Source organism: Xenopus tropicalis, chromosome 6 (assembly GCF_000004195.4).
Source record: "Xenopus tropicalis strain Nigerian chromosome 6, UCB_Xtro_10.0, whole genome shotgun sequence".
Lineage (NCBI taxonomy): Eukaryota > Metazoa > Chordata > Amphibia > Anura > Pipidae > Xenopus > Xenopus tropicalis.
Window position 1 is genome coordinate 34,147,934 of NC_030682.2, and position 288,358 is coordinate 34,436,291.

The following is a 288,358-nucleotide window of genomic DNA, read 5'->3' on the forward strand; positions in this document are numbered from 1 at the left end:
GCATTTGCCAGAATCCACAGATTGCCAGTCCAAGCCTTATATATATATATATATATATTATCTACAAATAAACCTGTTTTAATTGTTTCCAGCTTTTTTAAAAAATGTTTTTTAAATGTTTTTTAAGCAGATATATTTATTAAAATTATGGAAAGATCCCTTTTCTACAAAACCACTGCTCCCAAGCACTTTGTACAACAGATCCTATAGTTTTTTCATTTAAATAATGTTATATTGTAGTCTAGATTGTGGTACGTATCCCTAACTAGATATACAGGGCTGTGCCAGGTTTTGTATTTGTACAGAAAATCATAAAACAGCATAATTTTCATAAACTAATATGCTGGAGGCTTACACGGCCAGCTTAAGGATAATTCTCCTTTATAAAAAAACACTGACCTCCAGCTGTTAACTAACACCACCTTATCCATTGCAAGCAGACATAAAATATCAAAATATCCAATAATGTATGCTAGCAGAGAACACTGCAATATTTTTACCAGTAGAGTACTTTAAGGATGTTCTCACTTAAACAGAAAATAAAGAAAAAAGGCTTATTGTGTCCCTAGAACATTTATTTTCTGCTTACCTCTGTAATGCAAACATACAGCAGACACATTTGCATTTACAAATAAGAGCTGGGCTACCATATTGCAATGTTGCTCTAACAGGTATTTCTAAATCCTCCTCCTTTCTCTGATTTGTAAAAATGCATTTAGTGCTATTATGAGGCTTGTTACTATAGCTTTACATTTAACCACACCAAACTTTATTAGAAATGATGAAGAAGGCTTATGTGAAATATATATGCTGAGCCATGTGGGTTATAGATAGCATATACTTCAATAAGGCTTGTCCTTTCTAAAATTAGTTTTCTCCTTTATTTACAGTTTTTGTGAACATTTACAGCACCGTTTCATTGTTCTATTACTAAACAGGCCTAACAAAAGCATCTTTTCTAGTTGTCTCATCAACTCAGATCTCTAGCTCTATTTTACCTTATGTACAACTCTGGAAACCCAAATAGATGTCAGGGTCCAACAGAATAAAACAGTTGCTTTGAGGTATTGGGAGTTGATATTGTGAATAGGTTCCTATTTTGCATTGTTTAACCCATGTATATACAGTATGTCTGGTTGTACAGGAACCAAGAAGAAGAAGTTTAGAATGGCTTCCTATTGTCACTGCAAACCAGTCATGTACTACACAATGGGGCACATTTATAATCCACGAATCCGAATGGGAAAAATTCGGATTGGAAACAAACATTTTGCGACTTTTTTTGCGATTTTTTTCGTCGGCGTTACGACTTTTTCGTAAATTGTTGCGACTTTTTCGTAGCCATTACGACTTGTGCGAATTGTCGCGACTTTTTCGTAGCCGTTACAATTTTGCAACTTTTTTTGCGATTTTTTTCGTCGGCGTTACGACTTTTTCGTAAATTGTTGCGACTTTTTCGTAGCCATTACGACTTGTGCGAATTGTCGCGACTTTTTCGTAGCCGTTACAATTTGCTCATATATTGTCGTGACTTTTTCTTATTGAGCGCTCGTAAACGGCGGCCAAAACTTTCAGACTTTGCATGATTTTGGAAGCCTCCCATAGGACTCAATGGCACTCTGCAGCTCCAACCTGGCCCAAGGAAAGTCTCCCATAGGACTCAATGGCACTCTGCAGCTCCAACCCGGCCCAAGGAAAGTCTCCCATAGGGCTCAATGGTACTCTGCAGCTCCAACCCGGCCCAAGGAAAGTCTCCCATAGGGCTCAATGGCACTCTGCAGCTCCAACCCGGCCCAAGGAAAGTCTCCCATAGGACTCAATGGCACTCTGCAGCTCCAACCTGGCCCAAGGAAAGTCTCCCATAGGGCTCAATGGCACTCTGCAGCTCCAACCTGGCCCAAGAAAAGTCTCCCATAGGACTCAATGGCACTCTGCAGCTCCAACCTGGCCCAAGGAAAGTCTCCCATAGGACTCAATGGCACTCTGCAGCTCCAACCTGGCCCAAGGAAAGTCTCCCATAGGGCTCAATGGCACTCTGCAGCTCCAACCCAGCCCAAGGAAAGTCTCCCATAGGACTCAATGGCACTCTGCAGCTCCAACCCGGCCCAAGGAAAGTCTCCCATAGGGCTCAATGGCACTCTGCAGCTCCAACCTGGCCCCAGGTAAGTCTCCCATAGGGCTCAATGGCACTCTGCAGCTCCAACCCGGCCCAAGGAAAGTCTCCCATAGGGCTCAATGGCACTCTGCAGCTCCAACCTGGCCCCAGGTAAGTCTCCCATAGGGCTCAATGGCACTCTGCAGCTCCAACCTGGCCCAAGGAAAGTCTCCCATAGGGCTCAATGGCACTCTGCAGCTCCAACCTGGCCCAAGGAAAGTCTCCCATAGGGCTCAATGGCACTCTGCAGCTCCAACCTGGCCCAAGGAAAGTCTCCCATAGGGCTCAATGGCACTCTGCAGCTCCAACCCGGCCCAAGGAAAGTCTCCCATAGGGCTCAATGGCACTCTGCAGCTCCAACCTGGCTCAAGGAAAGTCTCCCATAGGGCTCAATCCGAAACTTTCGTACTCGGCGGGACGGCTACGAAAAAGTCGTGACAATTCGTGCAAGTCGTAACGCTACGAAAAAGTTGCGACAATTTCCGAAAAAGTCGTAACGGCTACGAAAAAGTTGCAACAATTTACAAAAAAATTGCAAAATACCAATCATTACGAAAAAAATGCATTCGGACGCTTTTCGGACGTTCGTGGATTAGTAAATGTGCCCCAATGTCTGAGAAACACCCCTGTGCTGATGGTAAAGAATAAACTAACAGAAAAGAAAGTCTCTGCTCATGGGAGAGTATTGGGGAGCTTTGCCTGTTGACCTATTGCCTATTGATTATCCATACTTAGTTATTTTTATGAATAAAGTAGAATTCCTCTTTAAAGCTACCAATGGCACTTATCGTTTCTATTATCCTCATCACCATTTTATTTATATAGCACCAGCAAGGTAAGCAGCACTTTACATTCATTTTTAATAAACAAAGGGTCTCGTTTAACAAACAATTTACCAAACAAGGGTTTCAGAATAAAAATGGGATCAGAGGGACCTGCTCAATAGAGCTTACAATCTACAGAAATCAAATATACAAATTAAAGGTACTTTTTGTGTACATTAATATTTTGAAAAGTATTTTTTTGGTGTCAGTATCACTTTAATGAAACAATTCTGGGGTGTTAAATAAACTATATCTGCATTGTGCTACTTATACCTGTCCCCTACAATTTAGCGATAACAAGCAAGCCATGTTTGCTATTAAACCCATACCTGTATAACAATAGCATCCCAATAAATGAAAAATGTATCCTGGCAAATCACACTTCCTTGATGTGGTTAATTTTGCCTGAATAAAACACATCCAATTTCCTTCTTTCCTCCTTTTGTTAAATCCTCAAACAAATAATATCCGATGTCTTCATATGAGCATTTCCCTAACATGTAAATCAAGCTCTGCAAAGCCAAATTTGTTTGTATTGCTTTATTATTGAATATATATTTTTTTATTATTCCTTCCCACTCCTCTGTATCATTCACAAACACATAAGGCACATTATAAGTAACCCAGATATGTTTAGCCAGTCAGTTGCATCAGAACACAAGGGAACTTGTGCAATTTTTCCATGGGCAGATTTGGCAGAGAGAAAGAACTGGTTGGAGGTAGTGTGTTCGTCATCCTGTGACTGGTAGGTCTGTAGGTAACCAAGCTATTAGTTATTAGTCTGCTGTATACTCAAATATGTTTTCCGCTGGTATGGCTTTATGCAGTAAACGCATGTGGAAAAGAAAAGACAGAACCTGACCAATGATAATCAAATATTGATAAAGACATTTGTATGGAGACAGTCTTTGATACTTGACTCTGGTAAGAAAACAAAAATACACCAGGTTTATTAGATTTAGACAAATGAGTCTCATTTGCTCTGCCTATCACTGAGAATATAAAGTGAAGAGCGTTCCCCAGAGTGTGCTCATTTACACATGCTTGGCACAGAAGCAAGTCAACTTTCATTCTGTGTTGAAATCTAGTAAGTATGGACTTAATGATCACTGGTTTTTACTTGTTATCCAGCTATTAGAAATATACTGTATTATTTATAAATTCACAGTCAGTGGGACTTACACAACTGTAAGAAGAAATGAGATTTCTGTGGTCAAGACCAATAGGTTGAAGAAGGGTAACTTACTTTCTTTATATGTTTGTTTATTTTGAGAAAAGCTGTGGATTGAAAAGATGAACGTCGTCTTGGCTTGTTTAATTGTGGTTCTGACTGCATCACTAACTCTGGCTGAAGATATGGAATTCAATGAAGAAAGTTACTGGCCCTACAGTGACCAAATTCAGGTACTTCCATTTTATAAAAGCATATTTAGGCCTATTTTATAGTTAATTCCTTTTCACTCTACAAGTGATTGGTCTACATAATTTTCAGTGATTAGCTATTTTTTTGGGTAGCGTACCTTATCTATTCACCCATAAAAAGTTAGATTAAATTAAGCAGTTTAGATATATTTCTATTCTATAAAGTACTTTTTATTACCAAGAAAATAGGTGGGTCATTTGAGGAGGGGGATATATAGGACAAAGTCCATATCCCATAGAATAGGCAGCAATGAAACCTTAATGAATGCTTGATTACCATGAAGACAGTTCAAGCAGATGCATCTGACATAAATCCCCCAGAGAACATGTGGCTGGGAAATAGTGGATGAGGAATCCATTAAGCTTAAATTAGCCTAATGTTTATTTCATTTGATGCTTCTTTTGGTTTAAGAGATATATGCTTGAATTAAGCTCATTTAGTAAACCTTGCACGGAGAAGTGTGAAATATCTCAGTGGATAACAATTATAGTACTGTGACAACAAACTTCATCTTGGATTCAATTCACTTTGCTAATCACCTTTGCCTATTGTCTTCCATTCAACCAGTGAAACTTCTTGGTAAAGTATTTTGTTTAAATATAGTCATAATATAAAAACAATATTTTGGGGCAAAAATAAGTTCAAAATTGGTCATATTGCCAATGTGAAAGGGAAAGGGGAATGTACAAACAATCCTATAATACAAAGATTGTGCAAGTTTGGTTTGCCAACTATGTGGAATGCCGAAGGCATCTATGGACATTTTGTGGTTTCCTCCTCGGTGCAGGGAAACCTCTGCCAATTTTGGTGCAGATTCCCAACAGAACCCACATTAGTCTTTTGTAAATCTGTACAGAAATATTCTGCACAATGCAGCCACAAAATCCGCACGCAATGGGCTTTAACAGAGAAAAAAAAACTTTAGCTGAACTGGATATTTAAGGAATCAGCTCATTTATTCAGCTGTACAAGGGTACAAGTACAAGGTTTGTTTGGCTCACAGCCTCCCTGATGAAGATAGGGCATGGTAGAACCCCTTTTGCACTGAGAAAAATATGTTTGTTTTTCATGTTTTTCCAGCAGCTCAAGGTTAAAAAAGGAAACTTTTTTTGCATTATATAATTAATAACATATATAATTATTGTCACTTGGAATTTCACTGAAAATAAAATAACTTGCTGGGGCACATATACAGTAAATCACAGGTATGGGATTCGTTATCCCATTATCCAGAAAGCTCCAAATTATGGGAAGACTCTACTGTAATCAAATAATTAAATTTTTTCAATCAATTTTTTGTTTCTCTGTAATAATAACACAGTACCTTCAACTTGATCCCAACTAAGATATAATTAATCCTTATTGGAGCCAAAACAATCCTATTGGGTTTATTTAATGATTAAATGATTTTTTAGTAGATAAGGTATGGAGATCCAAATGATAAAAGGTCCATAATCTGGCAAAGTCCTAAGCATTCTAGATACGTGGTCCTATAGCTGTACATATTTTGCATGTATATTTTGTAAATAAATGCAGGAAGCAGAATTCACATCTTCCTGGTGCAGTGTTATCTTAAAAATTAATTTCATTTTCTCTGTAATAAGAGAACAGTAGCTTGTATTAATGGTAACTAAGTTGCATGTATCCATATTGGATGCAAAACAATCCTTTTGGGGTTATTTCATGTCTAAATGATTTTTTAACAGACTTAAGTTATGGTGATCCAAATTATAAAAAGATCCCTTATCGGGAAACACCAAGCCCCAAGCATTCCTGATCATAGGTCCTGTACTATAATGTACCAATGTAGCTTTTGCCAACAAACGAGTCTGCTTTTTTAATCCAGATTGCAAAGAGTTAAAAAAATTGGTTTTACTGTGGTTTCTTTATGTCATTATGCCAAGGTAAGGTTAATGTAAAATAGAAAATATTTCAGATACAGGCAGCAAAATTGATAAAGAGAATAAGGCAATGCAATTATAAAGAACATCTTTCAAAATAACATTTCCTTCATTCTGAAAAATTGTGCTGCAGAGGAATTGGATTACAGGTATTGTAATTACCAATATAAAGCCCTTATGGAGAAATATTCATGCCTTATTCTAGGCTAATAAAAGCATGGCAGGAAGATTCTTCTATGACCTGCTAACTCCAGCTGAAGAACTCCAGTGAGAAAGTTCATGGCATATACATACAGTTATATAATGTGTATTGGCCCCACTGAGATAGAGGGAAATATAAGAAATGTCAAGTCAAAAGAAGACACAATACTCTTTGGGGGAGATCTTTCAACAGTTGAACAGTTGAATTCTTCCCCCAACATTTTGAAAATTCATAATTTTTCATGAAGAAAAACAAAATAGGAAAGGATGCAAAACACAATGCCTGATAAAAAATTTTTATACTGGTAACGTTCTTGGAATGATTTAACTCAATGGTTGCCTCTCTGTTTCCACCCTTAACGGGTAAATTAAGGTTTGCTTGTAATGAAATGTTTCTGATTTTGTGTCTTTGTGTTTGAAACTCTCCTAATTGTCAAAATTTACAAAAACAAACAAAAAAGGGGGAGAATTAATACTGGTTTACAAATCATTTTTCTTACATCTTTGCATCCTATTCTTTTCTACTTAGGCAGATTTAGTAGAAGACCCAATATTTGAAAGGTATCTCCTAAGACTCGCAAGAAAACCTAACCCTGAATTATTTTATTCATCGATGGGGAAGAGGAACAATGGTAAGAAATAATAATTAGCAAATAAGACCCTTTTCATTCATATAGGCTTTTTTTGTTTTCCAATGAATATAGTTTTATATTTGTTCCTTAGGTTATGGACACATTAAATTATCATTATAAAATCCAGTGTTAAACTGGTTCTTTAAGATTTGCATCTGAAATGAAAACCTTTCTGTTTGGCTTTAGATAGTAAAGGGAATATGCAGGCAGGACTTAAGGGCAACTAGATCTTCATATGTTATTTTATATTTCTATGTTTCTAAAGGATGTTCTGACAATTTGTCATATAATGTGCTTTCCCAAGGTTCTATAAAGTATGATTGTTTATATAAACCTCCAAACCAGTCATCCATAGCTCTCATAAAAGCCATAACACACCAATAGAAGACATTTTTAAAAAAGTTTATATATGTTGCTCCTGTTATGTTTTATATCACAGACATACAACGTACCAATCAACTCCTAAATATAAATATAATTGGCAACATTGATGCTGCAAATCTAGTGTGAGACGGGAGTACTTGTTCTCATAGCAATTGTTTTCATGTTATTTGGCTTTCTTACCACCAAGAAACTGTCATTTACCTCACACTCACTGTCATCTGCTAGGTTATTTCTGAATTTGAAAAATCACCACCAGCACATATAGTGAATAATCCTAAAAAGTTTGAAAGCCATCTGAATCTTAGGTTTACTAAAGATGCTTACTCACATATGTTTTCTTCTTTCAGACTTCAAGGGAACCTCCCCAAAAAGTAAGTGTATGTCAGTGCTATAGCTATGCAAAATGACAATATTATTCTGTATCTACACTGTCATAGCTGATAAAGGCTTATTTCATACAGTCACACTAAAGGATAAAGATTATTTAAAACATTATTACTGAAGTTCCAGTTTAGGTCACATTACCATTATATTGGTTTTGGTTGCCTGTAGTCTGTAGTGTTCTATTTTAGACATACACAAGAAGATGGGCAGAAGAAGAAAATGCTTCTGTGAAGAAGCAACAGCAGCAAATGTTGTATATTAGGAACCAGGAGATGGCTTGGGGTGGGTCTCACAGTACTGGGTATTGCATGCAGTAACCATAATCCTGGTGCAAACTCAATATGGTGCACTGACCAGTATTACCACCTTCTCCTTCTATACTGTATCATTGCTACAGCTGCTATTTTATAAAGTGTTTTTTTTGTAGTGGAACATAGAATACACAGTGAAAAGGCTTTCTAGTACAATAAACAATTTTAGTCAATCAGCAGTTAGATTCTACATTATTAGAATGGACAGAATAAGTAAAACATGCTTCTGATTGGATGCTGTTGCTAACTAGACATTGGGAAGCTTTGGACTTGTTACTACATAATCCTAATAGTTCTAAGCCCAGAAGCATTCCTGTAACTTGGCTTGAGGATTATTGTTTTTGCTCAAACATGTTACAGCTCATTTTTAAATAATTTGGAGCAGTAACTTTCAGAATTACATCCCATCCCATACAGAACACATTTGAAGCAGCCCAGGGACAAAAATATCTGATTAAAGGTATGGTTCACCTTTAAGTTAAGTTGTAGTATGTTAAAGAATGGTCTATTCTTACAACTTTGCAGTTGGTCTTCATTTTTTAATTTTTTATAGTTTCTGATTTATTTGCAAGGTCTCTTTCCAGCTCTTAAATGGGGGTCACTGACCCCAGAAGTCAAAATACTATGTTTTATTTTTGCTACTGTTTATTACTTATCTTCCTATCTAGGACACCTGCTATACATATTGAAGTCTTTTCTTCAAGCCCCTTTTTGGCCGCTAGGGTTAATTGTACCGTAGCAACCAGATAGCTGCTGAAATTCTAAACTGGAGAGCTACTAAACAAAAGCTAAATAATTTAAAAAAAAAAACACACACAGAAAAATAAAAAATGAAGACCAATTGAAAATTGTCACAGAACATTACTGTCTGCATAATATTAAAGGAAAAGTAACACTAACATTTTTTAAGTGAAAAAGCTATTCTACCCTGCACCAATAACTGCCCTATCCTGCAAACCCCTTAGTATTTTGAATGCTTTAAAAGAAAATACCTGTTAAAACTTGGCTTCCTGTCAATTGAATTAAGGAGATACGGTGAAGGAAGGAGCAGGCGTCAACTATGCGACAATCGATTGATCGAGTCTAGCCTGACTCCTTCCTATACAGAGGGAAGGCTAGACTCGATCAATCGATCATCGCATAGTGGATGCTGCTCCTTCCTTCACCCTATCACCTTAGTTCAATTAACAGGAAGCCAAGTTTTAACAGGTATTTTCTTTTAAAGCATTCAAAATACTAGGGGGTTTGCAGGATAGGGCAGTTATTGGTGCAGGGTAGAATAGCTTTTTTAAAATTTAGTGTTACTTTTCCTTTAAGGGGCATGTTTATTATAGTGAGTAAGCCAACATCGCTGGTGATTTGTTTTCTAACTTGTATGTGATGGCTCAAATTTAATTTCTGATTGGTTGCTATGGGCAACATCACAGATGATGTTGGCTTACACACTATAATAAATATGCCCCTAAAATTTAAGTTAAAGGTGAACTACTTCTTTGAGTAATGTGCTTCCCAGAATTTACTTACAATTACGCATGCTGGTCTTCATGTTCATTCATTTTTTAAATACAAAAATATATTAGATACATCTATAAAGAAAAGAGGTAGGCAACAAAAAATATTCTTTGTGCATGTTTGATGCATTCCAAATAATATGGGTAATTATTGATAATAGCTGAGAACAACTTACTCAACTACTTGGGAAACAGAAGCATTTTAATATCTATGGAGCTGTCATATGTTAGCAATACAATATCCTTATTATTAATAGAAATTGCTGTTTAGGAGCTGAATTCAGGGGAACTATGTCAGTGTCAAAAATTGTGAGTTGATTTATTAGCTTTGCCTGTTCTATAGCAGCAATACACACACAAATGTTTCACACTTATTAAAAATGGTTTAAATAATAATTCTGTGTTGCAAAAGTATACAGTGCTTCTGTGCATATTGCTGAAATGCTATTTTTATGATGCAGGGAATAAGATGTTCATTGGACTGATGGGCAAGAGAGCATTAACTTCTGGTAAGTATGACTGAAGCTCATTATACAGTTTCCACTGGTTCTGTTCTATCACTGAGGACGTCATGGTAGAGTGGATCCTCAACATAATTTATAGTCTCTTATTACATTATTTATTGACAGCAAGCCATTAAAACAATAACCCTGTTAAAAAAAATTGTAGATATACAACTTTCCCTACAGATGTCTTTTCTACCATAATTAAAAAGAAAACAGCTCACTTTCTCGCCAGCATTGCATCACAGGTAAGGTTACTTATGGAGCCTACTTGCAATGCTAGCGAGGAGTGAGTTGGTTCATTTGGTGGAAAAAGGTCAAATTATTTTATTGTTACTTATTGCCGCAGAGGGTGGTCCCTAGGGACAATGCACATATGGTTTTATTTATCCTCTTGTGCTTTGTGTTTTCCTTTTTGGGTTTAGAGATTGGCCATTGGTTTATTAAAGTTGAGTAGTGCAGTGTGGCAAGGACAGTAACAGCAATGGCATCAAAGGCACAATTCAGTGTTGGTAATTTATGATTTTTGGATTGATCAATTTCAGTTCAAGAGGAATAATAGTTACAAAGGGTGCAGTGGAATGAGATGTACTAAGTAGAGACTTAAATCACTGAAACCGAACCGAATCACTGAATATATATATATATATATAGGAATTAAAGCTGGGGCAGATCATTGAAGTGTTTCTTTGTCTTGCTCCAGGAGCTGGTTATTTAAACACTCCAAAGACTGACAGGAAAATCCTGAGCTTATGCAGTGGAGCACATATTTGCTTCTTGAAGCCTTGGCTGGAATTAGTGGATTAGTGGCTTAATTAAGTGTGATACTCATTACTAACACTATGGATCAGGTCAGTCTGATTGATGGATACAATATACAGTTTCTGAATAGCACTGTTCACTTAAAGACAATTAGGAAACTAAATAACATCACTTAATATATCTAATATGCTGTACACAAATGTATTTTATCTTTAAAAATATATTATTTTGCATAATTGTGATAATTATCAGGGTTACCAGATACAAATCAGTGGTTAAAACTTTATTAATGCCAATTACAACTATTTGTGTTATTTCATCCATCCCAACAGAAGGGATTCAATTATGGCCAACCAGCTCAGAGGTACTTGCCATTTACATGTGCTTGTGCCTAAAATGTATTGAGTGGTAAACAATAGAACTCCAAAACAAACAATATATTCATTTTAATCAGGCCCTTGTATATTCCCCATCATTTGAATGCCACCCATCATTTACATTTAGAAAGCAGGCAAACAGAAATAAACGCCAGCTTGCAATGTTGACATTTGCAGATGCAGGTTCGATGTAGCATATTGCTCACAGAAGTAACATGTTTTAATAGCTGGATCAGAAATGGCTCTCACAGAAGACTGGTGTTTGGACAGGCTTGTAGCCTTTTTAAACACAGGGTGCAATGAAAGAACAGTGTAAATGTAAAGTAAAATGTAAAACAAAATGATTAAAGGGGAACTCGGCTTCCGAGCCCAGATTTGTTATCACACTTTTCCCCACCCTCCCTATCACCTAATTATGTAGCCAGTGCTTGGGTATGGGCATCTGGTCCTCCAACAAGATTTTTGTGTGATGCAAAGCTTGCCTTGCTAACAGTGTCCACAAAATGGCAGCTGCCTGCTTGCTGTGATTGAATAATTCCAAGACTGAAGGAAACAAGATTTATACTATCTGTATAGTGTAAATGAAGTTTATTTTGCTCAACTAATATGATAGAAAAGAATTTGGAGTTTTTTCTTAGGGTGACAGGTCCCCTTTAACACACAAGATACATTTTCAGTGTGGTATTGCTGCCAGTCCTAAATCTTATTCAGGCAGAATGTAAGGAATGAATTTCACAAAAGGGCCCAACTGTATGTATCTGAGAGACGAAGATGAGAAAACAGCTACCCACTTCCCAAGCCTCAAAAGTAAAAGATCACAGTCAGAGAGTGAGGGCAGAGGGAGTAGGGCCAAAGAGGGAAAGAATGTGGGAGGGGCAGAGGGAGCAGGTCCGAAGAGGGACAGAATGTGGGAGGGGCAGAGGGAGCAGGGCCGAAGAGGGACAGAATGTGGGAGGGGCAGAGGGAGCAGGGCCGAAGAGGGACAGAATGTGGGAGGGGCAGAGGGAACAAGCTGCTGAGGGAGCCAGACCAGACCATGTAGGTCTCTATAAAAATATCACATAAAACAGCTCATATGAAAAACCCTGTTTCATCTAAATAAACCATTTTCATTTCAAGAATATACCTTTTTAGTAATATGTGTCATTGGGTAATCCTAAACAGAAAATTGCCATTTTAAGTACTAAGGGCCGCCCCTTGGGATCATAGGATTCACACAGCACACAAACAAGCCAAGGCACACATACATGCTAGGCCATATCAGCCAATGAATGGACAGAGTTCTGTATTTTGCTCCCACACTACTTCCGGTTTTGTAAGATTCTGTAATAGGTTACCTAATATGATATACTGTTGGTTAAGTATTCGTTCTGGGGTATAGTTTTCCTTTAAGCACTAAGGGGCTCTCGCACTACAGTCTGTGGAAGCAGTGAATAACCCCTTATTTTTCATTTGGGATGTTCATGTTCCATTTTCCCCCTTATCCTGCTTAAAAACTACTTTTCATGCTTAGATGGGAGGGGGAGAGATTTAGAAGTAAAAAAGTGAAACCTACAAAAGTCATACTGTGCTTCTGAAATATTAGCAGCCTACAGAGCAAGTAAGTATAATAACAAATGCTTCTGACTGGCTATATTAAAGAGAAGTAAAGTAAAGAGAAGTAAGCATATCCAATACTTTGAGGTTGCCAGGGTAATTTTTTTAGCCTGCTCTCTCATTGGACTGTAAGTCAAGGACTGCATAAAAGATAACAAGCCATTCTAAACTCTATTTTTCACTGAGAACCATTTGTACGCCTGCTATCTGTGCGTATTACTTCTGCAAGCATTGAGATCATTTTTCTCCATATTATTTGCAGATAACATGCCTTTCCACGCACCGAAACGGCAGCTTTTTATAACACTTATCGACTTAATACATCACTTGCCTCTTTGTACAAACCCTGTGATTCACCCTCTCAAATTCCCATTGTTTACTCTCATTGGTTTGGAAAGTAACAGTATTTGCCTGCATAATGGAATTTCATTTGCATCACAAATATTGTGTCCTGAGGATTTTCCATGTTAGCTAAATAAAGCTGCATCTGTTGTAATAACAACTCTGCAAATTAGTTAACACACTGCGAGGCACCGACATTCAGAATAATAAATAGCACTTGCTATGCGTATATTGAGAAAATCATTTTTTCCCTTTTCATTTTCATTACTAAATGAACTAATTACTTTTATGCAGCCTGCGAACGTCCTATTGTGTGGCTTGGGCTTGACATTGTTTGGATCAGAATGGAAGATTCACTTTCCAATGCTGCTTAATGACAACAGGTGCTATCTAGCCCTCTAGTCTGAATGCTCTTTATCCGATGGGATAAAAACAGCTTGCTTTCTTTCAAGACCGCCGGCGGGTTTTTCTTTCTATATTAGAAGAAAATGGGACCTACTCAAACAACTGAATCTTGCAGTAATTTTAAGCGAATGGATTTGTCATTCTAGAAAGGCTTTATGCTGAGCAGGATACCTTTTAAGCAAGATATCACAGTGCATTAAGTAGACAAAAATTACCTTGTCTTCTTGGATGTATTGCTGCCGTGTTTGGCTGCTGTAATGGGATAATTCGAGAACTCAGCAGAAGGGAAAGGTGTTTATTATCAGCTTGCTTAAGAAATCCTTTTTGCCTTGCCTCAGTTTTGTGTTTTTTAACCTCAAGTTAAAAGAACTGCGCTGGGAGCATTGCTGGAGATTGGGGGTTAACCACAGTGGAGTAACAGGGCAGATTTATCTAAGTTTGGGGTGTAAATGTTATTCTTTGCCAATGAAAACGAGATGTTTCTATTGAACAGTTTTTCTCACCAGAATTTCTCTGATTAAAAAGTTTGGGAGCTCAGGTGGCCATGGGCACATCTTTGTTTCTTTGAATATTCCCATTGATCCACTTTTATTGAGAAGCCTTGAATTTTTTTACCTTACAACTATTTTCAAGAAATGTTATCAGGTGAAGAACAATTTGAGAATTCTGATACAACACCCTGTACAGAGAAATCATATTAGAGCCCATAGAGCTCCTTCTTAAAACATATTTACATTGCAAACCAGATAGATCACTGGTGGACCATCCTGACTCCTCTGGCCTCCAGCAGAACACAGTCTTTTTTCCAAATATTTTTACTTTCCTGGGGGCTTGAAAATGCAGGAATGCCAGGCCCCCCATCTAGTGAGGAAAGTACATATCTCAGTAATGTCCATCCTGCAAGCCTTCTTCTGTTACTAACCTACAACCCCCTGTATCCCACTGCCAGCAGAAATGCTGCAGGTTTTGAATTTCCTTTTTGCCATACTTAATATACGTAACAATCGTCTTTTGTTTTAATTTATATTCCTTTCCCCCGATGGGGCACTTTAATTGTAGTCCCATTCTGCCCTAACCTAAACCTAAACCTAGACGACATGTATTTGTACTGTTGCCTTTGCATTGTTTAATAGTTAATTTTGTATAGAAGTGGGCAGAAGGGCTCATCATCCCAACATGATCACAGTTATCCATAGGAACAGCACAGTTATTTGCCTCCAGTAGCCTAAATTGAATTAAAACAAGTGGAACCAGCAGATCCTACAACTACTGAGGCTCCCATGAGTAAAGAGAGTGCAGTGTATGGGACACAATATCAGTGTAGAGATGAAGAAATCTTTATGTTGAAGGCAACCACATTGGCAACAGTGGCATCCATTTTTTTGTGTGTAAAACTGATTCTGAGGGAGTGCTGTGGGGCCTGGTAACCTCTAGCAACCTTAGTTCAGTTACTAATTGCTGCCTGGGGCTCAGTATCTGTTGTATAAATGCAGATGAGTGTCTTTTTGGATAATAATCAATAATGATCACATGTACTACACATTTACTATAATTAACTATACGCAGCTTTCCTGCTGCATATGACTTTGTCTTCTTTATCTTTCTGCTAACGGAGGTCTCTTTCTCTTTCAGAGTCTGAAGAAAGAATGAAGGATTTGTATTTCAGCAGGAGGCGTAAATAAGTGTATCCTAACTACCTATTTATTTAACTGTGACTTAGAAAGTGCAACATAGGTCCTTTAATGTAACAACTCATTTGTGTAATAAAATAGCTGTTGTATGAAGATAAAGATTCAATAAAAAGAACTATTTCTACCATTGTACTGATAAGTCTATTACTTCTTTAAGGGCTGTGGCACATGAGGGAAATTAGTTGGCCGCGCTGGGTATGCCTTTCCACTGAAGATTTACATTTTCGCCAGTGGGATGTCCTATTGGGGATATTAGTCGCCCGCAACAAGGGAGATTTGTCGCGGGCGACTAATCTCCCTCGTGTGCCACAGCCCTAAGGGTGAAGACAGATGGCGCTACTAGTAGCGCCATACTGGTTTAAGCACACCCTAAAAATAGCTTGCTATCCAAGCACATAATATATAACATTTCTTCCCTACTTCTTTTAGTAGCGATTCTGTCCCATTTCACTTTGCTGAAAAATTTGTGAATCAGCAAAAAATTTCCGAAACTCCCATTTTTACGTGACACGACTGCACCCATTCTGACATTGCTGCACCCAAATTATTTTTACACGACCGCAAAATTTCTGCCGTGATATTTTGCGAGCGATTTGCATAAAAATCCGCCAATCCGAAGTACCAAATTTCACTCATCACTATTTGACACCTGTGTTCTCTGCAGGAAACTAACTGAAGCACCAATAGTATATGTTACTGCACAGATTGCCTACCTCTGAACTAGATACATTCAGTGGACTAAGTGAGAGACCAGTGTATGCCTGTGTGTGTCTGGGCAGTGGATCCCAGTATGTGAGGATAGCCCCCAAGGAGGACCATTGCAGTCATGTGACATTTAGGGATAATTTGTTTGCTTCCCTGGAGCAAGAGCAAGGTGCTTGTTAACTAGAGCTAAGGGTGTCCCTTGATCAAAAATAATACCTCCAAGTGGTGGCATTATATGCAAACCCCTGACAACCACTGCACTGGGGTTCATCAAAGCTGTAATTAGACAACAATATGACCAAGTCAAAATGACAACTAAGGCACATATAATAAATTATTACTTTAGAAACTCCCCAGAAAGAATCAGCCACCTGAGACTGAATCTGACTGTACAGACTCACTCCCACAAATGAAGCATCAGCTGCTGGACAAGTTGACAAGCAAGAATTTGTTTTGAATCTGCCTTGACACCGTCAGTGTAAACTGGCTTACTATCTTCAGCAAGAGCAGCCTGGTATATGGTTTATATCATCCATATACAGGCGTAGTTGTAATGGGAATGGCTTCTTTAAATTATTTCTCTTTCCATGTTAAATATGGCAAGTCGTACGATCAACACTCTGCTTCCTATGGACATATATTCTAGGTTGCAGAATACAGTGAGAATTTTAGTTCAAACATATAACTAGACATGAAATGTACTCAGCTCTCACGATTTGTACCCAACAGAACATTATGCTCTTTCTTTTCCAGCACTGACATCAAAACAGGCAGGCATTGTGACTTTAAAATGTACAAGGATTTGAGATCAAATTGAATAGCGAATGTTCATCACTAACAATTGCTGCAGGTTGTGTACTTGAAACGTGGAGGTCGATTAATTCACTTCACAGGAAAAATAAAAGCTTTTAGAATGTTTTAACCTAGCTGTTATTTCATAAACAATTTAAAGCAACTGGTATTTTCTGCTTACCCGGATATAAATAGCCGAAATAATATAGTACGTTCACAGTCACTAGAAGGGACGTTTTCAAAAATGTGTGCAGTAATAAATGTAGTGTTTGCACAGAACAGATGAACATGCTTAGTCCAGTCAGTATATAGTTATATACATATATAGTCAAGCTGTGTGTCCGCACTCTAAACCAGTTTAATAGATGGGTTCTGAAGTCAAAATAAATAAACACCTATAAACAGGACCAGCACACCATTTCACAGCAATTCTTCTATTTATTAATCATTTATTCCAAGTAGTTATATATATATATATATACAGTATATTGTAAATGTTAGGTTTATATTTTGCACAATTTGGATAAAGGTATGGGTCTATTATATGAAATACTTGGATTTTCCAGATATAGGGTCTGTTTGTAATTTTTAGTGATTTAAGTCTTCAAAAGAAATTAAGTATTAAAAAAACATAGGGTTGTTTTGGCAGCAATATGGCTTCATGTAGCTTAGTTAGCATCAAGTACAAGTTACTGTTAATTATTACAGAGGGGAGGACTCTATACTAATGCCATATTTTGGAGCTTTCTTAAATGCAGGTTTCTGGATAATAGATTCCATGCCTGTATTAATAAAAACCTATATGGTTAATAGCCCCTATGGCTTTAAATCCTTACTAGTGCATGTTACTATGCAGAAGCCTACACTATTTAGCTTACTGGCATGCTGTGTATGTGTATTATTGGCCCATAGTTTGGTGACCACTTCCTGCACACTGTCATATAGTGTTTGGAAAGGACTAGTGTTTCCTCTTTGGTTTTCCACTGTTGTACCGGAGGATGTGTTTAAGGAGTCTGGAGTCAACAAGGCCCAATAAATCTGTTTGGCACTAGAGGGACAACCCTTCTAATATAAGTCAGGGAACAGGGACCCTGTGAATAAAGTTTATCCGGTTACAGGACTAGGTACTGTAATAGCATGTTTTAGGAATGTGAGATAGTCAGGAATAGCTAGAAAGAACATCCTGTGCTCCAACAAGGATTGATGAAAGTAGCTCTTCCCTAAGCTCTGCTTGTCTAAGTGAAGGGATCACAGTTTGAAGAGGGATTCAGGCTATATTCTTCTCCCTGCTCCATTTTTTGTGTAGGAGATAAAATCTAGAAGGTGCATCTTAAACATACCATGCTATCTCCACAGGATGCCACATATGCTAGCCCTGCCTTAAATGTATCGCCCAATGTAAGCCTTGTTCTATCTTATCTAGCTTTCTTTCCAATATAAGACTGCATCTTTAGTTCACTGTCTATGTATCAGTAATACAGAGACACAGTCTTGTGCCCACCTCTAGTTCTGACTGTGTGATATGTGCATGGCTATATGGTTTTGTTGTACAACTCTCTTTGGGTACTCTCCTGGGACTTTAGGGGCCCCTATGGAAAAAATAAATAGTTCATACACCATCGAATGCAAGAAACTATCCAATCTCTATCTGGGTTAGAGATTTTATAGATATAAACTACATATCCTTTATTGGGGGCCTAAGTGCTTTAATTTCTGATATTTACTGATTGAACAGATGATATTACTACATTTAATTCATTTTATAATCATGTTAATTAAGGTGTCATTTTTAAAAGCTTATCCTGATGTTATTTCTCTACTTGTGAAAGGAACCTGCCCAGTAACATGGATATATCAATATCCGTGTTTGACAACTTATTACATGTAGTGGACAGATTGTTTTTGTAATATGGCATGTTCAAGGCTCAGATTACATACAGTGAGGTAAATGGAGTCTCTGAACAGACTGGGGGCCATAAAATTCTTTGGAGGGCTGTATCTGGCCCACAGGCCTGCAGTTGTGATGTCATCAGTTATAATCAGTGTATAGTGATGTGTATTATAATAAATAATGTACCTCCTGCTGTAAAATATTAGGATAAAGGATATTTCCATGACCTGTATAACAGCACTCAGAATTCAGTCTTGTGCCTTCATACAGTCATGGAACTTCTTGGTGACATTTGATATCCTTATATTTCACAATAGGGGGTACATTGTTCCTTATATAACATATACAGTAGCCATTGTTATTATTTCACCAGTATCACCGAGCACTACCCATAACAGGTCTATAGGCCATAATATCATCGCACCAGGAAAACCAGTTAACGTTATATACACACTTTAGCAATGTTTCCTATATATTCTCCTGAGGTATTGCAACCATTTCATTACCTGAAATTAATAGACCAATAGAGACCAATAGAGAGGAAGGTATCTATGTTGAGGGAGTATGATTTTTGAAGTATATGGAGGACAGCAATGCGCTATGAAAAACCATTGAAGTCATATTAGAGTAAAAAACATGTTTATCTAATTGGGGTAAATGTTTTTCTTTCATTTATACAACCTGAGGCCAAACCATATTGTGTGCACAGTCAGTAGTATATACTTTGATATTTTATTATAGTCTATGAAGAATGTATCAGTAGAAGGTGTCAGTATGCTTAATGAACATGATTATGCAGGGTAATAACTATTCTCTGTATACCTGTAGTATAATTGTGCTAGTTATTTCTTGTTACAACTACAAAGGTTACAACTAATTATTATGTTGAATTATCATTTTGCTCATTACATTTCAGGACTAATAGTGGTAACCATCAGTAGTACATCTGCCACTTAGTTTTATTATATACATGAACAGTTTTTCATTTAAAATGAACCTGTTGCAGGAAGTATGAGTTGTTAGTACTTTTAGTTACAGGAAAGTATCTTTCCAAAGGGAGATTCTGTAGGAGGTATAGGAATGTGCACTGAAAACCTTATCTCAGGGGAAGGATATCATTACATATAGCAGGACTACCAGTAACGTCATGCAGATGAAGTTCTGCAACTTGAGGCATGGCTGTGTCTATGCCTGTCTCATTGTTCTAACCAGTGCTGATCATAATAACCGTACAATGAATATGCTACTGACACAGAGAAATGTTGCAAAATCTCAATTTTTTTTTATTCAAAGTGCCACTATCAGAAAAAAATCTATACTGTGAAATGAAGACTTTGGATTCACATAAAAAAACATGCTGCAATGATACTAATTTATTCTCATTAACAAGATACAGGATTTTTGGAAACATGGAAACATTGGACTCACGGCACTCCACATTGGTTGCTCACTGCTTCAAATATATGAAAGTGATGTTTCATTTGTCATTTCCCTACAAGTCATTCATGTGCTTTATTTTAGTCCATTGAGCGTCTTAACTGAAGGATCACAGCACACTTAGATAACAAGTATCATTGCCACACTATTAAAAATAATAGCTTTATTGAATATAGAAGCTAAAACAATCAAGTCTTAAAATAAATAGGTATTCCTTTTACTGGATATTAACATATTACACTTCATCTTCCATCAATGAATGAAGGTTAACAAATAGTTGGGGCGGCAGGAGTCTCATTTTCTTCTGGTATCATAATAATTCAGTAGTGAGTTTCTTTCTGAAGATCCTGTAGGGTAAATAAATAAAAGGCCATGGTAAGACATTTTTATGCAAAAAAGACATGCTATTTCTGTTTTCAAACAAAATATTAGTTGACACAGAGGTACGTTTTTTAAACAGTACATGATACTGTACATGGGTGGAACTATTGCTAGTACAGCAAGGGCAGGTGCAACTGGACCATAGACACTTTCTTAGTAGTATTCTTATACAGGTACAGGACCTGTTATCCAGAATGCTGAGGACCTGGGGGTTTTCAGAAAAGGGGTCTTTCTGCAATTTGGATTTCCATGCCAATAGGATTGTTTTGTCTCCAATAAGGATTCATTATACCTTAGTTGGGATCAAGTACAAGGCACTTTTTATTACAGAGAAAAAGGAAATGGAATTATTTGATTAAATTGGAGTCTATGGGAGATGGTCTTTCCATTTTTCAGAGCTTTCTGGATAATGGATCCCGTATCTGTAGCCGAGCCCATAACAAGCCAATTGTCATTGGATTATTATAAATCATGGACCTCTGAGGTTTAGACTTTACAAAATAGGATGAATCCTACTCCCCTGTATCTTAATTATTATCATTATTATCAATAATAAAAAGTGTTCTATGTTGATTTGATTTTATTCTTCTAAGTATTCATATTTGATATATGTTTTTTTGTGTGTAAACTTCTTCCGTAATAAACTGTTCCAAATATTATTCTGACAGTTTGTACTGTCTCCTTCACTCCTGGAGAAATAACATACTGTAACTAAGAGGCATTTATGGAAATTTGATTTAACCTCAAGATAACCAGCTGCCATAGGAATTAGCGATTTAGCATCATATATGTATACTGCGCAGTCTGAGCTGTCTTCTTTCATTTGCTCCATATAAACAGTATGACTCCACATCAGCCACAAACATGCTGTGACATATATTCGTGGATATGTCTATAAGGAAAAAGCAGTAGAAAATAGTTCCATGAGAAGAAGATGAGAATGGAAACAGGAATGGTGGTAGGAGAACAAGAAGAAATAAGACCTATAGTAATAAAAGGCACCAAGCTTGGCCAGGTCTAGTAGTAACCCACAGATATTTGTGAATGTTATTAGACAGCATGAAATAAGACAAGGAGTTATAGGAATAACAGTACGTAACATGGCATGTTCTTTCTCATGACAGCCAGTCATTGAAGTGGCATATTTATTCCCTGATTTTCACGCTCTTACATTTAAGACTTTGTAAAAGCATATATCAGAACTAAGAAGTAAAAATTGCCTGGCAACTACCCGCCAAGAGTTTGAATGAAAATTAAACATAACTGTTATTCTTTTTACACATAAGCTGACAGAATAACAGCTTAAAATCAGCCGTGCATGTTGTGTTCAGATTAGTGCAGCTCAGCATCAGCGCTACTGAGTCAGTAACATCGCTTTAAAGGGAAGGCTGAAAAAAACAAATCTGATATTTTAGCAAAGCATCTTTTAATGTGTAGAGGTAAATGGGAGGGAGATAGTTCAAGCCCACCCAAGATATTACAGAAACAAAATTATTTATTTAGTAATATAAGATCAGTTTAAGATCTAGAGTGTTATGGGCACTATATGTAATACCCACGGTACATGATAAGGTGTAGTCTTTACTGGAAATGAAACTAAGCACAAATATTGCATAAAGCAATCACAATAAGACTACATTTTAACATCATCAAGTATAGGTTTCTACTCACCATCCCAATGTGTAGCCCTGTTTATTACAGTTTTGGGATTTGGCTATCTTTTTTGTTTATCTGTTTGTTTGTTTTTTTAAACAACTCCAATGGTCTACTTGTAAATATATAAATAAAATAAATCATCTTGAAATGTGTAGCTGTTATCATTACAAAGAATTCAATTGTTCATACGAATACCTAAAAGCCTAAGATTCGGGATGTAATGAAAAGCTCCTACTTGGGGATTTCCATTGTAAACTGCCCATTTGAGTTTCAGTGATGGTAAAGAGTTGTTTATAATGAGCAAAACATAGTTCCAACTTAATTAACAAATGTACTGCTGGTACATTTAGCCCAAAAACAATACAGAGCAACCATATTTATTCTTAATATTGAATTTATAGTATTCCTGTATAGAGGCATGAGAGGTCATTTTTGATGGCCACCATTCATTAAATGTACACACATCCTTGTAGCCCAATACAGTTGTGATCACCATGTCTGTGTCTGTCCCTATTCCAAATTGCATACCAGTATAACTATTGACACTGAGGAACCCCGGAACAACTGCCACTATGGATATGGTGGTAGCTCCAAGATTCCCACAATTATCAAGAGTTTATGTTTATGTGATCAAAATGATATGGACACTAAGTTTGACATTTATGTCCATTGACAAATGGACATAAATGTCAAACAAACCCAAAAGTAGAGAACAACTATGTTATATTAGTGCAATAATGGCTACACAGGAAAAGGAATATGACATTACAGCTTACTGTAAGCTCTAAAGTAGAAGAAAAACACACAAATGGATATGATTTATGCCGTATGAAGTTGATAATTAAATCATCCCATTATAAATTTGAGCAATTTCAAACTCTACTTGCTTGATACTTTTTGTCTCCCACCCAATTACAGCTTCAAATATCCCCAATCTGCCTTTTTTTCTGGCATCTCAGCAATCATGGTGCCTCCAGCAGTTCAGCTCCCTTTTTCCACTACTTTGCATATTAGTTCACAGAATGATGAAAGTTAAAAGACTGCACTCAAGGGGCTGTTAATTACGCCACATATGACGTGTGATCTATAAATATATGTATCTTTCTTCTACGTTGTCAGGCTTGGATCTCTTATTCCCCTAACTTTACATTGCATGGAAATGGGTCACCTAGTCATGATTAATAGACGGATCCAGTGAGAGGGACATCATGTTGGTGATCAGCTCCTTTTGTGATTGCTTAGCTTTGTCCTTTTAATGTCTGTGTGCACTAATTATGCCTTTCAGACACAAATAATGTGCAATGGAATGGTCTGTCTATGATCAGAGAAAGAAGGCAAGCTGCCCACATGGCATAGAAATGCTCTCATTCTAGGCATCCAATCAGAAGGTCTTCATCCCTATGTCTCTTTCTGCAGCCCATCATTGCACTCATGCCTAAAAATTATATACTATAATAATATGTATAAATGTAATATACTGTATATATATTACATAAAAATATATTGTAATGTATGGTTTTAAATTTATGATAAACCTAGTTTTCTGCATACAATGTATTTTGAGAGTTCCAATTATTAGCAGTTTTTAGCACAGTCCTAGGCAAATAAAAGCTTCATGTGCTGTGTAATTTCTACATATGTTGGGGCACTTACTGATATCTGGAAGATACACTGCTTGAGGTCGTGCAATGAAAAGCTGTTGTGTGTGGTACCACTAAAAATGACACCTCAGACTTTTTTGTAAAGAAGTTCAAAAAGAGATTGTTCAGAATCAGTGAGAGAGACTACAGTTTCCTGAACTGCTTAGGTGTTTAATAAATACTCATCCGGCTCTTCAATTTACCTGAATCATTAAATCTATGTAAATACATAAGCACAATTTTACCCAAAAAGCTGTGTTTTTGCCCATAATTCCAGTGTAATTGTGGGCACATCTCAGCTGTGACTGATGCAACAATATGGATGCTATTGTGCTTGCATTTTCATCCGAATCAAGTGTTAGGTGCATCTAGCATTTTCAGAAGTCTCATTCTCCTATTTATGCAACCTGCTAGGTCCCCTTCTAAGTTCAGGGCAATGGTAGCCCCAGATTTTTCAGCACAGTGTACCATTCATCAGAATAGGCAGGGTGGATGCACTGACTGACTGACATTCAAATTATTTGAAGCTGTAACTGTATGGGAGACAAGTAGTATGAAGCAAGTAGAGCTTGAAATTGCTGTTTTAAAACAGGATGATTTCATTATAAACATCATACAATCTTATTCATTAAGTGCTGTGGCACACGGGTAAGGGCTGTGGCACACGGGAGATTAGTGGCCACGCGACAAATCTCCCTTATCGCGGGTGGGATGGCATACACGGCAACTTTGCCGATTTCCGTGAATCGGCGCGCTGTGTATGCCATGCCACCGGCGATTTACATTTTAGCCGGTGGGATGGCATATCGGGGAAATTAGTCGCCCGCGACAAGGGAGATTTGTTGCGGCCAACTAATCTCCCCGTCTGTCATGGCCCTAATATGTTTTTGTTTAGCTTAGAGTGCAGCTTGTCATATTTACTACTCATTTAGGTTCTTTCTCCTTAAGATCTCCTTTCTCCTTAAGATTTATATGTGGTAATCCATAACAATCAATCAGATATTAGCATTTAAAAAGCAAAACTATAAATGCTGATGATTATTACTACATCTTGATATAAACTTTATACATCTTTTATACATCCCCCCATTAATAAAGTTTTTTTTGTGAATATGATAAACACTATAACTTGCTGTAGCCTTGCCTGGAATCAAGTTCAAATTCTACCTGTGTCCCTACAACCATCATCAAAAAATGCCAAAAAATGCCAAGGGTTGTGCTATAATTCAGTACAAGTGGCCCCCTGCTGTGTAGAAAGACACTATCCTTGCACTAGGTAACCCCTCTGTATAACAGAGACCTTTCTATTTGGGGAATAAATAGCAAACAATAACAAAGGGGATCACTGATACACAGGGTCACGACCAAGGTACCAAACACACCACAAACCCCTGGACCCACGGGCAATAAACACTAAACTAAGAAAGAGGTGTTATAAAATACCCTGACGTTAAACATTCAATTAAAATTATGATGTCATATAGTAAAGACTATGGAGCCTCTGAGCAGCTGGGGGGGCCATAAAAATCTTTTGGAGGGCCACATTCAGCCCACGGGCCCTGCTGCCATGGAGCCCTGCTCTATAACATACACACTTACTCAGACGGTCAGTGATAATTCCAGTGTATTGGAAGGTGAAATAATTTACAGATCTTTATGCTGGTAACAAATGTTAATACAATATCCAGTTTCTTTTTTAATTAGTAGTAATTAATGATTTATCATATTTATTCATTGTTTTATGTTACTGGTCAGTGTAATTGTGTATGCTATAGGGGAATGACCTGTTTTAATATAGTTATAAATAAATGGATGTATACTTATTTGATGCCAAGGTATTTCAGCACACTGCTTTCTTAGTACTATTTGGAAAAAATCAATCCCGTAACAATAAAACAATTTAAAGAAAACAAATGCAACATTAAAAGGAAAGTCCATAAAAACAAACTTTTAGTATGGAGCAGATAATTTGTTAAAATTTTGTTAAAAGTGGCATGAGATTTGTTTAAACTTTCCATTATAAAGTTCCCCAGTTTGGCTATCTGGTTGCCATGATCACAGACTCTAATAACCAATCAGTTATTTGGTTAAAAGGCCAGCACAGAAATCAAAGAAATAAAATATAATGATAAAAGTGAGAATTTAGTCTCACAATCAGTCTGCTTTTCGGTTGCAATAGTCACTGTCCCTAGTTCCCTGATATTGTTATTCAATTTCAGGCTGTGGAGAAAGAGAGAGTAGAAAGGGACATCAATTAGAATGAACACCAGTTGCAAAGTCACTAAGGCAAATTAGAAGATAAAAAAAAAGTTCATTTTTATGTTAACCCCTTTTAATGTGCTAAGTCATAAGACTTATACAGATTTCAACCTATCAGTGACATACAAGGGGAATACATACCCGAGTCTAAAGATCGTTTGCCCATAAGTCCAAAAAAGGAACCTGATTTATACCCTGAAAAAATATAGATTTGATGGGTGCTCTTTTATTGCCATTCAATGTGTATCATTTTATTATTTATCCTACAACTTCAAAATATTACATGTGACACCATAATGTAATAAGCATCAGCTACTGTATTGTATGATTTAAATACTAATACACTAACGCAGGTAAGTTGCTTCCATTGCTACTAAACAATCCAATCACAGGGTAATGTTCTTAATCCCAAGACATATGACATTTTTCAGAGAATTTACATCCATCCATCAAATGCTCCATTTTTTACAATATTATTGGAATCATAAGTACATTAGGTCTTAGTATAAGCTGATCCAGGGACTAGTCCACTTGCCATCTTGGAGTCAGGATGGATTTTGTCCCCCTCTGAGGCTAATTGTACAGGCTTTTTTGCTTTCCTTTAGAACAGGGGTCCACAACCTTTTTAGCCCATTTACAACATTTACATTTGAAAAAGTTTGGAAGCAGTGCAATCATGAAAAATGTTCCTAGCGGGTAACAAATAAGGGTTGTGATTGGTTATCTGGTAGCCCTATGTTGACAGGCAGCCTACAGGAGGCAGAACATATGGTTTTATGCCTCCACAATTTGCCTCCAAGTCAAAAATTCCAAAATAAGCCTCTGTTTGACGCCACTGGAAGCACCATGAAAGGGGCTACTATGAATTACGTTGCTATAGACATAAAAGGTTGATCTTGATGTTTACTATGTAAACAGATTGTTCAGACTGTCCTGCTCTGTAACACTGCCCTCATTCTCCAATGCAAGTGGTGTTGAATGTCACTACATTATTCATTTGGTTAACAGCATACATAATGATACTGAGATCTTGAAAACAGAACTTAATATGGGAGAAGACACTGGGTTGTTGCATCATTTTCATTGGCCAGCAAAAGTCTGGGTGAGGTTTGGGTTCCAGTTATTCATGTTGCTCAGTAATAGTTGAAGAAGAAATGATCCAAGTCAGATGACCCATAATAAGAATATAGGGGAGTGCAGTGTGCAAAATGCAATAAAAGAGGCACCCTGCATTTTCTGCAGTTCTGTAGGCATCTGCACTACTTCTCAGAGCAAAGAGACCTGCTGTTTTGCCCTTGAATAGAGTGATGCCTGTGTTAGATGGGCTGCAGGGGAGAAGCAAATAGGATATCTCATCCCATCCCCTCCCAGACCCCTAATTATTTAGACGCACAAGTTAGCAAGTGTTAGTAGATAAAGCACTGGTGCTCAGTGCAGAGAGCAGCATTCCCTGAGGCCCAAGTGCATGGTAAGCGAGCATGAAGGGGTGCGCTCTTGCACTTTAGCCGCAGGAAATGGAAAATGACCCCTAAAGTTTATTATTGCTATACTATTTTTCTTCAGGCCTAAAGACAATATATCTGCAATAATGAGCTCCTCTTCTTAGATGCAAATATGCAGAGAGGGTTTATTTTGTGGTGTGATCTCTTGCATTAACAACAATGTAACAGGAAATATTTAAGAATAAATCTTTCTTTTTAAAAAAGAATCATTTAAATATTAATTAGAAAGAATATATTTCCTTTTACTTATATGAGACGTTCCACCACTGACTGTACACAATGTGGCGCTATTACTATTACTCCATAGATCTGCATTGTTTTATGGAAATATGCTATTTGAAGGGTTCTCATACAAATACAATGTTCCATTATATGAAAGTGGATGATTTGGCCTTTAGGTATATATTACTGGCATAATGGGATATTAGCAAATGGCTTTTTCTGGTCTAGTTAAAATAAAATTTTCTTGTTGGTTACCTTGTTATCTCCTCGTTGTTTCTTAAATTTTTTTTTCATCATTTTATTCCGTGACCCTACAGACTTTTTGTCATTTTCCTTCTCACTTTGCCATCAGTTGGCATTTTCTTTTGTGGTCTAATAAGAGTAACTGAGTCGTGCAGCATTTTTTTTTACTTTAATGTTGTCTATGTTTTATGCTTTTATGGGGGTCATTTAGTGCTTATTATTGCATCACTTCTTGTCCATTCGAGATGTACGATAGAAATATCATTTTTGAAGTTCTTCAGCTACTATGATATAGTTCTCAGCAGCTTTATGGCTTTGATTTAGCATTCCTTGCAATGTATGATCTACCATGCTTCATTTAAACTCACATCAAGAGGTTCTAGTCTGTCTAAACTTAACCACTCAATCATTATATGCCATTTCACAAATGATCACATTTTCTATTTTTATACTCTAGTGTTTATTTCGACTTACGTTTGCGAGATATTTGACCAAATCCTGGAAGAAGAAAATAAATGTGAAATGCCCACTTACAATGTCTTTAATGCAATACTGATGTATGATGTATGCCAGGCATTTCTATGGAATTTTGTGATTTAGCCAAAGTGCAGAGGAACGTTGGTCCCAGCAATGGGATTCATACAAATAATCCCTACAAAGGGACCATGCATATCCTGCTACACACAGAGCATGTCTGACAGTCCCTATGGTTAGTGCTCAGAAGTAGTATGCAGTTGGTAGCGTATATCATTTAAAGAATAAAGTCCATTAGAGAATTTCCCCAGACCTATACTGGACTTAAGTTGTGACCAGTCAGAAGTAAACCTGAGTTGAAATATATTGTTTTCTTTAACCGGAAGGCACATAATGGAGTAAACTGGTTGTTGCCCATTAGAGCCAAAATAGATGCATTGTGATGGGGGTTATTAGATCCACAGAAGGGAAAAGCTGAGCACCAAAGACTGTTTTTTGATGTACTGGTGAAAAGACTAGGTGCCAAAAGGTAGCTATTGTAAGTGTTAAAGAGCAACACCATAAAAAACATCTAACTGTTTTTCCACAACAGATAATGGTTTAAAATATGGACAGCAGAAAAACAGGCAGAAATGTCTGGAGCAATAAAATGTGAGAAGAGTGTGCTTTTACAGAATGGATGGAAAGTGATGCAAAGCAGAACCAAAGCAAGAAATGAACCACCACATACATGTTATGTTTAACAGAATCATTTACATTTCCCAGAACTGTGCACCATATTGTATAGAACATGAATCATCACAAACCAGAGGTGTCGTTCAACTTACGTTTGCGGGAAATTTGACCGAATCCTAAAAGGAAAAAGAAAGAATTTCTTAGTTTCAAATAAACATATTGCTATATAGTTTGTAGAATAGTTAAAGCCTCTCAAGGCATCAGAATAATTGTAGTGACATGTTTAAAGAAGCATACATCCTACAGACCAACACTTTCCCATGAGTCCTTCTTTAAAAGCATTTCCTCATGCACTCCTAATTGCACTATAATTTAACCCTGCAGCTTTATTAAAGTTAGGTGGAAATCTTCTCATCATATTTTCTTTATTTCTGGGCATAAACAAGGTGATCTAGCCAAGCAGAATGCAGGTCATTTCCAAATGTCTATATTAGGGGTGGGGACCAATATAGGTGTACTGAATAATCTCACCAATTTGGTCACCCAAAACGGAAAACCCAGATGGCTGATAATCCCAATAAGACAAAAATAAGCACCGGCACTCAAAGCAAAGATACAAGCAGGGCAAGCCCTTGCAAGTTCATTGCGAACTGCTTATTTTTGTGTAGACCATTTAGGAGGGTGCCGATCCCTCCAGTATTTGTGCACCAAGCTTCTCTTCATTGGAGAGCCAGGGTGCGCGGGTAAGATCTTCTTTTCTACTGATAATCCCCAAAACTCATCAACATTAACCTTTTTGCAGGGAACTACAAATGTGCCATCAAATAGCTATCTGTAGGTTTTACGTACATCATCAGCACCCAAGTATAGAATGGCCACAGCAATGAGGCAAATACAAGACATGAGAAGCAGGTGTATCTGTATAATTCTGTTGCTAAGTGTTAAGGCCGGAGTCACAGTCACATTAGCTGCTATGTGGACCCTTATGTCTCAACTGACTGTAGATTTCTTCTGTGAGGAGCAAACTACCCTGAAGCAAATGTCTGCAGTAAAAGAGCAATATGACCCATCACTGCAGATAACTCAACTTGGCTGGTTAAAGTAGGAACTTGCCTACCTTAGGAACTAAGATAGGCACTTGAACTTGCCACATAGGGCAAAGATCATTTGCCAGTTACATATGAGTGAAAAGCTCTATATTCCTTAGTTGATGATGTCTGTATAACTGATTAAAATAAATACTGCATGTAACACATACTATCTTGACATGAAAAGAATGCAATGTATGTTTAGAATGTAAAATTATGGCTGAAAATCAGAATTGTCTTAATTTACAAACGGTTTTTTAAGCATAACTATAAGTCAAAAATTGTATTGTAAGCTAAAAGATGTATGGTCCATACCATTATTCCGTTTCCCCATTAGGCCATAGAACTGGTCCGGTCTGGGTTTCCTTGCGATTCTCTGCAGAATTCTTTCAATTACAGGCCCTTGTATGTCCTCCTAAGGTTTGAGAAATATGTTACCATTGCACAGCTATATTGAAATTAAAAAAACATTTTGAAGGCATACAAATCTACTGTATCTATGTTCTTCTTACGGTATTTGATTCCATATATAAAATAAGGCCCCTCTCCTACTAATTATATGGTATCTCTCAATATTGGGAGATACCATATATTTAGTAGGAGAGGGGCCTTATAAGTTTATATATGTTCAAACCAATTCCTGCTCTCCCAGTAAGCCTGAAACATAGACATTGAAAAATAAAAGTATGCTGCCATTTTTAAGAATATGAAAATGTCTTGGTACTCAAAAATCTCAATTCCTCCAAAGTTGCAGATCAAATAGAGAAAGAAGCTGGCTTTTCCCTTTCTAAAGAGACTGATTTTGTGAAACCTTGTTTTAAAGAGTAATTCCTGATTTTCAGATTTCTATGGATAATTGCTAAACTTCAGTTTGTATCACTCATGCATTCATGTCAATGGCACACAATCTTTCGGCCATCTATTGGAAAACAGCCCACTAAGTCCTAAAGGATGGGGCACCTTCGACAAGTAGTTACCACGTTTGGCAGATCTGCCTCTTGTTCATTTAATCTGCTTGTTGTTATTGTTTGTTTGGTTCTGCTGTGAATAGTAATAACTGTTCCCGGGGCTATAAAAAGCTTCATAGATTTGGCGCTTGTTTTGGACTTAGAAACAAAGGAGATGGATAATTATTCCTTAATTGGGCCATGTTCTGGCAAAGTTTCTTTTATTATACATCTCTTAACTTAGCTTGTGTTATATTTACCTCTGCCTGCACATGTTGTTCTTAAAGGCACAAAGCCTTTGGCTACTATACTGAGAAGATACCTTTCTACTGGAAATTGACACTAAGCTGTATATATATAAAACAGTGTATGAAAACTATCATTATAAGACAATTTACATCACCACTTTAATATTATGGTACAGTGTTTAAAATCCACACATATTCATACAACTGTGTAAGAATAAATTCCGGGGTTGTTACCTGGAAAATCAATTGCCTGAAATTGTAACACTTATTTCAGTGCACCATATCCAGGGTTTGTTTGAATCACAGCAATTCTTGCAGGCTTCAGATGCAACCCAGTGCTTATCGTTTCACCAGACTGAATCGGAAACCATTAGCTGGGCATGCACATTGGGCAGATTTATCAAAATGTGAGTTTAGAGCTTAAGTCATAAAAAACTCATCCACATTCTATTCATTCCTATTGGATTTTTAGAAGCGTATTTATCAAATGGTGAGTTCTAACCTTCACCTGTTGATAAATAAACTTGTAAAAAGTTCTAAACTCACATTTTGATAAATCTACCCCATAATGATTTGTTTAATAAGGAGCTTCCCCCCCCCCCCCATTTGGCACATGATCCATTTAGACCCAAGGCAAACATTAGGATTTTAATAGGAGCCTATGCAAACCTGTTAGATGAGGATCACATCAAAATCTAATGTAGTTTTCACCTGATGGAATTCTCTAATATGCCAGGTAGGCAGGCCATCAGTTTGGCACCATGCACAGGCCAATTAACTGGAACTTAAGCCTGATAGGGCCAAGGTGACAGTTTTTATTGTGCCATGCATGGCCAGCATAAATGTCATGTGAATTTAAGTAATGGACTGAAAATTCTGGATATGGTTTATCTCTAGTTTTTTTAGCACAGAATATTTTATATACCTTTATAATACACAAGAGCCATGACTATCCTATAAATGATATCCTTATAAACAGTGCATAGTGGTGTCATCAGTTATAATCAGTGCTTAGAGATGTCATTTCTATCATATGACTTACTGACTTTTGTGTATAATAATAAATAATGTACCCCAAATTGAAAAATATTATGTCACGTCGGAGTTCCATCACCTGTATAAGGTCATGGTCATGGATCTCCTCTGTGACTTATAATATCCTTAGATTTTACAAGAGGGGGTACAGTTTTCACTATATAAACATGACCTTGATCATTAAAGATAAATATTTAATATATCATAAAAATATTATTTTAAGACTTTTTCGTTAGCAAATAATTTAACTTTAAATATATGTGTAATAGTACAGGTATAGGACCCATTATCCGGAAACCCGTTATCCAGAAAGTTCCGAATTATGGGAAGGCCATCTCCCATAGACTCCATAATCAAATAATTCACATTTTTAAAAAAGATTTCCTTTTTCTCTGTAATAATAAAACAGTACCTTGTACTTGATTCCAACTAAGATATAATTAATCCTTATTGGGGGCAGAACAATCCTATTGGGTTTATTTAATGTTTACATTTTTTACTAGACTTAAAATATAAAGTTCCAAATTACGGAAAGGTCCCTTATCCAGAAAACCCCAGGTCCCAAGCATTCTGGATAATATGTCCCATACCTGTACAAGACAATTTTAAGGCTTTTCCTTTGACATGTACAATACAGACCCAGATATACTAATGTGATACATAGTTTATGCATGCAGCTTGGGCACCTGAAACACATTGAAGACATTAGTCACATGACTGCTCAACTGTCCTTTATATTTCTCTTCATGAGTTCTAGGTGCTTTTGCCCTAATATATCACAAGAAGATAACACTGTTTTCACTCAAAATAATAAAGGTTTTTGGCTATTTATGATTAATTTAACTGAACTGTATCACAGAGAAAAAAGCTGGGCTGATGGAACATGATCAGTCCCCCCGACCAGTGTTTCCGGGTGATAGCATCTACTCCTCGCCTGTTTAAAGAACATATCTCTGTTTTTTATGGTTTCTACATTTAGAACTTTTATTAAATTACCCATGAATTTAAAATCTCTGCTCAGCATGAATCTTAAAAAAGAAGACCATCATACTACCATCAAAATATCATATTATATAATCTGCTGTCAGCAGAAGTCAGCATAAGCAATGAAGTCAAAGTCACATTATGCATTAGGGAGCTCATGAATACATTTGCAAAAAACATTATAATTTATAATTTGTAACTACAAACCACTTCATGTTTAAGCTTAACTGAGTTGAATAATGTTCATGTTCTCTAACTTACTGGTCTATGGAGGGACTATTTAAGCCATGGTATAATGTATTTTAGAGTTATGTAATGGTAAATATAACCCCATGACTCAGAGAGCAATTTAGAGGCTGGGATTCTACAGTGAGATGCGGTTGGTGAAAGTGCACGACTAGCACACATGTCAAGATCCAAAGTTCTGTCAGGCCTCCATAGATGCACCTTGCACTGCTCTACTCAATAGATTGTAATGAGTCACTGTATATTTAACTGTGCCCCCTTTATATCTACAGACTATGCAATAACTTCAAAGGACTATGCAATGGCTCATTTCTTTCACACCATATCCATGACAAAAGCAATACATTTTTTAATTCTTAATCCTGCTGATATTATTGATTCTGCAATGATACCAGTTCCATAACATGCAGCAATGTTATTAGCCTGATATTTTGCTATATTATAATCCTTCAAAGGGGTAGTTCAGGCTTCACCTGGTATTATAACCACAGCATAAATAGTCATATTTAGCCAGAATAACAGCTGCTTGCTTTTACAGTGGATGTGCTATAAAAATATATCTTTAAATGTCTTAGTCATTCACATTGATACTACAATTTAGGAAAGCATAATTATAAAAGATGAAGCAAAATAGAAAAATTGGAAAAGTAAAAGAGAACATGAAAAGCAGAAAACTTTAAAATAATGGAACGAGGCAATCAGAATGGGGTTGGGAGTGACTGATGGACCAGATAATAGCTTAGGAGATGGGAAAAAGGAGGCAAATGTAAAAGAGAAGGGAAGGGACAAAAAATGTGAGGTAGAGAAAAACAATGGAATGGGAGGGATTATGGGAAAAACATTCAGAAAAGAAAGAAAATGAAAAAAAAAACAAAAATAGGCAAAAGACACAAAAACTGAGATGAAAAAAATTATAATTGGGGGAAAAGGGTGGAAGAAGCAAAGAGAAGGTGTGATAAGGGGAGGAGCAGAAAGACAGAAGAATGAAAAGAAAACTGGAAAATTAAGAGAAAGACTTAAATAAACAAGGGGTTTGCTACAATTACTGGTTATACAATAGATGAATGTGCGCTAGGCAGCACAATTATATAATACAATATATTTGGGCCCTTCTTAGTGTGTGTGATTAAAAAAGGTAAGGTTTGAGAAGTGGTGATACAAAAAAGGCCCACTATGTTGCTTAACCATCCAACTAGTTGCAGCTATGCAATATTAGTATACTCTATTGAAGACACTAGATAATACAATAAGAAGTATACAAACACATCAAATAAAAGGCTAGAAAACCATGTGGTGCTCATACTGATTGCTGTATTATGCAGCTTATATTTATTTATTGAGGAATATATCATGTCCTTTATAACCCTGTTGTCATGGCATATTCCTAAATACATTTATCCTATCCCCTTGTGATTTGTAATGTTGCTATATGATTGTATGTCAAGCACACATTCAATATTACAGTTCCCAACACCCTAACATCAATATTGCTCAGCCTGCCAAACGAGCTGATTGTGTCTTTGAGGCACATCTGACAAACACTTAGAGAAACTGCTCTTTAGAGATACCCAGAGGCTGAAAGAAATAGATTGCCAATATTAGTCAGGTGGGTCATTACTGTATTTTAGAATTACTAACAAGATAAATATGTGCAGTGAATAAGAAATGAGGTTTTATTCAAAGATAAATGCACCCTTCATTATTTCCTATGTAGATTTCTCTAAAATGAATTGCTGTCCCCTGAAAGGAATTAGATTATTGATACAGCTCTAGTAGCATAAGATAACTTGGGATTGGTACATTACAGGAAAATATTTTACTTTCTGTATCTTAGCTCTGTATTTCCAAAAGAATGCATTTGAAGCACAACTTAGCACTTCTGATGTGGCAACTTGTGGCTCTGAATATGTTATTTCAATATATATGTTATATATATGTTATAAAAACGGACCCTTTCATATCCCAATTTACATATGCAAACTGAGATTTGGTTTGGGTTCGGTATTCGGCCAAATCATTTATGAAGGATTCAGGGTTTGACCGATTTGGTGCATCCCTATTAGCAACACTGGCAGACCCAAAGGTTGTCCTTCCCTGTGTTAACCAAGCTGTTTTGTTATATTGGACTTTTTACAACTAATATCCAAGCAGTTTTCTAATTCAAATTGCCCTAAATGAAGAATACAAAGTAACTAGAATGTGGCATCTGGTAGAATTGACCAACAGGTCAGGAAGGTTATTTCTATATTCATATCTTCCTCTGATAGCATCAGCTATATATACACATGAATGCTATCTGCAAATTGTTTCCATAATCTTGCCATGTCTGTTTGGGTGTCTTCTGGGTATGTTAGTATCCTTCAACACTCTATCAACATACAGGAGGTAGGACAGTTGGCTCCTGATGAAACTGACCCTAGTGTGTGTACATGTAATAGGGAATTTATCTTGTATGTTCTATTGGGGCATGGACTGAAGAGGTTGCTGCTATATAAACACTCAAAGTTGTAGCTCCTTAGATGATGGATGATATAAGCAATACCATGGTATAACATTCTCCAGTGTGGACTCATGTTAACCTTAAACCAAGTAAAGTTGATTCTTATAATCTTGGATTTATTGTAGGTCACAGTTTCATTCAATACCAGTCAACACACTTTATATAGTTCATTGTTCAGTCAATTCATGTATCTTTTTTTTAAAGACCTTCTAGGAAGGGAATTCGTAAACCCACTTGCCTTTTAATCTTACTCCTTCTTCCTAATTAATTTCTTCCTATCTGCTATGCTTCCAATCTATATTGTTAATGAGCATTCTGCTTAATTGTCACACAGCACCTTGAGGCCTGTTTCCCATCTGAAAGGGACCTGGGATCTGCCAGATTTGAAGCTTCCCATGATTCCTCCAGTTTTTGAAGTGATCATTAACTTTCTAATATGGTGTAACTGTATATAATCTAGGACCATTTTTTTTTTTTTGTTTAGATGCACATCTAAGTACAGGCAAGGGACCTGTTATCCAGAATTTGGATCTCCATATCTTAAGTCTTCTAAAAAAAATTAAATCCAATAGGATTATTTTCCTCAAATAAGGATTAAATATATTTTAGTTAGGATCAAGTAAAATGTGCTGTTTAATTATGACAGAGAAAAGGGAAGCTATTTCTAAAAATAAGAATTATTTGGTTAAAATGGAGTCTATGGGACATGGCCTACTGTAATTTGGAGCTTTCTGGATAACAGATCCCATACCTGTACATGTCTTCAGAAATATTTGATTATAAATGGCGGAGGGTTTGTCATATGTTATTTTAGAATCAGAGACTTTAAAGTGCATGCAATGGAAAATGTTAGCAATTGTATATACACTGAAAATTACTTGTATGGTATTTAAGCTCCTAATACACTTGAGTTAAATGGTATTTCATGGGGGCAGGTTAACAAAAGAGTCCTTTACTTATCAACTGTCCTTGACAGAAAATACAGGACCTTCCATCCATCATTACTCCTCAAGGACAAAACCTATTGCAGTTAGTACTCTTGTCCTTCTGGTGGATACAAACTGGAATAATCAGTGCAACCCCTATGTTCTTAAAAGCCACTTAAACGTCTTGTAGACATTGTAGCAGGCCTTGAATGGACACAAAGAGAAAACAAGTAAGGTAAGAACATACAGCATATATATATGCAGGTCCTTGAGAATAACCACAAATTTTGAGAAGCTCTTAAACTCAAATGAACTTACCAAACATGTATCCCTCAGTATCGGAGTGCCAATTTCATGAATAAACCAAAAACCAGTAAACATGTGTATATTTTGGCAGTATAATACAAATGGAATGTCTGTTGCGCAGTACATTCATCCCTATTTGGAAGGTTTAAAAGAAGCTTTGGCATACATATTAGATTCAGTGCATTTACCAAAAAATTTAATGTTTTATCCACTTTGGAACAACAACCCCAACATCTAGCTTGTGTGTAGATGCCATTATTATTATTATTTATATTTAAAGTACTATTCATTCTGTGTTCCGCCCTTCTTGGTGCCTAGATGTATTTAATTATTTTTCACAGAAAGAAGATTAATATCCCTAAAGAGAATGATTGTTTTCTGCTAATATGTTTTTCCATTAAATGCATTCTAAAATATCTGATTCTAAAACATTATATTGTATACCCACTATTTATACCCAAAAACTTTTGGAGACAGACATATACTTACATGAGCATCTGAACATAAATTCAGTCCTAGGGTGCATAACTACTTAACTATAGTCATTCAAAGACCCAGGCCATCTATAATGGTATGAATAATATGGCTTGGTTTAGCTCTTGGTTCAAAGGTAAAGCAATGTATTAGTTTTGTAGTAATAGGTGGTCCACAGGGAGTGATATACAAGTTGTAGCAGATAACTAAAGGCAACTGCAAATAAGAAAATTAGAGTAAGGAGAGGAAAGAACATGGGGTGCAATAGGAGGAGAGAAGTGAAGATGGACAGGAGAAAGTAAGGTAGAGAAGGAAGATGGTAATAATTAAGCAGATATAGAGAATATGACCAGGCAAGAGAGGATGGGAAGAGGCAAACAACTGTTTAGAGAAAGGCTAGAGCAAACTGTGCCCCTAATTCTGCAGCACCCAGAAAATGAGGGGAAAAGTATGAATTTGAAAAATATTTTGGTGAGAGCAGCCCTAGTACCTTGATTCATAGCGGACTGCTATTTCTCATCCAACATAAAGAATATAGCATGGAAAAAGGAGAAAGAGACCATCCTTTCATAGTTGATGTATAACAAGTGGGCTTGTAGATATGCCTTTAGCTACTGGGCTTTTACTAAAAACCTGTTCTGCTCTGTAGAAATATGTTTTTCCTTAGCACCCCATCTCACTATTGCATACCTGAATTCATGAAGGTTTTGAGATATGCAACTACTCATTGACTGGTAGAACTGTTGACTGCTTTTTATCTCTCTTCTTTACCCCATTGCTACATTTACAATGGAAATTCCCTATTCTCATATGTAGCAATTATGTATTGCTATTGATCTGTTACAGCAATATCTTGGATCTGTCAGAAATACTTTTTGTTGGTACTGCCTTGTAAATTGTACAAGGGTCCTTTAAACACTAACGAGTATGTTTAATAACAACTTGCTTTTATGCCTTTTTGTGAGAAGAAACCGTAGATCATTTATTTATTTTTAAATCACCCTTCACTGCCCAATCAGAGTAAGATTCATTAAATCAAATTAAATTCAGAGCTGAAATGAGTCCTGGAGGTAATGCTTTATTAAAGCCCATCCACAAAACCTAAAACAGGTCAAACATATGGTTTCAAATCAGTAATGTTATTACATGCAGAATGGATGAGCTGGAATAAACAAGGCTCAAATAGCCACAAGACATTGACTAGAGTCAAAATAATGACATCAAATTGTTTTATGAATTCCATAAAACCAAATATACAAAAATAAAGTTAACTGTAAAAAAATCAAATAGCTAAAATTTGTCTGAAAAAGGTGAACTGCTTATTATTTCCCTCATTAGTATATCATGTTGGGAATTTCAATTGATTTACTATGGACAAGCAATTACCTTTATCATGTTAACATAAGTTATCTATAAGTCCTATTGGTTTATTTGAGCTCTGATAAATAGTTTTGTCAATGGCAACACGCTCAATTGAACCACTCTTAGGATAATTGAAGAGACGATCCCAAGGTGACTTTGTGACCATAAATGCTGGGTTACACTGTCCAGACAACACAATATTTTAACAGAAAACAACAGACTGTCTAGAAGATAGAATGTTATTGAATAGAAATGATTAGTTAAAATCCTGCTCCACAGTTGCACCATATTTCATATGCATTAGTGACTATTAATACCTGCAAAACTATACCGGTTGAATTAGCACCTAGAGATGTAATATAAACAGCATTTATAGCTTGATAGTTAGCTAGTGTGTGTGTGAGCTTGAAATCTTATGAAGGCCAATATGTTAAATAACTATATAGTCTGTTATACTACGGGCAATGTGATCTGGTGCCATACCACTTCAGGAACACATCATTGGCTGTATCTCACCAGTAGCAATGTTCTATAAGGTAACAAGACTATGGTGTGCATTAAAGTCACTCTGTCATTATATGCAATGATCCCAAGTAATTCTTCCTCTTGTACACGGCTCCCTTCTCTTACTTGTATCCTAGGAGTTGCTACATTCCCAAGGCCACAGCTAGGGGGCAGAAAAACACATTGATTTCCTATTAATGGTAGGAGTTCAAAAGAATAACTATGGGGACCCAAAACATTTTTCTTCTGTATATACCATACCAGTTGCAGTGTCCTGGATTAATCTTTACAAGTGCAAAACTATAAACTGAAATGATGGTTCCTACATATGTTCAGTTTGATGTCACTATATTGGTCCCACCCATATAGGTGTTCAAGAGACAAGTCACACAAAAGATAACAATGATGTTTGCACCACACAGAAATAAACTGCTAGAATAGTGTAATATTAGAGACAATATAAAGAACAAATAGTTGAGCACCACAAACTTAGTATGTAATGTAGTACATGTAGTATGTATTGTAGGTGTGCATGTAAAGCATGTTGTATCCCAGACTGAAAAATCTGGAATCGTAGTTTTGCCCATTTGTGTGCAGCAGTCTCTATAAGACCTCAGTATATTATTAGAATTCCTTCAAGGACAAACCTCAGTGGAACCCTCAGCTAATGCTTTGCATTTTAAAGTGGCCCCAGGAGAACTCCGGCTAATAAGACAAGGAGAACAACCAGACATCTTATCTACATCTGTGTAGCATTATCTGAATTTATATTACACAATACTGCACTGAGTTTACTCTGAAACACCTTAACTTGGTTTCAGAACAGTGGCATCATGGAGAAAAGTGCCCCTCAAGTAATACATACAAAATTACTGCCTGTAAAGGTTGCAATGGCATTATAAGCAATAGAGGGATCCAGGCCTCAGTTCTAGGCTATAGGACTATCCCATGTATACAAGTACTGTAGATCAATTAAGACAACCATTTGTTTAACTGACACTAATTGGGCTAAAGTAGGAAACACAAACGAAATAACCAATAGGAAAGAAAACACAGGCTGTCACAGTCAATCCTTTCCCAATATTTATCACATATATAGCTGCAGCACTATAATTCAGCAGAAATCTGATTGGTTCCAATATACCATGTTTCCTTACACTTCTGGTTGTCCTTTTTTTCATCTCAGAGTCTCCCCTGACATAAGTGATGACGTTGTGGGTGTTACCTTTCCTGCCCAATGTGTGTCATTCTGACTTTTTCTAAGGATATGTCTAAGAGACAAAATTATTGCTAAGGAAAGAATATGGGCAATACCATATTTATGGAACAATTAGTTAATTATCACCTAACACCACAGACATCCACATTTTGAAGTAACAATCAACTATATGTGCTGTTACCATGGTGATTGTTATATTTCTCAGACTATTCTTTGCATTTATCTTGGCAAAATGCACTAAAATAAAGTGCTAGAAGATGCCAAAAGCCAATTTAGTAAAAAAAAAGGTTTATTACATGAAAACCGATGGACAAGAGTCAACTGGAGATGCAATTCATTTCAGAAAAACTTATTTCACTGTTTATCACGTGAAAGCTCTATTGAAGTCTATGGGAAAAAACTGGAATTGAATTAGAAGAAAAGTTTTTTCTCCTCAGTGAATCTTGTTCATGAGTTTTCAAGTGATAAATCATGAGATAACTTTTTTTTTTGAATATGAACCAGTGTATAATGACTGAAACATTATTCCATTGGTAAAAATAGGTTGATGAAATACCCCTAACTTATGGTGAAAGACAAGGGAAATGACCCACAATTTGGCAATGATTCTTACATTAGACTCCAAATATGTATACATTTCCAGGGGAAAGCTCTTGGCAGTTTCTAGAGGGCCCTGTTTGGTAGGCATTAGAATCAGTCCAGAGCATGTACACACCAAAGGGCTCATTTATGTCCTCAGACACAATGGGCAACTTACACTTTTCCCCGCAGTGAGTTGTGTCTAAAACCACTTTTATTAAAGGTACTTGCATCCAAATGCCCTCTGCGCATGTCTGTATAGTTTCACTCAGTAGCGATCAGTCCTCCCTGCCTTCCATTCTGAATTATGAGCTGCTGCATCTGATGATGCATGGTGCTGTGTGAACCCTGGAGCTACCAACAACTTCTGACCAGGCGGTAGCTCCAGGGTTCCCTCAGTGCCCTGCATCAATAAACTTGCACCTAAATCGTATGCTGAAAAATGGAACTAACATGAGTGAATACCAGAACTGACACCAGGCAGACTGTGAACGTATTTGGCACAAATGCATCTGATTTACAGCAAAGATCAAGAGCAGTGTGCTAGAATCAGACTTACTGCAGTTGCATCCAATTCCCCACCCACATTTTGCATGCAATGACACATGAATAAAAAACATGGAGATGCATCATGGAGTGCATCCAAAATTGCTCTTTGCTCATTGCGTCAGGGTAAGTGAATGTACCCTCATATTTTTCATAAGGAGCAAACAGCCCTTGTGCAATTGCTTTGTTCTTTAGTGACGATTTCCAAATGATAATTGGAGATTTCACAGGAAACCAACTGGAGTGCACTTAAGTCTATTGCTGCGAGAAGGGGGTTCCTTGGTAACCCCCAGTAGACTGCAGCATACTTCACATCGAAATGTGCACCAACCATAAGGAAAATGGCACAAGCCCTACGATGGCAATAAAATGCCTTTATATTCACTATATATATATACTATATATATACTACTATATTCTATTATAGTAGTGGAGGGAAGGGCACTGTAGGTAATTTTCCTAAACTGCCATATCATACTTCATATATACAATGGAAAAAAGCTGCTGTTGATGCATATGCCACGCCTTCCCCATTCCAATGTGGAATGAAATACTGCCCTGACACTAAATCATGGGACTACTATTGAAAGATTTTGTGAGTTATAGTTTAGCTATAGCTGTAGAGCCCCTGGTTGCAGATCCTTGCCTTATATCCACCAAAGATAATAAAGTATGATATAATGAAGTAATGAAGTATGGGAGGTAAGTGAGCTCTGTGAGCTACCTGTAGATACTTTAATAAGAAATAGAGTATTCTATGGACAGGGTTGCTAAATATCGCATGCAAACATAATATACTATAGAATAAATTGCATAGTACATACGGTTTTATTTTTACTATAAAATTGATTAAAAAGCGGTAGGAGTAGGACATTTTACCTATTATTTGAATAAAAATTATTTCTGTTAAGGATTTGCAATATATCAGATTTTGTTATCATTTTTTCAGTAGCACAATATAAATAAGACATTTAGTTAAATAAAAAAGGGGCAGGGATGGAGAAAGGGTTGGGCAGAATGGGCATTTGCCCTGCCCCCAGCACCACAGGAGCCCCTATGAGCACATGTAGGGGATGCTCAGCCTGCAAATGTGTTGTATGTCCTGATGGAGCCCCAACCTCCCTACATTGACTTTAGAAGGAATAGGACAAAATGTTTTCAGAGGGATTATATACTCAATGAATTATATATCCAATCATATCATCAATAGACAGGTGCTGATGTCTAGAACAATTCCAGAATCACCTTATGTTCTACTTGGGCAGCACATGGAATTTATTTCCATTGTTATAGAAAAAAACAGATCCTAAATAGAGCTTATGTTTCCAAGCTACAGGATGCAAATATTAGCACTTCTCAATGCCCTTATTGAAATATTTAATAGTGCACATCTATGTATTGTCCTCAGGGTATAAACAAACCTCTGCCTCTTGTTCTACAGACTCTGGGGCTAAAACACAGCTCAACCCCTTTCTGCTGAAAACATTTTGCCACTCTGTGCAGCCTGCGTCGGCACTCTCTCCAAACTCTGAAGCTTTAATGAAGCTGCTGGAGAATAGCATGCCTAATTAGTGGTCTGTTTTAAGTCCAGCTTATCTTGCTATTTAAAAATACATAGGGGAAGGGGTTTCTGCTTTTCTACACTATTCATTAGGTGCAAGGCAACCAACTGGTGATAGAAAGTAGATATTGATTAACACCGTATGTGCTCCTCATTCTTCCTTCAGTTAATATATTTTTAAAAGAACAAATTTGAGACTTTAGGTGCTCAAATTCAGAATTTTTGGCAAGCATCAGTTTATTTTTAACAGTGCTAATGTTATAAAAGTCAGGAAAATATATAGCCCCTAATTCCACCTAGCTGAACACATGCCACCCATTGCTTAGGGCTCCTCGAGGGAAGCGGGGCAGACTGACAGTTTGTAAATATTGTATTTATTGTAACTTTTCATTTTAAGAACCCAGTCGCAAAGAGGTGCTGCTGTAATGTCTTATAGCTTGTTAAAACTGAGGTCAAACAAGGGCACTGTGCATGAAATCTATGGACTGTGTTCAGCATTACCTCCGGATAGCAAACAATATGGCATAAATACATGTATTCATATAAGTATATGGACAGTGAAAAATAAGATCCTTTATATAAATAGACAATATTTTGCCTTTAACTACTTAACATGAGCATTAAATGTGTATTGGGGGGAGTTATGATAGGGTTTATTTTTTTAAAACCCTATGCTTTAATAAAGGTGCGTGAAAGCATCTAAAAGGTAAGAAAAATTTAAATCCTGACTAGATTTCAGAAAAATGAGGCTAAATTCTACTATTAATGGATAAATAAAATAAACACTCAGTGCTGGTTGTGCTGTACATACAGTATATAGTATTTATTGCTGATTTCTATAGTAAGAGCATTCTCAGGCTTAAAGAGATACTAGTAAATCTGTTCTATATGATTGATTTTCACTTTCCTAAGCAAATGTTGCTACTTCTACTGACTGCATTGGGTTTTCTGACATGGGTTTGGCAGTAGCTGTTAATAAAACTAATGGCACAATGCTGAGTTTTATATCTCCCATAAGATGATTTTGAATCCCCAGGACACCAGAGCAGTTTTTATTGCAGCGCCCTGGAGACCTACCTGATGCCTGATGCTGATTTATGGCATATAAATCAGGACTGGGTTAAGAGATCTCAGATGCGCTAAGGCGCACATTCATAAACATGCCCCACGGGGAGTTAACCACCAAAGGAGCAAGTCAAAAGCAAATGCAGCGAGTTCAAGTCTCCCCCTGTGCTGAAATATTTATACAACCTGGGAAACAGGGAAATAGCGATGCTACTTCAGTGATATTCTCAGATTTCCCAAAATATGGTCTTAACAGGCTAAAGGCATACTAGAGGAAAGCAGTTCATCATTGCCCCAATTATCCAGAGCAGGAGAGGAAAACACTCTGCAATTACCTTAACCCAGAGATCATTATGAAAACTCATTTCAACACTCAGCCACCTGGGAAAAACCATTGTTCATTTGCACCAGGCAATAACAGCAGCAATCTGGGACTCCCCTGGCATTAATAATTTACAGCCTTTGCCACTTTTGCAAGTTACTTGTACACATGGCTCAGAGAAGTTTTAGTTATTACAAATGTGTACAGCAAATATATTTATTTTTTCTCTTTTTGACATAGGAGATAGTCACTGTTTTCTCTGACAGGAAATTGTATACTAATCAGTATAAAATTATTTAACATATTTTTACAGTTATGGGACCTGTTATCCAGAATGCTGGGGATCTGGGGTATCCCGAATAGGTCCTTCCGTAATTTGGATCTCAATACTCGAGTCTTCTAAAAATCATTTAAAAACTAAATAAATTCAGTAGGATTATGTTGCCTTTAGTAAGGATTCATTATACTTTATCTTAATTAGGATTAAGTACAAGGTACTGTTTTATTATTACTGAGAAAAAGGAAATCATCATCAAAATTTTAATTATATGATTAATATGGAGTCTATAGGAGATGGCCTTCCCGTATTTCAGATCTTTCTGGTTAACAGGTTTCCGGATAACGGATCCCACACCTGTACCAATATATTGCTCAGAAACACAAAAGATCAGTACTTGACTGCCCAGCTCTCACTCTACTACCCCAGTTATATCAAGTTTGGTAGATTTAGCAAATTCTGTTATTTTAAGCTGAAACATTAGGACCATGCATTTACGTTTCAATACTATTAATATCCTTATGATTTCATTGTTGGTATAGTTTCTTTGATCAATTACATATTGCAGGAAAAGGGGAAGGATAGGAAATAAACACGTTATTCAATATAATAACCATTATATCTTGGTGGATGTATTTCATGTATGTTTTGTTCTGTAATAGTAAAACTGTTTACATGTAAATAATGCCTGCTCTCACTTTCCTTCTAACTTAGAACAATGTAAGTTCAATATAGACAAAGTATGGAAAAGGCAGCAGCCACATTCGTGCCATGTTCTGATGCTGTCACTTTTATCCATGCAATTCATGGAGTTTACAGGTAGACTTTACATTGTTGATGGTACAAGTTTGCTCTACACATATACACATTGTATACATATTCTGCCTATAGTGTTTAAATCTATAGGTGTATATTTGTGACTGCAAAAACAGATGTCAAAAGTATTTCATATTTCAGAATTTAGCATTATTTAGTGAGTATCCCACCTGAATTTGGTCGCTGTAAGGCCAGTCACTGTCTTCATTAAATCCAATTTCTGCCGCAAACACTTGTGCTGAAACCAGAAGAACGACAGCAAATGCTACAAGGATTTTCATGGCACCCTGTATTCACTGTAGGAGGCTGCAGTAAATTGCCCTGCACGGTGTCGGAGGCAGGTGCGGAGAAGACACTTAAGTGCAGAAGGATCAGTAAGAATATTTAGCAGCAGCTCAGCTGGGTGGATCTGTATTTCTGCAACAGAGAGAAAAGAGGAGAGAATTACTTTCTATTAATGCAAAGTAACAGACATAACAGAAGAAAACAATACATATCTACTTTCATGGATTAGTGTAAATAAAATAAGGGAGGTAAGTTTCATTCAGTCTTTCCCACATCTTACTAGAAATTCTTTGCTGGGATCAAGCAATGTCAGAGTCCTAAATGCACTTACTGTACTCAGTAGAAGAGGCTGTTCTTCTGTCACCCACCCAGGCTCGTGTGCCTGTGAATACAGTGTCTATCTGAATACACTCTGGAGAGCTCTCCACTATATATAAGTGGAGATGGGCAGGTCCAGAGGAGCTTCGTGTTCCTAAATCTAATTACTGCACTCAGTCTATTTACCATATGAAGCAGGGGGAAACAATATGACGTATATTCCCCCAGCAGTATTTCCTATCAATATTCCATTACAGAATTTAGAGGCTTCCCTACTTGTTCTTTAATCCTACCTCCCTTTTTTTTCCTCTGAAACATAGAATGACACTTCCCCTGGAGGTGACCCGCTGATGGCAATGACTCCACGCAATTTATGAGACGTGACGTCATTTACGAAAATCTTTGCACTCCAAACTGATAAATTCCTTTATTCTCTGCCGATAGAAATAAAACGTGGGAGCCCTTTGTCACCAACAATGAATCATATAAATCTTTATCTCTAATTTTTATTTCAATGAAGTTGTAGTATCTAGCGGCTAAACTCAGGAGGCAGTTATACATATATTTAGTATGGAAATAGAGCAATGGGGATGATTTATCAGGGTCCATTTGGCATGAAGAAGACCCCTACAGCTAAAGAATCTAGACTACTGATTCCCACTACTCAGGTGGTAGATTTTCTATAGTGTTTTCCTACTGCAAAAATGGGAATAACTAGTTTAGATTACAGTGGCTATAGAAAAAGCTGGGGAGAAAAATGTATAGGTCTTGCAGCAGAATTCAAAAGACTCTTGAAATTACCTTAAAATGAGGCTTTCAGAAGTTATTATTATGTATTTATATAGCATCAACATATTTCACAGCGCTGCACAATAGAAAGGTACTCATCTTATATACATATTGTATATAAATACTGATTGATACAAGAGTTAAAGACAGCCCTGTTCATTAGAGCTTACAATCTAAAAGTGTCTGGTCTTGGCTTGTAATCCTGCCAATTTCATGCCAAAAACACAGACCTGCCTTGTGGGGAGAAAGAGGAAAGTTATGTATGGACACTTGGGGGCGAGGAACAAAGATGAAGATAATGAGAAGCCAAAAGAAATCTGAAAAATAAAATATTTCTCTTTAGTTAACTAATATACTGCTTATTCTATAATGTTATTTAACACATATAAGGGTTGATTCACTAAGGTGTGTTAAAATGAGCGCTATTTATAGCATGCGTTAAAAATTTTATCGCATCTTATTTTCCGCGTCTTCACTAAAAGGATACTTGCGTTAATTTAGACGCAATGCTGTTTGCGGTATTTATGTCGCAAAGACTATTTTCGTGCGGTATTTGACGCAACACGCGCTAATTAACGCAGCGCGCACAAACTGTTGCCGTGTGTGCACGCCATATTAGCAGTACACGCCATTACTTACGGAAAACTACTGTTCTGAAAATGACCATTTCCCTGCAAACTGGCGGCTGCATCACTCTAGGGCCAACACAGACTTGAATAAATCCCACTGCAAAGTCCATATTGCCAAAAGCTCATGAACTGTACTTTTCTATAATTACCGCCTGCCCCAAGTAGGTGTTAATTTTTGCATACGCAAATGCGATATTTAGCGTGTCTAAGTGTTTGTGAATCATGCGTTAGTATTATTTCTGAGCCAGAATTAACGCAATGCATTAAAATGAATGCAATCGGTTGCACTCTATTTAACGCATGTGATATGCAACTTAACGCATGCGATAATACTTTAGCAAATCGCACGTTTTTTTGCGTCAATTCTAACGCAAAAAAGCATGCGATAAAGCTTATCGACCTTTTGTGAATCAACCCTATAGTACAAAACTGTGTAATTGACCTTGTCATTTAAATACTTCTCCCCCAGCAATAATCAATCATAATAAAATAACAAATACTATGGTAAACAGGGGCAGTACATTTACAGGCACCCACACCAACAGAAAAGGATCCTGATAGAGTTAAAAGAGAATTTCAGCAGGAATTCCAGGGACAGTGAACATAAGCATTCTCTTTCCCTCTCTATCATTCAACATGTCTAGGTTAACATGGATCTATCTATCCATATAGCTATCTATAGTCTATTTGTCTAGATTTATTTGGATCTATCTATCTATCCTCTATTATCTGTTGGTCTGTATGTCTATATTAATATCTGTCTATCTATATATCTCTCTGTTATCTATTGGTCTATCTATCTATCATCTGTCTGTCATCTACAGTATCTATCTATCTATCTATCTGTCTGTCTGTCTATCTATCTGTCATCTACAGTATCTACTATCTATCTATAGTCTATTTGGCTAGATTCATTTAGATCTATCTACCTCTCTATTTTCTATCATTATGTCTGTCTGTCTGTCTATCCATCTAAATATCAATTTCTTTCTTTCTCTTTTTTTTCTCTATATATCAGTATCTATCTATCTATCTATCTATCTATAGTCTATATATCTAGATTTATTTGGATCTATCTCTCTGTATGTCTAGATTCGTATCTGTCTATCTATATGTCTCTCAGTTATCTATTGGACTATTATCTATCTATCTATCTATCTATCTATCTATCATTCTTTTGTCTATTATTCTGCCTGTCTATCTATCTCTTTGTTATCTACCATTCTGTATGCCAGTCTATCGATCCATCAATATATCAATCGTTTTAGTTCTCTTTATTTATATTTCTCTATCATCTATTGGTCTCTATGTCTAGATTAATATCAGTCTATCTATATATCTCTCTGTTATCATTTGGTCTATCTATCTATCTATCTATCTATCTATCTATCTATCTATCTATCTATCATCCTCTATCTCTTGTCCATATTTAGTTCTCTGCTATATCCAGCTCATATCACCTGAGCAGTAAGGAGGGAAGGCACCAAGCAGACAGAAGTGAATGCAATATAGCCATCCTTAAATGATAAAACAATGACATATTACCAAACCTGTGCCTCTGGCTTAGTTAAACTAAGGTAGGATATTGTTAGTGAAAAATGTAGAGGAGGAGAAGAAGGCAATATGACATTCTGCTCTACCAATAAGACACTTTGCAGGGTGGCCCAGCACAAATTAGTTATAGCACTCATGCAGAACCACACCTCCATACAAACACATTTATTAGAACATAACTAGCTCATTTTCCCAACACAAAGCACCTTCCACTTGCTTTATTGCTCCATGTGTACTGACTGAGTTAGTTTTTTTCATTCCAGCATCAGTTTATTGAAAAGTTAAACATACTCTATGTATGAATACAAATTCTTGTCCATTTAATATAGAATACAGAAGTGGGGCGTGGCTTACTTTGCTCATAGAACATTACTGATTTGTATTAATGCGTTGATATATATCTGTTTGAACTTTCATAAAGCTTTCTTCTTCGCCAACGTATTCTCCATAGATAAAAAGAGCAAAAGCTCATTAAAGATGCAGTTTTAAAAGCTCTGTCTGATCAACATGACTGATCTCCCCGCCACCCCACCACACACAAAGACATACATATATATATATGGAAGAATTGTTCTATGTTCCTAATAAGCTTTGATGCAGTCTGGTTATTGGAAAATAAAGATTTCATATCTAATAATAATATATTTAGATTGTAAGCTCTACGGGACAGGGACCTCCATCCTCATCTCTTTGATTCTTAACTTATTGCCTCTGTACCTTGTATTTAATATCATACTTTATATTTATCAGTTAATTTTGTAAGTTTGTATTCATTTATTGTTCTACTGTTGTAACGTACTAGTTAGGCGGAAGCCAATGAATGATACCACTGGTGAAAATCTGACTCCTTCTGTAAGTAGAGACACCCAGCTAGTTCCGGTTTTCACCAACGCCCTTATGGGGCCCCAGAACTTTCTGCAGCAGTCCTAGCTGGGGCCCCTGGGGCAAGAGGTAACAAAAAACCTTAACCAAAATGGCGCCTAAAACTTCAATGCATGCTACTGCGCATGTCACTGTGTCAACGCGCATGCGCAGTTAAGCCGCGTTATCCCCCCAAATGCGCGCGTACCCGGAAGCGCGGGCTGATACAGGACGTGTCTGCCAGCCGGCGCGACCTTAGGTAGGAGAATGCGCCGGACTGGCAGAGCACCTTACAACTGTATAGTGCCGCATTCATAAGTAGCGCTTTATAAATAAAGATATTTATACATAATGTGCAGCACCTGTAGAAATTGTAACGTCTAATCTTCTTGCGCTGATATAGTACAGAATTAAGGGAAGAGCCTCTTCTCAGCAGGACCCTCAGGAAAGGTTATGCAAGCTCAACTACAACACTTTACATGTCTCTTCAAAACGTAGGCACCGTTAGTTCTAATCCACATAGGTATTTAATTAAACAACAATAAACAAAGTAAGGTACTTCCCTGAGTACCCCAACAAGGAAGGTAAGTAAGTCAAGTTTTAGCAGTTTGCACCATTAACCATAGGAGACAGAAATCTATTAGGAATGTACTATGACAAGAGCTGTCTACCACTACCTTTACCTCATTATGGGGTCCATGCTCCTCAACTTCTCTAAAGCCCTTAGTTACCATAGGGCCCATTTGTTCATTTTCATGTTTGAGGGAAAACAATTGTGATTCCAGACAAAACTGTTTTTTCATGATTGCTAACATATTTAAGAAAAATTAAAAGCGTGGGGGTGAAAAAACACTATCAACTAACATTAAAACACTATTAAATCAGGCCCATTAATGTCAAAGCCTAACTCAGTAAATATGCCATCAGTGGTTTACTTGAAGAAGGCTGGACTAAACGATGGACCTGGAAGGTCGTTGAATAAACATTCAGTAACTTTGTGACACATAAAATTGTCTAACACGTGACCTCTATCCAAAAGGGACTTACTTTTCAGGCAAAGTAAGTCTACTTGGTTATAAGAATCAAAATCTATCCATTGTAATGTTCAGATATATATTTCTGGTATTCACCTAGCTATAACATTTGTCCTATTTCTTTGACCAAAGAGGACATTATCTTAAAGTAGACAGAAAGGTTATTAAACATGGCTTACCCTAATAATGGTCTGTCTTCTTGTGAATCTAATTGCTAGTTTTAATTATGTTTAAAGCAGTTTTTTCCTGTCCAGTTTCTGCTCATGGCTATCTTCATGCTACCACCATGTTTGAATTTGCTTCTTAAAGAGAGAGCAGTTACTAGAGAATGACAGCAAGCAGCCAGAAATGAGTCAGTGTTTTGCTTATACCTTTACATTGAGAAATACTTTTCACAGGCTTTCCTTCTCTTTTAAAAAAAAAAATCACCATTGCATTGGAAATAAAAACTGAATCAGAGATGTTTAGCAAGTGCTTTATCTGCATGGCTGTACATACAAGACTGCCACGTTCAAGAAAACAGAAAGAATTGGCAAGGGCTCCCAAGACAAGACCTGTCCTCGACTGGCCTAAAAGTGAGCTGGCAAGCGGCAGGAAGAGGGGGGGGAGGTCCGGCAAAAGAAGTATGTGCTTAGTACCACTGCCATCCCCATCATTGTGCTCTACGCACATATGTCTTCTGCCCACCCCTAGTTCTAGCTTTAAAAGCACCTGATAAACAAATCCCACTAAATTTTGTTATTATTTTCTAGAATGTATATGTATTTTAAAGGAGAAGGAAATGCATTTTGGAATTTTACTGCCAATAGATTTGCCACATTAGTGCCACCTAGAACACTATATTTATTCTGCAGAAACCATTACCATACCTGAGTAAATGGCCCTAGAAGCTTTCTTCGTTTGCTTAAGATAGCAGCTGCCATTTTAGCTTGATCTCTGTAGCTTCCTGCTGCAGGGCTAGCTGTTGGTAGCTCAGATTACACATTCTGATGGGAGGTGGGAAGAGTTCTTATGAATTCTTATGGGAGGGGGAAGCAGAAGAGCAGACTTCAGCCCCGGCAATGAAGGATTCAGGAAGTCAGATACCCTAAGAACATGTTTACACAAAGGAAGACAAGAAATCCTGTGTTTCTTTTGATAGAGGACTCAGTACAGCGTTTCTGTGAGTGCTTATGGCTGTATATACATAGACCTTTCTGATAAAGCTTACTTAGTTTTTACATTTCCTTCTCCTTTAAACAAGAAAAAACATTGAACAAAGTCTGACTTTGCCAACTGAAGGGTAAGCCTTCTACATAATTTTAAGAGCATGTTAACACTAGCTATTTAGAATGTATGGGGAGTTATTTGTAACTATCAGAATAGTCTTGTAATGATACGCACAGTATGATCACTGACACGCTATATTATACTGCTACATTTTTTCCATTTTCAAAGAAATGACTGTACTGATTAAATATGACACATTGCTGTTTTTTTCCTAAAAGCATCTAATGCAAATCTCAGAATTCCTATTTTCTCTAGCCTCCCTTTCTCATTGATGAAACACATTATATGGAAGAATATGGGACAGGTTCTCTAAGTTAATGAGTAGCAACTAAGGCGCATTAAAATCCATTAGTGAATCTCTTCTTTGATATTACAATGTAATTCCTTGAATCTCTCTGTCTCTTCCCCACAATACCCAAGTGACATCTCCCAATGATGATATGACACAGGAAAATAAGAATTTCTTTTTCACTTTTGTATCATAAAACTGCTATGTTCAAGAAAAGAGAAAGAATTGCTAAAATGGGAATATACAATAGCATACATTTACAGTACTGTATAATTCAGTTATGCTGGATATTTGTAATTAAGTGATAGATATAACATTTATATATTTTATAAGTATATTAATAATTTGCTAAGAATAGGAGTTAGTAAACTGCTTGTACTTCGTAGTTTCTATTCGTTGCCACTGGCTCAGTTGGGCAGTATTTGTGGAGTCGCGGAATAGGTCCCAGAGCAACTATTGTTTGTTATATTCTTGTGGCTTGGCCTACATGTAGAGTATAATGGTTTCTAAATCTCTTACCTACTTGGATTACTTATTAGAACTGCCTTTTTAGACTATTTCTTACTTGTATGTTGGTGGCTCTATGTATGGTATAACTAGCCTATGGGCTTGGGAATGTCTACAGGCTCAAGGTCTTATTCCTAGTAGGAACTTTTACTATCAACGTCTAGGCATGTCCATTTGGACATATGAAAAACCATTACACCTGCAATTTCTGGTGCATTAGGGGAAAACCATCGAGAGGCACTCTGGAGTTAGGCATGATCAAAAGGTGATTTTGCTGAGTATTCTATTATTATAAAAGGGTCATAAGAATTATCTAATTTTAATGCTATAGAGACCTCATGCATGACCAGGCCACATAATAAATTAATATCTCCCCATAGTGAGAGTTTATTAATGACTGATTTGAATACACATTATGAAATGTTTGGGTTTTTTTTAGAAAAGTCATTTCTAAGAGTCTTTCTGCCCCTTACCTAAAATTGCTAGTTATCTAATGCAAACACCATTTATAAGGTATAGTGCGAAATGGACATCAATTGGACTTTTGTCCAAATGATATCATTATAGTTTAGAAAAATTCCTTGTGCTGAAAAGCAATATACTTGATCTGGTTAATAAAAGTGGTACCCATCTGAAGTATACCTTGGCTTGCAGAACTAAAAATCCTAGTATCAGAGTTTATAGTCCCTCACCAAGGACCACACAACACATTTCTGTTCTATCCCAACACTTGGTGCACTGGTGCATAAGCATTCTCCAAGATATTTCCTAGAACACCATTCTAATCCATTTTCCAGAGAAAGCAGAAGGTGGTTACTGAAAGAAGAGAATAGGGAGAGAACTACATGTAGAGTATAATGATTTCTATATCTCTTACCTACTTGGATTCCTTATTAGAACTGCCTTTTTAGACTATCTCCTACTTGTGTATTGGTGGTTCTATGTATGGGTATAACCAGTCTATGGGCTTGGGAATGTCTACAGGATCTAGTAAGAACTTTTACTATCAACGTCTAGGCATGTCCATTTGGAAATATGAAAAACCATTACACCTGCAGTTTCTGCTGCATTAGGGGAAGACCAAAGCGAATGGTCTGCTTGGGACCTGGATAAGGGATGCAGGTGAGGGATACAGTCAGAATTTGGATCAATAAAACTTAAGCTTGCTAAAATAATTTAAATAAACAATAAATTGTCCAAAAATAAATAATTTTTTCAGCTAAAGATTTTCTTATGGGGTAGAATTACCCAAAAAAAGTAAAAAAGGTGCTCAAGCCTTCAGCTTAAGGGAGAGGAGTATTCAAAGCAAATTACCTAAAAAAATAAGTATAGTCTGGCACAAAAACTGGACCAAGGAAAACAAAAAAAATATATATGGTGCAGTTAAAACATATCAGTTTTATTCAAAGACAAACATCTCAAACGTGGACAGCCTTATGCGCTTTGTACCAAAAGGGAGCACGTAAGTGCTAATTATGCATAGAATTATCTGTTTGCACTTTTCCAAGCTTCGGAGTGGGACAAGGGGGACCACATCGCTAGTGCAGAGGGTGCAATTGCCCCGACTCTCAGGGGCCCACCAACCCATGCTCACAGCCTGGCTGCAACTGGGGGAGCACCCCCGTGCCCCCCCATCACAGCTGCAAGGGAGATGAAAAGGCATGCATGAGGGGTTGGAGGGTTGAGGTGTTGGATACCTCTGTTCCTCCCCCAGCCCACCTCCATTGAATACAGTGCTACCAAATTCTAAATATAATGGTGAATATAATATTTTTATATTATAGTCATACAGGCAAGCATCATATATAAATTAATATCTAATATTAATTCAAATACAATATGCAAAGCGTAGACAGGGTTGGAAAGGCCTGGCGGGATACTGGAAAAAAACACAAGAGCCCCAGCCTTGTAAGGGCTGTAAGGGAGATGGTCTTTCTGTAAATCTGAGCTTTCTAGATAAGGAGTTTCCATACAACAAATCTGTAACTGTAAAACAAAAGACAGGAAACCTATATAACCATTGTTCGCAGTTCAACCTTGATTCTCTCATTGCCCAGAATTTAGAAACCATCAGCTCCAATGTAAAACCCCAGAAGATGCAGCCTGCAGCCTACAATGCTGGTGCTAATGCATTTTGTATTTAAACATTCATTATCATTTGTAGAAATACACTTAACTGTGATATATACATAGAGAATTCTGTTCTCTCAGTAGCCCTGTTTGTCTGAAAAGACTGTTTAATGATGTTTGTAAAGGAAGCATATTATCACACACTCAGGTCTAATTGATTAAGTAGAGGGAGTAGCAGGTCATGGTAATTTGTGAGCGCATCTGATCTTCCCCATTAACTGCAAATAAGTGGGATTAGTTGCAAGTGCCAAAGGAAGCTTTTTACAAGATAAATAAAAGGGTTTGATAAATATTAATCAATAAGTGGCTATGCAAAGTGCTCTCATCAAATTAAAACTAAATTAATATCTTTATGAACTTAGAGGAACTGTTGTGAAAAGTGGTATTCAGTTTTTAAGGAAGTTTTGGGCAACTTTTAGAGCTAGAAGCTGTTGTATAAGTACAGCCTATGAGCTAAGGTGGCAGGTAATGGGGGAGCTTGAGTAAAGATGGATTCTTCTCTTCCAACCCTTACAGTTCTTTTCTTCCCATAATTCCAATTTTCACACTCGAGATCCTTTAACGAGCAGTACCAAACACATAGGGGCACATTTACTAACCCACGAACGGGCCGAATGCATCCGATTGCGTTTTTTTTCGTAATGATCGGTAATTTTGCGATTTTTTCGTATTTTTTGTGATTTTTTCGGCGTCTTTACGATTTTTGCGTAAAAACGCGAGTTTTTTGTAGCCATTACGAAAGTTGCGCAAAGTCGCGATTTTTTCGTAGCGTTAAAACTTGCGCGAAACGTCGCGCCTTTTAAAGGAACAGTAACACTAAAAAATAAAAATGTTTTAAAAGAATTAAAATATAATGTCCTGTTGCCCTGCACTGGTAAAAGTTGTGTGTTTGCTTCAGAAAGACTACTGTAGTTAATAGAAATAGCTGTTGTGTAGCCATGGGGGCAGCCATTTAAATTGAAAAAAGGAGAAAAGGCACAGGTTACATAAACAGATAACAGATAAGTAGCCTAGATTCCCATTGTATTCTACACAGTTATCTGTTATCTTCTTATGTAACCTGTGCCTTTTCTCCTTTTTTCAATTTAAATGGCTGCCCCCATGGCTACACAGCAGGGTATTTATATAAACTATAATAAGGTTTATGAAGCAAACACACAACTTTTACCAGTGCAGGGCAATAGTACATTATATATTAATTATTTTTATACACTTTCATTTTTTGGTGTTACTGTTCCTTTAAGTTTTAACGCTACGAAAAAGGAGCGACTTTGCGCGCAAGTGTTAACGCTACGAAAAAATCGCGACGCAAAAAATACGAAAAAATCGCAAAATTACCGAAAAAGTCGCAAAATGTTCGTTTCCAATCGGAATTTTTCCAATTCGGATTCGAAATCGTGTCTTAGTAAATCAGCCCCATAAGGTATGACAAAGGGATCCCATTGGACCCTAAAGTTTAGTATTAGAAACACTCTACCTCAACAGTAAGGGAGAGAGATGAAAGAGCCATATTAAAGACCACAGGTAACATTTACTAATGGGGGTTAAGTTCATCTGCATCTCAGTCTTCCATGTATTTGGCATTTTCTCAGAATATCAATGTAATTGCACCCACCACAAACTGCTGTAAGATACAAGCTATTCAGATACATGTGGCAAAATTAAAGCTTGTAAATATAAATTGCAGATTGGGCATCATGCCATCAAGCCGTGGGCATTTACTTACATGCCCTCAGTTGGGCACAACTTTAAAGACAATGGGAGAGACTGGGGGAGACAGGGAGACACTGATCAGGGCAAACTACAAGGCACGCTACTTCTTACGCCAGTGCCTCATTTACATTAAAATACCCAACTGCCATATTGGGACACAACCACTTTGTGTATTGTTTTATAACACTGGCAAACATTTTACATTTTCTGAGTTTGCCAATTTCAGCAAAATTAGTGGATGCATTTAACCACGATATAGAACTTAAATAAGAAAGCAACATATACATAGGTCATGGGATCAGCATTAACCCCCCCCATGAACAAACAATAATGGAAGCTCTACAAAGACATATAAAAACAGAGGACAGAAAACGAGTTAGAGAGTTAACTAAATGACAAATGACACCAATTCTAGGTTTAGACCTGTTAGTTAATTAGACCTGGGGTGATTTAAGAGTCACAAGGGTTTTTTTCAGTACAAATGTGCTCTGAATGTGCTATAAAATCTACTTATAGTAATGAGCCATTGTCTACCTGCAAATGATGAACAGCTCAATTTCACTTCTGCTAATACATCAAAGCCCCAGAGGATCTGTTCCAAGCCCTTCTGATTTAGTGGTGTCTTCCTGGATACTTGCTGTCTAACTACAACCATACCTTTATCAGGGCAGAGATGACTCTATTTTACACTATTAACACTTAATAATACAAGTGCTGTAGGATAACTTATATTAGCGCACATTCCCTATAAGATTTTGTTGCACAAAAATGCCTGTACGAGATTGAAAATATTTTTTAGTTAAACCAAACGGCCATAGAATATTTACACTTACCGGCTTCATCAAGGAATATCTTGTGGGTAAATCAAAATCACTTACTACCTGTCACATGGAGTTGTACAACTCTCTGCTTCTGACTGCATGCTAAAATTAAGCTTTTGTGTGTAATGAAACCTGCCTAAATATCCTAATTAATTAAATGAGGATAGCTGGTCTGCTTAAATACTCTTTTTTAATCTTAATTTCCATAATGTCCATAATTACTCAATCAAATGAAAGAAAACACATGGCAATATGAGAGAATCCATCTGAAACACAGAACACAAGTCATTCTTGTTTATTCTTGCTCGTTAGGTACCACTGCCCCCTACAGGTAACAGAACATATGGCTTCAGCCTGCAAGAGATTCCATATTCTGAGTTCTGCTTTTGTGTTCTTTCAGCTCTTTTGTTCAGATGTTGTTGTCCTTGATGCTTTCCTGTAACAAAAATGCCTCTCATGTTCCCTTTAGAAGCAACTGCTCTATTATTCCCTTGATGTTTTTACATAAATGATAACAACAACAACTAAAGAATCATTTTGATTGACAGTTATGCCAGAGCTTGACACAGTGACCCCTGCATAGTGTAAGGAGATCGATGTCCTTGGTACAAGTGTAAAATACACTTTCATTATTTCTGTAACAATTGCTAGGTTTTCTATTCTATTTGATATCAAGGGTATTACAACATAAAGTTCTGTTCAAAAATGGAAGGTGACAGTCTCCCATCCCCAATTTAAGGGATTTTAGTGATGAATAATTTTAGACGTTTTAAAGCAACTGAATTAAAATTCTGCTGTTTCTTTTTGTGGCCCAGCTGGCCCCTGAAATGTCATCATTCTACCCCCAAATCATTGTTACTTCTCCCCAAAATGTTGTGGCTCCACCCTCTTTACCCAATCCCACCCCTTTATGTCATAGGATGGTAAGTCCAAACTAAAAGGTGCCAACCCTACCTGCCTTCTAGAGCCTGAGACAAAGCAGCTGAGGACTACAGGAAGCAATACAAAGGCCGACCAGGTACACTCTGCACCTTCTTAACCCACAGCCCAAAGGGACAGAGATATGGGAAGCCACATACCGTATGGCCACCATCATGTTGTGGGCTTTGACTTAAGAATGGATCAGCAGGGATAAAGAGAAACTGCCCCTCTTCACTTCTGCAGATTACATTTTCTAACCTGCCTAATACCCATAGTACGTGGATATCAGACAGGATAGGCAGGCCACAATTTCGGCCATCGTTCCATATAATATCGGTACATGGATCGTCAGCTTAGCATGACAGTCTGAGACCGTAACAACCAAAGAAAATTTGCAGCCAATTCTTGTGAATTAAACTTAGTTACTCATTCCAAAATCTACAATAATCAGTTGTGCAAATATGGTCATATTCGTACACATAACCCCAAGTTAGCACCACAGTGCACTATGTAAAATCATACATATTTATAAAAGTGCGATTGACTTCGATGGTCTATACCAAGTCTGTGGTGGTGAGAAATCATGGCAGAATAGTTATCATTAATCTGGTTTATGAAAAAAATACACACCTTTATAAAAAGTATGATCTGTTCTTTGCGCTGGGTTATTTCAAATAGATGGTATATAGCTAGGATATCTACAACAGATTTGAACTACAGGTATAGGACTCGTTATCCAGAATGCTCGGGACCAAGGGTATTCCGGATAATGGGTCTTTCCATAATTTGGATCTTCATACCTTAAGTCTACTAAGAAATCAATAAAACATTAATTTAACCCAATAGGAATTTTTTTTCATCCAGTAAGGATTGATTATATCTTAATTGGGATCAAATATAAAGCACTGTTTTATTTTTACAGAGAAAAAGGGAATCAATTTTAAAAATCTGAATTATTTGATTAATATTGGGTCTATGGGAGACGAGCTTTCCGTAATTCGGAGCTTTCTGGATATCGGGTTTCCGGATAACGGGTCCCATACCTGCACTAGGTTTTTTGGTACTTTTCATTTTTATGGAAACACGTGTTGGTTTTTAAAAAGTCTGTTCTTTTATATCAGCGTGCGTTTAATAAGGCTAGGTTGGATAGATCCTCAACATCTAGGCAGCATCAAGATTCTTATTGTCTTTTCACCCACAGTTTATTCAATTTACAGTTTCCTAACAGGGTACATTTCCCATTCCTGGTACTGGGATCGTTACTTGTAAGTGAAATGTTTGCTACAGATCTCCAATATAAAGTACAAAACTACCCAATTTGTTCAACTTTCTTTGTGGTCCTTCATGCAGGACAACAATGTAATCCTACAAAAAAACTCTTCCTTCTAAAAATGTCTTCTCTTCCCTTACACAAGGGGGTTACTGAAAAGATGCTAAGCAGTTGAACCTGGCAAATTGTACATTTCATTATAACAGTAGATAGATAAAAAATTTCTTGGTCAACCCCCTGTATTTTATATAGTCAAGGATTCCTATTAGTGAACTGAATAAAAGTATGCAGTATATGTATGGGTATTGGCTGTCAGGTATAGCCTGTGCTATACTTAGGACACTGACACTTCTAACAAAATCCAAAATGGTGACCACCTGTGACAACAATCCTGAATCATTACTGTTATTACTGTCATTGCTGAAACTTTGCGTTGGTTCAGTTCAGTATATAAAATATGACATTTCTACCCATATTTGTTTTTAAGGTTTAGTTCTCCTTTAACAAGATAGTGTGTCCACAATCTCTAAGAAGATTCTGGATAAAAAAGGGAGGTGTACAGTGGTTCAGAAATGTCCTCCTTTGCTTACTTTAATACATTTGTATTTTAACATTCAGAACATACAAATATGGTGCAGCCCTAAAAGGATTAATTTTCTACGCTTCTGTGTGTGCAGAGGTATAAATGTAATTGCTGAACAATATTACTTAAGACAATGATCTCAGTTATGAACTAAAAATGCTTTTAATGATTTTAATGAACTTATAAGCACCTTTAAGTAACCTAAATTCAATTTGTATCTAGTCCAGGCACAGGGTGAGATTCTAAAGGTGTTTAGAGATCAGGTAACTAAAGACTTAAGTAACACAGAATTGAATCATAAGCAGTGATCAGATTTGCCAGAAGCTAAACACCAAGCATTAGAGGCTTTAACTAGCAATTTAAATATTAAAGGAGAAGTACGTAGATAAGGGAACTAATCCATAAGGGCTCTGGCACACAGGGAGATTAGTCGCCAGTGACTAATCTCCCCGAAATCGCGGTAGCTTCCTCTCAAGGCAACTTCCGCAATTTCAGGGAAATCACGCCGCCGCGTATGACATCCCACCGGCGATTGACATTTTCGCCGGTGGGATGGCATTTCGGGGAGATTAGTCGCCTGCGAACAGGGAGATTTGTTGCGGGCGACTAATCTCCCCGTGTGCCAGAGCCCTAATGGCGGCAAAACAATCCTATTGAGTTTAATTAATGTTTAAATTATTTTTAGCAGACTTAAGGAGATCCAAATTACAGACCAGCAAAAATTAGACCGGCACAACAGGTGTGATCCAAATTACAGAAATATCCCTTATCCAGAAACCTCTGGTCCCAAGCATTCTGAATAACAGGTCCCATACCTGTAGCTGATTAAGGATTAGCTAGTTAGTATTATACAATTTGGATCAATTTGTTCAGCCTTTGCTTGCTTAGAGAAACTTTGCACCTTTTGTAATTGCTTATTTAAATCTCTAAAAACGATTTTGTGACCAATTTATATAATGCTATCAAAAGTCATTAACTAAAATTGAATTTTACTAAGAGTTTTTTTTTTTATAAAGGTTTTGCTGCAGGCAGAATGTAAGGTTGCTGTATTGCCAACTGGCTGTATAGGAAGGAGTAACATTTATATTAAAGTTTAAAAGGTAACTTCTAGGTGTGTTGTTTTAGCTGATCAAATGTACTAACTGCGGACTTAGTGGAAATTTCCAATTGGTTTTTGCCCAAGATTTTCTTCCTAATAATGAAGGTATCTTCTTCTTATCATAATTAAATACATAAGAAAGTTATTGCAAAAAATTCTCAACGGTTAGGGATATGTAATCGTATATTATACACAAGGATAGAACTTTATTTAATCAAAAACTCCTTTATCATTCAATTAATGTCATTCTGAGACTTTCATCAGCCTCAAAAGAATGTCACTTTCTTTTATTTACTCAAAACAGAATATTCTTAATAATTCAGTAGCTTACTCTGTGAACTATGTCTTGATAGAATGAATTCAATTAGGTTGAAAGTAATTTTTAATATGCATTGGCTTGGGTAGTCTCTGCAGTCAAGTGAAAAGATTTTGATTATGCCTGGGTGTTACACCATCCATTATTAGGCTAATGGCACTCATTTGGCTTTCTACATGATTAATCAACACAGAAAAGTCAGCCAGACTGTGAAAAATACCAAAATGAGGTGCATAAGTGACTTTCAGCTGAGAGACCTGGAAGCTGTCATTTCCCAGGGGGACTTGCCAGTTTTTGGGAAGACACACCTTGCTTTCTTTGGCTACATGCCAGTCACATTCCCTGCATGGGAATTGGATGGGTCAGAGGGAAAGTTCAAACATAACCCCTCGAATCCCTGTGTAGCTCAACTGGGACTTCTGTAACAAACGAGAGAACAGAAAGCTGTGTAGGAGAAGATGCAGGCATCCAAGGTCCACACTGGCAGCACTGGAGGACCCTCCTTAAAGGAACAGTTTAATACCAACAGAAAGTATGTGAGCTATGAGTAGGGGCAATTTGTTGGCTGTAGAACAGTGATCCCCAACCAGTGGCTCATGAGCAACATGTTACTCACCGCCCCTTTTGATGTTGCTCCCAGTGTCCTCAAGTAGGTGCCCTTTTTTAAATCTCTGGTTTGGAGACAAGTTTTGGAAGCACAGAGACACAGTTTTACTCCAAGCAGAGCATCCTGCAAGCCAGCAGTCCACATGGGGCTACCAAATAGCCTATCACCAAAGAACTGTCTTCATGCTTGTGTGGCTCTCCAACACTATTTACATCTGAGTGTGGCTCACAAGTTAAACAGTTTGGTGATCTCTGCTGTAGAATCACTACCAACTTCTCACAGTCTTGGCTAGCCTATGTGAATTTTCTATAAGATATTGCTGCAGAACAAATGCAAAATGGAGACCCACTAGGCTTTGTATTTAAATTGCAAAAAACTGGTACAAAGAATTAGGCCTAAAATGTTGTAATTTGTCGTTTTAGCTTACTTCATTAACCAAGAGGGACGGTCATTCCAGAATCTTATTCCTTATTAGGGCTGTGGCAGATGGGGAAATTAGCCGCCCGCAACAAATCTCCCTTGTCGCGGGCAACTAATCTCCTGGATATGCCATCCCACCGGCTTGAATGTAAATCGCCAGTGGGATGGCATATGCGGTGCAGCGATTTCCCGAAATCCCGGAAGATTCCTCTCAAGGCAACTTCTGTGATTTCGGGAAATCGGAGCGCCACATATGCCATCCCACCGGCGATTTACATTCAAGCCCGTTGGATGGCATATCGGGGAGATTAGTCGCCCGTGACAAGAGAGATTTGTCGTGGGCGCCTAATCTCCCCGTCTGCCACAGCCCTAAAACTCTCAAAAATATTTCCCACCACTGATGTCAGACTTATAGTTTTCATGCTAAGAGTGGGATGCCTTTTGAATAACTACACCACATTAGGTATTCACCTATTTCAACACCATGCCAGATATCATCAGATAGTTCACAAATCATTATCTGGTTTAAATTGCCTAGTTTCTGATTTGCATGCTCTATTTGCCTCCTTGTACCTATTAAATGTTTCAGCTTACCCAGCTAACGAGTACATTAAATCTACTTTTTTCTTACAAACCAGAATGCTAACAGCAGTAGGATTTATAGCTAATAATGTAGGATTTAGAAATTCAACATTGTGCTGCCAGTAAGGTGTGTTACCTGCAGTAGTATAATATAGGGTTATATCTGCAACTGAAATATTAAATATATTCAAGTCTGGCCCATGATTTAGCCACAGGGACACCCATAAAGAAGCAACAACAATTATTGACAACCAGGAGGGCTTTGCTCTAGACACCAAACCCACATATAACATATATAGCCACAATTTGAACTCAGTGTTCACTAAGTGCCCATGATTTTTCACATATGGAAAATATACTATAAATTTGAGTAAAAGCTGACATGGGTGCCTCAGGTGAAGGGTTTATTGCTGGCACCCATGGACCCTTTCACCTGTAACATGTTTAGAAAAGATATAAGAACCAAGTTTTTCATTGAGCCACTTTTTAGTAGACAATATCGTTCTTTGGCATTTACTGTTATCAAAGTCTTTTAGCTTTTTGGCTTTGGATCACAACAGTCCCTTAAGATGGGGCAAGGGTTCAAGCAGTGTCCTGTCAGTGTACTCCAGGTTATTAATGTGGCCTTCTACTTCAGTCACCTGCTTTCTCAGGGCTTTTGTATCCACTCCCAGGAAATAAGTCTCAGTGTTTACCAGTCAGTAAGAAGAGGGTAATTATACTTTCTCTTATATCAACTACAAAGGCTAGATCCCCAGGGACAATAATTTAGAAGCTATGCTGGCTTCTTTTTCCTGGATTGAAAATTCAAAAGGCATTTTGTTCAGCCTAATATGCAAACTGATCAAGGGTGCACTCTTTGCTTCTCTCTGAGCCCATATTGGTGCTCTACACTGGTATTCTGCTGGCCATCACCTACCATGTGCTGACAACAGGTCATAGAAATTAGTAGTAGGAGGGTGCATATTAGAAATGTTTTTTTAATTAAGAAGCTGGGACCATAAGGCCCCTGGCCACCAAAGTGTTTTTTGGTTTTTAACCACTAGACTCCCAGAAGGGCAGTTTTGTTGTATGTGACCCTGCAATTTCTGATGACACCAGTGTTCCACTCACTATAATGATTTTAAGGACACATTCACACTCCATATTGTACCCCTCCCCAGTTTTCTTTTGTAGTCCTCTACAGCATTTAAATGAAAACTCAAGGGGTCAAAACAATATCATAACTTTATATCTGTGGGGTAATTCACCCAATTGTGTCTATGCGGGTATCATCTGTCACTGTATTGTACATCATTTCCTACTGATATTACAGAGATGTAATTGTTACTTTCTGTTGGACCAACTGACTCCATTGATTTACTCTCCACTGGCCAATCATCTGCTCCTTCTATTTCTGGTGCACTTGTAGACCAAATGTTATTTGTAATATTTGATTGGTTGGTAACTTTTGTTGCTTGGTGGCCCTGTACCCCTTCTGAAAGCCTTTTAGGTGTTTATGCTGGGGTCTCTGCTATGGGGAACTCTCCTCCCCTCTCTTCCATTCACTCATCAGCCCCGGACTAACGCCTTCCCTACCCCTGGCATTATCGACATGTAAGCAGCAAAATGCTGCAAAATCTTCATCTGTGTGGAGTAAAGAGACTTCCTTTTACTGGAAGCCCACCAAGGCTGGTCACATTGGCTGCCACTGCACCCTTCTCTCCTTCTGCTACATCAAACTCCACCATCTCACCCTCACCCACACTGGAAAGAAACTTCCATAGATTACGCAAACAGATCTTTCTTGACATCATTTCTGTTGAGAAAATTCATAGCTGATCCTAACAAAATCAGCCCCAGAGAGAGCTTGAAAAGAAAAATCAGCTCAAAGGACAGCCTAAAAAGAAAAATCAGCCCAGGGGAGAACCTAAATAGAAAGATGAGGCCAGAAGAGAGATTAAAAAGAAAAATCAGCTCAGAAGAAAGGCAGAAAAGAAAAAAAAACGGGGAAACTAAAAAGAAAAATCAACCGAGAAGAGACCATAAAGAGAAGAAACCCTGCTCACTGTGCCAAAATGTATATGAAGAGAGCATAAAATGAAAAATTAGCTCAGGAGAGAGCATAAAATGAAAAATTAGCTCAGAAGAGAGCATAAAATGAAAAATTAGCTCAGAAGAGAGCATAAAATGAAAAATTAGCTCAGAAGAGGCTAAAAAGAAAATCAGCCCAGAAGAGAGGCTAAAAACATAAATCAGCCCAGAATAGAGGCTAAGAAGAAAAGTCAGCTCAGATGAGAGGCTAAAAAAAATATCAGCCCAGGAACAAGCAACACACACCTGCAAGTATCACCTTCTAAAGCGTTCAGTTCTAAATCAGCATGGAAATCTGCAGGTATCCAGTATAACCTGGCTGTGCTTCTCAACTGTTCTGCCCACTCAGCAATGGCCATGTTAGTGTCGTTACATGTAGTCACTCCAAACATTGGTATTGGCATCATGGCAGTAGAAGCTCTTCTAACAGGTCCAGCACTTGAGACCCTGCTCACAGCGCCAAAATGTAAACAAACTTTAACACTATTTTTTTATTCTTTTGGTACTGATGAAGACATCAGCTCAACTCAACTTTTAATGTAAGAAGGTAACAGTTTTAGTGAAACATTAATGTAGCATATATACTAATCAGCAGGCACCAGTGCTATTGTATGGTGTTTCTATTTCCTTACACAGGGAGCAAGGACTTAGTGAGTTAATTTCTAAATGAAGATCCGGACCCCCATGTCTCTTTCTCTGTGGGCAGGCCTGGTAATAGTGGCAAGAAGGGATTAATGTCAGTACATATTCCTGTCTATCAGGGCATAAGCAACACTCCCTACTTGCAGAGTTTGATGCAACAGATCTCCTTAACCTGTCCTTATTCAGATGTGCCAGCTTTTATGCATAGATAAACTTCCAGAAGAGTTGCAACACTTGTGCAGAAGAGCAATTCTACCATCTGCTCCAACCACAGCTCTTAAATGTCCAGGGCCCTTCCAGGACTACTCCCCTTGTTAAGCTGACCCTCTCTCTTTCTGCTCCTTCACAAAAAACAAAAAACCCCAAGCGCCCCCCTGTTCTCAGCTCGTACCAAAAGTTGATGTTTTAGTATTTACACATTTAGCAACACATCAACATTGTATATATTAAGGATACATTCACACTCCATATTGAAGGGAGGTTGGAAGTTGTAGTTCTGCAGCACCTGGAATGTCAATTACTGGTATCTGCTTCTGTGTGTATTCATGTAATAGTGAATCAGCCCACCACAAACAGCATTAACAATGTCTTTCTATCAGTGCAGAATTTAGACAATAGAATCTAACTTCACATTAAAAATGTAATGCTGAACTTTTTGCCATTTACTGCATTACAGCCTCAGCCAGCAGACGTACCTTGTCCACAATACTGTGAAAGTTCTTTCTGATAAGAGTACTTGCCAGTGTTATTGGCTATAAAACATATGAAAGTGCCAATGGGATAAGTGCAGTTGTTGAACACTTTTATACAATCATTGTGTCTGGATAAACTGGAAGATTGGGATGCAGTGTATAAGCAATGAATGCTGGCAGAAAACAAAAAACCCAATGGATATTTTATTGAGGAATTAAAATGGAATGAGGAATAGCTAAATAGAACTTATTCGTTGGTATCTGACTTGTAATGCTTTAGTGTGCGGGCAGAGGGATCTGTTGCACTAATCCATCGAGGCATCCAGTAGTGAGTCAGCCAGCCAGCACGCCCCGGGTAATACTTTTCAAAGATCTGGCGATAGAAGTAGCCTTCCTTTGTCTTAGGTGGATTAAAAGGAAATTTTTCAGCTGCCTTTTCCAACACAATATTATCCACCTGCAGAAAGGAGATTCAAGTTACAATAGTTCCTTCAATTAAATTTTTTTTTTAAAAAAAAGGTAGAAACATGTATGCTTTCTTGTTTAATACTTAATGACAACCAGTAGGGAGGTGATTAATGCACCTAATTGAGGAATAGGTTTGTCTGAAGGAAGATTCAAACTTCGCCTTGAGTGGTGGTATCATTCACCACTGAAGAATGAGAAATGTAGAAATGTTAATTAAAATAGTGGTTCCCTTTTAGTACTGTACAGAATATCCTATTCCCAGCAACTTTGCAATTGCTTTCTTTATAGTTTATGGATTATTTGCCTTCCTCTTCAGCCTCTTTCCAGCTTCCAAATGGGGGTCACTGTCCCCTGCAGCAAAAAAACTATTGCTCTGTGAGGCTGCTGAACAAAAAAACTAAACTTGAAAACCACAAAAAAAAATGACCAACTGCAAATTGTTTTAGAATATCAATGTCTATGTCATACTAAAAGTTGATTTAATGGTGATCATTTCACTTTCTTTGAATTTAAATCTAGCCAACAGAGCTTGTCTTAAGAAATATGTCACCAAGATGGACAGCAACACCAGACAGATTGCTTTTTACGTTTGTATACATCGTCATTTTTACTTAATGGAGTCCTGCTAGATTGTGCATAATTAATATGTGGTAAGCACCAAATCCTAACAAATTTTCTGCAAGTGCCTTATTGCTAGCATTTTAAATAAAGTGTTAAAAGCATATGTCCCTGTGTCACTCCAAACATCTACTTCTGTCCTCCCTGTAAATGACCTCCCTAGGGCACGCTCAATAAATAATGTACGATAATATAACGTCTGCGATTAGCTCTGGAGCATAATTAGATAAATAATCCAATCCAAAGTAATGGAAAGCTCAAAAAGAATATGGAAAGAAAATTGTACCTTTGTAAATTTTATTACAGGGAATTTGACATTTTCCTCTTCTAAGATAATTCAGTATTTATTTAACTTGGTATTTTTTATTTGATTTTTATATTTTCCTTTTTTGTTGCGTAGCCACTGAGTTTCACATTGTAATATGTCTTAAAATGTCTGATACCCTACAAAGATCTAATTAGAATTGATTAAATTATCTGACCTGTTGCAAATACATAGGAGACGCCACTGCTGAAGTATTTTGGAGATATATTGTATTAGATTATCAGAAAGTAAGTTTCTCACATTAACTAGAAACCAAATAACAAATATCGTACCAACCTCTTGCTCCTAACGCTGCACTTTTTAGGTACTTGTTGATATGTCAGGTACCCAAGTTATACGCAAAAATAATTTACTGATGATTGTTCACTTGTGATTTTGGCTCCCCTTTGAGTTCACTGCTAGTAAGATGCAAGTAGGGATGTATAATGCTGGTATGACTGCATGAGTGCACTTGGACAGCATGGGGAAGCTAAGCTATGGGGAAGCACTTTATGTTAGTGTCATCATTATGAACCACAGATAACATGATTTAATGTGAGGTTATTTGTATAGTGTTTTTAATGTGCAGAGTGCATGTGAAAAAGGATGGAAAGAATCTGTGAAGTCACCAGTGGGTTTGTCAGGTTTGGAAAGCAACGTGGAATGTATCCCACAAATTAAACTGCACTGTTCTACCACCATTATTTTCCGGCATTGCTGCTAAGAATGCTGTTAAAATGTTAGTGTGGGTACAACCAGGGTCAGACTGGTGGGCCCTGGCTCTTGTGGGCCCCCGGCGGGCCAGGCCCGACCGCTTCCGCCCCGACGCATTAAATTTACGCTCTCGGGGAAGGACGTCGGGTGGGGGCCCTGCGAGGGGGGTTAGGGGGGCCCCTCCGGGGGGGGAGGCTATGGGCACGGCCCATATGGGCGGGCTATAGGCACGGGCCCCGGTGGGCCCTTCACCCTCCAGTCCGACCCTGGGTACAACGAAAGTCAGGAAAACTAAGAGCTGATAGATACTGGCTGCATACAGTTCTTTATTCAATCTTGCTTACTCTTTTAACACTGTTAATTCTGGGGGTTTCACTTATTCACCATTAGCACATAACGTTATGAACAGTACTTAGCATATACTCTTCCCTGACATACAGGGCCGGCTCATACTTGTGGCAAACAAATTAATTCCATTGTGGGAATATCATAAATTGGTACAGGTATGGGACCTGTTATCCAGAATGCTCGGGACCTGGGGTTTTCTGCATATGGGGCTTTTCTGTAATTTGGAACTCTATACCTTAAAGTAGAAGGAAAGGCTAAGTCACTTGGGGGTGCCAAAATGTTAGGCACCCCCAAGTGACTTAAATCGCTTACCTTTTAGCTGCGAGCGCTTCCCTCTTCCTGTTTCGCGCGCTTGCGCAGTAGAGTGAATAGTGGAACTTTAACAAGAAAGTCGGCTTTTCACTCTAATGCGCATGCGCCGGCCCAGGGATTTCACCGGCAGAAGAAAGAGAAAGGAGGAAGCGCATCGCTGCAGGTACCCTGGGCTGGTGCTGTTCTCTCCTAACAGGGATTAAAGTCACTTGGGGGTGCCTAACATTTTGGCACCCCCAAGTGACTTAGCCTTTTCTTCTCCTTTAACTCTACTAAAGAATCATCTAAAGATTAAACCCAATAGTACTGTTTTACCTCCAGCAAGGATTAATTCTATCAACTAAAAAGTACTGTTTTACTATTACAGAGAAATTATTTAGAAAAATGTGAATTATTTGATTAAAATAGAGTTTATGGGAGATGGCTTTTTGGATAACGGGTTTGTGGATAACAGTATTTCAAACCATTTCAAACCATGAGACAGTTATGTAACATAATCTATGCAAACTTCTACTAATAATTTTTATTTTACCACTGACCTTACACCCTTCATTGAGAGTCAGACAGACAAACCATTACTGTTTAACTCACATAACTGCTATACATTCGGAGCACCTAATGCCTAAAGTAGCGACTATAATTTACTTAAAATAAGAATAGAATAATAAAAGGCTACAGTACAAGCTGAGCTATTATATCTATTTGTTAGTCTAGTGGAATAAAACAGGGGAAACCAATAATGCTGCAGTGCCATCTGGTGGTTTAGTAAGTGTTTCTGTATAAAAATAATTTCATACTAGTGCACTATTTATTATGAAGCATGCTTAAAAACTGGGATTTTTAAGTTTTTTCTCGGATGGCACTGTATGCCCTTCTCATTATCCCTTTTGATCTAAATAAGGAAGGAGGCAAAGGAGGTAAGAGTTTTAAGTGAAAAACAATATGGCATACCAATGCTGTACTTTATATATTGAATGTACGCCACCAGCCTAAAGTTTCAGAATATCTATAACAGTAATAATTCAGGCCTTTACAATTATACACCGGGGTCACCATCTTAGATTCTGTTAGAACGACAGTCTGGGCAGCTGCTGAGAAGTATAGGGGTCGTCGCAAATCATTAAGTAGAAAATAAGGTTCACATGTCATAGGACCAAATTCTACAGGGCTGACTTATTTTATGTTCTTGATATGCAGTATATAGCCAGTCATTCCCTAAGCTCAGGTAACTTGCAGCAGTACACAGCATCAGCAGAAAAGAAAATGGGGAGCTACTGTGGAATTTGAATTCACCAATCTTGACTTCTAAAGGGCTGTGGTCACCTTAGGCTGGTACAGAAGCCCAAAACATAACGTGCAGCATTTCTAGCATACTCTTTGTTGAGCTTTATTTCTCTTTTAACTATTTAACTCACAACACTCCAGCCAGATCTGACAGCACAATGCTACATTATAATGTATGGCACAAAATGATGGGAAATCCCAGAGAAAGCTTTTAGCTTACGCTTTTTGTACCTTGAGTACCATATTACTGTTAGATCACTGACAGGGACACTGTATGAGTATTGGGCTTCTGGTGCAGCTGACACAAACTGCATTGGACAGTGCTCCACCCAACTGTAGGATTGGATCCCTATGCAGGAGGTTTCTAATTGAAAAGGTTACCGGCATCTTTAATTTAATTCCTGAACCTACATCCCTCAGCCCCACGTCCTTTTGGAGGAGACAAAGGGAAAGAGGCTTAAAAAGCAGGAGATTGGTTAAGAGCTAAATTCTTTATGCAATAAATAGTGACTGTCTATGGCATCTTATAGCAGCCCTAGAATCCAGATTGCCAGTCTGGCATGTCCCACAGAGTGCTCCCTATGTAGGAGATTGAATAGGCCTCAACATAGGCATTTAACCCCTGCAGCCCTTGCAGACAGTTGTCTTTAGCTGAGGTTAGTTGCTATACCTGTTGTTCAATGTGCTCTTGCAGCATAGAAAACCATGATTTCTTCACAGATGTTAAACCATCGCTAAATGCTTCCTTTGGTCTCCACAATACGTCTTTGGGTAGCAGGTTGGAATCTTCAAATGATTCTCTCAAGAGATATTTTTCTATTCCATTCTAAGCAACATAACAGGAAAACAAAATAATACATTTACTCCCATCTTATTCAGTGCAAAGAACTTGTTATTATATACATATTTCATATATGATGTACCTTAGGAATTCTAAGCTCTGGAGGCAAAGAAAGATAATAAGCAGTAAGGCGATGATCTAAAAATGGCACTCGGAGCTCTAGACTGGAGTAAAAAAAAAAAAGAAAAACTGTCATTACAAATCAAACACAATAACACTTTTACAGCTAGAAATGTCTCTCTAACAGATGGGAACATTAGTGGCAGCTGCTATTGACAAAGCAGCCAGCCAATCATTCCCCCTTTTACTTCCCCTTTACACAGTAGCTAAGCCACGCAGTGTTACTTGGCAGTGTGGTGTACATGTGTGTTAAACTAATCTTGTCCCTAATTATTAATTTGTAATCAACTTAAAAAATAACCGATAATGCCTAATTCCATTAGGCTAAGGGCACACTGCGGGGCATATTTATTATAGTGTGTAAGCCAACATCACAGGTTTTGATGCCTATAGCAACCAAATTTCAACGGTCACCTAAAAGTTAGAAAACAAAAGCAAAGATCAGATTGGTTGTGATAAGCAACATCACTGGGGATGTTGGCTTACACACTATTATAAATATGCCCAAGTGTACAGTCTGCTCCTATGTGTAGCTCCACTGAGCACAGCGTCGGCCTAAGTGCAACTACACTGAGTGGATATCGGCATGAATTAGAACAAATGCATATTTATAGGAGACAATAGGGTAAGGGCCCTGCCTGCAAGGCTTTACAACTAAGAGATTGGTTTATGCCCTGTAATTTGGCCAGGAAATTAGCTGAGAATTAGCTTGTAAGGAAGTGCTGAAAAGCACCTGGTAGGCAGACTCCATGTGGCCCTGTTTATCACTGGCTAGAAATCTTTTGATATACCAGATGTTGAGCTACATGTTCCAGCAAGCTGCTACTTTTTTGTGCTTCAGCAGAGAGAACCATCAATTTGCTATCCCTGCTCAAAAACAGGTAACTGATTATTAGATGCCTGTATTTATACTGCAACCTACTCAGTAAGTGACATACAGTGAATGGTCCCCCTGCATTTTATGACAGACAGTGGGTGGCCCCAGGGCATTTCATGACAGACAGTGTGTGGCCCCAGGGCATTTCATGACAGACAGTGTGTGGCCCCCAGGCATTTCATGACAGACAGTGTGTTGCAGAAATTACGCAAAAGAAGGGGGAGAAATAACTTGCCAGAGAAGAGGGAGACACTGTGAAGTTAGAGACAAGAGACTGCATGTGTTTGTTCTTATCATTGCAAGCAGCGGTACAGTTCTACATCAGAGGAAGCCATTTCAGCCATAAATTCTTAAAGAACAATGCATTACCCACCCAACTATCCAGACTGTTCAACTGCTCACACTGATTAAAACAAACACTAGCTAGCGGTGACTGTAAAAAGTGATTGAAAACTGCCAGCTCAAGCAAATATGTCACTTCCCACTGCACGTGCACATGTATTTTATGTTTAATGATCCTCTACAGTCTACTTTCTGTTGCTTTAGCTAGATTAAGTCAGCTCATGAATATTAACAATAAGGAAAAGAGGGAAACCAACATGAAAACACTTACCCATGCGCTGCCGTTGTCCTATCTGCACGAAGTACATCAAACAAGTAAAGTTCCCTTAGTAATCGCTCACTGTCTTCTGCAGCCTCTTCAGCAGAAGGAGCCTACAAGATTTATTCTTTTATAGAATAACTGACATGGTCAAATGAATATATTACATTATGGAATTTACCTCAACTTTCCATTGTGCAGCATTAGATGATATAGATCCCCTTGGATGGGGGGCTATATCATACATAGATGCTGGTACTGTCAGACCCACCTTCCAATCTTGCTTGCTTAACTTGTAGATTGTAAGCTCTTTTGGGCAGGGCTCTCTTCACCTCTTGTATCGCTTATTGATTGCTTTATATGTTACTCTGTATGTCCAATGTATGAAACCCACTTATTGTACAGCGCTGCGGAATATGTTGCCGCTTTATAAATAAATGTTAATAATAATATTAAATGTCAAATGCAACAGTCTCCTAACCCCCACCACATTTCTATTCCCCATTTTCTATTCTATATCCATTTGTCTTCCCTTTCTGCTTTCCTTTCTCCTCTCCCATTTTATCTCCTAATACTTTTCTGTGTCCAATTAATTTTTGCTCTTCTAATTCCTCATATTAATTTATTTTCATTCTCATGTTTGCTGGTACAAAACCACTTACAATATGTTTGCAACTCATAATTACCTGCAGAAGCAAAAAATGTTAAATTTTCAACTGGCTGATTCATAAGGAGCAAAGAACTGCACAATTACCAGTGGGTACTTAAAGGTTTATGTCTTCATGTGTCTCCTTATCAACTGAAGGATGTTGACATCTTAATTCTGTTCTAATTATGTATGAGCAAACAAAGCAGTCATAGCCCAAGAGGTAGCCCAAGTGTTCTGGCTGCTCTTCGCCAGGTGAACACACCCTAGGGCTCATTTGTTAAACATATGCAATTTTGCTGCACAACAACATTTATTTAAATTCACTCTTGTATAAAGCCACTCCTTGCACCAGTGCATTTTGACATAAACTGGCAATGCACCCGAGCCAGTCTGTACAAATAAATCCTGCACAAATCCTGCCCAATTTGCCCAATGTGCCATTTGACACAGGGGAACCCTGGAGTTATTGCATCTCAAAGGTGGTGGTGGTTCTAGGACTGTGAAAGGTGGTGGTAGCTCCATGGTTCCCTCGGTGGCCTGCTTCAACAAAGGCCTCTTAAAGAATCGGAAATGCCATTTTGATGGAAGAACCAGAAATATCAATATTTTTATTGCAATTGCATCCAATTTACATTCAAGTGCAACTTTGTGTGTTTTTACACATTGACTGGATTTAAGTTAGGCATATCACAACTTCTTGGCCACTATTACACTGGAATTGTGGGAAGAATGGTTCATTATGGGTAAAAAAGATTGTGACTTGCACCTGAAATCGTACTTTGCACAATGCACTTGTGCACTGGTAAATGAGCCATATGCAATGAGCCAGTGGAGTAACTACAATACAACAAACTCGGCTGGAGGGCCCAAGGGAAAGGAAGCCTAGTAATAACTGTTGCTACCCCCCAACCCTTTTGCTTCACCTACACCATGCATTCCACCTGGCTGCATCTGCACTAGGTGGGAGATACAGATGCAAACAGTGAGTTACATGTTAAACCCCATACATTAAAGGTACTTGTGTCAAAATGTGCTATTTGGACATCTGTATACTGTAGTTGTGCTTAGTGCCTCTCAGTCCTTACTGCCATCTGTTCCATAATCGCTGCTACACATATTGACACAGGAGAACCCTAGAGCTACCACCACCTCCTGTCCAGGCAGTAGCTCCACTGTTCCATTTACATCCAGCGTAAATAGGGTCAGCGCACTTGCACCTAAAGTATCAGGCACAGATATCACTCACAGCAAATGACACAGAAATGCGAATGCAGCTGTGTAAATTTTGGAAAGTGCAAACAATTACATCAGGCACAGTGCAACTACAGGTACAATGCCCTCTTGTGACCACAATGACGCTGGAATTCTGGGAAGAAGCACTGCAATGTGGGAAATTAAAATGGCAATTGTGCTCAAAATTGCTCTTTTCTCACTGCACTTCCAGACATAAATGGCCCTTATTTTATATCTGACAAACAGGCATGTCCCAGCACTTCATGAGTTAATGCTGGACCAATAAACTTGTAAGGTAGCAATGTCTTATTCCATGTCATTTGTTATTTCAGATGCATCAGTAAGGATGGCACTACTCCAGCAAATGCAATTACTGACTTCCCACTAGCAAAAAGTCTTGGTTATTTCAATAAAAAGAAACCCAAAAAAGATATTAACCTTGTGGAAATATATATACCCTTGAGTAAGCTCATCAGATCCCTCTCCAGAAAATATGACCACGCTGTCTGTTTTTTTCCTTATATATTTGGAGATCAAGTACATTCCTGAAATAAATAATAATATGAGTGCTGTTAGCATTCATACAAGTGGGCCTCTGCAATTCTAATGGCATCAGCTCAGAACAAAGAACATGGGAGCTGAAGGAATTTACACAATACAACATTATGTGCATACATAATCTGGCAGCATCTGCTCTACTGCATCAATAGCAATAACATTCTAAAGTATAGTTTCAGCTGAAAATGTTTAGAAATAGATACTAGGAGAATGGACTTTTAATATGATGCAGTATGCACAGTGATATTCTGTAAATAGTGGAATTGTAGCCTCACAGAACTATTTGAAAGATGTGACAGAGGAAGATGGCAAAAAATTAGAAAGCTACAAAAAAGACCAATTTAAAATGTACTAAGAATGGCAAGTGCCAAGCTTTAAGCAAACACTATTAAGAAAAAACTACCTTCCAAACATGCACCTTACAGCTTGTGCTGGTTCAGTCTGCTTTGCTAAATTGCACCCAGTTGTGTAAAAGTTTATAGAGTACACAGATCACAGATTCAAGATAACCCTGGAATTAACAACTGCCTTGAAAGCATGTTACTTGCAGAGTTCTGCAACTGACTGATGTCTAGTGAATCACATGTTAATGCAGCTATTGATGCTGTGTTGCAGTGATGAACCAGAAACAAAAGAAACTTTTGTGAATTACATACAGTTTGTTAATAAAAGAATACTGTCATAGGAAAACAAGTTTTTTTCAAAACACATCAGTTAACAGAGCTTCTCCAGCAGAATCCTGCATTGAAATCTGTTTTTCAACAGCACCAAATAGATTTTTTTTTTAATTCTGAAAATTGAGAAACTTCACATGGGGCTAGCCATATTCCATGTGATCTGTGCTCTGGTAAACTTCAGTCACACTTTACTGCCGCACTGTAAGTTGAAGTGATATCAGCTCAGACTCAGGAACAATGCGCTGAGATGGTGCCTACACACCAATATTGCAACTAAAAAAATACATTTATTGGTTCAATAATAAAATGTTAAATGGCAGAGTGAATTATTTTCTATGTAAACAATGTAATTTATAAATAAAAAGTACACCATAAAAATCATGACAGAATCCTTTTAACAATATATTAAGAGTGACTGAAGTGATGCTGAAATTCTGGAGGAAAATGCTGCCTTATGGATAAAAAAGATGGCAATTGATGTATCTCGTGCATAACACATATGCCGATATATTATGGCTGAAAAAAGTTATGGACCATGAAATATAAAGTTAACTCATGATTTATATACGACTGAAATGTCCTGTAGCTAGTACAGGTATGGGATTCAGAAACACATTATCCAGAAAGCTTTAAATTGCAGGAAGGATATCTCCCATGGACTCTTTTTCCAAATTATTATAATTCTTAAAATTAATTTCCTTTTTTCTTTTCTGTCATAATAAAACACTTTGTGCTTGACCTTAACTAATATATAAAAAAATAATGTAATTAATCCTGCACTACCACTTCCATGGGCACAAGTGATGAGCCATAAGGGGCACAATTTTGCACCCGTCGGGACTTCAGCACCGATGGGTTTATAGGTTTAAAGGCCTGATATGTCTTACTAACCCATATACACCAGGTATTGTATATGGGTTACATTTCGTACACATGATCTTCTGTGTCAGACTTCTTTCTGTCACCTCTAACCACCAGGGCTGGGGCTTGAGCATAAGCAGTGTAAAATGGCAGCTGCTGTCTTAAACAGAGAGAGCTTCTATGGCTGTTTACTCAGGTATGGTAAAGCATTCTACTGAATAAATACGGCATTCTAACATGCCCTATTGTGGCTAATCTATTAGCAATAAAATGCCTCAGTAACTTACCTTCTACTTTTGTGCTTTGAGACTGATATGTCTCCAAAAAAGAACACCCGCCCTATGGACTGATGCAATCTTTAGGATCAAAGAGAACTTAGTGTGGTGGATGGCCATTTGTAAGGTTACAATTGGAAATTCTGTGACACCTCTACTACACATATACATTGGATGCATTTAAATTCAGTTGCAGCTATTCTAGCTGGATTTTCTACATTTGTCCCTGAATTTTGGAGCACCAAAGAAGAAGATTAGAGGGGCAGTCTGACAGGTAATTAGGATCAAACTATGTTTTCTACTTTATATATTTGGAAGCGTGGGAGCCAATATTTTAGGGGTCCTGTAGGGTTCTAGCAATTGCATTTGTGATATAAAGCAATGGACACTAAAATACTTAAACTCAGTAAAATATAAAAGATGTTGTTTATTTATCCATACCTGGATGTCTATTATTGTGCATAAACTTAACAGAAAGTTACATTTCCCATTGATTATTAGAAAAAGGCTTTAATTTCTGTTCTCATCTTGCCGCAAAATAAAATAATGTTCTTGTCCTTTTTCATTTCACTAGAGAAAATCCAATTACAGTAACCATAAATCTTTACTCACCAACAGAAGCACGAACAGTGGTAATGTCATAGGTTTCCAAGGAAAAGATAACCTCATCTACTGCTTGAATCCCTTCTTCTGGATCAAACATGATTTCATGGTGCTCACTGCCAATATGCAACGCTACCTAAAGTGTAAGGAATTCATGAGGTATACGTTATGCTAAATTAAATATTCCATTTCAGCCGAATGAAAGACTAAAGGGAAAGAGTAAAAATATACAAACAACATCAATATGGAATAAGTTGTGTAATAAAAACAGCATCACGTTATGGTTAAAGGTCATGTTTTATATCTGACTTGAAAGTTGAGAACTTGTTGTAAATAAGCGGAAGTTTATGTACTGTACCATAAGTTATTGTAAGCACTATTGTTGTCTATTCTCTGCCCTGGTGGCTCTGACTCTTGAAAGAATGTAACACAAGGCAGCAAACTGGCGTCCAGCAAATGCTGCTTTCAGTAGCAATTACATTTGCAAATAACTTTGAAAGCACTGCAAATTTTTAATAAATTCATATTGGAAAGTTGCTTACAATTATTTTTTCTTTTATTAGGCAAAAACTTTTTTTTGGGGTTGACATGTCCTTTAAAAATTCCACGGAGCTAAGTGACAAGAGACAAGAAGTTGGAGGTCCCTGCCCCATACAGCTTACAATATATATATATACACACACACACATCAGAAAAAAAAGGGAAAAGGAACTGCATCCTACTCTGTGCCGGTTGCATTGACTGTGAGATTACATACATACATATATATATAGGAGAAGAACCGCACTCACAGGACTTAAAGGTGAACAAAGGTTTTCTATTATATTGTGCACCTTACAAAGGTGAACAAAGGTTTTTCTTTGAAAAATGCTAGTGTGTTTGCCGAAACGCCAGGCTGTTTGAATAAACACCATTTTTTCTTCATAAGTCCTGTGAGTACGGATCCTCTTCTTGTTGCATCTATTAATCTACTTGGACCTGCACCTAGGCTCCTGTGACTTCCTAGTAGACGTGAGTGCCGGCATCTTTATATATTATATAAATATATACAAACCGGATTCCAAAAAAGTTGGGACACTAAACAAATTGTGAATAAAAACTTAATGCAATGATGTGGAGGTGCCAATTTCTAATATTTTATTCACAATAGAACATAAATCACAGAACAAAAGTTTAAACTGAGAAAATGTACCATTTTAAGGGAAAAATATGTTGATTCAGAATTTCATGGTGTCAACAAATCCCAAAAAAGTTGGGACAAGGCCATTTTCACCACTGTGTGGCATCTCCCCTTCTTCTTACAACACTCAACAGACGTCTGGGGACCGAGGAGACCAGTTTCTCAAGTTTAGGAATAGGAATGCTCTCCCATTCTTGTCTAATACAGGCCTCTAACTGTTCAATCGTCTTGGGCCTTCTTTGTCGCACCTTCCTCTTTATGATGCGCCAAATGTTCTCTATAGGTGAAAGATCTGGACTGCAGACTGGCCCTTTCAGTACCCGGATCCTTCTCCTACGCAGCCATGATGTTGTGATTGATGCAGAATGTGGTCTGGCATTATCTTGTTGAAAAATGCAGGGTCTTCCCTGAAAGAGATGACTTCTGGATGGGAGCATATGTTGTTCTAGAACCTGAATATATTTTTCTGCATTGATGCTGCCTTTCCAGACATGCAAGCTGCCCATGCCACACGCACTCATGCAACCCCATACCATCAGAGATGCAGGCTTCTGAACTGAGCGTTGATAACAACTTGGGTTGTCCTTGTCCTCTTTGGTCCGGATGACATGGCGTCCCAGATTTCCAAAAAGAACTTCGAATCGTGACTCGTCTGACCACAGAACAGTCTTCCATTTTGCCACACTCCATTTTAAATGATCCCATGGCCCAGTGAAAACGCCTGAGCTTGTGGATCTTGCTTAGAAATGGCTTCTTCTTTGCACTGTAGAGTTTCAGCTGGCAACGGCGGATGGCACGGTGGATTGTGTTCACTGACAATGGTTTCTGGAAGTATTCCTGAGCCCATTCTGTGATTTCCTTTACAGTAGCATTCCTGTTTGTGGTGCAGTGTCGTTTAAGGGCCCGGAGATCACGGGCATCCAGTATGGTTTTACGGCCTTGACCCTTATGCACAGAGATTGTTCCAGATTCTCTGAATCTTCGGATGATGTTATGCACAGTTGATGATGATAGATGCAAAATCTTTGCAATTTTTCGCTGGGTAACACCTTTCTGATATTGCTCCACTATCTTTCTGCGCAACATTGTGGGAATTGGTGATCCTCTACCCATCTTGGCTTCTGAGAGACACTGCCACTCTGTGGTCTTCCAGTATTTGGTCTTCCAGCTCTTCATTATGCTCAAATTTACTTTTTCCAGCCTCTTATTGCTACTTGTCCCAACTTTTTTGGGATTTGTTGACACCATGAAATTCTGAATCAACATATTTTTCCCTTAAAATGGTACATTTTCTCAGTTTAAACTTTTGTTCCGTGATTTATGTTCTATTCTGAATAAAATATTAGAAGTTGGCACCTCCACGTCATTGCGTTCAGTTTTTATTCACAATTTGTTTAGTGTCCCAACTTTTTTGGAATCCGGTTTGTATATACAAGATATATATATATCATTTGGAGGGATTGAAGTTTTCAACCTAAATTAACTATACATCTATATAACACAAAGTTATGTAGCAATACTAATTCTATACATTGATGCAGAAACCAGGACTCAGTACATGACACACCTAATATTGCAACTCTCAGGAAATATCTTACCTTTCTGGCTGCCAATAAGTCAGGACTATCTTCCGTACCTACTGCAAAGGTTTGTAGGGGGTAATGCATATTACGCTCCTTTATTAGCTTTATAAGAGTTGCAGCAACCAAACTTGAGTCCAGACCACCTGTAAAAGAACACAGTTTTATCAGTTCCAGGGTACTAAAATAATAAAAGGGGTGGTTTACCTGTAAGATAACTTTTAGTATGTTATAGAATGTACGATTTCTAGCATCTTTGCAATTCATCTTCAATATTTATTTTTTATAGTTTTTGAATTATTTGCCTTTACATCTTTCAAGCTTTCACACGGGGGTCAATGACCCTTGTAAAAAAAACTTTCTCTTTGAGGCTACAGTTTTATTGTTACTTGTTATTCCTTATCTTTTTATATAGTCCCTCTTCTATTAACATTCCAGTCTCTCAATCACAACACTGCCTGGTTGCTAGGGTAAACAAGAACCTAGCAATCAGATACCTGCTAAACTAAAAGTTAAACAACTGAAAAACAAAAAATAAATAATGAAAACCAACTTCAAATTTTCTTAGAATATCGATGTCTTTGCGATACTTGATGTTAATTTTAAGGTGAAAAACCCCTTTAAGATTAAAACAACTTGGATCCTGGATTTCCTTTATTAAAATCCACTGTTTTGCTGTTTTGGCTAACAGTTCTTTCATTAATCAATGCTGACTAAAGAGATCCTGTTTAAGGCCTGCGTGCCATGACACCTACATAAGAAGGATTTTTCAACAGGCAAAGATGTTCCCAAATGCGCTATGCAGTGTGTCCTTTAGCATTTCAGCCAAACTGAGCTACTTACATGTAGATATTATTTCACTAATGGGAGGCTGCACAGCATTAAAAATGGCTGATTAAAAAAATTAAACTGCAAAATTACCCAGGTTTTTTTCACTTTCATTATTATTTATATATTTTTACAGACTTCACCCTCTTTTTAAAAGAGTCAGAACACATCATGTTGAGGAATTTCTGGTCATTTAACAGTTTTCACATTAGTGCCTATTAAGAGAGATAGTACAGGGGTGCAATGGTCAGTGGGCAGGTATATATATATATATAGGAATAGGACCCTGGAATGCTTGGAACCTGGGGTTTCCAAATATAGGTGTTATCTGTAATTTGGATAACCTCAAGGCTACTAAAAAATATTAAATAAACCCCATAGGATTGGTTGGTTTGCCACCAGTATGAATTTATGCAGTTTAGTTAATAATAGGGACGCAACAAATCTACTATTTTGGGATTAGCCAAACCCCCAATCCTTTGTGAAAGATTCAGCCAAATACCAAAACAGTTGAACCAAAATGGTTCAAACATTTCATCTTCCGTGTTTATGTGATGAAAAGTCGCATGATTCTAAGGATTGAGATTTGGTTCGACCAGGCACATGGATTCGACCAAATCCTGCTGAAAAAGGCCAAATCTTAGTGGAATCCCAAACCAAATCCTGGTAAACATCAAGCACAGGGTACTGTTTTATGGCCTTTCTATAACACTGAGCTAGCAGGTAAATTGTAAAGTGCACCGATGAGTATAGGGGTCCACAGTAAGGTTCAAGGGGGGCACTTGCCCCCTCCCCTGAAGTTTCCCGTCCCAAACAGGACAAGAACAAGAGACCCAGGATCCCATAATGGTGTTTAAAGGAGAAGGAAAGTCATTTTGGCATTTTGCTGCCAATAGATTTGCCACATTAGTGCCACCTAGAACACTATATTTATTCTGCAGAAAGCATTACCATACTTGAGTAAAGTGCCCTAGATGTTTTCTCTGATTGCAGCTGCCATTTTAGCTTGGTGTTCATAGCTTCCTGTTTGCAGTAAGTTTATTTTGAGTTTTATGAATTCTTATGGGAGGGGGAGCAGGAGAGGAGAGAACTGTGCAGACTCTGGCCACTGGAATGAAAGATGTTTCTGAGAGAGGAAGTCAGATACCTAAGAACATGTTTACAAAAAAGGAAAAAAGAAATCCTGTGTTTCTTTTGATAGAGGACTCAGTGCAGTGTTTCTGTGAGTGCTTATGGCTGTATTTACATAGACCTTACTGATAAAGCTTACTTAGTTTTTACCTTTCCTTCTCCTTTAAGATCTCAACTTGTGCTGATTCTGGCTGTTTCTCCTGATAATACTGCCTGTCTCTCTCGCAGCTGCTGCAGCTTGAAACTTGTTCCCTAAGCCCCAGCCTGGTCACATGATGTCGTGTGAGTAAGAGTGAGGCTGGGTTTGAAAATGGCTCTGCTTCAGTTTTGTGTGAGTGAGAGACTGTGCGTATGTGTGAGTGTATGTGTGAGTGTATGTGCATTACTGTACAGTAGTAGGGGAAGCATGTATTCTGTGGCTGCTGTACCAGGGGAACCCAACAAATCCCAGTATGAGTCTCCATGTATTTATTCTATTAGAAGAAGATACACTTTATTGTCTGAATATCACTTTCTATAAAGTCTCTTATGTTCTGACTCAGTCCCTCCATTCTCCCAATTGCTAGTTGTTTTATTTAAATAAAATGTGGTGGCTGGTAAGCTAACAGCTATGTAAACTCCCCAGTATAACCCACGCAGTGGTCTTTTTGGAATTTATATTAGTTTCAGCTTGGAAAACCACAGTAGCCGCATAACTGATTGCATTTATTTTAAAAAAGCTTTCCTTGCTAAAAATAATTGTGTGTGCTATCGTTGAACAGCAGCTTGAGGGAAGCAGGTGGGACCTCTCAGCTCACAATATACACAATATACTGACTGATATGAGGGTCCCATCTGTAATTAATGTGTAGCTATCTTTCTGTCTGTCTGTAATGGGTACCTAGATGGGACAACTAGACTGAATTCAATGTAATGTGATTTATTCTACTTTATGTACATTTATGTAGATTCCCACCTGTTTCCACCTAGAATTGATTGGTGGTGATTTGGGAGCCCTAAGGCATGCTGGGCACTTTTGAGTACAGCTGAATTGCAGGTAATGTAATATGATTCATTTTGCTCTCTGTGAATTGTAAGCACATTTTTTATATTGAATACTAAGGTTGGTTGTATGTATTAGATAACTAATGCATGATATTGGTATCTAGCATAGACTTACTGAGATGTACCTATGTATTTAGGCAGCCATAAATGCTTTTGAGACCCAAGATACACTAACTAACTGCACACTGCTGAAACAAAGAGCAATCTGTTGAGATATGTAACAGTTATAAAGGGATAGATGAGAATCCTCTACAGCAAAATCTGGTGATATGCTTGTCCTCTTAATGAGCTAATTATGGCATAATTAATTGTAGAATTTCAGATAATAGATCCCATATCTATACATACATACAAACACAAATGAAATGCAACAGTTAAAAACAGATATGGTAAAATTCTTACATTTGTAAGTACAGATTTTTGTCCACAGCCAAAATCAAATAATACAAAGCCTAAAATGGTTTCATTTAATAAGATAAATCAAATGCATGAAAGATGCTAAAGTCATGGTTTAATTCATAGCAATATATTACAAAATATTAAATCATTATTAATGAGTCTTGGGTTGTGATTAAAAACTCTTCTTGAATACTAATAACTCTAACTGCATTAGATAGATGGTAAAAAAAGAAAGAGAATGAAATTTCCCTAAAGGCAAAAGATAGATCAGGTTTTTTTGGGGGACATTAAAATTCATTATGAATGTACCTGACAAAAGACAGCCAATTCTTCTGTGTGCCATTAACCGCTTTCTGACGGCATTTTCAAACAAACAACAAATGTTCCTTTTTACCGTTTCACGATCAGTTCCTGACAAGAGAAAAATCGCTGGGCTGAACTGTAGAGTCACATTTATTATATAAAAAGTTTCCTACAGATTTAAAGCTTTACTTAATAATCATCACATTTATATTATTGCTAAAAATATAGCAGCAATGTTTTTCTAAAGAGCAGAGAATGGACATAGAATCAATGAAGATGTTAATGGTGTTTTTCTACTGACCATTAAGTGTTGTTCCAAAAATGGCAGTTCATCAAGTTACTGAATTGGGACCAGGTGAGCCATTAAGGTTTCCTACTGATCTTCTAGTAAGAACTAAAACTAAATATGAAAACTAAATCTCAAAAGAGCCCTGCATGGACTGAGACTTAGGGGGGCATTTACCAACGTTTGTATTTCTTCACGATTCGTGTTTATTTATGCTAAAACTCGAATTTTTCATATTAAAAACAAATTTTCATGATTTATTATGCGTAAAAACTATGAAAAACACTAATATAAAAATTTGCCATCTAAAAGCTGTTGAGGTCATGTAGAAGTCAATAGGAGTTGTCCTGGGCAAATTGTAATAATCTTTAATTAATGTATGGTATTAAAGGTTTTTTTCAGAGTTTTTTTCGTTTGTAAGTCCACAGAGATTCATGGAAAAAAAACATAAAAACCATGAAATATCCATGGTCTTAATTTTTTTAGTTTTTGTTCCACATTTTAATTTGTTTGTGCTTTTTAAATTTGGATCTTTAAAGGGAAACGAAAGTCAAAGTCACTTGGGGGTGCCAAAATGTTAGGCACCCCCAAGTGACTTTAACCGCTTACCTCGTACCCCGGGCTGGTGCCCCTGTTAGGAGAAAACAGCACCAGCCCGGGGCACCTGGAGCGCAGCGCTTCCGTCTTCCTCGCTTCCTTTTCCTGAGTGCCAGCGGTGGGCGCATGCGCAGTAGAGTGAAAAGCCGACTTTAACATTTAAAGTTCGGCTTTTCACTCTACTGCGCATGCGCGCGCAGCGAATCAGGAAAAGGAAGCGCCGGCAGCTACCCCGGGCTGGTGCTGTTCCTTCCTCACAGGGGCACCAGCCCGGGGTAAAAGGTAGGCGGTCAAAGTCACTTGGGGGTGCCTAACATTTTGGCACCCCCAAGTGACTTTGACTTTATTTTTCCTTTAAATAAATACTTGGTTTCCACCCTCAAGTGGAATAAAATGGAAGAAATTACAATGTTTTTGAATTCAATGAAACTCATATAGAAGTAAACTGTAAGGTCCATTAACTAAACCAGTGTAAACATACAAGTTACCATGTTTATACCCACAACGCTACGTTTTAGTTTGAGAATGCTAGTATAATAGCAGGTGCCTGAAAAAGCTTTTCTTACTAAATTTGTGTGTGAAAAGCATTACTTCCAGCACATGATGTCAATAACAGTGCTAACTGGCTACTCATTAGGTGCAAATCAGTTGTGTAAGTAGGTGTAACATGCTATGGGAACACTGAAAGTACCAGTTCCTAAAGAAAGGTGTTTATTCCAGGGAGCTCTTAAATCTGTACACAATTGTTCACAGTAGGCTTCACTGGGGCATTGGCAATATACAAACATTAGAAGGAATGTATATTAGCCTTTGTATCTTCCAATAATTTCCCTTTTAATACAGGTAATGGACCCGTTCCATAATTTGAATCTTCATAAGTCTACTAAAAGACCATTTAAACATGAAATAAACTTAATAGGATTGTGTTGACCAGTAAGAATTCATTATATCTTAGTTGGAATCGCATACAAGGTAATGTGTTATTATTACAGAGAAAAAGGAAATTACTTTTAAAAATGTGAAATATTTGATTAAAAAGAGTCTACGGGAGATTGCCTTACTATAATTTGGAGCTTTCTGAATAATGGGTTTCTACATAATGTATCCCATACCTGTATCACAGAATTGTAGAATAAGATTGTACAAGAATCATATCCCTACTACTGGTTCAACTAATGTTCAACAGCAGTTCATTGGCTAAAACGGTGACATTTCTGTAGGATATGCTCTATTGCAGTGATCCCCAACCAGTGGCTCGTGAGCAACATGTCGCTCACCAATCGCTTGGATGTTGCTCTCAGTGTCCCCAAAGCAGGTAGAGAATACTTGCACTGTAGAATATGTAGGATTGTCCAAATGCCAAAAATGTGTTTTCCGACCTGCTATAAAACTATTTCTATCATCTTCACATAGCTTTCGGCAACAAAAGGTTTTGAACAAAAACAGAACAAAAATTGGTGGTATAGAATAGACATGTTCTGCACATACATAAAATATCTAGAGTTACCTGGTTGCAGTTTATCTAAGGTGTCATAAGCTGCGTGGAGTGGTTCATCTCTGAAATTATGAAATTTGATTACTTCCACCGATGTCACTTTTCCAGAAGGTTTCAAATCAAAAACTTCATAATGGCCTGGTGGGAAAGGATCAACCTTTGGACATGAAGTCATTGAATGCTTCAAGTCAATAAGACCTACAAATGAAAGGTACATTCATTTTAAAAATAAAATTGTCTGGTATAAATGGTGGCATGCAGGCTGGTAGATCTGGCAGAGAAGGAAGGTTAAAAAAACATCCAGATATCAATTATATGGAATTAAAATGTTTTTAATGTAATATATGTCTCTGCTTGTAGATTAGAAAGTAAAAATGAAAAAAAGTATATATTTTGGGGTGGATTAACAATAGAAATTTATTTCATTACCTTTGGCTTCAGAGCAAACTGCCAAAAAGCCATCATCAGTCAAAAGTCTGAAGAGTGGCCTGACACCATAAGAGTCCCTTCCCAAATAGACTTTTCTGTTTGCTGTATCCAAGAGAATAAATGCAAATACACCATCCAATAAGGCAGCAGTTTTTTCAATTCCATGTTCACTATAGAGGTGAAGGATTACTTCCCCATCCACCAGTGTTTGATATTCAAATCCAAAATTTTTTTCCAACTATAACAACAAAACAGAACAGTAACAAAAATACAAATGTATATATTTGTGCAACATTTTAAGAAGACAAAAGGAAAACATTTTTCCTTTAAAAATATAAAGACATGAATATATAATGATGTCTGTGAAGGTTTGCATTAGTCTAGGTCATGATATACGGTATCAAGTTGACATAAATCTAAAACAACTGAATTCTCTGAGTCTTTTTGAAAATGTTTCATCTCTTATCCAAGCGGCTTCTTTAGTTCTGTACTTGCGCCTATTACACATTTGTTGGCACATCCATCACAACGCAGTGCAACGTACATGGCTCAAGAGTGAAAGGGGCCGCGATCTTCAGAAATTATTGTATCCAATCCGAATTTTTCCCATTCAGGATTTATTGTTGTTGTGCACGTATGTATATGAAGCCTTTTTGTACAAAACATCATAAATTATACAGGTAAGATACCCGTTATCCCGAAGGTTCAAGCCCTGGGGTTTTCTGGATAAGGGGTCTTTCCGTAATTTGGAACTGCATACCTTAATGGGGCAAATTTATCAAAACATGAGATTAAAGATCACTATGGAAAAATTCACTCACTTTCTATCCATTACTATGGCATATTTAGAAGTGTACAGTATGCATCAAATGGTAAACTCTAACTTTTACCCATTGATTAATATGCTTCTAAAAATCCCATAGGAATGAATAGAAAGTGGGTGAATTTTTCTGTGGTGAGCTCTAATCTCACATTGATAAATCTGCCCCAGAATCTACAAAAAAATTATTTAAACATTAATTAATCCCAATAGGATTGTTTGGCCACCAATATGAATTCATGCAACTTAGAAAAATCAAGGACAGGCTATTGTTTTATTATTACATTGGAAAAGAAAGTTGTTTTTAAAAATGTGAATTATTTTATTAAAATGGAGTCTATGGGTAGATGACCGTCCTATGATTCAGAGCTTTCTGGGTAAGGGATCCCATTTCTCTATTGCTAATGCATGCACACTGGCTGGAATGAACAAATCAACATTTTTACCTGTTGAAAAAAATGCAGTGTAAAAAGTCCATTTCATTCTAGACCCAACCCCTCAACAAACTATTTTATGTGTTATTACTATAAAAAAAGGAAGCTTTACCTGCTTGAAATTGTAAATCTCTCCATTGTAGCAAAGCCATAAGTAAGGGAACTTCTTTACACGAAGAGGCTGCATGCCATAAAGTTGGTCAACAATAGCCAAGCGATGGAAGCCAAAGCAACAGTTGGTGAAACCATTCACATTCTCAAATCTAAAAGCATCAGGGCCTCTGTGGGCAATCTTCATGGCACTAAGGCATTGCACTGAAAGGCATTCATCGCTGCCAAAAAGGGCCCAGATGCCACACATTTTAAAATAATTTGAGAAACAAATTCTGTAAAGAAAAGAAATTGTATTTTTTTCATTACTCAGAGCATAACCAGAAAGAACCGGCTCTACAGTTGCTCCATGCTTAGAGTAGAGGACCTTCAGTAAAAGACAAATTGCACAAACATATGTGTGAGCAACCACCCTACATATATTCTTGGGGTCCACCCAAAAAGTAACATGAAAGTAGCAATCTATAATAATGTCCTAGCACTCATTTTGCAATTACTATGTATATTGTGAGTTATATGTGAGGGTGGATAGCTTACAGACAAAACTTCCCTGAGTGCCTTAATCATCAATCTATCACTGTAATCTGTTACTTCAAATAGTGAAATAAATGTAATTTTTACATGCAGAAATTCAGCCACCAAACAGTTCTTTTCTTTCTGCATTATTTGAAATCCGGGCAGGGGAGGAGGGACTAAAACACTGATGTTACAAATTGTAACAATTTCTCCACAGTTTACATATAGCATTCAGGAACTTCATAAGCCACAATGCATTGTACCATGATGTTCCTTTTCTTATTGACATCACATGTGCAGGGGTTTGTGGGATTTGGAGGATGCAGGCTGAAGGCAGGCTTAGATAACTGTTCCCTATTACCATATTATTACATTAAAAAGGCTGCATATTTTTTAATTGATGTACATTGCAAAGTTGCTTGAAATAATGTTTAATTAGACATTTTTTTTAAAAAAAAGCATAAGTTGTGCTTAGGGGGTATTTCCCTTTAAATGCACTTGTTCAACAAAAGGGCAATGAATAGGGCTTGTGGAGAACATACTGTTTGTCTGTTTTTTTCATGAAAACTCTCTGGTTTTTGTTATGTATACAGTTAAACAGAGCAAACAGAGAAATTAAAGCTACTCCATGTTTGGTTCTTGCAGGGTAGATAATTAGATTACAGTTTACAAACAGCTCCCTTACCCTTTGTTGTGACTGTTTTGACTACTAAATAAACTAAAGCCCAATATGCAGGGAAGTCATATGTACACTGGTAATCTAATTATCTACCTCACAAGATCCAACAGTACAGTAGCTTCCCCTGCTTGTCTTGTTTAATTCAAGAAATAGAAACAATAGCTTTTTTTGTGATTAATATAGTAGGAAAAAGTAGCACAAAGGGCAGAGCACACCCATTTTTCTATAATCTCAAAGAATAGGGCTTGTGCCACACATACTTTTTGTCTTTTCTTTTAATTAATACATAATATGGTTTTTGTTATTTCTTGCACAAAACAAGAAAACTAAACCACTTTCACAGATTACCAGTTCACGATCTTTGTATAACAAGCTGCTCCTTATCGAGAAGCCACTGTTTATACAGAGCTCTTTATCTCCCTATAAACAAATTACGCTATTTATACTATTTATAAAATGAGAAAGGGAGCAAGTTACAGTGACTTGATAAAAATGGGGAGCTCAAAGCGCTGGTGAATAGCACTCAAGTTTAGCTCCTGAATCTGAAGATGTATCTCCTGAAGATGCATTATAAGAATAAGTGAAAGTGAAGGTCTTCTCTCTCCTATTACAAATGAGCCTTCCTGTCCACATACAGAATTTTTGCAAATGGATAGTAAAGAAATGCAATTTCTATTACATAAATAATTCTAACATTCATGTATAAATAGTGATTAAAGCGGCTGATGCATTACCAGAAAGCGACCAAGACAAGTGCACGTTGCTCTCACACAGACTGATGCAGCTGCCAGCAAGCTCCCAGCAAGCTCCCAGGCACTGACATATGTTTAAAATTAAAAAAAAAAAAACCTGTCTGGGGCACATTTGTAAGACTGTTTCTCATTGACTGATTATAACAGCTGCTGATTGGATGACTCAGTGATCTCCTCTGATTGGTTAATAATCTGCAGATTCCTGTTCTGTAAGAGAATACCTAGTGAGAACCTTTGTGTTTATGTGTGATCTCAAATACAGTATATTAAATATGTTCTAACTTCAGCCATCTATGTAACAAATATACATTTAAATACTACTCCTTATTTAGAACAACTGACATTTTAAAGAATAAAAATATCACTTGCATTATTCTGGCTAGCAGGCTGAAAAGTGATTACTTTAAAGCCAAGATATTGTCCCTGTTGTGAACTCAGAATTCTGGGAGTTGTAGTTCAAGGGTGCAGCATGTTAGATAGCACACCTCAGATTAAAAGACACTGTGTGGCTTTTGTGAGTACCACTGGTAGGACTTTAGTAGACTATCCATTGCCGTATCATTGCTTATAGCATGCACACTGCTGTGTGTGGCTCAGATAAACAGTGAAGCTTGCCTATCATGGCAACAGTAACCATGGTGGGTGGAACAATATCATTTATGGGCAGTTCAGGGGATCCAGTGAGAGGGCAGCTTACATCTGAAAAGAAACACACAGCACTAAAGTAAAGGCAGCCTCATGTAACGACATGCTGATGTTTCATCAGAATCAGGATATTGCTTCATGTTCTCTACTGGGAACAAGATGATTTCATTTTTAGCAAGGCCAACTTTATGTTCATAGCGGAATGTGATAATGCAGCTGCACTACAAATAACTGGCAATGTGTTACACACAGACTGTTCCATCTTCATTTCAAATATATTAGAATTATGATGCTTTATTAATAAAGCAACAACCTATTACAGAAAAGTAAAGCATTTATCTCAGTAGTAGCCCCAGTTAATAAGCAATTGACATCAAACCAAGCTTAGGGCCCTTACCTGAGTTACCTCTGTGGGGTAGATTCTCCCATGGCAACACAGAAGTTAATTGATTTATTATCCACCTTCATTATGGATCTGTACATAATTAAAATTCTCAGATCTCATCCAAGACTCCAGCATTAAAGGAACGGAAACACCAAAAAATGAAAGTGTTTTGAAGTAGTTAAAATATAATGTACTGTTGCCCTACACTGGTAAAAAGTGTGTGTTTGCTACAGATTATAAACAATGTTTTTTTAGTTAGAGAACCAATTCCTAGGGTAGGTTTTATCCCTTATCCGGAAACCCGTTATCCAGAGAGTTCCGAATTGCGGAATGGCCATCTCCTATAGACTCCATTATAAGCAATTCTAATTTTTAAAAATGATTTCCTTTTTCTCTGTAATTTTAAAACAGTACCTTGTACTTGATCCCAGCTAAAATATATTTAATCCTTATTGGAGGCAAAACAATCCTATTTGGTTTAATTCATTTTGTTTAATTTAGTTTAAATTATTTTTTAGCAAACTTAAGTTATGGAGATCCAAATTACAGAAAGATCCCTTATCCGGAAAACCCCAGATCCCGAGCATTCTAGATAACAGGTCCTATAACTTTCTTGCTAGCTACCAATATACCTCCCACTTACACTTGCAAAAGTCATTTGCTGATGAGATTTTCAGTTATCTGAGATTTACTATAAAGGTTGAAGGAGGTTAAATTCGCTGATCCGCACTCTTGTCATGATTGGCCAGCTTCAGAACAGAAAAAGAGCAAAGCATCAGTCACTGAGCAGTGAGATCCCAATAGACAACCAAAAATGGAAAGGTGGATTAATTCCTTAAGATGTATGTAAATCATAAAAGTATGGATATGATTTCATGCTGTCATAGCAAATAGATGAACATTTTACTTTTTTTATGATGCCAAATTTTGTCATATATAGAGCTATTGTAACTTATCATGCCAGTATAACTGAACACAAGTTTTTATCCTACTTCTTTTTTTTCCCCTCATTATGTACTCATGCACAAAAAGCTGTTTCTTATTGGTTTGGCAAGCCACTAACAAAGTTGTGTCACTTTGCCCTAAATGCACAATGAGTTATATAAATAAAAGGTAAAGGTCTAGGTGCTCCCAGGACTAACACCAGGTGAAGGCTGTTTACTCTGTGTGTGCATGTGTCCAGGCAAACAAACAAATCTCAGTTTATATTCATCACAGCAGCATAAGGATATAACCTTCTGGCCTACATTAAATACAATGATAAAAAGAAGCTAGCCAGAGAAAAAGAGTACTAACAATGAGGGGGCAACCTTATTTCTATTTTTCAGAAAAATATAGATCACAGTGACTTATTTAGTGACCATATTACCTATTTCTGTAAAAAAAGCAATTAATCTGACTCCAAGGTGGCAACCTGACCACTCCCTGGATCAACTTTGTACAAAAAGTTATTTATAATAACCCTGTATTTCCTCACTTGCTAAAAATCCATCTAATCTGTTCTTGAAGCTATCTAATGTATCTGTACAACTGATTCAGGGAGAGAATCCCACAACTTTACAGCTCTCATTGTAAAATCCCTTTGCGAATATTAAGATGGAACCTCCTTTCTTCTAATCAGAATGGATGCCCTCGAGTTTGCTGGAAGGACCTACTGGTACAAAAAGCTTCACAAAGTTTATTGTATGGTCCCCTTATATATTTATACATAGTTACCAAGTTAACAACCCCAGCTTGGCCAGTCTTTCTTCGTAACTCTCCTGTTTAAAGGACATGGAAAGGCAAAGTCACTTGGGGGTGCCAAAATGTTAATAGGTAGGCGACTTTAATCGCCTACCTATTACCCCGGGCTGGTGCCCCTGTTGGGAGAGAACAGCATCAGCCCGGGGTACCTACAGCGCTTCCTTCTTCCTGGTTCGCGAGCGTGCGCATGCGCAGTAGAATGAAAAGCCGAACTTTAACAGAGAAGTCGGCTTTTCACTCTACTGCACATGCGCCTACCGCATAGTCGCAGCTAAACGAAGCAGGAAGGAGGAAGCGCACTGGAGACCAAAATTGCATGGCATTTTCTAGATGGGGCCTTACCAGCGCTGTGTAAAATGGAAGAGTGACCCTCTCCTCCCGCAAATCTATGCCCCTTTTAAAGGAGAAGGAAAGTCATTTTGGCATTTTACTGCCAAAAGATTTGCCACATTAGTGCCACCTAGAACACTATATTTATTATGCAGAAAGCTTCACCATACATAAATAAAAAGCCATGGAAATTTTCTCTGTTTAAGACAGCAGCTGCCATTTTAAGTAGTTTTAGCTCTGATCACTCATTCCTAAGGGTAGGGGGAGTGAGTTTTATGAATTCTTATTGGAGGGGGAAGCAGGAGAGGGGAGAGAGTAGAGAACTGTGCAGACTCTGGCCCTGGGAATTACCGTATATACTCGAGTTTAAGCCGAGTTTTTCAGCACCAAAAATGTGCTGAAAAACTAACCCTCGGCTTATACTCGAGTATAAGGATTCGAAGATGGAACGAGTTTGTTGTGAGCAGAGTTCCGTGAGGCGAACACGGAAGTGTTTGTGGTGCTTAGGCCTGTGTAACTATGGGAAGGGAGTCCAGGTGAGTGGCGTTTCCCTGTGTAGTTGGTGGTTTATGAAGGGGGAAGTTGTGTGTGTGGGAAGTTGTACCCCCCGTAAAATGAGACACGTTGATGCAGCCCATACCTTTAAAATAAAAAGTTAGGTGTTTTTTAATTTTTGTTTGTATCTTTTTGAGACATAAAGTAATTATTGCTTGCTCGTTTGGTGCTGTTGGTAGTCCGTGGGTAACCTGTGCAGAGACGGATACCCAATCTGTCATTTATGTAAAATAAGTTGTCCTCTTTGGTGGCAGCTTTTCTGTTCTCCATACTGTTAAAGGCCCAGCCAAGTTCTTCTCTAGATTGACAGAAATCTGATACCATCCTTCACTCTTGGCATTCTTGGGTGCTGGTTGTAGTTTCAAAATATATGCGGCTGCATTTTCCACCCTAGGCTTATACTCGAGTCAATAAGTTTTTCCAGTTTTCTTAGGTAAAATTAGATACCTCGGCTTATATTCGGATCAGCTTATACTCGAGTATATACGGTAAGTATTTTTCTGAGAGAGGAAGTCAGATACAAAAAGGAAACAAGCAATCTGGTGTTTGATAGAGGACTCTGTCTCTCTTTTCTGTGAGTGGTTATGGCTGTATTTACATAGACCTTTCTGATAAAGATTTCCTTTCCTTTACCTTTCCTTCTCCTTTACCTTTCCTTCTCCTTTAATATAGCTCGAAAACCTTGTTTGCCCTTGCAGCAGCTGACTGGCATTGCTTCCTATCTACTAGAACTCTAAAACAGTCCCATTAAGGGTATAAGTGGCTTGCATATTTTTACATTACAGGTGCATAACCTTACATTTATCAACATTGAACCTCATCTGCCAGTTAGCCACCCCCAGGTTGCCAGCTTGTCAAGATCCTCCCCCAAGTCATTAATGAAAAAGTTATTAGTTATTGGCTCGTTTATATGTAAATCTGTATGTTCAATGTATATACCCATTTATTGTACAGCACTGTGAAATATGTTGCTGCCTTTTTAAATATGTGATTATGATAATAATAATAACAATAAAATCACTCCGTTATGTTATATGAAGTCACCTCTCTGAAGTTTCTATGAAGACCACTACTTGCATTTTTGAGAGGACTTTGAAATAGCTCTATTTTATTTAGTCTGAATAAAATTCGTATGTTTTCTCCGTAATAATTCTAAGGGAGAAGATAGGAGAGAGAGGACGTGCAGCCTGTATCAGGGCCCTGTTCTTACCACCTACCCAAAAGAAGCGGTAAGGACAGGGCTGAGCTGTACATCCTCATGTTGCACTCTTCAGTGAGCGCTGGATTTTTTCATCCGACGCTCAGTGCAGAGCACAGCGCTTGCACTAGAGAAAATGTCAGGGCTGCTTCTGACTATAGAAGCCATGCAGGCAGCCTTCAGTACTTCAATTGCAACTGCCAGGAATCCCAGCTTTCCCTCCAAGTTTTGCTGCTATGGGTGCTGGGTAGTGATGAGCGAATATGCGAAACACAAAAAATGATGCACAACTTTTTTTGGTCATGCAGTGAATTTTAGTGTCCATTTTGTCAAAAAATCTGCCAATGGCGAAATACAGAAATTCACCGTGAATCCAAAATTTTGCTCATTACTAATTCTGGGCATTATAGTTTCATATCACAGGCCTGAACTGAGATTCAAAATTGACCCTGGAATTTTTAAGTACACAAACAGGCCCAAACAGGCTCCCACCAGACCAATATAAGTTCAAGAAATTACTTATTTTAACAAACTATTAAAAATGGAAACAATTACCATAGCAACCATTTATCCACCCAAAAACTGTTGTTTGCCGAATGAAATAAAATGTAACACACACCTACAAGGTTTAGATCTTACACAAAGTTGGTAATACCATATGCAGGCCATATACTCATGTTATTTTTAATCATACACAAAATTTTAGTGATTTATGCCCTATGATTGACATCACTAAACACTGACAATAAGCGATTGTATAACAAAGCACATCATAAGGATGTGTTTTACAGGTTGTTCTTGTGTATTATAGGATTATTTAGTTTATACCTGCCTTGTTTGCATTTAGAGGAGACCAATCCTGGTTGTACCAAAGTAGATCTGCTTGTAGGCTGCTCTCCTCCCACTATTTGGCATTTGGGAAAGAGAAGGCGCAATAAATAGGCCTGTCTGGGTTCCAACATTGCCTTGTCTATAATAGGCTCTTTCAGTCAGGAGGAGCAGTTTAGGACAGATACTGGCACAGTGTGGATTTGAAAGAGGGACGCAATGAAATCTAATGCACGGTTCTGCCTCATATAAATGTTTACTTGGATGCCATAAAACAGCAAGATGGCAATTTTAACTAGGTTTCAAATACTATGCGTAGTGATTGAAACTGTATAGATGCAGACAAATTGATGTTAACAGATACATGTGTGAAGATATAACTTGCTGGATACCAATATACTGTATAACAAGTCACTGCAAATGATGACAGTACAAGGTTTTACAAGGTAGCAGGTTTAGACAATAAGTGCAACAGACTTGTGCCAAAAGAATCACACATTTATGTATTTTTAACCTCGCCCACTGAAGGGGTCATTTATGACTCTGTAAGGCACAAGTGTAATGGTCAGGAAGGTACTTGTGCCCCCCTGCGTCAGAATGTGCAGCTAGCCCTACCCTATGTAAGTCCTGCTGCTTCTACTGAGCCTCAGAATGACATTCAAATAAAAATGTCTGATTTGCACTTTAAACACTGCATGGGGTAGCATTGCAAACTGCTCAGTTTTGACCCAAATAGTTTGGTTTTTCTAAGGACTTTTTTGACGCGGCCACTGCCAATTTGACGCACAAAGACATTTTCCCACTGCAAATTTTCACAGAAGTTTCGCAAAACAATTTGCCAATGCCAAAATGCGGAAATTCGTTGTGGTATTAACCTGGTTAGACTAATGCTACCTCTAGTGTAGTCCATTGATAAGTTCTATACTTGGTGGCCTGCTATTAAAACCATCCTATAAGAATTAAGATAGAAATAAATTTAGTTTCTATGCAATTAAGAGGTTTGAAAGTACCTGCTCTGTAACACAGGATATGGGTGGTGGAGACGTAGATATAAATCTTTCTTAGATGAGATAGTGAGTGGATCTACTGTTTAAACAACATACAGTATTTCCCTGAGGTTTAAATGAGAGCTTGTAATTACATGTGCTCATCTGACAAGATGAATGAATGCCCATTAGGATTACAAGGAGGAACTAATTAATATCTGTCCCTGTGGTCCCATAGTCTTTAACTTTAAGGTACATTTGTATGCTCTGTGGTAAGCTTTATGCTTACTTAACGATATAAGAAAATGGAATAAAGGAATATTTGTTTATTAAAGTTATGTTAATTATGTTTATTAAAGTTATGGGCAACAAGCAAAATGCGGTCCAGAAGAAATAAAAAGGGGCACATTTACTAAAATCCATTTTTTTTCTGGGCTAAAAACACAATATAGTATAAATTTGGAGTAACCACGATAATTTCTGATGTTCTAAAATGTCTCAACAATGCTTTTACCATTCGTAGAAAATATCGCAATTGCGTTCCGAAAGTCACAAAATTTACTTTGAAGCCTTCCATAGGACTCGACAGATCAAACCAGGAGAAAAGATAGTCCCGAGGAAAGTGTAACCAAAGCATTAATGAATTCCGAAATGTTCGCATTCTTTGCACAAAGTACTATTTTTTGTGGAAATTTAACGAAAACCACGAAAAACTAGTGGAATTTTAATGAACTTTTTGCATACATTCTGAAATGTTCTATCATTTAGAAAAAATATTAATTTATCTTAAAATTGTTTATTAAATGGGCCCCTTTATGTTCGAGATAGCACAATACAATACCTGTTACTAAAAGGGGGCAAGTAATGAGAATTAATGTGTAATGTGTTCAACACAGGGGCGCGTTCAATCAGTTACTGAATGAAATTCATTATTTTAAAGATTTATGAAATGAGGCAAATATTAATGATTTTGTGATTGTATACAAATATTTCTGAACATTCTTAACAATTTGTGCAGGTAGCAGACAAAAGCTAACTAAATACTAGTTAACTAGATAAGTACCCCAGGGCACAAAAGGCTTAAAGCTTTTTTAAGGGCAGGTAAACTAAATAAAGATTATTTGCCTTTTAGTTCATTAGCTTGCACGATTGAATGAATTTTTGGAGTGACTGCTCATGCATTTTTCACAATTGGTTTCATCAGGTCCCTTGGGCTGTAGATTTGGCACCCAAACCCAACATTTCTACTGGTGAGTGTCCTCTAAGAAACACCCTTGGGGGGGTTTATTCTTATCTTCCCGGTGGTTCCCCTGATCCAAGCTACCACTAAGCACAGAAGGACCACAGACCTTGGTCCACCTGCTGGCCATCACTGCTTTAAAATGGACCTGTTACCCAGACATAAAAAGCTGTATAATAAAAGTCCTTTTCAAATTAAACATAAAATGAAAATTAATTTTTATATTAACACATTCAAACCCATTATAAATGCATTTAAAAATCTCAGCTGTCAATCATATACTGTCTGCCCCGCCTCTATGCCTCAGGCATAGAGGCGGGGCAGACAATTACTTAAACTTTCCATTCAGTACTCACATTCCCCCTACCTTCTCACCATCTAATTGTGTAGCCAGTGCACGGGCATGGGCATCAGGTCCCCCATTCTGGCACATACACAAGATTTTGGGATGATACAAAGCTTGCCTTAATAACAGTGCCCACAAAATGGCAGCCGCCTGCTGGCTGTGATTGTATATTCCCAAGACTGAAGGAAACAAGATTTATATCATTTATATAGTATGTGAAGTTAATTTTGCTTAACAAACACAATAGAAAAGAAATTGGAATTATTTCTTAGGGTGACAGGTCCCCTTTAAGAGCATAAACACCAACTACAACTATGACAGATTCAATGTAAAAAACTCCAATGGGGGGCTGAATGTACAAGTTGTACATTTATCACTGTTAGTGAATCTTGAATCTACCTACACGTAAGCTTAGTACGAAGTTTATTGATTTTCTGTCGTGGCAAGTACAGTTTGTAGACTGGGTGCCAATCGATGTTCTTTCTCACAGAAGCTCTTAACCAGAATTACAATAATGAAAAAAAACCATATTTGTCATATCACAATGTCAATAGAAAGTGGATTTTTGCCCATGCCACGTGTTCCTATGCAGGAAGTAACTGTGTAAAGTTTGTTTGTCTATTTGATTTAAACCACAGCGTGTATTTAATGAGCATTGTTATAAATTATGTGGTCTGGCAAGCACAACACAATAAAAGGAACATCTGCTGCAATAATTAAGAACAGAGCTTACAGCAGTAATTGCACCTTACTGGCAATATGCATATATTGTATATGTAATTTGACAGAACATTTTTTATTTGTAAATCATATATGTGCAGGTACATGAGTCAATGATATAATTTTTTTTATATAATATTATATATGAGCCTTGGCTGCTCCTTGCTAAGCAAACTTGACTAGCAGTTTTTTTAGTTCCACTCTTAATTCACCCACCTTTACATTATATTTCTACATTTACTACACTTACATACATGTGACCAAAATGTTAATTCTTTCCTCTTCCTCAAGTTCTAGGGCAGTGATCCCCAACCAGTGGCTCGTGAGCAACATGTTGCTCCCCAACCCCTTGAATGTTGCTCCTGGTGACCACAATGCAGGTGCAAATTTTTAATTTCTTGGCTTGGAGGCAAGCTTAGTTGCATAAAAACCAGATGTACTGCCAAACAGAGCCTCCTATAGGCTGCCTGTCCACATAGAGACTATTAAATTGCCAATAGCAGCCCTTATCTGGCACCCCCAGGAACTTAGCAATGCTTGTGTTGCTCCCCAGCTCATTTTACATTGGAATGTGGCTCACGGGTAGAAAAGGTTGGGGATCCCTGTTCTAGGGTGTACCGTCTGCACCCACTGTAGTTACCCCTTGCTTGAGGGCTGTTGGGTTTCTGTAATTATGAACTCTTAACAACCAACAGTTCTAGTGTGATTTTCTACTAGGTTAGGCATGGTGTAATTTTCACTATTAACTTTACATTGTGTATGGCCATGCAATACCTTGTAGACATTTCAGACATTTTCTAGTATTGGCATTTTGAAATACGATACCCTATAGATGAAAACAAATCAGATTCCATGGTTCAACCACATTCCGTTGCTTTGTATCCACCCCTCTCTACCTGGACAGCATAGCGGGCCGGCCAAAAATATTAAATGAAATACTAGAATTAAAGAGACAAATAAACAAGTTCTAAGCCATATGTAAAGTTCTTGAGCAAAACATACCAGCGTCGAAAGTGATAGTCATATTAATCTTGGCTGTAGACAGAGTTATACAGAGAGCCTAGGTAACAGTTAATTTGTAAAACAATAAAGGACATTTGATGCAGCAAGAGCATGTAAGTATTTTAATACAGGTACACTCACTATAAGTATGCACTTATTTTATAATTCTGTTCTAATGTTTATTCTCAGGAGCATCAGATTCACTTAGAGCAGTGATCCCCAACCAGTGGCTCGTGAGCAACATGTTGCTCTCCAACCCCTTGGATGTTGCTCCCAGTGGCCTCAAAGCAGGTAGTTATTTTTTAATTCCTGGCTTTTGGGCAAGTGTTGGTTGCATAAAAACCAGGTGTACTGCCAAACAGAGCCTCATGTAGGCTGCCAGTCCATTTAGGGGCTGCCAAATAGCCAATAACAATTATTTGCTACCCCCCCCGGAACATGTTTTATGGTTGTGTTGCTCCCCAAGTCTTTTTAGATATGAATGTTGCTCACGGGTAAAAAAAAGGTTGGGGATCCCTGGCTTAGAGGCTGATTTAGGAAAATCTTAACCGCTGAACAGCTGCTTGAATTTTATCACATGAATTAACACTTGTCAGCGTCATGTTTCATATAAAACCGGTTGTTGCTTTTTCATTACAGAATTGATCAATGACTTGTGATTGGGACAGTTACCCCTGTTAGGTGTTCCCTTCCTTTTCGTGTAGGGTTCATGCCTTTCTTTGGTTATATGGTGTTACTAGTTTGATGAGTGATACTCTTTATTCTTACTTTGGTTAATATGAACTACTTTGTAAGGTTTTTGTAAAGTAGGGGAATCCTAAGCGTACTGTGGACCCTATATAGGGATTTTTCTTAACATGAACTTAGGACTCTTCATGAACTTTGAAACTTATGGACTTTGAACTGTTTGTTTTCCTTGAGGGCTTGTTTCTTTGTTTTTTTTTATTAATTTGGGGGCTTTGGTATTAGTTTAACTTGTTTTGTAAATTATGTAATGTAATGTAAATTCATTCCCATTATATTGTGCACCAAGTTTATGGTTAACAAAGGGGAAAAACAGTGCAGTGGACACATTAAACCGTCCAAGGGTTGTCTCTGCGCTCCCTGTTGTGTTGGTTTCCATTGAGTGTGGTATAACTTGGAGGGCACCAGCCCCTTCAGCATGGTTTATTAAAGGCTACGGTGTGCTGGAAAGCTTCGACTGGTACAGAGGCACCCCCCATCATTGACTTTCTGTATACTTCATATGCATGCAATTCACATTCCCATATATATAGGTAGAAATGAGCCAGGCAGTATGCTAGACCTATCTGTCCCAAAATAGCTTGTGCACTGTTGTACAGCCAGTAAATGAGGAAACAGGGAAAAATAATTTCTCTAAAGATGTGAAGGAAATACTGCACCTTATCAAGATGTCAGCATTGCCTGAGCAGAACGTTTTCCATATACAAATCTAAACTCAGGGGAGCGTCAGACCCACCTGCTATGGGAAACCTGAGATCTCAGTACAGCTCTTAATTGTACATTACCTATAGAAAAGGTTACATTAAAAGGATTACATTCATTTAGGACTTTCTAAAGAGGAATGTTTAAAAGACTTAACATAGTAGTACTATAAGCTATGGACTGGGTTAAAGGGGATCATCTGCACACTACCTGCAAATCTAATACCTGCGTCTGCCTGGACCCTAAAATTAGTTAGAAATTGGCATCAGTAACCTTTAATGTCCAGAAGTGAGTTCTGTGATTGGTTTCTCTTTTTGTTTAGGATGTGTGGTGTGTATATGCTCAGTATCAAGGCACACTTTCATATTTAGAGCAAGACATTTAAATATAAGAATGGATATTCTCATATTTAAATGTCTTGCTCTAAATATGAACATGTGCCTTGATACTGAGCATATACACACCCTAGCTTACATACACAACTGACATCTCCAGAGGCTCAAAGCAAATGTTTGCTTGCTAAAGTAGGCAATAAACTGATCACTTAGGGCACAGTTTTAGTTCAAGCTCCCCTTTTAGGCCCAAAATTCTGTCATTATTATTCTCTTATTTATATAGTGTCCACACATACTGCTGTGCTTTACAGACTATACATCTTGTATATCATCATCCTTGCCCCAGTGGAGTTTACAATCTAAGGTCCCTATTCCATTCAAACACAATATGGTTAATTGTATCAGGAACCAATTAACCTGTATGTTTGTGTGCAGATAGTGCCTGTTGGAAGCAATCATAATACCCCAGATAGCATAGCAGAAGTGCTAACCATTGTGCCACATGCAGCATTTGGTCTGGTTACAAACGTAAGTCTGCTTTATTAGTAATGTATGTATGTATATTTTTTATTTATGTAGCGGTACTTTTGTACGCAGTGCTGTACATCAAAACAATAAATTAATAAACAGAATGAATACAAATAAATAAAAAGTAAAGTTGCATTAAAGGAGAAGGAAAGGTACAAATCACACATGAGCACTAGCCCGGAGTAAAAGGTAAGAGATTAAAGTCACTGGGGGTGCCTAACATTTTGGCACCACCCCAGTGACTTAGCCTTTCCTTCTCCTTTAATGATTCCACAAAGCTTAGTGACAAAAATACAAGAAGATGGAAGTCCCTGCCCCAAGAATATTAAGTGCCGCAGGCTACAGTGCAATTTAGCCATAGTTCAATTAAAACCTAGCGAGAGCAAAATGTTCACTCTAGGGGCACATTTACAAATCCACGAACGTCCGAAAAGCGTCCGAATGCGTTTTTTTCGTACTGTTCGGTATTTTGCGACTTTTTCGAGCGCTCAATATGAAAAAGTTGCGACAAATCGCGAAAGTCGTAATGGCTATGAAAAAGTCGCGACAATTCACGAAATTTGTAATGGCTATGAAAAAGTTGCGACAATTCACAAAAGTCATAATGGCTATGAAAAAGTCGCGACAATTCACGAAATTTGTAATGGCTATGAAAAAGTCGCGACAATTCGCGCAAGTCGTAACGGCTACGAAAAAGTCGCAAAATGTTCGTTTTCCAATCCGAATTTTTCCCATTCGGATTTGTGGATTAGTAAATCAGCCCCTCTGTCTTACCCTAAATAACCCTCAAGCTAGACTGTTAAGGTGGCCATACATGTTGCAATTCTGATCTTTAAAGATCGTTCGTTTCCCCCACTGACATTCAGGGCTGAATTGTCAGATTTGGAGGTAGAAACAATAGGGATTCTACCGACTCCTGCCAATTCAGCCCTGAATGCAGATTTTGTTCTGGCACCTTCAATGGCGCCCAATCAAAACCTTTTAACCTGGCCGATCGACGAGACGACTGATATCTGTAGCCTTTGGGATATCGGTCGTCTCGTCGATCCGCCATACATGCACCAAATATCGTACAAAATTAGGTTTCATACAATTTCATTGGTGCATGTATGGCCAGCTTTAGAGTGGACAGATCAGCTACAATCACACATCATACAAATCAGCCAATCTGCCTGAGGAAATCTAGGCATGTACAACCAGCTTTAGCCATTTCTGGCCAAAATTGCCTTGTCATCTGCTGCTATTCAATTCTGGTGCAACTAAACTACTATTCATCAGTCACACTTAAAAAAACTAGTTGACTAAAGATGCCTATTCGGCTGTCAACTAAAACTATGGAAGTCAGACTTCCACAAAGAATTTATAGCCAGATGGATCTGTGAAACGAGGCCATCCAATTGTGGGACATTATTGTACAGTATGTCCTGTGATTCACCACTTTGTGGACAGTTCTGATTTAACTAGTGAAACCTACTGTGCAAACAAACACCAAATTAAATATTTTATTTAAGGCTTACATGTTATACAGGCTTTTATTGTACCATATCTTATATGTAGTTTGAGCTTTGGGAATTTCCCCCATATCACTGTACAAACAACAAACACTGCACGTATCCACTTAGCTGTGTTTCCTTAAACTGCTTGAGATTTATCATACTTTGCAATTCTTCCCATGAACGCATTTTTTTTCTGCAAGTGTGTGTGTAATTATAACATTTCCCAACAGAGTCACTGTCATTTTCAAGCAAGCTGAGAATTTGCGACTGCTATAAAAATCAAGGGGGGGGGACTTAATTATCTACTTGCTTAAATGGTACTGATACAGTACCATTTGGACTCCTATGGCATCTTGGCAGATTTAATTTAATGTGCAAGGTTTTTTTTCTTAGAAATCTTAACTAATTACAGTAAAAAAAAATTAAAATTACAAACTGTGTTGATAAGATTGGCCAAGCATATATGAATGTTAAAGGGACTGTGATTTTTATAGTGTAGTATTTAATAATAAATTACAGTGTATATTGCCAGCACCAAGCAATTCAAACTATTTCTGATTCTGTGTTGATACAGATTGATACAGAATTGTCAAGATTGCCCCCATAGGAAACAAATCTCCCCATGTGCCATCACCCAGAAGTGAATGGAAAACTATACGGGCAGTTTTGCCATTTCTTCAATCACCAAAAAAAGGAGTTTCCTCTATCAGTGCCCAAAGCAGAGTAGCAGCACTGGCAGCAGCATAGAAACATGGAGTGCCTATCAGTTCAGGTGTCAGGGAGCTTCTATCTTGTTACCTGCCCATTAAACTACTGATTAGCTGCTGCAAGGGTGGGGGGTCACTCCAACTTGCAGTGTAGCAGCAAAGAGAGACTGAAGTTTATCAGAGCACAAGTCACATGGCTTAGGGCACATGGGAAGCTAGCCCCATGTCAAATGTCAAAATTAAATATAAAAAAACAGGTTTAAATTCTGGATTCTGCTGGAGGAGTGCTTTTGACTGATTATTAAGTAATGTACTTTGTAAAAAAAAACATGTTTGTTTAAAAATTGTCAATGATTTTAAAGTTACAATTTAATTAAAGGGGACCTGTCACCCACATACAAAGATATATAATAAAAGTCCTTTGCAAATTAAACATGAATTTATTTTTTTTTTTTTGTAAACATCCATACCTATAATAAATGTATTTTAAAATCTGAGCTGTCAACCACACATACAGTGGTGTGAAAAACTATTTGCCCCCTTCCTGATTTCTTATTCTTTTGCATGTTTGTCACACTTAAATGTTTCTGCTCATCAAAAACCGTTAACTATTAGTCAAAGATAACATAATTGAACACAAAATGCAGTTTTTAAATGAAGGTTTACGTTATTAAGGGAGAAATCTACATGGCCCTGTGTGAAAAAGTAATTGCCCCCCTTGTTAAAAAATAACTTAACTGTGGTTTATCAATTTCAATTTTCAATTTCAATATCAATTTCTGTAGTCACCCCCAGGCCTGATTACTGCCACACCTGTTTCAATCAAGAAATCACTTAAATAGGAGCTACCAAGATCCAAAGAAATTCAGGAACAAATGAGAACAAAAGTAATTGAGATCTATCAGTCTGGTAAAGGTTATAAAGCCATTTCTAAAGCTTTGGGACTCCAGCAAACCACAGTGAGAGCCATTATCCACAAATGGCAAAAACATGGAACAGTGGTGAACCTTCCCAGGAGTGGCCAGCCGACCAAAATTACCCCAAGAGTGCAGAGACAACTCATCCGAGAGGCCACAAAAGACCCCAGGACAACATCTAAAGAACTGCAGGCCTCACTTGCCTCAATTAAGGTCAGTGTTCACGACTCCACCATAAGAAAGAGACTGGGCAAAAACGGCCTGCATGGCAGATTTCCAAGGCGCAAACCACTTTTAAGCAAAAAGAACATTATGGCTCGTCTCAATTTTGCTAAAAAACATCTCAATGATTGCCAAGACTTTTGGGAAAATACCTTGTGGATCGACGAGACAAAAGTTGAACTTTTTGGAAGGTGCGTGTCCCGTTACATCTGGCGTAAAAGTAACACAGCATTTCAGAAAAAGAACATCATACCAACAGTAAAATATGGTGGTGGTAGTGTGATGGTCTGGGGTTGTTTTGCTGCTTCAGGACCTGGAAGGCTTGCTGTGATAGATGGAACCATGAATTCTACTGTCTACCAAAAAATCCTGAAGGAGAATGTCCGGCCATCTGTTTGTCAACTCAAGCTGAAGCGATCTTGGGTGCTGCAGCAGGACAATGACCCAAAACACACCAGCAAATCCACCTCTGAATGGCTGAAGAAAAACAAAATGAAGACTTTGGAGTGGCCTAGTCAAAGTCCTGACCTGAATCCTATTGAGATGTTGTGGCATGACCTTAAAAAGGCGGTTCATGCTAGAAAACCCTCAAATAAAGCTGAATTACAACAATTCTGCAAAGATGAGTGGGCCAAAATTCCTCCAGAGCGCTGTAAAGGACTCGTTGCAAGTTATCGCAAACGCTTGATTGCAGTTATTGCTGCTAAGGGTGGCCCAACCAGTTATTAGGTTCAGGGGGCAATTACTTTTTCACACAGGGCCATGTAGGTTTGGATTTTTTTTCTCCCTAAATAATAAAAACCCTCATTTAAAAACTGCATTTTGTGTTTACTTGTGTTATCTTTGACTAATAGTTAACGGTTTTTGATGAGCAGAAACATTTAAGTGTGACAAACATGCAAAAGAATAAGAAATCAGGAAGGGGGCAAATAGTTTTTCACACCACTGTATATCAAATTCCCCATTCTAGCCCATACACAAGATCTGCCAAAAACTTTGTCCACAAAATGGCACCTGCCTGCTTCTTGTGATTGTGAATTCCATGACTGAAGGGAACAAAATTTAAATAATGTATATAGTGTAAATAAAGTTTATTTTTCTTAACTAACATGATAGTTTGGGCCCCTTTAATATATAATGGAAAGTGTTAGACTTATTAATATTTTTTACACTGTGCAGAAAAGCCTTTTGCACTTGCTGTTTGGGTCAGAATTAGCAACCAGGTTTTGTAAGATTGGGGAGAGTGGAATATTTAATCTAACTGATTTTAGTATTTAAAAAGGCTTTTACAACGACTATGCTATCGCCTGATCCTTTCTACTGGCAAGAACACACCCCAGAATGTGTTTGGTTCTGCTCACAACAGTGTGCTATTTTCAGATATTCGCCTCTACTTTACTGATCGGGAGGGTTCCTCTCTGCTGTCTCTCTGACTCTGCCTTTTTGAGGAATACTTCAAGTCCTTTCTCATCTCTGAGCTCAGTTATAGCTGGTAGGGAAAGGGTTCTCGAACAGTCAGACACTACTTTTGTTACCAGCTATTGGAATCCTATTTATCTATTTGTGGAAGTTTAAATTGTTCTGAGAGGATCACCTTATACTGGACTCTCCCTGCCTACAGTGCCACCACACCCTGCTTTCTCTGTTTAAGACGAATCAGTTGTAGATTAACGTAATATCTTTACAAGGATCTGAATATTCAAGTTATTGTAATCAGGGAATGGGATTTGCAAAAGAAATATAACAAATGTCTGTCATGTCAAAACGTGCAACTAAGCCTTCTCTCAAAAGGTCCAAGAAAATTATGAGACTAAAAAGGCTTTATTTTTGGGGAAGCTGGATAATCGCGTTTTAACGCTGCTTCTGATAATTGCAGTGAGATGGATGATGTACAGAACTGTTTAAGAAATGCCTTTAAAGGCTTTTAAACATTGTCTTAGAGATATCTTGCAATTTTAAACAAATCAAATGTTGAGGGCTTACCTGACGAAAAAAATAGATTTCATCTCATTAATGAGCAAAGATGTAAAACTGTGCTTGATGTAACTATGAAGATTGAGCATAAGATTGCACATTTACAAAGAATCAAATCACATAGCAGTGTATCCTCCAAAAACACATCTAAATCAACCAAATCCTCTAGATCTGCCTATTTCTGACAATTCCGGAGTCAGTGAAAGGCTTATTCAAGGAGGAGGCTATAGAATGGCAAGATGTGAAGGAAACTGAAAAGTATTGCTGCTTCGCTTGCCTCAGAGGATCCACTGAAGTGTACTAGAAATTACCTTGCAAGTCTGAGCAGCAGACAAGAAAATGCCTCAGAGCACCATGAGTCTACACCTAAGGGTAAAGACACATGGAGCTTCTAGTAGCAGCTACATGTCAAATAATTATCTCTACATGTGTTTTAGCAGAGGCAGTTCTCAGCATTGTCTTTGGCAGGGTATTTTCTGGGGTTTAGTAGCCGTGACAAGTAGCTTATACTAAAGCTGGCCATACATGCACCGATAATATCGTACAAAACCCCGTTTGGAACGATATTCGGTGCGTGTATGGCAAGTCGGCGAGTCGACCTATATTGCATGAAGCTGCTGATATCGGACGACTCGCCGATCGGGCCAGTTAAAAGATTTTGATCGGGCGCCATGGAAGGCGCCTGACCAAAATCTGCCTTCATCGCTGAATCGGCAGAAGGAGGTAGAAATCCTATTGTTTCTACCTCCTTATCTGCCTGTTTCAGCCCTGAAGGTTAGTGGCGGATCTGACGATCTTTCGTGCGACAAGATCGTCAGATCGCCACGTGTGTGGCCACCTTAAGCAGCTCTGTGTTTTTGTCTTTCTTCACAGAAGCCAGATTCCAGGTACAAAGAGAAAAAGGGGTCAGTATTTGTTCAGAAAACAGACAAGGTCCACTTCATAAAAAACGACATGCCCTTAGGAAACGTAGAGGGTTCAGGGTCAAAACCCTAAAGGAGTGCAAAGAGATTCTCCAAAAATTTGGCATTTGCTAAAGGTGTTGTGCATCAACAGGGCTATGTGCTAGAGACTGTAAGGCTGTCATGAAATGTTTAGAGTGTAAAAGCATTGAACATGTTTCTATTTTTCATCCAGAGCCTCTCAACCCTACATCTGTGCAACAGATTGCACTTGCAGTGGAGAATGGCAGAGAGGGTGAAGAGGAAGCCACAACATCTGCTAGTTTCTTCTATATGCACAAAAGTTGGAGATGGCCTTGTTAGCAAGTCATGGCCCAAAATTTGTCTTGTTAATGTGTATCGTAGAGAAAAGCTACACTATCCTTGATGATCAAAGCAATCGATTACTAGCTAGATCTGAATTCTTTGACTTGTTCAACATTAATGAAAACACCAAACCCTACATAATTGGAACATGTGCTGATGTAACAGACAATGCATATACCCAGCCTGCTCTGATGTGTGGGTGTAAGTACTCACATAATGCAAGGGTACCCTGGAATTACTGGCAACCTGGACATTCCAGTAACTCCAGTGTTCCCTTAGTGCAGTGGTTCTCAGCCTCCCTAATGCTGCGGCCCTTTAATACAGTTCCTCATGTTGTGGTGACCCCCAACCATAAAATGATTCCTAAGACCATTGGAAATATGCGTTTTCCGATGGTCACAGAGGACCCCTGAGAAAGGGTCGTTCGACCCCCAAAGGGGTCCCGACCCACAGATTGAGAACCACTGCCTTAGTGGGTTGTGTTCATAACTAACTTGCTCAAAGAGAATGCCATTATTGACTCTACGTGCCGTTCACACACAAATGTAATTGGAAAAATTGGTGTACGCTATTTACTTAGCACCTGCTATAATACCTGCGAACAAGGAGCATCAGCGGAATAATTATGATAATGTCTGTGGTGTATCATATGACTTTAAACGTTCTACTTTCCCTTCCGCATCCAAATTGCTGCCACTGCCAAGTTAGAAATATTATTTAACAACAATGTGATGGTTGTAATTCATTACATTCACGGGCACTCCTAATGCCCGTAGTGACTCACTCCTAATGCCCGTAGTGACTCACAGATATAATTATACGTTGGAAATATTTTGATACTGATACCTTTTATTAATCGGTGCAGTTAGCTCAAACTTACTGGCTTTCAAATGTATGACGCTGAAATTTGAAAAGCAACTTTAAATAAAGTATAAATTAATTGCTAAAAGGTACCAACCTTAAATGAGAATATTGCTGGGGGGGGGGGCATTCTGAATATGCCTTTCTATCTTCTGTACTGTGGACTATAAAGATACCGAGCCAGGTGTCTAGTATAAGCACCACCAGACTGGTTATTATTCAGATATACATTTCAATCAAGAAGCATTTTAAAGCTGGGATTGTGGGAGTGGTAGATCCGCTACAGATCAGTAAAGCAGGTTCATAATCCCCATACACAAAGGAAATACTCATTTGTAAGTCACTACTTTATCTTGACTAAAACACTGCCGTTTTGTTCCTGGTATCACACCCTATTACTGCACACACCCAGCACTACACACAAACTCTGATCTCTATCTGTGATGTATGGGTGCCCTGTAGTGCTGGCACTAACTTCATGGCTAATTAGCTTCTAATTCTGATGCATGTGGGAGATTGTTCTTTTTTTTCTGTAAACCTATTTGTCGTGAATTCAGCCTGTGGAAAAAATACTGTACTTCTCCACTTAAAGGGGAAGTTTACCTTTAAATTTTCCTATAGTACGATAGAGATTGACTGATTTTTATCAGGTTTTCACCTGGCCTCCATTTTTTTAATTAGCTTTTCTATACTGTATCTTCCAGGATAGAGTTTAAAATGCTATCTACTCATGGGATCACCAAAAACCTTTATATGCTCTGTGTGGCTAAATGCTATTTTTTATTGCTCTTCTTTCAGTGCAGGCTCTGTGCAACTTCCATTCTGACTGCCTGTCTGCTAGGTTAATTGGGACCCTAGTAACCAGAAAACCATAAAATTTCCAAATCTAATTCCAAATTCATTTTATGGTGAACTACCCCATTAATGTGCCCACATCTGGCAAAAGAAATCCAGGAAACAGGAAAGGTGATCTATTTTTCACCTTACATGATTATCTTATGTAACGGGTGCACTTCCCGTCACAATCACCATCCACAAGCAGAATAGGCCAAACAAATTTGGATGGCACTCAATCACAACCTTAAAAAACATTTTTAAACCTGCCCGATCGATATCTGGCCCATACGCAGCTGTCGAGATGGCCTAAGGGACCGATATCGGTAGCTAGAATCAGCCCATGTATGGCCACCTTTAGTTCATTTCAGACTTCTCTGTCTTACCATTCCCTCAGCACAGCCATGACTGCCCCCCACCAGTTTAGTCTCCAATGCAACTTCCCCTACTGACACCTCAAAAAGAAATAACAAACCCACTAAACCATTTTCTCTTACTCAAGTGTGAACAAAAGAGCAATATGGCAGCTCCTACTCTATGGGGCAGATTTACTAAAACTAACATTTCTCATTTTTTTCTATTTAAAAATTTAAATAAACTTCCATGAATGTCTGAGGCAAAAGGTTTTAGAGAAGTTGCGAAAACTTCAGATTTTTCGACTTGTTCCACTGAAAAGTTTTAGCTGGCGAATTGTCAGATTCATATTTGTAAACGTTTTGTGGCACAGTAAATTTTGAAAGTAGAAGCTCTGCTTGCTCAAGAAAAAGGAAAGCATAAGACTACTTTAATACACAAGCAGCGGATACAAGTGTGTTAGTTAAGCTACTGCTCGCTTTCTCCTGACGTTCTAAGACGCTCACTAGCAGGGGTAAAGGGAGCTGCACGGTATTGGATTTGTCCCTTTTGTGCTTTCCCATGCACAGTGCAGCGGCACACCAACTTCTTCAGCACACGATACCACAACTAATCCACCCTGAACACAAATCTTCCCTAACACTTTCCTCTAGTTCTCAAAATGGAGTTCGGTCTGTTCTCTGGCGCCGCGGCGCATCAAACGTGTTGACGTCACAGTCGTGGACCAACCCGGGTTCCGCCTTCACCCAAGCCCCGCCCACACAAGTCTGCGTAAGAGCAAGTTCTGGCTGTTACCTGAGGGTTTTAACCAGTTTGGTGCCGAGGTGGAGGCAGCAGGCGGAGCCTGGGTTCTCCGGGCAGGTCTATGCTCTGCTGTCAGTGTATTTTAGAGTGACGGAGATAAGGCTCTGCTTTTCCTGTGGGGCTGAAATCCAGCTATGTGAGCGCCACTTCCCCTTCTGCTCTGCTCGCCGGCTTTACCACTGGCAGGGTCTCCGCCGAAATGGCTCCTGCTAAGTCAGTGCTCAGCCTAGCCACCTTCTCGTTTGGGATCGCTATCGGCTTCATCTTCAGCTACGTGATCTTCAGCATAGTGTTTGAGGGACAGGACTCGCCGCAAGGGAAGCCCGAAGTGCTACATAACGACCCCCACGGCAGGCACTCGGATGATGCCCCGGCTGGGCCGCCTCTTCAGGGGCAGATGGACTTCAACGCGGACGCGCAGCAGCACCATGGTAACTGGTTAGGCCTGCTGTGTTAGAGATCCCCCCCTTCCCAAAACCCTTATAGCCCCCTCTACTTATCCCACAATTCCCCTACAGCCGGGGGTACCTGGGAGTTATTTGGGGAAGTTCAAGATTTGGGAGGTGCCTTAACCATCACTCTTCTCTAAAACATCACTAAAACATCATTCTGTAAAGGGTTTAAAACAGCTGCAGAACTTTGTGTATAGTGTTTCTATTGCGCCACACAAGCCCCTTCATACTAAGTACTGTAAGTCTTGGCAACCTGTGGCCCCCAGATGGGAATTGACTCCAACTTCTAGCATTCCCAGTAAGTAGAATTTTGGGAGTTGGAGTTCAACCCTGTAGAGGCAACAGGTCCATTACACCTGGCACATTGCTGATTTAGTACTGTTCAGTATTGGAGCTTGGTAGTCTGACCAGATCACTAATCCCTGGGAGACTGTCTAGTTACTAGTTTTTAGCCTTTGCCCCCATGGTGCATCCAACTATGTAACTGGTTGCAGAACTGTGTGGCTGCCCTTTCTGGGCTTCCTGCAGCAAGTAACAGGGGTGCAGTGGGAGAGATTTGGGGGGTCTCCTAGATACAAACAGAAGCCTAGCTTGAGATTCATTCAGAAGGAGATTTGGGTAGAAAAGGTATTTGATGCCCTAGGGCATATATGTAAAACACAAGGCCTGGGGGCCAAATCCGGCCAACCTGGCTGTTTTATGTGGCCCTTGGTGAGTGTGTCTGACCATCCAGCCTGATCAATTTCCATTTTCCTCACATAGTAACTAAGACTAAAGCTGGCCATACACGCACCAATAATATTGTACAAAACCTCATTTCGTACAATATTTGTTGCGTGTATGGCAAGTCGGCAAAATCTGCCGTCAGGGCTGAATCTGCAGAAGGAGGTAGAAATCCTATTGTTTCTACCTCCTTATCTGCCATTTCAGCCCTGAAGGTTAGTGGCGGATTTAACGATCTTTCGTGCGACCGATGACGAAAGATCGCAAATCGCCATGTGTGTTATTATCTTACTAAGTATATTAATAAAAAATTTGGCCTGCAACTTATCCTGTGTTTTAGATTTCGGCCCCCTTATGTGATTGAGTCCCTACTGCATATTTGTAGGTTGCCTTCCATCCTTGTGCTGGATTGTGGAACAGTGTTGTGGAGCGAATCATATGCCCCCAGTTTGCTATACAGTATCCCATCAGATCACTGGAAATAAACTGGTACTGACGTCAGGCTTAAGCAGTCAGAGCTCTGTGCTGGGTTAGAGGATGCTTCTAGATCCCTTAAACTGTAACATAACAGCAGAGGGAACCCTAAGTTTTATGAAATTTCCCCTATATTGAAATCCCTGCAGCCTTAGTCAAATTCTGAGGAGAAAATTGATAAAGGAAGCAGATTATTCACTTTTTAAGGAGACACTATAGGTGGGTATATTTACGTGTCCAGTTTGAAAATGATGATGAGCCCTGCAAACCATTGCATATTTGTATGCAGCGATAGCTTGAAGAATGGGAATTGTTTATTCTTGCCCCAAGAGATACTACAGCTGAAGTTTTCCAGGTATGGCACCTTTATTGCTTTATTTTACTGTTCATGTGATGCAAACGTTCGCCACAAGTGGTTAACACTGTATAAAGGTTTATGTTATGTGTGGCACTGGGCATTACTTCGTCCTGTTCTTTAAGCCAGGAAACTGGAAACCTTCATTTCTTTGCCTGTACAATGGCTGAGATTGTAAAACAGTGCAAACATGATATTCCTCTTTCTCTCCTCCTTCTTGGAGCTTTTCACATGCATAAATAGGGCTCATTTACAATAAGCGGGAGGACAAGCTCTAAAGCTCTTCTTCTGTTCTGTGAAATTTCATTAAAGGGGTTGTTTAGCTTTAAATTAAAGGTAATGGATGAATGACATTCTAACACAATCCACAGTTGGTTTACCTTAGCAATAAGGCATTGATTTGAATCAGAAGCTGAAAATGAATAGGATAGGGTCCGAATAGAAGGATGAGTAATAAAAAGTTGCAATAAAATGATAGCCTTACAGAGCATTTGTGTTTAAGATAATATAAGGTCAGTCACCCCTTTAAGGCATATGGCACCCAGGGCACATACTATACTAAAATTTTTCAGCCCACGCCTACACATCACATATTGATTTAATGCCACGTGTTCCATTATGTGACCATTTATCCACTTTAGGCACCTTTAGTTACTAGCAAGCTCCTAAGTAGTTAGATTGGTACAGTGTCATTGGCAATATTGCTATCAAGTATTGAAGTATATGTAGAATTCCAAAATGATTTAGGCTCTTAGGGCTAAACTCCACTGGAAATTTTGTAGGGCATTGTCAACTTAACAAAACACATCTTACAAGTCGGATGTAGTTGCATTGATCAAAATATAATGGAACTGATACAGAAATCTGATGAGGAAACTACATGAAAAGTTTGCCATCCAACACAACACACCTGTAGGAAGGGAACCCTGCATGCTGCGTCTTCATCCAACAAGATAAAATCTGATTGTGTCTGACAAACGTTGAAATACTTTGAGCGTCGGATGTAGGTGCAAAAATTAAACCCACCATCTGGCTTTATCTGACCCAACTTTACATTAGCTATGGAGATCAGATTTTGTAGGGTCATACAAAATCTTGTGTTGTTGCGTGACAATATAGGGCACTAGCCCTAGTGGGGCCCTTTCTGAGGACAACTGGTCCATTGGCCCATCTTTTTTCCACTGTAGGTCTATGCCATTTAGTTATATAATATATATATATATATAGCATGTTGCAAGAAGACAGGCACTCACGTATAAGTAGGTCCAAGGGAGCCTGGGTGCAGTCCCAAAATAATAGATGGAGTAGCTGTAGAGAGAATCCGCACTCACAGGTCTTAAGAAAATATAGAAGTTTTATTCATCTAATGTTGATTTGAATAAAACTTCTATATTTTCTTAAGACCTGTGAGTGCGGACTCTCTCTACAGCTACTCTATATATATATATAGGTTCCAACGCAGTATGAAACTGCGGGACCATTTCCGTACTTCCCCTACTACCATTCTGACACCATTCAGAGCCCCCAGCCAATTCGAACCCCCCAATACCCCGAAGTCTATTGCAGCATTCACCAGATTACTGATAGACGAAACTGGTAAACACAGATTACCTACAAGCACCTATTCTAATCTCACCATTAGTGAAAGGGAAGCTATCACTTCACTGGCCCAAAACCCCAATATTACTATCCGCCCTGCGGACAAAGGGGGTTCTGTAGTGGTCCTAGACTACTCTGACTACAGACAGGAAATCATGCAACAACTAACAGACACTACTGTTTATCGCAAACTTGACAGGGACCCTGGCTTTACCTATAAGAAAATCATCGACAACACACTGCTATTAGGCTTACAGGGTGGTTTCATTACCACAGATGTCTTTAACTATTTAACCAAGGAGTTTCCGAAATGCCCCATTTTTTACACTCTACCTAAAATTCACAAAAATCTAACCAAACCACCTGGCCGACCTATAGTGAGTGCCTGTGACTCACTGTTACAACCCCTTTCTACCTTTGTTGATTATTACCTACAGCCTATAGTACAGAAAATGAACACCTACATTAGGGACACGGGTGACCTACTAGGCAAATTACAGGACTTACACCCTCTACCTTGCAAACTTCTACTCGCTACAATGGATGTCTCCTCTCTGTATACAGTTATCCCTATTACTGAAGGAATATCTGTCATCCAGCAGTACCTACAAGACCAACCCGACCGGGACAGACCTCCCACTGAATTTTTAATAACACTGCTGAATCACTGCCTGACCTTGAACTATTTCAAATTTGAATTGTCCTACTACCTCCAGATTAGCGGCACCAGTATGGGCTCCAATGTCGCTCCCTCTTTTGCTAACCTGTTTATGTCCCACTTTGAGAATCTTTACATCTTTCCAAAATATAGAACACATATTTATAGGCTATTTCGCTATATTGACGATCTGCTGATTCTTTGGTCAGGGACTAAAGACCAATTTGTAACAATGGTCCAGGAATTAAATGACCTACCTACTACTATCAAGTTTACCGCCCATATAGATCCTGTATCGGTCGCATTTTTGGATTTGACCATTACCCTCGCTGGCTCCACTTTTACTACCACTACGTATAGGAAACCCACAGACCGTAACACCTTACTACACCATTCCTCCTGCCATCCGCCCCATTTACTGAGGAGTATTCCCTATTCCCAAATGGTCAGGATGGTACGCAATAACTCTGATCGACATCTCTTACATCTACAACTGGATGATCTGGTCCAACGTTTTTTACAGAGGGGTTACAGTCTACATGATTTACTTCAAAGCAAGGAAAGAGCTCTAAGTTTGCCACGCTCGTGTACATTGGAGACCAACTCGGCTTCCCCACGTGAAAACCAAAGTGACAGGCTTACCTTTGTGACAACATTCACTCCAGACAAGAAATACCTAACTGACTCCATTTTATACCACTGGTCAGTGGTTGAAAATGACCGCTCCCTTCCCCCTATCTTCAGGACTCCCCCTCGCATAGCTTACAAAAGGGGTAGGAGCTTGCGTGACCTACTAGTCAAAACAGACCCTATGCATAGCTACAGTTCCGAGACCCTGGCCACTTGGTTGCCCTCTGCCCGCCCTGGTTGTTACAAGTGTCCTAACTGTACCACATGTAGTTCACTAATAACTGGCCCCGGGTTCAATCACCCACACACAGGCAGTATAATACCAATCAGACACAGACTCACTTGCACCTCTAAATATGTCATCTATTTTATCAAATGTCCCTGTGGCCTTATGTACATTGGCAAAACCATCACCTCCTTCAGGGACCGTATGGCAAACCACAGGTCCGCTATACGCTCTGCCCTCACCACAGGAGAAGCGAGTACACCTGTTGCTGCACATTTTCTACTGAAGAAACATTCGCTGTCCAGCCTACGCAGCATGCTGATAGACTTTGTTCCCCCGCCAACAAGAGGTGGAAACCGTGATAAACTACTTTTGCAAATCGAGCTGAAATGGATGCACAGACTGAACACGATCTGTCCAAATGGCCTTAATGAAATGGTTTCATACTCCCCATTTTACTTAAAGTGACTCTGGACTACTTCCTTGACTATACTATGTTTCGCATAGTTTAAATACCATATTCCTTATAGTTTGCTATATTGTTGCTGACCAAGCTGGTTGTTTAATATGCTACATATGAAATTGTTGCAATTCCTTTTTGGTTACCGTGGGGTTACTCTGTCTCCTTTATCTGTTTCCTTCACACTCTTACCTTTGTATGAGTACAATTCAGTTTACCTGTTCTTATTCCGCAGTCCTCTGTTCTGGTTTTATCTTTTATTTTTACTATTTCATCTTGCACTTACTTCTAGCTATCCCTGGTACCAACCACACGGCAGCCTCTACCTAGCCCCCCCGCTTGCCCAGTTAGGGTTCTGTATCCAGTGGCTGGCGGTCCCCCCCCTTTGCTGGGTCCGGACACCACCACCCGATCGGCCTTGGTACCAACCACACGGCAGCCTCTACCTAGCCCCCCCGCTTGCCCATTTAGGGTTCTGTATCTAGTGGCTGGCGGTCCCCCCCTTTGCTGGGTCCGGACACCACCACCCGATCGGCCTTGCCGCCTGCCTCCCTTCGCTCTGTGTGCCCCCCGAGCTTCGCCTCTGTCAGCTTTGCCTACTACGTGAACAGTACATTCGTGTGGACCGTATTGATTTTCCGGGTCCCCCCTGGTGGGGTAGATTCCGTGCTCATACGCGACACTAGCTGTCACTACGGCAATATAATACTTGGTGGTTAGTTTTTCCTCCCAGGTGACGTTTTTTGCTTGGCGCTATATGCCACGCACACTATGTTATTGATGCTCTATGCATGCCGCTTTGGCATTTTTTATGTACAACGCAATTATCAAGCGTTAATACTACTCGCAAGCCTGGGCACACATTACAACAGCGATTGGGACAGATTATTTTGTCCTGTACATAATCACCTCTCCCTTGGGCTTAAACTTGGCCGTCTGGTGAGCGCTACTACCTTTATCAGTACATTTAGCTTTAACCCTAGACGGTTGGCGCGTGTGAGTTACAGTTCAGTACCATTAGGGATCAGCTCTTTGTTCTTTATTTTCTAAACATTTCTTTTCTAACACGGGTGCTGTACACTGTTTCCACCTCAACAACCCATTCACATTAGTTTTATATATTCTTTTCTCGCTTTTTTAGTATTTTCTCTTTCTTGCTCTCTCATTTACCTTACACAGTAATTTTGTACACTCCCACTTGATGATGTCATACTGGTTTTTTGGCGCCATTTTTTTGGGTTTAATTAGGGGATTTGTTTGACACTGAGTCACTTTGAGAAAGGCTGCTGCGCCAGCCGAAACGTTAGTTGTTTGACCAATAAATTATTTCTTTATTTTTCATAAGTCCTGTGAGTGCGGAGTATCTTTTCTGCAGTATATATATATATATATATATATATATAACATATAACATATAATAGTATGCGATTTGTAACCAGAATCCCGTTATCCAAAAAGCTCTGTAATCTGTTCTTTGCATAAAGTCCTATTTAAAGAAACAAGTTTAAATTTCTCTGTAATGAAAGAAAAAAATACAAGAACAAATTACTGTGTGTAGTAATTAGAATTCAGTTTGTGCTTTGAGCACTGTCGTGTTTGCTTTACTATTTTAAGTGTTTAGAGAATTTTCTGTGTTTGTTTTTGGATATTTGTTTTGGATGATGATTTCCGTGTCAAACACCATGCACTGCCTGCCAGTTTCTAGCACTTTGCTTTGTGACTGAGAGAAGGGAAAGGATATAGGTTTGTACAGTGGTGTGAAAAACTATTTTCCTGAATTCTTATTCTTTTGCATGTTTGTCACACAAAATGTTTCTGATCATCAAACACATTTAACTATTAGTCAAAGATAACACAAGTAAACACAAAATGCCGTTTTTAAATGAGGGTTTTTATTATTTAGGGAGAAAAAAAATCCAAACCTACATGGCCCTGTGTGAAAAAGTAATTGCCCCCTGAACCTAATAACTGGTTGGGCCACCCTTAGCAGCAATAACTGCAATCAAGCGTTTGCGATAATTTGCAACGAGTCTTTTACAGCGCTCTGGAGGAATTTTGGCCCACTCATCTTTGCAGAATTGTTGTAATTCAGCTTTATTTGAGGGTTTTCTAGCATGAACCGCCTTTTTAAGGTCATGCCACAACATCTCAATAGGTTTCAGGTCAGGACTTTGACTAGGCCACTCCAAAGTCTTCATTTTGTTTTTCTTCAGCCATTCAGAGGTGGATTTGCTGGTGTGTTTTGGGTCATTGTCCTGCTGCAGCACCCAAGATCGCTTCAGCTTGAGTTGACGAACAGATGGCCGGACATTCTCCTTCAGGATTTTTTGGTAGACAGTAGAATCCATCTATCACAGCAAGCCTTCCAGGTCCTGAAGCAGCAAAACAACCCCAGACCATCACACTACCACCACCATATTTTACTTTTGGTATGATGTTCTTTTTCTGAAATGCTGTGTTACTTTTACACCAGATGTAACGGGACACGCACCTTCCAAAAAGTTCAACTTTTGTCTCATCGGTCCACAAGGTATTTTCCCAAAAGTCTTGGCGATCATTGAGATGTTTTTTAGCAAAATTGAGACGAGCTTTAATGTTCTTTTTGCTTAAAAGTGGTTTGTGCCCTGGAAATCTGCCATGCAGGCCGTTTTTGCCTAGTCTCTTTCTTATGGTTGAGTCGTGAACACTGACCTTAATTGAGGCAAGTGAGGCCTGCAGTTCTTTAGATGTTGTCCTGGGATCTTTTGTGGCCTCTTGGATGAGTTGTCTCTGCGCTCTTGGGGTAATTTTGGTCGGCCGGACACTCCTGGGAAGGTTCACCACTGTTCCATGTTTTTGCCATTTGTGGATAATGGCTCTCACTGTGGTTCGCTGGAGTCCCAAAGCTTTAGAAATGGCTTTATAACCTTTACCAGACTGATAGATCTCAATTACTTTTGTTCTCATTTGTTCCTGAATTTCTTTGGATCTTGGCATGATGTCTAGCTTTTGAGGTGCTTTTGGTCTACTTCTCTGTGTCAGGTAGCTCCTATTTAAGTGATTTCTTGATTGAAACAGGTGTGATAAACCACAGTTAAGTTATTTTTTAACAAGGGGGGCAATCACTTTTTCACACAGGGCCATGTAGATTTGGAGTTTTTTCTCTCCCTTAATAACGTAAACCTTCATTTAAAAACTGCATTTTGTGTTCAATTATGTTATCTTTGACTAATAGTTAACGGTTTTTGATGAGCAGAAACATTTAAGTGTGACAAACATGCAAAAGAATAAGAAATCTGGAAGGGGGCAAATAGTTTTTCACACCACTGTATGCGTGCATTGCGCAGCAGCAAGGAGCGCAGCAGAGTGTGTGAATATTTGCACACCTGGGTCTGGCACAGTGCTGATACATGAATCATACTATTAAGTGTATTTTGCTAATCTTAAATAGCTATGAGCAAGAGTACGTAACATAGTTGGCACTGGTTAGGAAGGAGTAACTCTCTCGGGGCTGTTCAGACCAGCCACTGTATAGAGAGGGAAATTAAAGAATCTCTGTAGCTGTTCTGTGCTTAAATCCCTTTCTTGGAAGAGTTCAGCAACTGTGGCATAATGGTGTAAGGCAAAATGGTGTTATGCTCACTGTACACGTGTCTTATTCTCTGCCAAGAGTTTATCAGCACCAAAACCCAACTATGCAGCCTTTCATTTATTGTAATTTTCATTTTTGCTCAGGTGATAGGTAGTTTCCATGATTCTATATGAATCTGCACAGCTATGTTAGGGCACTTGTCCCCAAGCTGAGAATCGCCAGGCAGAATGTAGGCCACATGTGCTGTGCGCCTTAGTGACACTTTGAATAAGAGTTGTCCAGTCTGCAGCTTCAAGATGTTGAACTACATTGTAGTTCATTTACGACCAGAGATAAATAACTGGGTACTACACACAAGTATTTTTCCTCCACTCCATTCTTGGACTGGATAATGCAGGCTTTTATATTTTGTATTCAGGCATCGACAACCCTTTTTCAGAATGTCACATATCTGGAACTTCTAGTATTCCACAATAGGATTTGCTTGTATGCAGATATATGATTTGCATTTGGTGTTTCTTCATCCTTTGGCTTAAACTTGTGGGTGTAACTGTGTGTGTGTGTGTATCTATAACTATATGTATCTATAACTAGCCATATCTAATCTATCTTGATAGATAGATCTTACACAAGAACCATGACTATGCTGTAAATCATATCCTAATAAATAGTGCTGCCCACCTCTACCCTCTATATTAAACCACCAAAACTTCTCTGCTTCAGAAATTCTTATCTGAATGTTTCTCCTTTGCAGATGAGGATACTCATGTGGCTGATGATCTTTATAGCAAAGTGAAAATCTTGTGTTGGGTAATGACAGGCCCTCAGAACCTGGACAAGAAGACCAAGCATGTTAAAGCCACCTGGGCCCAAAGGTGCAACAAAGTGTTATACATGAGCTCGGAAGAGAACAAAGAGTTCCCCACTGTGGGCTTAGATACAAAGGAGGGCAGAGACCAGCTCTATTGGAAAACCATTAAAGCCTTTCAGTATGTACACGACCATCATCTGGAGGAAGCTGACTGGTTCATGAAAGCAGATGATGATACATACGTGGTGTTAGATAACCTAAGATGGCTTTTATCCAAGCACGATCCCAATGACCCGGTTTACTTTGGGAGACGCTTTAAACCCTACGTGAAACAAGGGTACATGAGTGGGGGGGCAGGTTATGTGTTGAGTAAAGAGGCCTTGAAAAGGTTTGTAAATGCATTCAAGGAAGAAAAATGTACTCATAGTTCTTCTGTGGAAGATCTGGCTTTAGGGAAATGTATGGAAAATATTAATGTCAAAGCTGGTGATTCCAGAGATACCAGTGGAAAAGAGACATTCCATCCATTTGTACCAGAGCATCACCTGATCCACGGCTACTTGCCCAAGACTTTTTGGTACTGGAATTACAACTATTATCCTGCAGTGGAGGTAAGAGACCAAGCACACAATGTCATGTTATGGATGTATGTAGTAAAAAAAAAAAAACTGTTAATTTGAATATTTATATATATATATTTTCCTCATAAAGTTGAGGACTAACCATTCTAACCATCATCATTTACTTATGTAGTGCCAGCAAGTTACATAGCACTTTACAGTGGGGGTATAAAGATTGACTGTAGTCTGAATAATATATACAGTACTGGATCTCATATCTGGAAACCCATTATCCAGAAAGTTTTGAATTACCTGAATGCCATCTCCCATAGAGGCGTCCATTTTAATTAAAGGAATACTGTCATGGGAAACATTTTTTCAAAACACATCAGTTAATAGAGCTTTATCCATTTTTTTAAAAGCACAAGCAAATTTTTATTTTATTTTGAAATTTCACATGGGTCTAGCCATGTTTTTCATTTCCCAGGGTGCCGCACCCATGTGACCTGTGCTCTGATAAACTTCAGTCACACTTTACTGCTGAGCTGCAAGTTGGAGTGATATCCCCCCTCTCCCAGCAGCTGATCAGCAGAGTAATGGGAAGGAAGCAAAAAGTGGTAGAAATCAGAATAGTACTCAGTAGTAAAAAGTTCAAGTCCGACTTGGGACTAATGTGTAGCACTGGCTTCTTTTTAAAGCTCAGACTCTGGCACAATGCGCCTACACACCAATATTAAAGCTAAAAAAATATATATTCAAGAATAGAATAGAGAGTGAATTATTTGCTATGTAAACGGTGTAATTTAGAAATAAAAGTACACCATAAAATCATTACAGAATCCCTTGAAATAATTAAAATGTTAAAAAAAATTTCTGTTTGTCCTTGTAAAAATAAAAACAGGTATAGGACCTGGGGTATTCTGGATAAGGGGTATTTCCATAATTTGGATCTCCATACCTTAAGTCTACTAAAACTTTATTTAAACATTAAATAAACCCAATAGGATTGTTTTGCATCCATTAAGGATTAATTATATCTTTGCTAGGACTAAGTACAAGGTAAGGTCTCAGTATTACAGAGAGAAGGGAAATCAATTTAAAAAAAAAATGAATTTTTTGATTAAAATGGAGTCTGTGGAAGATGGCCTTCTTGTAATTTGGAGCTTTTTGGACAACAGGTTTCTGGATAACAGATCCCATACCTGTACTAGAGCCCGGCCTTATTGATTGCTGAAACAACCCCATTGGGTTTAAGGGCTGTGCCACACGCTGAGATTAGTCGCCCGCAACAAGGGAGATTTGTTGTGGGCGACTAATCTTAGCGTGTGCCACAGCCCTAATGGTTAAATGTGATCCAAATATCCCTTATCCAGAACAGTCCAGGTCCCAGACATGCTGGATCAAAGGTCCCATATCTGTATTAATATGCAGTATGGATAATAGTGTCAGTGACCTTAACACCTAGACAAAAAAAAAAGCCCTACAAACTGAAGGGAAATGTGTTCTTCTGAACACACATTCAGCTTCTTCGTGGAAATTAATATTTTTTTAACTGCATTTAAGTATGATTTATGTCCATGGCTCTTTAGGGAAACGGACAGGACAGGCTTAGAGCTCAGTGATGTAAAGGGGTAGAATATTATATTTTTCAACAGTGAGCAGCTGTTCTTTATCTTTTATCACTTGTGTTTTTTAAATTATTTCCTACACTTCTCAACTTTCCCAGTTTGGAATTTCAGTCATTGCTAGAGTCCTACTTATACCTGCCAGGCAGTGGTATGGAAATCAGAATGTAAATCAGTAGGAGAGGCCCGTTGTAAGCAGGAGTCCATAATGAGACAGAATAGCAAATTCAAAAAAAAAAAGAATCGGTCAATCTATAGTATTTAATATAAATACATTTCCTTTAAAACATAGTTTTTTCTTCCCTGGGTCATTGTCTTAACCATGTTCTCCTACAAGGGAACAGGACAGGTTCGGATTGCAATGAATCTTCCTAAATAAACAATCTGGCCATGCCCTTTTGAATTGTTATCTATTCTGAGAGTATTTCCAAAAGCTGCAGCTAAATAGTCACCCGACAGGTTCTGCTGATAGAAGTCTTTACCAATCCTGTGTGATTATTGCTGATTATGTAGAGAAACTATTTAGCTACACCCCTGAGTGCCACAGAAGCCTGATGTGCTCCCAAGGTGTAATGCCTGACTCGCCTTTCTCTTCAGATAACAATATGAAGACGTGGCAGCATATGTTGCCTCATATTACTTTGTCGTTCTGTACACATTCTTTATGCTTTCACTTGTAAAAAAAAAATAAAAAAGCTAAATAAACGTTTCTTTAGTCAGTGGTTTTTAGACTAGCAATGAGCAAATCTGTTCTTTTTCGCTTTGCTAAAACTTAGCGAAACTGCTGACAAATTTGCGAAATGCGGCTGCAGCTCAACTCCAATATTGGAAGTTTTATGCTGCCAGGACAATACATTTGTAACGGCACCCATGTGGGCCATATCGAACACTAGAAGCTTAAGTTACTGGTGCCAGAGGCACCCACTGCTGCTCTGTCTGGTGGGTGGACCATACCGAACACGAGAAGCTTAAGTTACTGGTGCCAGAGGCACCCACTGCTGCTCTGTCTGGTGGGTGGACCATACCGAACACTAGAAGCTTAAGTTACTGGTGCCAGAGGCACCCACTGCTGCTCTGTCTGGTGGGTGGACCATACCGAACACTAGAAGCTTAAGTTACTGGTGCCAGAGGCACCCACTGCTGCTCTGTCTGGTGGGTGGACCATACCGAACACTAGAAGCCCTCAGTTACTGGTGCCAGAGGCACCCCCTGCTGCTCTTTCTGCTGGGTGGGCCATACCGAATGCTAGAAGCCCTAAGTTACTGCTGCCGGAGGCACTCACTGCAGCTCTGTCTGGTGGGTGGACCATACCGAACACTAGAAGCTTAGGTGCAGGAGGCGTCTCCTAATGCTTTTTTGCTCAGGTCCGTTTGTCAGGTGATAGACAGACATAAAGGGTTATACTAGGTCTGAGCTGGTATAAAACAAAGTGTGCGTTTTAAGCATTAGTTTGGCGTAAAAACAATGCTCCCCATTGCAATACATGGCCTTAATTGACATGTTAAGTGCTAAGCTTGTTTTGCTGCTCAGTATTTCCATGAAGTTGCATGTGGCATATTGCATGTATCTGACGCATTCGATGTAGACCTAAAAGCACAGCACTGTCTAGAACAGCCAGAATCAGGCATTGCTGTTGGCAAATGGGTCGGCACACTTGGGGGAAGCAGCATCACAGCTCCATCTCAAAGAAGGAATGTTCTGTACCCACTGTAATTCAAACAATAGCAATACAGTTCTCTTATAGGAAATGTCACAGAAACCCTCACAGGAAAAGTCTAGGCAATGTGAATAACTTTTTCCTTGTCATTTCCCCACTAGTTTAGTTTATTTTTAAAGGTACAGTTGCCTAATGAGCACTTGGCAACATCGCCATTGGCTGTAAAAATACTCCCAGGATGACACACATTTAAAGATGTCACAACAGTTTAACCCATTTATTCATCTTGCAGGCTTCTACATTTAAGGATGCATTGGATTATCGTATGCCATCATAGCAGTCGTAACGATTAATAGCATGATTAAATAATAATTAAATCCTACAGCACTTTAAATGTCAGAAACTTATATTTTTGTTTAGTCTATACAAAGACTGCAGCTCTTTACACTGGTAGTTTCCATAATATATAATGGGCTGACACACAAGCACTCTTCCAAACAGGTACAGATACACACAGGTATTGGCTCCCATACAGACAGAAATAGACCAGACTGGAAGCAGACATATTAAACATGGATTTATAACCACATAGGATCACTGACATGCTATGGAAAATGCTATATACATGCACAGATTCATATAGAGGGGCTAAACATGGAGGCCCTTTCACATGCACACATACAGTCACACAAACTTGCATAGGAATTTTTTTTTTATATTTTGATCTATTTTGATGAATTTAACCGTTACTTTCTTATGATCTCTAAGTCAATCAACCTCTATAACCTGCTTTATATTTTGTATCCTTAGGGCCCGGGATGCTGCTCTGACCTTGCAGTTTCTTTCCACTATGTAGATTCTACAACTATGTATCAGTTGGAATATCTGGTCCATCACCTGCGCCCATACGGATACAAACACAGGTACAGTCCGGACTCCACAGCGAAGACTATGAAGGACGACACTGATAAAACTAAAGATGGCAAGGCAGTGGCATGAGATACTAAGCACACTTCCTTGGGCACTGACTTTTTATGATTATTATAGGGCATGGAACCACAGTGGACGATATAAAGTGCTTATGTAAAATCTTCTACATCCTCCATCTTTTGTTCTCTGAATGATCACATTAAGTCTTCACAGAGAATGCATTACAAGCAAGAGATCATGTAATGGCATGCATTCCCCCTGGGAAAAGCGGATCTGATTTGCACTTGAGGAAGATGGTATATTAATGTGTTATTATGTTTCTCCGTTTGCTACCTCCTGCTAGCGAGCACTGCCGCAGCACAGTCACATGCATAGTTGGGCCCATAGGAACTGGGTCAATATAGTGAATACCGTTGCAAACACATCCCAGCACCAGACAAAGAAATTTACTTATATATGTGTCCTGGATATAGCACCATTGGAAGTGAATTCCTATTGAGTCCAGAGGGTTAGAGTAAGTCCAAGTATGTGAAGAAGGGGCTCTAAGCAATGAAGGAAGCTTGCAGCCCCAAGTTAGGGGACTTTGTAAATCCAGCTGTTGTAGTTTGCCAAGGGCTGTAGGTTGCACAACCCCAAAAAATAAAATACAAGGGGACATAGGAGGTGTCGGGAGCTCCATGGCATGGGGAGGTCAAAGAGACAGGAATCATGGGCCATAGAGCAGGTGGGAATTATGGGGGATGGATGGATTGTGATCATTAGGGTTCATTGTCAGGTGTGGAATTTAACCTGCCTCTCTGTATGTATGGATCCCACACAGTCTCCTTTCCTGTGGCGGTTTGCATGGGCTCTTTTAGATCCCTCTGGGTAAATGCAGCTGACCAGTGTCCATTTCAGCCTCTCTTTGCAGTCTTCGAGCACCTATACTGTACATTCTTCATGGCATCCAACCATGAGCCCCTGAGGGCTAAAACTCTGGAATAAACCATGCAGGTGAACCTGGCCAAGGAAGCATATGTGATGTGCTGGCTTAATACTAAGCAGCTCAGAAGTCCTCAGCCATTGGCTGTTAGGTGATGTTGTGAATTTTAAGGCACTTTGGGAGCCACAGGTTCAGTATTTCATCTCAAGAATTATTCTGTGTATTTCCTTTGGTGTTCATGCTTTGCACCTAACCCTGTTAGATCCATTATCCTTTGCTGGTGGTTAAACAATAGATACACAAGTTTAATTTATTTCAGATGCTATCTCTGTATTTATTATGTGTAGTGCCTGGAAATATTATTGATGTCTTGCTAACACAGATGGGCATTTTTAAATAGTGAGAACTTTCTATAGAACTTTGATTGCTGCAATATTCAGATCTCACTGCCTTTTCCATTTATGTGCTATGATCACTCTGATGCTACTCGTTATAAGTTGTTTCCTTTTGTCCTTTATTAGCTTTCAGCTGGCAGTAAGGTCGTTGCCAGTTAGCATGTATCTTGCATATGGGAATGTATAGAGCTGGGCAGAAATGCCTCCAAAAGTATTTTAATCCGTTTATGCTAAAGATGCCAGCAGTGATCTAGAACACAGTTACACCATCTGTGGTCCTTCAGGTAGTGTTCAACTTTATAGGCCTCATTTGCACATTGCGTTCAGATCTCTGCAAATGGCCTCAGGCCTTTCCACATTGCATTTTAGAGCACAGAGTGCCGCAGCACAGAATTTGGATCCAGCACTGATTGTTTTAGTCAGCACAGAATCCAAGACAGGCTGGTGGGGGTAGGCATGTAGGCGAACCTTTACTCGCCCTTATCTTGAGGGCCATTCAGTGTCCTGGCGATGCTCTTTGTGGTGAGCCCCGGGGGAACAGGTTCTTCTAGAATGAGCTTTAAGGGGCATGCTCTTGTGTCCCTTTGGGCTCTTGCACTTGTGCCCCTGAAGGTCAGGAATAACCCCTAATATATTGAGAGCCTTCAGCTGGTAGTGGGATGATGGCAGTTGTAGTTCAATAATATTTGGAGCACCAGCAGTTACCCATTCCTGATCTGCAAATAACTTTCACTTGCTGTCTCACAATGGGCAGTTGTTCTCTGCTGCCATTGAGTGCCTGTTATCCTTTCCATCTGGCTTGTTACTCCACAGGGATGCACTATAACATAATATTAATTGATCCTTTTCTGTTAGGTACAACACCTCTTTGTTCCAGTCAGTTGGAGTATGGCCATGTGACATCTAGGGGCACATTTATCAAAGTACGATTGATTCCGAATACAAAATATTCATTTTTTTTTTTATGGAACTGTGCATATTTTCTGCAATTTTGTTTCATAAATTTGTGTGACTTTTTCGTACTTTGCAAGAAATTTTACGCAACAAAATCGTATTTGTCGCAACAAGTACAAAAGTTTCGGATTTATTAATGCTTCATTATCGTGACTTTCCTTTGGCCAGGTTGGAGCTGCAGAGTGCCATTCAGTCCTATGGGAGACTTTCCTTGGGCCGGGTTGGAGCTGCAGAGTGCCATTGAGCCCTATGGGAGACTTTCCTTGGGCCAGGTTGGAGCTGCAGAGTGCCATTGAGCCCTATGGGAGACTTTCCTTGGGCCGGGTTGGAGCTGCAGAGTGCCATTGAGCCCTATGGGAGACTTTCCTTGGGCCAGGTTGGAGCTGCAGAGTGCCATTGAGTCCTATGGGAGACTTTCCTTGGGCCGGGTTGGAGCTGCAGAGTGCCATTGAGCCCTATGGGAGACTTTCCTTGGGCCGGGTTGGAGCTGCAGAGTGCCATTGAGCCCTATGGGAGACTTTCCTTGGGCCAGGTTGGAGCTGCAGAGTGCCATTGAGTCCTATGGGAGACTTTCCTTGGGCCAGGTTGGAGCTGCAGAGTGCCATTGAGCCCTATGGGAGGCTTCCAAAATCATGCACAGAAGGATCAAAGTCAGAAAGGTTTTCCCACAGTTTACAATTGTTCGGATACGAAAATTTTGTGACTTTCAGATCACCAATACGACATTATCGTGACCATTACGATTTTTTCGTAAGCATTTTTGTGACATTTCCGATCATCAGAAATTATCGTATCTAATCTGAATTTTACCTATTTTGGGATTCAAACTCGTACTTTGATGAACCTGCCCCTTAGTCTTAAAATGCTCTTGCTCTGATTTAAAATTTCATCTCCAGCAACATCTTCAATTTCATCTCCAGGCTACTATCAATGGAAAATGATTGTGTTCCAGATTTATGTAGGTAATTTAACTTCCAATAGCCAAACCACTGATTACCTGTATCTGATTTAGTATATATTTATATTGGGGGGGGTTACTGAATTGTTTGTATAACAGAGGGGACCCCAGGGATACAGAGATTCCAATAGCAACAATACAAGATCTATATAATCATTTTATCCTAGGAAGTCAGAGTGTTAAGCAGCTTGTATTAAATGGATATGTATATATCATGAAAGACTTTAACACTTGGTGTACAATTTAGTCCACTCTTGGTAAGCGTGAAAGGCAAATAAACAGGGCCATAAATACAGCCTAACACATGTGCGAAATTGCCCAAAAGGAAATGTCAAGGAATGCTGTCAGCATGAGTTATCCCTACTTCAGCAAGAAAATATCAGCTAATAGTGTCCCCTTTTACATGCCTGTGATTCTACCTGTTTTTTTTCTTTTACAAATGAAGGTATTTAGCACTTTAGTCACCAAACGTGGCATTATATTAAACATATTTAGTGTCCTAAGTTGTTTTTGACAGTGTGCCAACCTACCCCTTTGATACCATGGCTGACATCCCCACAAACTAAAATGTCCTTTCAAATCCCCACAAACTCCGTTTTGGATCTCAAGTAGCTGATGCCATCCTGTGCTGTGTCCGGAAAGTGGCAGCAGGGCACATTGACCGGAAGTATCACTCATACTGCCATAATGTATCATGGCAGAGACTGTCCTGTGTGCATTCAGACATATTTTTGGTAATTTCTTGTGTATATTTCCCTTGTGCCTTTGTGGCATTACTCCAAAAAATCTTTACATGGTGGCAAATTCAGCCAGCCATACTGCTAAAGATCAGTACACTTTGGTGGTCAGGGCACGGTGCATCAGCACATGAGGAAGTGCAGGTCGTTTTCACTTCTTGCTGGTCGATTGCTGTGTCTGTCGGCCCAAATGAGCAAAACAATAGAAAGGTAGCCATAATACTGTGTATGGACCCTCATACACTATCTGTCTGCTAGACCCACATGGTTGGACACTGAATGGGATAAGCATGTATCTGGCCAGCTTAAGCATGGTATTGTACCTTTTCTGTCATTTTTATTACCCACTTTTATTTGGTTACATTGAGTACAAGTGTAAATGAGAGCCCATAGCTAATGTGATGTCCCATAGACATGCTCATGCACTAATGCCACAAAAGCGGCATATCTAGAGGACAAGCAAAATCTAAGTGTGTGTGTGCCCAAAGCACCAAAACCTGAAGGTGTATCTATCTGCACTACTTAACTCTGCTGTGTAGTGCTGCACTGAAAGATGGCATGCCCCCCCCCCCCTCCCCCCAGTGCCTGCTCTGGTGGATCTAAAAACGTACCCTTTTTTTAGTTTTACTAAAAAAATGGCGTTTCCATAGCGTGCCAACAAACCATCCCATAGTCTTTTTGGATTTTTATTTCTGTTTTTGTGCCTTTGTTACTTCTGTCTGTGGGCTATAAATACCTGCCTATTCTCTCCACAGCCAGCAATCACATGTATAATACATTTATATTGTACCCTAATGTCTGCACTCTCATTTGTATGTGTATATATAATATTCCATCAGCATTGAGAATTGTTTGCAGAAAGGTTTTTCTATTCTAGAATCGTTTGTTCATACATAATGTTTCACCCAAGTGCCTTCAGCTTTGTTAGCAGTGATTCTAATGGGAATTTACAAGCAACAATAAAAAAGAATTCTAAAGAATCATCTGGTTTTGTGATGTTTTTTTTTGGAAGTTATCATATTGGGGAAAATATTGTTAAGAAGAAAACTGGAATTTATGTAGATCTTTTGTACAATGCTAACTCACTAGTAATGTGTGGTATACAAAATACATGTATTTGGGCTGAAGGCAGCTGTTATTGGTGTATTGTTAAAGTGACCATTAATAGCCCTTCTGTGATTGGTGCAAAGGAAAACTAGCTCGTTATCATGTACAGTTACCTACTGAGGCTCAATATAGGGGCTTCTGAACTCTGTAGGAATAGAATGCAAAAGTAATGGAACCATAGTGCTACTCATTTACCTCTTTATTTCAAAATGTTCTGCAAGCTTATTACAGGTATGTTACTAATGGATAAATGCACCTCTGGTTAATAACTGGATGTTCTGCTTAAGCAAGCAGTGCCATAATAGATGCCATATGTACACACATACTATTGTTGGATAGGGCGGATGGGAGTGGTTGTGCAAATATACACTGAAGGTATAGTGAGCTATTGCCCATACCTGTGTAGATTTACAAAGCAGCAGAAATAAAATTAATTTAAACAGGTTTGCTTCCCAAGTTTGTAGACAAAAGAGGACATTTACAAAGAAATATAGGGCAGTCATTAAATACAGGGCCTCCTTGCAGCCCATGTCCACCAACACTTCCTAATTTGAGTGTCTGGATGATGGCCAAGGGACAGGAAGGGGAAGCCTATGTGCCTCCCTCCACCTACCCCTTATGAATACAGCACCGTCAGATGCAGGGAGTGATGAACTCATTGGGGGCAACTGTAGGTCTCTGCTCCAAAATGAAGCATGCAGAGGTGCATATAAATGCTGGGGTTTTTTTTGTTTTTTTTTACACCTTTGACATTGTAAATAAGCCCTAATGACTCTTGCCTGACAGCTATATTAAATTACCTGGGTGGCCATGTTCAGCCAAAGTTTCAAGTTAGCTTGCTGTATGGCAATGAGGAGCATCCCGGAGGATTTATAGTCAGAGGTTTGCCTTTATGCTTTTAACTGCATAAAGTAGTCTTAGACCCACCTAACCTTTTATTTCTCTGATAGGGCTTGTGGGGTTTGAAGTGGTACAACCATGCGTCACCAGTTATCACAGAGACGGTGATGGTAATATAAACACAAATTTGTAATATTTTTGAAATATTTTTAAACATGAAAAGAAAAAGGTTACATAGGCTCACAAGCAACATATCCAGATAACACAATGTTCTTTGGTACAGAGATGCGCATCAATATTTTTTTTTTTTTATGGGCTTAATTTCAGTACAAACTGCAGCCGCGGAGCACCTGCTTAGCACGGAGAGTGGGAGGCAAAGTGTTTCAGTGGCACAATAACTGCAAATTAAACCAATGCGTTCAAGTTTCAGGGCTAAAAATGAGACAGAGGATGGGTTTGCATGTAGCACATTACATAAAAAGGAAAAGAAATTAACAGCCTAATATAGAAACAGCAGGGGATTTTACCTTTTACTGAGGAACCCCTTTAACAGTTTGCTGCCCCTCTATGTTAACAAGATGTATATTAGCACCCATATGAAAATAAACTGGCTCGGTTTCTACATCTTATTAACAAAGGAGTCACGCTTTATGGGTGCAACTGGCCCTTTTGATAGCTTGTCTGCATGCATTGTGTAGCGTGTGCCCTGTGTATGCAGAAACATCTCTGCTATTTGCTCTTTTATGTACAGGGCGCACCCGTCACCTAACTGACACAGGAAACCAAGGGCACGGCCCTGCTGAGCACCCTACTGACTTACTGACTGAGCAGGTCTAGTGGCACAGCACAGAGCAGCACGATGCATCCCTTGCATTACTGTGTGTACTTTCTTTGGAATCGTGCTTTGTCTGACTCATACAGACAATCGGCAAACTAAGGAATATTACTTAATGGATGCAAGATATGAAGCCTCAGTGCAATGTGCAAAATGCAAATTCCTGATTATTTCCCAAAAAACAATTTCAGCTTAATATCAACACACACCAACTTGCATCCACCACAACTGCACATGATGCATCAAAATGAACCCTATTGCACATTGCAGTTTTACAGTGGGGAACATTGTTAGTATCTGAGTCACTGTGGGAACTCTGGTATTACTAGGGTGGCAGTAACTCTAGGGTCAATTTATGCACTTGGTCATAATTCAGCTGAAACAACAGGATGGACCCATTGATGAATAGCACCATTATGCAGAAGTGCAAGGAGAAGGTTTGTATACAAATAACCTTTAATGAGTGGTGTCAATATGCACACCACCTTGCATTTGTTTTATTGCGTTCCCATTTGAATTTGCAGTCATAAATGAGGCTTTTGCCTTCCCTTTACAAAATTCCTGAGGGGTGAGTTACACTGACCCTAGACACAAGTGCTAAAGCAATAAGAGGTGCATAATTAAGCCCTTCAGGGCTTACTGACAGGCCCAGATTTGTGGCAAGGCCACAAAGGCAGAAAACTTTAGCGCGTCCTGTCCCCAGTGCTCCATATGCGGCATACAAGGATGCACATGCGCGTGATCCTGAGGGGGGCAGAGAATGGGGGCGGTCTCTGGGCACCCGAAAAATGAAATCCGGCCCTGCTTATTCAAATAGCGCTTGTATTTGGCATCTTGCAATCTCCTGCACCAAATATCTGGCTCTGACGAGTGGTGCAGGAACAATGCGGCCCTGTTATCACCCAACACAGGAAGGGCGGTAAGTACAAAGCACCTTTGCATCTTGCCATGCCAGTACTTGTGCACCTGAATAATATGCAAGTTAAGGGGCAAGAGGAGTGACGCATGCCCCTTGTGAATACAGTGCTGCTGAATGCATTCTAGAACACAAGGACTTGCATCTGTGAGCACCAACACATAGGGCAGGGAGCATAGTGAGAAAAGCCTATTTTTGTCGTGAATCCATACCTGCCAACATTATGTGATTAATATGTTGACACATTTGACTAAAACACCCATATTCTGCTCAGTATTCCGCAACCAGATATTTGCTCCTGAACCAGAAACAGTGGGGCAGTTGTCAGGTGTGCTTTAATCTAGTATTTTCTATCTATTTAAAAGAAAACTATACCCCACCCCCAAACATTGTAGGTCTCCATAAAAATATACACACATTTACAGCTCATATGTAAAACCCTGCTTCACCTAAATAAACCATTTTCATAAAAATAGACTTTTTTAGTAAAATATACCATTGGGTAATTCTAAATAGAAAATCATGGTGCACACAAACAAACCAAGGGCACACATATATGTTAGGTCACATCTGCCAATAAATGGACATGTTTTTTACTCCCACACTACTTCCTGTTACAGTTAGAGCTGCATTATTTCCTGTCAGGTGTTCTGGGAGCACACAGCCCAACCTTAAATGGTGGCTAAAGGGAAAAGGTATAAAAGGGCAATGTTTACTGATATATATATTCTAGTTTGGTAAAATTCTTTAATAGGCCACTTAATATAATATAAATGATCTGTAGGTTAAGTATTCATTCTGAGGGTATAGTTTTCCTTTAATGTACATGTTGTGTCTTATGGGAACTGCTACAGCACGAAGGAGCAGTAATAATTTGCCCTTGTGCTTTTGTAATAAAAATTGTTGTGCTGTTGCATTTGTGTGTCTGTTTAAGATATGTCTGTACAGAGGTGTGGGAATGACGACTCCGCACAAAGGTTTAACCCCTTTGCTGCGCAGCCCAGAAGTGTGACATTAAAGGTATAATCTTGGAATGCTGCACAGTTTTATCATTTAATGCCTACCCTCACAAACATTAGTAAGTACTTAAAGGAGAAGGAAAAGCTAATAAAGAGTTAATCTCAAGCTGCAAGCATACCTTCAGTTCTCTCAATAGTGCCCTTAAGTCTCCCCATACTTAACCCGTTCAGAAGATCAGAAGCCAAACAGGAAAAAAAAATGCTGAGCAGTGTAGAGAAGATTCCCATAATGCATCGCTCCTTCAAGACTTGGCGACTTGTTACTGCAGGCGGCGCATGCGCACACAGCAGGAGCGTCCGGTTGCCATGGTGACGCAGCGTCGGAGAACTCTGTGACAAGCAGGTGGGGGGAGCGGGGGGGCAGGTGCGGCGGAGGGTTTGTGGCAGGAGCGGGGAGCTTGGGGGGGTTTGTGGCAGGAGCGGGGAGCTTGGGGGGGTTTGTGGCAGGAGCGGGGAGCTTGGGAGGGTTTGTGGCAGGAGCGGGGAGCAGCGGAGGCTTTGTGGCAGGAGCGGGGAGCTTGGGGGGGTTTGTGGCAGGAGCGGGGAGCTTGGGGGGGTTTGTGGCAGGAGCGGGGAGCGGCGGAGGCTTTGTGGCAGGAGCGGGGAGCTTGGGGGGGGTTTGTGGCAGGAGCAGTGGAGGCTTTGTGGCAGGAGCGGGGATCGGAGGGGGGGCTTGTGCTTGTGCTTTTCAGCCCATACAGACACGCTGGACAAGATGGCGGCGCCGTTCACTGAAACAAGTATGTAGGTTCTAGTATGTGTATCTCTGTAAATCTTTCATTAGGCAAGCCAGGAATATAGCGTTTTTACACAGCAATAGTAGTACTATTTAATAGTGTGCTTAATAGGTTTTGACTTTCCTTCTCCTTTAAGTCTTGGGGGGGGGGTTCCCTTCATAAATTAGCTTATACAGTACATACAGTATCTTAAAAAGGTGTTCTATATGAGGTATAAACAGTTACACACAGAGACAGTTTATAGTGTCATACAAATAGTCTGGCAGTCCTTTTCTGTGTCAAAGCGATTCCTGTTTCCTTCACAGCCACCGTACCAGAAGCGGGCACAGGAGTCTGCAATCTTGTCATAATACCACTTGACAACATAGTCGCGGCAAGTTCCCGGCGTCATATCCTCTAGGCACCTTGCATCTAAGTGGTGACAAAGTCATTGGAAGTTAATAGTGAAACTCAGTGACACATTGACCAGGGCTTAAAATGGAATCACTTTCACAGTAAACTTATAATTAACAATGATATGCCTAATATGGTACATGCTGATTATATTTATACATATTTCTATTCATTATATGAACATGCGGAGCTGTATAGATACCACGGGCCCATGCAGTATCTAGGGTGACATGTGTTGTCCTGTGCCTGTGCTAATCCCGGAGGGGGATAGGCCTAGGACAGTGCCAGAACCAAATACAGCCCTGGTAAGGTTACTACCTGGGCGTATCTCAACTATCTAGCTTGTGAAATACAAGCCAAGGCCAGGGCTTATATTACAATTTTACCAGCAATGTGCTTAAAGGGACAGTTCTATTCTAAATACATTTTCAATTGGTCTTTATTATTTATTTTTATATATTTTTTTAATTATTTCCCTCCTACTTCTGACTCTTTTCATCTTTTAAATGGGGGTCACTGACCCCAGCAGCCAAAATACTATTGCTCTGTAAGGGTACAATTGTATTGTTATTATTTTACTTTTTATTAATTGTTTTTCTATTTGAGTCCTCTCCTATTCATATACCAGTCTTTCAGCCACACCAATCTTTAGTTGCTAAGGTAATTTAAACCCAAGCAACTGCTAATAATCCAAAATGGAGAGTTGCTGAATAAAAAAGCGAAATATTTAAAAAAAAACACAAATAATAAAAAATGAAATTGTCTTTCGCTTTTACTCTCTAAATCATACAAAATGTTAAAGGAACAGTAACACCACAAAATGAAAGTGTTTTAAAGTAATTCAAATATAATTTACTGTTGTCCTGCACTGGTAAAAAAAAGGGGTGTTTGCTCAAGGAACACTACTATAGTTTATATAAATACCCTGCTGTGTAGCCCCGGGGCAGCCATTCCTACACTGGTACAGCTGGGGTGTTTGCTACAGGAACCCTACTATAGTTTATATAAATAAGCTGCTGTGTAGCCCCGGGGGCAGCCATTCCTGCACTGGTACAGCTGGGGTGTTTGCTACAGAAACCCTACTATAGTTTATATAAATAAGCTGCTGTGTAGCCCCGGGGGCAGCTATTCCTGCACTGGTACAGCTGGGGTGTTTGCTACAGAAACCCTACTATAGTTTATATAAATACCCTGCTGTGTAGCCCCGGGGCAGCCATTCCTACACTGGTACAGCTGGGGTGTTTGCTACAGAAACCCTACTATAGTTTATATAAATACCCTGCTGTGTAGCCCCGGGGCAGCCATTCCTGCACTGGTACAGCTGGGGTGTTTGCTACAGAAACCCTACTATAGTTTATATAAATACCCTGCTGTGTAGCCCCGGGGGCAGCCATTCCTACACTGGTACAGCTGGGGTGTTTGCTACAGAAACCCTACTATAGTTTATATAAATACCCTGCTGTGTAGCCCCGGGGGCAGCCATTCCTGCACCGGTACAGCTGGGGTGTTTGCTACAGGAACCCTACTATAGTTTATATAAATACCCTGCTGTGTAGCCCCGGGGGCAGCCATTCCTGCACTGGTACAGCTGGGGTGTTTGCTACAGAAACCCTACTATAGTTTATATAAATACCCTGCTGTGTAGCCCCGGGGGCAGCCATTCCTGCACCGGTACAGCTGGGGTGTTTGCTACAGGAACCCTACTATAGTTTATATAAATACCCCGCTGTGTAGCCCCGGGGGCAGCCATTCCTGCACTGGTACAGCTGGGGTGTTTGCTACAGGAACCCTACTATAGTTTATATAAATACCCTGCTGTGTAGCCCCGGGGCAGCCATTCCTGCACTGGTACAGCTGGGGTGTTTGCTACAGGAACCCTACTATAGTTTATATAAATACCCTGCTGTGTAGCCCCGGGGGCAGCCATTCCTGCACTGGTACAGCTGGGGTGTTTGCTACAGGAACCCTACTATAGTTTATATAAATACCCTGCTGTGTAGCCCTGGGGGCAGCCATTCAAGCTGGAAAAAGAAGAAAAGCCACAGGTTACATAGCAGATAACAGATAAGACACCATTGTATTCTAAAGAGTTTATCTGTTATCTGCTATATAACCTGTGCCTTTTCTCCTTTTGAATGGCCGCCCCCAAGGCTACACACCTTGATATATTTTCATTTTTTTGGTGTTACTGTTATTTAACTCAAAGATAAACAACCCCTTTAAATGCTTAAATATGCCTATTAGTTCCTCCCCCTCTATCCCTCTTTAAATGTTCCTACTCACCCAATCACTGCCTTTTTTGCCCCCTTTTACTGCCTGATTTGCCCTACCCACTTTTATGTAACGTCCCTGCCCCTCCTGGCCCCACCCCCTCCCCATACATCATCCTCCAGCCCCTTTTCCCTGCTGCTAGTACTGTTCAGGAGGAAAGGTGACAACCATAAGCCCAAACTGGCAATCTGTGGATTGTGGCAAATGCCAGAGGGGCTGCTGTAAGATGCCACAGAGAGTCACTATTTATTGGGTTGGGTGGGGGGATATTGCCTATTTTGAATGCCAGTTCAGTTCAAGCTTTTGTAAAGGCCACAGTTGATTTTACTCTGAGCCCCCAACTTTAACCCATAAAATGCTCATAATAATAGTAAGTACATAGTGATTCCTAGTCTAGTAGATTTTCTATATTGCTTTTTGAAATATTTACATTGCAAACAAAAAAATATATTTTATCTTGTTCTCCTTTTTGTCCTCTGTAAGGAAACAGTTTACCTTGCTCCTGTCTGATGTCTTGCACAACTGTTTGGGTGCTAGGTGCACCGGCAGGTTTCACCACTTCTAAAGCTCCTGGCTTCTGGGTAGGTCTGGGTTCTGCAATATCCTTTATGGACACTGTTACTTTTTGATCTTGTGCAGGTGGCTGTGTACTCTGTGGGTAATGAATAACTTCTTGCTCTCTGTCAGTCTGCAGGAGAAGAAATATTTACCGTGGTTCCTGGGCACAGTACAAAGCATGGCGGTAAGAAGTTAAGGTTGCATATTTATTAAGATTATGAACACTGCCAAATGTTCATTAAGCAAGCAGGTTACATGAGGCGTTTCTCATCTCTAGCAGCATTCTGCCTCCTCTGATCCCATGTCTGGTCATGTACATGTGGATCCAGTTTTTCAAGACCATACAGAAGTACAAGGCACAATCCAGAAAGGGACAGTGTAATGGGTGGTTTATTCTTTTGTTAAAACACCAACCTGAGACTCTGCATGACGTGTATAGCAAAATCTAGCCAGCATGAAGCATGACTGCCAGACAGTTTTGACAATGGCAAGTAAAATGACCCTTCACAAGCCTGTGTTAGCTCCAGGAAAAGATTATTAGAATCCTCTATTGATTGCCCTACCTCTCAAGAGTATGTCACTACACCAGTCTATAAGAGATGCAGCTTCAGGTTTATGCATTCATCAGCCGCTCTGTTATTGCCTACACTGGCTTCTGCTACCATTCCGGTTAAACTACTGACCATGATGTTTAAGGGCTGTGACAGATGGGGAGATTAGTCACTGCGTGACAAATCTCCCTTGTCGCGGGCGACTAATCTCTCTGAAATGCCATCCCACTGGCTAGAATGTAAATCGCCAGTGGGATGGCATACGCGGCACCGCAATTTGCCTTGAGAGGAAACTTTCGCGACTTCGGCAAATCGCAACTAATCTCCCCGTCTGTCACAGCCCTAAAGCAGTTCACTGTTTAAGCCTACTTATAACACAATGTAATACACACAATCCTTTCTAGAGCAAGAAGACTTACCTGATAAGGTTCTGTAACCACAACAGAAGGAACGGTTGCAGCACTTTCTATTCTTGACAAGGTTTCAAGCCACGGGTAACTATCTTTTGTGCAAATTTTTCGGAATAATTTGTTTTCAAGTTCTGAAAAAGAGAGGCGTGTATATATGTGCATTTAATTGTACATTTATAGGAAAGACCTAACATATTTAAAGGTGAAGTAAAGGTATAGTCACTTGGGGTGCCAAAATATAAGGCATTATAATAACTTAATTTAGATGCTGGGCTGGTGCTCCTGATCGATAAAAACTGCACCGGCCTGAGGTACAACTGTAGTAGAAATATGTCACCAACTGGGGCCAGATGCGCATTTGAAGTAGAGTGAAAAACTGAGCTTAGAAGCTAAAGACCGGCTTATCATTCTACTGCGGATGTGCACCAACCAAGTAGTGAAGTGTGGATTGACCCCTAACACATGGGACCCATGGGTTTACCCTTAGGTCAGGCAGGCTGGGGTTGAAGTTTGGGCAACAATTGCTGGTTCTGGTTGAGTGTGGGTGAGGCTGGGGAAGTACACGCTTCCTCTGCTCCCGAAGTTTCCCTGTCTTGGAACCTAAGGAGAAGAGTTCTAGCGGACAAAGCGGGAAGATACAGTTTGAGTGTGGCTCCTACAATGGCAACATTCTGTTGGTTAGTGTCGGGTGTGGGCTAAGGTTGCGAGTTAGGATGGGGCACCTCCCTTTATGGCAAGCCATAAAAGTTTGCCAACACTGTATTATATTGTGTATTTTGTTTTATTAAACACACATAAAAACATGCACACAATGACAAAAATATTCTGTTTAGCTACATCCCCAATTGGGCAAGTTAAATTTACATAGAGTCAATACATTTAAGCAACCTTGTGGCCCTGGCCTAATGTAATTCATATTTGTGCATGTAAGGGCAAAGTAGACTCAGGCAGCCCTTGCAGTTTGAGGAAAAATTAGAAACCACCGAAAAATATAATTCACGTCATTGTGTAAAACGATATCCCTGAGCCTTGCATGCAGCCCGCACAACTCTCATCAACCTGCCATTAATTGTTATGCTTCTCTGCTTCTTAGCCTGTGTAGGCACTCAGCATTGTGCAGACAGACATGCCTCTCAAGCCATGCTCAGTTAAGTTAGAGTTCTGGCAAACAATGAACTAATATAATTTTAAAGACAGCAGGTAATATAAGATATTGTTCCATTTAACAATTCTTTCTGCTTTGCAGACCAATGAACAAGGTCCAGCCTCAATCTTACCTGAAAGGGTTGAAAAGTCAGCAATCTGGAACACATGCTCCTCATCTGGGTCAGAAGCGATCAAGTTCATTTCATTTCGGAAGAGATTATAGTTAGGGTCATGTGTATCGACCACCCCAATTACATACATTTCAACATTTACAGAATGGGCTTCCCTCACAACAAGGTCCAGTGATAAATTATCGCGGACATCAGCCTGCCCATCTGTGATAACAATGGCGATTTTTTTCACATCTCCTCTGGACTGCTGAAACAATTCTGTTGATTTTTTGATGGCGGTCGCAGTGTATGTGCCTTCTCCCAAGTAATTCATGCGATTGATGGCTTCCCTTAGGTTCTCTTTGTTGGACAGTTGACCTATGTGTGCAACAACCTCTACTTTGTGGCTGAAGTTTATTATTCCTACTTTAGAAGCTGATTGATCTGTTGATATTTTATCGATGACCCTGTTCACAAATTGTTTAATGATATCAAAGTTTTCTGGTCCCACGCTTTCAGAGCTGTCAATAATAAAGACGAGGTCCAGCGGGACATCTTTGCAATCTTTTCCACAACCTGTAGAAAAAAATGTAAAGAACTAATTGGTTTGCTGATATATAATGGAGTTAGACTATAGCTTTTCAAAAAATGTATGAAATCTTGAAAACAGCAGAAGACATTTTCTGAAGTTTACAGAGTTGGAAAGGGATCCAGGAGCATCTTGGCCACCCTGCCCTGTTGCACCCCCTGCTCAACTTCTTTGGATGGACATCAGAGAACTTAAAGTGATGATTATATTCATTTTAATGGCACAGGTAAGTTAGCATTTAGGAGCAAACTGGTGACAGCAGATGACTGGCTGAGGGGGGGGGGGGGGCTTAAATCTGGCAGACTGTGTTTACTGGCCTGTGACTAAAGCATCATGCTACAACAAACATGTTGTTTTAAGTACTTTTGTCTAAACCTGCTATATTTTATTCTTACAATTGTATGCAATGGCAACCATGTTGATAGTGCAGGAGCACTTCCACCTTAATTAATTGCTCTCCATTGCACATGTGCAGGGGCATTCATAATATCTTATTATGGGCATCTACAGGGAAAGTCTTGCTCACACTTGCATCAGTAATAAAATAATGGCATTTATAATAATAAACTGTAAACTTTTTCTTTTAAGGCAACAATATAAGCATAAGAAATCATTTTTACTGTGTTAGTAAATTGGCACTTTAATAAAACCTTATTTCATAATATCTAGTATAAATAAATTTAAAGCAACTGGACTTGTTTGGTAATCATTGAAGATTATTTCATAATCTGTCATTTTTTGGGGCTACTAAAATTGCCTGCTTGAAAGAGATCTAAAGAAGGTGACACATCCCATAACCCACAGACCTCTACAGCAATCACAAAATATACAAGTGTGTGCTAAAACAAGAAATTGACATGAGATGATTATTTTATAATCCATAACGAGTAATACTTGCCCATAATTATATCTAGGGTTTATATACCCTTTATCATGTAGCTGCGCTTATTGACAGGTGATAGGGCTAGGATAATGGGTTATTGGTAAGGGAACACATAACTGCCCTCAATCAATTTATGGCAACGCTGTAGGACTTGCTTATATGCTTACTTGCTTAAATAAATATACATAAGAACATATGCAATGAACTTTGTACAATCTTTTTCCACATTGTTAAACATATCCATCAACAGGTTTTATTATCAACACAAATACTGTCATTGCTGGAAAAAAGGTCGTGGCATTGCAGTCAGACTTAAAATAAATAAACTGCATGACCTTGATAACCATACTTTACTGCTGGACAGGATCTGTCACAGTAAGCGCTAGATATGCCCTATTGCAACAGTGCACTCTTTGCTTTCCCTCTGAATAGTACTTTGTGAGAAAGTAATCTGCTTCTTCCCAAGGGAAATCTGATATTAATGTAGTGGCAAAAACAAAGGCCATAATACTCCAAAATAAGGTCAATGTTGGGTTTAATCATATTGTTCACAGATCCAAACCCATGCAATTCTTTGTCTGTCAAGCCATGATATAGTATCATACCCTTCTGAAGCCTGACCTTTGCCCTCCGGTACACTACAAGAATTAGTTTAAGCATCCTTGTAATATTTAGTGAAGACTACTATCTAAAGTCTGAACCATAAAAATAATACAAACATAGGACAAATTAAGGATGTAACAGATAGATGTGTTGCATTAAGGCAAGTCTGATCATGTACAGCAACACTCCAGTTCTGACCCATTGATGGATAAAAGGTAGAAGCCTTGGTTTTCTGCTTTTCTAGAGACCTTAGGTAAGCAAATCAGTGATGCTTCTACGAGTTGAGAGATAGACACAGAGATTGACTACCTATAAGACTGTCCCCAACACACCACAGGCTTTTGTTTGGAAAAAAGACCAAACTAAGGGAAAAATAAAAGAAAATAAACCAGGACATCTAAACAATGGCCAGGTATCATAAGGTAAGGAAACACTGAACTCCATTGCTTTCACACTTTATCAAAGACTCTGGAGGGTTGTGATCTTATCTATTAACCTAAAGGCTGATGGCCATATAAGCTTATTTATCAAAGCACTATGTGAAGGATTCACTTAGTGCCACTATTAATATTACCAGCCTTCATTACAAAGATTATCTCTCCTTCTCATAGGTGGCAGTGCTGAGATTTATTTTACCATCCAATGGGCATTCTCTGCAATCCAGTTACATGCGCCATGTGCATTAGGGGTTTTAAGAACCACCTCCTGCATTACTGCACATTTTGACAAGGAGGCATTACAGACAATTATCTGTTGTGTATGTACCTAGTTGGGGTGGAAGGGTACAGATAAATGACTGTAACATCACTTCCTATTTGCTATATGTTTATGCTAGCAATTGTGAACTTGATGCTGTAAGTGTATTGTTCTATGCCTGTTATTATTGGGTGCAGCAGTCAGTCTTTTCATACAAAACGACTTTAGAATGCTTCAAGAAGAGGGAACAAATGTATAGCAAATACCATGAGATTTAGGGAGACACCTACATCCTTACCTTGCCCAACTGTAGCTCAGGCGATGAGTAGAATAAGAGTCAGTATATTTCCTAAAATATACTGACTCTTATGACTGACCTTTTTAAAACAATTATTCATTTAGGTTCAGGTTTGTAATACTATATACACAAGCCAGTTACCCCTAATCATCCTAAATTCACTGACATTTCAGAGGAAATAAAATGTTCCATTTTCTTACCACAAATTTCAATTATCAGCCTTATTATGTCTTCTCTCTGGAAGAGAACATATTGATATCTGCATCACAAAAAACACTCAATAACAGGAACAACTCGCTAGGTTGTTCAGACAAATGCCTTACATTCTGTACCACTGAGCATAATTCTTAAGAAGAATAGAGAATATAACGACCCTGTAAAGGAAAATTAAACCCGTAATAAAACAATTGAAAGAATAGTCTATACCGATATAAAAGTTTTTTCCCTTATTCACTTCACTATTATCTGGTAACAGATCATTATTTTACTAACTTTGTCCCCTATCTTTCCCTGTGCCTGTAATTTTGAGAATATTTTTAAATATAGATAATGGGTTCTGTATAAAAAAAAATTAAAAAGCTTTCTCCCAGCTGCAGTGGGTTTCAGGCTTTCAGATAACAAGATTTCATTAATATGTTAACTAATGTAATGAGGGATTTGCTGAGCACTTTTACAATTTACATACATTTTTTTATTTTGTTGATTTCAGAGGGTTCTAGGGTTAAGTGACTATGCAGACAATGCTGAAATCCTGACTTTCAAAAAGTTCTGCTGAATGAAAAGCCTGGTATTAGCAATCCGTTCCTGGCTCTACCTAAGCTGATCAGAAAACCCTGCACTACACTGATGAGCACCAAGAAGGGAGAAACCGGTCTGTAGTTGGGAATCTGATCAGCTATTATCCTGGCTTTTGCTTTAAAAACCTAGTGGGTAAGCTTAAGGCTACAGGATAAACCCATGTAAATGGGGTGTTTCTAAGAGCCTTAAGGAATTTGTTCCCAGAATCCCTTTTGACTTATTTGCAATCTAAAACTGCAAATATACCATGAGATAATGTAGATTGCAAATTATTGCTGTATTTATAAGTTACACAGGTGGGTTCAGTTACAGTTTATATGACTTGTACCTATTATGTGTCTCGTTGCTGTTGCTTATAGTAATCATTACAGAAAGTTGCAAGTAATTTAGTCTCCTACATATATAGCCACATGCCTTCTACAAGGTGGAGCTAAAAACAAAACAAAAGTTGTATACAATACTACTGTGAAAATGGAATATGCAGGTATATGTTTCACCCCATATTTAGCTTCATTGGGGATGTTATTAGTCCACTAATGCTTTACTAGGTACCAAAATGACATTAATACATACTGACATCACGATCTTAAGAAGTATATCTGTTACAGTGTGAATTTCCTGTCCCTACCAAAATTTGGGCCAGATTTACAAACACAGGTTCTAAACTTTTCTGGACACAAAACACAGAAAGAAATCGCCAGCGCTCGGTCTAACCCACGCTGTAGTGTTGACCAGCTGCTAGAAACACACTATTGTGCCAGCGCTCGGTCTAACCCACAATCTGGAGTTGACCAGCTGCTAGAAACGATAAAAAGCCATTAATTATACACAAAGAGAAAGAAAGTTTGCCAGCGCTTAGTTTGCCTTTAAAAATTATTTTTACAAAAAATGAGGTGTTAGTACCACACTTTGGCCAAAATATGTAAGCTCACGTGCCACGTCAAGGCCCCTCATTCTACGTGAGTCCTACACTTTGAGTCTGTGATGCAATTAAAATAAAGTCCCCCAGCAAACAATGTGACTGAGTAGTAAGACCTATTGCACCTACCTTTAGCTCAAAATGGCTCTTGTGGAAAAGCAGGGAGCTTTTAAACTTTTCTGGAAATGTTTTAATTTATTTTAAAGGGGAACTCCAGCCAAACACAACTTAAGCTTTTAGAAAAGTAAACATAATTGTAAGCCACTTTGCAATATACATCAATTAGAAACAGAGGAGTAACTAGATGTTACTTGGCCCCACAGCAAATTCAATTTTGGGCCCCCAAGACAGTAGTAAATTGACCTGTTCTACCAAGATATATTTAAATTGCTTATTTGAAGGCCCTGTTCCCCTGCTGATCTGGCTGATTACTTTGAGACTCAAATAAAGTAGTCGACTGTCCTTAGCCTGCCTTCAGCCTGCATCCTCTAAATCCCACAATTCCCTGCACAAGTGATGACAATAAGGAAAGGAACATCACAGTGCAATGCATTGTGGATTATTTAGTTCCTGGATGCTGTATGTAAGCTGGGGGAAAGTTGTTACAATTTGTAACATCAATGTTTTAGTCCCTCCACCCCTGCCAGGATTTCAAATGATGCCAAAAGAGAACTGTTTTGCAGCTGGATTTCAGCATAAAAAATGGTATTTATTCATACTTTTTGAAAGAACAGATTACAGTGATAGGTATATTAGGGGTTTCTTTGTTGTGTGGGGCTCTTTAACAAAATTTGGTTAGGAAGTTCCCCTTTAACTTAGTTATAGAGAAATAATTACGCTTGTCTGAAATATATTTTGCCTTCCACTGTGTAAATCTGTTTCATCAGCACCTTGGTAATATGATTTTTATAAACACAAATCACAGTTGACACAGGGGAGTTACTTACTGTGAGTCCAAGTTCACCCTTTTCCCCTTTAGGTCCCTAAACAAAAAGAAAATGTTATAATACAATTATACAGATGCTGTCATGTCAATTATGATTTAGTGCCAGATTGCAGGATACAGATGTGTAATGTTGGTAGAGACTTGCCCAAAACATTCTCAGCTTCGCTGCAGGGTATATCAACAGCTCAAAACACTTTCCAGGAATTTTGCCATATAATGGTTCAATGTGGTTGTTTGCTAAATAAAAAATGTTGCTTTCCTCCTTTCTATTCCCTATTCCTATTGATACTCAACAAGCGTGAAGTTGCTTCCCTGCTGGCCGTGACTGTCAGTCTGTGGATTCTAGCAAATGCCAGAGGGGCTGCTGTAAGGTGCCACAGATAGTCACTAAGTCACTATTTATTGGGCTGGTGAGGGGCTGTTTGGGCCTTTGTGTACTTGAAATGCCAGGGCCTATTTTGAATCCCAGTCTGGGTCAGCTTCTCTGTAATGTTTAATCACATATTGTGTTCCACAATATACAAAAAAAAAAATATATATATATATATACTGTATATACAGGAACAAACGGAGCACACCCTATTAAAGTTCAAATGCCCAGGGTGCTAGCAAAAATATATGAAGCAAGACAGTGAGCTGCACACACCAGGACTTGGCAAAAAAATTATAAGTTTATTTAAGCAAAGAAATCCAACGTTTCGAGCACTAACTGTGCTCTTCCTCAGGGAAAAAAATATATATATATAATTGGCAGATGTCAAATGGTTACATTTTTATTTCACAATATATAAGTTACTTACCATTCTTCCAACACTGCCAGGGTTACCTATTTCACCTTTGGTACCTTTCATTCCAGACTCCCCCATGATACCTTCATTTCCCTTTAACAGCAAGACAATGTAGGATCTGTTATTGTTTATAATGCGTTTTGGTTTATGTATAAATATGTATGCTTTCCCCATTTAGTGTCTTTCAGAGAAACACGTCAGCTGTGATGCCAATAGAAGGAGTCAGTTCAGCCATTAACATCTATTTCCTACTGCAGCTAATCGACTTTCCAGTGATGTGCAAATGTATTTTTGGCAATTTGCAAGTGCAATACATTTTTATGTTATTTATTAAAAATTGTTGTGGGTGCCTTCTTGCTCCTCCTCTATCAATCAATGCATACAAGTATAAAATCCTGTTATTGTGGATTGAGATCTTCATCTAAATGATATGCAACAATACCCCCCAACTGTCCCGCTTTTCGCGGGACAGTCCCGGTTTTTATGGCGCATCCCGCTGTCCTGGATAGTTCCATGAATGTCCCGCATTGCGCTGGCTGGAGCCGGACGTTCTGGCTTCTCCTGCGGCTTTACTTGTTATGCCTCTCCTTGTGCAGCGTGACAGGCCCTTTTATAAGGTTGCGCCCCGTGCGTACGTGTGACGTCATTACGCACGGGGCGCAACCTCATAAAAGGGCCTGGCACCGCCGCACAAGGAAAGAAGCCGCAGACGAAGGCGGACCTCCTATGGGGGGCACTGTGTATGGGGGGCTACTGTGTATGGTGGGCTACTGTGTATGGGGGGCTACTGTGTATGGGGGCTACTGTGTATGGGGGGCTACTGTGTATGGGGGGCTACTGTGTATGGGGGCACTGTGTATTAGGTCGTTCAGTATGAGGGTATAGCACATTTGCATCTGATCCCGCCATTTCATCTATATAAAAGGAGTATTTTTTTAAATGGGGTGTGGCAATTGGGGCGTGGCCACAAAAGTGGGTGTGGTCAAAAAATTGCCATGCTGCGCACGCCAAATGTTTTTGTCCCTCTTTTCGTTTTTCAAATGTTGGGAGGTATGTGCAACGTACTGCCATCTGTCTGTGAGTATCTTTCTGTACCACAGTTACCAACCCACAGTTACCCATGGTTGTTTGCAGTGGGGTCGTATTGTTAATTTTGATTATTTGCTTTAAAATGTATTATCATTCATCTGGGATTACCCACCTATAACACCAATACCACAGTGACAAGTGGTTTTCAGTGTAGTTGCCAGCTATTAAATATGTACCTAGGACTGCACTTCACGTAAAGAATTTTACACATGGTTTTGTATAAAAAATAGATATTTTCTATTTTAACATGGGTCATTTATCAAGAGTGTTAAATACTACACTATATCATTCATTCTTTTTGTGTTTGTTTAAACTTCTGTTTAGCACCAGCATTTGCTGTGGGGCCCAGTAACCTCTAGTTACGCCACTGGCAGTACTATAACCTTCCCGTGGCAGTGTTACCCAGCACATGCACTCAATATTAATAGTCCCTAACCTTTCCCTAAAATTAACAGCAAACAAGTGATAAACGTTGAACCCATGTTTAGATGTTTGTCTATGTGAGTGTCCTTTATTGTACAGAATATATGTGTGTCTGTGTTTTGTTGTTACACACTAGCCTTCCCCATACAGGAAGATTGCCCCTTGATGACACATACACCTGGACAGGCAGGGTCAGACTGGGCACCAGGAAAAAAAGGTCCCACCAGCCCAGATTTGTAAAACTGATTCCCTTTTTCTCTGTAATAATACAACATTACCTTGTACTTAAACGCGTCTAAGATATAATTAATCCTTATTGGTGGCAAAACAATCCTATTGGGTTTATTTAATATTTGGTTTTATGATTTTTAAGTAGACTTAAGGTATGGAGATCCAAATTACAGAAAGATGCCTAATCTGGAAAACCCCCAGGTCATGAGCATTCTGGATAATGGGTCCTATACCTGTACTACATTCCACCATTAGTGGCTTCTAGTTTAAACACATCTTTTTACCTTAGAGCCAGGAACGCCATGTCCTATTGATCCTTTAGGTCCTATTGATCCTTTATATCCAGATTCTCCCTATATAGAAATTATACATAATGATTATAATAAACAAAGAAAATGAATTTCAGTTATTATGCACTTGTGTGGTGGCTTCTGATCTCACTTTCACTATGCATTTAAAGGGGAACTATCACAAACAAGGAAATTTTATATAACCGTCATCTTACAGAAATAAGAACATTTCTAAATGTAATCAAATAAAAACTTTTTAACCATTTTTAAAATAATCAAGTTTATTTTCACTCTCCCCATCTCAGCATCTGTTTATCTTCATTCTCTCTTTATGTAGGAGTTGGGTGATTTTCATTGACAGTTAGATCCAATATATGTTTTAGGGGACTCGCTTTCCTAGCAGATGTACTAGAGTCCCCAAACAGAAATATTGAATTTGTCATCTGACAGACCCCATACTCCTCTATCCTCTAATAGAGAAGAAAAAGAACCCCCCCACCCCCACCAGCTCCATGCATTTGCTGCCCCTGGTTCTCACTTTGCCTCATTGCAGGAGCAGCCTTGCAGCCAGTTGCTGGACAGAAGTGCTTTTTGAAATATGACAATGACAGTAGAATTTAAAGTAGCAAGACTGTAAGAAATGCAACCACAGCAAGTACAATGGAAAAACACTCATTTGTTTAAACATCAGGTAAATTGGATCTGAGGAGCAAAATAAATATATGTTTATTATTTACACCACTTCCCGATTTCATGCTACCATGCTATAGACAAGTTTGCACAAGCTTGAGTATGTGTTTAAATAAACAACTCTTTGTTATTATTTGAGTTTGTTATTCTAAGTGTCATCAGCCGTTACCTTTGGTCCTGGAACACCATATCCAGTTGGCCCTGGGGTTCCTTGTATTCCTTTCTGTCCCATTGTGCCCTGTTAAACATATTGAACAGAAAATGAATCTAAGTAAGGAATTAAAAATACATTTTTCATTGGTAGGTTTGTTGGTGTACAGTATACTGCCAATAATAGTCTTAAATGCACATTCTTATATTTTATAAGCCATCATCACCACATACTTAGCAACTCGGATGGTTTTGATTAAAATGGAGTCTATAGGAGATGGCCCTCCCATAATTCTGAGATTTCTGGATAATATATTTCTGGATAAAGGATCCCACACCTGTATTTTGATTTCTTATCACAGTGTAAAGTCTAAAACTGGATCACTACACCATACCTCCCAACTGTCCCGATTTTCTGTCTCTGTCCCGCTGTCCCTGATAGCTGCTGATTTGTCCCGCTTTTTAAATTTTCTGCTCCCGTGACGTCACACGCATCTTTCGTTAGCACCGCGGCTTCTGTGCCGCTCAGTTCTAACATTTTATGGATTCACTGTGCAGAAGCTGCGGCGCTAACAAGAGCCGTGCGTGTGACGTCACGGGGAGGAGAAGAAGAGCCGCGGGCGCAGCCGGAGGAAGCGGGCAGGGGGACGTGGTACGAGCAGGGGGAGCCGCAGAATGCAGGGGGACGCTGGAGGAAGGTAAGGGATCAGCTGGAGGACGCTGGGAGGCAGCTGGAGTAAGGTATGGGGCAGCTGGAGTAAGGTTTGGGGCAGCTGGAGTAAGGTATGGGGCAGCTGGGGGATGCTGGGGATGACGTTTTGGGGGAGCTGGAGGATTTTGGGTGGATGCTTGGGGGAGCTGAAGGATGTTGGGGAGGACACTGGGGGGAGCTGGAGGATTTTGGGTGGATGCTGGGGGGAGCTGAAGGATGTTGGGGAGGACACTGGGGGGAGCTGGAGGATTTTGGGTGGATGCTGGGGGGAGCTGAAGGATGTTGGGGAGGACACTGGGGGGAGCTGGAGGATTTTGGGTGGATGCTGGGGGGAGCTGAAGGATGTTGGGGAGGACACTGGGGGGAGCTGGAGGATGTTGGGAGGATGCTGGAGGGAGCTGGAGGATGTTGGGTGGATGCTGGGGGGTCTAGAGGATGTTGGGAGGATGCTGGAGGGAGCTGGAGGATGTTGGGTGGATGCTGGGGGGTCTAGAGGATGTTGGGTGGATGCTGGGGGGTCTAGAGGATGTTGGGTGGATGCTGTGGGGAGCTGGAGGATGTTGAGTGGATGCCGGGGGGTCTAGAGGATGTTGGGAGGATGCTGGGGGGAGCTGGAGGATGCTGGGGGGAGCTGGAGGATGTTGGATGGATGCTGGGGGGAGCTAGAGGATGTTGGGTGGATGCTGCGGGGTCTAGAGGATGTTGGGTGGATGCTGGGTGGAGCTGGAGGATGTTGGGTGGATGCTGGTGGGTCTAGAGGATGTTGGGAGGATGCTAGGGGGAGCTGGAGGATGCTGGGGGGAGCTACTGTCTGTCTTCTGGTGCGCTTTTGTGTATTTTATACTTTTCATGTGTGGTTTTGTAAAATGGGCCTGTTGGGGGGCGTGGCCATAAAGTGGGCGTGACCTAAAAAAATTTCTACTTTTCAAATGTTGGGAGGTATGCTACACCAAAGTAATAATACAATTTATTAATTACAATTATATTAATTTTTATTAGTTTGTGCTCTGACATATATTCTAGCTAGTATTGATTTAGACTGCAATCAATCTAATTCTATCTACAAATCAGATTTTATTCATGGCTATGCTTGTATGGTAGACATATGGAAACAAAATCAGTATGAACCCATTACCTTACTTCCAGGTGATCCGATTCCTCTTGGTCCAGGAAGTCCTTGAGGACCTCTTATTCCTGGCTCACCCTAGAAAACATTACACATATATCATTTTTTAATACAGTGTAGTTTGTGGAATATTATATCCATATGCAGCCGCTATTATCTAATGTTTCACATTATTTTGAACTGGTTTTTCATACACTTTTGCAAATGACTGCAGCCACAACTTTCCAGAATATCCTGAGATGACTTTTGGATGACTCTGACATTATCTGTCCCAAAGAACTGAAAATACTCTCATTTTTGATTGTGAGCTGCTCAATATAGCTTAGAGCTAATAATGTATGGCTAAAATAATCACTTATCATTAAAAACACTGTTATAGCTATATTACTTATTTGGAAATGTAGTATATTTGCAACTGAACATAACGAGTGAACCCAGGAAAGAAGTTTCCCCTCATTTACTTTCATTTTATGAGCTTATAACCCCCCCTTAACATATTAAGTCCATGAAAAGGCATGAGTAACTGATTCTTAATGCTGTCCTATGTCCGTGGCAATTAATATTAGTAGTGTAAACAGTAAAGAAGATGCAAGTCGCAGGTTCTCATTGTAATTGTGCCAAGATATATTTTAGGAAATTTACCTTCAAAAATATAATTTTAAAATAATATATCACAAATAATGATTGCTATATATATATTTTTACATATTGCAAGGATAATGTATTTTCATTTTGTCTGAGTGAAAATTTGTTTTACGTGGGCTGTAGTCAAGGAACTTTCCATTTAGCCAGCTGCTATAGATTTTATTATAACTATTGAATGAAAAACACTTGCTAGAGTACTAAGATTTACTGCAGAAATACCCCAGAGCACGGCCCAGCAACTGGATACACTCCATATAAATATTGGCATAATGTGGTTTGTTTCTCCAGCTTTCCCATGGTCAGCCGTTGGATTAGATCCCAGAATTTTCACAACTAGAGTACCAATAAATAATTTCCGAAAAAGATCCTCTATTGTTTTATTTCCATAAACATAAGACTATGCTTTCCTAAAAATCTTAACATCTGTTTCAGTACAACACATTCCAAAGAGCAGCAGAGATATGCAGTCCTAAATCACATTTAAAGTCATATATCAGTATAAACGCCCTAAGGATCCTAAGGTGTAACAAATGTCCTATAAATAAACACACCTCTGAATAGCATATGAATAGCATAAAACAGTTTATCAATTTTGAAAACAATGTAAACGCAAAAAGCAGCTGTTGCTTAACAATTTCTGTGAAATAAGAAGGGGGCTGCTATTACTGGTTTTTATACCACTTCTTAAAACAGAATTTTTATTGCCACTTTTTATCATTGTCTTAAAGGGGTTACAACAGGTCAGAGGTGGTGTAAAATAATTGTAAAAATTACAGAGTTAAGTCACCATAAAAGGAGTTGCACACTTTTAATTCTGCAAATAAGTCTTGTTTGAGATGAGCACAATGAATAGGGCTTGGACAGTGCACAGATAAGCAGTGGCCCAATACAGGAGGATTATCTGTGCATTTGCATAGGCGCCCACAGTAAGGGACAAGGGGGGGACTTTCCCCCTCAAACAGGGCAAGAAAAAGTGCCCCAGGTCCTTATAATAGTGTTTAAGATATCAGCTTGTGATTTAATCCCCATAAAGTCTCTTGTGTTCCCCATTGATTGCCACTTTTCCCACTGACTGCTAGTTGTTTCCTGTTTACCAGTCCTGCTTATAAACTATCCCAATAAGTTTCTAAATAAAAAAATGTATTAACCATTATATATATATATATATATATATTGGTCTTTGTATTAGTTGCAGCTTGGATAGTCTCATGTTTGCATAAACGTTTTTAAATAGATTTCAGGTGCTGAAATTCAAGAAAATTTACGTATTATGTGCAAGCTATACTTGCTAAAAAAAAGTTGGGTGTGTTATAGTTGAACAGCAGCCTGAGGGAAGCAGGTGGAACCTTTAAGTTCAGAAGACTTTTTAAAGCACAATATATTGGCTGAGTTTTGGACCCTGTCTGTAATTAATGTGTAGCTACCTTTCTGTGTGTCTGTAATGGGTAGTTAGGTGGGACTGTTGGCTACAGTTAGACTGAATGCAATGCAATGTGATTTATTCTACTTTATGTGACTGTAGAAGTCCCATCTGCTTCCACCTGCAATTGACTTTTTTCTGCACCATATATTAAATATACACACACATACATTACCTCCACCGTAGACCACACTCACAGTTAGGACATCTGGGCTTTTCTGCCCATCTCCAAACCAATTAGTGGGTATTCCGTGCATACCCACAAGTACCCAACCCGCATCAGGAATCAACTCTAAGGGCTCTGGCACACGAGGAGATTTGTCGCCGGCGATTTTTAAAAGAGCGATTTGGCAACAAGACGAACGGCAAGACGCCAATGGTAAACCAATGGAAATCGCCAGCGTCAAAACATACGAGGCTACTTCAAGTCGCCTTCTGTTTCAAATCGCACACAGACCCTTTTCTGAGCGACTTAAGTAAACATGTGGGAGGGGTAACTGTTGAGTGGTACCATGGGTAGCAGATCGCCTGGAGCACAACTCGTATGAAATCTCTTCGTGTGTATTGTTGTGGCGACGCAGGCGACAAATCTCCTTGTGTGCCAGAGCCCTTAGAGCCCTAAAACAGGTTGCTTTAGCTTGATTACCTTGCCCCTCATCCTCTGGAAAATTTTCTTTGGAAGCCCTTGGATGCAAAGTTACACAACCAATGTGGTTTTAGCCCTTTTTCACTATGACATCAACAGTATATTATACAGGTATCGGACCCCTTATCCGGAAACCCGTTATCCAGAAAGCTCCGAATTACGGAAAGCCTGTCTCCCATAGACTCCATTTTAATCAAATAATTCAAAATTTTAAAACTGATTTCCTTTTTCTATGTAGAAATAAAACAGTACCTTGTAATTGATCCCAACTAAGATATAAATAATCCTTATTAGATGCAGAACAATCCTATTGGGTTTAATTACTGTTTTATTGATTTTTTAGTAGACTTAAGGTATGGAGATCCAAATTACGGAAAGACCCCTTATCCGGAATACCCTTGGTCCCGAGCATTCTGGATAATGGATCCTATACCTGTAGTGTTTTACCCAGGCCACATGTATCTGTGTGGTATCAATTGTGTGGGTATATCCTTGCTACTTCAATTATGCGTTCTACTGTGAATCAGCTGGGTGTCTTAAATTTTTGACATACAACCAGGGATTGTGGTACAAGAAAATGGAGGATGGAGGGAGTCAACATTGACCATTTCTGTGCTATTGTGTCTGTATATATATATAATAGTTGTGTATACACTTATTTTGTTACAGCCTCTGGAATAGAAGTAAAACATCACATTAGTCATATCATTGCTCATTGTGTAACTGGGAAATTCAGAATGCTTTCAGTAATGAACATTTCAGGAATAAATTTCCATGTATAGAAAATCATTCAGTGGAAATGTTGGCAGCAGTATCCTGGATCAGCAAAATTATTTTTTGAATAGTTTTACAGATACATTTTTCTGTGTATTCACATGATTATACAGTATAAAGATACTCACATCAAGATGAAACAAAGTCACTTTTGTTTAATGCATCAAACAAAAGTACATTTCATAAAGAGGCAGATCACCTCTAAATTAACTTTGTTAAAGAGCAAACTGTCTGTTTGGGGGTCAGTGACCAAAAAGCATTTGGGTTTCAGTTTAATTATTATTGTTATTTTTTATTACTTATTTTTCTGTCCTGGCCTTGTCATTTTAATCCTCCATTCTGGTTGCAAGGTAATTAAGCCATACCAACCAGGTAACCGTTGAAATTCCAAGCTTAAGAACTGCAGTATAAAATATATTTAAAAAAAACACAAAAAATGAAAGGGGTCATTTTCTAAGCCCATGACCACAAGTTCAAGAGCACTGAAGGTTGCAAAAAAGTGCCCCATACTGCTTATTCTAAGAGCACTTGCGCCCAGGGAGGGGATGACATGCAAGGTATGGGACATGAATGACATGCCAGGTATTAGACAAGAGGGGGGCCTCGTCCCCACTGTTAGATTGTGGACTCTGTATTAGAACAGAAGAGTTTCACAGAGTTTATTATTAAAATAAAGCTGTCTACATTACACATTTATTTCAAGGTAGGCCGAAGGTTTTTTTGGGCCATATTCATTACAGTATAAATCTCAGCACTTAATTCCCTTCCAAGTTTCCTCATATATTTCTATTGAGTAGTCATAAGATACATAATTCGTATTATACTGAATATGGGCCTTTGTATTGCTGAGATTGAATATAATATTTTATCCAAATACAACTGCTTAAGCAACATATTGGTTTCCTCTGTCTGTGTTTTCTCACACACACAAAGCAAATATAGACCTAAAATATATACCGTTGAGTTTGTGCAACAGGGGCAGGCCACGCTAACCAGGCGCCCTAGGCAACCCGGTCGGCCACCTCACCCCTGCACCCTAGGGGTAGCTAGTAGAGGTACCTGCCTGGCGCACCCCAGCCCTGTTTTGCACCCAAATATATCTGCTACATGTGTCTACAAACAGGGCGACGCTGTGCCCCTGTGCAGAAATTGTGCAGCAAAGTTAGCTTGGTATGAAATAATTTTCTCATATTGCACAAAAGTTTTTCCTGCTACTTAATTGCACTTTTTTTTTAAACTTTCCTCGTCTAGCCTATAGGTGTTTGTCTGCTCTGAGGTGGCAGAAATAAAAAAATCAATTCAGAAAGTTACTAAACCTATCATGTTACATAAATATTGTGCAATCTGTGACATGCCTTTAAAAAGAGTAGTTCACAAGTCCATTGTTTGCTAAACAATTTTTTGTGTGCTGTCAGTCTTAAAAGTAACGCCTATTTTTTTAATTAAAAACTAATAAAAAATAATGCATATCTTTAAAATGAATGTAAATTCCTTTGTGTTAAATTAATGACCAATATGTTAACATTTTAGGAAGCAAAAAAAAAAATTCTTCCCCTTTACGCATTAGAGTATTAGGGTACTTTGGATTAAAAAAAAAACAGAATTAAAAGAAATAAATAAAAAAAAACTTGTTGCACATGAAGCTAAGTGGGAATTATTTGAGGAAAGCCATGGCTGTGTTTTTTATCCTCAACTATTGCTACTTGTTTTATACATAGTAAATTTTGCTGAATTAAAGGACAAGTAACTGAGGCCCCAAATTATGTTTAGAAAATATTCAGTGCAATTAGGTCTTATCTGAGATGAAGTACAAGTGTAATTGTGCTATTGGGACCAATGAGACACTGGAAATCGGGGGGGGGGGGGGGGGATGCAGCATTATAGGAAATGAGCATGGCAGGTGCAGGTAGGGATCCCTTATCCAGAAAACCTCAGTTCCCAAGCATTCTGGATAATAGGTCCCATACCTGTATATGAGCAGCAGGTGTACCTAGACCAAAAATATTTTTGGCTGGGGAACCCAGGTAACTTAGGTTATATCCTGCATCATATTTTGTCTTATTTGGTACCTTTACACTTACATTAAAGTTGAATATTTACCCCACCACAGCAACTAACAGACCCCTTAGCATGAGTTTCTTTTGTTATACCTGGATGCCTATCAATCGATATCTTTGTATATTTTATGTGACTTCTTTCAGCATTTTTGTTCATTTCTGCCATGCTAACACAGTCATCTAGTTACTATTATGTGACTTTCACTTATTAATGGGCAAAAAATGGTGCAAGAACCATAAAAAGTTATTAAAAACAAACCCCAGCCACTCCATGGTGGGCATTCATTAAGAGAGTATGGATTAAAAAGCTGGAAATTCTGTCCAAAAATAATTTACTTGGCAATATTATCTGGCCCATTCCCATTTAACTGTGTCCCAGAACAGAATACCCTTGTCTAGCATGTGAATTTTATAAACAGTAACTAAACAATACCCATAACTACAGAACAGCAAACTCTGTATCTGACAATTAAAGGGGAAATAAGCAGCAGTGCCACATAAATGTGGCTTCTAAGTTCTGCCTTTTCTTTTACTTTGGGAAAGCAAATGGCTCTTTATTTTTTCTATTAAGAAGCAGTATTCATTGTAATTTCATTACTAACCCTCCTCCTGTGTCTCATGAGTACAGATAATGAGGAGTCTTTTTTTAGCAGAGGGTTGACTTGATTAAGTAAACTTTAATTTTACTGCACTTCCTCCGAAGAGCCTAGAATGTGGTATGTAGAGTAATTTGAGATTCTTGTATTAGCAAATAGGCAAATAGGCAGAATGTATTTGAAGAACAAACCCAATTTATTGGGCTCATGTTGATTACATTTGTGTGTATTGTCTATATACAGTCTGATTACACTATTCTCTTTAAGCAGCATATCAAGAAAATTTGTACAGCACACTCAATACAAACAGTACAACAAAGGGGGCAAATATATAAGACTTAACAGACTTAAAAAAATGTTACCTTTTGCCCAGGGTCTCCGGTACCTTTTTCACCAGGTAATCCCTGTGCACCAGGAATACCACGAGGACCCTAAAATAAAATGTATTGAGATTTATATGTTCAACACAGAAGACAGATCTTCCAATTCAGTCTAAAATAGTCAATGGCTCACTCAGAACAGCATGGTATTTATTAGACAGGTTGCAGGTGTCTAACCTTAATCCTTCAGCATTTTAAAAATTCATCCACCCCTATGAAACTCATAAGGAAGCCAACTAAAGGCTTATGATTGGCATATTGCTGAAGATTCATATACAGCAGGAATCCACTGGACAGCTTCTTAGATGCAAACATATGTCAATTTATTTAAAGCAGCGGGGACATCCCATAATTTCTGCAATGGAATCCGTTTTGCAACCACTATCACAATAACTAGATACATTTTTACAGAACATAGTTACTAACATTCCCCAACGCCTAATTGGAAACATAGAACAGTTGCTCTGTGGCATAGATGTACAATAATTATAAACATTAATTTCTCATGAGGAAGGGATGGAGTATTCAGAAGAAATGTTACTACAGTAAGTAATTCCTTATAGTAAAATATACTTGACCTTATGGTCTTAGCATTTAAGGGATAGCGATGGGAAGTAGCTTAGCCCCAAGTTATGTCAACATCTTTAAGTGCATACTTGAAAACAAGTTGATTTTGAAGAATGTTATGTTTAACGATAATTTTGGATGATGTATTCCTCTTCTGAGGCTCCACAGAGGTTAAACATTTTTAACTTATCTGAATGAAAAACCATGCTACTACATTGGCTGAATACAGTTAAAGCAATATTGATTATATTGATGTAAAAATGACAAAAAAAATGGAAATATCCCTATTAAGCTACATTATATAGCAAAGCTCTAGAGAGAATATCTTCTGCCCTGATAGACATTCAGCATAAAGAACACAAAGCATTCAACAATGCTAGATTTCTAAATCCTTGTAAAAATGGACTATTTAAAATTACATGGACAACTGACCATACCAACTTACCATATTTACAACCTATTTCAAATATCAACTGTATGTTCAGTCTACTGTATGTTATTGTCCTTTGAGGACAAATTGTGTTCAATAATGTTCAAATTTGTGGATGTCCATGTGTAGTATTATCTCTGGCCTTTAGATAAAGCTGAGAAATGGAGTCACTAGTGATGCATGGGTTGGACCGTTGAGTGGGTACAGGTAATTAAATGGTGTGTGGTGAGCAGGGTCAGGCTCTGATTGGTTAAATTATTTTTAACCTGGCACTCTGCCTTGATTTATATCCTTAATTGCATATTGCAACTACTGTAAGTGTACTGTGCCAAATAACACTGGTAAAAATGTGTCATGTAATTATACCAATGTATTCATCAAAAGGTGAAAATGGTTACTGAGAGAGGAAAACACTGTTGTATCACCCTGTGAGCAATGTTTTTATAAAAATATTATTTGTGGTAGCAAATAAGCTTACAGTGTAATTTATTGAGATATCACTGCACTACATGTTTCTGCTATCAGCCTTCCTCAGGTGCATATGTACTCTCCGGGTTATTTGTATTGAATTTGAAATGTGTACAGCCGGCACGGGGCCTGTTACCTGTTGACGAGTACTCACTTTGAACACTGGAACCTACGGCAGGACTTTGAATTTTTAATTGCGGATAGCAAATAAGCTTACCCAAAATTTAACCATACAATTAAAAGAGGCAATAAGACTGGTGAATTAACACCATAAAGCAATGACCTGTGTGGGATATTAACATGAAGGATATAAGTAGATAATGAGATGCTAAAGTGGCAGCTGTATCTTTATGGTTACTTTTGTCGTGCTTGATAAATTGGCGTATTTTTGAAGTTTCACACTGGTGTAATTATAATTTTTAGAAAGACCAATTAATATAACCAAAAGTTGTCAGACTTGCATCATAGTTGACATAGTGTGTCAAATCTGAAATTTCAAATTTTATTAGTAATATGCCCCTATGTATTATTTGTGTGAGCAATAACTGCTTTCTGTGGCTATACATTTCTATTTCCTATCTATCTGTTTTTTGCCCATTCTGTTTTTTATTTCTTGTAGATTGTGACTTATTATATTTTTGGCTATATATCTTACCCATGATTAATATCATATTAACTACTGTCACTTTCTTAGTCACATTTTGGATATTTTTGTGTGTACACCTCCAGTAATATATGGCTTATTCATTGCATAAATACTTACTGGGATTCCTGGACTGCCTTCTCCTTTGGGCCCAGTTATACCTGGTGGTCCTACATAGCCAACATCACCCTGCATCAATAATATGTCAAATTATATATTATTCAAATTTACCTTAAATCTTTTGTTATGCTCTTAGTTATGCTGAAATAGATACATTTGGTACAGATAAAAACCCCATAATGCTAAACATATAATCATAATCAGCAAAAATTAATAGTAATTAGCTGTTATTTCTGTTAATATGTATTAATATTGGCTCAGACTGGCACCAAATTCACAAAAAATGTAAATGTATCTTTGAAAATCCTCTTGATTCCTCTGATTTGCTAAGAATTAGTCCCATATGTACGACATGGAACAAATACTAAATGCTGTAAACTTAGCACAGAGCATTCATTCCGGTTAAAGCAATGCATAACTTGAGTTTTTCCCAATACAGTTTGGCTGTGTTCTTTTAAAATTTTAATTTATATAATGTTCTATATCAATATATAAAGAACCATTAATTTTTAGTGAATTATATCCTTATAAATGGTGCTTAGTGATGCCATCAAGTATAATCAGTGCTTAGCGATGTCATTTTCACCACAAGACTCACTGAAACTTTAAAAAAGAATTTGTTGTTGCAAAATATTAGAAAATATTACATGATTAGGTATTAGAAGCCATGATCTTTACAAAAACACTTCAGCCTTTGTGCCTTTATATGGTTATGGAACTCCTTAGTGACTTATAATGTCCTTATATTTTACAATAGGGGGGTACATTTTTTCCTATATAATAAGACTGTACACTGCCTTCATGCTGCATAATAAACTGATAGTCCATCATTCACATCCCAGCTATGGCTACTCATGTATAATGCTTAAGTACATCATAGTGCATACAACCATTAACTGAACATTGGATAAGGATATCTGTAATAGAAAATGTTTTGTTTGGAAATGGTGTTGCCTCCTGGGATTACCACAAGCTCTTTGCTAGAATCAGTATCATAGAAATCCCATTGTTTTGACATTGAATTATATGAACTATATGACAATGAATGTTTCTTTCCTTTTCTCCTTTGACTGATTGGCCCGGATCTCCTACTGGTCCCTCTGGTCCTTGCGGTCCTATGTCTCCCTTAAAAATAAAAAGGAGCGTAAGACAAGAAGAAAATGCTATTCACTCGCACAAACTCACATCTAAATTGGCAACCGCTCAAACCAGTCCTGTTAGTGGAATAGTAATGCTAGAAAATATTAACAGACAACATGCAAGGGAACTGGATATTTTCTGCCCAGAAACACTAAAGTGAAAGCAGTGAATGGGAGGCTGAAGTGGTCAGCAGATAAACTTCTGATACTGCCCCCTACTGCAACGATTACCTGTGCAGTGACAGGGATATTAGGGGACCAAGCCAGTGAAATCCCTGCTGGCTGAATACAATTGGGGATGAAACTGTTGTGTGGGACATTTGCCTTGTTACTGTGCAGCTGCTCAATGAGTAAATATAGCACTAAGCATGCATATAGAAATCCTGCTTTATAAGACATTCTTCCATTAGAGTAATATACATATTACATAATAACACAGTGTAAAAAGCAATCCCTTTAATAATATGTTAAATAAAAAATCCCTACCTCTTTTTTAACTGACATATTAATTGAGAGCTGAATTGATTGGTTGCAAATGAAAGTCATCTGAATGATTTTTACTGGCAGTTCCTCCTTTATGATAATGTACTAACCAGTTTTTTTTTTTTTTTTTTAAATTATAATTTTTATTGTGGTTTACAGCATAACAATCCACGACAGCACACTTGTATTACATTCTTATTTAACAATGCAGATAGGTCGAACAGTGCACAATCTTTTGCTAATTTCAGTCCTATTAATGAAATAACAGTGCATGGTGATCGTGGCCAGTGTTTCAGGATAGGGGTTTCCCGTTTTTGAGGGGTGATCTAGTTCCCCTCGCTAAATTTAGTTTTTTGGGAGCCACCTTGTCGGGTAGTTTGCTAATGGATAATGGTGGTGTGCCGTCTGGATTAACCAAATTGAACGAAGATGGTGGTATGTATGTACTAACCAGTTTTAAAAAAAAAAAGCCTTTGCTAAATATTTTTGTTCTATAAAAATGTCTGAGATCAATGAATTTACCTTTAGTCCAGGAGGTCCAACCACAGAGGGTCCAGGTAGACCTATTAATCCATTTATTCCTGGTTCTCCCTTAGAAAGAAGGGATTTAAGAGAGAGAGACTATTTAGAGATGCACAAAATTAACATTATGCTAAATAATGTGTTTAAAATCTGCAACCTTAGTTACTAAAGTGGCATGAAGTTGTACAAATCATCATTTTTTAACACAATTCAACATTTTTTTTTTACTGACAATGCTGTGTTATTTTCCCATAATTGCAGTGTAAATGTTGTCTCTGTCACAACATTCACTTTTGGAGGGTGAAGGGCAGAATTAATAATTATATCAATAGTACCCAGCTTAATTGGCACAAGTCAATTCCACCTACTGAGGCAACTCACTAAGGAAATCCTTAAATAAACAACTGATCCAGGCTCCTAAGTTGTTAGGAGAATGTGTGGGTGCAAGTAGCTCTGTAATTATTTTACTGCTTTTCACTTGCTATTGTAAATAAGGCATCCGCCATTCCTACATTGTTTCACCTAAACAGAATTGTAACTTGCACAAATGTATTCCAAACAACAAACAGCCAACCTGGAAGTGACAGGAAATTAAAAAGTGAAAGTGACTTCATCTTCTGATTTAGTGCAAGAAATAACAGGTCATAGATAGTTCTTAAAATTTCTTAATTAAAATAATAGGCAAAAAGAATGTACTGCACTGGCATAACTATATAGCACTGCATACCCCCTCCAAAAACAAAGGTAGGAGAGGCTGGGGAGGGAGGATGTTATTTACAGCTATAGAGGAAGCAGACCCTAAGTTTCCAAAATGCAGAATTCAATTGCCAGTTCAATTCAATCCAATAGCCAGAATTCATTGTACTGCACAAAAATAAATCCAACTGCATGTGCACTTCATCGCAAATCAAGCGCAAATAAGCCAAAAGTCTGCCTGTGCCTTTTCTGTTGTTCGCTGGCATCATTCTGGCGTGCAACGGCACTTGTGGATGTAAATAAGGCCTTACATCTCATGGGGCGTAGGAGTGCTGGGCCCCACACCCTATTCCATAACAATAACTGATATAAGCAAACTTATTGTTGGCTTTAGTTTTCCTTTCAGCTTTTGTACTATCAACTGTATCTACTAAAATTGCCCCCAAACTAACATTATTCTATAAATGACGAGTCCATATTTTACTGCAGTTCTGGTTTGGAACCTTTTTTTTTTTTTTTTTTTTTTTTTTAAATCCTGCAAATTCCTACAACATTCACTTTTAATATCTTTACTGTATTATCTCAAACCCCTCACAATTAGAGTATAATAAGAATATATGAGACCTACCTTTGGACCTGGAGGCCCAGGAATTCCTCTTGTACCTATTAAACCAACAGATCCCTTCTCCCCTTGATCACCCTGTTATGATAAGGAGATAGATTGTACATTATTTCATATATATTTGCTATAGTTCTTGAACAAAATATGGAACGGTTACAGTCTAAGTGCAGACATTGCAGTTAATCATTGTTCTAAAAATTACATGGTATCATAGATAGAATTTAGTTATCATTCACAATAACATATTTAAGCAGTGTATCCCCAGCATTTAATCCTACTGACAATACTGAGCTTGAATGAATATGCAAGACACTTAATGGGCAAGTACGTAGCATTTTATAAACATCTCTAACTAAAGGGGAAATTGTCAGTGTTTTAAATGGATGCATCATGTATGGCTCGACAGAAACTATTGCAAATCTAAATGAATTACTGGCTAGCTATGTAGCATGTGCATTTTGTATAAATTTGGTTTTAACATCTGTCAGCCATACAATAGAGCTGCCCTGGGGGAGAGGGGCAGGCAGAAGCCCTGTCAGGGGCCCAGTCACAGATCTTGTATACAGCTGTAATTTAACCTTACTTATAGAAATACTACTCTGTGTAATGCAATTGATTGGACTGGCCCATAAGCTGCAGAGTTAAAATCTCTAGAAGGTATTGATGGAATTTGTCAGGAAAATAGACAATATGCATCCAGATGAGGGCAGACTACATTGTTCAGCATTTAGTTTTCCTTCAGCAGCAGCCTTGAGGAAGGGGTTCTTTCAGTACAGGATTAGGGTAATACCTTGTATTACGGAAGCCATGAGAAAGAGTGGTAGTACAAGATATGGGCAACCTTCAGACTAATGCTAAATGTCTATAATTGCCAGGGTTGCTTTGATATCCATGCTATAGTAGCAGCTGCATCCTGATTTTATACTCAACATCTACTTTCTCACCTTCTGACCCTCAAGTCCAATTCCAGGTCGACCCTCTGGCCCTTGTGGTCCAGAAATCCCTTGTTCGCCCTGAAATAAATAAATGCATTACACAACTGGTAGTTCATAAAACTGATATCTGAAATGTTGTAGTACTTGTAGAACCACCAAGATTATAAAATGAAGAAGAACATGAGACAGAACTCATAACAGTATTAAAAACATAATGTTACATTTAACACTAACAGGCAGATTTATGTATGTATGTATATCTTTATTTATAAAGTGCTACTTATGTACGCAGTGCTGTACAGTAGAATACATTAATACAAACAGGGGGTTATTAAGATAATAATAGATAAATACAAAGTACAACAATAAATACAAGATAAATACAGTTGCAACAAGTTAAGAGTCAAAGACACAAGAGGTTGGAGGTCCCTGCCCCATGGAGCTTACAATCTATTTATTAAAACTACATCTAAGAAATTTATAAAGACTCCCAGATGTTTGAAGTTTAGCACATGAACTAAACACTTTACTGTCAGCAAAACTTCCATTTGAGTCAGGAAAGAGCTTGACAAATTGATATATTTATCAATGCATATACCTGTGTCCATTTGTAGCAAAGTGTCTTTTGAAAACTAGTACAGGTATGGGATCCCTTATCCAGAAACTCGTTATCCAGAAAGCTCCAAACTATAAGAATGCCAACTGCCATAGAGCCCATTTTAAACAAATCATTCTTTTATTTTTTTAAAATGATTTCCTTTTTTCTATGTAACAATAAAACATTACATTGTACTTGATGGTAACTAAGCTACATGAATCCATATCGGTGGCAAAACAATCCTATTAGGTTTATTAAATGTTTAAATTAATTTTAACAGACGTAAGGTCTGGTGATCCTAGTTGTGGAAAGATCCCTTATCTGGAAAACCCAGGTCCCAAGCATTCTGAATAATAGATCCTATACTTGCAAATTACATTTTTGCACATAACTGACAGAAGTGGTGGATAATGCTATCAATTTTTTTGCAGTGTTGGATAAATACAAATTTTATATAATCCTACAGATATATCAACAGTAATAGGGGTAAAAGATACCATTTCCTAACATTAATAAATAAAACCCTCAGGGCCAGATTTATTAACTTTGGGGGTGGCAATTGTAAAAACGAGTCACTATCAGGAAAAAATTGCAGTCACAACTTTTGCCATAAAAAAACACCTAAATGGGGAAAATGACTTTTTCCTGAATGAAGTTCAACCAGCTGGAAAATGTGTCTTGCTTTATAATATATACTTTGTGGTGTGACAACATATGATAAGAGTTGCTGAACAGAAATCTGACTGCCTACCCAGGAATCATTTTGAAAAAATCATTGGAAGTCTTGGATTTCATTGGGCAATGCTATGTGTATGCAGCTAAAGCTTGTAAAAGTCAGACAACACCTCATACCAGAGGCAGAAGTGCAAAACAATGTAGACCTTCTGTACTTATTCTAGTGCAAGTCCATATTAAATATTCATGTATAATACCAATAATTAGGGATAACATTTCTATGGGCAGTTTGCAAGTTGCAAATGTTTGAGATTTATATTCCCTTTGCAAACTGCCATTTCCATAATTGTTCATGCTTGTACATTTTTTTATATACAGAATAACAAAACACCATATACCTTTTTTCCCTCCTTCCCCTCATTTCCTTTTTCTCCCGAGTCTCCTTTAGGTCCAGGAAGCCCTGGATTCCCCTACAATAAAACAGAATATATAATTAATAAAACAAAAAGAACCTAGAGAACAAATCCTAAAGGAGTGTACCTTCTATGCTGGGGTATACAGAATTGGCAGTCATTTTATCTAAGTCCATTGAACTAGGCAGGGGATAATTTTTTATACAATGTGCAGTCTGAATGTAAGTATATGAATGCAACACAAGATACCATTACATTCTTGACCAGTGACAAAGGTATTTTAGATATAATCCCAACAAAACACCGGTGCTAACAATATACCCACTGCAGGAGTAAATAGGTTGTGTAATTGCTAATGGGTGGTTTTAAACGTTCCAAAAAAAGTTACATCTAAACCTAATCCTCCTAGAAAGTGCCCAATGCGTACTGTGGTCTCTACTTCTTCTTCTGCTGTCAACATTTTAAAGTTGTCATAATTTAGCAGATCAGTCTCCACCCATACATAATAGTAGCGACATGACTCTTAGGGATTGACTTGTTTGTTTAGTGATCCAAGGGGATCAGGTGTAAGAAAGGCACCTATAACTGACTACAAACTACAAACCTATAACTAGCTACATATGTTTCATGCAGTGGTCGGACTGTCAATCTGTGGGTTTTGGTAAATGCCAGAGGGGCTACTGTAAGATGCCATAGACAGTCACAATTTATTGGGCTAGAAGGGAACTTTTTGAAGCCCAGTCCAGACCTACTAAACTGCCCATTAGGCAGTGCCCCACAGGGCCTACTAACAGCTACTATACCCCTCTTCTGATGATAGATTGTTCAGACTATCACCCCTCAGTTTCCCAGCTGCTCAGTCACTCAACACTGATAGCTAAAAGGAGCTGTGGTTCAACAGCTGATGGCATATTTCTGCAACTTATTCCTAAAAGAAGTATATACAACATTAAATATTGTGTTTTACTTTTGTGAAATGTGGCTGAACAACATATTGATTGGCTACAGTTTAGCCTAGATTGCCAGGGTCCATGATCAAACCATAGACAAGAACCCCCTCACCAAAACAGTTTATTCTCTTCTCTACCATTAACTTCCTGTCTATCCCAGTAGGTCCACGTAGACCTCCCTTGATGTCCTGTTGGTCTAGTTGAGCTTTGTATGTATGGGATTATCTCAGTAGATTTAAAGCAGACTTTAAAGGTAATATAAATTACTGATTAAGGCTTTAGTCTAAAGCATAGGTGCTTATATTGTTGGACTCTGAAACCACTGTGTAAAGTTATATAAAATAACAATTCACATGACCCTATGGTATAAATACCATAAAAATAGTAATAGTAGTACTAAATGTAAGAAGTATGGAAACAATACTAGGAGATGGAGTAGCATTATTACAATAAAAACTTACTTTAAGTCCAGGAAAACCAGGTGTGGTCAGGCCTGCAGGGCCCGGGGTTCCTTTCTCACCTGTTTCACCCTAGAAGAAAAGAACATTGCAGCAGATGCACAGACTGCAGCTTAAATATAAAGTGACAGCATGCAATCAAATGAGTACAACTGCACCAAGTACTGAATGGAAATGGAAATATATAATTTAACTTCTAGTGGTTATGGTCATAAACAAAGTAAGTTCTTATACTGAGCCAGGATGGTTGCAGGAAGCAGTATCCCTACTTGATCTTTCTTATAGTCTTCCCACCAAAATCCTTAGTCTATGAGATGTTGAGTACTAAAATTAATAGTTGTACCCTATCTTTATTTAACACAAAAACAAAGGCTAAGATGACCCCCCCAGCTATGGATCCCTAACCCCTTAGCTAAGGGGTAGGAGCCTAAGAGCTAACGACCACTAAATTTGATACCCCCTATCTCTTATATGGATATAATTTGGGATCCAAGCAATTAGTAACTACTGTACAACAGACCACTCCCCATGGCATGTCCCACCTGATTAAAGGGTTGAACTCCTGAAATTAGTTTTTTGTGTAATGTAAAAAAAATGTAATTTGACAGAATGTTCCAACATTCATTAATTCAATAAACATTTACAGTGGTTTCTAAAGTTATTTGTAATTCTGTTTATATCCTAATCTCAAAACAATGCATGGGCACTAAAAACACTCTTACATTAAACTGATTGATAGGTGAACCTATATGCATCAATACCTGAATTTATGGAGGGAAAACTGTACAATACCACAGGCTGACTATACACACAATCAATGCACAAGTTTCCAGCTTTATGTGCTAACACAGACCTTTTTTTTTTACAATTTACCTTTATACCAGGTATCGAGAGACCTTGAGGACCCCTTGGACCAGGTAACCCTCTTATTCCTTGTAAGCCCTATGAAAATAAGAACAGTTATGATACTTTGCTATGCAGAAACATACCTATAGTGCAGAGACCTACCCTTGAGAGATAGATACATGGGCTGATATAATAAGGACTGTGCAGTTGCCATAGCATCCAATTATAAGTTAGCTTTTAGATTTATCAAAACTAGTCCCTGATTATTTGCTTTGTGCACCTATGTTAGAAAATTAGCCCTACAGTATATTAACTATACATTTGCTGTAAATATAGAGGGTCTTATTTACTACTCCCAAGGAATGGTCCATAGTGCAAAATGCAGATCCTTGCACTCTAAAATGGAGCATAAATACCTGTGCATTCCTCGCTGTCTGTATTCAAGATGCTGTACTCATGGGCGCAGGTGGATGGAGGCATGTAGGCACCCTTCTCTCTTTCCCTACTACTCATCCCCTAATGTGCATATCATATATGACAGGCAATAAGGACAGAGTCACCTTGTGCCTGTTGAGCACCTCGCACAGGTTTTTTGCTGCATTTTGTTTTTGCCATTGTTATTTTTAATGTGTCACTGGTCTTATTTTATCGTGTGCCTGTACCATGCTTACAAAGATTTAAATGCAGTATTTATAAATATGCTTTGCTATCAAAGATGTACCTGAGGTCCTGGAGAGCCTGAGCCTGGAAGTCCTAGTTGACCAGGTGTTCCTGGAGGCCCAATGTCTCCCTAATGAATAAGCAAACAGTTTTACTTTATTAATGTATAATGATATATACTGTACTAGTCATTGGTAAACAGCTGTCCTATAGATATACTATTTAACTACAATTCCCATCACTCAACTAAAAGATCATTAGCATGTTGTATGTTGTAGTCCAACAACATCTGAGAAGCAGTCCATGCATGAATTATATTTATTAAAGAAGCCCACAATGAAATACATAATATAAAATGATATAAATCAGTACAGCATCACATCATATCTTCAGGATGGGAACTGATCCCTGTACTTATTTATATCTTATATATACTGTATATTCTGCCCAAATGTGTAGACGCTGCCTTAATTAGTGCTTCCTCTGTGGAGACAAAATGAAAATATTATACATTCAATAAAACAGTGCTCCTTAGTGGCCTAATTATATTGAAATATGGTAGAATACTTGATTGCCTTTGTCATTAAAAAGCAAAACTATCCCCTGTCCTTCCTCCTAGTCTTGCCCCGTAGTCTAACTAACTGGCAACACATAAACTGACAGCGGCAAAGATGGTGCAAGCAGCCCATTGGAAGAATGCTTCCCTCCTGAATCCCTCACAATTAAAGTTAAATTGATTAGATCCATTGAAACTATAGGGCATATTTACAGGACAAGGGATATGATTGAATGAAATGCTATGGTTCTCCTGGGTGGAAAATGAGACCAGTTAGAACCATCATAATTCATCATGGGACTACAGTCCCCCCAGTTTCCCCCCTTATCCTGATCTATGGCACTCCGGCACTGTGATGACACTGGTTATTGGCTGCATCTTTAGGCCTAAGCTGTTGTTCTTTACCTGTTCATTATAAAAATAAATTGCTTTTTTTCTAACATATGTCTATAATTTGTATGTAGCCAATAAATATTATTAATGAAAAGAAAGCAATTATCAAATGAAACTCTCAGACTGGGAATCATTTTCTATTATTTGTTCAGAAAATGTTGACTAAAACATGGAGCTGTTTGGTTTTGCTTTTGTTCTATTGGTAGATACACAGAAAAGGCAAACTGGGCTTCCCCAGACCACCATGTAACAGGGTAGGAAAGGGGTGATCATGAGTTTGACCCCTACCCTGTTTTGGGAAGCTTAACTGAGCTACACTTGAGCATCTTTATGGATCCTGCTGGGTTACATGTGACCCAGTGATTGTATTATTTATACAGCTGTATGTGGGTACAGCAACCTCCTGGGAATTTCTTTGTCACTGAAAATATTTATCTTCCTCTAAGGTGTTTTTCACAACAGAATGTTTATCTTCACTTTCTGCACTGACACAATTTCTGGTCTGAACGATTAGGTTGCATTCCATGCAGATAACAATATAAAAGTGCTATTATGGGTAACATTACCTTATCACCTTTAATGGACAATCCCGGTAAGCCACTACGTCCTTGGGGACCTTCTGATCCCTTTTCTCCCTACCAATCCAGAAAAAATAAATAGTAATGAGATAAATTCCCCTTCACATCTGGTTCACAGTGGAAATTCACTTTTTAAAGTTAGTTGTCCAATTGGAGACAACTGGCCACTTGGACACCCTAGGCAACTTCTTGTTAAAACTAAATGGGTCCTCATTGTATTAAGTAAGAGAACCTGCCTGTACTTTGACAGCATAGCACCTAATTTGCTGTGTCATCCACCATGTTCCAAGGCTCTCTGAAGGTAAGAATCTGAACCATTAATTTATAAAAAAAAAATCATATGTTAATAAAGGCCATCTTCTGTGAAGATGGTAGGTGATGGGTTATGTAATCAAAGGCACTACGTTTGCCCAGGAGCAGTAACCCATAGCAGCCAATCAGCAGGTATCACTTACTGGTCACCTGTTTGAAAGCAAACATCTTATTGGCTAAAATGGGTTACTGCTCCTTGGCAAACTTAGTGCCTTTTATTAATACATATGGGGTATAGAGTAAAAAAAGTGTATATAGCTGACCATAGACTGCAGTTTCCTTAGCTACCGTACTTGTCACATATCAGTACCTAATCCATATCTGGCATGTACATTTCAAAAATGGACCTAAAAATTTAAAGCATGTTACTCCCTCAGTTATTAATCCCTTCTTTTCATCTGTCTATTCCTAGATATCCTTTGTTATTAACAACATATACTGTATGTTAAACACAGCAATATCATATGCTTTTTTTTTAAAAAAAAGGAAGTATTCAAACTGTCATTATTATGTATGCTCAATAAAAAAGAAGTTACAAAAAAAAAAATTTAAAGCATGTTACATACCAAATATTTTATGAGCATTAATTATAGTACCTTCTGTCCAGCAACACCCTCTCCAGGCTGACCTCTCTCCCCTGGCATTCCTTCTGAGCCAGGACTTCCCTGTTTTCATAGTAAAACAAATGTAAAATATTATTTCTGAACATTAGATATCGCAAAGAAATCATTTCTACCTTTCATGTAACTTTTATAATTCAACTCCATAGCTAAAAGAGGAAACTAGAATTTCACCTTGGTAACCCTAATTCATAATATTCACATGGGGTAGGTTTGATTATACTAGAGGAGCATATCTGGAAGCTAACCAGATATTAGGACTTAGGTGTAACTCTACAATGTAGGGTGACAAGTGGACACTGCAAGGAATTGCCGATGGACAGGCATTATTGTGCTCCCTTGGATTCACCAGTGACATTTTTAAAAATGAAGCCATTTCACAGCATCAGGATGGAAACTTCCCATGGCTTTCCCAAATACCAGTTGTTTGTTTTTTAATTTTCTAATGTACAACGTAGATTATCCAGAAGATACACCAAGAAACAAATGCTTGCCTTCTCAAAGACCTGATAACACCTCTATACTGGTTAATATATATTCATATGTTTATTGAAGTTTATATTATTTTCTTTATTGGAAGAAGATAAAGAGAACACAGAGAAGAAACATATTGCTATATGCAGTGCTCACAGGAGAACCAGGTTCCCCAATGCCTGGAGGTCCCGGTGGTCCTATACGTCCTTCTTCTCCCTTCTCACCCTAAACAGAAACAATATTATAAGACTCTAGTAACAACAGTGCATTGTTACAATAAACATTCTGTAGCAAGACCAGTTGTGGTGCTGAACATTTCTTATTTACTTACCTTTGCTCCTTGATGCCCAACTCCAGGGATTCCATCGGGACCCCTGGGACCTTCAGGGCCAGGTTCACCCTTTTTGAAAAGTAAGAAATAATAGTTGTGATCATGTTGCAAGAGTTACAAACTAAAGGATAATAATTCTGTTTATGATGTTACATGTTATAAACACAATGTAAAACAGTAAATTCTACCTCAAAGTTAAAACGTTTTATTATAACTGTAATCATATTAAAGACTATTTAACATGCGTTTTTAAATCGCCAGTTTGCCATTAGCCAAATGCAAAAGTTACAGAAATGTACTAACAAATCTTGTTATACACAGGCACATCCTCTGGTCTGCCTCAACTTTTCTACTTTCCAGTTAGCCCTGGGGTATCTGTTAATTTCTTCTAGAATTTGAAATTACTCTGGTTTTTAATTAAGGCAATTTTCTGACATTTTATGTGCCTTAATAATAAGTATTTTCCATAATTTCTCATTTTCATATTTATTCACATAACAAAACTGCAATTCAAGTCTAAATATCAAGGTCTGAACAACACATGAACCCCCACAAAAGAGTAAAAGTCTGCATCTGGTGAGATAAACTTTTCCAAAAAAAGTGCATTGCATGCCCAAACCACAGTTCCCCACTAAAATAAAATGTACCATGTTGTTTGTGAGTTGGCAGCTTTCCAATGAAAATCTGAGGCAAGTGGACTGATGCACATGTTATCAGCCAGTGTATTCCTAAGGGAGCATCTGCCCATGATGGCTACTCACTGGCCACAAATAGATGGAATGAGAGGGCAGGTTAGAATTATACTATGCGGCCAAAAGTATGTGAACACCTCCCTGTCCAACATCTCGTTTCCAAACCAAGGTTATTAATATGACAAAGGCCCTCCATTTGTTGCTATAAAAGCCTCTACTTTTCTGGGAAGTTTTTTTTACTACATTTTGGATCAATGTTGGTGCAATTTGCAGCCATTTAGCCACAAGAGCATGGGTTGGGCACAGATGTTGGGAAGCAGGACTGGCTTGAATCTGCATTACAATTCACCCCATATGTTTAGTTGGGTTAAAGTCAGGGCATTGCGCAGGCCAATAATACAAGAAAAAGGGAAAGTTGTGCTCAACCACTAAATTGTAAACCATTAGTTCACCATTGTGAGCCATTGTGACCACAAAATATATATAAACAACCGCAAAAGATCCTCTGCACTCACCCATTATCAATATGTAGAAATAGGACATTAAGACATTTCTGTGCATTCAGCTACTAAGAAATGCCCCCCCCCCAGACCCAAAAGAGGGATTGTTTGTCCATAAATTGCAATATACTTCAAGCTGGCCAACTACGTCAAAGTCATCCCTTCTGGCCAGACCTACACTGACTGACCTATATAAGTAATTTAAGATTAGTACTGAGCAAAGGGACTAAGTTTTTACTAAATTTTGTATCAATGTTGGTGCAATTTGCAGCCATTTAGCCACAAGAGCATGGGTTGGGCACAGATGTTGGGAAGCAGGACTGGCTTGAATCTGCATTACAATTCACCCCATATGTTTAGTTGGGTTAAAGTCAGGGCATTGCGCAGGCCAATCAAGTTCTTCAACTCCTATCTCTGCAGACAACTTTTAATGATGGAGGGTATTATCTTGCTGAAACAAGAAAGCCAAAAATAGGGAGCATAGAATTGTCAAGAATGTAATTGTATGATATAGTGGCAACTGTGCCTGCAATTAGGTGTTGCTTAAAGCTACTTCCAATAATTAAAAAAGGTCTGTCTGGATAATTTGGCCATATGATGTACAGTATTTATAGCCTGCACAGTATAATAGTGCTTTCATCTATCATCCTTCCTTATGTTTTTGGAAAAACATAAAACTGCTTGTAGTTGTTATCCTTAGCTTTAAATCAAACATAACATAAAAACACAAAATGTATACAGGTATGGGATCAGTTATGCGGAAACCCCTTATCAAGAATGTTCTAAATTACGGGAAGGCCATCTCCCATTTTAAAACATTATTTCCCTTTTCTCTGTAATAATAAAACAGTTCCTTGTGCAATATCCTAACTAAGTTACAACTGATCCTTACTGGAGACAAAACAATCCTATTGGGTTTAATTAATGTTTTAATTATTTTTTACTATCCTTAAGGTATTGAGATCCCCTTATATGGAAAAACCAGGCCCCAAGCATTTTGGATTACAGGTCCCATGAATCCTCCACTCTATACCATTACCATTTTGAATGCATAGGTGCATTATCTAAAGCAGAGATCCCCAACATTTTATACTCGTGAGCAACATTCAAATGGAAAAAGTGTTGGAGAGCAACACAAGCATGGGAAAGTTACAGAGGTGCCAAATAAGAGCTATGATTGGCTATTTGGTAGCTCCTATGTGGACTGGCAGCCTACAGGAGGCTCTGTTTGGCAGTACACTTGGTTTTTATGTAACTAAAATTTGCCTCCAAGCCAGGAATTCAAAAATAAAGTTTGAGGCCACTGGAGCAACATCCAAGGGGTTGGTGAGCAACATGTTGCTCGCTAGTCACTTTTTGGGGACCACTGATCTAAAGCCTCCAAGTGCAGTAAGGCAAACAGTGACAAATGTGGGCCTGTCCAGTGCTCACTTTCCCACCCCAAAAATGCAAAAGGACAAGAAACAAATGTAGAATGTGGTTTTTATTGCTGTAAGGACCCTTGGCTCACTGGGGGAAAGGAGTAATCTCCTTTTAGATCACGATTTCAAACTTCACCAACTATTTCATTATAGGGGAGTCAACAACTTGGTAATAATGCTTTCCTTGTTTCCACAACTAGTTTGCTATGCACTGGGATAGTGAGGGAGTTTCCTTTAGTTGTTAGAGAAGACTAAGGAGCACACACAATGGCTCCACTGTGGTCCTAAGCAGGAAAAAAGAAAATCACCCTCTGCGTGACAGACTACAGATAATGCCTTATACACAACATCGATTCAGACAGTCATCCCACTGTGGAGCACAATGTATAGAAATCCACAAGGAAACCCTGACAATTTTATGCAAAAATTATCTTTCTGAGGTTTCGCAAGTAGAAGAGACAAGAAAAGTATTTTGCTGTGGTGTTCAGTAACCTCTAGTTTGCAAAAAGAGTTTTGATTAAATGCTATTACCATCTGCTAGATGGCTATTGTAAGATGATTCACTATTGTTTTATGTAGCATTATTCTCTTTGATTGTAGATATCCCCACTATCTCATGCAAACATCTTCAGTTCTGCAATGTCTAAATAGCATAGAGATGATTCACTCACAATGTTCTTCACTGTGCAATCATCTTTTTACATAGGCAGCCCCAAGAAATTCTCATTTTTTAACACCATTGGTAAAATAGCATCTCATCATTCAAAAATTAAAAAACATTACCTTGTCTCCTTGATTTCCTCTCGGACCAGTCTGCCCTGGTGGCCCTGAGATACCCTACAATACATACAAATACATCTACGTTATATGAAGGCGAACCATTGTGAACAATTAAATGAATATATTCAGATTATATGCAAGTGTGTGTGTATAACAAAATGGGGAAAGATCTGTGGCCAGCTTAATCTACTAAAACTAATTAGCAGTTAGCTATTATAGATCTAGAATAGTTAAAGAATGAAAGGAGATCTCTGATTTGTTAATTGTGTGTTCTAATTTCTTTTGTGATAAAACCACATTGGGGACATTTATACTTAAAGCTGGCCACACACGTGGTGATTTGCAATCTTTTGTGCGACCATCGGTCGCACGAAAGATCATACAATCAGCCACAAACCGTTCAGGGCTGAAACGGCAGATAAGGAGGTAGAAACAATAGGATTTCTACCTCCTTCTGCCGATTCAGCGCTGAAGGCAGATTTTGGTCAGGCGCCTTCTATGGCGCCCGATCAAAATCTTTTAACCCACCCGATCGGCGAGTCGACCGATAGCAGCTTCATGCGATATCGGTCGACTCACCGACTTGCCATACACACACCAAATATCATACGAAACGAGGTTTCGTACGATATTATCGGTGCGTGTATGGCCAGCTTAAGTCATGTACCCAAACTGGGTTTGGAGCAGTCCCTGGGGACTCAGTTAAGCTGGCCATACACGCACCAATAAGTTGGCAAGTCGCAGGAGGCTGCTGATATCGGTCGACTCGCCAATCAGCCAGGTTAAAAGATTTTGATCGGCGCCCAATCAAAATCTGCCTTTAGGGCTGAATCGGCAGAAGGAGGTAGAAATCCTATTGTTTCTACCTCCATATATGCCGTTTCAGCCCTGAACGGTTAGTGGCCGATTGTACGATCTTTTCGATTGGGGACGTGTGTGGCCACCTTTAGGGTAAGATTTTGAGAGTGCATACTTTCCTAGATAAACCAGAAAGCCCAGATTGAAGTTTATTTAGGGTGACATTTGGGATAAAAATGTACTTGCTGAGCTAGATATTCTTAAACTTGTCTAAATGAAACAATATTCCTGTATCTCTAACCTTGTTTTAAGTAAAGAGGAACCCTGACCCAAGCTTGCAACTCCAAGGGTGGGTTGAACTGAAAAAGACGGCAACCACTGCTCTAAGTACATGTCAGTGTAGCCAGTGATTTACTCTGCTATTCCTTTATGAATATATATTTATATATAACTGTTTTAAGGGCAAGAAGGCAGCTGACTATTTTGCATGTATTAGTGGTACATAGATATGAAATGACTGCAAAGAAATATGCATGTCTACAATCTGACTGGGTGTCCTAGACAACCCAGCTGGCCACCTGGCCTGGCTTTTACTCTAAAAATCACCATCAGCCCAGAGGTGGCACATGGTCTGTTCTTGCTCTACAGGCAACTACATTGTCACCCAGAACCTTAAAGCGGTTGTTCACCTTTAAATCAACTTTTAGTAACATGTAGAAAGTGATATTGGAATACAATTTTGGTCTTTATTTTTTATTGTATGGGTTTTGACTTATTTAACTTTTTATTCAGCATTTCTCTAGTTTGGAATTTTAACAGCTGTCTGGTTGCTAGGGTCAAAATTTCCATAGCCAAGCATACCAAGCAATGAGGGACTGGAATGTGTATAGGGGAGGCCTGAATAGAAAGATAAATAATAAATAACATAAATAAAACAATAATAATAAAACTGCAACCTCAACAATGATTTTTTCAGCTGCCAAGATCAGTGACCCTAATCTGAAAACTGGAAAGAGTCAGAAGGAGAAGGCAAATAATTCAAATCAAAAACTATTAAGGACCTATTCAAAAGTTGCTACAGCTTGACCCTTCTATAACATACTATAATTACTTTGCTGCTCTTTATATATTTGTTTTTTTTCTTTGTAAAAAAGTATGATCCAAGGATTGTGTTTTATGCCTACACTCATAGTGAAAAATGTGTATTTTTCTGTGCCAATACTAATATTGAACAGGTTTTTTATGCAGGTTTATTGCCTGTGCTTTCGGTTACCGCCCATTATGTTATATTTATAAATATTTTCAGTGTTGGAATGCACTACTCCCATGTATCAATGCCCAGAATTTATAGTAGTTTGGCAGCAAACATTGAATACTGTTTAGTACATGTGTTTTAGGGGCTTAAGAATCTCTCCAGGGTTTGCATGGTTATTGGAAGGGCTATGCAGCACCTGACTATAATGAATATGTAGTACTGTATTTTAATGGAATTTGTAGATATTAGAATAACATTTAGATATTCTTTGACGTCAAAAAAAAAAATTCAGCCTAACGCAGTAATGGTAGAATAAGTCACTAATTGCTGTCCACTTTGCACCTTGCATAATGGGAATTAATATTTGCTGTTTTTAAGGACTGAATAAAGTATTGTTATTATTATAACTTTCCTGCAAGAACTCTTTTTTTGTGTATACCTTAGGATGCTATATGTGGCAAACTGGGGGTCATTTTCTAAGCACAAGGTAGGGTGGAGCAAAAATGGGTGCAGTGTTTTATTGCTTTATCCCTGCCCTGCATTTCCGTAAATTTACACAATTCTATGCTCTCTAAAATGAAGCACAGTAACCTGCGCTCTCCCCATGCTTTCGGGCCGTGGCAGATTAAGCGATTAGTCGCCCGCGACAAATCTCCCTTGTCGCTGGCGACTAATCTCCCGATATGCCATCCCACCGGCTTGAATGTAAATCGCCAGTGGGATGGCATATGCGGTGCCAAGTTGCCTTGAAAGAAAACGATTTTGGCGCATATGCCATGTATTCGTGAGGGAAAGGTTGGGAAGGCACAAACGCAATCTAAACATCTTCTTCCACAACAGAGCCCTGTGCTTACTGACTGCCCTTTTCAATCCAGTGCAGAATGCAGATGGCAGTCAGATCCCAAATGCATGTGTTTAAGCTCTAGCAGTATGCAGGGTCATAATAAATTACCCTTATTATCACAGCTTAGCAGCTGTTTATTTATTACCTTTCTAAATGTATTATATTGACACTTTGTCATGTATGTATGTATGTATGTATGCATATCTTTATTTATAAAGCACTTCTTATGTATGCAGTGATGTACAGTAGAAATGATACACTAGTGTCTTCAGTCTATCATTATAGGCAATAAGTGTTGTCGCCAATATGTTTCCACATTATACCATACCGATCAGAACCCAGCATCACAAAAAATGGTAAAACAGATCATTACCTTGCACAAAAGTGTATAGATGTCATTGGCCTTCCTGTTGGGTAGTTTTAATTTTTATAGAATACTTAAATGTTTCAGCAAAAGTTATTTTGTGTCTGACAGTGCCACTCTGGCATTATTATACTTAAAACATAAGCCAATTGTACCTGATATCCTCTAGGACCTATCTGTCCAGGCGGACCTCCTGGCCCCTACAACCAAAAAACAGCAGATTGTTAGTAATAATGGTTTATTTGGCAATGGGCTAGATTCAAATCCATAAGAAATAATAATTGTATGGTTTATCACACGAAAACTTAAAGGTGAGATTTAATTCGAGAAAAAAGCTTTTTCCTCCTAATTAAGAAGTTGTTTTTTTTTATTGAATTGCATTTTGGTCTATTGAAAAATCTGGAATTGAATGAGGGGATACACTTTTCTCATCTAACTAAAGCTTGCCCAGTGGGTCAAATTCAGTTTTAATGGTTTGTCTCATAAAAACACAATAGAAGTCTATGGGGAAATGTGGCTCAATGTGAGATAACATTACAGCACTAATAAGATATTAACGATCCTCTAATGTACTATACTGTTATAAGTATACTCACCCTGTCACCTTTTACCCCAGGTTTCCCGCATTCTCCTCTGTCACCCTTAGAAAAGATACAGTTTCATTACGATAATGTTTTCATTACAATAAGTTAGATTGTAAAGGATTCATTAATATACACAGGAAAAAAACAGGTACATTGCAAATGCTTAATATGATACATCAATATGATAAAATAATCAGGGATGTGCCGAATCTTGGATTTAGTTCAGGATTTGACCAAATATAAGTCTTTTTTTCTACAGAAATCCAAGTGCCCAGTCATACTGAATACAAACTCTTAAAATCACTCGACTTTAGGACTTAATGGATTTATCCCATGCTGATATTCTTTTACACAAAGCTGCACTACTGCGGAAAATGAGGTACTTGCACTGGTTTGGGTCACATGGTATAAAACAAACTTTTCCTTACCTTTGGCCCCTCAGTCCCAGGTGGGCCCTAACCATAAAAAGAAAAAAAAGAAAAAAAGTTTGTAGACTTTAATTGTGCCCCCTTACTGGGGGAGAAACTAGCTAAATATATAGATATTAAATAAACACAGCATGATGAAATAATTCAGTATGAGTATACAAATTCAGTATACAAATGTATGTTTGAACGGTTAAAAAAAAAAAACAAAAAAAAAAACAAATCCATTTATGTCCCAAACTGATTCAATGTACAGGTATTGGACCCATTATCCAGAATGCTCGGGACCAAGGGTATTCCGGATAAGGGGTCTTTCCATAATTTGGATCTACTAAAAAATCAATAAAACATAAATTAAACCCAACAGGATTGTTTTGCATCTAATAAGGATTATTTATATCTTAGTTGGGATCAAGTACAAGGTACTGTTTTATTATTACAGAGAAAAAGGAAATCAGTTTTAAAATTCTGAATTATTTGATTAAAATGGAGTCTATGGGAGACGGGCTTCCCGTAATTCGAAGCTTTCTGGATAACGGGTTTCCGGATAAGGGATCCCATACCTGTACTATTTTCCTGGCAGGTAAAGTGCATACAAGTACAGACACCAGCTATCATAGCCCATGTATGTTGTGAATCCAGTTTTTACTGGATATATATATATATATTTTTTTTTATTTTTTTTTTTTTTAATCCCAGACATTCTTGAGTCATAGGCTAAAGGGTTGATCCTTTGGTGTATGTTTCATTAAGTGATTTTGTAAATGTTTGTATTCATAAGTGTAACTGTCAGTCATGTAGTTTGTATGAGGTCAGCTGGCAGTTAATCAGTGGGAGGTGTGTGTCTCACAGAGGCTCTTTTAACCATACTTAATCTGAGCCCCATGTTTTGCATCAGTTCATGACTGCAGTGAAACTCTTGCACCCATATGTAATAAAAGGCACTAAGTTTTCGCAGGTTCAGTAACTGATAGCAGCCAGTACAATGTTTGTTTTTGATAAGGTGACTAATAAATGCTACCTGCTGATTTGTTGCTATGCATTATTGTACCTGGGCAGTGTACATGGGCAACTAAATAAAATTAAGTATATAAAGTTGATAATGCCTATCAATATTGCCACTTTTGTGTTGACTTTTTTCCACCAAGTATTATATGATTTCTATTCCAACAATGAAGGCTTTTATGGAGTGTACAGATATTTAATTGAAGTATATAGATGGCATTTAAAGTTCAGCAGGGCATGTAGTATAAAAGTTCCCAGAAAATAATGGTGGTGTGAAGAACAGTACAGGTCATTACAGAATAAATGACTTATGTCTTATCTGACTTATCTGTTATTTTTTCCTACATTACAGGCACTGGGCATAACCCAGGAGCAATTATACCTAATCCAAGAGAGTTATTCATGTCAGCAGAACATCACATGCACTGTCCAAGGTCCTGAACAAAAAATACTGTAGATGCTAAGTTAATGTATATGTATGCTAACTGCAGCTGAGGCAATACACATGGGGCAGCATTAAAACATCTGCTTTACAACCCTTCTAGATTGTAATAGACTGCAGACAAAAGATTTATGTTTACCTCCCTGTGTTTAGAGAGATATGTATGTATAAGGATAGTGGCCCTTTAAATAGGTATACTACAGGGAAATGTCCTGGTCACAGCTGGGCTGACATGTCAGCAGTCCCACAGTAGTCATTTTGCCCCCAACATTCCCCTTGTGAGGCTTAGCATTCTAAACTTGCTCATGCGTTTGGAAGAAATCCTCCTTTCTGTAGTTATAGCAAATCTTTCTGCTTCTCTCCTCACACAAGTAAAAAGGACACTGCTAAGGTTTTGATTAACTGATCCAGCTTAGGAACATTTATTGGTCAATAAACCATTATGTCTCTAGAGGAACCACATAGTCAAATAGTGGGAACTTTTTACAACCAGGAAGAAAAGATCATTATATCTCATTCATAGCATGACTCTCCTACAGTCTCCTTAGTATGTCTGTGTTTGTACTGGTTACTCTAACTTGGCAACAGAATTACAGTCTAAACGCTTCCCATAGTCATCATCTTGGACCTGGAATTCTGCCTTAAAACAACAACTCCATTGTATCTTCTACTCTATGAGGTAATTTGTTAATTGAATGCCAAGACTCAATAAGTCAATAAAGTACCTCCGATTCTGCCCCATTATACAGTTATTATGGCAGTAGCTATACTATAAAATATTTCTGTAGATCTATAGAAAACATGCTGTAGTTATCATCATGGGGGCTCATTCAAAGAATGGTGCAATTTGCAAAGTACACAAAGGGACACAAAGCTCCCTGTTTTAGGCAGTTTGGACCTTGATGTGGTGGTTATTCTCTAGGTGCGGCTCTTTGCATTCCTACAGTGGAGCAAAAATAGCTGTGCCTCGCTCTGTATCCAGCACCATGTTCGTAAATGCTGTATACAAGAGGTGACATGGGTCAGTCAGAATTCACATAGCACCTTAAGCACTGGTGCTTCTTGTAGGTACCCAGAGTGGTACAAGTTGGTGTCAATTAGAACTCCAGCTCTGTTAATACTGCATTTTGTTATACATTTTTTGACTTTTCTGGCTTGGGTCCACACAGGCAATGATGAAATGTTACAATAAAAACTGCTTAGTATAATGAAGTGTGTTGTCATCTTTGGCTAAAAAGAAAGTGATTCGTTTTTGGTTACTGTTTGCTTCCATTTATCATTCTTTATCATCTCAATGGGGCACATTTTTACAAATCAACATGTCTTAACAAACTTAAGTTATGACTTGCAAAATATAGCAATGGAAGCCAAAGGCTACTTGCACACGAAGAGTTTTGATGACAATGGTCAGGTCTTTCTCTACCAATAATCTCTTCTTCTTCTTCAATTTAATGGGACACAGTAGTCAATACTCATTCAATAGAATAGGAAATGGCCTCCTAGGCATAGGTTTTTTGATCCCACGTGTCCATCAAGGGATCGCTACTGGAAAAAAGATCCTGTGTGTCATAAACTAGACGTTAGACTTCCCAACAAACATGAGCTAAGGTGGTTTGCAGAGCAGCTCCATACTACAAAGCAAATAAAGCCTACAGAGTTATGACCAATGAAAATGACCACCCCTGGCATGCTACATTGTAATAATGTTGACCACACAGCCAGCACTGGATACTGAAGCGACTCACACAGGCCTATGCAGTTTTAGGTCTAGACAATGAAATGATACATGTTAGACTGGGTCACTGCCTAAATATGCTTTTCTGTTTTGGCTAATTAGTTGGCCAGTGTTTAAAAGGAAATATTGACATTTTTAAGGGACCACAAATGGAAATACTACAGAAAATTATACAGTTCAGTTAGAAATTAATTGTGTGAAAAATTGTTGTGTCTAATCTGTAATAGAATCAAACCATGATCTGTTGGCCAACTGCTCTCCTAATGAAATTACAAAGAGTTCAACAAATGGAAATAATTTTCAGTAAAGAAACCAACCAACTGCACAGTGAGAGAATGAAGTCAAATGTCCTACCTCTTCTCCTTTCATTCCTGGATCTCCCTTAGCAGACTCTCCCTAGAAAGGAGATAATATAGTTACACACATTTCCTTATTAGAGAATGCCACAAAATACAAAAGTTTAACATCAACTGCAAAGAAAGAGTAAGACAAACAACGGTATGGTTTATTGCCAAAGTCACAGCAACAAATTGTCAGTTAGATTTATTTTACATGAATGCAAATCTGAAGTATTTAGAATCCCCTTTCCTCAAGTCTTGAGGGCAGGGTATCATTTATATTACCTACAATAAGCTCAATATAAGTCAGTACCCAAACCAAGCCCTATATTCTCCTGGAATAGCAGACAAGGAGTTTCCTCCCTCTATCCCTACATCCCTACCTAATACATTTACAATAATTAAATATGTATTTCTTTTTCTTCACTGCCAAACTTATATTCTTATACTCTTGTATCTGTGAGAATGAGTTATCTCTTTGTGTGGAACACAGACTGGCCAGTAATGCTTTCTGAAGGATAGGGCCACCATTCTATGAATTGTGTAAAATATTCTTTAAGTTTGATGAATACAAATATTCTAATAATGAATTATAAGTTTCTTCCTTATTTAGTAAATATCACATTATTGCCCTCCAGCTGTTGAAGAACAACAACTCCCATGGGAATCAAAACTAGAGTTCCAAATATTGCCAAACCCTGAACTAGATGATCATTTTGGACCAGTACTTGGCTTGAAAGTACATGCTTCACAGTTGTCAATGTGCCTTATGCATCTGCTTTCTTGCAGATTGTTTTGTACACAACTGTGCTCATCTGGCCATTAATCCGCGAGGGCTTTGGTGCATACTAATGACGCACTTTTCCCATAACCAAACCCTGTGCCAAGCTTGCATCACTGTTTCATTGAACAGGGTTACTTGACCTTTTTGTGTGGGTTGTGTTTGGACTTGACATTTATGACCCTAGATTAAGGATAAAATTAAAGGACCAGTAATGTCAAAAATCAAAATCTGACTTGACTTTATTTTTAACCTATACACATTTGTGAAGCAGTGGCCCTTTATCACATGGGGCAAGTAGCTAAAAAACATGCTGCTAAGGTGCCTGAAAAGACATACCAAGGAGTTGCTTGGTATGCTTGTGATTTTAATCATATGGAAGACTGTTTTGGGCTTTCACTTTAGCGCAGTGTTTTTGTGCTAAACAGCCCCTGTTTGCTATGGGTTGAAGACCACTTGAAGTGAGCAAAAGTGCTACTAACTGTACTGCATTTCTAACAGCTTTGTTAAGCCTTTCTGTGCCATAGATTTACAACCATAAATAAAAAGTACCAACATCATAGATTGTACATTTCCAGCTATACTGTATCCAGATATACTACAATACAGATACAATAAAAACTTACTGGTTCTCCTTTTGCGCCTCTGTCTCCTTTTTCACCTCTCTCTCCACTGTTGCCCTAATTTAGAATGAAAAAAAATATATTTACAATCACCTGTGTATTCTTCTTCAAAAATGTTACATGCAGTTAAATTACGTGTAGGGGGGTATGGCTTTGCCAACATTATTTCAGGTAGTTTCAGGAAGGATTTGGCCAACTAAAATCTTATGATTTTGAGTTTTTAAAAAGGGAAGGCACAATGTTCTAGGCCTCTTTTGGTTCCCACTTACTGAAGGAGGTGATGCTGAAGGGCCTATAAAGTTTGCTATCTTTCTTCTGCTGGAAAATTATTTTGTTAATGACTTCCTCCGAAAAAAACCTTACTATTGCAGCCAATGTGAAGTGCATAGTGCCAAACAGTTCAATCACATGATCATGATAAAATGTTCCCTACGTGCGATTACATGGTGGCAGACAGTTCAGTACTAAGGTGTTTCCAGGTGTTTTGTCACCTAAAGGGGAGTCAGTTTTAGGGCAATGGCGCTTGGGGTGTTTGTAACTGGCGCAGGCATGCCAGTAAAAGTGTGTAATCGCATGAAAATAATCACTGCTGCTGTTGGGTCAAAATACTAAGTTAATTCATGTATCACAGACTTGTGACAATAAAAATCTTACACTATGCAAGAAATTTTAAGAACTACTATGTATTTTACAGTAAATCATATACAATGCATACATGTCTATGATATACATTTTAGTGTTCGTTTGAGGGAAGTTAATCACATATGAGTAAGCATAATGATACAATATTCTGAGAATAATCATTTGATTGGTATATGTAGGAGAGATTTAGAAATACTGTATATTTATTTGCATGGATAATTCATTAACATTCATAAAAACGTACCTGAGGCCCAGCAGGTCCCGCTTCTCCCTTCTCACAAATGCATGTGCCTTTGTCACACTGGACAGAGAAGAAAAGACAGACATATATTTAATATGAAACACTGGGAGTGTATTTTACAGTCTCACTACCATCAGAATAAAATATATTTGTGCCTGGAAACAATGTCCCATGCTAAGCTAGGGGGAAATAACGTATTGCTATGTATTTCAACTATGTGTCTGGATGGAGTATGGCTCTTCCATCCTGACATAAAAACATGAGTCCTTCCATTTTGGATTTATAGATTTTATAGAGCATTAGTCAGCAGAGAAAGCTATTATCTCATATTTCTGCTTGCAGATGTTTTATAGAATAAGGTAGCAGAAAGGGAAAGGTATCAATGATAAACAAAGTCAGAGCAGATAAAACCACTACATTATAACTCACTACAGGTATGGGATCTGTAATGCAGAAATTTCAAATTACGGAAAGGCCATCTCCTATACACTTCATTTTAATCAAATAATTAACATTTTTTAGACATAGAGATCCAATTATAGAAAGACCCCTATCCAGAAAACTATAGGTCCTGAGAATTCTGAATAACAGGTCCCATACCTGTATTGTGTTAAAGGAATAATAACACAAAAAAAATGAAAGTAATTAAAATATAACGTATTGTTGCCCTGCATTGGTGCAGGGCACCATTTCTGGGTACAGAAACGCTACTATAGTTTATATAATAAGCTGCTGTGTAGCCATGGGGGCAGCCATTCAAGCTGGAAAAGGGAGAAAAGGCACAGGTTACATAGCAGATAACAGATAAGCTCTGTAGACTATAATGGGGCTTTATCTGTTATCTGCTAAGTAACCTGTGCCCTTTCTTCTTATAATGGTTGCCCCCATGGCTACACAGCAGCTTTGCTTATATAAACTATAATATTCTTTCTGAGGCAAACACACCAGTTATACCAGTGCAGGACAACAGTGCATTACTCTGTAATTACTTTTATACACTTCATATTTTGGTATTACTGTTCCTTTAAATGAAACTTCTCAGGACTATGTAAGCCTATTGAAATAATGATTGAATAAGGGTTTAATACACTGAAATTTGCTTTCAAAATTGTATGTTTTGCTTAATAGTGCAGTAGATTTGGTAAATAACAGAGTTAGTTAGAAAGCTATTATGATGTTTTTTAACTTATGATCCTGTATTACAATAAATTGGAAGTTTTTTTCATGACTTTCATATTTAAGAAACATCTTGAATAATTTAATCTCAATTGGGCAAAAAAAAGAGTTACACTTTATTGGCAACTTTTTTTCAAATTTTATGTGATAAATCATGCAAAAAAAAATGATCGCTGAAGAAAAAAACCAAAGCCTCGAATACAAACAATTCAGCCCTTGGTGTTTATGTGATTGAAAAGAAACTTACCTGGGTGTTTGCAATGCTGGCCTAGGAAAAGAAAGTGAAGATTTTAACACACTGTGTGGTTTAACATGAAATACCAGCACTAAATAAATACAGTTTTTTATACAGCTTTTTTGGTATGTGTTTTTTTTTTTTATTTCCTTAGTACAAAGTTACATAGTTACATAGTTACATAGGGTTGAAAAAAGACCTGTGTCCATCAAGTTCAACCCATCCAAGTAAACCCAGCACACCTAACCCACACCTACCAATCTATACACTCACATACATACACTATATATATACAACCACTAGTACTAACTGTAGATATTAGTATCACAATAGCCTTGGATATTCTGATTGATCAAGAACTCATCCAGGCCCCTCTTAAAGGCATTAACAGAATCTGCCATTACCACATCACTAGGAAGGGCATTCCATAACCTCACTGCCCTCACCGTGAAAAACCACCTACGCTGCTTCAAATGGAAACTCCTTTCCTCTAATCTAAAGGGGTGACCTCTGGTGCGTTGATTGTTTTTATGGGAAAAAAGAACATCCCCCAACTGCCTATAATCCCCTCTAATGTACTTGTACAGAGTAATCATGTCCCCTCGCAAGCGCCTCTTTTCCAGAGAAAACAACCCCAACCTCGACAGTCTCACCTCATAGTTTAAATCTTCCATCCCCTTAACCAGTTTAGTTGCACGTCTCTGCACTCTCTCCAGCTCATTAATATCCTTCTTAAGGACTGGAGCCCAAAACTGCACTGCATACTCAAGGTGAGGCCTTACCAGGGACCTATAAAGGGGCAAAATTATGTTCTCATCCCTTGAGTCAATGCCCTTTTTTATACAAGACAGCACTTTATTTGCTTTAGTAGCCACAGAATGACACTGCCTGGAATTAGACAACTTGTTATCAACAAAAACCCCTAGATCCTTCTCCATTAAGGAAACCCCCAACACACTACCATTCAGTAGATAGTTTGCGTTTATATTATTTCTACCAAAGTGCATAACTTTGCACTTATCAACATTGAACCTCATTTTTCCAGTGTTTTCTTTCCAAGCAGTGTCTCCAAACTACGGAGGAGCACTAAGGCCACCAAATAAATACTGGTGAATTATGACTTTTAATCTCATTTAAAGTCATAATTACGAGATTAAAAGTCATAATTCACCAGAATTTTTTTTTTTGGTGGCCCTAGTGCTCTTCCATACCAAACAAATAAGTGAGCTATTCATTTAAATGCCATGAACTTTTTTTTCTCTCTTGAGTAGATGCATATGGCTGCCAGAATATCTAAACTATCAGAGGCTAAAGAGTAGGTCAATTTCAAGTGATCTGGTCACCCTACTCTTCAGCCTCTGACTGTTTAGATATTTTGGCAGCCATATGCATTACAATGGTAGATTCGGCTCCCAGATATTAAAACTGGCACTATCAGTTCTGCTATTATATGTTTCTATTGCATCAACACTTGATAAAGTACTAACAATAGTATATTTGTAGTATAGATGGCACAGAGTTAATATTTGCAAACATTTATCTAGTTATGGGATAAAACTCAATATTCTGTGGCTTTTTGATGGATTCCTGGACCACAAAATTGTACACTATTATACACAATTACACTCCTGATGTATGAAACATCTTTTATGTCCCAACCATTATTACACACAAGCTTTCCCAGGCTTAGTTTCTGTTCACAACTGCTATGTGACCTTGACACAACTTTCAAAACATCACCCTCCTCTGAGATAGGGAAACCATTGTGCAGGACATCATGTACCACAGCTGTATTTGTTATTTCCCTAAAACCAAAGTACAAAAAGGAAAACTTTACTATTCTAGATTAGGTCTCTAATTATTTGGCAGGTCATATGCCCCCTTCCTGCTCCCCTCAACCTCATGACAGTTAACCATACAATATCTTGATAAAACAGTACTAGTTTTCAGCATCTAGTAAAATTAAGGGGCAGATTTATCAAAATGTAAGTTTAGAGCTTAATACATAAAATCTCACCCATGTTCTATTTATTGCTATGGGATTTTTAGAAGCATATTTATCAGTGGGTGAAAGAAAGAAATCTAGGAATGCATAGAACATGAATGAGTTTTTATGTTGGAATTCCCCAACACTCAGATTAACTAAAGAAGCCACTCGAATGAGAGGTGAAGCATTTTCAAGAAAACTCAGAAAGTCCAGTTGCTTTAGACTTAATTCTATTAGATACTGTATATCATGACCTGGATAAATGAGAATCTTCACAGACAGTAATACCTTTCCCAAAACATGCATTATATGGGCTATGAGTGTGTGTAGATTCTAACAGTTGGGGTCGCCATCAGTAATTATTATCCATACTACTAAGTTAGCAGTTCCATCCCCACCAAGGAGCCCTGATTATAAGCTCACCTGGGCTATAGTCTTTTTTACAAGTAAATTAGGTTGCCATGATAAAAAAAATGCTCTTTTTGAGCAGAAACATGACCCTAATCCACCCTGACTACTCCCCAGTGATACCAGTACTCCGCCCATGATCTACCAAATCCCCCCCATCATCCACTGCTGCACAAATCTCACTCCATTTGTTACCCATGAGTCATGCTTTCACATCCTGGAGCCCCTGGAACAGGGGAAGCCCTACATTTATGGCCATCTCAATGCATATCCTATGACAGAATCAAATCTGGAAGATGCAGTTCTTTTGTACTTTTACATCAGTAATTTTTAACCCATGAACCTGCAGCTGCTGTTAAAGTTCAAATTTCAGGTCCTCAGATTTCGCATTGGTTGCCATTGCACTGCGGGGAGTTTTAATTTGGCAATTTCTGGAAAGCACAAGTTGAAGATTACTGTAGCCAATGACCACCAAAGTTTTGCACCAGGTCTAGTATTCCCTAGGAACTTATAAATTGTTCTTTTACAACAGCCAACAAGTGAATTCTTCCTACAAATTGATTGCTATAGATTTCCAGACCTGGTGCAAATGGTGACATTTATTACACTACTCATTATTACATTACAATGTAAACCCTCAAAACAAATTGATGAAATTGAAACTGCTCAGAGAACTCTTGTTTTTTCTAGCTTTCTATATAGTAGTACATTTGTAAACATACTAACATAATGAATTTGAAATACTGGCTACAGTCGGCTGAAAATGAATTTCAATAGAAAATGTTGCTCTGCTAAGAAAGTGAAATTAGGGAGGATAACACAGAAGAGTTATGTGAAGCATTATCTCTTTTGTGACAAAATAGTTTTAAACCTTTAAAGACAATTTTAATGAACACCAGTTGGTGCTGTCGTCTCAAAGTCAATTATTAGCTGTTTAAAATGGCTAATATCATGAAAACTAGGGGAAAAACTAATGTACATGGCTGGAAAGAGCAATTTTCCATTCATTTGTTTTAAGCATTATATGGAACTACTTACCAGTTTTTCTAGTATTTCCTGCAACAGATTTGGATCACCCAGAATGAGAACTGGTTCGCTGAGTGATTGCCCAGATATCTTGAAAAGAATTGTTTTATTTGCCTTTTGAGTAGAAAGGCCAATGGAGATGAAGTTTATTCCAGCAGCTCTGGCAAAATCCGAAGCCTGTCTTGCATCAGGACTTTTTGGATGGTCGATGCCATCTGTCATTAGTATGGCCACTTTTACATTGCCTGCACTTTTATGAGCTTTAAATATATTAGTTGCATTCATTATAGCGTAGTAAGTATAAGTGCCTTGTCCAATGTAGGTCATAGAGTTGACAATTCTCTTAAAATTCTCCACACCTGTCCATTCATTGAATGATTGTTCAATTCTGACCGAGCTGCTAAACTGTATGATTGCCATCTTTGTCTTGGTTTTCCATGGCTTGGCAAGTTTTAGATGGGAAATCTGATCAGTGAAATTCAGAACAAAATCTTTTTGCTGTTTAAAAAGATGTCCTTTTGTACTCTCTGACCCATCGACAATAAACATGACATCGAGAAAGCACTCTTGATCTGTAGCATACCAACAACAACAGTTTTTATAACATATACAGTAGGTTTTATAAATCATAATTCAGGTTTTAAATAGCAATACACATTTACTTGACAATGGCAATATATTTTCCCCTGTATAAAATATTTTTTGTGCAAGCAGCACTTTTCCTTAGTTGGCCATTAAATATATTTCTCCATCTGGTGATGGTAATCTGAGAGCAGGAAATATTCTATACAGAAACCTGAAGCCCTGAGAAATGCTTTAGTAAAAGACCTAAGAAATGCTTTAGTAAAAGTTTTTATGGAGCTTGAATTTTTATATATGAGGACCTTTATACAATTTTATTATACAAATTTGCCCATGGGAAAAATTTGACTTTTAGTATATATGTCTCCAAGAGTATTCAGAGGTATCAGCTTTGAACTGCAGAAAATGTGCTCAGTTCCTACAGGGCAACTCAAAGTGCCACTCTATAATGTAAGGTGCATACAGGGGGCAGTTCAGAAAAAACTACATCTCTCTATCTAGTATAAATAAATTTAAAGCAACTGGACTTGTTAAGTAATCATTGAAGACGTTTCACTACTCATCCAAGCAGCTTCTTCAGTTCAACTGACTGGTATGGGAAGTCCTCGGCATATATACTCTTCCACTAATCCAATCACAATGGCACTTTGTAACTCTTCAGAAAGGTGACATCTGAAACTCACAGAGGTGTGAATGCTTTGAAGAGTTGCATGATACTTTGGTAATCCTCTCTAAGTAACTCCACAGCATTCACACCTCTGTGAGTTTCAGATGTCACCTTTCTGAAGAGTTACAAAGTGCCATTGTGATTGGATTAGTGGAAGAGTACATATGCCGAGGACTTCCCATACCAGTCAGTTGAACTGAAGCTGCTTGGATGAGTAGTGAAACGTCTTCAATGATTACTTAACAAGTCCAGTTGCTTTAAATTTATTTATACTAGATATACCATGACCTGTATGAATGAAAATCTTTATAGACATACATCTCTCTAGTGATCTCCCTCACATAAACAGCTGAATGTTGTACATAAGTGTGTAAGGACAATGTATCCCCCCTACCAATAATCCAACACCTCCCAGGCCTTTTATTGTGGCATTATAAGCCATGGCCTATCAGAAGATCCTTTGTACATTCTTTCCAAATACTGTAGGTTCTACCCAGCTGAATTTAAACATGATGCTGGGAATGTTTTGGCTATAACTCTCATTATTTCCCAATGAGGCTTAGGAACACCAAAGCATATTCCCTGCTGTTTTCTGTTTCTTCCCTTCCTCCAGACCTCACAAATGTACCCTTAGAACTCTAACAGGAGATCCTCTAAATCAATGTGATTCATTTCTCACCAAGCTGGTACTCATTAGCTGAAGCCGATTACTGTCAACATGTGTGAACTAGGGCCAGTTTTTAAGGGGCTGAACTGCTGTTTATATATTTTAAATACCAGTTGCAGTGGGTGGCGGCTTTATGCCATTAAAATATTATTGTGGTTTCTATAAAACTCTATAAAAACATGTAAACGAATGATAGATAAAAGTAGTCACATATAGACTAGGGATCTACTTCCTTCTGTATCAACTCTTACTACTTTAATCTTGAATATAAATGTATTTTGTATTTATTTGTTTTTTATCATTGTATTGACCCCCCTCTGTTAATGTGTTGTCCTAATTCACAGAACTGCACTATATAACAGGGGTGGGCAAACTTTTAGGCTCAGGGGCCACATTGACTTACAGACGGGCCAGGCTGGGCTGGGCTGGGCCAGCGTTCTGCCATCAGAAATCATGGGGCCTCTCAGCTCCCCCCAGCATCCCCCAGCTCCACTTCCCAGCATCCTGCAGTTCCCACCCCAGCATCCTGCAGCTCCCCCCCCAGCATCCTGCAGCTCCACTCCCCCAGCAACTTGCAGCTCCCCCCCAGCATCCTGAATCTCCACTCCCCAGCATCCTGCAGCTCCCCCCCAGCATCCTGCAGCTCCCCCCCCCAGAATCCTGCAGCTCCACTCCCCCAGCAAATTGCAGTTCCCCCCCAGCATCCTGCAGCTCCACTCCCCAGCATCCTCAGCTCCCCCCCCCAGCATCTTCCAGCTTCTCCTCAAAATCCTTCCACCAGTTCCCCCCAGCATCCTGCTGACCTGCTGCTCCCTGAGGCTCCTTCCTCCAGTGACCCACTGCTTCCTCCATCCCTGGCTGCTTCTGTCCCCCGGCTCCCCGCTGCATTCTTTTCTACAGTTGCGCCCCGTGCGTGCTGAAGTCGCACGCATGCACGGGCGCAACCGGATTGAAAGGGCCAATGGGCCGGATGCGGCCCGCAGGCCATAGTTTGCTCACCCCTGCTATATAATATACATACATTTTGGGGCCTATTTATTATGTTGTGTAAAATGAAATTTGCCGAAAAAATGGTGTAAAACGATGTGTAAAATAAATGGAGAAGTTTGGCGTCTGAGCACCAGAATTTACACCGTTATTTTACGTAAGTTCCAGGTGGAAGAAAAAAACACGTAAAAAAAATTCTGTACTATCTATCTATACTGTCAATGTTTGTTGCATTAAAAGGGAAATATGTTAATAGTGGCAGTTACACCTAGCTGCTAATGGTACTAGTAACAAGTGCAGTGGGATTTGGGTCCAGTTTTTTACAAGGTCCCCATCTTTTTAGATGATTAGGGGCCCAAATAAATGCTAAATACAGTTACTAAGAGGAGGGCTGTAGGGCATGTACTATATACTGTGCTTCTAATAGCAGGGGAAGGGAAAGGACATCTGGGGAAGATTAAGCTCCCATCAGCCACGTTAGGGATAAGTGTCAAGCACTGTTAATAAGCATCGCCATTTTTCTTAAAACAGCCTAGTTTATGACAGTCCTCCCCAGAGGGTAAGGATATCTAGCACAAGAAATCTGAAGGATGGGTTAGTTAAGTACTAACAGACTGTACTATAGTGACTTGTGTAATATAATAACCATGGGCTCCCAGCAGTGTTCTTTTGTGCTAAGTACTACAGCCAGGTGATTTGGCAATAGGCCTCTTGTTTGATTTATATTCTTGGTCTAAAAAATGGGACTATTATTTAATATATATGTATAATATAAGGCTATTATGTTGGGTTAAAGGTTTTGAAGTGGATTCCATTAAGCCAGTATTAATAAGACCCACCAATTAGCAATACCAGTATCGTTATAATTTTTACTGTCAAACATCTGGTAAAATAGATTTTTTTTCAAGTAGATTTCCAGTAGTAACAACAAATAACTCAGTTTTAATCCCAGCAGGAAACTCACAGCACATCCTCTTAATGTTCTCCAAATGTCTGGCAAGTTAATGTGTATAGAAATGATCTTACCTTCAGCTGAAAGGCCCCTTACACCATTATTTGCATTCTTCTTTCTGCTTTGCCCATTTACAGAATGTCTTATGCAGGCAAACAACAGTAGGGCGCACAGAGCATAATTTAATTTCCACAAACCTTTTTGATCAAAGGGTACATAAAACAGCTTATTTAGTGGCAAATACATTTCTACATAGTGCAGCAGAAACCAATACCATATTTAAAAAGAATTTTTTTAACATATATAATGCTAATAACATACCAAAAGACAGGGATCCCCAACCTTTTTGACCTGTGAGCCACATTCAAATGTAAAGAGAGTTGGGGAGCAACACATACATGAAAAATATTCCTGAGGCTACAATTGGCTATTTGGTAGCCTCTATGTGGGCTGGCAGCCTACGGAAGGTTCAGTTTCTCAATGCACCAGGGTTTTATGCACCAAAATTTGCCTCCAAGCCAGCAATCTAAAAATAAGCACCTGCTTTGAGGCCTCTGGGAGCAAAATCCAAGGGGTTGGTGAGCAACATGTTACTCACAAGCCACTGGTTGGGGATCACTGCCCTAAGGCTTAAGCCACTCATGGCTGATTCTCGGCTTGTGGATAAATAGAGACTAAGGATTAACAAATTTTTGTTGCCGAAACGCATGAGTATACATTTTGCTTTGATATCTAAAAGGTTGTTTGGAGTATAGGGTCTGATTCTCAGAATCAGCGCCATATGTCCTTTGCCTATATGGCCTGCAAGTCCACCTTTTTGAGGTAATTTCCTGGTTATATGATAATTGATCTCTTTCTGTTAATAAAGGTCATGCTGAAAAAAATCCCTGGTCAGGAACAGAACTGTGCTCTCCCCTTGTGATTAAAGACCTGCACCATTACAAGTTCACGGTGTGCAGTTATGTTCATCCTGTATGTTTTTAGTAAAATTGAGATGAAATAGTCTAGGCCCAGGCATACAATATGATGTGCATGTATACAGCATTTATACAACATGGAAATATGTAAGCTATACCTAAAGTTTAGGAGCAGCTCAGTGGTCTTCTCACTATCCCATATTACATGTAGACTATATATATATATAGTTGAATTTGGTTGATTTCTCAGAATTTTCCTAGTAATAAAACTCCTATTTTGAGAGAAACCTAACATCTCTATTACTTCTAGTACATTCCTGTTTTACTCATTTCCTACCTTTTGCCAAAACATCAAGGTCAGACATATTTGTCTTTAAACTTTTTTTTCATTTGTGGCTGAAACTAGGTTGATAGCACATAAAGTGATTTTCACATGTCTTCCATTAGCCTCAATAGAAAAGAAATCATGTTTTTCAGCTCTAAACTTCTATGCATTTCCAGGCTGCGGGTATCAGGCATTTCCTACCCTGGTTAATGAGGTGTGTTTGAGTACACTTTCAAGCAGTTTTTAACCAGCTTAATATGGCCCCTGGAGCTTTATTGATAAAATGTTTCATCCAGCTCAGATCTGATGAATTCCTGCTATGCCCCATGGAATAATTAAGAATTTGTGGGAAAAGAAGAGAGTAATTCATTGAAATGCTAATTTGGTATTTTAGTAATGTTTTTGCATTACTACATGAACAACCATTTCACTATCCCTCCAACTGAAACGTTTTAAAGATTTATGAAAAAATCAGTGGCATAACTAGAGGGTTTTGTGCCCTTGTGCAAAATCTGCCCCAAAGCCTCACCTTTGCACTGGAACCCCCTCCTGCCATACCAGAAATGTACCAACTTGTGGGGCTGCATTAAGCTTCCTACAGCCAACAGGACCCGCCGTGGGAAGGGCCACAGTGCAATAGCAAGTAAAGAAGAGTTTCTAGACCAAATTCCAAATTTACTGTTTCTGGTATCTGTTCACAAAGCCTTGTGTCCCAAACTAAAGTAATTCTGTAAACATTCAACAGGTTGTAGTGAAACAAATACTCTGATGCAGAAAACTGTGCTGTTACGCTCTTTAATTAAAGCAACATATTTGGAGTTGTGGCTCTTTTTGAAGTAACACTCGAAAAACAGCCGTAGTTCAAAAAATGTCATGTTAATTAAAGAGTATTTGTTTCTCTACAACCTGCTAATCCAGTGCAATAGCACCCCCTGCTTCCCCAGTAGATAAGCTGCTGTAAACAGCCAGTTCCTATTTTGATGGAAACCACTACAGTTTGTCTAAATAGTAAACATTGCTACATCAATGCTTTAATTAAAGACACAGAAATCAAATCTCTACTTAAAAAAACTGAGCAAACTTTGAATCATACAAAGTAAAATAGTAAAGGGGACTTTCACCCAAAAACTGTTATGTAATGAAGGCAAAGGAAATACTTAGCAACTGAACTTTGGTTTAAAAGTTATTTGTAAATGTAAGTGCATATAAAAGCAGTAAAGATTACATTGTATTGCCTGAACACCATGTACAATTTATAATATAGGATATATTTATATAGGAAAAGGTTTTTATATAAAGTATGTGAAACATCAGCTCCACATGTAAATATCAGCACATCATTTCAGACGTATAACCCTTAATTAACAAGCCTTTAATAGCAATTGATGAATTTGCCAGTGTGTATCAAATCTGCCAGTGTGTATATTTGAACTAAAATGTTTACTAGTAGCCTCAAATTCCAGTTAATACAAAAATATAAAACACTCTGTACTGATATTTTAAAGTCCTTTCTCCCCCAAATTCAAATTAAATGCAAAAAAAATGATTTCTCACTATCATTGTCATGATTTAAAAGGTGAAGTGCACAGAATACGACTAGGAGAGGTTTATGTTTTTATTCCTTGTGTTCTAAGTTTTTTGCAAGCTATTTTAAGCTAGAAATCTTAGGCTGGGGCCAGATAATATAAACATAAAATCTTACCTTGATGGAAAGTCAAATTCCCCATTTGTTTATTATATTGAATGACATGAAAAGTTCAGTCGTGGTCATTAAGCGGCTCAGAATGCTCAAGAAGCCAGTGTCTCTGATATGAATAAATGTGTTGTCTTCTTATACAGAACATCTGAACATTCTGCTATACTTTATCCAGTGGTTGAGTGGAAAACAATTTGGGAGTCAGCCAAAACAGGGAAAAAAACAACACCCACATTTTCCCACAATGACTCTTAAAGGGAAAATATTCTCTGTTTTAAATAGGGATTATCATTAGCTCAAATTCTGCATCAGCAGCAAAAGAGATCCCATTCAAGCATATACATAAATCTATGCAGATGTTCTAAGCACAAAAAAGCAGTGACCTTATGTTACTAAAGTAAATATAAACAAGAGTAAATTCTACTTAAAAGCAAGGTTTATTCTTTGTTTAGCATGTGTAACATCACTGTTAAAGCCATTTTAAGACTTCACTTGGATAATTTGCATTTGCCCAATAGTTGGCCAGGGGCTGACTTGTTAAAAGTTGTTATAGATTGTACGATTCTGATTAACCTCTGACGATTTGGGGATTTTCCATTTCATATAATGATTGATCTACAAGCCAGCTTTATAAATCTTAATCAATATCAATATTTAAAGAATTTTTAAAAGGGACAAACAATGGGTTAAAAAATGAGTATGTGCCATTGCATTATACCCCTCTAATTAAAGAAAGAATGTGCTATTAAATATTGCATTTTGAGCTGCTTTAATGAAGATTTCTGTAAAAAACCCTACCAGTCCCGCCCGTCTGTTCCTCTTCCTGCTGGTTGGTTTCCCAGGCTGTGCAGGGGAGCTGGCAGCTCTCATTCCTTTGGACTGTAGGATAGGAACCAATCAACAGATAGACTGACCTAACAGGGAACTGCATACAGGTAAAGGATCTATTATCCAGTATGCTTGGGACCTGGGGTTTTCTGGATAAGGAATCTTTCCATAATTTGGATTATAATTTCTTAAGTCTGCTAAAAAAAAACTTTTCAACATAAAATAAACCCAACAGGATTGTTTTGCCACCAATAAGGATTTATGCAGCGTAGTTACCATCAAGTACAAGGTACTGTTTTATTTGCTTGAAATGGAAAGATGGCATTCCATCGCGAGTCTTTTTCGGCGATTTGCGCGAAATCGCGCCGCCGCGTCTGCCATCCCGCCGGCGACTTACATGTTCGCCGGTGGGATGGCAGGGGTAGGCAACTCGGGGAGATTAGTCGCCCGCGAACAGGGAGTTAATCGCGGGCGACTAATCTCCCCCGTGTGCCAGAGCCCTTATGGGTAACGGGTTTCAGTATGGATAGCGGGGCCCATAGAACTGTTGTGTAAAATACACAATATAAAATTAACATTTCAAAAACCTCAATATAAACATCTATGTTAGATAGATATTCTAATTAAATTTATAGTAGTTATAGATCTGCAAAACAAACAATTTCCCATTAGAATATTTTGTGTTGACCCAAACATGTGTGGGACCCATAGGGTTAAGCTCCCTATGGCTTTAAACCCTACCTCTTCACATATCTATACTGTTATTGGGCAAAGCCTTTGTACTTAGTTACAGTTTAGGGCTCTGGCACACGGGGGAGATTAGTCGCCCGCGACAAAACTCCCTGTTCGCGGGTGACTAATCTCCCCGAGTTGCCATGACTCACGAGTCTTTTTCGGCGATTTGTGCGAAATCGCGCCGCCACGTCTGCCATCCCGGTGGGATGGCAGGGGAAGGCAACTCGGGGAGATTAGTCGCCCGCGAACAGGGAGTTTTGTCGCGGGCGACTAATCTCCCCCGTGTGCCAGAGCCCTTAAATCACTATTACCTATTGATCTAGTTAGGTTGACCACTCCCCTTGCAGACTGTTATAGTGTCTAGCAAGGAGGTGTGGCCTCCTCTTTGGTTTTATAAATATAACATCAAGCACTCCGGACTGTAAATATAACATCAAGCATCAATGTTATATTTATAAAACCTTGGTGTATTCTCCCTTCAGATGCGGGTTCGGGGCCTGAGCACCCGGACCATCATTGGACCTTGGTGAGCATATGGTTTTCTTTTGAATGAGACGCAGCTTATGTTATTCATTCTGTGTATTGGGAGTGATAGACTCGGGGTTTCCACACCCGGGTCTCAACTTTTCACGGTATATAACTAATTTAATCTAAATAACTAACTAATTGAGTTATTTTCGCTGTGGTTGTGCATGAGCGGCTGCCTATTGATTCTATTACTTATTTTGTAATTATTGATTAAGCTACCGGCACCTGTTTTATGCCGTTCTTTTTCTTGAGGGTTTTTGGCCTCCTCTTTGGCTGCCTCTGCTTCTCAGGTGAAGGACCACTGAGCCTGGGAGCAGAACATAGGCCCCAGAAGCAATTTCTCCCTCTGGAGAAGTCGGGGACAGGGCCCCGTGAACGAGATCTAGTAAGCACAGCAGGTCTGTTATAGCACAGGAAAGTGACATAGTTGGCACCTAGTAAGAAAGGGAAGTTTAATAGCCCCAACAAAGGAGAGTTAGTTCTGGGAGTATTTCTCCTATCCGGTCAGTGTAGGACCACGGAGTAGAGATAGTGACAGGTTAGAATAAAACCCTGATCCCTATTCACCCGGAGGACTCATATACTAGAGGTTATCAACCTGAAGGGTCTGATATCTACCCAGACTACCTCCACAGGGGCATTGATCTGAAAGGTGTATTTTCCCTGCCCAGACTCTACCAAGAGGTGGGATAAAATGGTGTACACCCTCTCTTCTTCCTCAGAGTGTACTATCAATTAACATCTACTTCTGCCTGTCTGTGAGTATTTGATAACCCTGCTTACCAACTGTGTCTTGGACAATAAACTTGTATTATAGTTCAACTGAAGAACCTTTCTGGCGTCCATTTACTACACCTGCACTACACAGCTACAGTGCATGGTAGTTTAACTACACCCTTAGCTCCGGTCAGGTATCTTCCACCTAAGCGAAGGCCTATCCTAAGAAAGAGAGTTGCATGTAACCCATTCTCCCACATAACTACTAGCCTGGTTTTATCATTCTATAGCCAAACAAGTGTTACACATGCAAATAGGCTTCCTGCATCAGAGGTTTCTGTCTCTATCTCCTCCCCTTGCTCCAGGGAAAACCCTATCAATGATCTAAAAGGACACTGTAGCTAATCCATTTTATAATTCTATACAATGTTTGCATATTGCTGAATGTTTATCATTATTTGCTATGCCATTAATATGTTTCTTTACCCTTTTGGACATCCCAAGTTTTGTTTGTTACCTTGTAATGAGCCACAAACACCAACCATATATGTGGTTTTACAGGTATCATGATATCTCAACAACGACGAAACGAAACAACAACGAAACATTTGTAAAGCACTTTTCTCCCGTGGGACCCAAAGCACATAAGCTTGTCTCAGATCGGTACATATCTATGTGTGCAGAGGAAAAGTTATGTGGACATAAATGCCAGATTAAACAGGTGGCTTTTCAGTTTTCATTTAAACGTGTCCAGGGTTGGATCTGTCTTGATCCCGTTTGGCAAGGCATTCCAGAGGGTAGGGGCAGCATGACAGAAAGCTCTGGATCCAAAGGTTTTCAGTTGAACTCTGGGGGTGGTCAGATTATTGGATCCATTTGATCTAAGATTGTGGGAGGTGTGACGTAGTTGCAACAAGTCCTTCAGGTATCCAGGGCCGAGGCCATGTAGGGATTTGAATGTTAGCATGCCAATTTTGAAAAGCATTCTCCATTTTATGGGTAGCCAGTGTAGTGAGCGAAGGATTGGTGTTATGTGGCAATGGCGGGGTTGGCTTGTTAGCAATCTTGCAGCAGCATTCTGTACTAGCTGCAGGTGGTGTAGGTCTTTATTTGGAACGCCTGCATAGAGGGCATTGCAATAGTCCAGTCGTGATGAAGGTGTAAACTAGGGTTGGAAGAACCTCAGAAGGAATGAGGTGTTTAATTTTTGCAATATTCCTTAGGTGAAAGAAGGAATGTTTCACCGCAGCTGAAATTTGGCTCCTGAAGTTTAATTCCCCATCAATTAGTAACCCCAAGCTGTGCACAGTGTTGCAGCTAGCAAGATCTGAGTTCCCTAACCTCAGTGGCGTTGACTGTGTCTGGAGCTGCTTTGCTGTTAGGCGCTGGCCACCAATGACAAGAACTTCAGTCTTGTCAGCATTTAGTTTGAGCCAGTTTTCGTTCATCCACTCCTGAAGTTCAGCTAGGCATGTGTTCTCATATTATATACCCTCATAACAATGATTAACTATACTGCATGGTTTTTATAAACATCATGGAACTCCAAGGTGACTTTAAATATCCATTCATAAAATTCATTGAGTCATGTGATAGACATTTCAACACTAAGCAACGATTATAACCAATTACATCACAATGTACCCTTTATAAGGAAATAATTTACAGGATATTCATGTCTTGTGTATTATATCCTTATAAAGGTGCTAGCAGTTAATCACAGCTTACAAGGGCATATTTAACATGGCCCAATGAAATGTCATTATCATTCAAACAAATGCAACCTTAGTTGTAAAATATCTACATTAAAGTACTCAGTCTGTGGTCCTGAGCAAATATAGACATGAAGCTTCTTGGTGACTTCTAATATCTTTTTTTTACAGGAGGACAATATATTCATGGCAATATGAATATGTGGATGCTTTATAAATGCATGTTAATAATAACAATAATAATAATAATAATTACTGTTCTTATTATTCCATATAATGGCAAATTTGTCACATGGCTCATTAAAAGTTGCCATAAGAAATAAAAGTTGTCATATGAAATAACATACGCTCTGACTTTAATTTCCAAGACTTGTATAAACACAAGATCAATTACCCAATATCTGATTCAGTAGCTCTTAGCAAAATAATTTATGAGCTTCAAAACAGTTGATCATGTTTGTGTTTGTGAGTTGGCCAGAAAAAGGCAAAAGCAATCCAGCTTCTGTCAACTCCAGTTAGCTTTAAAATTTGAAAAATCCTTCCTGTAACTTGGAAGAGAACGCTAAAAATATTGTGTGGGGAAGCAGTACAGATGAAGCGCTGGGCATCCCAAAAGGTGTCTGGTTACAACCAGTTGCAATATCACAAGATAACTATTTTAGTTACCCCAAACTGCAATGAAAAGGTCACCACTAGATGCTCCTAAAAAAACAGAGAATGAAAGGAAGGTATGGGAGTACAAATTAATGAAAACTTTCAACTCTCTGGAGAAGGGACTGAACCTGGGCCTTGGATTTATGGCAAACTATATAGATTAAGAACTGCCTGCACCCAGCCAGAAATACAAACATCTGGAGAGACACTGGACTGATTAATCACATGGAATTCCATTTACTTCACACTTCAGTAACTTACCCTAATTTATTTCAAGTCACTTTAGATCCACATTATCCTGTACCTTATCTATTTGTCCCTTGCAGGCCCCGTTTATATGACTTTGTTAACACCTTCCACACAGATAGATATTCCTTTTTTCTGGTTATTTGATCTATGAGCTGAATGTTGTGTATATATATATATATATATACAACATTATATATACAGTAGCACCACAGTTTCATTGTAATCAGCTTGAAAAAGGAACTAAAATGTTCTGAAAGCTTGCTATGATTATCTTAGGTATCACCTTTACGGCTGTGGTACACGGGGAGATTAGTCGCCCATGACAAATCTCCCTTGAAGCGGGCGACTAATCACCCCGATATGACATCCCACCGGCGAGAATGTAAATCGCCAGTGGGATGGCATATGCGGTGCCGCGTATGCCATCCCACTGGCGATTTACATTCTCGCCGGTGGGATGTCATATCAGGGAGATTAGCCGTGAAAAGGGAGATTACCCTGTAAACATAGATGCTCCTAGTGAGATTAGTCACTCAGTACACATTGTAAAACCCAAGACAGGCACATTTGTGAATGTGCTTGCTGGAATGCCTTAGATCTTCTTCAGTGTATGTATGTATGTATGTATATCTTTATTTATAAAGCGCTACGCTATGTTATTTGGGCCAGGCAGTTATATCTTGATATTAGGGTTACCACTTAGATTGTAAGCTCTACGGGGCAGGGACTTCCTTCCTACTGTGTCTCATACCACATGGCTCTTACTCCCTGTGTATTTATACTTATTTATTGTATTTATTATAACACTTGTCCTCCCTGTGTGTAATTTTGTATATTGTTAGATTGTACAGAGCTGCGTACCCTTGTGGCGCTTTATAAATAAAGTTATACCTACATACATGCAGTGCCCAGAAACATCCCAGTGTGTAATTACCCACAGCAGAGACTAGTGCTCTATTTGCTTTTACCAGGGGGTCATCTTAAAGTGGACCTGTCACCCAGACATAAAAAGCTGTATAATAAAAGTCCTTTTCAAATTAAACATGACACCCAAATTCATTTTTATATTAACACATCCAAACCCATTGTAAAGGAATTTAAAAATCCCAGCTGTCAATCATATATTGGTTGCCCCACCTCTATGCTTTAGGCATAGAGGCGGGGCAGACAATAACTTTAGCTTTCCGTTCAGCACTACGTAGATCTCACTTTCCCCTCCCTCCTCATCATCTAATTGTGTAGCCAGTGCATGGGCATGGCAATAAGGCCCCCCATTCTGGCACATAAACAAGATTTTGGCATGATACAAAGCTTGCCTTCATAACAGTGTCCACAAAATGGTGCCTGCCTGCTTGCTTTGATTGAGTAATTCCAATACGGAAGGAAACAAGATTTATATTATTTATATAGAGTAAGTAAAGTTTATTTTGCTCAACTAACAATAAGAAAATAATTTGGAGTTATTTCTTAGGGTGACAGGTCCCCTTTAATCACTCTTAGCGCTTCCCACATTCCAGAAAAAAGAACATAAAGATAAGGCAGAACGTTCACGTTACTTTCCAGGCACCACCTGCTGTCTGAAAACAGAATAACAGCCCAAGAAGGCTTTTTTTCCCCCTGACACAGCAGAGACATGGCACAAGATAACAAAGGCTATCCTGTTTGTAACTAGTTAAGTTTTGGGTTATAACTTATAACTCTTCCACCCAGCGCTTCATCTGTACCTTAAAAATAATTTAAAAATAAAATAAGATAAAATATGAAACATTATTTGTCATGTAATAGTTGTGGTAATAGCTTAAGACCTAATCAGTTAGTAAAACTTCTTTCTATTGTAAGAAAATTATATTGTTAAATCACAGAATTACCCAAATATAGGCTGTTCCTTTAATATGAGAGCACAAATAGTGCCCTTGCCTTGAGGGAAAGGGATAGAGGGGATGAGAGGAAGAAAAAAAAGGTATGAAAAGAGGGGACAGAAAAATATGAAATTGAGAAGGGAAAGAGGGGGGTTCCGGTATATACCGGTAGTCCTGAGATGTAGGGGGTTCTTACTACAACCCTTTATATTTTTCTGTATAATTCTGAAATACTCAAGTCAACCAGAGAGCTTTGAATTTGGTGAACAGCTCTAGAGTATTTGTATAACTCTTCCACTATATTGAGACTGGTACTGACATGGCAATGATAGGTACTGGCTTGTATTCTTGGAGGTTTGTTTGGGATGATCTATGGAGCCTATATCAACCAATAAGCTCTGGCAGGCAAATGGCTTGTTATAATTGCATTTATTACATTTTATTATTAACATTTTTTTTATGCATTTTGCCAAAGCTGTCCTATATTTCTTGCACTGTTTCGTTCTTGCTGGGTGTTTTCTGCCTGTGTCTCATCTTGAAGGTACTATGAAGAAGCAACAGATTAAATTCAGCTTAAAGAACATTCTTATTTTTTATTATATCAGAGCATTCACATTATGCCCATTTTTAAAGGCTTTGAGTGCAAATAAAATGACAGTGTGTCTGTGCAGCTCTATAGGCAGGTCCAAGGATAAACTTAATTATGAGCAACTGTTGGGGACGTTTGCAATATGGAATGAGGGATAATTACAGTTATATATAGTGAAAGATTTTTAATGAAGTTACACAGTATTTAATAAAATCATAAAGGCTGTATAGTAAGGATATAGTGGACCAAAAGACTTTGGAACTACTTAAGAATATGTTAAACATCTACCACATGTGCCTTTTTTCATGGCACCATAGGCAGTGGCAGGCCCTTAGTAGGAAGGCATAAGAGTAACATATCACACTCAGGTAAAAATATCATTTTATATTAAAAAAGTGAAAAAATCTAGTGTAAAAAAGGGGTACCCTGGAAATGATGCAGTTGCGTCCCACCACCTGACTATGTGAAGTGCACTGAAATCAATGCGGGAATAAAAAGCCAGAAGTGGTGTATTTAGTAAAAATGCACAGCTTATGTCGGTTTTCTAACTATGCTAAGTTTTTGCACACCACTTTTACTTGAGGCTAAGCAGTCCCACACCAGTAATGACAGTAATTGACAGTAAAGCTTACTACACTGCCATTGGTCAATATGACCATACACCTATAAACACTTTAGTCTAAAGTCAAATGCCAGATATGCATCTTCAGGACCCTATGGTATGACAGGAGCACCCATCCTTCACTGGCTTTATGATGTGAGTCTAAAGGCTATATAACATAGGATGCTTTGATTGTGTTTACTATCTGTACGTACAGTATATAGGCTTTAATCACAAGCAGTCCATACAGCATTGTACTCATAATTTCCATCATATCAACCCATGAGCTATGTGTTATAGTGTGAGCTTATAATGCATGAGTGCCCAAAACGCCGATTGGAATCTACTCATTAGCTAGTGGGCAGTAGATTGGCTACTAACAGCTCTGCTATATCACCCTACTCGGTACCTCCACTTATTCGGATTTGTAAGAAAAAGTATCTCTCACTGTAATGCAAGTGGTAGATTCTAAAGTGGTGCCATGGCTATACTCCATGTGGGTAATCTGGGCACCACTGATTCTCAATGGTGTACAGAGAGGGAATATTTATTCTTACAAAAGTCAGGAAGCCATTTTTAATATGCCTTTCATTTATACACATTAGTTAATATTGGGCTGGGGGGGTACATCTTTGCTAGGTTCCTATACCTTCCAATGCATTCATTTTGAGTTTACTTACTTTATAGCAGAATTTTAATTACTAAAGTTTGATGTCTAAACTTCCGGTAATACCAGTTCCTATTCCTAAGGTAGACTGAGAAAGAAAAACAAAAATGTTAGTGCCCGCAGAGCAACATTTTATTTACAATTAGTTATTGTTAGGTCATTATTATTGTATGGGGGGGGGGAAAGTGAACCAAAATATGACCTTTCACCAATGTGTTCAAGGACTGGTGCTGGGAGTTGAGCATTAGAATGAAGAGCTGTGCATGGGAATGACAGTGCTAGGAAGGGATTTGTGGGGTATAACAAGAAGGTATCTGATTCCAAAAATTTGCAGAAGAATTGCATTGTAACAAATAAACACCATAGATTATAAAGTATAATACACCCCATACTTTCTGCACATGAAAAAAAAATCAAATTTGCATTGAGGGAAAAGCAATGTTAATAAGTTTGGCCCTGAGATTACTTTACCTCTCCTCATTCTCTGTGCTCTGAACCTCTTTTTAGACCTTTGGATCTTTCTATTCCTTGTTTGTCCTCTATGCAAACACTGATAGGAAGGAACTGAAAAGAAATCTGTTTCACCACAAGGATGTATATGTAATATACAACATGAAATATGCAACTTGTAATATGCATGGAACCAGCAGGTCCTGCAGTAGAAGGTGAGCAGTAAATGTTACCTACTAATTGGTTCCTATAGGTTACTGAACCTGAGCAAATTGTATTTGAACTTAGTAGATCTGTAAACTAATAATGATCTGACTGGTAAAACTACTCAACTACATACTACTATATATTAGAGCAGTGCTGTCCAACTGGCGGCCCGCGACCCCCCTCTGTGTGGCCCCTCACCTGTCTGGCTGCTTTGATGGCTTACTCTTGTGTAAGCTTTAAATGGTATCAGTACTGTGATTAACTGCCCCCACCTGCATGGTTCTCACCTCAGATTCAGGCTGTAATCAGGCTGTATTGTTTAAATATGTAATCCCCTGTGTTGTTCACACCTTTTAATCCCTACATTGTTCCCCCCCTGGAGTGTTCACACCTCAGGCTCAGGCTGTAATCACCCACATTGTTGCCCTGTTCACACCTCAGGAGCAGTAGAAACCCACAAATAATCCCTGCATACTACCAAAAGAACATATACTGAGGTGGTACTGCAATTAAAAAGTTTTTTAATATATAGTTATTGTGCAGACTGTAGGAGCAGTGCCAGCATTGTGTCACTGTAGGCATACACACAGGCAGCATAAGGCAAGCAAAGTATGGCACACACAGGCAGGGTAGGGAAGGCAGAGTATGGCACACACAGGCAGAGTAGGGCAGGCAGAGTATGGCACACACAGGCAGAGTAGGGCAGGCAGAGTATGGCACACACAGGCCAAGTTTGGCACAAACCAGCCAAGAATGGCACACACAGTGAAAGTATGGCACACGCAGGCAGGGTAGGAAAGGCAGAGTATGGCACACACAGGCCAAGTATGGCACAAACCAGCCAAGAATGGCACACACAGTGAAAGTATGGCAGGCAGGCAGGGTAGGGCAGGCAGAGTATTGCACACACAGGCAGGGTAGGGAAGGCAGAGTATGGCACACACACAGGCAGGGTATTGCAGGGTATGGCAGGTTTTTGCTGTACTACAACCATTAATATGGGTATGGTCATGTGATAACATGGGTGTGGTTTCAAGTGGGTGCAGTTTCAAAAAGGGGAGTGGTCAAAACTGGCTTCCATTATCGGCCCTCCACCACGTAGGTCGGAAAAATTCCGGCCCTCGGTACAACAGAAGTTGGACAGCACTGTATTAGAGTACTCATTATGTTCCATACCTAGTCTATAGATTCCATTGTAGTCAAAGGCCCAATCTTTCTTTCTTCCCAGACTGCTAGGTTTACGCAACATTCTGGAAAACTGAAAGCTCAAAAATCAAAAAAATGCATTTTTACAAATTTCAAAAGCAGAAAACAATGAACTCAGTTAAGATTAAAATAAAAAGAAAATGCCAGCTGTAGCCATGTTCTCAAAGCTTTACTTAATATTTGTCCCCTGTGTGTGTGTAATTTCAAGAGAGTAGATTCAGAATTTCTCAGCTCTACATGAATTGCAGCAGGTCTCTGTGCTCTGTTTTGGAACATAAAAGACCTGCGGCTTTCCCCATAAATACAGTGATGGAATGGGGAGGCACATAGGCACCCCTAATTCTGCCATCTAACTTGCAGTCATTCAGACACAGCACAGTTAAAAGTGCACTCTGCATGAGCTTGAGGTACAAGTCTTATAATCCTTATGCTCTTGCCCTTCTGCCTGGGGATATAGTTACAGAGCTGTAAACCAACCCAATGTCATGAGAGAGATAATGATCCACTCCAGGCCTTGAGACCTTATTTCATGTTATCATGTAGCGTGAAATGGAATTCAGGCCTTAAAAAAAGCCAGGACTGGATCATTATCTCCATCATGACATGGAGTTGGTTGACAACTCTGTAGTAATGACCCCAATATCCAAAATAACAAAGTAACTAGCAAAATGCATTCCTCACAACATTTGAAAATTAGAAAGAGGGGCATATCTAATTGAACCACACACAGCTTTTATCCACACCCCACATATACCATGACCTAATAAAAACCATATATATCCCCTGTTCAGACATGTTTATAGATCACTGCAGAAATGGCCAATGAGCACTCTATTAACCTCACACATGCCAGTAAAAGTGTTGCAGAAATGGCTAATAAGTACTCTGTTAAGCCCACCCATGCCAGTACAAGTGCTGCAGAAATGGCCAATAAGTACAGTTAGATTGCTGTAGAAATGGATAGACTGAAAGCATTTCCTACAAGCAGAATGCCATAAACTTTTGCACCCACCCTGCTTGTCTCTCTATGCCTCCCTTTCCTTAGCTGAAACCAATGTGAAAAATGTAAATTCTAGGGGTTGGTACTGTGTCTGTCCCAAAAAACTGGGACAGTTGAAGGGTATGAAAATGTACTGATATTTCTAAGAATATTAGAAGTTACTACTAAGTCACAAAAAGCACAAAGCCACAGTCCTGCAAAGTTTACATTTTTATATTAAGATGTATATACAGTGACTTCCACTAGGTTAAAACCTTACTTTACACAAGGCATAAAAACAGTAAAATATATGCTTATGAATGGGGCCTGGTAATGCTATCAGATTTAATTGTTGTTTCATGATATAGTTTGTGTCATGTGGCTCATCAGAACTTGTGTATTTTGATATGTACTTCTTGCAAAAATATGATGATATCAGTAGTTACAAAGAAACCTCCATTATTAATGAATACCTTTATGATTAGGAAATCACTCACCTTCTTCTTGAAAATCCAGCGCTTTCAGACTGAGAGGAAGAGCTTGTTTTGCAAACAGCAAGTTTTTGATGTGCTAACCAACTCCAACCAACAGACGTTTTCCTTCAATTCCGCATGATGTCATCAACTGATCCCCTACCAACCAGGTGATCAATTTACTGCACATCATTGGCTAATAGAACAGTGAATGTTGTGAAATTCATATTTGAGTCCAGCTCAATGCACTTATACCCCAAGTGTTAACTTCCCTGACTTGGTAATTTTCCCTGATAATGGTAGATGGGAGACAAGTTTATATTGCAAATCTACAGATTGCTATGGGTTTATCCTGAATATGAGTTGTCACCATAAGAGGTGGCTGAATATTGTTCTCTATTCCCTGTTCAATAGGACATAAAGAGGTAAGAAGGACTCTGAAAAATAGTGTCAGGTGTGAGGAAGAAGGCTATGACACAAAGTTGATTAGATAAGCTAAAAGGAGAATAAAAATAGAAATAAAACTGAAAAACGTACATCATAATGAGGAAAAGATATTTACAAAAACATAGTTACATAGTTAGTTACATAGTTACATAGGGTTGAAAAAAGACCATTGTCCATCAAGTTCAACCCATCCGAGTAAACCCAGCACACAACCTATACTAACCAATCTATACACTCACATACATAAACTATATACATACAACCAGTAATACTAACTGTAGATATTAGTATCACAATAGCCCTGGATATTCTGCTTGTTCAAAAACTCATCCAGGCCCCTCTTAAAGGCATTAACAGAGTCTGCTATTACCACATCACTAGGAAGGGCATTCCACAGCCTCACTGCCCTCACCGTGAAAAACCACCTACGCTGCTTCAAATGGAAGCTCCGTTCCTCTAATCTATAGGGGTGACCTCTGGTGCGCTGATTGTTTTTATGGGAAAAAAGAACATCCCCCAACTGCCTATAATCCCCTCTAATGTACTTGTACAGAGTAATCATGTCCCCTCGCAAGCGCCTCTTTTCCAGAGAAAACAACCCCAACCTCGACAGTCTCACCTCATAGCTTAAATCTTCCATCCCCTTTATCAGTTTAGTTGCACGTCTCTGCACTCTCTCCAGCTCATTAATATCCTTCTTAAGGACTGGAGCCCAAAACTGCACTGCATACTCAAGGTGAGGCCTTACCAGGGACCTATAAAGCGGCAAAAATATTCTCATCCCTTGAGTCAATGCCCTTTTTTATACAAGACAGCACTTTATTTGCTTTAGTAGCCACAGAATGACACTGCCTGGAATTAGACAACTTGTGATCTACAAAAACCCCTAGACCCTTCTCCATTAAGGATACCCCCAACACACTACCATTCAGTAGATAGTTCGCGTTTATATTATTCCTACCAAAGTGCATAACTTTGCACTTGTCAACATTGAACCTCATTTTCCAGTTTGCTGCCCAGTTTTCCAATTTTGTCAAATCGCTCTGCAAAGCAGCAGCATCCTGCATGGAACTTATAGTTTTGCACAATTTAGTGTCATCAGCAAAAATAGAAACAGTACTGTCTATGCCCACCTCCAGGTCATTAATAAACAAGTTAAAAAGCAAAGGACCAAGGACTGACCCCTGCGGTACTCCACTAACCACACTGGCCCAATTAGAAAATGTTCCATTTACAACCACTCTTTGTACTCTATCCTTCAGCCAGTTCTCTATCCAATTACAAATATTATGTTCTAGGCCAATATTCCTCAATTTGATCATTAACCTTCTGTGAGGTACTGTATCAAACGCTTTAGCAAAATCTAAGTAGATGACATCAACTGCCATTCCAGCATCAACGTTCCTGCTCACCTCCTCATAAAAGGCAACTAAATTAGTCTGGCAAGATCTGTTACGCATAAAACCATGCTGGCACAAACTAATAGTATTGTGAACTGCAATGTATTCAACTATCCTATCCCTTATTACCCCTTCCAGAAGCTTTCCTACTACTGATGTCAGACTAACAGGCCTATAGTTTTCAGGCTGAGAATGAGATCCCTTTTTAAATAACGGCACCACATTAGCAATCCGCCAGTCTCTCGGCACCATGCCAAACCTCAACGAATCCTGAAAAATTATGTGAAGAGGCTTGGCAATCACAGCGCTCAGCTCATTTAATACCCTGGGATGAATCCCATCCGGTCCTGGACCTTTGTTTACCTTTACATGTTCAAGTCTCTTTTGAATTTCCTCCCGAGTGACCCACGCGTCAGTAGCTAAATTACTAGCACTGGGTAAATTAAAAGGGAAGCCTTCATTATCTGGCTCCTCAGATGTATAGACAGATGAAAAATAAGAGTTCAAAATTTCTGGTTTTTCCCCATTCTCATCAACCAACGTACCCCCCCGTGATAATAAAGTTCCCACCCCTTCTTGCTTCATTTTTTTACTATTCACATAATTAAAAAATAATTTTGGATTCTTTTTACTCCTAGCTGCAATATCCCTTTCCATCTCTATTTTAGCTTGCCTGATAGCTTTTTTGCATGCTTTATTTGCTTCCTTGTACCTGATGAAAGTTTCCGCTGTCCCAGCTAACTTGAATGCTTTAAAAGCACGTTTTTTATTACCAACCTCAACCTTAACTCTTTTATTCAGCCATGAAGGTTTTGCTTTGCGATGCCTCTCCTTGCTTACAAGGGGAATATACTGTTGTGTATACTTGCAAAGCAATGTTTTAAAGATGTTCCATTTTCCTTCTGTGTCTAACCCCATGAAAAGCCTTTCCCAGTTGACACATTGCAGAGATGCCCTTATACTGGCAAAGTCTGCACGTCTAAAATTGAGCGTTTTAGTTACTCCCTTATAGAGCTGTCTCTGTAGCATTATCTCAAAGGAGAACATCTTAGGGATAATCATACAATTTTTTTATAAAAAGCCACAGACATTAAAAGGGATGCTAGTGCCAAGTAGTCTTTCAACAGGAGCCTAGGAGCACCAAAGAACAACTTTTCTGCAATAAATATAATAAGTGTTAAGTATCAAACAAACAGGAAAGGATAATAACTACAGTATATTGACCCTAACTAGTGGGATCTGAAGCACAGCCATGTTACTAGCTGATTGGATTTATGGACTTGTTTTGCTCTTGGAGCTTACGATTATGTTCTACATACTTTACATAATCAAAGAGATTCTAGGACAGGACATTATTCTGTGTCAAATGTTTGCATAATTGATTATCTCCCTAATAAAGATACTTAATGTGAATACATGCAATTAGTTTCTTATAAGTTAATCAGAATCCTTTGCACTACAGAAGAGTACACAAATATTCATCAATTAGGACATGCCATGAACAATGCAGGCTTTTACCACATGTAGCCCTGCAGCTATTGGCTGTGAATTGACTTGGAAATACATTTGCAGTCTATCAGGAGACCCCAAACAGCTGCTGACAGGGACAATTTTGTCAGACTGGAGCCAGCAAGTCAGCTGCCGGGTGGGAGTGCCGCCCCATTAGTTTCATGCCTAACTTCCCACCTTACTCAGTTTATTGGTAACAAGTGGGATTCCAAGGCCCAGACAGTGTGAAGGTTAAAATTAACCCTTACAGCACACAATAGGGACTCCGGACAGCCTGCAGCACAGGGAGGAGGGCAGTGACAGGGCAAGGAGGAACAGGAAGTGACGCGGTAGTGGGGGGAGAGGAGACTTGGGTGCAGCGCACTAAGGGCTCTGGCACACGGGGGAGATAAGTCGCCCGCGAACAGGGAGTTAATCGCGGGCGACTAATCTCCCCCGTGTGCCAGAGCCCTAAAGAGGCATCACCATTTTGAAAAAGAAGTGGAGCAGCATCCCTCTCACCTGCCCTATAGGAGAGGTTATAATAATGTCATGTGGGGACTCACTTGGGTCCAAAAATTTTTGTTGTCACAGCGGGCAGTGGAATGCTTGCCCGGGGGGCCTATGGCCATATATTGTTACGGCTGAATAGCCGACTGGTGCTGATGCAGGCTCTTGTCGGGCATGAGTCCCGCAAGAGGGGTGACAAGTTGGTTGCCTGGTTCTCACTTGCCCATCTGCCCCCTACGGGGTTGGGTGGCCAGCATGCCAGGTAGCCCAGGAAGGAGTATAGCAGTGGTGGTTTGGGCAAGCATTCCTTGGATATGTTCAGGGGCGCTTCTGCCATTAGGCGAGTTGAGAAACTCAATAACAAAATAGAGTATGATCACACTTTTTTGTGAATGTAAACTCTTACCCACAGTGACGGTGGGTCCGGGTGCTCATGCCCCAGACCATTCAGCAAAGGGAGCCATCACAGGAAATCAAATAGGAAGATGGGCAGGCACTCCGAATTGTTTGTTGCAAAAGTTGAGAAACTCGCCTCAGGCGGCAGAAGCGCCCCAGTTACCAGGGGCGGCAAAAAGCCGCTCCTGGTAACTTTAAGAGCCGAATTTCCGGTTTTTAAACCGGAAATTCGGCTCTTCTAGTGCAGAGAGCGCAATTGCGCTCTCTGCACTAGCGATCTCACCGCCCCCGGACCCTCAGGCGGCGATATGTCCAGAATCGCCCCTGGATATGTTAAAGTTAAAACAAGTTAATGTTAATAAAAATTTATTTTAATCTGTAATTAAAGCTGTGACCTTCTCTATCCCAAAACCTGGATGTCTTTATTGTGTCTCGGGGGGAAAGGGTTCCAGAAATGGAGATAAACGAGGTAAATGTAAGGGTAAGTTGGTGGTACACACAAAAAAGGGATCAGCAAAGGAAGGAAAATTAGACAGCTATTGATAAAATTATTCTGGAACAAAGGTGCCATAGTGTTTTTAACAGTAAAGGCAGAACCAGTGATATTAGTGATGCCAGTGCTTATGCCAATGATGTCTAGACGAGCCACATGCCACCCAATGCCACCTCCTTTAACCTATCATCATAGTAATGTAAAGTAGCATGTTGTTTATTATAGAGGCTAGAAGGACAATTAATGGTATGATGTACCTTAATTCAGGCAGTCTGAATAGATGAATACAGTTAAATATATTCACATACATACTTGCATATTGACAGGCCTACCTAGGAATCCCTTCAGGTCATTAAGGTTTTATATTCTGTGGATTCTGAGATTCATACATTTCTTGTACTTTCTTCATTCAATCCTTGGTGATGCCGATGTCTTGAAGTTGCAAATGTTTTAAAAAGTTTGCTAGGAACATTGTATCGTTGTGCAAATTTTCTCCATTAATTAAAGGTACTTGTATCCAAAGCTGCTTCAGTAGTTGTGCTTGGTGCCAATGCCCAGTAGCACATTTTGAGAATGTTTATCTATTTATGCAGGGGAGCCTTTGTGGGTTTCCTCAGTGGTACAAATCAGTTGATGCAGTACACATGCTCCTAAGGAATAGGAGCACAGACATTATTTTGACGGTTTTCTGTGCAATTGTGTCTGATGGACACATTTTAATGCATCGGCCGCAATTCTATCAGGGAAATTACCCCTAGTGACTGCAGTGTTGCTGAATCTCCCCCTAAGGATGCATGCATGTAGCCTGGATATGTAAAAATGCCAACCCTGCTTAAAAAAGTGGTGATGCCCAAGTGGCATCCTTCTACCCCATACATATTTGCAAAAGTTCAGTTTTTACTATTTATGACATACTGTATGCTGGTTTTTTCCCATTTAACAATCAGGGCTTTTTAAGGAAATTAAGACAATTCACATAGGCTTTCCATTGACAGAGCACGAATCGAAAGTAAAATGTGGCACGCAACACAGCTGCTGAATGGATCGCTTGTAAATTTTAGTACAGGCCGTAAGGGATTAGGCACTGTAGGGGTGGATATTGGAAACAGTTGCCAGTTCAGTGAATATTTCTGAGATTCCATCATTCTTTGTTGTGACTACATTCTTTCACTGAGGGAGGAAGATGAAGCATTTGGAATGTGGTTGATCAATTCTTACAAACAAAGATTTACAATTATTTATAAAATTCAAACATATGTAGAAAATAGTAGAAAAAATTATCTATTTATGTACATTTACCTGTATATGTTCTAAAGGCATGGAGTCTGACTTTTAACAATGTGATTTTTTGCACCAGAATCAGTACCTTGTGCACGTATACCGACGCTGTGCCTGTCAGGGCACTTACAGCAAAGAGTGTATTGGAGTGCAACATTTGCAATGTTTTTCCTCTGCATGCATTTCTATGCAGGTCAAGAAACAGCTTTGTGTGCCCTTAGCCTAAGACAGGACTGTGTAATTGTGAGCAGAGGACTGGTACAGTGGTTTATGAAACCCAAGATGGCAAATTCAAACACCTTTAAAGAAAGGGAACCATGTTCGAGATTCACAATAAGCCATCGCATTTTAAGTGTACTAAGCAGCCCCACACAGGCCCAATAACTGTCCAGTGACTGTCTATAGCATCTTATAACAGCCCCGGGCATGTCCCCCATGTGCTTACTTTTTAAGTATTGCATGAGTCAAGGAGGGCTCAAGTGCTAGTGCAGAAGAGCCGAAATTCTGATTTAAAAATAGGAATTTTGGATCTTAAAGTTACCCGGAGTGGCTTTTGGCTTCCCTTGGTAATATGGGGGGAGCTGTCCCCTGAGGCGGGTTTTTCAACTCACCTCATGGCAGCAGCACCCTGTAGTCACCATCAATTGCATCTTACTTCAGCCCCTCTGGCATGTAAGGCTGATGGCAGACGAGGCGTAAGGCAGATATTTTCGGCAAGTGGAAAAGCGCTTGCTGAAAATACCGCCTTACGCCTCCTACATGTGCCTGCACCCGAATGAATGAGATATGCTCAGGTGCAGGCACTTGTAGCCGAAATACGCATAAAAACGCGAGAGAAGTCTTGCGTTTTTATGTGCTTTTCCGCTTGCCGAAAATATCCGCACTACGCCTCGTCTGCCATCAGCCTAACAGAATCCACAGATTGCCAGTCTGGGCCTGGGGAGCTCCAATACAGGTGTAATTTATAAAACAGTCCCTTTTATCCCATTAAATTGAAATCCAGTGAAATGAAGACTCATCACTGCTTCCACAAGGAGGGAGATTTTAAAAACTGTCCAATTTAAAGAGTGTTCTGAGCTCTAGGGCCTTGTTCAGCATGTGCGTGTCTGTGCCCCCAGCATGGCTGCTGTTGGGGACTGCCATAATAGGTAGTTGGGGGGTGCAAATATTGTGTAGCGCTATTGTTTACCCCCAATGTTTTAATGGCAGAACTCATTATTAGCAATAGGTGCCATTTAACTATGAAGATGAGTTGCAATTGTCTCCCCTGGGGTGAGCTTTGTAAATGTCCCAAGAGGGTGTCCAGCTTAAAGCTGCCGGTTACAAAGCTGATGAGAACAAGTTTTCAATAGGTTTTATTTTTGTGTTTTGAATTCCTCATCATTTTGTTTTGTATCTCCCCCGACTGGCATTTATACTGGTTGCTAGGGTAACACTGACTTAGCATCCAGATGTTGACCAGTTTTGGTAAATAAAAATGTGCTTTTAAGGAATTTAAATTGAACAGCTCAAAACAACTGAAAGTTTTATCAGGTACATGGTGGCCAATAAACATGCAAAAAGCTACCAGAAAAGCTAAAATAGAATGGAAAGGAGTATTGCAGCAAGGAGTAAAATTAATCTAAAAAATTTTGTCATCTATTGGAAACTGCTGTGATGTTAATTTGATGCAGAATTACACTGTGCTTTTATCTCACTAATTATGCCATGTCCCTGTCAGGACCTGGTACCCCTACAGATATTAGGAGGGCATGCTGCTTTGCCTTTAAAAGACCAACTGCAAATTGTCACAGCAGCAGAGTAGAAAATGAGCTCTGTATAAACAAACCCTAAAGGTGTCCATACACGCACCAATATTATCATACAAAATTTCGTCTTGTACAATATTTGATGCTTGTTTGGTGGGAGGCAAGGCCACCAATATCAGCAAAGGCGATTGGGCTAGACAGAAAATTTTTATCAGGTGCCTTTGAGAAAATACATGTCTTGTACATATGGCAATATATAAAGATCTGCACTGGGTAGGGTACCTGAGAAATGCCCTTGGGATTTGTGCAGAAAAGTTGCATGAACATCTTGCTGGGCTGCTATTGGCAGTGCTATTTGATTATAACATGGAAGTCTGCAACAGGTAAGTCAACAAGCAGGAAACTGAGTAGGCAGTCAAGCCAGAAAGGGGTTAACAGAGTTAACGCGTAGGGAGACAGCTAGCCAGGAAACAGTTAATAGTAGGGAACTAGATCAAGGTTGCTTTAATGTAAGCATGGTCCAAGGACAATCTGGTGAAAGAAGAATCAAAGTGTGAAAAAACTAACCAAGGTTGAGTGCCAAAATTCTGTCTTTCGAGGTGAGGTACCAGAAGGGGGGAAACGAGGTCAGGATCTGATGAAATTGACAGTTTTCAAGTCGATGGAGAAGACCAAAAACTTAAGGTAAATTTTACACTGTAGAGACTAACAATAACTGCATCCACATTACAGACAGCAAAGAAGATAAAGATTTAGGGAAAGATCCCAAGTCCCAGGATGGGTTGGTTTGCTCCTCACAAGCAGTTGACTTTGAGGGCATGAACCAAGCTTGGTAATCATTGACCAAGGTGGCAAAAATCTTGCTTAGTCTTATAGCTATTAACTTAGGTTTCTACATGCACTGTTAATAGCGAAATAGATTAATACATAGATGGGAGCCCAACTTAGGGGAAGCACTGTATACCTTTTCAAGCACTGAATCAATCAGTGATATCACTGATATCTATTCAGTGTATCTTTAATATATTTATATATACCGACTGTCTAAGCCTTTTGGCAATGGGCCCCAAACTGAAGTACTCCCTGCCCATCCCATGGCAGCCCTGCCCATTGGGCTTAACCATTGTTCAACTCCCAGGATCCTCTGGCTTCTAATAAAATGTTGCTGTACAGCCAAACGTGCTCTGTATAGGTGGAAGTAGACCTGTTATTCAAAGCACAGCAATAAATAAATCAGTAAATACGTGGCTAAATAAAAACGCCATATATTGGGTAACCTGGCCAACTTTGGAGGCTGACACTGCTTAAAAAAAATGGGGCTACAGTATAAGCACAATGGCCCTGAATGCATGGCCAGGCCCCTAATCTATCCAAGTCACTTGCTTTGTACGCACATGATCTGCCCAAGCTTCACCTGCTGCAAGCCCTGACAACATGACCCATTAATCACACAGAGGAAGTGATCACACTAAAAGTGGCCATACATGGGAAGATTTTTGCCCTTCTATAGGGCCCTCCAATGGGCCTCTCTGACCAATATTTGTCTAAAAATCAGGCAGTTATCAATCAGGCAGGCTTGATTTATCTGTTGAAACAAGGACTGCAATGGTTCATAGATGTGGTCCTCACTCCAATTTTTCATATCCTCTTCAATCGCCCACCCAGGGTGGGCATATTTGGGGGAAAATTTGCTCATTTGGTGACCTTGCCAAATGAGAAAATCCTACTGTGTGCGGCCACCTTAAGGAATTACATACAGTTATAGGTAGTGGGTACTGCTACCATATATTACATACATTTTTAACATATACTTTTATATATTCGAATTGAGCTCTGTGAATCATTTTGTAATTTACACGTTTTTATTGTATTAATAGGCTAGTTAACTTATTTTATGTTACACCTCTAGATGGCACTAGAGAGCCTCTTTGAAAAAGAGACAATTCAATTCCACTTACAGGCCACTAGATTGTGCTGGAGAGCAGACGCTGAGCCTCTGTGAGGAAGCAAGTACATTACACGTTAGACTGCTTACCAAGGTGTTAACCATATAGAGATTTATTTGTTTCTTTGAAATAAACGATGACTTTCTCTTTTGCAATTCATTGGTGGCTGTGTGCTTTGCTTCGCTGATTCATACACTTCTGTAACCTGTGCATTTCAGAACATTTTGACCTAGTAAGGCATCCGTAGAGGGAGCATGTGACCCGCTGCGGGGAAGTCAGCCTGTGCAGAGTAGCAGGGAGACGCTGAGCAGGTGGAAAGCGCGGATTGCAACTGTGCGACTGACGTTTATGGATCCATTGTGAGTAGTTATATACGAGGGGAGGGGCAATATCTTATTTACTACACGTAATTGGTTTCTTTTTATCTTTTGAGGTGAGACCATACAGGGGCACTTCCATAGACAGAACTGTTGTTTGGTATACAAGTGTATTAACCCATATATTAACCCAGCAAGCCTACAAGGCATTCTACATTCAGTAGTGCTTACAGAAATACTCCTGTGTGCATACAGTCAGACTAGATAAGCAGTGTGACCTGCCATGCAATGTATGCACCCAAGGGCCAGATACTGCTCCATTGCAGTCTGCTTGTACTGGAAACTGCAGCGCATCCCCCATGGGTACAGTGTTAGTACAGAGCCCAGGGGCAGGCCTCAGGCAGCAGCACTGCCCCACAAGTTACCATGGGGGGAGAAAAGCAGCGCCTGCTAACTTAAACTAAAACTGACACTTAAAAACTACTCTTCAAAATCTGAATGTGCATTAAAAGTTCCCTTTAGGTCATGTTGATCATTTTTCCACTGAAAGGGCTGCTTTATAAGTAATTGTTACTTGAAGTTCCTAAACCTGATTGTTTTGCCAACCAGACAGCCTGTCAGTTATAGCTTCTAATGCTAAGGGACTCCTGCTGCACAAATATGGCAGCCCCCTCATAGAGGAACATGGGGGATCAGATAATATAAAGGCATTGGGCATGGCAAAATTATAAATAGCATGCAAATACAATGTTATGATAGATGTAAAAAAAGGTTTAATTGTTGGTGTCAGTATCAATTTAAAGAGTCAAATTTCCAGTTATTAAAGGAAAAGGAAAGGCTAAGTAAGTTGAGGGTGCCAAAAAAGTTAGGCACCCCCAAGTGACTTTAATCGCTTACCTTTTACTCCGGGCTGGTGCCCCTGTTAGGAGAGAACAGCACCAGCCCGGGGTAGCTGCAGCGAGCATCTTCTCTTCCTTTGCGCGCTTGTGCATGTGCAGTAGAGTGAAAAGCCGAACTTTAATGAAAAAAAGTATGCTTTTTCACTCTACTGCGCATGTGCCGGCCCAGGGATTCCGAAGACAGAAGAAATACGGAAGAAGAAATACTTGCTGCAGCTACCCCGGGCTGGTGCTGTTTTCTCCTAACAAGGGTACCAGCCCGGGGTACAAGATAAGCGATTAAAGTCACTTGGGGGTGCCTAACATTTTGCCTTTCCTTCTCCTTTAAACCAAAATTCTAGTGCAGAAAACATGGGTATGTTATCTGCACTGGCGATGCAGCCCCCCCTCAACCTGCTCTAATGCTAAATTTCTGAGCACGGCGGGTGGGGTGGGGCATCGGGATGGGTTAATTGCCCTTTTTATAATGAGAAGAGGGGTGAGGAAGTTAAGTAAAAAATTAATTTATTGCTTTATAATGGCAAAAAATGCCATTGCTATGTGCTGTCATTTTAACTCTCTAACCATGGGGAGAGAAGCAACTTAGAGCTGCCTTAGAGAAAAGCATGATATTGGCAGGGTACAACTGCTGCCAAAGTAATTTGAAAAGACTGAAAGCAAATCCAAATTGCAAAAGTTTTCAGTAGATCCCCTTTAAAGGAGAAGGAAAGTCACTTGGGGGTGCCAAAATGTTAGGCACCCCCAAGTGACTTTAATCGCTTACCTTGTACCCTGGGCTGGTGCCTCTGTTAAGAGAGAACAGCACCAGCCCGGGGTAGCTGCGAGCACTTCCTTCTTCCGCATTGGCGCGCATGCACTTTAACAATATGCCCAGGGATTTTGCCGCAGAAGAAAAGCGGAAGAAGGAAGCGCTCGCTACAGCTACCCCAGGCTGGTGCAGTTCTCTCCTAACAAGGGCACCAGCCCGGGGTACAAGGTAAGCGATTAAAGTCACTTGGGGGCGCCTAACATTTTGGCACCCCCAGGTGACTTAGCCTTTCCCTCTCCTTTAATCTTCCAAATGATTACGTGTATTTTTCCTAAATAATTCTACAAAGCTACAGGAAATACCAGTGATTTATGCATAAAAATGCATTCCAGTACATACACAATCTAATATATACTTTATAGTAAATCCATTTTTTTTAGCCAAAGTGTTTTTAGGATTTATTTTACTTATTTCTTTATTTTTATAGAGTCTATGGTTTAAAGAATTGAAGGTGATTTGGGAACCCTGATCCTCAGAAATGAGTGGCTCCAAGCCTGACATCCTCTGGGCACCTCATCATGTGGACAGATTTGTTGTATGTGATTCTGAGCTCAACCTTTACCACATAGAATCTGCCGCAAGTCCCAGCTCTGAATTAAAAGCAGGATCCCTGCGGCTGTCTGAAGAGACCACAGCCACTTTACTGGCTATAAATTCTGACACTCCTTACATGAAATGTGTAGCCTGGTATCCCAAGTATGACCCAGAATGTCTTTTGGCTGTCGGTCAGGCCAATGGAAGAGTTGTGCTAACAAGTCTGGGCCAGGACCACAATTCTAAATGTAAAGACTTGATTGGAAAGGAGTTTGTCCCCAAACATGCACGTCAGTGTAACACGTTGGCTTGGAACCCCCTTGACAGTAATTGGCTTGCAGCTGGGTTAGACAAACACCGGGCTGACTTCTCAGTATTGATCTGGGACATAAGCAGCAAGTATACTCCAGAGGTAGCAGTTCCTACGGAGAAAGTCCGTCTTGCACCCGGTGATAGTGAAACATGTTCAGTGGTTACCAAACCACTTTATGAATTAGGACAGAATGATGCTTCCCTCTCTCTTTGTTGGCTTCCGAGAGACCAGAAACTGCTTTTGGCTGGGATGCATCGTAACTTGGCAATATTTGATTTGAGGAATACAAATCAGAAAATTTTTGTAAATACTAAAGCTGTCCAAGGGGTGACAGTGGACCCGCATTTCCATGACAGAGTAGCTTCATTTTTTGAAGGTCAAGTCGCCATTTGGGATCTTCGAAAATTTGAAAAACCAGTGTTAACGTTAACAGAGCAACCAAAACCCCTAACCAAAGTAGCCTGGTGCCCAACTAGAACTGGACTGCTGGCTACTCTGACTAGAGACAGTAATATTATCAGACTGTATGACATGCAGCACACTCCCACACCCATTGGGGACGAAACAGAGCCTACCATCATTGAAAGGAGTGTCCAGCCTTGTGATAACTATATTGCATCTTTTGCTTGGCACCCTACAAGCCAAAACCGAATGGTGGTCGTTACTCCTAACAGGTCAATGTCAGATTTTACTGTGTTTGAGAGGATCTCTTTGGCTTGGAGCCCCACAACTTCACTGATGTGGGCTTGCAGCAGGCAGCTGTATGAATGTACAGAGGAAGGGAAATGCAGCTCTTCATTAGATCGAGATATAGCCACTAAAATGAGACTCAGAGCTTTATCACGATATGGACTCGACACAGAGCAGGTCTGGAGAAATCATCTGTTGGCAGGAAATGATGATCCTCAGTTGAAATCCTTGTGGTACACTTTACACTATATCCTTTTTTAGTTCTGTAATATTAATTACTAGTTGTTATTTAGACCATCTGATTTTGTAGGGCCACAGAACTGATGACTGGGGTCACAAGTGGCAGTGAGGGTCATCAGCACTAGAATGTTGAGTGCAAGTCGCTTACTGATCTAATATCTGGCATCCTCAAACTATGGGCCGCAGGCCGGATATGGCCCCCAAGGTAATTTACCCGGCCCCCACTCTGATCTGATGCGAGGACGTAGGGGAACCCGGAGGACACAGGGGGGAGCGGGAGCATGCGGGGGGGGGGAGCCGGAGGATCAGAGGATGTGGGGGGGGGGAGCCAGAGGACGCGGGGGGGAGCCGGAGGAAGCAGGGGAGAGTAGGAGGACGCAGCCGGGAGGGGGCCATAGTATGAGGACACGGGGGGAGGAATTAAGTCCCCCCCCAACAGTCTGAGGGACCATGAACTGGCCCCCTGCTTAAAAAGTTTGAGGACCCCTGCTCTAAATAGTCAGCAGCAATGGGCATGCTCAGTTCTAGATACCTTAAATAATCTGCCCAGTATTTGCATCACTACTTACTGTTTTCATGCTTACAATTCCTATATACATCAACACTTATGAAGCAGTATGCAGAAGATATTGACCAAAAAACTTCAGGAAACAAAGGGTTATTGGTGTATGCTGGAATCAAAGCAATCACAAAGTCATCAATGGGTAAGGTCAATTATGAATACTTTGGTTTTTATAACCTACGTGCCTGGAACACTGACCAAAGCTGGACTTGTTATTAAGTGGGTGGCATAAATCTAAAGTTTAATTTCCCAAAGAAAGTGTAGTGACTGATACGTTTGCAGCTCCTGTACAAGCACACACAGAATGAATTAATATTCCTGTTTATGCACTAATTATTAAGTTCAGTGCTGATGCAGATGTCTTAAAAATACATTGAACAAAACATTGTACCGCTTACCTAGTTTACAACTTATAAGGAATGTAAATACTTTACAAACAGATATAAGATCAAGGCAAATATAAGTATTTCTTTTCTGCTAAAGCTGGCAGTATTGTTAATCCTCTCCATTGGCACTTTGACAAAGTTGACATGGGGGATTGTGATTGGTGGACCCTGTTTTCATAGTAAAGACTAGAGACAGAAGGGAGGGACAGAGTAAGGCACATTCATAATGCAGACAAGGGAAGTATGTCCATAGCTCACTATTTTTATACAGCTTTTCTTCTTTTTACTGTTTAATAAATTATATTTTCAAGGGATAGTTGTGTAAAGGGAAACTAGTGCAGATGCATTCCAATTAAAGTTTTATTGTGCCCAAGGCATTATCGGTAGTTAACAAGACAAATATTAACCAGATATCTGTTCTATAAAGGGACAACTGAAAGTTTCAGGCACAGCTGGACCGGCTCTGATAGACAAGCAGATATTGTGCACTTTTCCAGTGAGGAAAGATGTCTTGCCCTACAACTTTGTGGCTGGAGGACAAAGGGTGCTGATGCCGACATGGGGCATTTTCTGAACTCCTTGGAGCAGGAAGGAGAGTGGGAGAGAGCAGCTGCTATAGCCCTGTTTAATAGAGACATTCGGCGTGCCATACAGATCTTAAATAAGGGAGCATCCACTGGGAAAGGTATGTGGCTGTTTGCCAACCCTTATGGCTAAAGGCAAGTGGGCATTTTGATCTTGGATTGCTTCCCATCGACATCATTGGAAACTGCCATTAGTCATAATACATGATGATCATTTTTGGTCAATAATTGTGACCAGCAATACGTAGGCCTTTCCACCAGCGAGTCAAGTTATACACTCACCTAAAGGTTTATTAGGAACACCTGTTCAATTTCTCATTAATGCAATTATCTAATCAACCAATCACATGGCAGTTGCTTCAATGCAATTAGGGGTGTGGTCCTGGTCAAGACAATCTCCTGAACTCCAAACTGAATGTCAGAATGGGAAAGAAAGGTGATTTAAGCAATTTTGAGCGTACAACCATTTCTAGGGTTTACAAAGAATGGTGTGAAAAGGGAAAAACATCCAGTATGTGGCAGTCCTGTGGGCGAAATGCCTTGTTGATTCTAGAGGTCAGAGAAGGGTATTAGTATGGTGTTCCTAATAATCCTTTAGGTGAGTGTATCTTCTGGCTTAAGGTCCCCATACACGGGCCGACTATAGCTGCCGATTTCGGTCCCTTGGACCGATTCGGCAGCTAATCAGCCCGTGTATGGGCAGAACAGAGCGGCCTGGCCGACCGATATCTGGCCTAAAATTGGCCAGATCTCGATCGGCCAGGTTAGAAAATCCAGTCGGATCGGGGACCGCATCGGCTCGTTGATGCGGTCCCCGAACCGACTGCCCCATAACTACAAATGTAATCCGATCGTTTCGCCCCAGGGCCAAACGATCGGATTATTTTTTTTTTAAGTTTCTTGCTACCCGATATCGCCCACCCGTAGGTGGGGATATTGGGTGAAGATCCGCTCGCTTGGCGACATCGCCAAGCGAGCGGGTCTTATAGTGTATGGGCACCTTTAAGAGGCCTTAAAATATTAAAACAGTAGAGAGTTTTTAATTGAGCTAGGGAACGGTTGATGGATGAAAGTCACTGTTAACTAACATTTTAACATAAGTGTGAGATATTGATCATTGAAGTTAACTCAGTTTTTGTAAATTGTAGGTAATCTAAACCTAAACGTTGTAGCAATGGCACTGTCAGGCTATACTGACGAGAAGAATTCCTTGTGGAGAGAAATGTGCAGCACTTTAAGGCTACAGCTTAACAACCCATATCTTTGTGTTATGTTTGCTTTTCTCACAAGTGAACCTGGTGTATATGACGGTGTTCTGGTAAGTGAACTGCAGTCTGTCTTTTAAAAATTTTCCTGTTTAGGCATGGGATCTGTTATCAGGAAACCCATTATCCCAAAAGCTTAGAGTTATGGGAAGGCAGTGTCTCATAGACTCTATTTTAATTAAATAATTGAAAAATGTAAAACATATTACCTTTCTTTCTGTAATAATATAACAGTACCATGTACTTGATCCCAACTAAGATATACTTAATCCATATCCAAACAATCCTATTGGGTTTATTTAATGTTAAAATAATTTTTTAATAGACAAAGCATGGTCATCCAAATTACAAAAAGATCCCTGGAAAACCCCAGGTCCAGAGCATTTTGGATAACAGGCCCCAAACCTGTATATATACCCTAGACATAGATTAGTACGTTCCATCGTTCCAGATATTTACATTTCACTCATTTTAGTTACACATGAAGTATTTAGCAAAGTAAACAACAGAAAAAACAGATTTGCTTCAGATCGAACTACTGTACCCTTAGATTTCCTTACTGAATTGTACCAATTAGAGAAGAGTTCTATTGCTGTCCATGAAAAGATTTTACCAGCCGCTTACTGGCCCAGGCATTTAAGTTACTTTTCATTTGCTTTGCTTATTATAAAACAATAATGTTACATTTATTTATCAATTTAAATGTATACCATTAAAGTCTTTATGTAGTGTTCTATGCATCTTCATCTTACAATTAGTAGTTAAAGCCCTTTTTTTTCTAGCAAGTCCTAGCCAGATTTAGTATCTGCTCTGTTTATATGGCATAAGCCTGCATGGCTGATCCTGTACTGTACGGTATGTGACCATTTGTAGTTACTTCCTGTCAAACAAACTAGTATGTTGTGGCACCCAGTCAGGATCTGCTCTGTGTGATGGTGCCGTGCTTGGCTGTTTTTTAAGGGACTTTCAATCAATCAGATTTGTGGGATTGGCATAAAAATGTACAATTTGGTCAAATATGTGGATGACTAAATTGCACAGATCCATATTTTCAGAGGGTTTTTCAGATAAAGGGTCTTTGAATTTTTGCCAAACATTTTACTAGATTCTTTTTTTCTTTTATTTTCACAGTATGAGAACAGCATGGCAGTGAGGGATCGTGTGGCGTTTGCATGTTTGTTCCTTAATGACGTTCAGGTAAAATATTTCAATTTTTTTGCTCAGCGTAAGGGTACAAAATGGCATAAAAAAGAAAGTTATGTTGCACCCAGTTTTCTGTAATCAGCTTACATGCACTTGAACTATACATTTAATGCAAGTTATACCTGACATTGAAATACAGTGGAGACTGAGCTTGGCACACAAGGCTTATTGCTATTGTTGTGTGCATAGCCTCAGTCAAGTGAAATGTATTCTGTGGGTGAGTTTATTGTTACTCTTATTTAAATATATGATTCTAATTATCCTTTTAGTTATGGATTATAGGGTTTCATTTATGGAGCCTGTTATTCTTGTGCATGTTATGCTATCTCTGTAATTGCTGCCTTTTTTGTTTGTCCTTATTTTGTTTCAATTAAACATTAAGCTGTCATTATTGTATGGGTTCAGCTTTATATAAAGCAACAATAATTCCATAGTAGATTAAAGTTGGGAAAGTATGATGGCACTAAAACAAAACTACAGAGATACTTATGTTGCCCATAGGTGGGTAGGCAACACATTGGGTGAGGTGATAGTTTTGGCCATATACACATCACCAAGCTGCTCACTTCATCAAGACAAGTGAGGGACCGTGTAAAGACAAAAAGTTTAAAAATATTTAACTGTTTGGTCCTTACTTTGGTTATGTGAGTGCTGCAACATTATTATTATGTGGTATATAAGGAATAATGTACCCCCCTATTTGTAAAATATAAGTCACCAAAGAGTTCTATGACCATATAAAGGCACAAGATTTCAGGCAGAATGCTTTATACAGGCTACCAGAGAGTAGCTTTTAAATGTATTTCATTGTTTTCAAGTTATGAATGTATATATTGTTGCCAATTTTTTTTTTTTTTTCAGTTAAGCAGATACATTGACAAGCTAACTAATGAAATGAAGGAAGCTGGAAACCTAGAAGGAATTTTACTAACTGGACTGACAAAAGATGGAGTTGACTTAATAGAAAGTTACGTTGATCGAACTGGAGATGTTCAGACAGCAAGCTACTGTATGCTGCAGGTAACTTTAGTTTTCCTTTTTACATTTCTTTCATGAAGTAATACAGTCAATAGGCATACCTTCTTCTGTCCAAGCAGTGACTGAAACTAAAGTAAAGTTGCTTGTTTTTTTTTTAAGGGATCTCCATCTGACGTCCTTAAAGATGAAAGAGTTCAGTACTGGATAGAGAGCTATAGGAATCTGCTTGATGCATGGAGATTTTGGCACAAGAGAGCCGAGTTTGATATTCATCGAAGTAAGCTTGACCCAAGCTCCAAGCCATTAGCACAGGTCAGATTTGCTTATTATTATTATTAAAGTGTTCTTGGAATTTGCCAAAAATAAGCATAGTGTGAACTGTTAAAAGATGCCATTCTTCATTCTTTTGTGCTGTTATATACTGATTATGCTATTTTAATGCCAAAGGAAGATGGTGTCTGTTTTATAAAATAGATTGTTGCAACCATCAGTGTTGGTGGGGTTATAAGGTGCAAAAAGCTCAAGACGCACAAAACTACCATGGTTAGTATTTTGTAATTGCCGTCATAATGCCTAATATTCCTGAAAACTTAGAAGCTGATTGTTAGTCTTTTATATTATTCACAACACTGAATAATATGTAGGCTCTGTAACATTTTCTTCAGTATGGAATAGTATTTTTGCAGTCAACATGGGGCATTGATTTTCTGCCCATAAATTAATTCATCTGTACCTTGTGAGTAGGCCCAGACTGCCAAGCTGTAGATTCTGGCAAATGCCAGAGGGGCTGCTGTGAGATGCCATAGACAGTTGGTCTGGTGGGGGGGGGGTGCTGTTTGGGGGTCTGTGTACTTGAAATGCCTAGGCCTATTTTGAATCCTAGTCCAGGCCTGATCAAGTGTGGGCAGCATGCAGTGTCTGAAGCCTTAAAGTTGAGTATATTTTTTCCCTTACTGGACACAGTAAGTCTGCCCCTGGGAATAAAGATATCATAGCTACATCCATAGCACAGAGCATCAACCAGTTGATTAAAAGTAAAAAAAAAAAGCTTTTAACTCTTTCCCCTTCACATCACTTGTTGCTAGAAAACACAGAATGATAAGAGGAAAAAACAATATAGAAATTACTGCACAGAATAAATGACTAATCAAGTAGTATACAAGCAGTATACAAAAAAATTACTTTATATAGCACATTTGATCCAGTCCATAATACACAGATCTGTCATTAATATATGGTGATACATAACTCACAATGTGTCACCTAAATCAGCACACAGGCTAACTAGGCAGGTGGGAGAATTCCCTCTCAGTCCTTTTGCTGTTTAAGGTCATTCTTTTTATATGCTGCTTTTCTTTAAAGGACGTAAAGGAAATAAAAGAAAACATAGTTCTAAACAACTTTCCAAAATAAATTTATTAAAAAAAATTTGTATTTTGGGTTGACATGCTCTTTAACTTTATTACTAATTACTAAATTTATGACTGTATCTAGGTAAATTTGAGCACCCTCCTTCAACACTATGTATAGATAAGAGGGAACTGTATAATCCTACTCTTTTAGCCCAAAGGTACCATAAACTGTCCATGTTCTGTTGTACAGAAATGCTTCTCCCTTCTTCTTTAAGCATGGGATGTTTCTTTGGAAAGGGCATTAACCGTTATAACATTGTGATTCTGTTTCTAATACCCCATATTGATGTTGCTTTTATTCTGATGTTAGGTGTTTGTGAGCTGCAATTTTTGTGGAAAGTCCATCTCCTACAGTTGTTCATCTGTACCTCACCAAGGCCGTGGATTCAGTCAGTATGGTGTCAGTGGGTCGCCAACTAAGTCTAAATTCACCAGCTGTCCTGGATGTCGCAAACCTCTTCCCCGCTGTGCACTTTGTCTCATAAACATGGGAAACCCTGTCTCTAGCAGCCCAGGTAACTAAGATTATTTCTATATATTCTAGCTATTAAGTATTTTCTGTTACTGATTGCAAAATGGTTTGAAAAGAGTTTTCTTACATGGGGAATTGCTTTCTATGTAGATGGCATGCAATCATATGCAGTCCATTTTTGCATCTCTAGACATGTCCTTGGATCTTTCATAGTTGGGTCTTTACAAATCCCATGATCAAGGGCTAAACATGCTCTTTAAATTAACGTATGTGTGCTTGTATGAGCTCAGTATCAATGCACATCAACAAACTATTCTTCTTCATGTAATCTGGTCTGATACAGTCTCAAAATACAGTCCTCTTGTGAGCAGTCCTAGCAAACAAATGACTGTGTACTTACATAATTGGAGATGCACAACAAAAAAAGATAATTTAAAAGCAGTAAGAAATAAAAACTATTTGTTCATTTTAGATGTTTTTTTTAAATGTAACTATAATACTTTAAAGAGAAGGGAAAGACTCCGTGCTGTAGGGTTTATTATGTAGATACAACTTTTTGACCCCCAATTCTATTCTTTGGAAAGGAGCATCAAAGTCTGATGAAAAGGTGGATCTCAGCAAGGAAAAGAAGGTGGCACAGTTTAACAACTGGTTCACGTGGTGTCACAACTGCCGACATGGTGGCCATGCAGGACATATGCTTAGCTGGTTTAAGTAAGTATACAAAGTCCGTCATGTATGATCTTGCTGACAGTAGGACAGATGTGAAGTGCTGGTGTCACAGGCAAACATATTGAAAAAATAAACAGGGCCCAGGAAGGATATAAGACTGGGCAGAATTACACCATGGGATAACTATGAGAAACTATAACTATAAGAAATGATAACAAAAGAAAATAGCAAACAGACTAATCTAAATCCAAACAGCAAATCTGAAGCTTGTAGGAAGCTGCCACTACATTTCTAAAACCTTCTTATAATCTACATACTTGGGCAGTTATATTCTTGCATATCACGTAGGAATGCTATCGTCAACATAAAGTTTGATGTTTGCACATTTTTAATAATGTAGATCCATTTTTGTAATACTTAATTTACTTACATTAAAAAAAATGGCATTTATATCATTGCTTAGGAGAGATTATGCAAGTGGTTTATCTTCCTTTTTTCTCTCAAAGCAGTACTGTAATGTTTTTGACTGTGATTTTATTTATACGTAATACAAATCTGATGCCACATTGGTTCAAGATCTGTAACATTCTTTATTTTGCTGCTGGGCTTTCATTTTAAAAATCGCTTGATGAAAGCAATTTTATTTATACACAACTGTCATATATACATTAATTCAGCTTTTCATTGATTAAAAAGTTATTTGTAAATGTAATTTCTGTTGAAAGCAGTGTCTGTCTCTTGCTATTTTCTTTACTGCTGGTCCTGATAACATTTAACATTGAAACAATGTAGCCTGCACCCAGAACCATTGCATCACCCAGGGTGCAGGAACATGAAGTAGATTCCAGTACTAAAATGCGCGAGTATGCATTTCCATGCCAAAATGCACTGGGGGAATGCAATGATTCCAGGTGCAGGCAAGGAAGAGGGCTGCTGCTAGCGTGGGGGCAGATTCTCAGCCTGTGTTTATCCGCAGGCCAAGAATCTGCCATGTGTGGCACTAGCCAGGAAGAAGGAAAAGGTTATTGCAGAATTATTGTTAGGCAATTGGGTTAAGCTAATGGTCCTCTTCCACAAGATATACACTGGCCCACAGTACTTTTCCTGTGAATGCAGTTGAAAAAGCTAAGCTCTGTACTATGATTATAATCATTCAAAAGGTGACACTAAACTTAAAAAAAGCTATATCTCATTAACAATAGTTACCTGTCCTGCAAAGCTTTCACCTGACATTTTAATATATTACAGAAAATTATAGACTAAATATACTAACAAGGTTACTCATAATGCTTTTAGTTTAATCAAGCAGAACTGCTCTGCATTAACTGTACAATATTGTTTATTTTAATTCAGCTAGAAATGAATACCATTGGGTTGGGTTGGGTGCAGGTTGAGTTTTTTTTCCTGACCATTGCAGCTACACTGTGGGCCTTCTATTATTATTTGTTTTCTATTGAAACCTATATTGGGTGTGACTGTTGTATTGAGTATGAGTCTGTATTTTGTAGATGTCACAGCGAGTGCCCAGTATCTGCGTGCTCGTGTAAGTGTATGCAGTTGGACACAACTGGAAATCTTGTCCCAGCAGAGAATGTTCAGGCGTAACATCTGCGCATCATTATGGTGGCTTCTACAGCTGGACTGGCCCCCGTCTCCAGTACAAGGCAGTCCCCTTGTGGTAATGTGAAGAATTTATCTGGATATACTGTGGGGAGATTCAGATGCTCTAGGGAACCCTTCAACTCTTTTATTATTCTGTAAAGCATTGGTACATCTAAGCTTGGTCTGTTTACAGGATTTATAATGGGAGAAGCAAAACAATCTGTGAATGTGACCATCCAGAGACATGTTGCATTCAGTGTGTGTCACTGTTTTTTCTATTGTCTATTAGTAGTTATATTACTAACCATCCCCAAATTCCAATTTTCCAGAGGACATTTAGCTAAATGGCTGCATCAAGTGCCTCCAATCAAAACAGCTTTTTTTGCTGCACAGTATTGATTTATTCCTTTGCAGGAATATATGTACAAATAAATCAGTGGTAATAAACCTGTGCCGTCTTCTACATTATTTATTTTATAAATGCTGTAAATGAAAATGTGCTGTTTTAATATACCTACAGAGTGAGTAACTGTGTATCGCTATTGTTACGAAGCCTCTGTCTGAGTTTTGGACAATATGTGCGCACACACAAACAATAAAGTGATATGGCTTATTTTGGCTGGTTATTGTTTTGCAAATATCTGATGTTACTTTACTAAGCATATAAGCGGCCTGGACAGCCACAGGCGATCCCTGCGAAATCCTTGAAGATGGTGGTATGATGCTTACAGAAGTACCCTGGACTGGTGTGATGGACAGCATTTTTCCCACAATGGGCATCCCAGCACATTTGGATTGACACACTTTTTTTTTTACATTTGGCTCATTTAACTCTTAATTCTAACAAGAAAAAGTTTGACTCTGTATGTGCTTTTGCTAACCAGCAATGGTGAAAATTTCCTTATATGGCTGTGCCAGAATTAGTGTGCAGCTTAGTTTCTACAGTGTTCCATTTGAAAAGCCCACATTTACCAATAGGTATGCATGTCACATAAATTAAGTTTATACCACTTGTAAATTAAGCAGGAATGTCCAACTGGCCAGCAAAGATGTTGTCATACCTGTTTTCTTCTAATAAAGGAGAAGGAAATGGTTAATCCATTTCAAATTAGAAGCTAAATTATTAGGCAACCCCAGTGATTAGAGTTAGCATGGCGCTCACTAGAACAGGGTTACTAAAACACTTGAAAAACCAGCAAGAAGGGCTGCACTAATTACAATTTCATTTTCAATGCAGCCATCGCAACACTGCAAGATACATTTTATTAGATGTGCCCCTGAAGCCACCTGGTAACTTTCACTAGAATAATATACTGTGCCAGTGCATTTTTCTTTTAGTAAAGAGGAGAGCCAGCCTTGGGTGTAAGATCTCCACCACATGGGCCCGAAACATCTCGTGTATGGCATAAAAATAAAAGCACTTTTTTTTTGCAGAAATTTTGCATTTTGTCTCGTGCTCCCCCCATATATATTTTTCGATTGGACATTGGCTGAGTGCTGCTCTATTGCTGGGGGTTTGATGCATGAGGTCTGGAAGGCTTGGCACAGAGGACCTATCTAATCACACATGGGCGTTTTGCCCTATGGCAGACCTCATCTGTACCAAACATTGCACTTGCACTTTGTACTCTGAATGAGTACAACCCAACAGGGAAGGATGGGCAGTATTTCGTACTGTGTTTACCTCTGTAGCATGTAGGATAGATCCACCGCAGGGGAAACTGCGTGTAAGAGCACTTAGCGATTATAAATATATATTTATATATACACATTGCTGCGTTAGATTGAAGTAAATACATTGATTAGCAAGTGGGTAAATTTATAGCCTCACTGGGTGCCTCAAACAGCTGCTTTCAGGCCCAAAAATGTTCCTAGCTGCTGTGAGCAGAAAGTCAGCAGCTGCACTCAAGTGTCTGTTCTACTACTTTACTGCCTGCTTGTGGGAAATGGCTTATATATGTATAGCAGATTCCTCATATGCAAATTCCTTGCAGGAACCAGAGTTGCGTCCGCTGCTGCACACAAGTACGATTATTTTATTTAAACAGATTTTGATTACCCATAGCTAAAGTGACTAACAGGCAACTGGGTGTAAGGACTAGCAAGTCCATGGTTGTGGATGAAATCTAAAATGCAAGTCTCATCACAAAATTCTACTTTGCATTGCACAATTTCATGTAATAAGATGTGCTAGCAAAAAAAAAAAAACCATGAAGGAAAAGATATTTATCGATTAGTTCCTGCAATTTTCAGAGCAGTTAAATTGTTTTCCTACCCAGATCATCTGTTTTTCTAAACAAAAGACCAAGTAAAATCTAGGCAAAAAAATAGGAAGTCAAAAATCTTTAGCACTGTATGCACTTCTTGTTGGTTTCTGCACATTTATACAGTTAACTATTTATTTCAAACTTAGCAAGCAGCATCAAAGCTGCATATTCACATGGTGCAAATGTCCAATGTAGTTTCTGTGACCCTGAAATTAGTTTTTCCCCCAATTTATGAGCCATTTCCATGCACATTTGTTCTGGTGTAGCAATCAGTGATTTTCTTTCATTTATACTACTGCTGCTGCTCAGGCACATAAAAGCTAAATGTTGGTAAATGCCATGTGCTTTAAGCTATTTTGCCCACTATTAATAAACCTTTTAAATTGAAGGGCAAATAAGCCTGAAACAGGGTGCTGAATACTTTGTGTATGTGCCCTGGGAAGTACAGTCAAAACGTATTAAGATATGCTGGGGAGGGTAACACTGGAAAGCTCTTCATTTGTCCTTGCATGTACACTAGATAAAGAATTATATTTATGGCCTAAAGAATTTCTTCTTTACCTATGAAAAAAATACTACCTAGAAAAATATCTGCTCAAGGAGCCACATTTATTTTTTTTAAAAATACATGCGCTTCTCCAAGAAAATACAATGTTAAAAAAACCTATAGTAACAAGTTCATTACCACTGAGTAAGAACAATTACCAAAAGCTTATGATGCCAGCTATGAAAACAACACCATAAAAACAGCAGAAATTAGATGAAAATAAATAATTGATCTCAATCAGATATTTACAGTGATTTCCCAAGATTTTAAGCACTACCTAGTCTCCTCATGAACTAACCATTTATGGACCTTACCAAAAACAGCATGTATGCTCGATAATGTTACACTTAAGGGGATATCAATGTACTAAAGCTTACAAAGTTCAAAGTTCCATTTTCTTCATAGATGAAGTGTTCATGCAGAAACCTGCACTTTAGCTTTTGGTGAAAGAAAAGTCTTTTTAATCAGTCATGTATTTGACTACGGAGTTTGTCGAATTCCACTTCATTCACTTGCACTTTGCCCAAAGGGATAGTACTGAGGAAATTCATGGATTATTTTTAGTGCTTCATCATAGAGGGCCAGATCTAAAAGAAATGCAGATTACACAGTCAGTAAAACACACTAATGCATTTTGAATACCATATAATGTCATCTTAAGAGGCTGTGCTCTCTCCACCACATATAAACTGTATAACTTGCACTTACAAGCGCAATTCACCCTAGGTCATTTGTACTAGAACTACAGAGATTCCCTGTTAGCTGAAGTTGAACTTCATGGGTTGAATTTGCCTGCTATTGCCATTGTTTAACTCCTTTAAGTGCTACTCATCATAGAATTGAATTTCTGGGTTCCATTTCCAAAGGTGAAACAATTGTGCTTACTCCATTTTGGTTCTCCCCACAAAAAAAGAAAAGAAATGTCTAGGCAGGGAAAAAAAAAAAAAAAAGTGTGCAGGGGTAGGGGGTGGAACTGGTTTTCCCACCACACTCGCTGTAGTGCAGTGATCCCCAGTGGCTCATGAGCAAAATTTACTTCACCAACTCCTTGAAAGTTGCTCCCAGGGGCCTCAAAGCTTAGAGGCACATTTAAGTTGCATAAAACCCCAAAGTAATGCCAAACAGAAACTTCTGTAGGCTGTAAAGGCCACATAGGGGCTACCAAATTTCCAATCAATTAAAAGGGAACCCCTGGGATCTTGTTGCTCCCCAACAATGTTTCCATTTAAATGTGGCTCACATGTATAAAAGGTTAGGGACCCCTGCTGTAATAGAATAGTTTTTTTGCAGAAGCGGATAGGACTCTACACATCTACAAATATAGCACACAGTCCTACTGGCTTCTATGAAGTTTTTTTTTTTATTACAAGTAAATTGCAAATGGGAGAGCAGCAGGGCAGCTGTTTAATTATCAGGCAAATCGCCTTGCAAAAATGCCCCAGAGAGAATCCTGCTACCCTCCCAGTTTCTCTAATACAGTTCTTATACCTATTTACCAGATGTAAAGTTCAGTACGGGTGTACAGTACAGTGCACAAGGTGAAGAGAAGACCTGCAGCAGGGGGCTGAAATGGGTGCTGCAATGAACTGCTGATGTCCATGGGAAGCACTGTGCATTACAGAAACGTGAATTCTACTATTTTAGAGGTGCCACACTGCCAATCTTACCTGTCCTACCCAGGGAATCCTAGCGTAGAAAAGACAAGTTAGGTGGCAGCACAGCAATGTTAGAGAGAGATCTCCAAGACTTTTCTTTAATAGCGACAAATAGCTTTTTACTTACCAAAAGTGCTTACATCTTCCCGAAATGGGACATAAGATACTCCCATAATTGTTGCCTTTGGTGTAACTTTTCCAATCACTTCTATGATTCCAGAAATTTCCTCTTCCAGCTGCAACATAAGGAAAAATAGTGTGAATTGTTTCTTAATTTTAACAACCAAGGGGAGAAAGTGTCACAAACTAGTAATATGCTCCTATTTACTAGACATGCTCAACAAAATATATTTAGAATCTTTTACATTTCTATGAAGAAAAATTATGTCCACAATATAACCTTTGTTCTTGCAAAAAAAAAAAAAAAAACTGTAAAAGCACTGTATTTTGTGTCAATCTGAGGAACCAATCCATAATTTCTAGAGACCCCCGGAGTGGGTGTCAGTGTTCATTTTCTGGAACAATGCTTGTTTGCAATTGTCTAGGTACTGCTTTTTTTTTTTTTTTTTTTAATTACAGGTGAACTAGGAATACTAAGTGAACATAACTTCTGTAGCATACCCAAATTAGTGAGTTAACAGCAAGTATACAAAGAGTACACTAAAATGTCTCATTATGAATTTTTAAATAGCGAGCTAATTCTGTAAAAATAATTGCCTGCAGGCACCTATAACTATACTGTACAGTGTGCCCATTAACAACCTTGCCCCATTGTTAGGGTAATAAATGAAGCACATTTTGGACCAGCTCAAGCAACACCAGTTGAACACATGTAAGGAATACCCAGGACTGACTGACAGACTATGTATTGAATACCTAAGTACTCCGAAACAGTGCTGACCACTAACTTCAGCAGCACTGATCTACATTCCATGATTTACTGCATCTAAAGGGTAAATGACTTATTTGCGTACAAAATGTCCTCGCTCATTCACACTGCTATACATACCGGTTCATTAAGCTCAACTGTAGCATTTTTTCCTGCACCATCTGATACAACAATGGATGTCCCAGTTGGGTGAACCTGTGTAAATATCAAGAAATAACAAAAGCATCAAAACAAGAATACTTTATGGTTATCTTGTAAGAGAATAACCTTGGACACTAAAGTTCCATATATTGACTTACTAAAAAATAACAGGGAACCTTTGGTGCTTTAAAGAAACACAGGATTTCTTGTCTTCTTTTGTGTACTTCAGTATCAGACTTCCTGCTCTTAGAAAAATGCTTCAGGGCACAGGCAGTAGTCTGCTCATTTTGCTCCTCTCTCCCTCCCATCAGAATATGATCCCCCTCCCATCTGCGTAATATGAGCTATCAGCAGCAGGACGCTACTGAGACCAAGCTAAAATGGCAGCTGCTATCTTAAACAGAGGGAGCCTCTAGGGCTGTTTACTCAGGTATGGTATAGCTTTCTGCAGAATAAATATTTTTTATAACTTGCACTATTGTGACTAATCTATTGGCAATCAAATGGCAATCTCCTTTAAAGGGATAGTTCATTCACCATGAAGTTACATCAAAATGAAAGTGTTTTAAAGTAATGGAAATATAATGTACTGTTGCCCTGCATTGGTAAAAGTTTTGTGTTTGCTTCAGGAACCCTACGATAGTTTATATAACTAAGCTGCTGTGTAGCCATGGGGGCAGCCATTCAAGCTGGAAAAAAGGAGAAAAGGCACAGGTTACATAGCAGATAACAGATAAGACACCATTGTATTCTACAGGGTTTATCTGTTAGCTGCTATATAACCTGTGCCTTTTCTTCTTTTGAATGGCTACACACCAGGGTTTATATAAACTCTAGTAATGTTTCTGAAGCAAACACAAAACTTTTACCAGTGCAGGGCAGCAGTACATTATAGTTTAATTTCTTTAAAATATATACATTTTTTGGTGTTAACTATAGAGAAAACAGACCCTGTGAAGCAGACCCAGTGGTCTAGGCCCTCATGCAACCACTGGGTCTGCTCCCTCTAAAGTCACACCAGTGATTGCTTTTCTCTCTATTCATCTTCCAGTCTCTGCTTCCAACCACTGCCTGGTAGTTTGGGTTACATGGGATCCTGGCAACTAGATAACTGCTGAAATGCCAAGCTGGGCAGCTGTTGAACATAAGGCTGAATAATGAAACCACAGCAGATATTCACTATTCACATCACTTTTGAAGGTAGCATACATGTGACTCCCCTTTAACTACTGCAACACTGCAAGTCCCAGCACAATACAAGAGCAGTTGTTACAGAAGTATAGTTATAGTTGGACACCAGGAGTATAGTTCATGTACTAGGAGATAGCCCCATTATGTATAGGTATGAAGCATGACGCTCGTCCGCAACGCGAAATGCAAACCTCTTACCTTTTCCACCTTGCCAACGAAGCATACGGGCCTCCCCACATTCTGAGCCAACATGCTCGTGTTGATGCGGACCTTGGGGACATCAAACAGATCCGCCATTGTAACCAGAACTTATAACAGAGATAAACCTTCCTAGCGAAAGATGCGCTGTGGCGGGAAACCTCTTCCGGAAGTACCAATGACTACCAAAGAGAGCGCAGGGAAACTGGCCAATCAGCAAAGTGTGCTGCTGACACATTGCCCCGCCCAAAGAAATCCGAGGAGGGATGCGCCATGATTGTATGTGGCAGATGTGCCTAAGTCAGCAACTAAACACCTGCAATTTCAATGAATGTTGTAGTATAAAATGTATTCCTTCCCTATACAAATGTGTGTGCTCGGTACCACTTTTACACCAGTCTATTGAAATAGCCTATTAGTTGCTGAAATCTTTTCACGGCCAATTTTGTATTAATATGTAAGTAGCTGGCATAGTTATATAATACACTCTGTTCTGGCCAAAGTGGATCTTAAAGTCATAGATTGTGCGTCCTGCTTGTAAGAACTTGTACTACCTTTTACATTTCACAAAATGTCACTACCTTGGGGTTGAAGGGGTGGTGCCAAAAAACCCATTGTATGCACTCAAGGCACTCTGACTCTTTAAGAAATGTTTCATGCTTTAGATTTTATTTGTAATTACTATGGAAAGTAGTATCTGTTTATCCCTATTCTCAGCACTGCTGGTTTTCAGTTTCGAAAGAACAAAGCAGAAGCCAGCTGCCCTGCTACATTGTTTCAAGAGTCAGATCCTGCTACCAATTGCAATTGCATTTACAGAGAGAACTAAAACCGAAGACATAGTTACATAGTTACATAGGGTTGAAAAAAGACCAGTGTCCTTCAAGTTCAACCCATCCAAGTAAACCCAGCACACCTAACCCACACCTACCAATCTATACACTCACATACATAAACTATAAATACAACCACTAGTACTAACTGTAGATATTAGTATCACAATAGCCTTGGATATTCTGATTGTTCAAGAACTCATCCAGGCCCCTCTTAAAGGCATTAACAGAGTCTGCCATTACCACATCACTAGGAAGGGCATTCCATAACCTCACTGCCCTCACCGTGAAAAACCACCTACGCTGCTTCAAATGGAAGCTCCGTTCCTCTAATCTAAAGGGGTGACCTCTGGTGCTTTGATTGTTTTTATGGGAAAAAAGAACATCCCCCAACTGCCTATAATCCCCTCTAATGTACAGAGTAATCATGTCCCCTCCCAAGCGCCTCTTTTCCAGAGAAAACAACCTTAACCTCGACAGTCTCACCTCATAGTTTAAATCTTCCATCCCCTTTACCAGTTTAGTTGCACAAAGACATGTACATGGAACAGCTGCTCAGAATGCCACTTTCTTTCATTATGTAAAATGTTATTTTTCTTTTCCTAAAAGCAAAGCCTGGGGGTCAGATAGGTTTAGTTTTGATGTGAACATTTATTTGAGGCCCTATATATTCCTGGTGCCAATACTGATACCTATGATGCCTTCCTTTCATGTATGTAACTTTACTATAGGCTAATGTGGGGACTAGTTTTTCTAGTGGGGTTTAAGCCAAAAAAGTGTCGATGTCTGTTTTCTACCAAATCTAATCGTTGAGAAATTAATAGTTGGGCATTTTTGTTATTTTCATTTTATTTCATCAATGAAAAGGGGAATGGAATTTGAAATAGCCCTTAGGTTATAGGGATTCACTTGGGCACTGCCTGATATGGAGTTTTACTTTTTTTCAAGCCTTATAGCGCCAGTATAGGAGGCCCTAAATGAATTTTGCAGTGGGGCCCAGTAACTGCTAACTGGTCCGCTTGAATGACCCTTCCCCAGTGTCGGAATGGCCCACCAGGATACCAGGAAAACTCCCAGTGGGCCCAGGAGTCAGTGGGCCCTCCTGCTCACCCAGCCATTTTCCTTGTATACCTTTACCACAGTCATTTCTCATTGTTATATGAGAAGAAAATAAATAGAAGGACGAATAAATAATATGTATGGGGAAGTGATTAAAGGAATAAATAATGCAAGTGAAGAGAGAAGAAAAAATTCCTTGGAAACTGGGCCCACAGTCTAAGGTTATCTGGTGCGCCCCTGGCACCCCAGTCCAACACTGCCCTTCCTTTATGTCTGTACTTAGTGAATTGCTCATTAAGATACCTACAGACCACTACATTATACAGACACTGGGCTGTACATATTTGAGGCGGCAATGGCCCCAATATATACACGAATCAGTAAGTAACTTGTGCTGCTGGATACAAGCAATCTGCACAGAGTCATAGCATGTTCATGTAGCGTCCTGACACATATATTTATTTAGTACAGTTCGAAGTGTTAGTTCCCATTGTTTTGCCACTATGTGAGTTAATAAAAGTCATGTTAAATTCTTATTAATGGCAGTGAGGAGGAAGTGCTTCAAACAACACACAGCTTCACGCTTTCTCTGATGCTTCTGCAGTAGGGTAGCCCCGCCCCTCCCTATATCCACTGTCAAATCCAGCCCCTCCCATCTCCGTGACGCCACTGAGGGTCCTTTCCGGCAGTGGAAACACTCATCTCCTTGGAACCCTATCTGCGTATGTTTGTGCCTGCGGGTCGGAGTGTGAGGTACAGTCCTTCTCTGTAGCTGCTTGTGCCTATTCAGCGTAACCTTAATAACTGTCAGTAGTTATAGGGAGTCATCAGTGAAAGTCCTGCTATTATCAGTGGTTGTAGCCGGCTCATGCTCTGCTAGGCAAGCTTCTATACTAATGCCGCTAGTCGCCTCTACTGGCATCTCTATAAGCACTGAACTACTATCCCCAGCTCTCTGGGCATCCTGTGATGTGCAGTAACTGCTTCAATGCACATTGGGCACCAATTGTATTTAAAGAGATATTACATTGATATTCCATCCACTGATTACCATCTATTGCATTATAATTAATGTAACATATGAGCCAAGACTTGTCTCATGTAATGACCATCTCACAAGGTTGTTCCCTGGGCCATTATCAGTTGTCAGGAGACACCATACTTTTAAGTTTCCCCTCCCCTTAGGGGACTCCTATTATTACTGCACAAGTCACTTGGACCAGGGGCCAGGCCAAGAAACAGAATAGGGTCTCAATAAAACCCCACCCATGAAACTCACCCTCCCATTCACAAATCAAATTTTTATATCCATTTGGGCCCCTCCTGCTGTAGGGCCATAACTTGAGTAACCCCTATGCCCCTTGGTGGCAGCAGGGTCGGACTGGCCCACCAGGATACCAGGAAAAGTCCCAGTGGGCCCAGGTGTCAGTGGGCCCTCCTGTTCCTGACCATTTGGCCTGTTTCATGGTCATTCCCTATTTCTGGATGGGAACAAAGAGGAGAAATAAATGGAAAAATAGATGCTAGCATGTAAATAAAAGAGACAATGAGAATAAAGAGGTTGGGTGAGGAAAGGAGAAATAATAGTTTGGAAAGTGGGCCTAGGGTTCAAGGTTTTCTGGTGGGCCCCTGGGGTCCCAGTCCGACACTGGGTGGCAGCCCTGGTTATTCATCCAAGAGGCAATGTGGAATTGTTTGCACTGTAGAAAAAAAAATCAGCATTCTACAGCTGTTTTTATTGGTAAAAATAGTTAAATGTTAAAAAAAAGGATACAAAGAATAAGGCTCTGTGGCAGAGGGGGCCTGTGAGATCTAAAGCTGCTCTGGTTGCTGCTCACAAAAATGACAGGTCTTTGAAGCACGTGGGTTTAATTTGGTGAGTCATAAGTAGGGCATAACTGGGGAGTGGCAAGGGCACATTAGGGGTGTGGCATTACATGCAATGGGCATATACCAACATCATAGCATTTCCTGAAGAAAAGCAGAAAGAAGTGCCTTCTGAGACTGGGTTCATTATGCAAATGCTGGAGACCCCTATTGTGACATTTACATATTTAGACTCTGGTACCTGCAGTAATATTGTAATCAAGCAACATATACCCATCATACAGTCATATTCAAGCAAAAATAACTTTCTTTAAATCTTGTTTTATAGCTAAGCAACTGGAGGGTATATTCACAACATGCTGAATTTTTTCCGAAAAAGTCAAGATTCAAAGAAAAGCACTGCCCAAGACAAAGAGAGTGATGGTTTTGTTTTCCTGGGTATGTATGCGGTACAAGAATACGCCATTAGGGAATTAAAGAACCCTAAACTCTCAAATGCATGGAGTTTGTGTGCTCTCCCCATGTTAGCATAGATATCCTCTGGGTACTTCAGTTTTCTTTCTACACTTAGAAACATACAGGAAGTTTAAGTTGCCCTAATAACATTGGTTGTGCAGTGTGTAAGGGTGAAGACACGGGGCAATTAGTTGCCGAGACTTGTGACTACTCGAGCCAGCGGAAATGACATGCAATTATTTGCCACAACATGCATGTTAACCTAGGGCAATAAATTGATGTGATTAGTCAATGCGATCATATTTTGAAAAAGTCGCTCTGACTAACCGAACTGTGTGCCTTCACCCTAAATGTGATAGGGATCTGCTCCACTGGGGCAAGGTTTGTGTAGGATGTGCAGTCTCTGTTAATGCCCCTGATTATATTTTAGTGCTATGAAATTAAGGATAACCCATTATTTTTGTTAGTGCAAGGGCATAGAGCTTGGTTATGTGTCTGGTTGTACACCTCTGTTTAGCAAAGGAATCACCCAGTGACTCCACATCCTCACTCTGTCACCAATATGCCTTCAGTTTAGAAACTGCTAATATTTAACAAATTATAAAATAAATTAAATATGTGAATTGAAAAAGTTTTTGGAGTAGAAGTTTGTTTTGAGGGGTTACATATTCTTAAAGTGACTAATGCAGGGGGTCTCTAGCGCTACTTTGCATCTGTGTGTTCCTGTCTACTCTAGATTTTCCAAAGTCTAAAGAAGAGATGGAGAGAAATGTGCAGAGTAGAATTAAGAGATGCTGCCTGCATCAGTGACTTAACCCTCTGGCAGCTGGCTACTCAGCTAGCATAGCAGCTAAGTGCTGGTGGGGAGACGCACGATAAAAGCTGCGGAACATAAAAATAAAGTAAATCCCAAAAGTACTTAGAAAAGCACACTAAGCAATTTTACCTTCATTTTGGGGGGATGTTTCGTTTCCTTAACAAATATTTTTGGACGGTGCATCAAGGAATATTTGGTTAGTGCTAAGCATTTCCATTTCCATCAGTGCTATGTAAGTAAATACTGAGTGCTTACTGTCTATCTCTGGCATGGATCTTATGGCTAGTTTGCAGCTTCTGTTCCTCTGACATGCAATGCTGAATCATACACCTGTGCTATGCTGACAGTTCTAGTCAGAAGTCTAGGTAATTAATATGATGATGATGAAGGTATTTTCAAAATGTTTGGTGTTTTGGACTTTTTTGTGCTTAAAGGAGAAGGAAAGGTTCAAGCAGGGGGAGTGCCAAATGTTAGGAACCCCATGTGACTAATGACTGACCCCGGGTTGGTGCTCTTGTTAGCAGAAAACTGCACCAGCTCAGAAAAAAGTAAAACTTTAACAAAAACAAAAAAAAAGCTTTATCTGTGCATGTGTTGGCCCCGGGCTTTTGTAGAAAGAAGTGGAAGAAGAGGATCACTCCATTGTGTTCAAGCAGAAGTACCCCGGGCCACTGCCGTTTTCTGCTAACACTGGCCCAGGTTATCAGGTAGGTGATAACAATCACTGGGGGTGCCCAATATTTGGCACCCACCCAGTGAAAGTTTCCTTATCCTTTAGGCTAATGATCCTAGCAGTGGTCTATCGCGGGTGACTGAACCATTCAGTGGGTCATTAGCCTAAAGAATAAGGAAACCTTCACTCAAAGGTTAGTAACTGTTCCAAAATGGCTTTCCACTGGCAACAATCGATGGTCAAAAGCCCTTCACATTGCTTCGGTTTTCTGGATTCGCAAAGTTTCCTCCTGTAGGCAACTTCGTGCGTCATCGGAAAACCAAAGCGATGCGAAGGACTTTCCACCAGTGGCTCTTATTGTTGCTGGTGGAAAGCTATTTCGGAGCAGTGGGTCCTTAGTCTTAGAAGCACAGGCAACTGAGATAAACAAACAAATTTAGATTTAGCTGAAACAATTGTGTTTTTAAGTGTGTGTGGGCTTTATTTCTTTTTATGTCCTTTATTGATTAATGGGATGATCTAACACAATTGAAAAAAATGTTAATACACCCATGAATGAGAGCTGCAATAAACCGCACTCTGTTGCAGAGTAGTTAGCTGTTATTCACTTTATTCTGTGAGAGTCGTCACAGATCTGGATGCTTAGTTTTTAATGGGCAGGTGACGTGTCACCAAGCAAATGAAGAAGAGAGAAGGATAGCAAAGAAAAGGCTTATAGGCATGCCCCTCTTAAGGCTCCTAATGACCATGAAGGATGCAATTTCAGCAGGATATTTTTAGAATGTAAACTGAATGGTTGGATGTAATACAAGAAGCTCTCAGAAAGATTCCAAACACTTTCCACAAGCTGTCAACCTACAGTTAATCCCTCTCAGCATTACAAATTATTGTAAATTTAGCATTATATCTCAGGAAGGCCAACCTTGTTTGTGAATTACACAATTTACTAGTTGCTGCTAGCTACTGTACATAGTGCTAGCAAATGTCTAGCATCAGTACGCTACATTCCAATTCTTCTGGTTATAACTATTTGTTCTGTCAAATAAGTCATTTTTGTGGCTACTTGCTTGGACCAAGGCTAGGGTCTTTTACTTTATTTGTTTGACACAATAGCTTAACTTTTTGTTATAGGGGTTTGGGAAATATGTACTCATGTAAGGCTTGGGGTATTTTTATCATTTGGCATGTTTGCCAATAGCTATTATTATAATTTAGCTATTATTTTTTATACAGCAGAAAGAGGCAACCCTGCGGATCTAGCTGTAAATGTCTACAAGCTTTTTATACCCCATCACTGTCTTAAATGTAGGCTATGCTGGAAGCTACAGTGCCAAATGTTTCTTCAACTGTATATGTTCCCCTTTATATTGTATACACTGTGTTCATTTTTAAAGAGATATGTCCATATGTCCCTGACAGTGGGAGGCATACAGTTTTTTTATTTTCAGTATGAAATTCTCACATAATACTCAGAAAATGAAAGGCTGCTGCTCTGGTTGAAGCCACTAGATGGTAGTAGGTTACATTTCTTGTTTTCTGCAGTCTTACACATGTAACATTCAAAGGAATATTTAAATTAAAAATTAATTTGTAATGCCTCTACTTAAAGGTATATTAATGCTAACTTAGCAATTGCCCATTTGCAAAGGAATGATATATAGCCTGCAGTTTCATTGAAGTTGAACAAAAGGCTTCAGTTATATTCAGATTTGGTACATTAAATACTTTTTCATGACATCTACAATAATACAATAAAGTTGTTAAAGGACTTCATTGCTCATAGAGCATGAACAAAAAATGGATTTCATCTGGTGAGATCAAGTGACTGGAATTTTTCTCTCGAAAGAAACCTGTGTCTCTACAGACCTAATTTTAGGTCTGCAAGTTAAATATGGGATAAAAATCACCAACAACAGCAAAACCTTTTTTAATAATGTGTTGGAAACCTCAACTGGAATACACCTTAAAATTGACTTTTCCTAATTTAGATGCTATCATTCTAAGGAGATTTGCATTCTCAGTGGGCAGCACATCTGGCCTAAAATATCAGATGTTTACAAGGAAATTTCACATGGGTTATTTAGCATTTGGAGGGTCACAGTGCCAGACCTCACTAACATCAGCCTCTCTGGCTGAAACCATCAGGAGCTTGCTTATGCAGATGTGAAATAATCATTGAGCACTAAAGTTATGCTGCAGTACAGGTATGGAATCCCTTATCCAGAAACCCATTATCCAGAAAGCTCTGAATTACGGAAAGGCCATCTCCCATAGACTCCATTATATACAAATAATTCTAATTTTTAAAAATGATTTCCTTTTTCTCTGTAATAATAAAACAGTACCTTGTACTTGGGTTTATTCAATATTTAAATGATTTTTAGCAGACTTAAGTCATGGAGATCAAAATTGCGGAAAGATCCCTTATCCAGAAAACCCCTGGTCCCGACCGTTCTGGATAACAGGTTGCATACCTATATATATGAGCACAACATGCAGTGTTTTTCTGTGAATTGCACTTACTGCTCTGGTTCTGCCTGCTATTTACCACACAGATTTATTGTTCCAGGATAGGGACATGGAAGAATGAGCCCTTAGGGAGCATCAGGCTGCTAATTAGTATGTTATAGAATTTTAAGTATTTTTGAGCAGCAAAGCACTATCTATCAATAATTTTTCAGTCCAGCAATTGTCTGGCTTTTAAAATAACTGCGTGGTAATTCCAGACAGCATTGCATCCTCATGATAGATACACTGTCGTAAGAACTTGCAGAAGTCATTGCTAAAAATCTTGTTGGGTGTCCTTTCTTGAGCAGGACAAAAAAGGCATAAAACTCAAAATGAGCTTCCGGGTAGGTTGGAGCCATAATTCAGGGCCAGATGCAGTGTTCATTTCCATAAGGAATAAATTGTGGGAATTTTCCTCTGCAGTAGTATTTGATGGGGCAAGGGATAGTTTGAAGATAAGGCAACAGTTTTTTTTTTTGTTATGGAGCAGTGTGCACCTGGGGAATTCTGCAACGCACTAAGGGAGAGCAGGAGATATGCTTTTAACTGTGGCTTGCACGGAATGTTTAATCATGATGAGTGGGGGAAACGGCACAGATTATTTTTGACACGAGAGGGGTGAGTCTTGAGTGGCTTCTTTGTCTATTAACCTTTTCTGGTGAACTATAGGCACATAACCAAATGTGCTCATCAGCCCTCCCCTTTACAATCAGGCAGCCTACAAGTATATGTTTAGTAAACTGGCCTGCCAAGGGAGCCTTTTTGAGCGTTCGCAGCCTGGCAGCACCAATATTTCCTGTAGGCAGCATGTATCCCTCTTAATAAAGTGGCTTCTGGTGGTGAGGACTGGCCGTTTTGACCGTCACCAATTACCAAGAGAGGAGTTTGCATTTAAAATATGCTGTCTGCATGGAGCCTAAAGGTGGCCATACACGCACCGATAATATCGTACGAAACCTCGTTTGGTATGTCGGCGAGTCGACCGATATCGCAGGAAGCTGCTGATATCGGCCGACTCGCCAATCGGACCAATTTGAAAATTTTGATCGGGCGCCGTAGAAGGCGCCTGACCAAAATCTCCCTTCAGCGCTGAATCGGCAGAAGGAGGTAGAAATCCTATTGTTTCTACCTCCTTACCTGCTAATTCAGCCCTGAATGGTGTGTGGCGGATCTGATGATGTTTCGTGCGACCGATGGTCGCACCAAACATCGTCAGATCGCCACGTGTATGGCCAGTTTTAGGTTTACTGCTTAAATATTTGCAGATGTAATCTGCTATTGCCTAGGTAGAAGGTGTAGCTCAGAAAAGTGGTTAATTCAGCAAATACATTCACTGCATGCTTTATTGCAGATTATCCACTTATCTTTCTGTTATCTGCGGTAAAGCCCTAGAATATCCCTTCTGTTGCCCTGGAACTGCTTAAACCCAATAACGGGTTCCATTTGCTTGCAGTTGGTAGTCATGATTATTAGTGTCTTTCATTATATTTGTTGTGGGGGGTTTTAGCTTTTCCATAACAACTGTTTGTCACGACTGCACAATAAATGAAGGCCTTGTAGCAGTGAGATATGTATGTAATTACAGTAGAACTGACAGACTGTACCAGTATGCTGGGATTTACTCTGAGTGCTATAATAAGTACTCTGTCACTGATTAGCAGAACATGCCAGATAGGTCATAGGAAACAGCAGATTTTATTTTTTTATTGGGATCAGAATGTATTTAACCCTGACATGTAAGATTTTCCTGCAGTGGAAATAAAAAGGTTTCATAATTTTCGTTTTTATTTTCATTATTACTACTTATTTACTTTTGACTTACTGGCTTAGAGAGCTCCATCTTTCCTCCAGCCTGACAGCCATTGTTTAATAAAATATGAAGATCCTTGCTTAATAATCAGCTTACTTTTAAGGCATTGCACTTTTAGGCATTACACATAGCCGGCTACCGTTGGACTAGAACTAAACTGAAATTTGCACAATGAAACACCTGCACAGGCCCTCTTACCCAGCTACATCACCCTTACTTCCGAAAGGGGCATCCATGTAGAGAAGCACAGTAGGGTTAGATGCCACCTTTTTTGACCATGTCACATAAGGGTTGATTCACTAAAGGTCAATAAGCGTTATCACATGCCTTTTTGCGCTAAAATTGACGCGAAAAAAACGTGCGATTCGCTAAAGTATTATCGCATGCGTTGTCGCATATCACGTGCGTTAAATAGCGTGCAACCGAATGCGTTAATTTTACCGCATTGCGTTAATTCTTGTGCAGAAATAATACTAACGCATGATTCACAAACATAAATATCACATTAGTCTGTGCGAAAATTAACACCTACTTGGGGCAGACGGTAATTATAGAAAAGTACAGTTCATGAGCTTTTGGCAACACAATATGGACTTTACAGTGTGATTTATTCAAGTCTGTGTTGGCCCTAGAGTGATGCAGCCTCCAGTTTGCAGGGAAATGGTCATTTTCAGAACAGGAGTTTCCTGAAAGTAATGGCATGTATGGCTAATATGGCGTGCGTCTTTTCACACGCAGTGACAATTTGTGTGCGCTGCGTTAATTAGCGCATGTTGCTTCAAATACCACACGAAAATAGTCTTTGCGACTTAAATAACGCAAACAGCATCGCGTCTAAATTAACACAAGTATGCTTTTAGTGAATTGTGGGTTAAGACACGAAAAATAAGACGCAATTTTTACCGCATGCTATAAATAGCATTCGTTTTAACATACCTTAGTGAGTCAACCCTATACAGGTATAGGACCTGTTATCCAGAATGCTTGGGACCAATGGTATTCCGGATAAGGGGTCTTTCCGTAATTTGGACCTCCATACCTACTAAGAAATCAATAAAACATTAATTAAACCCAATAGGATAATTTTACATCCAATAAGGATTAATTATATCTTAGTTGGGATCAAGTACAAGGTACTGTTTAATATTTATAGAGAAAAGGGAAATCAATTTTAAAAATCTGAATTATTTGATTAAAATGGAGTCTATGGGAGACAGGCTTTCCGTAATTTGGAGCTTTCTAGATATTGGGTTTCCGGATAACGGATCCCATACCTGTAGTGTCAAACACCCCTCAACTCGTATTGCTGACTTGGAGAATGCAAAGTAAAACCCAGGGCTTTTTAGTGTGCTCAGAGATGGAGCGTTTGAGTGAATGGACATGGACAAACATGGTCACCTCATAACATGATATATATGATATATATTTCCCCAAAATATAACATAATTAGATAACATCCAAGGGTTATAATATGACATATTTTTAGTATATTTTGTTTTGGTAGAGCTGAAAATCAGAAATATGTTTGCAGGTATCAGATCCCCCTCTGTGTAGTAATTGTTAGAGCCACCTTTTACAGTGAAGAGTTTCAAGTATTGGGGTAAGTAAAGTAGAGATTTGCACACTTTTCATGAGTGATTTTGGCCCATTCTTTTAGGCCGATTTGCTCCAGTTTCTCACTTGGATAAAGATCAGGGCTCTAACTGGACCACTGTATTATATTGTGCTTTTTTTCTTGATCCACTCCATTGTTAAGGACATACACATTGAGATCCACTTGTTTGGCAAAGTCAGACCAAATCAGTCTAAATTTCTCAAATCACCAGTTTAAATCTGCCTGCGTATGGCCACCTTTACTTGGGTTTTGGATCATTGTCCTTCTGAAAGATGTCCTATTGTCCTACTGAAAGATTAACTTTTCCCAAGCTTTAGATTTTTGCAGACCAAAACATGTGAGTTGTAGTTTAAGAAATTTGAGGGCCACTAGTGGGGTGGTGCGATTGCAAAACATTAGGGTCTGATTTAAGCGTTGACTTGTACAGCAGTTGATTTTAGAAAACGGCATATCACTGTTTAGCTGCCTACAGCAATAATTAGGGGCACATTTACTAATCCACGAAGGTCCGAAAAGCGTCCGAATGCGTTTTTTTCGTAATGATCGGTACTTTGCGACTTTTTCGCGAAATGTTGCGACTTTTTCGAGCTCTCAATACGAAAGTTGCGATAATTCGCGAAAGTCGTAATGGCTATGAAAAAGTCACGACAATTCACGAAAGTTACAATGGCAATGAAAAAGTCGCGACAATTCTCCAAAGGCATAATGGCAATGAAAAAGTCGCTACAATTCTCCAAAGGCATAATGGCAATGAAAAAGTTGCTACAATTTTCCAAAGGCATAATGGCAATGAAAAAAGCGCGACAATTCTCCAAAGGCATAATGGCAATGGAAAAGTCGCGACAATTCACGAAATTTGTTATGGTTATGAAAAAGTCACGACAATTCACGCAAGTCGTACCGGTTACGAAAAAGTCGCGACAATTTATGGGAAAGTCGTAACGGCAACGAAAAAATCGCAAAAAATACGAAAAAGTCGCAAAATGTTCGTTTTCCAATCCGAATTTTTCTCATTCGGATTTGTGGATTAGTAAATCAGCCCCTTAGAGTATAGATTGCATGGGCTCTGTGCAATTAAGGCTCTGGCACACGGGGAGATTAGCCGCCCGCGACATCTTACCCGAGTTGCCTTCCCCTGCCATCCCACCGGCGAAAATGTAAGTCGCCGGTGGGATGGCACACGAGCCGGCGCGATTTCGCACATATCGTTCGAAGTTGCCTCGCGAGGCTTTTTCGGCGATTTAAGCGAACTCGCGCCGCCGCGTGTGCCATCCCACCGGCGACTTACATTTTCGCCGGTGGGATGGCGGGTCATGGCAACTCGGGGAGATTAGTCGCCCGCGAACAGGGAGTTTTGTCGCGGGCGACTAATCTCCCCGTGTGCCAGAGCCCTTAAGCATCTTCCCATCCTGATATTTCTTCTCATCTTCTTAGCCCCTGCTTATTTATGCCTCCTTCTTTGTATGTACTCTATGTAAAATAATAACAAACAATCTGCCATCTTTTAACTCTTTTACTGCCAAGCACGTATGGCATACGTGCTGGCAGTAAAAGGGCTTAAACGCCAACGACGTGTCTCATACGTCGTTGGCGTTTAAGCGCTGCCCTCTGCAGCGGCGGCATGTGCCGCCGCTGCAGAGGGCTTCTAACAATGACAGCCCCCCTGGGCAATGTGCCAGGGGGGCTGTCATCAGGGTCCTGCGAGCCGATCGCTCGCAGGACCCTCCAGGAAGCAGCAGACGCGATCGCATCGCATCTGCTGCTTCCTGCTTCCTCCCTCTCCCCCAGCGCCGGCCCAACTGAGCCAGGAGCGATCGGGTCTTCAGGAACAGGTAAGGAGTTTTTTTTTTTATTGCTTTTACACACTTTTACACACTTATACACACATTTACATACATTTATACACACTTACATACATTTATACACACTTACAGCACACATTTTAGCATTTTTTTTTTCATTTTTCACACTTTTATACACTTATTTACACTCATATACACACTTACACACTATCACACAACTTTTACACATGTACACACATGTATACACAAACACTTTGGTTTTTTTTTGTTTTGCTTTTTTTTTTTTTTTTTCATTTTACCACTTTGTTTTTATTTTCTTATTTTGTTGTTTCACTGATTTGCACAATTTTTGTGGTTTTATCACATTTTATCCCTATATAAGTATTCCTGATCTGTTTTTAGCGTAGCTTTGCCAGGTGTAACTTTGGTGTACAAAAATAACTTTACCTATTTTGAATTCATCAGAATGTGTACTTTCCAAAAATATATGGTTTTGTGGGGGTCTCTGTATAGTTAGGGGAAGTTTTGGCACATAATACACTGACAGGGGGCTCTGTGTGCAAAAGCTGAGCTGGCAGGCGAGAAATCCTTATGCGCTATTTTCATTTAGGGTTCAGTACATACCGCAGACTTTGGTATATCTATGCATATTGGGCATCAAACTGTTCAGTAGGCCTCTGGTGTTCCTATTTGGGGTGACTTGCCTTTGTACGCAAGAAATTGTGTGAGATAAATGCGACAAATTGCAACATTTTTAGGCGATTTTCTGAAATGTCATAAAAACCAATAACTTTAGGAAAGCTCTGCAGATTGGTACTTTGGTGTAGAAAGGACTCTTTACCCTTGTTGGATTTGTCAGAATGTGTACTTTCCAAAAATATATGGTTTTGTGGGGGTCACTGTATGGTTAGGGGAAGTTTTGGCACATAATACACTGACAGGGGGCTCTGTGTGCAAAAGCTGAGCTGGCAGGCGAGAAATCCTTATGCGCTATTTTCATTTTGGGTTCAGTACATACCGCAGACTTTGGTATATCTATGCATATTGGGCATCAAACTGTTCAGTAGACCTCTGGTGTTCCTTTTTGGGGTGATTTGTCTTTATCTGATCTTTATCAAGAAATTGTGAGAGATAAATGCGGCAAATTGGAAAATTTTTATGCGATTTTCGAAATGTCATATAAATCTGCAAACTTAGGAAAGCTTTACAGCTTGGTACTTTGTAGCAATAAGAAATATTTACCCATTATAGATTCGGGGGGATGTGTATTTTCCAAAAATATATGGCTTTCTGGGGTGAATGTACTTTTTTTGTAGCATTATCCCACATAAAGGATGTAAATGTGTTGATTTTGCAGGAGCTGAAATGATAGATCATATGGGGGTATGTTCCCATTGGGGCCCCTACATGCCACATACTTAGGTAAACCTATACATATTGGGCATCAAACTGTTCAGTGGACCCCTGGCGTTCAAATTTAGGGTGTTTTATCTTGGTACCTAACACTATGTGGGAGATAAGATGCTGCAAAGTGGAAGCTTTGAGGGGATTTTTGGAAATGTCATCAAAATTGCTAACTTTAGAAAAGCTGTGCGGCTTGGTACTTTGGAGTAGAAAGACATGGGTACCCATTTTAGATTCGGGGGAATGTGTACTTTCCAAAAATATATGACTTTCTGGGGTGAGCGTACTTTTTTGTAGCTTTATCCCACATATAATGATGTAAATGTGTTGATTTTGCAGGAGCTGAAATGACAGAAATGACAGTATATATGGGGGTATGTTCACATTCGGGCCCCTACATGCCACATACTTGGGTAAACCTATACATATTGGGCATCAAACTGTTCAGTGGACCCCTGGTGTTCAAATTCAGGGTGTTTTATCTTGGTACCTAATGCTATGTGGGAGATAAGATGCTGCAAAGTGGAAGCTTTGAGGGGATTTTTGGAAATGTCATCAAAATTGCTAACTTTAGAAAAGCTGTGCGGCTTGGTACTTTGGAGTAGAAAGACATGGGTACCCATTTTAGATTCGGGGGAATGTGTACTTTCCAAAAATATATGACTTTCTGGGGTGAGCGTACTTTTTTGTAGCTTTATCCCACATACAATGATGTAAATGTGTTGATTTTGCAGGAGCTGAAATGACAGTATATATGGGGGTATGTTCACATTGGGGCCCCTACATGCCACATACTTAGGTAAACCTATACATATTGGGCATCAAACTGTTCAGTGGACCCCTGGCGTTCAAATTCAGGGTGTTTTATCTTGGTACCTAATGCTATGTGGGAGATAAGATGCTTCAAAGTGGAAGCTTTGAGGGGATTTTTGGAAATGTCATCAAAATTGCTAACTTTAGAAAAGCTGTGCGGCTTGGTACTTTGGAGTAGAAAGACATAGGTACCCATTTTAGATTCGGGGGAATGTGTACTTTCCAAAAATATATGACTTTCTGGGGTGAGCATACTTTTTACTAGCTTTATCCCACATATAATGATGTAAATGTGTTGATTTTGCAGAAGCTGAAATGACAGAAATGACAGTATATATGGGGGTATGTTCACATTCGGGCCCCTACATGCCACATACTTGGGTAAACCTATACATATTGGGCATCAAACTGTTCAGTGGACCCCTGGTGTTCAAATTCAGGGTGTTTTATCTTGGTACCTAATGCTATGTGGGAGATAAGATGCTTCAAAATGGAAGCTTTGAGGGGATTTTTGGAAATGTCATCAAAATTGCTAACTTTAGAAAAGCTGTGCGGCTTGGTACTTTGGAGTAGAAAGACATGGGTACCCATTTTAGATTCGGGGGAATGTGTACTTTCCAAAAATATATGACTTTCTGGGGTGAGCGTACTTTTTTGTAGCTTTATCCCACATATAATAATGTAAATGTGTTGATTTTGCAGGAGCTGAAATGACAGAAATGACAGTTCATATGGGGGTATGTTCACATTGGGGCCCCTACATGCCACATACTTAGGTAAACCTATACATATTGGGCATCAAACTGTTCAGTGGACCCGTGGCGTTCAAATTCAGGGTGTTTTATCTTGGTACCTAATGCTATGTGGGAGATAAGATGCTTCAAAATGGAAGCTTTGAGGGGATTTTTGGAAATGTCATCAAAATTGCTAACTTTAGAAAAGCTGTGCGGCTTGGTACTTTGGAGTAGAAAGACATGGGTACCCATTTTAGATTCGGGGGAATGTGTACTTTCCAAAAATATATGACTTTCTGGGGTGAGCGTACTTTTTACTAGCTTCATCCCACATATAATGATGTTAATGTGTTGATTTTGCAGAAGCTGAAATGACAGAAATGACAGTTCATATGGGGTATGTTAACATTGGGGCCCCTACATGCCACATACTTAGGTAAACCTATACATATTGGGCATCAAACTGTTCAGTGGACCCCTGGCGTTCAAATTCAGGGTGTTTTATCTTGGTACCTAATGCTATGTGGGAGATAAGATGCTTCAAAGTGGAAGCTTTGAGGGGATTTTTGGAAATGTCATCAAAATTGCTAACTTTAGAAAAGCTGTGCGGCTTGGTACTTTGGAGTAGAAAGACATGGGTACCCATTTTAGATTCGGGGGAATGTGTACTTTCCAAAAATATATGACTTTCTGGGGTGAGCATACTTTTTACTAGCTTTATCCCACATATAATGATGTAAATGTGTTGATTTTGCAGAAGCTGAAATGACAGAAATGACAGTTCATATGGGGTATGTTCACATTCGGGCCCCTACATGCCACATACTTAGGTAAACCTATACATATTGGGCATCAAACTGTTCAGTGGACCCCAGGCATTCATATTTAGGGTGTTTTATTTGGTTACTTTATGACCTGTAGGAGATAAGATACTATAGACTAGAAGCTTTGAAGCTTTTGATAAAAACCAATAACTTTAGGAAAGCATTGCGACTTGATAGTTTGGAGTAGACAGACAGTTGTGCCTATTCTGTATTCCCCAGAATCTGTTCTTTCCAAAAATGTACAATTTTCTGGGATAAACCTTCTGTTAGTGGAATTTTGGCCTTGAAATCCAAAGTATGCAGTTTTTTTGGAGCAGTGCTTTGGGAATTTGGTAGTGTACTGCTGGGAGTTTTTGACCTATACAAGTGAGAAATCTCCATAAAACTATATATATTTGGTATTGGCACGTTCAGGAGACATGGGACTTTCCAAATCAGTTGTATATTCATGCATAAAATAATTTTTGTTTCTAGTATGTGTGATTATATTATGGAAAATTTGATTTTTTTTGCATTTTTAGACATTTAGAAGCCTATATCTTGTTACAGAATTGGAATTACACAAAAATTCTACCATATTTTGAAAGCTTAGGTTGTTCTGAAAAAAACGATATATTGTTTTCCTTGGTAAACTAAAAGTCCCCCCGAGGAAAGGCCCCTAAAGTGAAACAGTGCAAAATGTTCAAAAACTGTCTGGCAATACAAGTTCCGCTTTGACCAAAATGGCTGGCAGTAAAAGGGTTAAGGGTAATCAATCTCCAGAAAACTTTTGGGATCAAAACCCATACCAGCATGTAACATTAGCCCTATTGACGGATAAAGTTGATTTCTCGGCCTTAATACAAATTATATGACCATCAAAGGTTTTTTAATTATCATTATAAAGCATTAGGCAAAAGACCTTTAATCCCTGCCCTGCAGTCTTTAATTGCCCTACAGTGATTACACCAGACCTTTGTTTAATTATGAGACTTTTCTTCATTTGCTGAACATATGCTTCTTCTTATACCAATACAATTCATGCAGCATGTTATTCTTTCTTAATTGAATTAGACATAAACCTAATCCAAAGCGGTTTATACAATCCCCTAGAAGTGTTACTACGAGGAACACCAGGAATCTATATTAGACCATCCTCTAATTATATTTTATATTGGTCAAGTTGTTAAATGGCTAGGCTTTGGGAATGTTGAGGCCACAGAGGATAGATCCAATCTTCCGGGTCGTTTAGACAGGACTTGTAGTTTCCAACCCTTCCTGTAACTTTTGTGCAGATCAGTATGATTTGCCATCTTTTTCTTTTACCACTGATATTTTAATGACTGTTTCCAAATGACTATATTATTTAAGCATCTGTGGTTTATATAATGCCTCTTGTCCTATCATTTTATTAACAAGCCACATTTAAATTATCAATCATTGTTGTTGTTGAAACATTGTTATGAAGCAGCAGACAAACAAATATTTCGAGTAGACCTATAATCTGTAGCACATCAAGGAAACAATTTCATGGGTAGGAGTTTCCAGAAAAACGGCATTTCTTTTATTAAAAGCAGTGTACTGCACCATACATTAAACTTTTGTTAGTGCTAATTTGTTTAACAAAAAGGATGTGTCAGTCACAGTGGATGACGCACAGAAAATGTTCTGGTAGTTCTGAAATCTGCACTGATTGCAGGTTGCCTGTTTGGAATGTAATACTATACCTTATGTATTTGGTTACATTCAGTCCCATAATAAATTAAGTAGGGGAGGATAATGGTAAAATGTGTTTTCCTCATGACGTTAAATATGAGGAAAACGCATTTTTATTATTGATTACAGTTGTGACTCAAGTGGTTGTGTTGCGATTACACCAGCCACTATTTCAAGTAAGGATTTTGCTTGTCTTTCCTGGGTTGCTGTAGCAAAGCAACCCCGTTAGGTCTTCATCTAAGAGATAAAATAAATATCAGTTTTGTGTCATAAACATGTGGTTGAGCTTAGTTTGGGTTCTAACTATATTTTTTCTTAAAAAACAATAGAATTGCTGTAACCTTGGATACTTGGCATGGTATCTAGTGTAAGCCTAATGTAAGTTTGACTGTAGGACACATCATTTATAAGGATATCATTTGCAGTATGGGTCATGAGAAATGCCTCTCTATACTGAATAAGGTACCCCCTGTTGTACAATAGAACATGGTTCCATAACCATAACCATGGAACCATAAAAAGCACAAGGTCAAAGGCTGGGTGCATTTATACAAGTCATGGAACATCCTAAGTTACTAATATTAATATCCTCATATTTCACAACACAGGGTTGCATTGTTAATTATAATACACAAGCTTCAGTGAGTCATGTGACAGAAATTACTTCACTAAGCACCAATTAAATGATGACAAGCACCATTTAAGGATATAATTTACAGAATATTCATGGGTCTTGTGTGTTATAATTCCACTATCTTTTGTTCACACTATTCTTCCTTTTAAAGGGGATGTGTACAGAATTACCAGCTGAACCTATATGGGTTCTATTGTAGCCCAGTTCTGGAAGGAACCAAGGCTAGACCTGGGCAGCCTTTAGTTAACATTGCCTGCCTGCCTTGGTGTGACAACTTACAATAACCATGCTATGATGATGATAGGAATGGCAACAGACTAATGATTTGTACCGTTGCTAGCACTCGCTGAAAGATGCAGTGGGCCATAACGAACATAAGGCTCTCAGGAGAAGTCTTTCCTGTTGAGTCTGGCTGCTTTTCATTGTTATACAACATGTCTCAGCAATTCTCTACCTGCATGAGTGCTTTGCACTTCATCAACCCCCAGCTCTTTTCCAGCTTTAAATGGAAAGCTGAATCACAGGAACAAACCATCCTTGCAGTTTATTTGTGTTCTTTAATGTACACATTTGTAACAGGGGAACTTTATACTTCTTGCTTTAGTTATTACTGACATAATACAGTTGCATGTTATATATACAGTGGTGTGAAAAACTATTTGTCCTGATTTATTCTTTTGCATGTTTGTCACACAAAATGTTTCTGCTCATCAAAAACCGTTAACTATTAGTCAAAGATAACATAATTGAACACAAAATGCAGTTTTTAAAAGAAGGTTTACGTTAATAAGGGAGAAAAAAAACTCCAAATCTACATGGCCCTGTGTGAAAAAGTGATTGCCCCCCCTTGTTAAAAAATAACTTAACTGTGGTTTATCACACCTGAGTTCAATTTCTGTAGTCACCCCCAGGCCTGATTACTGCCACACCTGTTTCAGTCAAGAAATCACTTAAATAGGAGCTACCTGACACAGAGAAGTAGACCAAAAGCACCTCAAAAGCTAGACATCATGCCAAGATCCAAAGAAATTCAGGAACAAATGAGAACAAAAGTAATTGAGATCTATCAGTCTGGTAAAGGTTATAAAGCCATTTCTAAAGCTTTGGGACTCCGGCGAACCACAGTGAGAGCCATTATCCACAAATGGCAAAAACATGGAACAGTGGTGAACCTTCCCAGGAGTGGCCGGCCGACCAAAATTACCCCAAGAGCGCAGAGACAACTCATCTGAGAGGCCACAAAAGACCCCAGGACAACATCTAAAGAACTGCAGGCCTCACTTGCCTCAATTAAGGTCAGTGTTCACGACTCTACCATAAGAAAGAGACTGGGCAAAAACGGCCTGCATGGCAGATTTCCAAGGCGCAAACCACTTTTAAGCAAAAAGAACATTATGGCTCGTCTCAATTTTGCTAAAAAACATCTCAATGATTGCCAAGACTTTTGGGAAAATACCTTGTGGACCGACGAGACAAAAGTTGAACTTTTTGGAAGGTGCATGTCCCGTTACATCTGGCGTAAAAGTAACACAGCATTTCAGAGAAAGAACATCATACCAACAGTAAAATATGGTGGTGGTAGTGTGATGGTCTGCGGTTGTTTTGCTGCTTCAGGACCTGGAAGGCTTGCTGTGATAGATGGAACCATGAATTCTACTGTCTACCAAAAAATCCTGAAGGAGAATGTCCGGCCATCTGTTCGTCAACTCAAGCTGAAGCGATCTTGGGTGCTGCAGCAGGACAGTGACCCAAAACACACCAGCAAATCCACCTCTGAATGGCTGAAGAAAAACAAAATTAAGACTTTGGAGTGGCCTAGTCAAAGTCCTGACCTGAATCCTATTGAGATGTTGTGGCATGACCTTAAAAAGGCAGTTCATGCTAGAAAACCCTCAAATAAAGCTGAATTACAACAATTTTGCAAAGATGAGTGGGCCAAAATTCCTCCAGAGCGCTGTAAAAGACTCGTTGCAAGTTATCGCAAACGCTTGATTGCAGTTATTGCTGCTAAGGGTGGCCCAACCAATTATTAGGTTCAGGGGGCAATTACTTTTTTACACAGGGCCATGTAGGTTTGGACTTTTTTTCTCCCTAAATAATAAAAACCCTCATTTATATACTGCATTTTGTGTTTACTTGTGTTATCTTTGACTAATAGTTAAATGTGTTTGATGATCAGAAACATTTTGTGTGACAAACATGCAAAAGAATAAGAAATCAGGAAGGGGGCAAATAGTTTTTCACACCACTGTATATAACATGCAACTGTATTATGTCAGTAATAACTAAAGCAAGAAGTATAAAGTTCCCCTGTTACAAATATATATATATATCCAAATGGTGTCCGCACTCCAAGGCTCAATATGCGGGGTGCATAGCCAAAATTATATACATACAGAAAATAATAATCATCCGTGGCCAGCACACCCTTCAATGCTTTAACAAAAATTTATTGAAAATATATTGTTTAAAACCGACGTTTCGGTCCTCATTAGGACCATTCCTTTTATCCTTGAGTTCGGTCCTAATGAGGACCGAAACGTCGGTTTTAAACAATATATTTTCAATAAATTTTTGATAAAGCATTGAAGGGTGTGCTGGCCACAGATGATTATTATTTTCTATATATATATATATATATATATATATATATATATATATATATATATATATGACTGACGCAGTAAGATCTGTATCTAGTAAGATATATATGGTTACATAGGGTTGAAAAAAGACCAGAGTCCATCAAGTACAACGCTTTCAAGTAAACCCAGCACACACAAACCTATACTGACCTATCTGTACACTTACATACACAAACCATATACACCAACATCAGTACTAACTGTAGATTTTAGTATCACAATAGCCTTGGATACTATGCTTGTTCAAGAACTCATCCAGGCCCCTCTTATAGGCATTAACAGAATCTGCCATTATCACATCACTAGGAAGGGCATTCCCCAACCTCACTGCCGTCACTGTGAAAAACCAACCACGCTGCTTCAAATGGAAGCTCCATTCTTCCAATCTAAATTGGCGGTCCCTGGTGCGCTGGTCATTTTTATGGAAAAAAGAACACCCCCTGTCTGCCTGTAATCCCCTCTATTGTACTTGTACAGAGTAATCATCGAATCACCCTCGCAAGGGCCTTTTTTCCAGAGAAAAAAACCCAACCCTGACAGTCTAACCTCATAGCTTAAATCTTCCATCCCCTTTACCAGTTTAGTTGCAGTCTCTGCACTCTCTCCAGCTCATTAATATCCTTCTTAAGGACTGGAGCCCAAAACTGCACTGCATACTCAGGGTGAGGCCTTACCCAAGACCTATAAAGAGGCAAAATTATATTTTATACAAGACAGCACTTTATTTGCTTTAGTAGCCACAGAATGAAACTGCCTGGAATTAGACAACTTGTTATCTACAAAAACCGCCAGATCCTTCTCAGTTAAGGATACCCCCAACACACTACCATTTAGTATATAACTTGCATATATATTATTTCTACCAAAGTGCATAACTTTGCACTTGTCAACATTGAACCTCATTTTCCAGTTTGCTGCCCAGTGTTCCAATTTAATTAAATCGCTCTGCAAAGTGGCAGCATCCTGCATGGAACTTATAGTTTTGCACATAGAAACAGTACTGTCTATGCCTGCCTCCAGGTCATTAATAAACAAGTTAAAAAGCAAAGGACCAAGGACTGACCCCTGCAGCACTCCACTAACAACACTGGTCCAATTAGAAAATGTTCCATTTATCACCACTCTTTGTAATCTATCCTTCAGACAGTTCTCTATCCAACTACAAGTATTATGTTCTAGGCCAATATTCCTCAATTTGATCATTAACTTTCTGTGAGGTACTGTATCAAATGCTTTAGCAAAATCTAATTAGGTGACATCCACTGCCATTCCAGCATCGAGGTTCCTGCTCACCTCCTCATAAAAGGCAACTAAATTAGTCTGGCAAGATCTGTTACACATAAAACTATGTTGGCACAAACATTTACACATATATACAGTGGCTTGCAAAAGTATTCGGCCCCCTTGAACTTTTCCACATTTTGTCACATTACAGCCACAAACATGAATCAATTTTATAGGAATTCCACGTGAAAGACCAATACAAAGTGGTTTACACGTGAGAAGTGGAAGGAAAATCATACATGATTCCAAACATTTTTTACAAATAAATAACTGCAAAGTGGGGTGTGCGTAATTATTCAGCCCCCTGAGTCAATACTTTGTAGAAGCACCTTTTGCTGCAATTACAGCTGCCAGTCTTTTAGGGTATGTCTCTACCAGCTTTGCACAATAACAATGGCTTTCTTCTTGCCACTCTTCCATAAAGGCCAACTTTGTGCAGTGCACAACTAATAGTTGTCCTATGGACAGATTCCCTCACCTGAGCTGTAGATCTCTGCAGCTCCCCCAGAGTCACTATGGGCCTCTTGGCTGCATTTCTGATCAGCGCTCTCCTTGTTCGGCCTGTGAGTTTAGGTGGACGGCCTTGTCTTGGTAGGGTTACAGTTGTGCCATACTCCTTCCATTTCTGAATGATCGCTTGAACAGTGCTCCGTGGGATGTTCAAGGCTTTGGAAATCTTTTTGTAGCCTAAGCCTGCTTTAAATTTCTCAATAACTTTATCCCTGACCTGTCTGGTGTGTTCTTTGGACTTCATGGTGTTGTTGCTCCCAATATTCTCTTAGACAACCTCTGAGGCCGTCACAGAGCAGCTGTATTTGTACTGACATTAGATTACACACAGGTGCACTCTATTTAGTCATTAGCACTCATCAGGCAATGTCTATGGGCAACTGACTGCACTCAGACCAAAGGGGGCTGAATAATTGCGCACACCCCACTTTGCAGTTATTTATTTGTAAAAAATGTTTGGAATCATGTATGATTTTTGTTCCACTTCTCACGTGTACACCACTTTGTATTGGTCTTTCACGTGGAATTCCAATAAAATTGATTCATGTTTGTGGCTGTAATGTGACAAAATGTGGAAAAGTTCAAGGGGGCCGAATACTTTTGCAAGCCACTGTATATCATAATAGATGGAGGGCACACACCAAAAAAGTATGTATATTGCCTGGGTGCTGGGTAATCAAGTGTACAAGTGTAAGATACAAGAAACAGAAAGACTCAGCTAACAGGACTTTGAAAAGTTTTTTTTTCGCATTTTTTAATTACTTTTATGTTCTTGTGGTTGGGTTCATGATGTGCACTTTATGTATGTGAGAGAGATCATAGTGATGTCACTTGGCGCCAAATTCAAACACAGTGTATTTAGTTTGAAGTTTTGGAAATCATGAGGCATCTTGTAAAAGGTCCCAAATATGTGACTGAAACGTTGATTTTGCACGTAAATGAATATTTTTGCTGTTTTTCAAAGTCCTGTGAGTGCTGAGTCTTTCTGTTTCTTGTTTCTTCTATATAAACTTATACAGTAGGTATTTTTATTGATAGATATTCTTGGAAAAATAAGAAGGAAAAAAAGAGATAAGTTCATGAATGATCATGAGACACACACACCAGAATAAAAGTGACCTTTAAATACATTGTGGGAGGTAAAACGTATCAGTCTTGTATGGTAATAATAAGGCTTTAAATGATATTAATCTCTCCAAGTAGTGCATAGTACAAAGGTGACTGATAATGCTATAAATGATGTGTCCTATTCTTGTAGCAATGTAAGCCATTGGATTTCTAAATTGTAGAGTCAGTGCACCCCCATACACCACCTGATGTAGCCTTCTATTTGCACACACACCTCTTCTCTTCTCCAACATTGCAATTAAATGAGAAGTATAAGGGGTACACCCTCATCCAGAGAGCACTTCTGTCTAGGTTCTGGGGGCACTCTGTCGCTGGATCCAGAAAAAAATATGAATGATGCACAAGTTAGGGGACGGAGAGGGGGCAAGAGGGGGTCTGTCAGTGCCAGGCCAAGCTGGGCGGGCACCTTAGGCAATTCATAAATAAGCTGCAACTAAGTAAAACAAATTTTTATTATTATAAAATTATAAATTATTCACCCAAAATTGTTTGAAATGGTTTGGCAGAATTTGGTTAATGCTAACAATGTTTCTTATTATGGAAGAATGGCTGGGTTATAAGGCTACAGTTGCTTATGTACCTAGCTGCACACAAGTGCCTCAGCTTCATGTTGTTTTAGCTGCATAAACCACAGAATAAGAATTCATTAGAAGCAAAGTAACGCACTGGAATGATCTGAACATAACATTTTATTTGATCTCTATTGTGGTTGTACTATTGCAGAACAGGGTGGAGGTTAATTTTTCTTGCCAGAAATCTTGCTTTATATTGCAGTTCTTTACCTCCAGTTCATTTATGTGCAATGGGAAGTATTTGCTGTTTCTTATATGGTAAACATTAGTCCTCCAATGATGACAAGAATCTCTGAAGCTTCTAATCTAAATTTAATACTGGGTTTCCCCTCTCACACTCTTAAACTGTGGGGGTCATTTGTCAAAATATCAAACAGAGGCCATTTTTTTTAAACTTTACATTTTTTATTGTAAAGTTTGCACAGCAAATCAGAACAGTAAGAGTCCGATAATTATTTCAGCTTCAATTAGATGTACACATAACTTACAGGGGACATATTGCATAACGGAAAATCCCCCAAGCTTTTAGGCAGTCATGAATAATATATGGTGCTGGTTTCACTCTGGGTTAAAAAGTATCATTGGCAGCAGCAGGAAATGGAACAAATGGGCAGGACTAATAGTGTTTTGGATAAATTTTCAATAAATTAGCCCAAAACAAAACTTTTTAAAGCACATTCCTTCTGTATTTGATTCACTGGTACATTTTTAAACAAGGTTTCCCCTTTAAAGAGCAGTAAAAATGTTTAATAATGTTTGCTGTACCTGCTTCCCCAAACACTGTTGAAACTTGGTTTATAGACATAGATTTAACTCTGCTTTATTGTATAATGTACCATTGTATTGTTATAAGGGAAGGAGGTAATACCTGTAACACACAGTACTCACTGTGTATAATGACTCTGCTTTCTGTTTAGGACAACCAGCTAATGAACAGAGAAATGATACACCTCTGTATCCTGTGCCAGAACTCCCATACAGCCAGCCTTTCCAGGTAACAAACAGCAGTGCCTCTGTCGTTATTGAAGAAGTGCATTTTGGCTTTTGGTGATTTTTGGTAAATGTCCAAGTAGCAATCACCTTTCAGCATTAAAAGCTTTGGAACCTAAGAAAGGTCAAGGAATAATAGCTGAGTGTGTGTTACAAGGCAGCCTTAGCACTGTGGGCTTCTTGGAGCATGAATAACGCAAGGAATTCTTTGCTACTGTGTTCTGTTGTGAGCCATATACATATATATACATATATATGTGTGTGTTTAGATCCCTTGTCGAGATACAAATTGGTTTTGAATAAGAGATTGTGGACTGTTTTTTGGAGACCTGGTTGCCCAGCTCATGTTTTTGCTGAAATGCTCAGTTTATGCAGTAATGTAAAAATGGAAGCCAAAGCAACATATTCACCCTTTAGCCTCTGTCAGTCAGTAGCAGAACCACAACTCCTGACACTTCAGGGGTGCTGAGAGTTGTGTCACAGAGGCTGGAGGGTGCAAAGGCTGCTATAATGTTAAAGGACAAGGAAAGGGTTAATCATTGGGGGTGTCAAATTGTTAGCCAACCACAGTGATTATAATCTCTTACCTCAGACCCCATGCAGCTGCTTTCCTAGTATTCTTGTAAGTGCCACTCAGCCATTTTTGTTTCTGTCCTGGGACTTGAACTCTGTCCCTGGGCTGTGTGCATATATAGTAGAGCAATTTTTTTTTTGGTGGGGGTGGTTCTTCTAAATTCTAATTTGATTCTACTGCATATGCCCACAGCCCAGAATAGCCACTATGGAACATTGGGAGAGGAAAGAAGATGGCAGCTCAGAGCTCACAATAATAATACCCCAGGGCCGGCAAATTTTTCAGTAAAGAGGAGCGCCAGCTCCAGGGTCTGAGGTAAGTGATTGTAATAACTAAGGCTACCTAACAAATTGTCAACTTCTTTTCCTTTAAATGTATTTTAAATTGTAGATTATTAAATGATAACACAGTTTGTCACGTTATGAACAGCATTTTGAGAGGAATCTATTCCCCCACCAATTCTCCTTGCCCCTACTGGCAGATGGCAGGATATTGCTTGTAAAGTCTTTACAATGATGGCAAATCACGCTGCTCTTTGTAGAGGGTGTTGCAGCATTTACAGACACTGAATAAAAATACATCAGCAACATGAGAGGGCTTATATATTGCCTGTGCTGTATACGATTAAACATTCATTTTGTACCACATGGGCAGAACATACTGCAGGAAGTGTCTCTTTCCTGCCTGATAGTTCACAGTTCTGAATATGGTGCTATAAAAACCAGAATGTGAAAATCTGAATAGAATCAGGCCAGATCTTGCCCCCCAGTTTCGATGTAGGACTAAATTACACTGTGCACATTGCAAATAATGAATTCTATCTATTATTCTTCTATTGTTTCTCCTACTCAGTGTAACTGGAGGAGTCATGGCTGAGCTTTTGAAACAAGACCCCAAAACCTCCAGAAATGTGTTCAAACTTGTCATAATCTGCCAAATTTTGTAAAATAGGAGTGGTATTTAGAGGGTGAGGTCACAAAAGTGGACTTGGTCAAAAGAATTTGCTGCAGCATTTCTTTTTGTCCCTCCTTCCACTTATCAAATGTTGGGAGGTATGATTTAGGAAGGACATAAGGAGAACTATCACAACACACTGCCTTTGGCATCTGTCAGGTTAGTAATATCTTTTTAGAAGCTATGTACCATATACCATATACATATCCATATATAGATAAGCATTATCCATGGCTATCTGCCCTCAAGCCCTAGTAGGATTACTTCTAGCTACTCACCCTCCTGCTCACCACTAACACTCTGCCTGTGAAAGCCACAAAGATACACCGACCAGACAACAGGGGATGATAAAATAATTAACACAACCCAGACTAGGAAGACAGCTATAATAAAATCAGTACTTTTTTGCAGCCCTGTAGTCTAGGCATCAGTCTGGCCACATTAGGTTTTTTTTTTATGTAACCTGTATGGACATATCTCTTGTTTACAGGAAACTGCTTTGCCACCTGCAGTTCACCCAACTACAAAGATAATGTATTCTATTCCTGACACTTTCCCAGAAATACTTATTTTGATAGGCAGGTGTTTTTTGTCTTTACCACTGACAAAAGAGAACTCATACAATGTCTCCCCAATACTGCCCTTTTAGGTTGAATTGGGGAATATTTTCCTACTGTGTTGCTTAGTACAGGTATGGGACCTGTTATCCAGAATGCTTGGGACCAGGGGCCTTTCTACTAAAAAATCATCTAAACATTAAATAAACCCAATATAATTGCTTTGCCTCCAATAAGAATTAATTAAATCTTAGTTGGGATCAAGTACAAGGTACTGTTTTATTATTATAGATAACAAGCAAATCATTCTTCAAAATCTGAATTATTTGATTAAAATTGAGTCTATGGGAGATGACCTTTCCGTAATTCGTAACTTTCTGGATAACAGGTTTCAAGATAAGGGATCCCATACCTGGTGAGTGAGAGCCCCGCCCAGAGACAAGGCAGTAAGCGTCAGTGTTACCATTACTGCTGCTTGGGTGTTGGTTTAGGTTCTGTACTACAAAATAATACTATATACTATGAGAAGCCCTTGTACATTTTTTTGTTTGCATTGTACATGTTGTCACTTGCCAAGGGACAAGAAGTAAATATTAAAAAAACAAAGAAATAGCACCTAACTTTTGGGAGATAGAATAAATGTCATGAGAACAATACTGCATATTATGTATTCTTTAATATTCTGGCTCTGTGAAATGAAGATAGGTAAGAAGCAGGAAAAGATGACTCTCCGTATGGATGGAATGGATATGTGGTAACCTGATAGCAGTCAACTATGAATAAAGGCTAAATGTTTGTTGCTTGAATGGTAATGGTACTCCTGACCTGCTACACAAATATTATGAGCCTCAAACATGGGAGCAATATAGTCTTTGTGGTGCCAGAGTATGGCAGTTGCTATAGCTGTGAAACTTGCCCTTATATAATGAAAGCAAACAAGTGTTTGGACTTTGTTTCTGCCCAACAAGAAATTCCAGTCAGCCCAATCAATAGCTGTCCGTTGGGCTGCCAAGTCGGCCGGTAATTAGCCCTTCTAGGGCCAGTGTAAATCACCATTCCAGCCATCTACTCAGGAACAACTTCACTTTATTTATTAAACTGTTCTAGTTTCTATATGTCTGTGCTTGTAATAGTTTTGATTTTTTCCTTTAGAATCTCTATTATAGTTTATAGGGTATATGTAGCCATTAAGTTTGCCATGAGGTTAAGTGTGGCTGGGCTATAAGGGCCCACATTGACATATCTGATATTGGATTAGAACACAGTGGTTTGAGTTGCTGAAGGGGACACACAGAATACCTGAAAATCTTGTAAGAAATAATAAATTCGATGGGGGGGAATTCACAAAAGTGATGATATTGAGACAAAATAAAAGTGGAGATAGATTTGTCGGATTTACCACCTAATTCACAAACCTCTATCTCAATTTTTGTGACAGTCTTTTAAACAGACAGTTTTCAGATTGTCATTTTTTTATGAATTTGCCTTTAGCTCTGTAAATCTGTCAGTGCCACCAAACCCAGTCCCACATCTACATGAGCCTTGGGATAAGGATTTTACCAGCAGGGCTTTGTATTTCATTTGCCATTTGTCATTTCACTTTAGGGGCATTTCCTGAGGGTTATTTTATTTTACCAAGGAAAACTATACATCATTTTTTTTAGGACAAGCTGGGCTTTCTAATTTTGTCTATACAGGTATCAGACCCCTTATCCGGAATCCCCTTATCAAGAAAGCTCTGAATTACGGAAAGCCTGTCTCTTATAGACTCCATTTTAATCAAATAATTCAGAATTTTAAAACTGATTTCCTTTTTCTCTGTAGTAATAAAACAGTATCTTGAACTTGATCCCAACCAAGATATAAATAATCCTTATTGGATGCAAAACAATCCTATTGGGGTTAATTAATGTTTTATTGATTTTTTAGCAGACTTAAGGTATGGAGATCAAAATTATGGAAAGATCCCATATCTGGAATACCCTTGGTCCCGAGCATTCTGGATAACGGGTCCCATATCTGTACTATATTTCTGTGTAATTCCACTTCTGTAATGAGATGTAAGGGTCTAAATACCTTCTTCAAGGGGAAAAAGTGAATCAAGCGCCCACCCCAAAAGGTCTGGGTAGAGCACAGTTTTCAAGCAGTTATGGACATAATTGAACCCAAAGGTATTAAAATAAAAGCACTTCTATTTTACATTATTTTACATGGTTTAGTGCATTGTTAAAACTTATGTTACATGTCCCCTTTAAAGAGGGGGCACTGCTGCTAAAACTACAATTTTGCCTGGGAGGCCTTAATTTTCCTTTAAATAAAAATGAATATATTTACTTAAAATGTTATTATTGCCCCATTCATTAAGCTGAAACTAGCATAACAATGCAAATGTTAGGGAAAAAACTTTTTTATATAAAACTTATCAATTCAACTTTTTGTTTAATAAGTGTTTCACTTGTTTATAAAATGTCAATAAGGCTTTTTGCGCCTATTGTTTTAGGGTTAGAAAGAGACCCCCCCCCCCCCCCGGGGCTCACTTATCAACTTTCTCAGAGAATGTTGATAAATGGAGGATTCATTCTCCCTACTTATTAAACAGTCCCCCTAGTTATATAGGTCTTGAGCAAACAGCAGGCTTCTCAGTTAGGATACACCAACTGCCACTATGTAGCAAATAAAAAACATCCTATAAGTGGGAGGAGGAAGGATAGCCTAGGGGTAGGGAGACCGCCCTGTGACGACGGGGTTGCAGGTTCAATTCCCTCCTCCGGGGTCCGCCTCGTGACTGCCCTGGGCACGGTCACATAACCTCCCAACGTAAGGATATCAGCCTTTAGAAATAGGCTGGTGGAGCGATGTCCAGATTTTTTTCCAGTGGCTGCATTTACATTTCCCCACATATCCTCTCTTTGCATTTTTAAGGGAATTGTGTTGTCCATGGTAGCTGAAAGCAACTGTCACAGGAAAAATCTGTTTCTTATCACTGGCAATAAGAAGCCAATTGATAGGTGAGCTGAGCTGCAGCACAGGGACAATGGGGCCACCAATGCCGCTAAAATCAGCGAGTGCATTTTAGGGTTATTTTTGGGAATTTGATTAGGATATATGGAAATAATCATGGAACAGAATCTACACTGGGGAGCTGATAGGAGAGTAATGGAGATATTCCCAGAGCCGTATAATAGTGCCCAGCTGGTATGTAATACAGGAGATATCCTGTGAGCGCTATCTGTTATCCCCTGCTGGTGTATGGTACAGGAGATTCACTCTACTTCTATGCATTATCAGTAACTCTTCAGCCAGAATATAGTTCAGCAAGGGGTACACTAACCATTTAGCTATTTTGTCTAGACAACTGCCCCAGTGTTGCAGACTACACTGATTCCCAAGCAGCCACGGCTCATGTATCTAAATGGATTACTAATGAACTCTGAGCAGCGAATTGCCTTTGCATCTTTATACAAAATGAATAATAAAGTGGTCTGGTTCCATTTGCCAAAACACTGTCCAGTCAGGGGTCGCAACACAAACTGGGCAAATGTTAAATACATTTATTCCCATTCATTCCTAATAGTGCAGGGCAGCCCTGGGTATTGCAGGGTTAAACTGAGAGCAAATTAAACACATTGATGGTGGGAATTCACAAAAGTGATGATATTGAAACAAAATAAAAGTGGAGATAGATTTGTCAGATTTTCCGCCTAATTCACAAATCTCTATCTCCACTTTTGTGAATTTGTCTTTTAAGCAGACAGTTTTCTGATTTTGTTGTTTTCAAACATTTTTTTTATGAATCTGCCTTTAGCTCTTAGTAAATCAGTCAATGCCATCAAACCCAGTCCCACAGCTACATGAGCCTTGGTATACGGATTTTACCAGCAGGATTTTGCATTTCATTTGCCATTTCACTATCTGGGCATTTCCTGAGGGATAATTTTAGTTTGCACAGGGAAACTTTCACCAAAAACGGAAAAGTGGCGGTTGAGTCGGAATTTAGGTGGATTTCTGTTTGTGAATCTGGAGAAAGTGTTTTCCACCAGTTTTTCCACCACTTTTACTCCAAAAAAGGACTCTCTCTACTTTTGTGAATTCCCCCCTATATGGTGCTGGTTTCATTCTGGGCTAACCTTATCATCACCCTTTTAAAACTGTTTCCTTTCTTGGAGCTCCCTATGCACCCCCCTCTGGTCCCTGCCCCTGTTTCATATGAATGGTGGGGTAGTGGGTGTGTCCTAACACTCCTTGCCAGAAGCACAGTAGGAGGTGTGTAGCCAATGACAGCCCTGTATTTACACAGGTGGCCAGATTAAATAGGACAGGTAAAGCTTGTGAGATACAGTATCTATATTCTAAGTTTAGAAATACAAACAAGATGTTATAGAGGCAGTAAAGTTTACAATAGTTTCATCTGCCAAAGAGGCACCATAAACCCATGTTCAGCATGAACCCAAAAAGGGCAGATTTGCTGAGACCATGTATTTTTACCAATGCACTAACCAAGTTTAATGTTTCTTGCCCTAGGCATGCCCAGACGTTCCCCAGCAGTTCAATAGGGAGGATCCTGGAGCCAACAAGGTTACCCACCAGACTTCAGAAGGGAATGCTGCCATGGCTGAGCTTCTCGGTGATATCCCCTTCATATTAGCTCCTCATGTGCAAGAACTGCAGAACATGTGTAGGGAACTTCCAGAGAGAGTCCCTTTCTATAACCTTGAAGAAAATTTTGCAAGATTTCACTACGATTTCAGTTTGGAGAATTCTGTGCTTTGTGGCCTCTAAGCCCAGTGTTCAGTGGAATGTTTCCCATTTATCCATGCACATGGGTAAGGAGACTCATCATCAGCAGGCTGTCAAATAGGTTCTCTGTGTGAAATACCTCTAGTGGTATGAGAATTATCAACAATGACTTTTTATCTTTACTTCAGATACTAAATCATTTCCGTTTTTTGTTAAACTGTCAGTAAGAGAATAAAAGATATGAAAGTTGCACAGAGTAAATGTAGAGCAAAATCAGTGCAAATTGGGATTGTGTATGATGAATGTACATGGACTTGTTTACAAATATGCCTCCTTGCTGGTTCCAGTACCTTTATTGCATGGCAATTTATTGTGTTAATTACCTTCTAATTCACTTTCTGGTTCTTCATGATTTCCACCATTATAAATTGGTGGTTAGTGATGTCGCTTGTATCACATGATTGAAACTTGTATATTATAATAATGACATTTTAGGGCTCTGGCACATGGGGAGATTAGTCCCCCGCGACAAAATTGCCTGTTCGCGGGCGACTAATCTCCCCGGATTGCCATCCCACCGGCGAAAATGTAAATCGCCGGTGGGATGGCATACGCGGCGGCGCGATTTCACTGAAATTGCGCCACCGTGTATGCCATCCCACCGGCGATTTACATTTTCGCCGGTGGGATGGCATTTCGGGGAGATTAGTCGCCCGAGACACAGGAGATTTGTCGCGGGCGACTTATTTCCCCGTGTGCAAGCTCTTGCTTTTACATGTGGGACTGCAGTTATCTATTTAGAGCAGGGTATGTTGATTGTACCAGACCAATTGCTTTTTTTTTTTCAAGGACTGTTTACTAAACCTTTTCAGATTTTCATTATCATTTTAGTCTGAAAGGTGAAAAAAGGACTAGAAAACTCAAGGAATGTGCTGCCCTGCAACATGTATTTATTAGACCTGTTTATAAAATTTGAAGTGATCTGATCACCTTTAGTTAATCTATTTTGGATTTGATGTGTGGTATTGCATTGCAGATTTGCTCTTAAATAATTAGTTGCAGCTATTGATATACCAATATAAAATTTGCACTATTTATAATTATATAGTCCAAAAAAATATTATTTCAGTCCATTAGAAACACCATCAACCCCATATGGATAGCCTAACCGGTTTCATGCTTACCCAGCACTTAATCATCAGCAGCAATTGATGACTAATGAATGTATACAACCATGGTCTAGAGCAGTGCTGTCCAACTGGCGGCCCGCGACCCCCCTCTGTGTGGCCCCCCACCTGTCTGGCTGCTTTGATGGCTTACCTTTGAGTAAGCATTAAATGGTATCAGTACTGAGATTAACTGCCCCCCCTGCATGGTTCTCACCTCAGATTCAGGCTGTAATCCCTCTGTATTGTTTAAAGATGTAATTCCCTGTGTTTTTCACACCTTTTAATACCTGCATTGTTCATCCCCTGTAGTGTTCACACCTCAGGCTCAGACTGTAATCACTCCCATTGTTCACTTCTTCACACCTCAGACATAGGTACTGTAGGCAGAGTATGGCACATACAGCCAGCATAGGGCAGGTAGAGTATGGCACACACAGGCAGCATAGGTCAGGGAGGGTATGGCACACACAGGAAGGGTAGGGCAGGCAGAGTATGGCACACACAGGCAGGGTAGGGCAGGCAGAGTATGGCACACACAGGCAGGGTAGGGCAGAGTAATATAATTCTTTCACATATGAATGATGGTTGATATCCCTGCAGTGAGGACCAAGCATTTTGCTGCACTACCACTATTGTGATAAAATGGGGGTGGTATAAAAGGGGGGAGTGGTCAAAACTGGTTTCCATTAGCAGCCCTCCACCATGTATGCAAGAGAAATTCCGGCCCTCTGCACCACAGAAGTTGGACAGCACTGTGCTGGAATGTTGGATCACTGTTAAGAGCATTAGTGAGGTTTGGCACCGACACTGGGGACCAGGACTGGTTTGCAGTCATCTCACAGGTGTTCAGTTGTGCAAAGTCAGCTCTCCACAGGCCAATTTACTCCCATTTCTGTAAACCCAGAGGTCATTTTGGGCATTGGGCATTATTATTGTTCTACATTTGGAAATAGCCTTCCCCAAACTTGCCATAAAGTAGGACTACAGTGAAAAGTAGGAAGCACATACCCTGGGATAAATAGATGAGGTACTGATTCACATAAGTCAGTCCATTAAGCGACTCCAAAAATCTTAAATATCTATAAAAAGGGATTGGATGCTCCAAAATCGTATAAAAGGTTTATTAGTAAATAGTGTTACATAATGAGATGGTCCCAATGCATTTCAAACATTAGAGGTCTTCATCAGGGGGTAAAAAAATAGGCATAAAAAAACATGATAGAGACCCAGAAGATATACTTGAAGCATTTATGTAATTTATCGTATGACTGCTGAGCTGGAGGACATGTGACAGCACTTCTGCCTCCTGTAGCAGGCAAGGGGCGGAGCAATCTATTGTGAGTGCGCAAGCAACGCATGCAATGCGTATGTGTTCCACCAGCACCATTTTCCCAGCTCTGAAGAAAGTTTGGAACGCAAGCAATTTTCATTTATAATAAAACAATAAATCAAGAGGAAACAGGGTTGGACATTTAAACCCCCACAAAAAATGTAATCAGTGAACAGTGCATGTTCCTTCCTTCTGAATAATCTGATTGGCTGGCACTGGATAACAACCTTACTACTTTGCCCTCCTGTTGCAATTGGGGAGTCAGTGATTTCTTCAGAACCCAACACCAATTAGAATATTTGTAATGGCATGGGCTGTTTCCTTTCAGATACCTGTCCAAAGGTGAATATCCCCTTTAAATACAGGTAGACAGCAGACTCCTCCATTAGCACCAGCGCATCAGAATGAAGTGGTTTTCATTTCCCAATCTGCAGTTGCTTGGAATGCCTTTCAGTTCCTAATCTTTATGGAAATTGTTATGTAAACAATTTCTGATTTTCTCTTCTCATTGAGTATTTTGGGGCTACACTTTCCTTCTACGTGTTTTTCAGAAGGTAGTCTAAACCTATACAAGAAGACACTGGAATGCATTATCAATGTTAGTGTGCATCCATAATAAGAGCCTGTATTTGTTTGAACTGTCATGACTAATGTTCTAGCAATTTCCCATGATAAGCCAACAGGTTACATTGGCAAACAACATATGCATTCAGTACATAGAATTCAAACATTTGAATAAAGCAAACACGTACTGGGTGTAACTTAATAGTTTAACACTTACAAAATGCCCAGACCTAGTGAGGAGGAGAATAACAATGCATAACCTTCTGAAAAGTTTTCTGCAGCAATAAAATGTTACAGTATAAACCATGCATTGGGTCTATTGCACTGTTGTGCTGGGTACTGCTCTATCTACTACACACTGTGCTCATCTCTATGCACTGCTCATTAACATGCATTTTCATTGGCCCTGCTAGTTAAACATTTATAGGTTAAAGTAACCCATTTGTATACACAATTTACTGCTTGTAAACAACTTACATAATTATCAGAGCCAATTGGGAAGAATAAGTATGCCTTCCCACAGCCAATTGTCTCCAGTTTCTTTGTCAATATGGCAAATCATCAACCTCATACCTCGGAGATTAGGATTTTTAGGAATAATTTTGTATAGCAAGGAAGAGAAAAATCTGTTGCCCATGACAAAACCTCCTAGTGGGACCTTGTAAGTACCACCATTGATAATTTCAGTGTTCACTAGAGTCAATGTATGAAGTTGTGCACTACTCAGAAGAGCAAGCTTGGTACATTGGTAATCCCCAGCAGTTACTAGCAAATGCAAGCAGCATGCATGGGCACAGGTACCCTGTATAAATGGCATTAGTGAGTGCTACACTTTGCCTCCATTTTAGCACAATTGTGGTTGCATTCATAAATGAGCCTTTACATGTCTTACCTTACATGTCTTGCATAATAATCATGGGTAAAATCCTTTCCACACTACTACTTAAATATAAGTTTATTTTGGGCAAACTCCTCCAAATATTAACATAACAGTTCACAGTTCGTCAGCAAAAATGTTCTTCAACAGTTCATGGTTATGATTTCTCCCTTCTTCGGGGCTCTCACCTTCCAGGGTAACTCTTACACACTGGAACTTTTTTCCCGGGGCTTCTCACCTTCCCCAATGACTTTCACACATCCACAGAGACTCTTACACTTGTGAACACTCTCGGGCTGCTCAGTCAGCCTTGCTGTCTCTGCCCTCCTGGGATACCATTTCAGAGTTATGCCTCTGGCACACTTTGGCTTCTCACCAAGCCTCAACATTCACTCAAATACGTGGTCATGGCTCCCTCTGTTCCTTGCAGTGGAAGGCAGCACCCCCAGCTCTTCTGGGAGCTCCTAACACAGGCAGGCAGCCTTCCTGCCCTGTGCCCTGCTCTGAGAGTGACCTTCTGAGTCCCCAACCTTAATCACCAATCACCCAACTCAATACCCTTTTATTTGCTGCTCATCTGCAGCCTAATCAGGCAGCTACTTACAGCTGGCCAAATCAAAATACTAAACTGTAGTACGGAATGGAGAACCTAAGATACTCACCCAACATTTACTCCAGGCCTTACCCATCTGACTTTTCTGAAGCTGCTTCCATGATTAACAGCATTACCTGCTGCACAACCAGGCATTTTACCTGGGCTAACTTTATCCCACCTTTAACAATGGTGGAAAACACACCAAACAGTGTTCTTATTGTTTGCATCTCTCACAATATACCTACAATAATACCTTAGTAATTATCTTTTTGTTTTGCCTGCCACTGGACCACCTGTGGTTATAAGGGGACCTGGGTATCTCTCTTGCTGACTGATTTAACTTCTCTTCTTTTTTCCAAGATCTCCTTTCTGTTTATCTTTTCTTGCTCTTTCCATAGACCTAGAACTGCTGACTTTGGATATCCTATTACAGTTAACCTATGAGAGATAAACTTTATCTGTTTCTCACATTCTTCCTTTTCTGAACATAGTAGAGTCGCCCATTAAGGCGATGGTTTCTATATTGTGAAAACCTAATTCTTTGTATCGACTGTTTTTAAAGGACAATGAAAGCGGAATTATTTGGGGTTGCCAATATGTTAGGTACCGCAGTTAATTCAATTGCTTAGATTTTTTTTCCACAGGTCAATGCTCATTTAATGAAAAAAAAATGCACCAAAGAAAAAACAAATAGGGCAGCAACACAAAAACATTCCCAGATGTCCCTAGTGCTGACCGGGAGGCTTATTTATCAATTATAAAATTATAATCCATTTTTTTTGTGAATTTTAGAGGTTTTTTTTTTCAATTTGAAAACTCGACATTTTTCTAAATGTGACTGTTTCTTATTTATTAAAAAATGTGGATATAAAAAAATGAATTGAATTAAACTGTGAAAAAAACTCAGAGCAAATGCATCAAATTTGTATTCTTCTCATTAGTTTTAATGGGGTTACAGAGTCACAAAAACAAGACTAAAAACTCCAAAAAACTTAAATAAAAAAAAAACCCCACACATATGTCGCCTAGGACAATTGCCATTGACTTCTACATGAACGCGCAAGCTTTTACATTCACGTTTTCCAGTTTTTTTGCACTAATAAATATTAAACATTGTAGCTTTGGAAACTCTCATTTTATTTTGGGAGATTTTGCAAAGCAAATTCAAATCACGGACGAATTTCAAAATCGTATGTTGATAAATCTCCCTTCAACTAGATAAAGCCCATTAGACTACTTTTTTTTATATATCTTCTGTCCTCCATCAGCAGTCCATACTGTATAAGCAGAACAGGCTGTGGCACTTGGGGGCTATTATAGTCACAGATATAACTGAACATTGATTTCTGTAGGACTTGAGATCCCTGGTCCTGTGATAGATATGTGACACTTGAATATAATAAAATAGCTTAGGTAACCAGGATATTGTGACTGCATAAATGTAACCTAGCCAGTGTCGGACTGGCCCACCAGGATACCAGGAAAACTCCCGGTGGCCCCAGGGTTCAGTGGGCCCTCCTGCTCCTGACCATTTGGCCTGCTTCATGGTCATTCATGGCCTATTTCTGAATGGGAACAAAAAGGAAAAAAATAGATGGAAGTATAGATACTAGCATGCAAATAAAAGAGACTTGGAGAACAAAATATTTTGGAGAGTGGGCCCACGGTCTAACGTTTTCTGATGGGCCCCTGGGGTCTCAGTCAAACACTGAACCTAGCCATGATATGAGTAAGTTTCCAGCATTCTAGAAGGTAAAACAATGCAGAATAGTGACCAGGAAGCAACTGCAGGAAGGTAGGGGACTGGTTTTATATACCTTATTATCTCTATTAGTATTGAAATTCATACAGGTATGGGATCCATTATCCGGAAACCTGTTATCCAGAAAGCTCCAAATTATGGGATGCCTATCTCCCATAGACTGCATTATAATCAAAATTTTCTAATCAAAAATGTTTTCCTTTTTCTCTGTAATAAAACAGTACCTTGTACTAAGATATAATTAATCCTTATTGGAGGCAAAACAATCCTATTGGATTTATTTAATGTTTAAATGGGTTTATATGGTGTTCCAAATTATGGAAAGACCTCTTATCCAGAAAACCCAGGTCCGGATTCTGGGTAACAGGTCCCATACCTGTATATAAATGTGCTTGTTTTTGTGTGCAACCCCAGCACCGTTGCTTTACTCAGTAGGAAAAGCTAAGTGCATTGTTGCAAAAAGGGTAGAACAGGCTGACAAGAATAACATCAACTCTAAGAGAATGGCATTTGGGAATTCAGATTAAACATACACTCTCTTCATTATAACCATACTCCTATGGATGAGACATAGGGGCTTGAGGTATGAGCCCTTGTCACTGTTCAGAACTGTCAAAAAAACATAAATGATATATGAGAAACATGAAAAATTCACGTGAAGCTGACACCGGCAACACATCCTCTAGCTATCATTGTGATATTTACCAGGTGCCTATAAGTTGTGCTTATTCATTTATTTATTTACTGGTCGGCGGCTGCGGCAGGCTACAAAGGATACCTATAGGCTGTTTCCCCTCCAGGCCTGGTGCAATGGCTGTATGAAGGGCATTACTGAGGAATGTTGTCTCTGCTGAACTATTTTGTTTGCATCACTTATACACGTACTAGGGTGTGCATTTCTGTTAATACTGGGGTAAATGTTGAACGCACCCAGGTTTAAGCACATGCAGCAATGCTAAGTATAGTCCAGATCAGTGAGTTTGCAATTGGTGCTTAATGCTTGTTCATAGCTGCTGCTATCATGTGGGGCAAAAATCCTCTTTAATGGGGCAGTTCCCCTTTAAAATAACTTTCAGCATAAAGGGAAATTGATGTTCTGAAACATCAATTGGTCTTAATTTTTTGATTTTTTAATGTGTTCTAGAAATTTAGCTTTTTGTTTAGCAGCTGCCCACTTCATCATTTCAGCAGCTATCTGGTTGCTAAGGTTCTTATTTACCATAGCAATATGAAAAGGAGAAGGACTGAATAGATCAATAGAAGGATAGATACGAATTATGGAAGCACTCCTTCAATGTATTCTCGATACCCGGGTGCCAGAGCAAAGAGTGTAGAACAGTAGAACGAAGTGACAGCACTCACGGGAATTTTTCATAATCGATAAAATAGAGATAACAAAAGTCGAGTTACGTTGAGGTGAGGTTTTATTGATCCTACGTTTCGGTTTCTTACTGGAACCTTCGTCAGGCATCCCTGACGAAGGTTCCAGTAAGAAACCGAAACGTAGGATCAATAAAACCTCACCTCAACGTAACTCGACTTTTGTTATCTCTATTTTATCGATTATGAAAAATTCCCGTGAGTGCTGTCACTTCGTTCTACTAGATCAATAGAAGGATAAGTAATAAAAAGTAATGATAACATTATAATTGTCAGTCAGTGACCCCAATTTGAAAGCTTGAAAGAAAGCAAAAAAGGAAGGTCAATAATTTAAAACATAAACAATAAAGACCAATTGCAAAGTTGCAAGGAATAGAAGTTACTGTAAATTAAAGGTGAACCAACCCTTTAAATGAGGGCTCCACCGAGTCCAGCCTATTAGGAATGTAAATGAGAATGAAAGCCGGTTCAACAACTATTAACTATAAAACTCAAAATGTGTCAAAAAGTTAATGGCACCACAACCTGACCCACTCATTTTATATTCTTAAAATCCTTCAGCTTTTTTCTTCAACCCAACAGATTGCATACTGCATATGCTGCAAAGTTTTTCTGGCTTACCCAGCAGGACAGCGCAATGCCCCCTGCAAATTCTCCTGATTCCTGTCACTGAGCTTTTATGGATCAGCAACTGTACTGCTCAGACGTGGGTGGGTTGAGCACTGCTGTTACTTATCAGCCAGGGAAGAGACTGGCTTTATGCAAGAGAATAAGCAGAAAAGTGCAAACTATGCTACTGGGAATTATTTGAAGTGCCCTATCAGAGCTTTACGCTACTGAGGCTTTCCTTTTCCTTTAATATTGCCCTGTGCCAGTGGCCCACTGCATTAAAATGCTCCTATAAAAGCCTGAAATGTCAATATGACTCCCAACTGCATTTGCATTTCTGAAAATAGGGAAAAATCTAGACGGCCATAGTTGTGGTGGTACCATCATAGAAGTTGGAACTAAAGGGGGTATAAATACACATTGGCACAGTAAACCAACACAATGTAAAACTGTAACTATCCTCCGGCTGAACTTGCACCTGTCTCACAGAAAAGCATTTTCTAGCTTCCTATTCATTTTGCACTTCTGTACATACAATGTTGCCTGTGCAGCATGATTGAACATTATGCAGGAGATTATCCCATGTTGTACAGTATGTTGTTGGGTAATGTTGTTCATAGAGAAGCACAAAGTAAATCAAAAGCTATAAAATACGTGTATGAGCAAGTCCGGTTCAGTTTCGAAAGGAGGATCATTCTGATTTTCCTGGTGTATCTTCTTTGCTGGTGCTTGACTAGCTTGGCCAGAAGCTGGCATAGACTAGATAATATGGTGTTGCCTAAAATGAAATGTGAGGGACAAAAGGGGAGAGAAGGGGCGCTAGTGACCAAAATGTGGGTGATGGAAAAAATGTAAATAACATGAGCAAGAAAATGACAGAAGAGCAAGGGGAATGAAGACTGAAATTATGGATACAGGATAATGGAAGGAATAAAAAGGAGTTGATGAGAAGGAAAATGGTGAAGGAGAGTGGATAAGAGTATAGAGAATTAGGAAATAAAAGGGAAGCAGAACAAGGAGGATGTGAAATGGGCAGACAATGAGGGAGATGAAATCACAGAAAATTAAGGGGACAGAAGGGTGAGAACATATAAGCAATAGTGAAATGTGGGAGTTAAACAGAAAGAAAAAAGCAAGTGTGGGCATTGGTCTTTTTGCACTTTTCTACCATTAGGACCTGGCTCAGCAACATGTGAATTGGAAAGGTTGGAGCAGTGCCGGCAGGCCCCAAAAACTCGAGTATGTATATTTTTATGCAACTCTGCCTTTGTTTGGCAGTGCTACGTTCATGAGGGCAAGCAGTGGGGGGCATGTAGGCGTCCAGTTCCACCCTGGCCCTAATTTGTGCATCATTCAGACATGCAATTTAGGGTGTGCCCCCAGATACAAGATTACATGGACCTCTGTATTTACTGCCTGCCCTTTCACTGCAGAACCATCTGTGGCACAGTCACACAATAATAATTACAGCTGTTATATAAGCTTATGGTAGAAACAAGAAAGAGCTGACAGGGGTTGACCATGGCTGGGGCCCACCGACAGATCCTCAGTTACTCTGAGGCCAGTCCGACCCTGCACAGGAGGGAGTAGAATCCGGATTATATTTGGCTTAGTAAGTAGGTGTCATCTTAACATTTTTAAATGTTGCACAGAGAGCTATTCTTAGATAATTTGCATGTAGTTTATTTTTTTTCCTTTTTGTGGTTTTTAAATTATACTATTTTGTTCTGCAGCTGTCAGGTTTAGCATTTAAATGTCTGGTTTCCAGGCAGGTAGGAGTTTAAATGACAAAATGAAAGAGATAAAGGAGACAGCCTGAACAGAAAGGGGAGTCGTGAAAAATATCTATTTTTGGGGTGCCCAAGTTCTGTTCCCAGGATCTTCCAATGGGACAGCCAGTTCAGCTCAAATAAGTATAGATGCATGTTGCACACAGAATTTTAATAAACTTAACTTTAATAAAGGGAAGCATGGTTATCAAAACCTTGGTATCCTCACTCATCTAGTAAGGTATGAGTTAAACAGAAAATGTTGCCTGTTGGTAGATCAAGGACACAAAACTCTTTATTAGGTACAGGGATTGTGGTTGGTGGCACATTCCACTCTTTGACCACATATAGATAAGAGCTTCTATAATGTATGTTTATGTTATACTGGAAATATAGGGCCTGTGGTTTTCTATGTATATATCACTGGGGTGGATGCATAGTGGCTAATATGTGGAGACCTGCATGTTACTGGAAAACATTCATTGTCAAAAACAATAACCCGGATGTAAAATATAAGCAATGTTCAAGAGGCTGAGCCCATAAATACAAGGAGGCTAGGAAGTAAGGTGATAGAAGAGAGCAAAAGGAGCTGTGTACACATATAGCACAAAACAATATCAAACAAAATTGGAAACTGCATGTGTCACTAGGCAAAAACACCAGTGAGGAGCTGAAACCAATGAAAAGAATGCAAAAAATCATAACAATAGGTAAGAATGACAGGTGCACAAAAAGGCTACAGCACATACTGGTACAAGTTGTCATGGCACCCTAGGCAAATCTACCTAACTGCATTTTCTGCAAGGTGGATGATGGCAAGATGTCTTTCCCATTTATGAACTCTCTTAGACTCCCTTTTAATCTCTATTTGCTCCTGCACTAGCTATTCCTCTTTACATCTGCCACTTGTTTATAATAAACTCTGGCAACATGACAACTGGTGATGCAACATGCTCAAAGTTAGTAATTTAGAAACTTATCAAGACCACAATGGTTATGCCAATGCATTGATATCACTAAGGCAGAACGCTGTATGATCCCAAACTATAGGTTTGCAGATACAGGACCATGAAAGCTCATAAATAAACCAGTCAAGACAAAGAGACTCAGTCTACCATAAACAACAGGATGTACTTTTACTTTCTGTGAAAAGACGTACAAGCAGTGATTAAAAAGATAGGAACATCTCTTGACCAATAAAACCCATACAAAGCGGTATCAGATCCTACACAAACACACATCAGGTAAGATTTTGTTTAAAACCAGTGAAGCACCAACTGAAAGCTGGACCCCCAGCCTTAGAGAAATCACCTTGGCAAGATATTGCCCTTGGTCTAAGTACCAATGATATATCCTCATGTTGTGCAATTGCTAGTTTTTGTTTCAGTGAGTGTAATGGATATTCAACATACTGTATCATCTGTAACAATCAAATTTCAGCATCCATTAATACCTGTTGTTCATGTAGGTTATTTTCATGTTGGAATTTCAAGTGCTTCTACATTGTCCTGGACTGTATGTATTGCATGGTATGTTAGTTATGGTAGCTTGGGTCATCATCAACCAAAATAAAATTCTGCTAAGCAGTGGCCATACACTATAAGATCCGCTTGTTTGGCGAGGTCCCAAAGCAAACTGTTCTTCTCCCAATGTGCTCACCTACGAGTGGGCGATATCAAGCTAATTCTATGGTTTGCCCCTAGATCCAAATGATTGAATTAAAATGGTGGGCATAGGCAAAGTCGGTCCGGGGACCACATTAATGAGCTGATGCGGTCCCCAATCCAACAGAAAATTCAAACATGCCCATCGAGATCTGCCCGATTTCAGGCCAGATGACGGTCAGGGAGGTCTATCGGTGGTGCCCATACACGGGCAGATATCGGCTGCTGAAATCAGCTTGTGTGTGGCCACCTTAATGGTTCCTTTATAGCCTGCTGTCTGTGAAAAGTCTCTGGGGATCTTCAAAAAGAAATAACTGGGCTTCTCTCTGTATATTGGCAAGATGATACAAAATTGTTACTTCCCTCAACCAAACTTGGTTGGATAGGTACAGTGGTCCTACATGCGGAACTGAATAATTGTACAGGAAACAGTGCCATAGGGTAATTTGTAACAATTTTTGTGCTGCAGAGATGCAAACCACAGGTATTTTGGTAAGGTTGCCCTCAGTCACTGTTTCAGTGGGACTGACCGCCTTTCAGACTCCCTGTTCCTGTAGAAAATTCACCCTGGCAAGTTGCTGTAGAAAAGAATATGTAAAAAAAATATTTTGGAGCTTTTCTAGGGAAATCTAATAAGATAATAGTATTATTATTATCATCATGTTATTATTATTATTAAGATTAAAATATGTGGCTGTGATGTTGAGTGGGTGTACAGCAATGGGGGAAAGCCAAAAATGAGCATGGCATAAAAAATCCTGTCCCCAGGTTTTACTTTGGTAACCTTATGCTTGGAGTTAATTAAAAACACACACATGCAAGTATAAACTTAAATATGAAGCTATCTTACTTGCAGCACATATCTATATTTTAAAGGGGTTGTTTACCTTTAAATTAACTTTTAGTATGATGTAGAGAGTGATATTCTGCAATTGGT

At 39.0% G+C, this 288,358-nt stretch overlaps 8 protein-coding genes and 2 long non-coding RNA genes across 14 annotated transcripts; 5 read left to right on the forward strand and 5 right to left on the reverse strand.

The window, feature by feature from the left end:
* Window positions 1-4,012: 4,012 nt before the first annotated feature.
* Window positions 4,013-15,527, forward strand: LOC116411693 (tachykinin-like peptide). The gene is made up of 6 exons (XM_031904475.1): window positions 4,013-4,066; window positions 4,258-4,383; window positions 7,034-7,136; window positions 7,868-7,891; window positions 10,188-10,235; window positions 15,344-15,527. Exons 2-6 carry the CDS (start codon window positions 4,273-4,275, stop codon window positions 15,391-15,393), a joined length of 336 nt encoding a protein of 111 aa, XP_031760335.1. The 5' UTR covers window positions 4,013-4,066; window positions 4,258-4,272; the 3' UTR covers window positions 15,394-15,527.
* A 4,521-nt stretch (window positions 15,528-20,048) lies between these two features.
* Window positions 20,049-47,036, reverse strand: tac1 (tachykinin precursor 1). 3 transcript variants are annotated; one of them, XM_012964868.3, is made up of 7 exons: window positions 46,901-47,036; window positions 46,455-46,701; window positions 30,683-30,782; window positions 29,432-29,455; window positions 28,605-28,628; window positions 26,305-26,358; window positions 20,049-20,574 (listed from the first exon to the last, which is right to left on the reverse strand). In XM_012964868.3, the coding sequence occupies exons 2-7, from the start codon at window positions 46,563-46,565 to the stop codon at window positions 20,522-20,524; spliced, it is 366 nt and encodes a 121-aa protein (XP_012820322.1). In that variant the 5' UTR covers window positions 46,566-46,701; window positions 46,901-47,036; the 3' UTR covers window positions 20,049-20,521.
* A 20,831-nt stretch (window positions 47,037-67,867) lies between these two features.
* Window positions 67,868-91,676, reverse strand: asns (asparagine synthetase (glutamine-hydrolyzing)). The gene is given in 12 exon segments (NM_001278523.1): window positions 67,868-68,145; window positions 72,407-72,562; window positions 72,660-72,741; window positions 74,188-74,288; window positions 76,496-76,602; window positions 79,041-79,167; window positions 81,810-81,937; window positions 85,503-85,604; window positions 87,887-88,072; window positions 88,304-88,541; window positions 89,670-89,943; window positions 91,598-91,676. Coding segments are annotated over 11 exon segments (1,686 nt in total). The 5' UTR covers window positions 89,919-89,943; window positions 91,598-91,676; the 3' UTR covers window positions 67,868-67,935.
* A 21,605-nt stretch (window positions 91,677-113,281) lies between these two features.
* On the forward strand, window positions 113,282-129,698 carry c1galt1 (core 1 synthase, glycoprotein-N-acetylgalactosamine 3-beta-galactosyltransferase 1). The gene is made up of 3 exons (XM_002938715.5): window positions 113,282-113,770; window positions 123,242-123,909; window positions 127,951-129,698. The coding sequence occupies exons 1-3, from the start codon at window positions 113,539-113,541 to the stop codon at window positions 128,137-128,139; spliced, it is 1,089 nt and encodes a 362-aa protein (XP_002938761.1). The 5' UTR covers window positions 113,282-113,538; the 3' UTR covers window positions 128,140-129,698.
* A 7,905-nt stretch (window positions 129,699-137,603) lies between these two features.
* col28a1 (collagen, type XXVIII, alpha 1) lies at window positions 137,604-200,421 on the reverse strand. The gene is made up of 35 exons (XM_031904455.1): window positions 200,269-200,421; window positions 197,399-197,521; window positions 193,482-194,041; window positions 190,061-190,081; window positions 188,641-188,697; window positions 187,758-187,811; window positions 186,367-186,408; window positions 182,834-182,860; window positions 182,418-182,462; window positions 181,977-182,021; window positions 178,564-178,617; window positions 175,168-175,236; window positions 174,993-175,061; window positions 174,339-174,407; window positions 173,419-173,487; window positions 171,965-172,033; window positions 171,271-171,339; window positions 170,401-170,469; window positions 168,975-169,046; window positions 167,313-167,381; window positions 166,375-166,446; window positions 165,051-165,119; window positions 163,963-164,031; window positions 162,907-162,975; window positions 160,661-160,729; window positions 154,170-154,238; window positions 152,342-152,410; window positions 151,477-151,545; window positions 149,462-149,542; window positions 148,663-148,698; window positions 146,199-146,235; window positions 142,951-143,505; window positions 141,683-141,804; window positions 140,650-140,842; window positions 137,604-137,901 (listed from the first exon to the last, which is right to left on the reverse strand). The coding sequence occupies exons 1-35, from the start codon at window positions 200,291-200,293 to the stop codon at window positions 137,729-137,731; spliced, it is 3,429 nt and encodes a 1,142-aa protein (XP_031760315.1). The 5' UTR covers window positions 200,294-200,421; the 3' UTR covers window positions 137,604-137,728.
* LOC116411678 lies at window positions 140,338-150,042 on the forward strand. Of its 2 annotated transcripts, XR_004223268.1 has the most exons (5): window positions 140,357-140,735; window positions 140,842-140,896; window positions 141,668-141,757; window positions 142,920-143,744; window positions 149,628-150,042. It is a non-coding gene; the product is annotated as an uncharacterized LOC116411678 (long non-coding RNA). The 2 variants fall into 2 exon arrangements; XR_004223267.1 differs by lacking the exon at window positions 149,628-150,042 and having other exon boundaries at window positions 140,338-140,735; window positions 142,920-144,212.
* A 7,535-nt stretch (window positions 200,422-207,956) lies between the features above and the next one.
* Window positions 207,957-212,844, reverse strand: LOC116411694. 2 transcript variants are annotated; one of them, XR_004223289.1, is made up of 5 exons: window positions 212,741-212,844; window positions 211,235-211,316; window positions 209,873-209,965; window positions 209,415-209,489; window positions 207,957-208,088 (listed from the first exon to the last, which is right to left on the reverse strand). It is a non-coding gene; the product is annotated as an uncharacterized LOC116411694 (long non-coding RNA). The 2 variants fall into 2 exon arrangements; XR_004223290.1 differs by having other exon boundaries at window positions 211,235-211,323; window positions 212,741-212,827.
* A 9,579-nt stretch (window positions 212,845-222,423) lies between these two features.
* On the forward strand, window positions 222,424-235,972 carry mios (missing oocyte, meiosis regulator, homolog). Its single transcript, XM_004915419.4, has 12 exons — window positions 222,424-222,515; window positions 222,641-222,781; window positions 224,874-226,230; window positions 226,829-226,927; window positions 227,599-227,856; window positions 228,904-229,073; window positions 230,152-230,217; window positions 231,085-231,243; window positions 231,361-231,513; window positions 232,924-233,128; window positions 233,670-233,799; window positions 235,266-235,972. The coding sequence occupies exons 3-12, from the start codon at window positions 224,925-224,927 to the stop codon at window positions 235,360-235,362; spliced, it is 2,643 nt and encodes an 880-aa protein (XP_004915476.2). The 5' UTR covers window positions 222,424-222,515; window positions 222,641-222,781; window positions 224,874-224,924; the 3' UTR covers window positions 235,363-235,972.
* A 2,244-nt stretch (window positions 235,973-238,216) lies between these two features.
* On the reverse strand, window positions 238,217-242,351 carry rpa3 (replication protein A3). The gene is made up of 4 exons (NM_001016626.2): window positions 242,248-242,351; window positions 240,838-240,912; window positions 239,956-240,064; window positions 238,217-238,760 (listed from the first exon to the last, which is right to left on the reverse strand). Exons 1-4 carry the CDS (start codon window positions 242,344-242,346, stop codon window positions 238,678-238,680), a joined length of 366 nt encoding a protein of 121 aa, NP_001016626.1. The 5' UTR covers window positions 242,347-242,351; the 3' UTR covers window positions 238,217-238,677.
* Window positions 242,352-244,779: 2,428 nt separating this feature from the next.
* Window positions 244,780-276,707, forward strand: umad1 (UBAP1-MVB12-associated (UMA) domain containing 1). Its single transcript, XM_002938716.5, has 4 exons — window positions 244,780-244,892; window positions 246,295-246,404; window positions 268,808-268,884; window positions 275,487-276,707. The coding sequence occupies exons 2-4, from the start codon at window positions 246,323-246,325 to the stop codon at window positions 275,742-275,744; spliced, it is 417 nt and encodes a 138-aa protein (XP_002938762.1). The 5' UTR covers window positions 244,780-244,892; window positions 246,295-246,322; the 3' UTR covers window positions 275,745-276,707.
* The last annotated feature ends 11,651 nt before the right edge of the window (window positions 276,708-288,358 follow it).

Coding starts and splice junctions, on each gene's coding strand:
- LOC116411693 (XM_031904475.1), top strand. CDS start 4,273: ATGAACGTCGTCTTGGCTTGTTTAATTGTGGTTCTGACTGCATCACTA. Junction 7,137..7,867: donor GATGGGGAAGAGGAACAATG/GTAAGAAATAAT, acceptor TTCTTCTTTCAG/ACTTCAAGGGAACCTCCCCA. Junction 7,892..10,187: donor CAAGGGAACCTCCCCAAAAA/GTAAGTGTATGT, acceptor TTTATGATGCAG/GGAATAAGATGTTCATTGGA.
- tac1 (XM_012964868.3), bottom strand. CDS start 46,565: ATGAAAATCCTTGTAGCATTTGCTGTCGTTCTTCTGGTTTCAGCACAA. Junction 30,783..46,454: donor CTTACAGCGACCAAATTCAG/GTGGGATACTCA, acceptor CTCAAACCTTAG/GAGGACATACAAGGGCCTGT. Junction 26,359..28,604: donor TGGTCAAATATCTCGCAAAC/GTAAGTCGAAAT, acceptor ATATTTTTTCAG/GGTATAAATCAGGTTCCTTT.
- c1galt1 (XM_002938715.5), top strand. CDS start 113,539: ATGGCTCCTGCTAAGTCAGTGCTCAGCCTAGCCACCTTCTCGTTTGGG. Junction 113,771..123,241: donor GGACGCGCAGCAGCACCATG/GTAACTGGTTAG, acceptor TCTCCTTTGCAG/ATGAGGATACTCATGTGGCT. Junction 123,910..127,950: donor ACTATTATCCTGCAGTGGAG/GTAAGAGACCAA, acceptor TTGTATCCTTAG/GGCCCGGGATGCTGCTCTGA.
- col28a1 (XM_031904455.1), bottom strand. CDS start 200,293: ATGGGGAATTTGACTTTCCATCAAG. Junction 197,522..200,268: donor GAATTTGACTTTCCATCAAG/GTAAGATTTTAT, acceptor TTGATCAAAAAG/GTTTGTGGAAATTAAATTAT. Junction 162,976..163,962: donor AATCAGTCAAAGGAGAAAAG/GAAAGAAACATT, acceptor TTATTGATGCAG/GGTGATGTTGGCTATGTAGG.
- mios (XM_004915419.4), top strand. CDS start 224,925: ATGAGTGGCTCCAAGCCTGACATCCTCTGGGCACCTCATCATGTGGAC. Junction 230,218..231,084: donor TGTTCCTTAATGACGTTCAG/GTAAAATATTTC, acceptor TTTTTTTTTCAG/TTAAGCAGATACATTGACAA. Junction 231,514..232,923: donor GCTCCAAGCCATTAGCACAG/GTCAGATTTGCT, acceptor TTCTGATGTTAG/GTGTTTGTGAGCTGCAATTT.
- rpa3 (NM_001016626.2), bottom strand. CDS start 242,346: ATGGCGGATCTGTTTGATGTCCCCAAGGTCCGCATCAACACGAGCATG. Junction 240,065..240,837: donor CAGTTGAGCTTAATGAACCG/GTATGTATAGCA, acceptor CTTATGTTGCAG/CTGGAAGAGGAAATTTCTGG. Junction 238,761..239,955: donor GGAAGATGTAAGCACTTTTG/GTAAGTAAAAAG, acceptor CATTTCTTTTAG/ATCTGGCCCTCTATGATGAA.
- umad1 (XM_002938716.5), top strand. CDS start 246,323: ATGCTGAATTTTTTCCGAAAAAGTCAAGATTCAAAGAAAAGCACTGCC. Junction 246,405..268,807: donor TGATGGTTTTGTTTTCCTGG/GTATGTATGCGG, acceptor CTTTCTGTTTAG/GACAACCAGCTAATGAACAG. Junction 268,885..275,486: donor CATACAGCCAGCCTTTCCAG/GTAACAAACAGC, acceptor TTCTTGCCCTAG/GCATGCCCAGACGTTCCCCA.